This window comes from Eumetopias jubatus, unplaced genomic scaffold (assembly GCF_037043125.1).
Source record: "Eumetopias jubatus isolate StellerSeaLion01/CBP00866 unplaced genomic scaffold, mEumJub1_p1.0 scaffold_1, whole genome shotgun sequence".
Classification (NCBI taxonomy): Eukaryota; Metazoa; Chordata; class Mammalia; order Carnivora; family Otariidae; genus Eumetopias; species Eumetopias jubatus.
In genome coordinates, this window is record NW_028274807.1 from 77019340 (window position 1) to 77263132 (window position 243793).

Genomic DNA, 243793 nt, shown 5'->3' on the forward strand with positions numbered 1-243793 from the left:
TAAGGCCAACAAAAATTTTCATTGTTTTACTTAGACAAGGGTGACAGCTGTAAGATTTTGGGAAAGACATTTCTTCTCTCTGAGCCCCAGTTTCTTATCACTAAAACGAGGTTAATAATACCCTTTATAATGCTTTATGGGTGACTATGGGGAACAATTGTATCAATGGATAGGATTGCAATTGATAAACGGTAGAAAGTGATCCAGAAGGGAAAGAGTGTATTGTTGTGAACTCTTGGGTGTTAATGGTGTTTGCAGGTAGACCCAAGCCGGGGACCAGGGTGGGCATTCATAGTCCGTGAATCATCACTCAAGCCCTCAGTCACGGCGTGCAAGGCAAGACTGGGCTATTCTTTCATTTGTTGTGGTTTTATGCCCTTTCAAGCCACGCCTACCTATATAAGAACCAAGAACTTATGAGAAATTCATTTAAAATGCTTGTTTAATTGGGGATAGTGACCTTAGGTCCAACCCTTTCATGATAAGCCCGGGTTGATTTTGTTAACGGCTTGCAACTGGTTTCCGAACCTGACCTTACATAAACCCAGTGAGTCCTAAATCAGCCTCAAACTTTAATAAAGACAGAAATCTTGCACATCAGGGCAAAGAGCCCCTGTTCTCACCAACCTTCAATGAGCATAGCCTGGGCGTCCAAAGCGACACAAAAGGGACCAGTGTTTCACCATTTGACAACCAAACAGACCTCATTACCATAACCCAGTTTAAGAGCACAGAGACCACAGAACTATTGCTGTGTGTGCCACAGCCAGTACTGCAGTGATCCCCGGCTTCTGGATCATCCCAGGGCCAGGGAAATGTTGAAAAGCACAAGGCCTCGGGTAGCCTCCAGGGGAACTACTGGAATGTTGTTTATCTTCAGACCGCAACAACTGGCCCAGTGTTTCACAAGAGGAAGGTCTGTCCTGGAGCTCAGACATTGAAGGCTTAGAGAAGCAAGGCCTGAAATAACCCTCACTTCTTTTCTACCTCTGTCTCCCTACCCTCCTGGACCCCCCTCTTTGGCTCAAGAGTTCAGATTTAAAAAAAAAACAAAAAACAAAAACGTGCAGCCAGGGCTGTGACCTTGAAATAGAATAGATACAGCTTTCCCAGCGGCTTGCAGTGAACCTGATACTCTAGCTGGGATGGGAGACAACCCGCTCCAACAGGGCTTGAGGTGATAGGGAAACCAGAAACTGTGCTTTCTTTTATTGTCTTAACCCCTTGGTTCATGAAAATTACCCCCCCCTTTTTTTTTCAGCGTCTGTGTTTTTAGAAGTCGAGATATAGTCTCTTAGATCTCTTGAATGTGAGAAAGAAGAAACTGATTATGATTCAAATTATAAAATAATTGTCAACACCTGGTAACATCATTTTAGCTCCATGTGATTTGGGGCAGTTAGTTTTAAATAGTCCTAATAAGTAGCTCTGTGATCTTGGACAAATCAACTAACCTCTCTAAGCCTGTGTGAATGTCGGGAGGAGAGATGACAAGGCCTGTGGAGTGGGAAGGTTGCGTGAGTCTTGCACATTCCAGCTCCCAGGATCTCTGCATCTCTCCAGCAGAGAGCACAGAACTAGGAAGAATCTCAGGGGCTTTGTTCTTTAATGCGATAGAAGCAGACTGATTGAGAAAGGAACCTTTACACACCAGGCCCTGAGCAGGCTCCTGAGCTTTCAGACTTAAGGGAGGGACAAGTGGATCTGTGGTATTTATGACCAGGTCTCACCTGGCTTGACACAATCCACTTCAACCCAGCTCCTCTTTCCCGAGGAGAGAGAAGAAAGCAAGCTAGGCCCAAGGAAAATGTTCTTCTTCCAGACATGCCAGGATGGAGAAGTACTTGACCTAAAGACAAGTGACTAGATCCTAATTGTTTCAGAAAAACATAACCACCCCAAGCCCAGCTCCTGCTTTGGGACACTGAAGCCCTCTAGTAGGCCATAGTATGCCTACTTCTGGACAAACTGAATCCATTCATTTATTCAGCAGGCAACTACCATTGCCCTGTCTTAGGCATAAGATGAGTTATACTCACATCTTGCACTCAGGAAAGGCACAGAGAAAATAAATAGATAAAAAAAAAAAAAGATCAACTCTCATATCAGGCAAAGTAAAATACAGGTACAAGTACTAGGTGATGGGGATGGAAAGCAGAAAAAACACAATTCCAATTGTAGATTTCAGAAGGGCCTTCATGCAATCAGTGTCTGAATGTAAAGGACAGACAGGTTTTGATAGGGATAATAGGGACGTGAGCTCATGTCAAGTGGAGGTCAAAGAAGCAACAAAAGTGTGAACAAGTGTGAAAATAAGTGTGAAACATGTGGAAAACAGTGACACAGTAGTCTTGAGGTCATATGTATTGTTGACCACACCTTTCCAATGCCTCCAGAAGGACTCCCACTTTCAAACTGCCCTTTATAGCACCTTCTTTATGAGAGCGGCATTGGGAGGTGGTTAAAAACACAGGCCCGTGGTCCAGTTGCCTGGGTTTAAGAGCTAGCCCTGCCACATACTGGTTGTACGACTTTGAGCAAGCTGGCTAACATCTCTAAACCTCAGGTTCCTCTTCCATAAAATGGGGATAATACTACTACTTATTGTGAGATGAAATAATAAAAATAAAGTAAAATACTTGTCATAGTGCCTGGCACAGAGTAAGGATCCAATGGTACTGTTTTTGTTATTTGTCTACTTTATTTCCCTTATTTGAGAAATACCCTAAAAACCAAAGAATGATCTACTCTTATTCTACTTAATTGGCCCAGAATTTAGAATCATGCTTTTGCACAAAAACAGGATTTCTATAAACACTTAAATGAATGAATGAGTTCATTAATCATAAGTGAAAGAGCAAATTTCAGATGCAGGTTTTCCTATTACTGGGATTCAACATGGACTCACATCATTGGGCTATAACAACTCTCTTAAAGCTTTTATATTTTATGAATGCTAGCAGATATTCTGGTTGTGGTGAGGTGTGCTCAGGAAGACAGCCGGAGAGTGCAGATGCCAACACGTGGGTAGAACATCCTTAGACCCAGTGCTCTGCCACTTCCTGGCCTTTCTCTCTGGAGGATGTATACTTCATCTGTGATTAAATTCTAACTATAAAATCAGAATAATTACAGTGACCACTTAATAGGGTGAACTTACCAAATGACTCCAAAAAAAAAAAGAAAAAAAAAAACCAAAAACCTTTGAAAAGGCATTTGGCTAAAACCCAGCTGGATAATGAAGTGTCCACCACAGAGAATTTCAAGACAAAGTAACATTTTAAATAAGCTACTTTAACAAAATCCTATGAGATTTCTTGCATTCTGTACAGATTCAGAATCAGAGACAAAAAAGAAAGGCCACTGTCAGCAGCTACGTGGTAATCAAACCTTCCAGATGTTTACAGTATACATTTGAAGACATAGAATATATAGATAACTAATTCCTTTGGATAAGGAATGGGTTGCATGAAAACATTCACTCCTTTCTAAATTTCCATGCAGGCTAGCTTAAAAAGTTCAACACCAGGAGAGAGTAAAAGGTAAGGATGCAAAAGATAAACCCTGTACAGAATGGATGGAAATTTTTAGAGGAACAAATGTAGAGAATTACAAAAAAAGAAAAAAAATGTTGTGACAAATATCTTTGTCCTAATGGCTTTGAAAATATGTGTGACTATTTCTCTTCCATGCTCCTAGAACTTCAAACATGTTCTGCTTTCTGCCAGACACAATCTTCCATCATGTCTTCTTGCCTAAAACCTAATTACCTCTAAAAGTTACCTCTGAAGTCTACTACCACTACTGCATCTTCTGCCATTTCTATTGTAGCACTTGGCATAACATGCTTCTCTGCTTTCTTGGACTTTCCCTTCCATTAAGAGCTCCTTGAGGTCAAGACATTGCCCACGTTCACTCCTCACCCCACAGTGACTAAAACAGCCGATACACAGGAAGTACTAACCTACCATTTGCAGAATTTCTGAATAAATAATAATAATAATAAAACTGCCCAACTTCTAAGCTCTGGGTTGCAAACTCAAAGGAGGATGGCATGTAACTAAGATCGTGATTCTAAGTTCAACAGCCTAGTGGCCTCGCTGTAATCTTTTTGTCTGTCAAAAAGAATGTCTGAGGCCAACTGAAGCACACAGAGACTGTAATTTTGCTGTGTCGACCTTAGCTGAAACCAAGGTGCATTTGCATGAGACAGTAATCACTTAACTGCCTTCCTACTAAGAACACTAATATTTTGGCCTTTCCAGACAGGCTCGAGAATGTGATTAGGAGCCATTTGAAAAATGACACCCCACAGTAAAATGGAGCTTTGTGGCCTCTTCTTCAATCCCAGCTTCTGATCCTTTAAAACCTCCTTTAGAAACATTTTTTTTTCCTTTTCTTATGCATGTTTATAAAAAGGAGCGAATACGAATTCTCTTCTGCAACTACCTGTACCTGCCAAATTATCCACTATTTATTTAGGCAATATTCAAGTCTCTGTATTTAAAATAAACCTAAAATCTTTCTATATCAAATCAGCTGATGAATTCTATGCTAGATTATATAGCCAGTCATTATTCTTCTTTGCCAAATACATATAAACAGAAAATTATGTCATGAGTTTTGTCCTTATTTCTGGTCTTCTGCCTATCCTGCTGAGCCTTTGCGGATAGCGTTTGTCTCAGGCAATGTTTTCACAGGGCCACTGTTGGCTAATAGAATCTCAGGTTTGGGCAGGAACCTGATGCTGGATCCTTTCTATATCCTTTCTCTGCCAAATGGCTGTGGAATTTCTGTTTGAAAACACCCCTGACAAAGAACTAACTAGCCAACTCACTCAGTCACTCCTGGGAGCAGCTACCCATCTCTGAACGACGCTGGCTATTTCACCTTGTGAAATCATTTTTTCTGGAGCTTCTATAACGTTAGTCCTAACTTTTCCCTCGGGGATGCAGAGCACAAGTATAATCTGTCCTCCACGCCAGCCCTTCAGATACCTGAAGATGATAAAGATAATTCTATTGAGTCTTCTGCAAGTGACTCCCTCACGGGAAGTGGTTTGAGTCATGCTCTTCTGAGGATTTCTCTGATTGTCAAGGTCACTCTAAAGTCTGGTCCAAGAGCTGCCATCCACATCTCTTCTGACAAAGCGAAAGAGCAGGACCATTTTATACCTCCCTTATCAATTAACATGAATCCCACATCTCTTTCCTTCATCTTCTATTTTCCATTCTGCTTTCAATTTGACCTTTCAGCTTGTTCCTCAAGTTCATACACTCATTCTATTGCCTTTGTTCACCCATGCTATTAAAATGTGTAGTGCATAAGGTGTTTCCAATACAGAAAACAAACACGCAAAGAAATCTGCAAGACAGTCATATATAATCTTTACTGGAGCCTCTGTTCTGCCTGGTGGCAAATAAACAACTTAATATTTGCCATTCTGGTTAACCTTCATCACTTTACGTTTGCCTTCTGGCTTCTTTGCAAGAGTGCATTGAAGCTCTGAGAAGATTGATATTACACCCTACAGAAACACTCTGGCCCTATACTGCATCAGTGTGATGTGCAATATGCCCATGTGTTCCTCTGCCTTTCCTCCTGTCCAGCCCTCCACTTAGCCATAAGATCCCACCTCCTCCAGAAAGTAAAATAGACATCCCACCCTTAACATAGCTCACTTCAACTCCTGACATCCCACAATCTCAAACCTCCTTCTTCAGTCTTTCCAAACTCCAGCCATGGCAACCCTATCCTTCTAGTTGTTCAGACCAAAAATGGTGGACTTATCTTTGACTCTTTCCTTTTCCTCATACCCAACATTTATTCTATCATAAAATGATGTTGTTTTTTAATCCCAAATGCATCCAGAGTCCAACCACTTATATTGGTCTATACTGCAGCACCCTGATCTAAGCCACCATGCTGTCTCACCAGGATTATTGCAATAGTCTCCTTACTGCTGTCTCTGCCTCCCCCTTGACCACTATGAACTATTTTACTCAGAGCACCTAATGCGATCCTGTTAAAAATTAAGAAAGACCATGTCATCCTTTGTGCAAAACAGTAAAAGGCTACTCACTTCACTGAGAGTAAGAGACAAAGCTTACAATGATCCACATGGCCCTACCTGATCTGGACACATGTGGTTCACTTGACCTCGACTTTCCCTACTCACTCCTCACTCAGCTATACTGGCCTCCTTGGTTCCACAGAGACTTTAACACTCAGGGCCTTTGCACTGAGTGTTGTCAAGTGTCCCCCTGGTTCTGTTTCTCACCCTCTTCAGGTCATTGCCCTAATGAGACCTTCCCTGATTACCATATTTAAAATTAACTATCTCCCTCCAGGACCCTTCATCCCACTTTACTTTTTTTTTTCCATTGCCCTTTTAAATTTCTCAAATATTCCTTTATTGTGCATATTTTCCCTCCCTCTCCCTCTGGTCCCATCATCAAAATGCTTCATGAAGGGATTTTAATGTTTTCTTTTCTTTTCTTTTTTCCATTAATATACCCCACGTGGCTAGAACAGTACCTGGCACTTAGTCAGCACTCAATAAATATTCACTAGTTGAAATCCCACAAGTCTCTTGCCATGCGTTTCACGTCACATTCTGCTTTGACATTGCCTTTTGCTGACTGGGAGACTTTTCCAGGGTCGCAGGGCCCTCCAGAGAGATGCATGGATGATTTCTAGATACTTCCCCCACCACTCTGGAGCTGCAAACACTTCCAGGGCATGTCTTTGGTCTTTTTCGTCCAGACATACACAGCACCATCCTTATCAGCGGGAGCAGCACTCTGAAGCCTGCCAGAATCCATTCAGGAAATAGGCTCCTGATCAGCTCTAATCTCAGATCACCTCATCTGAGGGAATTGGAATATTTACCCACTTACCTCTCAAATTTTTCAGGTTAACTGCTGAGTGGGGGAGTCACTTCCTCAGAAACCTTCCTGAGCCTCTCACTAGTTTGGCTACCTCTCTACCTCATTCCCAAATTTTTAACTCCTTATTGTCAATATGGAGATCATTCTATGCTTAACACTCTATGCCAAAATCAATCCATGCCAGAACCTTCATTATTGATTTCTAAAAGACCCCGGCTCTTCCAAGTCCCACAGGATTTTCTCTGACATTCTTTCTTCTTCTTTTTTTTTTTTTTAAATCTCTGCCATCACCTTCAAAAAGCCTATTTTGAAATGAAAAAGATGAGGCTTTTCTCCTTCCTGGTGTCTGAGCTTCTACAGTAACAATTCATCCTGAGGGCACGAGACTAAAAAGAATAGCCCCAGGATCCAAGAAATCGGAAGGAGATGAACTCATCAATTAATAGGTAAGATCTTATTCAGCATTCCAGAAAATAGGAGCATTTGAATTCCTTGCCAGGAAAGAGGGGTTAGCAAGCATTTATAATCTAGAATTCCCATAACCCCAGCCTTTAAAGCATCCAGGTGCTCCTGCTACAGAATCCCAAGAGACATGCTCAGAAGACCCGGCAGGATACTGTATTCCTATAGCATCAATCTCCCATCCAGGTGAAATCACAGGACTCATTACTCCTGTCTGACTTACCTCCTGTCCGAGTGAGTTGAGATACTCATGTGTTAATTATAAGAACTCATTTTGGCCCCTAAGATCTCAGATAGTAATTACTGGCCTTGCACAGAATTATATCACCATATGGACCGGGTTATCTCCTAGGGATGCACACTCAGAGGGTATCCCGGCAGGTTCAGGGTGGTGAGGAAGAGGGAGGCTAGGTCTATGTAAAATGCACTCATATGTTGTAGCAGTCTGAGTAACTGGTAAGTGTTGGCATTCTCCTGGATAAAAAATGAGGATGCTATGAAAAAATGCACGCCAGAGCAGAAGGCTAGCCCACCTCTACTAGTGTGTAAGCCAAGGCAGATTTCCACTGTAAGAAGACCTTAAAAATATGAAAATATTGAAATTGACACATCATTACTATTGATTGATATTCAATAATAATTATGGGGTGTTATCTAGGTCCTGGCCTCAAAATCAGATGAGTGAGCGGGTGCGTGGCCACTCCAGAAACATCAGGAAGTCCCAGGACTGGGGGCAACCCAAGGATGCCCGGTCAGAATGGGAAAGACAGCATCAGGGCTCCAATAAGTGGGTGCCACAAAGGAGCTGGTGAAAAAGAAAAATCTCAGCAGCTGGGAGAGACAAAAGGCATCAAGGAGGAAGCCTTAGCCAGGGGTGTCACCTTTACTGCATTTCTAGCACATCTCTCCTCTGCACCCTGGTTCCACCATAACCCACTCTGAGCTCAGGTAATGCAAACTCATTTTCACATCAGCAAAAGGGATTAGGAAAGTAAATCTTCAGAGGAAAAACATATCCATGATGTATTTTAAAGTCGCAAGCAGTATAAATGATGTTTTTATCCACTCTTCTGTATTATTCATGCCTCAGCTCCCTGTCATGGCCATGCATAAATGAAATTTAACAAATGTTGTTTGGTCCACAGTGGCCCAAAATCATCCTAGAAGCTGAAGATCAGCCGTGACCCATTCCAAGGGCTCACAGAGTGTGAATGTGAAGGCCTTGGAGATAATCAAACTTAAAAATCAAAATCAAAAGACTTCCACAGTCTTTACAAACTCCCCTTGAGAAACAAAAACTCCCACATCCATACCTAACTGCATTTGAAAGTCAAAGTAAATTAAATATCGTGACAAAAAGTCAATTCAGATCAACGGAACAATGTGTGCTGCTGTGTATTTATACCAGACGTTCCCCTCGACCTTTTATAGACCCTCCTTTGAGAACTAAAGTGTAGATCAGGCATCGGCAAAATGTAGCCTGCCTCCTGCTTTTAAATGGCCCGTGAGCTGAGAATCGTTACATTTTTAAATGGTTGAAAAAAATCCAAAGAAGAATAATATTTCATGACATACCTCTGCCCCTAAAAATTATATGAAATTCAAGTTTCAGCGTCTATAAGCAAAGTTTCATTTGGAGCCCAGCCATGCCCACCTGAATTGTCTGTAGCTTGCTTTTGCACACTGCAGCAGGGTATCCTAAGTACAACATAGATCATATGGCCTGCAAGGCCCGAAATACGCACTAGTGACCCTTGACAGAGAAAATGATCTGTCCCTGGTATAAGCCAATGCCCTCTTTTAAGGATGAGAAAACACAAACTCAGGGGCAAGTAACACATCCAGCTCACACAGCTGTCATGCGGCAGAGACAATGCTGGAATCACCTACATCTCATCAGGTAGGGGCTTTTCTCATCATACTCCGTGGCCCGGAGTCCCAAGGATCGTAGGGTGCAAGCCAGCGACTGAGCGGGCCCTGGTAACAAGAGCCAGTTATAGGAAAATAAATGTTTCCTATGGAGAGGAGGAAAAAAATAGACAAAACAAAACAAAAACAGTGAAACTAATTATGAAGGTGCTGTGGCAAGTTCATTTTGTCCTAGCATGTGCCCTACTGTGTGACGTGGCCCTATACGGAAGCTTCCGGTCTGAAGCGGATGCCGCCCGCCCTACAGTCATAGTACCCATCTGCTGCTTGTACCCATCCCCACCTTGCAGCTGCGATCTAAGAGTCGCCAAAGCCAGAGTGTGGAACGCTTCATGTGAGGGAGGGCGCTGGGAAAAGACCAAAAAAAAAAAAAAAAAAGGAGAATCTGGGAGCTGGGGGGAGTCAAACTTGGTTTTCTGCTGGAGGCTACATTTTTATTTTTATTATTTATTTTGTCGACTGGCACGCGTCTTCTTTGTTTTGAGTAATGGACATAATTATACATTCAAGGGATCACACTCTAAACCCCTTGAACAATTAAGAAATCTTATTGCAGGCAATCATGAGAAAATGTAAGGGAGGATTACCGGGAGAGACAATGGAAATCATACTTCTTCAAGTCGCTTGCTTAGCAGAGGGACCTAATCACTATTCTCCTCTTTTTCCCACGGCCTAATTGCTGATATTCCAGGTCTGTCTCAGGGAATGGCAATGCTGTCTCCTAAACCCTGTTCAAGTGAAGTCAGAGGTTTGGATGGGTCCCTCTTGGGAAAGTGCTGCCTCAGTGATTTTGATACTGACCTGTAAGCTTCCACTTACCAGCAACAAGGGGTACCAGAAAACCTCTCATTATGTTCAGGCTGTAAGATTCTTTGTGTAGGGAAAGGAATCCTGTGGGTCCTTTGCTTAATTTGACAAATATTTATTGAGCAACTACCCCATGGCAGACATTATTCTAGAAGCTGGGGATAAAACTGAAAAAAAATACAGTCCCTTAGACCTTAAGGGCCTATGTCTACTCCAGCCAGATAGAAGGAAGTCGAAAACTCAAATGTGTGTCATGAAGAATATGAGAAAAGTAAGTACAGATGATTCAGGGGCTGCCTAGGTGAAGCTAAGCTAATCTGAAGAGTAAGAGTAACTAGGAAAAGAAGTCAGAGAATGCATGTGTCACAAAGCCCTGGAGATGAGGGAGATCATGGGTTGTTTGTATAACTAGGGTGGGGCTGATCCAACCTTGGGGAGGAAAACAAGGGCCAGTAAATTGGGAGGGAGAAGGACAAAGGATGGGGCTGGGAACATCAGCCAATGCCCACCACTGAGCATTATCCTGAGGATAAGCAATGATTCCTTAGAATCTGGGGGTAATGCAGAGACTCAAGAGTTTCCTTTTTTTTTTTTTTAAGGTTTTATTTATTTATTTGAGAGAGAGACAGAGAGAGAACGGGAGAGAGAGTGACAGCAAGGGGAGGAGCAGAAGGGAAGGGAGAGGGGCAAGCAGACTGGGCACTGAGCAGAGCCCAGCTCTGGTCTAGTTCCCAGGACTCCAGATCATGACCCCAGCTGAAATCAAGAGTCAGACCCTCAGCCAACTGAGCCATCCAGGCGCTCTGCCTGGGGAGTTTCCTCATGACAGTGGGTGATTGAATGACGTTTGCCTCTTTTTCATGACCATAAAACACCCCTCCCTCCCCTTGTTAGGGGCTATATATTTTGACCCACTATGCCTTCAGTTTCATGGTACAAAAATAATAACAATAGCTAGTACATATTGTATTAACATTGCCTGGCACTGTGTTAAGCACTTTATGTGAATTCATATCATTTATTTAATCCTTACAATAATCCTGTATTATTATTTTTGACAGATGAAGAAACTGAGGCACAGGGGTTAAATAACATGCACCAAAATGCACAGTTCTTTTTAAGATTTTATTTATTCATTTGAGAGAGAGAGAGAGAGAGAGAATGAGCACAAGCAGGGGGGAGGGGCAGAGGGAGAGGGAGAAGCAGGCTCCCCACTGAGCAGGGACCCCCTATATGGGGCTTGAACCAAAGGCAGACGCTTAACTGACTGAGCCACCCAGGCGCCCTCCAAAATGCACAATTCTTAAGGCAAGAAGCTGGAATTTAAATCAATGCAGTCTGCCTCCAGAGCTGAAGCTGAGCACGGGCCCGGTAATAAAAAAAATCAAACATAACTTCCAACTCTGCTTCTCAGAGACTCTGCGATCAGGGGCTTTTGCTGGCTGAAGCTTTCCTTGCATTTAAATGAGAAGGATGAGTTAATAATCCCCTTCCTCAAGTCTAATATCAAGAGATTTCATTTCTCAGAGTGCCTGGGTGGCTCAGGGGGTTGAGCATCTGCCTTGGCTCAGCTCATGACCTCAGAGTCCTGGGATTGAGCCCTAAAACAGGCTCCCCACTGAGCTGCTTCTCCCTCTCCCTCTGTCTCTCCTCCCTGCTCATGTTCTCTCTCTCAAATAAGTGAATAAAATCTTTTTTTAAAAAAGACATTTTCTTTCTCATAGATGTCTGCAGAAAAAACAGGAATTCAGCATAGCAATTCAACTCTTGCTGTTCCTAAGGCAAGAACAAAGAGTTAAAAGAAATCAACCCTATAGAATACATATGATCTCTCTCAGGGTTAATTCCAAATCTCTCTTCCCCTCCCTCACCTTCTCAGTCTTCTTTCCCAAGGGTTGGATTGGAAATCCAGTGACAGACTGATTTCCATAAACACATGTTGACTGTCAGTGGATCAGAAAATACAGTATCTCTGGAACTTCTCCCCTCACATCACTGTCATCAGGTTTTGTCTTCTTTATGGTCCATCAGCAATGGCAATAATCCAGGCTCTGTTTTCTCTCTGTCAATTACACTTTAAGCTGATCAGGGTGAGATTTTCATTAACAAAAAATCAACGGCTCTGAAAAAGCAGGTGTTAAAACTATCAAAAGGATTCCATGTTAAAAATGGTTGATATGTTTGCTGAATTCGGAGTGGCCAACAGGTGCCTTCTTCTGAGTTTATACCACTATCCATAATATAGCATGGAAGTCATGGTTGGAAAGAAGAAGGAGAAGAAGGAGAAGGAAGGAAGGAAGGAAGGAAGGAAGGAAGGAAGGAAGGAAGGAAGGAAGGAAGGAAGGAAGGGAAAGAAGAAAGAAAGAAAGAAAGGAAAGAAAGAAAGGAGAGAAAGAAAGAAAGAAAGAAAGAAAGAAAGAAAGAGAAAGAAAGAAAAGAAAGAAAGAAAGAAAGAAAGAAAGAAAGAAAGAAAGAAAGAAAGAAAGAAAGAAAAAGAAAGAAAAAGAAAGAAAAGAAAGATCTAGAAAAAGGTAGAGAACCATCCTGTTGGTTTCCTAGGGTTGCCAGGGCAGTATCACTGTTCAGTTGGCTTTTGATACTGGAAACATAACTCAATGGTCTCAGCTTCAAAATTCTTAGACTTCCTGGAACCATAGGTTTAAAGTCTTGGCAAGCTTGAGTCATGGCTTCAGTCTCTGTTTCCTTAGAAAAAAAATCTCAAGAGCAAGTGATTTATGGTATGTCCTTCCTCTAGAAGAGCTCTCCAATCCCTGGCCACTGAATGGACTTTGAAATATGCCCACAGGGAGCCTTTAGCCAAGGACAATCTCTGAGTGCTTATTATTCACTTTACTAGTGTAGAAACTCTTTAATCATTGTCTCTGCATTTCCTTTAATCTACAAACTGTCAATTTATTAGCTTGTAATGGGCCTGAAGCTTCTCACCATCCTACTGGAGAAAGACTAGTATAAATTCAAAAGTTGATTCTAACAGTCAGATTGATATGAGGGGATAAAAAAGACAAAATAATGTAACAATTATAGTAGAAAACTAAATTTTATTTAGGAAAAGAAGTATTCCATATTTTGTTTGAAGTGGAATAAAACCTCTTTTTAGCTCTGGCCAATACCTAAAGGATTTTCAGCACCAAAACTTTGAAAGATGCACATTTGAGAGATGCTCCTGAAAACAAAAATGCTTAGGAGGTACCAAATGAACAAATATATGTTATATATATTTTATATATATATTATATTATATATATATGTGAATAATAAGAGCAGCGAGAAAAATAATATTTAAGATACAGGAGTCAAAATAGTACAAGACCAAAGCAGTAATGGGACAAATGCTAAAGAGAAGATGACATAAACAAATCCAGAGAGAAAGGACTAAAGAACAGCAGTGTCCTTGGCTCCTGGATAACCTAAAGACTGGCCACAGATGGTCTAATCACTAGAATCATTGAGCTCTACCTATGGGATTCCTAATCTGGTGCTATTTGTCTCAGATCTCTTCCCAGAGCTGTTTTATTCGCAAGTAAAATGTTCACTCTTTTTTCCTTTACAGAAGAGACCTTAAAGATTATCTGATTCAAGTCATTCACTTTACAAATGAGGAAACCAGGTCCCCAAGAGGTTAAAGTGAATCTTTCAAAGTGGTCAAGGTAGACAGTACCACAGATAGGACCAAAATCCTGGATCTTCTAATGCCCAAACAACACTTCTATCCAAGGGCTCATTCCTCCTCTCAAATAATCACCGCTGCTTTCCTCTTAATCAAAGTGGTGATTTCTGCAAAGGCAGAGAAATACTGCAGGGAATTGCCAAATGTTAGATTTTAAAATGAGCAATTGGAAACTAGGTATCTATATAGAATCACTGGAAAGTGAGAGGAAGACAAAATTATCACCCTTCTTTTCAAGAGGGTCTCAATACAATCTTCCAGCATATTGGCTAAAAATAAAAGGTCCTTCCTGCCCTGTCAATTAGCCATCCTGTTATTATTTTCTTACCAGAAACAGAATTTAGGGATTCAAAGGATCTTAGAGATAGCCTGGACCTTCCTTTATATCTTATGATTGAGAAAGTTGAGGTTCAAAGAGAGAATCTTACAAAATAACAAAATATTAGAATTTGAAGGGATCATAAATATTGAGTCAACTTTATGTTTAATTTAGAGAAATAGATGCACAAAAAGTATTTAACGATTATAACACCTGTGCTTCCTACTACACCTATTTGACAACTGTTCATATTTTGTCATATTTATTTCAAACATTTTTATTATAAGAAATAAAATTATGCAGATATCGTTGAGATTCCTTTTCCCCAACCCTAAACCTCACTGCCCTCTTTGTCAACCCAGGGACAGCCAGTATTAGAAAAAGGTTTGTAAATTCTTGTAATTTACTGTGTATAAAATTCCATCTGCACATGTGGATATCGATGGATAATACATATTCTCTACTAGTTCTAGGGGTTTAAGGATCCTTCAGTCAAAACTATTCTCATTTTGTCCACTTGTGTATTATTTTTCCTAGAAATAGTAGAAAACTGCTGTAACATAACAAAATTGTAAACAATTTCAATCTAACACACCCATTTAATAGACAAGTCAAGGAGTTTACCTGACTTGCCCCAAGTGATACAGTGTCCTCTTTCAGTGAAAACCCAGATACCCTCCCCCTACACCCATCTCTATGTTCCCTTTTCACTAGAAAATCCCACTTGGTTGTCTTTTTCCCCCTATTTTAAGTGCTGTGGATGTTTTTCTTCATCATTTTTAGAAAGCCACATTTCTCTCTCACACCTCCATTCAAAAAGAAACAATTCTGGGGTTGAGAAATCTCATACCAGAAACAATATACTCTTTAACTTCACACTTTGTTCTCAACAGCAAGGCAGCCAGGCAGACACCAGGCTCACAAACCATTATGAATCTGTCAGCAATTAGAATTCTAAACCCTATTCGGGTTTTACTTGCTTCAATCAACTTGTCACTGCAGTGAGGATTATCTACTTTCTCAACATAAACATCAACAGAAGTGAGAGCAATGGCTTGCGTCCTGGGTGAAGGCACTGCCAGGGAGAATGTTAAAGAGCACATTCTGCAGACAGGAGGGATCTGGGTCTTAATGGGCCATAATTAGAGGGGGCAGAGCCTACTAGCCTTTGTGTAAGGCTTCAGAATTCTGCTCTTTAGGATGGGGGAACATTTTGGGAAATGCAAGGAGACTGTTGTCTGCTTTTCTCTTCTCCATTTCCTGAGCCAAAGAAAGGAACACAAGAGAATGCATCCAGGCGTGTTTGCACTCAGATTCAAAGGACCCCCAGGAGGATCATGCTGCCCAGCCCCCTCATTGAAAGGATTAGGAAACTGAGATCCAGAGAGGGGAATACCAGGCCAAGTTTAAACCTGTGACAGAACCTAGTGACTCCCAACCCTATACTCCATCCACCTCACCGCACTGCCCTCTGTGGGGTGGGGCTGAGGAGTGGAAAGAACCTGAGAAATGAGATTCATTCTCCTCCCGCCCCAAAGGCTCTCACAGATTTCCATTTGTACCTAATGGTGCAAAAGACCAAGCAACACAGTGCAACAAGCGTGAAAACAGACCAAGCCTAGGGTTCCAGGAACATCTAGAGGAGGGTCTCATTCCACATCAAATCCCTTGTGAAGATAGTGTATAAAGACACAAGTAGAAATTGGTTTAATTCCTTTCAACAAGCTATTTTGTAAATCATTATCTAGGAAGTTAGAGCTGGGTACATAGAGACAAAGAGTCTTTGGCATCTTCTACTACAAATAATAGCTAACATTATGTATATTTACTTATTAAATCTTCATAACAACTTTATGAAGGCAGCATTATTATCTTAATCTTTATTTTACAGATAAAGAAACTGAGGCACAGAACATTGGGTCACCTGATCAAGATTGTTCATATGGCAATTGCAAAAAAAAGATTTTAGCCTAGATGGTCTGGCCCTGAAGCCTCCACTCTTAAATAGAAGAGTGGGGTGACCAACTATCCTGATTTGCTTGGGACTATCCCAGGAAACCCCTTGGCCCTGGAGAAACCAGGACAGTTGATCACATAACATATAACTACACTGACTCTTTTGTGTGTCAACAATTAAACCCAAGCCTCAAGAAGTGATCCAGTCAGTAAGGTTGCCATACTTATCTTCATGCCCTTGGTAGGCTGAGATCAGAGGGGAAAAGTTAAATATTAATACATGCCCAGTATTATACTGAGAAGTTTTAATCATTTGTGTCATCTGAATTCTCACATGCAACTTGTATAAGGATTCCCTCCAGCTCCGCATGCCTACAATCCATTAATTCTAATAATTAGAACAATTCTTCCCTACTGTAATAGGAAGGAAGGGAGGGAGGGAGGGAGGGAAGAAGGAAGTGACCCTGGTCAGAGAGGATTGGGTCAGTTGCACAAAGTCTCAAAGTTTGCAAGTGGTAGTGCCAGGATTTAAACCTAGGCAAGTCCCACAACATTGAGACTTCTTTATAAGGATATGGCTACAATGAGGAAGTTTCAAAATATGAAAATCCTACCTGTTTGGGTTTTTTCTGGATATGGGAATTCACACCTAGAAACTTAGATATCTTTGAGAATCCCCTTTCTGAGTATAGCTCTGTGCTTCCTCCTCCTTCCCACTCAGCTATGAGATACAGCATCAGCTGGCCACAAACTGGTGCCCAAACCCTCAATGCTGCCCCCCCATGCTATGTCCACACTGTTTCCCCATCTTAGAACTTTCTCTTCTACTGCTGTGCACAGGTACAACTCCTACACATCTTCTAAGACCAGTTCAAATTCTACCTTCCCTAAAAGCCTTCTGTGCATATCCTGGTTTAAACATTCTGTCTTCTTTCCCTAAGAATCTTTTACCTTTTTAAAATAGGTATCCTGACCCACTTTATTCGAGAGCCCCAGAGTACAGAAATAAAAGGAAGTTATGCTCTCTGTTTGTTGGGAATCCCACCTAGGCTTTCCCATATTTCCTTTCCCAGTAGCCCCACAGTACCAGAAAGAGCACCTGCACAGTCAGTAGTCAGTAATTCACAGTCAGATGGCTTGTTGAATGAATATGTGATTGCATCAACGCATCTAGCTATGAACTATGATGGATGTACATGGAGATTTGGATAACGAAAACAGATGTCCCGGATTTTTGTGTGTAGCAGGGGATAATTTCTTGGGCACTTCTAGACTAGGCTCTACTCTAAAACTAAAGCAAAAGATTAAGACAATCGGTGAGTTGATTGTATTAGGTCCCTACTTCTATAAACTTTAAATACCTTTACTTGGTGTTAAGAATAATGATTTTGAACTGGTTTCATAGAAGTAAATACAGGGCAAGGAATCAGTTTCCACTTTCTTGGTAGTAGCCCAAACTCACTGTGTAAACTTTGGTTCTCCTTTTGCCCAAGCGATAGGAGGATGGTGGTAGAATTACATGATTTCTAGGCTCCCCTCCAGCCCTACATGCCTATAATCCATTAATTCTAATAATTAGAGCAATTCTTCCCTCCAGAGGGACATTCTGTTCCCTACTGTTATAACCTTTGCATTCAGAAAATTCAGGATGAGTAGTAGTATCAATAAAAAATTGGGAAAGGACCGGTGGAAGCTACCTGAGTGAGGAAGAAAAGGGTGCTCTGTTTAAAGGGAGGAAGCCAGAGATTCTGGAGGGACATGATGTGTGAAATGCAGGCTGGGGGTTTAATGAGTTTGAGGCATGAAAAACCCAAGCTTCAGGGCCACATTCTCTGGCAGTGTTGAGCACAGCATGTCTTCATGCCCTGTGTGGCCGAGTTCTATTTTAGAATGCACTGATTCGCCTGAATCCTCTAACACAGCTGTGACTGTCTGTTAACTTTTAGGCATGGTTCTCCATTCAAGCAGATGGCTTTTGGGTTTATTTTGACAGACCTGGGGAAAGGCAACTAGAGGAGGTCAAATCCACAAACCATCAGCGAGTCAATTGATGGCAGAGGCTGACTTTACTGAGATCGAGATGCAGCAAATTTAGCCCAACAGACCAGGAAAGATAGAAGATTACTCTATGAAGGTCAGAAGCAAATTGATATAGGAAGACTCACTGGACAGCCCCACCCACCAAGAAATGTTTCATTCAGCAATCAAGGGCCTCTCAAGACTTCTCTGCCATTAACGTTCCTTTCTAGCTAGGACATACCCCTTGAGACCTTAACCCATGGGAAAAAATGAGAGCACAGATGAGTGGGTTTCACCATGCTCCTATCCTTCTCCCTTCTGGAATCCCTTCCAGGACCCACAGTGCAGAGCTGTCAAGTCCTGCCCTGAATGTTTTGCCTAAGTGGGTGCCCAGCCCAACTGAGGAAGCTGTGTCAGGGCTGGGTTAAGCTCTCCAGCTGCTGGGAAGGGCTAAAGCAGTCACCATGGAAACAAGCTGCTCATCAATCATTTAGTGACTCAGGGGATCATTGGGATGCAAAGGGAACTAGAGTCCCTGAAAGACAACACCTAAAAAGGTCTGTCAGACTGCATTCTGGAAAAACAAGGCAGCCCCTTCCAGAACAAAGTGGAAATGGCTAGGGTTGCTTCTGTTTCTTGAATTTAGCCCTAGATGCTATGTGCCCTGAGCCTGTGAAGGCAGGAAAGCCCCATCTGTTTGGATTTTGCTATTGCAGCCAGTTCTATTTGATATAACATCACGGCAGAGGGAGAAGAAAACGTCAGGGGTTATCTAGCCAAAACTCTCATTTTTTTTTTTTTTAAGGAATAACTGAAGGATCAGGGATTGAATAACTTGTCCAAGGACCATACAGTAAATCAGTAGGAGAGCCAGGACTGCAATCAAGGTCCTGCCCTGCAAATCTGTTACGACTTCCACCATCTTGGGGTTAGATTTTACTGTGAAGCTAATAAAGATTAAATTCAAAATACTTCCTTTAAGGTGTCCCTTCCAAGGCTGTGAGAGGGATCTTAGCAATGTATTCTTTTGGTCTTTCTTTTCTTTTTCTCCCTTCCTTCCTCCCTCCCTCCCTCCCTCCCTCCCTTCCTTCCTCTTTCTTTCTTTCTTTTCTTTCTTTCCTTCTTTCTTTCTTTCTTTCTTTCTTTCTTTCTTTCTTTCTTTCTTTCTTTCTTTCTTTCTTTCTTTCTTTCTTCTTTCTTCTTTTCAAAAGTAAGATATTTTAACTACAATCGGTTAAGAATGCTGTTCCTTTCTATTCTGCCCTCCATTGTCACTTTCCCCTCTAGATGGAAGCTGGAATGGCCATGGGCATTTGTGAGATCTGGCTAAGGGGAAGTTGAGGTAGGTTAACATTTAGTTGGGGGGTTAGTAAGATATAATTATGTGGTTCCCAATCACTTTCATGAAGAGTGAAGTTATTGTTATCTTGATAGAGGTTGGGCCTCTAAGAACACTTCTACAACTAGTACCAATATTCGAAAGGAGGGCGTGGCCAAAGTTCAGTTCCCTGGCGATACTAATGGGCCCTAAGGCATCTGGCACAGGAAACAAGAGGATAATGAAGAACAAGGTTTAAAACATATGGATTCAGGGGCACCTGGGTGGCTCAGTTTGTTAACTGGCTGCCTTTGGCTCAGGTCATGATCCCAGGGTCCTGGGATTGAGTGCAGCATTGGGCTCCCTGCTCAACGGAGAGCCTGCTTCTCCCTCTCCCTCTGCTGCTCCCCCTGCTTGTGCTTTCCTGTGTCTGCCTCTCTCTGTGCCAAATAAATATATAAATAAATCTAATCTAAAAAAAAATAATAAATAAATAAAACACACGGATTCAGGGGGCTCCTGGGTAGCTCAGTCGGTTTGACTCAGGTTCATGATCCCAGGGTCCTGGGATCAAATTCTGCATTGAACTCCCTCTTCCCCCTGCTTGTGTTCTCTTGCTCTCTCTCTGTCAAATAAATAAATAAAATCTTTAAAAAATTTTTTTCCAAAATCTCATGTCTTACATGTGGAAGAAATTTGATGGACATTTTTCATTATCAGTGATAAACCATGAAACTAAATGAAACTTGCCTGATTAGAAGTAACAATTTTGTAAAAATACATTTCAATCAACTGAGGAAAAATAGAATTATCTACTCTCTTTACAGAAAGTAATTTTAAAAATAAATTGCCATAGGAAGAGGTAATCAACCAATATGCAGTCAATAACGGGTTTGAATAATGGGTTTGAATAATGGGTTGAATAAATATTAATGGTGTATTTTTTATTGAAGTATAATTGACACAAAATGTTATATTAGTTTCAAGTGTACAATATATGGATAGGTGAGTTAATTAATAAAGGTAGTATGTTATATTCTGGATTTTTTATTTTTTGTAGTGCTTGTCAGGTTTGTAATAGCTACAGTTTTTTGTAATTGATTGCGAAGTATTTTGTCATTCAAAAATATTTATTTTGTGCCTAATTTTGTATATATAATATTATATTATTTTTTCTTAAAGAGAGCCCCTGTGTCATATAAGCAGAATGAAATTTGGATCTATTCCCTGCCTGTGATACCTCTTTAATAAGGTTGCATTCACCACAGGATCACTAAAAATGACAGGACCTGTCCTGGGTGGGGTTTATGCATCAGAGACTCATTCTTACTGTACAATCACTCTAGCACTATCCTCATGGGAATTGGACAATTTAGAAGAGTGTTCAGAGTATTTAACTTTGTGCACAGGAATAGTCTCCCAATGCCAATTTGGGTCAATTCCTTTGCCGGTGACAGGAACAAAGCCTAAAAACACTTCACTATTACTCCTCAGCATTATATTTGTATGCTGCCTATCTCCCAAGCAACCAAACCACTTAATCTCATTTGATTTTACCAAATCTAATTCATCTTCCAAATATGCACATTTGTGAAATACATCCAGGAGAGAGGTTATTCTAGCCCATTTTATAGAAAGAGAGGACTGAATCAGAGTGATGACTTATTAAAATTCCAACTATTCTATCTCTGAAATATTCCCTACTGAGAGAGTTGCTGTGAGGGTTAAATAAGATAACATACACAAAATATCCAAACCCCAACACTAGCACATGAGTGCTTGGTAAATGTTAGTTTAATGTTAGATGATTCTTTACCCATAGGTAAGCATTTGCCAAGTTGAGTTCATGAACCACCCAGATGCCTGGAGGCATTTCTACAGTTCCTTGAAAGAAAATGTGGTCACTGTACACAAGCTTCAAATTTCTCTGCTCCAACATGAACCATGGATTGTAAACCCAAATTAAGAAACCCAACCCATAAACTTTTTTGCAAACTTGACTGGTTAGAAAACCTTACTGAGAACAGATTTGTGAGGTGCTAGCTCATCAGAAAACCTAATCGACTCTCAACATACCTACTTCCCAGTTATGTGACTTTGGTCAAGTCATTCTATTTATTTCTATTTGATTTCTTTCCCTGCAAAACAAGGATATTAATAATTTATGGGCCTGTGAGAGAATCACTAAAATAAAATAAGTTTGAAGACGTATAGATAATGAGTTGTTATTTTTGCACCAACAAAGATGGAGGACTGAAGCTAAGGAGCAGATAATTTTTTCACATCCCTCCTTCCACAAGGAAATGATTCCCATCACCGCTTTCCTCAGAATTACTAAGTACACAGATGAGGGTGACACATTTAATATGACTCCAGAAAAGAATGTTAATGAATAATGTAAAAGCGAATACATATTTGACAAAGGGAAAAAATAAGATTTGCCGAGAAAAGCTAAAGTTATCTCACTAACATCTTTATTGACACAAAGGGGAGATGAGATAGAAACTAAAGTTGATAGAGAAATCAAAGTGAAAGCATATCATCTAAGTAAGAAATATAATCAAAAGAAAAGAAAATAACAAACATCTGAGGAGGCAAGGGAAATGTGAAGTATAGTGTATGTAAGTTGGAAGTTGGAGATGAGTTGGGAAGCTGTTGGTTTCCAACAGAAGCTCTTCTGTATCATTTGATTTTCTTTAACATTTGATAAAATATAAAAGAAAAAATAAACAACTCGGAAAGGCACGTTTTCTGGTTTGTCTTTGGTGGCATCAAGATAACCTCAGATATTCAACATTTTGTTACTAAGGATTTCGTTTTCAGCCGTCTCTTTTCTTCGTTCTATATGTGTTGTTCAATAGAATAGCCACTAGACACATGTGGTTATATGGAATTTAATTAAAATAAAATAAAAATTTTGGTTTCTAAGTCTCATCTGCCACATTTCATGGCTTGTGGCTACTGTGTTTGACAGCACAGAATTATGGTTTCCATTATTACAGAAAGTTCTACAATCTCATCTACACGTACGGTTTTAACTGCCACTCAATCTTGGATGACTCCTTGACCTGTATCTCTAGCCAAATATCCTCTCTCCTGAACAACAGGCCTTATTATGCACCTGCTGTTAGGAATATTTTCACTTGATGTCCCATAGCCCTCATACTCAACTTATCCAAATCTGGACATGTTATATTTTCCGTGAAAATCACTTTTATTCTCTACACTCCCTACCTGTTGTGTTGAAGTCACTCACTTTTAGTGAGAAGTCACTAGAATCAGATGGCTGGTCTCCACTGCTTGCAGGTCAGGTCACTTTAGTTGAAACCAATAGCAATCTGGGAGAGCCTCAGCTTATCACTTTTTTTTTTTTTTTTTTTTTGATACACCTCTTCTGGCTGTAGTATCTACCAGGTCATCATGTTCTGTTTATTCTAGTTGTATCCTATACTTCTACTAACTGAGCTCTGTTCTGAAGTCAACAAGCCTGACTGGCCCTCTGGGCATCACTCAGCTAGTCTTATGATTTTTTTTTAACCCCAGTGAAATGCCCTTCCTCACTTTCCATAATTATGATACATTCTGAGTATGTGTTTTTGATGTAACCACAATGAAATCTGGAGCATAAAAAGGGTTTTGCTAAAATCAAAATACTATTTCTTTCTAAAGTCAGGGAGAAAGCCTAAGCTGGGTCACTGCTCTGTAGAACCAGATCACAAAAAGGCAGTGCTTTCCCAGAAGCTTAAACATGGACTACTGAAATGGATTAAACCCCAAATGCCTATGGCATTGGTGTCATAAAAACACATTTAGTGATTGCCTATCATGTAAGGGTCTGTGTTAAAGGAGAAATTGGGGTACCTTCAAGGACTTTACAATCAATCAGGGGAGAAAACAGTTTAGCAGTTATCTTTAATATAAGTGAGGATCCAGTAGGATGGCCAGTTCAACAATTAACCTTGTTCTAGTGGGCCTTTTGTACTGCAGAAGTTAGAAAGCTCAGTATTATAGTCTCAGATTCCTTTGTAGCTAGATTTTGGGTGTCATTAAGTTCTAATTTAATCCAGGTCTTCTATCTACAAATACACAATCTTGGACAAGTTTCTTTGCCTCTTTGTACTTTGCTTCCTTTCAAGATGGAGGTTTTAACATTAATAAATTCTTGACAGAGTCATAAGATTCATTGATACAATGAACGCAAAGACCTTAGCATACTGCCTGGTACCTATAAACACTCAATAAATTCTTGCAATTATTATTAAGAGGAAGAAGTGGAATGTCCTTCCCATGTCCTGCTTCAGGATAAGTTAGGAGGAAGGGGACAGAAAGCATCACCTTTACTTGGTTGGTGCAGACCTAGCAGATGCAACATAGCTCTGGAGCCAGCAGGTCTAATGGAAGCTCCTGATCATTAGATTGTAGCTCAGGGGTGTGATCCTTGTGCCTGCTCTTGGGATAGCAACTTCCTAATTGCTTAGCTTCCTATATGGTGGAGATAACTAATCCTTAGGTGGACCAATTTTGCAGTGTTGTTCTGGGAATCACTTCCAGAGCTCCAGCCTAGAGTTTGGGCCTCCAGACTTTCTAAGGATGCTGTGAGTACTTAATTCCATATATTAAAACACTTTGCATTTAAAATAGTGAAATGGTTTATATCATGTAAAACTGAATCCAAACCTGATAGAGGCAGGATAGAGGAAGTGTCATCATCTCTCTGCCATTAGCAAGCTGTGGTGGCTGTGTGAGGTTCTGTGTGGCAGTAACTGGGTCATATCACTATTCTAGGTCTCAGTTTCTTCATTTATAAAATGGAAAGTAGTAGTGAGGCAGTACATGTAAATGGCATTCTATTTCTTCTGCTCACTATGAGGAACTTTCCTCACTATTCTCTCTCAGGACCACCGAGGGAGCAGGTGCCACAACTGCATACTTCTAACTGGTGCAGCATATCATATAAAACCATTTGTAAATAGTTCAAAAAATTTCCCCTAACCCATTGGTTGTAGGGAACTCTCCACAAAGCCGTAAGTATGGGCAGAGAGAGAGAAATAAATGTAGTAGGAATACATATCATGGTTTTCTGGGACATTTACTCATGCAATTTACATGTGACTTCAGGACCTGCTTAAGACTTAGCATGTATCTATCACCTCCAATTGATAGAGTTCTGCTGTGTATGCCCAAATTTTTTACTTGATGGTAAGTTCACAACATCAAGTTCATTATGGGCAGTGTGGGCTGTACCACAGCTTGGTGGCCTATGGTCAAGTGCTCAGTCTCTACAAGGGCCCAGAAGTGATCCAAAAGGAAAATTGTTATCTAAGAGAATGGAATATCTTTGTTCAGAAACCTAATGTCTATCCAGTGATTCACCTAGAGGGGCTGGCAAGAGGTTCCATGCAGGATCTCAATCTGCTACAGATACTTCAAGCAACATTGGATCTGCTGAGTATATAACCCATGTGATAAAACAGCCTGCACTGCAGCCTGGACCTATTCCAGATCTTTCTCCTATTCTGTGCACCATTCAAAACTAGCAACCTTTTGGACTAAATGTACAATGGATTCAAGTAGCAGACCCAAGCGAGGTATACATTGCCTCTGAAATCTAAAGAAACTCATTAGGCACTGTGGCTCTTCCTTCGTAATAGGAGGGCAGAAATTTTCCCTTAGCCTTTGGACATGTATCTTGACATGTCCCAGACCACTGATCCCCTAGAAAAGTCCCCAGTGTGACTTTTGGTGACAAAAGTCTCAGAATTTGGGGGTTATATATTTCCATGCATGTGTCACACAAGTGTTAGAATAGTTGTTACTTCCTGTTCACCTGGTTAAATCAATATGACCTCATCAGGGAAACAGACCAATGTGATGTCTTACAGAACAGAGAGGTAATCAATTTCTTTGACTAGAATTTGACAGGTTTGGAAGGTTGATATAACCTTGAGTGTACGAGTGGTCCCAACAGCTGAAATCAAACTGCCCCTGATGATCTTTAATAACAGGTAAGAAGAAAAAAAAATAACAACAAAAACAACAACAACAAAAAAAACCCAGCATACAGTTGGCAGGGAATGTACATCTTGCTCAAGCAAAAAAGAAAAAAAAACTTCCACACATCTGGATCCATACTGTAGTTGGAGTCAGCACTTGATTAAATGTACAATAATCCATTCTCACTGCAAATTCAGTTTCTAACATGTAAGTAAAAATGTGCAACTCATGAGAAGGTATAATATACCCCAAAATAATTGTGAGGTTTTGCCAATTTATACCAACAAAAAACTGGAGAACATGAATGGGAACCGATCCTAAGGATATTAGAGCAGAGCAGAAGAAATATAATATTGGAGAAGACAAAATTTATTGACGACAATGCACCAGGCTGCAACTGTAGATTCAATGTGTATGAGCCACTAAAAATGGCTCAAATAGTTTGTTTGGTTAATTGCCTAAAACATGGGGCCAAAGGAAGTATATACTGAATGAAGTTGCAATGCCCAAGGAAGGCATCTAAAGGCTAAAGTGGATTATTATGTAGGACCCCACCTCCTGTCTATGTCCCCTGTGAAGGTCCAGAGACACTTCCTTCACCAAAGCTATGAGAAATACATTTATGAGGGGAATCTCGACATGCTTAGGATGTAGCTCCATTGTGGCTCTTCTCTGTGGCAGAAATGACAGTGGGAACTGTTGCCATTGAATTGGGCAATCTAAATTCAGTGAAGATAATGGTATCCTGGGGTGGTGGGTGCTGATTCAAGTCATATTTCCATTCATTTCTGCTTATACAGATCAAATAAGACTTGCATGGGCTGCCCATCTATTTTTGCTCTAGAGACAAAACAGTCAATTAACCAATGCCAAAGATCTCTATGGATCAAACCATTCTGACTACTGCTTTGGCTCAGCTCCCATCATGGTAGCCAGCCCACCGTGTCCTCCAGATTGGAGACAGAAAAAAAAAAATCCCACTTAAAAATAATGTTGGTTGCCAGAAACTATAGAAGAAGAAATGTCTTACGGACTTGGGATTAAATATGAAACAGATACTTTAGCAACAAAATTAAAAAATAAATTTAAAAGTCAGAAAAGAAAATCAGTAATTACCAGGAACTGGTATAGGTTTACTATGAATAATCCATACTAAATGGTCTCATTTGTTTTTTTAAGAGAGAGAGAGTGCACATGCATGCATGTGCAGGAGCTAGGGGTGGGGAGGGGCAGAGGGAGAGAGAGAGAATCTTAAGCAGGCTCTTTGCCCAGCGTGGAGCCCCACTTGGGGCTCCATCTCACGACCCTGAGATCATGACCTGAGCCAAAACTGAGTCACCCAGGCACCCTTCATTTGTTTCTTAAATGAGATTACTAAATCAGAAAAAATGTTATGTATGGTATGATGAAACTGACTCTACGTTTCCTGTAAACAAGTAGTATGATAAAGAAAACCTGGATTTCATTAATAGTAGTGTGGTGGCAAATGAAGAAAAACTTCACTCTAATCTGTACTGGTCAGCCTATATATGAACTGCCAGGCCTGTGTTGAATACGATATTTTCAAAGAAAGGTTAACCAAACAGAACACCACAAACAAGAGACAAGTTCAATAAGGGCTTTATATAACCCATCACATGAAGAACAGTTGTAGGAACCGGAGTTTTTGTGTCAAAAAAAAGAAACCCACAAACTATTTTGTTGGGAGAATACCAGTTAGCTGCCTTTATTTGAAGTGTGACCACATGGACTATAAAACTGATTTATTTTGGGTAACTTCAGAGGAAGATCTAGGATTAAACAGATAAATTTCTAGAGAGGAAGATTTGGGTACAATGTTCAGAAAAACTTTCTCTTTGCTGCAGCTGCTTAGCAGTAGAATTAGCTGCTGTAGAAATCCAGGGATTCTCTGCCTTGCAAATGTTTTTGCAGAAGCTGGGTCTGCAGCTGCTGTGCATGTTTTGGTTGAGGGCATTACTGCAATATGGTAGGATGCTAAAGTAAGTGACGTTTAAGGTCCCTTCCAGTCTCAGCTTCAATGAGCCCGTAAAGAGTAAACAGAATGTAAAAGGAAAGAAGGAGAACTTCTGAGATGCATGGCATAGGCATTGTTGACAGGATGTGAGACACAAGGGGGTTGTTTCAGAGAACTTGATCCTGACATATTTCCTATCCATAATGTAGCAATCTGATCCTTCCTATCTGCCTAGAAACACAAGAGTCAATGACATCGGACCTATCATTTTTCTCACCTCAATTTAACCCATCAACGATGATACACTGATTTAGATGTCATGCCTTTTCCTGGAAATGGAGATATGTGGAAGAAACCGTAGGCCAGGAACAGGAAATTGGAAGCTGTAGGATCTAATCCTGGTATTGCCAAAAATTCACCATCTGTTTTTTTGAGCAATTCCTTGCAAATTCCATGTGGCTTCACCCAGGAGGAGAATTGTGAGATGTTTGCTAAGATCTCAATGTTCAACTGAGTGCAAATAGCCCATCAGATACAAGATCTAGACTCAGGTGCAACCTCATGACTTTGCCTCTCGTATTTCACGTTGGTTGCAGCCTGAAATGAAATCCAGCTCACGTATTTTCAGTCTTGGGTTTTAAGGCTAAAGTGAGAATTTAGCAGAAGATACCATGATTCCTCCTTGTGGCTACAGAATTCTTCTAAGGGGTTGATACAACTGAGTGGAATAAGAAAAGTATGGATCAGGTCTCAGTCACTTCCAAGGCCTCAGAAGGAGTTCTTCCCTAGCCTCTGAGGAATTGGTATCAGTGAGGAAGTCTGGAGGCCTGGCCCCCTAACTGCCTTAGGAGCACGTTGTGGGAGGTGCAGACCAAAGGTGAGTTTACACATCAGTGACTAAAGTTTCCTGCCACTAAGTATAAGAAGTCACTCATGAGCAGCGTCCCTAAACCACAGCTACAGGATGTGGGCACAAGCCCTTGTATAATTGTTGGCCAAAAGCCAATGAGCATTCATCTCTGTGCAAATACTTGGGCTTTTTTTGTTGTTAACCTTTGAAAACCACAGGCATTAGTCTCTCTTTCTTCCCCTTGGCACGAGGTATCTTCTTTTCTCCAACTTGGTCTCTTGTGTGTAAAGAATTTCTGAGGAGCTTTTAAGCCTAAATTTAATACTTTTGCCCTCCTCTCTCCTGCCCCACAAAATGCCAGGCAGAGGTAAAGCCGCCTTACAAAATATCTGCTGGCTCTGTGGGCTTCCGCAGCTTTGTTTGGGCTTTTCGATCAGATAGGAAATGAGAGTTCTATGAGTGACCTTAGCCTTTAAGAAAATACAGGTAATTTCTGGAAATTCCCCTTAAACAACGATGACCTATTGTTTCCTCCCCTCGGAATTAACCCAGCGACTATGATGCCCTGATTTAGATGTTATGCCTTTAGATATATGCAGAGAGCAGTGGGCCAGGAATAGGAAGTTGGAAGCTTTAGAGTTTAATCCCCAGTACCAAAAACTCACCATCTGCTTTTTGAGCATTTTTTTTTTTTCCAGTTTCAACGCCTTTGCTTCCTGTTCTGTGAAATGAAAGCCTTGGGTTGTGAGGTTTCTATGCCTCCTTAGCCCCAGGGCTCTGTGCATTGGCTTTCTTAGTGTTGCTTCAGCAAGGGAACAAGGAGAACAGGCCTCAAGGCAAAAGATCCAGAGCACACCAACTGGCTTCTCTTTTCCGCCTTAGAGAATTGCCAAAGGTCAGGCCTCCAAAGAGGCCCAGTTGCCCACTTGAAGGTCAGGCTTAACATTTCTTGACAGCTCTCCTTCTTGTAAACATTAGAGAATCTACCAACCTTGCCTCTGTACCCAAATATCCCACATCCCAGTGAGAAAACCCAAGCTAACCCCACTCCAGCAATTTTTTTTTTTTTTTTTTTTTTTTTTACTGAAAAAGATGGCAGATGGATGTTACAGAGTCTAAATCAAAAGAAGGTGAATATTCTAACCATCAGAATGACCCACAATGTATCAGGAGACCTTGAACAATCTGTCCATGAAGATGTTCAAGCAGTTTTTGAAGAGATATATCGGGGATTTTCTAATGGGAAAATATCCCTGAATGTGATAAAGATCAGATAAAGAAGATGGCCAGCCATGACATTTTTATGGTGATATGCCCAATACTTAATGCCTCTTGTAAATAATCCTATTCCCAATCAAATTTATGATGTCCCTTCCAGAAACTTTATTGGTATAGTTCAGATGACAGTCTGAATGAAAAGCCCAGGCATATAGTAGGTCCCCTGGTTTGTGGTTTGTATTTCCTGTTGCGCTTATGGACAAGGAACCCAAGTGAGAACACCATGTGTCAAATGGGAGAATGATGGTCAGTAGGTCTATAGTGACCAAGGAAAATTTCCCAGAGGGAACTAAATATAATTCCTTTGGATGTTGTCCTACTTTCTGCTTCCAAGTCTTAACCACTCTACAGGCAGGTACTCAATGTTTTGTTTCTGCTTTTGTTTTTGTTTTACTTGACACAATCATTTAACCTCATTTCATTCAGTCCTCACAAGATCTTTATGCAGTGGGCAGTAAAGGTATCACTGTATCCATTTTACAGATGAGGAAATTAAATCTTAGGAAAGTTAAGGTAATTTTCTAGGGTCTCATTTGAATGATTCAATTCTTTCCAAAGGAAAAAAAAACATTTAATTATCTAATCATTAGCAACAATTCTTTGGAGGATCATAATAAGGCCTCTAGCCTTAAAGTATGATATCAATCACCCATCTATCAATTCTGTTCACAATATCCACGTAATCTAGTCCCTACTTGAACACATCAAGTGATGGCAGGCTCCCTTTTCTAAGGAGTAGCCCATTCCATCTTTGACATTCCTACCTAAAAGAAGTTCTTTCTTATCTTAAACTGCCTTCCAGATTCCTGAATCCTTTCATGGAATGGTAATAACTGGTAATAACCTGGTAATAACCTGCTTCCTAGGTCCCACGTATCAGTTTATGGGATATTCCACTAGACAGTCTTTGTGAAATGTGAAAAGCATTCTCCTGTCATCTCTAAGTTCATTCTTCTCCATGTTAAACAGTTTTGGTGTTATTAAATGCTTATCCTATTTGTTAGAGGCTAGACCTCAGGGCTAAGAGACATCTCCCTCCCCTCACCTTTTGCAGAGTTGGTGCTGTACTGTGTCCTTTAGAAAGTCACTTCGGAACAGTCTGTCCCAGGTTACGAGGAGGACAAATGTGCAGAAAGAAGTCTATTGTCAGGCTGATCCTTAAATGGTAACTCAAAAGAATGTGCTGGACATTTCAGATGCTTCTGCCAACAAATGCCACTATCTTGAGGCAAATAGGGATTTTCGGGCAGCAGTGTTATAATAATTTGCCAATTATGCCTGCTTCAGAACCACTGCCAAAACAATCCAACGACTTTTCATTCCACTACTGTTGACAGGACAGCTAAGGATTTCAACATTTCCTTTTACAGTCTGAATAGAAGTTCTCTGCCTTGGGGACTATAACAATATTTGCCATCATGGGGCGGGGGCTTGGGGGTAAGTAGGTGCTGGGAAGGATTTTAGAAAGAGGGAGAGAAAGAGAAATGCTAATGGAAGTAAACAAAGACAAAGACTAAATAAAATGAGGGTTATTCAAAGTGTGGGTTTTGAATGCCTGCAACCAATTGATGTTTGTTAATGAATCGGAGAACAAATCTTTGAAATTGAGGAAATAAATTTTTAGAAAAAAAGACTAAAAATACACTCTGCACAACCCACCCCCCAACAACAACAACAACAAAATAGCTGTAGGTTTTAACTTGAATACCAGCCAAGGCATCTTAACTTTGGGTCTTGAGACAGACATGAAAATCTGATTATAATAATATTTATGGTGTTCATCATTCAAAGCTTCTTCCCAAAACAGATTAAAAAAATAAAATTGTAAAATTGAAAAGGCAAAACTTGAAGAGATGTGATAATCTCCTGAGGTGTTCATCAGGGAAAGAAAAAGAGAAAATATCAGAGAAAAGAGCAAAGGAAACAGAATAAGGTAGGACAGTATTTTTGAAAACATGCTCCTCAAAACTTTCTGGGACCCATTGCCATTCCACAGGGGGCACCTCTGAGACCCCCCAAAAAGAGGAATCCAGAGGCACTCCCATGTCCACTTCAATCTTAGTGGCCTCACTTCTATCTGTTTTACATTTTGGGAGTCCAAAACAGATTTCAATAGAAGGAAAGGGTCTGCTATTGGAAAATAAAATGAAATAAATACTTGAACAAAAAACTGCAGAAGAAAATGAGCCATTAAAAGTTCTTGAGCAGGGAGTGATAGGGTCAAATTGTGCTTTAGAAATCTGGCAACCAAATGCAGGATGGATTAGAATAGAGTCAAGCTCAGATCAAAGATTCCAAATAAAAGGCTATGGCAAAATTACCCAGAGGAACAGAATTAGAGACTTGATCTAATAATATATACCTGTGAAAATGGAAAGGCAAAGGAGTTCATGAACAATTTTTAAAGAAGAATGAACTTTAAGTTTGACATCTGGGCATTGGGGTACAATACTAAGCCACACATAAATTTGGTACTGCTATGCTCTGACAGTTTGTGTCCCCCCAAAATTCACATGCTGAAAGCCTTAAGTCCAATGTGATGGTATTAAGAAGTGGGGACTCTGGGAGGTGATTCGATAATGAAAGCAGAGCCCTCATGAATAAGATTAATGCCTTTATAAAAGAAGCACAAGAGAACCCTCTTGCCCCTTTACCATGTGAGGATATGACAAGAAGTCTGTAACCCGGGAAGAGGGCCCTCACCTGACTATGCTGGCACTCTGAACTCTGAATTCCAGCCTCCAGAACTGTGAGAAATACATTTCTGTTGTTTATAAGCCACCCAGTCTGTGGTATTTTGTAATAACAGCCTAAACAAACTAAGAAAGATACCATATAAAATTATTTGGCAAGGAATTTAGATATATCAGAACTGATGGATTTCAGGGATGATGACTGGAACCATAAAAATGCCACAGAGAACTCCAGGATTTTGAAGATGCTGAATGTGAGTGGCCATTGGAACACGGATATATATGAACAGCAGAAAGAAATACAAAACTGAATCTTGAAGAAATATCAGGGATAGCAATAAGGATTTGGAAGTCATCTTCATAAAAAGAGTAGCTAAAATAATACAGTCAGATCCCAATAAAAGAAAAGATCAGAATCAAAGCGCTCAAGATCAAGATCCAGAAAATGCCTACATTTAGAGGACAGAATAAGAACCCAGAGAGTCTGCCCTCAGTTTATGATCAGGTATTCATTGACAACATTATTTGAGGAGCTTAAGAGAATGTCTTTTCTGGTTTTAGGAAATTTGATTATTCATATATGAGGTCTGAGGTGTGCATCTATCAGTTTAATCAAGCTTTTAGATTTCCTAAGACACTAAGTATTCAACATCATGTAGTAGTATTTAAAAGTAATTAATTGTTTTAGTCCAAAAATATGGTGGTCTGAAACAGAATCTTCAATAAAGATATATTGATGGATGACATACCCATACACCAAATAGAGTCTCAAAAACCAATACTCCCACGGGCAAGGGAATAGCCAAGTTTGTTGCGGTTTCCAATGAATGACATCAGCCCCATGTAGGTTTCAATCAAAATGGGTTCAGTTAACACCATCAGTCCCCTTCCTCTTCCAGATCCAGTGGAATTCTTGTGGGCATTCTGGATAGCTGGAACAAGCTTAGACGTGAACCCAGACAACTGAAGAGGAAAAGAAGGCACAGAGTTAGTAAATGTAGAGTAGGTCCAGGGACACTTCCTCCCCAGCCAGTCCTCACCAAAGCTGACCACTCTCCTGGGGCTGCAACTATCCTTACTTATATAGAAATCATTTCTCAGAATTGTCAACATGGCTTGTTAGTCTTTTAATAAATTAATCAGTCAATAAATTATGTACATAATGAACTTATCTGCCACATCCTGTTTATTTTTCATCCTTCATAATTTGTACAACATTAAGAAGTCACTTTAATAAATATTTGCTGATAGTCTATTATGAATCAGACACCTGTTGGATGCTGCTGAAGATTTAATGACAAGTAAGTTGTAGTCTCTGTTTCCAAAGATATGATACTATAATAATCTAAGAAATGAACTTTTTTTTTTAAGATTGAGAGATTCTTTTTTTTTTTAAGATTGAGAGAGACAGAAAGATATGGTAGGAGCAGAGGGAGAGGGATAAGCAGGCCTTGGTGCTAAGCATGGAGCCCAAGGAGGGCTCAATGCCATGACTCCAAGATCATGATCTGAGCCAAAATCAAGAGTCAGATGCTCAACTGACTGAGACACCCAGGTGCACCTAAGAAATGAACTTGTATTGATTATACAAAGATTGTGAAAATAAACAGCAAAAGAGGCTCAAGATGCTAAGAGAACACAAAAGAGGGAGAAATCATATGTAGTGAGAGGATCAGAAATGACCTCAAAAGGAAACTCTTGAGATAATCTTTAAAGGGCTCATAGGGTTTCATTAGGTGAAATGGGGTTAGGAAGGGCCTAGTCAACAGCTGTTGTTTTTTTCCAACCCAGCATCCTTTCCACCAGTTGAGATTCTTCTTCCAACAAGAGTACCTTCTTTGTTCTTTGAAGAACCACCCTGTCCCATTTAGCCCACATAGTTTAAGTGGCGCTGACTTTACCATATGGCTCAGGCCTAACCAATTAGAGGAGTCCATTTCTCTGGTCACAGAGATTGGTTCAGGATGGGTACATGACCAATGTTGTTATAAAACTGATAGAATACAAGCCTCCCTGGAGGTATTCATGGTCATTTTGCCACACACAGTGAGAACCTGACTGAGAAATAAGCCCACAAAAGTGAAAGAACTAAGATGTAGAGAAAGATGAATTCTTGACAAAGTCATGCAGATTACTAGATCAGCCGACCCTAAACTTTTAAGTTAAGTGACTAAAAGAAAAATTCCTTCTTTTGGTCAAGCCAAGTTGAATTGGATTAAGAGGAGGGTAGTTCAGGGAGCATTCTAAACAGAGAAACAAGCAAGGAAATGAAGTAGGAAAGCTCATATCCTTGTATTTCCAAAAAGCTCTTTTATTTCCATGATTTCTTTCTAATATAGATGTATTAGGTAGGTCAAAGAAAGTACCACCATTTCCATGTTAGAAAACCAAGGCTCATAGAAGGTAAATGACTTATCCACAGTAACTCCGCTTTCTGCATCACAGTAAAAAAGAACATTGGGAATAAAATCTTATTCACAGTGAGATCCAAATCTGTTTCCTAGGCAACTGACCACTAATCTAAATTAAGACTCTTATTAGAGCATATTCCAATATCAATTCAAATTATTAAGCATACTTATATAAAGTGATCATTGTTCTTCCCATTTGTCCATGAGGACACCAATCTTTGCTTTAAGAGACTAACACAAGAGTTACGATTCACTGATGACAGAGAAGCCTGTAGTCCTTTCCCCATGATACAATTTTCCATATAGATTTTATGCTGGATTCTTAATTTTATATTGCTCTTGAGCAAACCACTTCTTTATTCTAGTCTTAGTTTCCTTATTAGTAAGAGAAAAACTTTTAAAATTTAGAATGTATCTACTATTGCTAGTTAACCTAACCCATAAGCCAAAAAAAAAAAAAAAAAAAAGCCATGAAAATAAAACCTCTATAATTTTCTAACTGTGTGACATTGTAAATTCATTTCCCCTTTTTGGAGCCTCTGTGTGTTCTTTTGAAAAGAAGCACTGAAATCTATGGATTTTGGATAATATCAGAAATTTAAAAAATAGTGACTGATGATAAAACAACATAGTTTTCTGGAGTACCTCAATATTTCTAGGTTTTCAAAATAAAAAGATATTTTTGTCTCTACTTTTCTTTTTTTTTAAGATTTATTATTTGAGAGAGTGCAAATGTGAGCAGGGGGAGGTGCAGAAGGAGAGGGAGCAGGAGTGAGAGAGAGAATCTCAAGTAGACTCCCTGTTGAGTGTGGAGACCGAAGAGGGACTCAATCCCACAACCCAGAGACCATGACCTGAGCCAAAATTAAGAGTTGGACACTTAACCAACTGAGCCACTCAGGTGCCCCTGTCTCTCTACTTTTCTTGAAAGTTATATTTAAAGTAATTAAGTAATACCAAAACATTAATTTTAAAAAATAGACTCACTTTCACTGAGGCTAAAGAATGTAATAACACAGAAGTAGGGTTTTGCTTGTTCTCCATGAGCTTCAGTCTACAGCAGCAAAGACAGACAGAAGGTACTTTTTATTACTATTTGCAGTTCCAGCATCCTCTTTGAGATCTTAAAGAGAATCTAAATATTGCCGTTACTGAAGGATACAAACTATAATTATACAGCCTGAGGATTCTAAAAGGAAGAACAGCCTTCCTTTCAGCAAACTCCACCAGTGCTTTAGTTGATTGAATAAGAAAAGCAGAAAGAAGTGATCTTTCTTCAACTTCCAAAAGAGGAAAGCAGAAAGGAAAGAGTAAGTTAATAACATGGGCATTTAATCACTATTTTTTAAAATATTTTATTTATTTATTTGACAGAGAGAGCAAGAGCACAAGTAGGCAGAGCAGCAGACAGAGGGAGAGGGAGAAGCAGGCTTCCTGCTGATCAGGGAGCCTGACGCGGGGCTCGATCCCAGGACTCTGGGATCATGACCTGAGCCAAAGGCAGACACTTAACCAACTGAGCCACCCAGGCGCCCCTAATCACTATGTTTTAAAATCATAGAATCTCAAGGTCAGAAGTGATCCTGAGCTTATCAATTCACCACTCATCTATTGTTATGCCTTGCTACATCTTTACCAAGAAGCCACATACCTCTCCATGGACATATCCGATGATATGGAACTCACTGCTATCTAACCATGTCTACTTCATCACTGTATAGTGGGAAAATGCTTGGCATTAGATGCACAGGGCCAGGTATGTTTCTTTGCCCTATCAGTTCCTGTTGGAAAGCACTGAACTAAAGGAAGTATGCATGATGTAACATGAGTATTGAGATTAAACAGATCCAGTCTTAGGTTGCAAATATGGCACCTATTAGCTGTGTGACTGTGGGCAAGTTATTCAACCTCTCTGAATTTTATAGTTCCTTTTCCATAAAAAAAATATCAATAACATCAAATGCAGACGGTGGCTATAAAGATTAAACCAACTTTAATAATTGAAGTATTTGTGTATAAGCTCTCCATGTACAGATACACATATTCATGTATTTCAGGAAAAGCTGGGGAAGTGGAATGAGATGAGGCTGGAATTTGGAGTCATACTGCAAAGGCCATTAAGGAAGCCTATTACCAATAACCAACAAATACTGTCAGTAAATCACTGACAATATCATCATCAAATTATAACTTCTTGAAGACCAAAATGCAATCCACCTCAACATTCCCATTGCCAACACTCTCTGGACTGTCAGGATACCTTTTCCTAGATCAATAAATGTCTTTAGATTAGATGACTGGATGCGTCTCCAGTCCTCATCATAAGCTTCATTCAGAGAATCCTCTCTGTCCTCTGCATATAAGTGCTGGAAAGAAAAAGTTGACACTATTTCATACTCAATGAACTTGGCATTGCATTAGAGTCAGATGCATTTATTTCTAGTCATTTTGATGAACCCTCTAAAAGGAGGAGGGACCACGAAGACAACGTGACAAGCAGTACATTGAAGGAAAGGCAGACAAAAGGCTAAGTCCCCAACCTGGCTCTTGAGCATTTCAAGCACCTGAATGAACTCAATCTGTGTGACAGGAACGCGGTGTCATCTGATATGAATGCCACCCGCCACATACTTTTCTCTAAAAGCTTTTATACACCCACCCTTGGCTCCTTCTTTTATTTCAGTCTCAAAAACAGAGGGTCAAGTTTTAACAACTCGGATTACATAGGAGCCGTATGCTGGTTGGGGTAAAGTATAGCAGTGTGTGTAGGTGGGTGGGTGTGTTGGAGGTTGGCGCGGAGTGCTCAACGTTCTTCTTGACTTTACAGCAATTATTTACCAGCTGAGTGACTGGGCTCCTGGGTTGCTTCAGGTGCTGTCTGCCAGCAGTTCACTGCCTAGAGTCTCAGTTTTCCTTATTACAACCATAACTTGCTTCCTGTTTACACTGGGGAAAGAGACCAGGTTTCATGCCTGCAGGCCCACATTCCTCAGCAGAGCAGGTTTTCCAAACCTTCAGGCTGTAAGTTTCCCTCTGTAGGAAGTGAAGCATGCTGGGATAAAGAGTAAGTCCATCCAAAACCCAATCCTGGAAACCACTTGAAAAGTCACACAGCTGGATAGAATGTTTCTACCACTCTGGCACATTTTACCTGGAATTATCTTTATGGAGACACCTTGATTGTGGGTATGTTCAGATGTGTAGAGAGAAAAAGGAGGCTGAGACAGAAGCTTCTTTCCTCCAAGAGAGGTTCCTATACATCCTAATTTGCAACCTCTTCCTATTCCATTCCCCCAACACTCCCCTGTCAACACACACATGCTTAAAATTCTAGCTAAAATTAGCTACTCTTTATTTAAGAACATTTCATATACCTTGGTAATTTGCAGGTTCCCACCAACTTTCTTTTATTTAAAATGTCTTTCCCCCATCCTTTGATGCTTAAATCACTCATACTTTGAGTTTCACTTCAAATGTTATCATACCTGTTAACTTTTGGGCTTACTTGTTCTCTCTTCTGGACTCCCACAGAACCTTGTGAATCCCTCTATATGCTACAGTCTTAGCATATTAAATTATAATTTGTTAATTACTTTTTTTTTTTTGCTTTCTCCCTCTACTCTCCAAGTATCTGGAGGGCAAAATCTGTTTTATTCTTCTTGGTATCCCAGCTTACTAGCACACTGCTCAGCATGAAGTATTCAATGCCAGGTGGGTATTCAATGAGTATTTGTCAAATTGATGTGAAGGGAAACTAAGGAGCTAAGGATGTAAAGTTACATTTGATTGCTAAAACATCAGTTCACTTTCATAATTCCCTTGAAAAGAAGGGTAAATATGCCAGAAAAGAATAAAAAGGATTGGTCTGTAGATCCCTTTGATTTGGTCATAGAGCATTCATGACCCGTTCACTATTATTCACCAGCTCTGGCTGGGTCATTAGTTCCTCCCAGCAAGACTGTCCACACATCCTAAGAACCCGGCAAGGCAACGGTTAAAACAGGGGAAATGAGACTACAAATTACTAATATAAAGTGGATGAAACAATCGAGGATAATTGAGTCACGTCATAAGTATAATATATCACATTCCATCACATCACACACACACACGCACACACATGCACGCACAGAGTTTGCTCAGGTTTATACCCATTTCCCTGCTTATTAGCAAATTGTTTAGGTGTGGAAATAGAGCATTTTATTGTAATACCTTAGTCAATTCACTTAATCACTCTAAGTATCTTCATTTTAAAAAAGAGATAGCTATCTTGACCTCACAGGGTTTTTGTTAGTTGAATTACATGAAAACATACAAACTGTAATCAATAAATATAGTCTGATTACATAATATTACATGAGATTATTTTTATGTCTTGTAACAAGAAAGTCAATGCCAAAAAATGATTATTTTGTATTTTCACAACTGTTTTATATGAGTAATGCAAAGTATATGCATACACAGATTGGAACAGGTTGGTGAGGCTCAGAGATAAGCAAGCATGTCTGGAAAGAGGCCATTTGACCATCATATTTGCCAGATGTAGAATGCCATAGAGTTAGTGAGATGAATACAAGAAAACATGATGTATTTTGATGCTGCGTTATATCAATTTTATAGTACTGTTTTTATTTTTATTTATTTTAAAAGACTTTATTTATTTATTTATTTAACAGAGAGAGACACAGCAAAGAGGGAACACAAGCAGGGGGGAGTGGGAGAGGGAGAAGCAGGCTTCCTGTAGAGCAGGGATCCCAATGCGGGGGCTCAATCCATGGACCCTGGGATCATGAGCTGAGCCAAAGGCAGACGCTTAATGACTGAGGCACCCAGGCACCCCAACAGTAAATTTTTTTAGATCAGTGTTAAGAGACTTAGAAATAATATGAATTTGTATTTAAGTGCAATGAATGTTTCCATTAAGGCTCTTTCCTACAGTACTGGCCTGACCAACCAAGCCCATGACTCAGCTTTGACCCAAAGTTGTATGATCTAAAACCTTTATCACCAGTTAATCTTTCTCTCTTGAGCTTCAGACCTAAATTTCTAACTGCCTGACAACTAACTGATCCACATGTTCCATGGAGGTGTCAAACTCAACATGTCCTACACTGAACCTCCAAACCTACTCTCCTTTCAGTTTTCCCCACTGAAATTAATGGAATCACCATCTACCCAAGCCAGAAACCACATCATCTTCAACCTCTTTCTCTCCTCCACCTACTACTATATCCTGTAAGTTACCTACTTCCATTAATTCAGTGTCTTGAATATCTCAAAATTTATTTTCTCTCCATTCCTACTGCCCTTAACCTAAGCCCTTATACCTATTATTTGAACCATTATAATCACGATGGGAATATATAAGATTAAACTCCACAAACTCCAGCTAAAATAAATTACCCCGTGTCTAAGAATATTCCTTGTACCTTCATGTGCCTCCACTCCTTGTCCTTTGATCTAAACTTCTGATTTAATCAATTTAGTACTCATTTAAAAATCTTTGCATTTTTATCTACCTCCTCTGTTAAGCAATGCCTTCCACAAAGACATGAATCTTGTCTCATTTATGTTTGTATCCTGAACAATAATACCTGTACTTTGTAGGTGTCAGAAAATATTTGTTGAATAAAGAGATCCCAGGTGCTATACAAGGAAAGGCTCTGAGTAAGAATAAATTTGGATTTTTTAATGTATTTTTTTAAATAAGTTATTCCATTAGATCATACATAATTTGAAAATTTTGACTATGTGTAACCCAGCTCTACAGGATTCTTTTTCCTTTGCCATAATAGATTTGCTAAACTGAATTAAATTGCTTCAGGTATTTAGTTTAGTTATGCATTTTCCCCATATTTTTCTACTTTTTCCCATTTCATTTATAAGGGGAATGGAAAAACTAGTTTATATCATCCTTTTAAAATCTTATGTTATGCCAAAATACTCACATAAAAGGAATTATATGTCCACAGAATTATCTTTCTTCTTATTTACTCATTTACATTAATATAACTGAGTATTAATCAAAGCCAATCTTGGAAAATATCCTAAACACAAATAATATTGTGACATAAAAAACAACAACAAAAGAGAAATTAAGACTCAAAGAACTGGATCAGAGTACTCATCATCTGACATCACAGATGGAGATCACTTGTTTTCATAGAGAATCAGGACTTGGGGTGGCCTTTGAATAAGAAATAGTTTGGCAAAAGAAAAACGCCAGACTGTTGCCAGGAAATTAAAAAAAAAAAAGCTTTGGAAGAGTAGTTTAAGGAGAAAAACCATAAAGGAAATACACTTGACAGATCCACAAAATAGTTTGATTGACTGAAAACCAACCAACTGAACAACCATTCATTATACTCACATCCACACATGTGTGCTCGAGTGCATACACACACACCTGCTATTCTTACTCCCATCCAACAAGAGCTATATAAACATTGAGTTTTCCCTTTAGCCTTGACTAATAGGAAGACTTGTGTAAAACTAATACTCCATTCTACTAACCACATTCATGGTATTTGGGAAATAATTATCCTATCCCCCTTTTGACATTTTATTTCTTATCTTCCTTTTAAAATTATTTGATTGTATTCATATGTATCAGAATAAATCAAAGTACCATCAAGAATTAGAGTAATGCAGTGCCATTTCTCGGCAGTGAATAGAACTTATTCTCTAATCCCTTACCCTGAACGTTTTCCAGCAAAGGACACTCAAGGAGTAAGTACTTAATGCATCAGGTATGAGGAATAAGAGACTTGGCTCAGGAAGTAATGGATGTAATAACCAAGGCAGTTGGTATTTATTTTAACTTACAATAAAATACAAGGACTATTAATGCAAAAATACATAGTATTTTAATGGCCAGAATTAGACTGCCTTTAAAGGTGGGAAATGGTTTTGGAAAAATACATTATTAAGCATTTTGGGTTGGATTAGCAGGTGTTTAAAAAAAAGAAAAGAAACAGATAAAATACTCTGAGCTGTTAATAAGAAGAAAAGAAGGAGGAGAAGAAGGGAAAAAAAGAAGAGGAAAGAGAAGAAGGGAAGAGGAAGGGCAAGTGTTTGGGGAGGAGCAAAGCAGGATCCAGAGGGGAGGAGAGAGGATTATGAAGCAATGTATCAGAGTATTATTATTAATAAGGATTTTAAAAACAGGGAGAGCTGATATTCCCCGTGAAGTTTGGACTCATTATTATGATGTAAATTCCCACTCCATTTCCCTGAAGCCCTCAGCAAGTCTACTCTCACATCAATGCCTTTGTGTAAGTGTTTTTGTTGTTCTCATTGGTTTTCATTTTGTGCTGTTTTCTTGCTTTGGATGGTAGAGTCAGGCTAGGGGCTGATGTTGAAGCTTGGGCTGCAGCATCGTGAAATTGGACTATCACATGATCCATACAATGAATTAACTTAGTGCCTGCAATAAGCCAGAGGTACACCTTGAGACCATAAGTCCCTGAGGATGTTTGCATAAATCTTTTTTTAATGTTTTCTTTTTTTTAAGATTTTATTTATTTATCCGAGAGAGAGAGAGAATGAGAGAGAGAGAACACGAGAGGGAAGAGGGTCAGAGGGAGAAGCAGACTCCCCGCTGAGCAAGGAGCCCGATGTGGGACTCCATCCCGGGACTCCAGGATCATGACCTGAGCCGAAGGCAGTCGCTTAACCAACTGAGCCACCCAGGCACCCCACATAAATCTTGAAAAGACCATTGACCTTTCTGAGAGCAGAAGGGATTTAAGCCAACTCCACCTATATATTTGGGGGAATGAAGACTCTGTCTATCCTTTAATCACATGTTTCTCCCAAATCCTTTTCAAAATAGGAGACTTATCAACTAAAAATGTTTTTTATACATATACATACTTGCATGAATACGTGTGTTGAAAACAATGCAGGCAATGCAATGCACGCCATCCATCCACAGACTTTAGATGTATGTTGCAATCTTTTGAATTTATAGCAAATAGAGAGTTGTGATATTTGGAAGTGAATGACAGCATATAAAAGTAAACACAGAAAGGCTAGAGAAGGCAAGAATTTCTAGGCCTATAAGCACACTCCTATGTGTATACAGATTTTGCTGAAAATATAAAAGTTTGATCTTTTTCTGCATTTACAGCTCCAACTGTTTTACTTCCTGCCTACTTAGTGTGCTAGCGCTGCCTAAATTTCCCTAGAGGGGATGAAAGAAGAGTAGAAGGACTCACGCTGTCACTGATAAACTTAAGATCTATTTGGGGAAATGAGATTGAAAGACATAAAAATACTCTTACTTAATACTCTTAATTGCTTTACCATTTATGGAGCATTTATATACACATTATCCCATTTAACCTTACAGTGTTCCAATGAAGTTAGGAGGAAGGGCAGTGATCATCATTATGTCCATTTCAGAGATGAGACTACCAAGGTCCAGAAAGAAAAGTGACAAACATGACCAAAGAGCCATATCTGACTTTATACTTCACACTATCCCACACACCTTCTCTGAATAAAATAATTAGAATTTAATTACATACAGAAAATTTTATGTATCCTTTTGGCAATAAACACAATCAGACAGACACAAGTATTGCAATTTTTAAATACATTACACTATAATTTTTATAAGAAATTAGCAAGGAGGAAACATCATAATATGGTTAATATAAACATTATATATTTTTTAATAAAGAAAACAGCCCCACTGTTTACTAAAAAATAGTTCAAACCTTTTAAAGTTTGTATCTGTATAAATTCAGGTTGTATCTTATTATTATTTTTATTTTTTTTTTTTTTGGAATAGTACATGTCTTAGAAGAACACAGCTTCACTGTCAAAGGTAATCTAAGAGTGATGCCCAAACTGCCTACCTTACAAATTTCAAGGAATTTCTCACTGGTGTATTTCATGGGATGCTCAGTGAAGGTCGCATAAGGCACCTCAGTGGACCATGGGTTCCAGCGGGAAAAGAGGGAGTGTTCTTCCAGACTCCCCCAGTAGATCCTAAGGCCTTCTCCTTGTCTCCTACAAGAAAGAAGTTTCCTTTAGATTAGCCATTGTCATTCAATTAAAACAAAAAGAAAAGGATGGGAAAGTAAAGTAGTGTCTCAGTTAGCCTTTATAATGATGCTAAGTGGCTTGCCTACTAACTGATTGTTCCAGAAATTTAAGAGGTAAGAATAAAAGGATAAATTTGGTTCCAAACATGATGAGTTCTAGGTGTTGTTGAGAATCCTATGTGGAAATGCCTGTTGGAAATGTGACTCTGTTGCTGAGGACAGAAGGCCAGGGCTGGAAATAGGGACATTAACCTCATGCCAATATTCCAATGGTAACAGTTAAAAGAAAAAGGGAGAGGGAGAGTCAGGGTGGGGTGGGACAGGAACTGGAAGTGTTGAGGTGGTGGGCAGTTTCAAGGAGGAGCGAAATGACAGCAGCTCCAGTTTCCACAAAACAGTAAACACAGCAGGAAATGACTGAGAAGAGACATGGGACATCAATAACAGTAGTGTATGTATGATCCTTAAGAGGGATGACGACCAATTCAAAATGCCTGTCACTTCAGCTTTTATATCTCATGGTTCTCTATTCTCTGCACACATTCCATCCAGCAAAGTTGCAGAAACAAACATATCAAAGCTAGTAAAGGAATTGTGCCTGCCTTTTCAAACACCCTCTGGAATAGCCCAGGCCTGGCCATCTGGTAAACCCAAGTGCAAAACAAGAGGAAGCTTGGGAGTGATGGGAGGGAAGTTGTGGCAGGAGAGTGTGGCCACATTGAATAACAAAACTGTAATTCCTGTGGTCTTTTCTTTCACATGGGCCCATCAGAATTTATGGTTTGTGGTTTTAGACATCTCTGAATGCAAAGAGATCCCTGGAGGTTAAGCCAAGCTCAGGTGCTTTGCATTCAACAAGCTTTAAAACTAAGTTGCCTGTACTTCTAAACAGTCCCACGGAACATCACAGAGCTCTCATTTCTTCTAGAAATTAAATCCTGGGATCTAGAATAAAAACCCAGAGCTTAATTGTGGTGCCTTCACAAAGCTGTCACTTCCTGTATTAAGGAGGAATTCCTTTGGGAATGCTATTGTGGCTTCTGAGTGTTTGTCCAAGTAGATATGTGTATAAACACAATCTCACACATAAGCATATGCCACCCCTCTCCCCCACTGGCTGATCTCTGAGATTCTTCTTAAAGTTAGAAAAGACCCTGGCACATTCTACTGCCCAGTTCTCAGATTTTTGATCATTATGTTTGAAAACTGACACTGAACCTTTTTTTTTACTTAATCCTTCACCCACAAAGAAAAAAAAAAAAAAAAGAGAGGAAAAGAAACATATTGTACATACTTCTAAGGTTCCCTTTCTAACCTCTCACCTTCCCAGCTGCTATGCTGGCATTTATCATCTCCCCCATATATTCCTTCATTCTGTTTCTTCTCTTTCTTTCTTCTTTTTTTTTTTTTTTCTCCTGGCCTGGTAATAAACTCTAAGCTCAGTGAATATTGTATGCATGCTGGTTAATGGAGCATTCTGGCTTTAGTCCATTAAAACAACTTGCACAATGGAATTATTTACTGCTTCATATGTCAATTTATGTGCTGGGTGCAATTTTGCTTTTATCCAAAGGCAACGAAAATCTGCCAAGATAGCTTCTCTAATAAGTACACTTTATATTCTTTTACCTTAGGGAAACCTCAAATGAAGTTTAAGCATGAAATTCAAGAGGGACCCTATTTCTAAATAACCAATCAATTTGAGCATGGCAATGACATTTCTCAGAGATGAAGCATACTTCTAAATATACAAGTTCATACTCAGCCATCAGAAAGGATGGATACTTACCATTTGCATCGACCTGGATGGAACTGGAGGGTATTATGCTGAGCGAAATAAGTCAATCAGAGAAAGACAATTATCATATGGTTTCACTCATACGTGGAATATAAGAAACAGCACAGAGGATCATAGGGCAGGGAAGGAAAACTGGAAAATCATCAGAGAGGGAGAAAAACCATGAGACACTTAACTATAGAAAACAAACTGAGGGTTGCTGGAGGGGAGGTGGGTGAGGGGTGGGGTAATGTGGTAATGGGCATTAAGGAGAGCACGTGATATGATGAACACTGGGTGTTATAGGCAACTGATGAATTATTGAACACTACATCTAAACTAATGATGTACTATATGTTGGCTAATTGAATTTAAATTAAAAAAGAAAATAAATAAATAAATAAACAAACAAGTTCAGCCAACCTTCTCTCCCGAGCTCCACTGGAGATATCTGAGAAGATAAATCTACAACTAAGAATTCTCTCCAAAGGTAAAACTAAGGCAGTGCTTCTCAGCAAAGACTTCAGTACCAGGGGTCTATGAAAATCTATCATCTTCTGTCAAATGTCATAAGGACAATTATGGAGAATATAGATGCCTTTATAACCAAGAGTGCTTTATTAGTTACTTGTGCTCACCATGAAAGATATTATATGAGGTAACAGAGTAAAGTGAAAAATGCAAAGAACAGGATGTCAGGTATTCTTGTGTTAGAGTCTTGGTTCTGACACTTAATGCTGTGTGACTATGAATAAGCTAGTTTCATTTTCTGAATCTCAGTTTTACCATATGCTCTTTGGCTATTTCCATGTGACACCTCATGACCTCGGTAACTATGTAAAGGGTGTAGATAGCTACGGTCATGATTCTACTATCATTCATCCAGTCAAGGACATACTAGATCTAAAATAAGCCTCTGGGTTGTGGCTTCAGTTCAGAGGCATCAAATTAGCCCCCTGAACACATCCTCTCCTGCAAAGACTATACCAAGCATTGTCCCATCACTCCCAGAGAACTTTAGCACCTGCCATGATACTTCACAAACATGTAAAAGCACAAATCAGCCACCATATGATGGAATAGCATTTTAATGTTTATAAACTAGAGAATGTCAGATAGAAGGGCTTTTGGAAGGTAAAGCCCGGTCCTTCTTTCTGGATAGGAGAAAACTGATACAGAAGAACTAGAGCTTTTCCGAAGCATCATTACACACAGGGTTGAGCTGGTGGGAGCCCTGGTCTCCCAAGACTTCATTTAGGGGTCTTTTCACCATTCTGGGCTATCATTACAAAATACATTCCAAGTTAAGGTCCTGCTATTACACAACACAGCCTTACTTCCAATCAACACAGAATTAAAAGACTTGCCCTTAGGAGACCGTTACCAGCTGTAGGCAAAAAGCGTGCCCAGAGATCCTAGCTAAAGGTCAGAAAGGAAATCTCAGTCTCAAAAGGAACTATAGATTTGTATATGTATTTAATATTATCAATTATAAGATTGAAAGAAAATAAGGTAGCCCTGGGAGTGAAGAGGGAAATTAAAATAAAAGTTATTTGTCAGGGTAAGAAGACTGGATCTTTCTCATTGAGCTGCTATGGTCAAGTTAATCAAAATGGGGGTACAGTCCTAGGTAAAGAATGCCAACACCAAATTATTAAGTAAAGAAAGATTTGCTAGCTCTCTGCTCCAAATCATACTCTGAGTATATACCCTGGCTTTGAGCATTATATACCACCTTTCCAATATTTAGGTAACAACAACTTCATGAGGAACAAGAAGATAATGGATGAGAAAGTGTTTTGTATGCTATAAGGCCCAACTAGCAGATCTTGAGTTCCTAGTGTGTACTATAATGCTTACTGTGTACTGTTAGAAACTTTGTTTAAATTTTATTTAACTGCATTTACACTTCTTGTGGTAGAAATAAATGAAGTTAACAGGAAATATGATAAAGAATATGACCAGGCTTAATCAGATCAGCAAGTCAAGAACCACTAGAGGAACAGAATAAGAAGGGGGAAGAGAAATTCCATGATCCCTACACACACAAAACCAGAAAAGCAAATCTCTAGAACAGAGAAGGTTCTGGAATCGTCTACATTTTTCTTCATCTATTGATCCCTCTTTCTCCACCTCATTCTGAGTCTCAGAATACTTATTTGTTTAGTTTCTGCATTATCAGTGTTTTGATGTATATGATTTCCTCCTTGAACTTAAATCCATCAGAGAGACTTCCATTCAACTTAAAACACCCCTATAGCTCTTTTTTCTTCAGACTGAAATCAGCATAGTTCTATAAAACTTTTCTAATAGGTTAAAAATAATCTTTTAAATCACCTCAGAGGTGAATCCCTGAAACAGTCCTAAGTCGTCTATCTTCAATTCCACAATTTAATTAGCATATTCTCTGTACAGTACAGTGTATTATTGCAGGTAGAGAAATGAATAAGACTCAGTCTCTGAACTCCAGAAGCCCATGGTCTGATGATCTCTGGGCCTGTTTTACTATCATCTCTTTCCCGTACCTCAAACAGGTACAAATAGAAACCCACAGATCTCATTATAGAAGTAGAAGTTCACCTATTACAATTTATTTTTTCAATAAATTACAATGGATCTGGCCTCCATTCCCACAGTAGTATAAGCAAGAAGGTCAATGTACCCTTTGCTTCTGATAAATTTCAAAACCTCCCAGAAAGATATAGAAGATATAGAAGTAAAGGAAAGTCTCCATAAAGATTCATAAGAACTTGGTGGAAGAAGAGGTTTATAACAGTTGGAGATTTTTAGGATCTTAGACAGTCTGAGTTGGAGGTCCTTTAAGAGATGTGTTTCCAATTCTTTCGTTTTATAGATGTATAAACTGAGGACCAGTATTTTCAAAGATCAGAGCTCTTCCTTTAGTCTTGTTAATTACATGTTCTACTCAGTGACTCACACTCAGAATTCTACTCAAATACAGTTGTTGCCAGGGTGGAAACCTAAGCAATTACTACTTTAAACCATCATAGCAGCCAAATAGATTTGCCTTCTACACCACAAAAAGCAAAGGCATGTTGAAGAGATGAGGTTTATACAGAAGAAACTATCATCCAAATGCCAAAGGACCAAACATGAAAAATAAATGAACAACACAAAAAAAGAAGCTCCAAGTCGAATGGAAGGAAAACTTTTCTTTGATAACAAGTTCCATAAGACATTGTTTTTGACAGGAAAGACTCCTCCTCCTTGAAGTAATTTTTAGCCGAACCAAAAAACTATGCCAGCCAGTCACCAGTCTGGGTTAATTTGCTCATTCCACACACTCTGCTACCTTCAGAGAGAAGCCATGCATCCTTCGGCATAGTACAACATAGCCATAGTACAACATAGCTCTTCTTTCTCTTGACTTCCCACTCTCCTTCCATCCTGGCCTTCACAGAGGCTGAGCTAAGGCTTTAAACCACCTGAGAGAAGACATGAATGAGGAGGCAAGTCCCCAGAAGGAGAAATGGCAGCTTCCAATTTTACCTCCATCAGCTGCCCCTCCTTTCTACTCATCTCAAATCTCAAAGCTCCACCACAGAATTAAAAACATAGCTCCAGGCACCAAGCTGAGATTTATGAGGAAGCACAGACATTAACTCTTGCTCTAAATGCAGGGCGTGTGCTTGTAAGTATGGGTGAGCAAACAGAGGGAGGCCGCGGGGGAGGAGGGCGGGCTGCCCAGGGGAGAGAGCTGTTCGGAACAACACAATATATTTTCTCAATGTCTCCTTTTTCCCTACCTTACAGCCTGTATTGTTGAAAGGCAGGCCTTCTAGAACCATGAAATGTTAGTCCCTTGCTTATTTAATCTGGACAAAGGTGGGGGGGGGGACAGAGTTGGCACCCTGGAGGGTATTCAATGCTCCTTTTTGCTCAATGAATGACCTCAGACGAAATATTTTCCATGACAAGAACCCAAAAGACGCTGGCACGGTGTCAGACAATAAGATTTGCAGAATGTGTTTACATTCTCTCTGTGTCCCCAGGCTGTTCTAACCCATGGGCAGGTGGTGCCTTTATCTGCTCTCTTTGCTCACCTGGCTCCCTCCCAGAAGTTTCCAGGGCCTTGGGCTCAGTGAGATTAACCATTTACTGGCATGGGTAACCAAGAAATTCCGTGGGTTATTTTACTTGATGGAGAAGTAAGTGATAAAGTAAAACAGACCAGTAGTGACCCTAAAGAGAGAATTCTGGGGCAGTGTGGTGCCATGGCAAAAACCTTGGATGACAGGTAGGACCTGGGTTCAAAGACTAAATCTGCCATTAACTTGCTGGGTAATTTGAAACATTTCTTCTCTCTGGGTTCTAGGGGACCATCAATGAAACTAGTAGTCGAACCAGATCACCTCTACTCTCCTTTTCTGCCCCAATAAATTAATACCTATTATGAAAAAAAGTAATTTGTATTATACCAGTTAGACAAAAAGCCAAAGGATAAATTAGTGACTGAGAAATTCTCAGAGGGCTGCTGAGACTTTATCTTTCTTCTCCAAAAGAAGAAAGGATCTTAAACTACAGAATAAAAGACCTAGGATTAAACCAAAAGCAGAACCCAGAGAGAGTGGGATGAATAATTAGAAAAAGGGCTACAGAAAAAGACCATGGAATCTCCCAGGATGAAAGTCCTTAAATGTTTATTTGCTTGGGAAACCTAAATGTGCTTGTCCTAGAGGTGGCCATGTTCAGGGCTGAGGTGAAGAAGACTAAGGTCCAAACCAAAGGTCCAACCTAAGATTCTGTGACTCACAGTCTTGTGTGTGTGTGTGTGTGTGTGTGTGTGCACGCGCGCAGGCGCATATAGCTAATACTTAGGCTAAACTTAAAGTGTGCAAGGTACATAGTAATCTCTTAATAAATCCATATTTAAAAAAGATGAATGAATGAATAAATTCACAGACCAGTTAAGATGCCTGTGAGTACAAATGCCGTATCATTCCATTCTTAGAATGTTAAATATTATAGTAGTAAGAGCCCTGAACTGGCTGTCAATAAAACCTGGGTCTAAACCTATTACTGATGCTAACTTTCTTTGTGGCTTAGAGCTGGGCACAGCATCTCTGAGCCTCCATTTCCGTTTGCTATGGTCTGAATGTTTGTGTCCCACCAAAATGTATATGTTGAGATCCTAATGACCAAGATGATGAAATCAGGAGGTAAAGGCTTTGGGAGATGGTTAGGTCATGAAGGCAGAGTCCTCATGAATGGAATTAATGCCTTTATAAAGGAGTCCCCAGAGAGGTCCTTACCCCTTCCATTATATGAGGACACAGGGAGAAGTGCCGCATATGAACCAGAGAGCAGACCCTCACTAGAGACTAAATCTGCTAGCACCTTGATCATGAACTTCCCAGACTCCAGAAGTATGATGAATGGATTTCTGCTGTTTATAAGCCACTCAGTCTCTGGTATTTTTTATAGCAGCCCCAAAAGACCAAGACATCCTTCTTATAAAATAATTGTAGAGAGCAAAACGGAGTCTCTCGTGTCAAGCAGGAGCCTGTGTCAAGCAGTGACGCAAGCAGTTAAGGTATTTCCTGCACTAGGAGATTTCGCCCGGACCCACGTCAGCTGACACCCCAGAACTGATAACGAGCAGAACCAGACGAGGTCTGCAGAGACCCAAAATGGATTGAATCCCTTTAAAAAGGGAAGGATTTTGGCAGCAAACTGCCAGACTCTTCAGACCTGACGGCTCTATGTCTGACCACTTAAAAAGGCAGCTGCCACTGAAGGCTCTGCCGGACGGATCTCCGAACAGAACCAAGATCCTTCACTGCTGGAACATCAGAAGCAGTAGGTGCCCAGAGCTGACATGGACCAGCCCAAGGCCTTATCTCAACTGCGTACCCCCAGACTGACTTCCGTGTTTGCGTGTTTGCTTTGTTTACTTCCTACACCCTTCTGTTATCTTATTTGTTTTGTGGTTTGTCTTCTCTCCTGCTTTGTGTGCTCTGTAAGAAGCCAAGTCTAATCACATTGTCATTGAGTTTGGAATCCTGAACCTGCTTTATAATTGTGATTTAATTTTGCTTTCTGATTGAATAAAGCTGACATTGTGGAAAGACACAACTTGTGTGTGTACCTTCATTGCGTGCTCACGATGATAATGGAGGCATTAGATCAGATATTCTCTAGAGGATGCTCCAAGTATGCGCTAGTGGAACACTTCTGACTCATCAGAGTCAAGCATTACCTACCTTTGGATGTCACTTAAATAACATACAGAGATATTTTATTTTCCAGAACTGATATGAATGGATTATTTAGATAGAAATCATTCTAAAACATATATACTTATTTTCTCAAATTATATTAAAAATAATTATTTTATGGCTTAATAAAAGTCATCACAAACCAAATTTTAAGACTTTAAAGGGATTTATTATTAACCATTTACATCCTATGTCCTTGATCCCTTATTTTACTAAAACAGAGACTGAAATCTAAAAGATTACCTAGATTAATACTTGAACCCCTCCTAATATTTTCCTATACTTCAATACTTCCCTTTATGAAGACCAACTGTTGTACATGAAGAGCAAGGCTATTTACCCAAGCTCTAAAAGATTCTTGACTGCCAAATTTTTTATTTCTTATATCAGCCATCTCTTCCCTCATCTCTGTCATTTCTTGCTGCTATCAACATTTCTGACTCCTTCTAATTTGCTTTTTCTGAACTTCTACTGACAGGGAATCTAGGAATGCATTACTTTTGGAGTCATGGGCAAATAATTAAACAAAACCACACTCCTTCCTATGCCCTTTTCTGTGAGGGAAATTTATAGCAAAAGCTTTGGTTTCACAGATGACATGTAAATGGAGAGCTAATCCAATAATGTTGATGGTGAATAACTTTTAGATGGGCATCTAAATGGCTCATGTTTTAGAAAGTCCATTTGGAGTTCTATGCCTGTTAGAATGAAACAAATCTGATCCCAGAATTAATCATGACAACCACCTTTCCACCAATGGGGATGACATGAAATTTTGTCATCCTTAAGGTCACACTCTGGTAGACTGGCACTCTCATATTCTGTACAACACGTCTTAAATTCTGACCCCTCCTTCAAACCATTTAGAGTATAACTCCCATAATACTTAACGATCACTTTGAGTAGCAACAGTATCAGCAAATCTCTGCTAGTATTCCTCAATACAGTCCAGAGCAAATGCTCTAAATAAAATGTAATGAGGACTCAAAGGCAAGAACAGTCCCTTATAGTTGAAGGTATCAAAGAAGGCTTCATTCATTCCGTACATGTTCAGGAGATCTGAGGGTGGATTGACAAAGAGGACATTTCATGGCGTTTCTGGCAGAGTCTGCCTACTCCTAGCCATGCTTGAAGTAAAGGTCTGGATCAGGACTGTGTCTACAGTGATGGAAGAGGAAGGCAGTGAGGGCCTATCTGGTCCAGGTCCGGTTCTTCTTCTTGTAAACAGCAAAGCAAATCAGGAAGTAGTCAAGTCTCAAGAAGGACAATGGTAAGCTTGTTTCCTCTCTGGTTAAAGGATTGAAAGAAACACCCTAGAATATTAACATTATTGATACAATAGGATTATTTTCCTTCTTTTAAAATTCCTTACCTTCTGTAATGAGCATGTATTATTTTTACATGGAAATGAACAACTGCATATTTAAGATTTTGTCATCCATCATGACCAGAGCCACCAGCAGTGGGCTAAGATCTCTACATCTGTTATCTCTAGTCCTTACCACAAACTCACACGTTTGGTTTATAATCTCTATTTCACAGAGAGGTCCAAAGCCATCAAGTAGTAAATGGTAGAACTGGGATTCGAATTTAGATCTCCCTGGTTTCACAGACCCCCACAACTCCATGGAACCCTGTGGATGTACAGAACAGAGACGAAAACCAAACTTTATGCCAACCAGCTGTGTGTTCCCTTGTGAACCTAAGTAAAGATGGTCACTGCTGAGCTCACATTTTTATTTGTAGTTTCTCTTCACCTCAACTAATCCACCTTCTTCTACCTTTTTCCACAATGCTGATTCAGACACTTAAATGGCCTTCCAGTTGCCTCTAAAATTCAGAAACAATTTCCCAGCCTCAAAGTCGAGACGTTTCACACTACAGTTTCAGCATGAATTCATTTCCAAAACTCAAAGCCACAACTCCTCAACAATCCGGCCAAACAATGCAACTTGCTGAGCCTGGCCTACAGCATTTGTGATCATTGCACCAACATGAAATTATTCTGTGTATTTGTCTCATATCCTCAAATGAACTGTGAGCTGTCCAAGACGAGGGTCCACGCCTAAATCATATACATTCCCCCCACAAGATTCGTCTTACAGATTTGTTTTTTTAAATAACTAGACCCATGGTCTTTACTGTAAAAAATACACATCAAAACAGAACAAAAATACTCACTCCCTCCAACCAGATGGATCAGGCTTCTGCTTTGGTCTTTCATTAATGTACATTTCTGAATTGCGCTCTTTAAAACTGCGTTCTTCAACTGTTTTCTGTTTGTTGCGGGGGGGAGGGGGTGTACCTAAAAGGACTTGCTTAGAGAAATGCCCAGGATGGAAGGGGCTGTACCTTTGCCCACAGGTCATCTAGGACCCTGCTCTGAGAGCACAGTGCTGCAGGGGCTGGCACACCAGGCCTACGCCAAGGCCCTTCCGTGCCTACAGGTTTCTGTGTGTACAGAGGAGAGGGCAACTCTTGCAACCCAGGAAAACACCACACAATAAAGGAAACGATCGATTCTGAGGCATCCCCCCTTATTATGAATGGGGATATTTGGTAAATCACATTAGCCTTGGGTTTGTGTAAGTTTTGGTCTCCTCTCAACAGGAAGTTGCTTTTGAGCACTGCAAACAGCCAAGTTTCAACACGCACAGAGTAGCTAAGTTAAAGGAAAGAAAAGCATCAGAGAAAAACATTTTTTTTGTGTGTGAGTCTCCTCTGTTTCCATTTCCTCTCAAGGGAGATGGAGAGCAGATTGTCTGGAATATATACACAGACAATGAGAGAGACCGGTTACCACAAACCTGTGGCCCTGCTCTCTAGTGCCCTTTGGAAAGTAGATGGGGCCACCCAGGAAGGCAATGGGCACAAGAGCTCTGAATGACAGAAGAAATTCAGCTCTGTCTCACAGCCCTTCCCCTTGATCCTGCTCCTGAGGCTGCAAACATTTTGCTTTCTCCACTTTGGAGGAATTTGAAATGAAACAAATTTCAAGAGATTCTACATGATGTGCTAATTTATTTTCCCCTTTATGCCTAAGAAAACATTTTGTGGGGAAGTTTATGATATTCCATACAGTATGTTATGTGGGCCAATAAAAAAACGTCCATCTCTAACTTCCACACATGACATGGTCCACCATCAATATTACATTCTCTCTTGGTCATGGTCAACATGAGCCATTCAAACTGTTCAGCAAGAATAGTGTGCTCAGTGCCCCCCCCCCATCCCTGCCCAAAGTGATTACACTCTATCACAGGTAAAATTCAGACAACATAAACACCCATATTATTTATGAGGTACTTTGATATAATAAAAAAGTCATAGATTTTAGAGAGAGGATGCAGACCTGGGTTTGAAACTAGTGCCTTCATTTACTCTGTGGCCTTGGGAAAAGCACTTTAACCCTCATAGTCTGTTTCCCCTTTTGCAAAATAAAGAGACAGATGCCTAGTTAGCAGAACTGTTCTCAGGCCGGATGTAGCGTGCCTGGCACCTCTCATCAGAGGTTTCAAGCACTCCTTTAGCAGACCTCTGAAAAGTCAATCAGAAGGCAAGAATTTCTGAATTCTCTTGCGCTCTGGCTAGTTTCTTTTGCATCCACCAAAAACTGCCAAATCATAAATTTGGGGGATATGGAGACAAAGAAGGAACATGCAGTGAAATAATAAGCTATGTACAAAGTTAAGAAATCCAGACATTTCATGAAACAGAACTGATTTACCTACATTCCACAGTGCATATTTGCTTTGTGGTATGCGAGCTAATGTTTGTGCGGTTTTGTGTGTGTGTGTGTGTGTTTAATCTTCATGTTGCCATTGTATTGCTTTGCATACATATGAGCTTGGGGTTTTATGATTTTGTTTTCACTTAAGATTTACTTCTACCACAGAGCTTTATTTTTCCATCCAGACCCAGAGCAACAATCCAGATAGAAACCTGGCATCTGGGGCGCCTGGGTGGCTCAGTTGGTTAAGCGACTGCCTTTGGCTCAGGTCATGATCCGAGGGTCCTGGGATCGAGCCCTGCATCCGGCTCCCTGCTCGGTGGGAAGCCTGCTTCTTCCTCTCCCACTCCCCCTGCTTGTGTTCCCTCTCTTGCTGTCTCTCTCTCTCTCTGTCAATTAAATAAATAAATAAAATCTTAAAAAAAAAAAAAAAAGAAACCTGGGACCTTTCCTCTTATTTTTCAGGCCTGGTATCCAGTCCCTCAGTGTGGCAGCATCACTTACATAAGTGAGAACAATAAGCCCATATCTCCAAGTTCCACCCCCAGATGGTCACCCCTTGGTCACCCCTTAGTCTTAAGTCTATGTCCATTGGCAGCACAGTATGCTCTGGGAAGGACAGGCCCTGAAGGCAAATGTAGGACCATTTGGGCAGGGAGTTCTAGGGTCTGAGGTACCCAGATCATGGTCTAGAATAATTCCTGACAAACTTTAATGTGTGTTTGAATCACATGGGGACCCTGTTAAAATACAGATTCTGATTCACTTGGTGGAATGGGTCGTGAGGTTCTAAACTCTGTACTTCTAACAAGCTCCCAGGTGATCCTGATGTCACTGGCCCCAATAACAAGTAGCTCAGTGAGGGAAGGGCACAGGCAGTGGGTTAGGCATATCCCATGGCCCTGAGGGTTCCTTAGCCTGTGGGAATGGTCACAGCTAGATAAGGATCAAAGGAGGGCTATCTATTGTGTGGGACTAGGGCAGGAGTCATGGTTGACCAGGGGAAGGACCAGTGGTTTGTACCTGATTGCAAGGCAAGAATCTAAGAGAAGAGGGTTCTATCAATGATCTGTGGTTAAAGGCAAAATTCAAAGCCTGCAATCAAGATCATTTTCCTATCATTTAATGGAATTATCAAACAGAAGTCCTCAAAAAATTTATTTTTCATCCAGAGACTAGTGTTCAGTTTGCTTAAAGATTACTCAGATGTTCAGTGATACAAGTTTTTTTATCATAGAATCTCTTCCTCTCTATATAGATAGATGATAGATAGATGATAGATAGACAGATAGATGATAGATAGATAGTATAGGCATAGTATGTACGTATAGATATAATGTGCCAGTTTTCCAATGTCCTAATTAAAGTATATGGCCAAGAAAGGAAAACAATACTCTAATAGTGATCCAGTCAGTGTGGGATATACCATGACAACTCCCCCCTCCTTCTAGAGGTTGTACATCAGTGAATTCAGCCAACAACATTGACTGTGCAGGTGACTTACCACACTGCTGACTCACCTAGAGCTCACCATCAAATACAGTTCCTAATTTCTAAGTCTTTTTCATGCCTGCTGCTGCTAAAATACATTGTGAAGAGTTGATTTTTCAAATTGACTTTGGAGAAAGTAGACATGGAAAATACAGCTCATAGTTAAATTCCACCTTTGGCACCTGATCTTTCATAAGAAAGCTTTTGATCAGAAACTATAAGGCAGAACAAACAAACCTTCCCGATGACTTATTTAGGCTAAATGCTCAAGGCAAAACAAAAGGAATTTAATGTGTTATATCCTGGTAAGGCAGGCATTAAATTACCAGCTCATCATAAAATGTATCACCATTTTAGATTAGTTCCTGAATTAAGGGAGGTAGAGCTCAAACAGATAATGGATGGATGGATGGGTAGATGGGATGGATGGATAGATGGAAGGATGATGACAGATGATAGATAGATAGATAGATAGATAGGTGATAGATCGCTCAACCTCCTCTCTTGGCCAAAGTTTGAGAAATAGCTTAAGTGTTAAAGAAAAAAAGAAGGAAAAAATCATTTAAAAATGAAACCAAATAAATAATCTTTCCACAATATAATTAAGAGGTGGTAGGACATTTCAGTAACCGCAAAATTAATTCTTTTTGCATTACAAGCATTATCCAAAAGGCTGTAAGAGCCACAAAGACAAAATCTGACACAGTCTTTAATTAATCCTGCATCATGCCTACTACAGCAGTGTGCACTCTTGGGAACTTCTGATCATTGAAATTAAAATTTGCACATACAGACAATCCCCCAAAGATACTTGGAGTACAATTACAGCCTTCTTCTACAATATCCCCACATATTTATGCAGAGAGCTGAGAAGAAATGAGTCTCAGAATATCAAAGTAGCTTCTTCATAATAATTTAAAGGTCAAAGAGATTAAGACCTTTCTTTGCAATTTGAGTGATGCCCAATAGAGTTTGTTACCTACCTCTTGAAGACAAACAAAAATGAATTCTCATTTAAAGCCACAGAGACAATATCATTTTAAAGATGTAAAGTATTGAAATTTATCTTAGCAACAATATTCATTCAATAAATGTGTGCTCAGTGGAACTCTGCTCAAAACACTGCCCATGGCAGTATTCATCTGAGATAAATGAGGAAATTCTGTCTTCATGAAGGTTGCTCACAGTCTACTAGGATAGATAGGAGACAACTGTGAAGAGAAGTTATCATTGTATAAAGGAAGATTCCACAATTGACTTGAGGATCAGTGAATCCTGAAAGATGTGGCAATCAGAACATGGAAGTATAAAAAGAAGTGGACATTCAACGATGAGAAGGAGGATATTCCAAATAGAAGAACATAACATAAAGACATGAATGTGGGGAAGTATTGGAGTTTTTCTACTTCTCACCCTGGGCCAGGTAAATTCTGAGTATTGTCCTTGAGCTTAATATCTTCAACCAGTTCCTTCCTGTTCTAAAATGAGGGAGAAATTCCCTCCCCTCACTGCCACCCACTCTGTGTATGTGTGTGTGTGTGTGTGCATGCATTGAGCGATTGGGGATGTCACAGAAAAGGTGAGCATTCATGTTCCACATGGAAGAACATAGTTTGTATGTAGCAGCCCCTCTCTGGTAAGTCACAGCCTGGTATAATAAGAAACCCAGCTGCTATTTATTAATCAGATGCTTTAGGGGCGCCTGGGTGGCTCAGTCAGTTAAGCCTAACTTTGGCTTCAGTCATGATCCCAGGGTCCTGGGGTGGAGCCCTGAGTCTGGCTCCCTGCTCATCGGAAAGTCTGCTTATCAGGGAGTCTGCTTCTCCCCCTCCCTCTGCGCATCCACCCCCAGCCCCCCACCCCACCATGTGCTCATGCTGTCCCTCTCTCTCTCTCTCTCTCAAATACATAAATAAAATCTTTAAAAATCAGACACTTCACATTCCTCAACCACACATCTCATAGCAATCTTATGGCAGATATTATTTTCTGTATTTATGAAGAAATTGAAACTCGGACTATTCAAAAACCCTGCTTCAAAGTTGCGAAGTATTCTCTTTGGTTTCATTTGACCTCAGGGCCTATGTGTTCCCTCCTATGATACACAAGGCCACTCTCCATCTCTCCAGAGAGGATGCAGGTGGGCTGGTAGTATGTTTTTCTCAGCCAAACTCCTCACAAAAATCTTTTAGGATACAGAGTGTTTTAATAATGTTAGTTTATCATTTCACTTCTGCCTTTGCTCATTCTCTTACACCTAAAAAGCAAAGTGTACTGGAACACAAATTTTACTATATTACAGGGCGGTATTATGCTATCAACCTGGTTACTACATAATTTAGAATAGGTTCCAAGAAATAGCTTGTTTTTGTTATTGTTTTGTTTTTGTTTGTTTATTTTTTCTCTCTCTTCCCAGCTATAGGATCTTACATGTCATTGTAGAGGTAACATAGTATCTGAATAGTGGATGGACCCCAAATCTTCACTTTTATCATTCTCCTTAAACTTAAACTTCAGTCTTCAAAATCACCAGTCAGTCCCCCATGGACAAAACCATCCGGTGGGAAAGGTAAACTGGTAAGGAGACATTCGCATTGTTTTATTTCCCAGTTAATTCTTATTCTAAAAGCTTCATATAGTATTCCCCAAAGAAATTGTAAAGCACGTACAGAAGCTGTTGAATGTGCCAGTGTGACTTAAACCTAGTATACATAAGAGAAGAAATCAATCAAGGGGCTGGACAAATAGATTGGAGTCAGGTAACAGAAGATAATGAAAACTCAACGAAGGAGTCTATGCTATAAGACATTATCCTATAAACAACTGGGGGCTGAGGAAAGCTTTTCATAGGGGGAGAGATATGAACTTGACCATAACTTTGACTTATAATAATTAAATGGTCAGAACTTGAGGGGTAGGATGAATTTGGAGGGTATAGAGTTAGGGAGACCAGTTAGGATCCTCAGTGTGGAGAAATCACAAGACCTAGAGCAGGGTAGTGCCAAGGAGAATAAAAGGGAAACTGAGGGAGACTTCAGGGTTAAAGATAACAGAATCTTGATCTCCAGTTGGAAATATCTTTGAAAAATTATTCAGTGTACACTTCTTGAAATGATCCTATGGTCCTGAGGTTTTCATCCCTAGTGGGTAAGAAGACAGAGGTGCCTTTGACTAGAGCAGTCCCTGTGGAGTGGAGAGAGGTCTATTCCTGGGCCTGCTGGGTTTGAGGAGTCTGTGGTGTAGCAAAGTCATTCTTGACGTTTCCTTGCTCCCTTTCCTGACACATCTTTCCCCACCTGCCCTCTGCCAAACCCTCTCCAGAAGCGAAAGAGCCCTTTAATTATCCACAGCCCAGATCAGGAGGGCTTCAGTGTGAAGTGCAGCAGGAAAGAAGAGAGTGGCCGGCCCCTGCAGGAAGGTTGCCGCCAGTGCCCCGCCCGATTTGTGAAGGTGGAGGTGCAAGGTGAAGTCCTCCCATCCAAACAGACCAGGCCTCCAACTCTAGAAACTGAGAGCGAAGGACACTGCCAGAGGAGCCCCCACATCACCTCATTTATAACCTGGCGAATAACAAGACAGATATGGGTGGTATGGAATCTCTCCTAACAATCTGGCTTCACGTCGCCAACTTTAAAGAAAAGAAATTCCTAATGAATGACATAAACCAATTAGAGAGCTGCCTAAACCAAGCCCAAGCTCTGCAATGGAAGCTGCAGGTTCTTATTAGGTGCAGTGATCTGAACAAGGGCCAACACAAGCAGATGTGGGACCCTGGGATGCCTGAATTCTGGCCTGTCCCCGAAGACAGCCCGATTACTCCACACTATAGAGGCAGCTCTCACCCATCTCCTCACATTAAGGATGTCTTTACAAACAGCGCTTCCCAATCTCCCTTCCATGATCATCTGGCCAGATTTCCTTGCTCATTGACATGTGGCATTTAATTACAATATTTTACAAGAGCCCATCACCAAAGGACATGTGGGAAAGAGTTAAGACTTGGGATAACTTGTCACCCTAAAGTTTTCGCTTGGTTGTTTTTGCAAATGAGTATGTTTAATTCATATAGAATTAGAGTTACCACTTAAATTTTTTTCTAGCCTGAAACTATTATAAGTTTGAAGAGGGGGGAAGAAGAGGTACAGATGGTGGTAGATATATATTAGTTGATCAGTCACATGCCAGGATCCTTACATTATATTATTTTTTAATCCTTCCACAACCCTGTAAGTTGTGTATGATTATGATTATTCTTATTTCATACAAAGGAAATTGAGAAACAGGGAGGTGAAGGAGATTTTCCGGGTGGTGAAGGTAGCAAGCTGGGGAGACATATACCACCTCCAAAGTGTGGCACTATTGCCAAGCTAATATAATTGCTATTTTTGCATAAAATTTAATGGGGAGGAAAAATAGGTAGTAAGTAAGGATAAGCAAAAAAAGAAAAAAAGAAGAAAAAAAGGAAAATTACATCTGATCCCACCACCCACAGATAATCACTCTTAATATTCTGTTGTAAATCCTGCAATTGCAAAAGTTCTAACTCCCTTTTTGGAGCTCCCACACTGCTGCTGCAGAAAGCTTTGGAACAAATTACATCTTCTTGTCATATTCAGGATCATCAAGAGAAAATAGGAAAGATATTGTCTGCCATGTTTTTAAAAAAGTGGATGTGAGAAGTAGTCATCAAGTCTTACCACATACTGAATGCTGCTTGGTGTCTGGAGAATTAGAAGGTATCTCTATTCTGTTAGTACCTGTCCTCCAGCGGCTCACCTACAACGGCAGCCATGGAGAAGCAGAGGCATGGCCAGAGCTCTGGGAGGTCTCTGAAGTCGCAGCCAGAGGGGTCCACGGTATTTACCATAAGTTCATTTCATGACCATGGACAAAAACCAATGCCCCTAGCTTCAGTCTGTCCAACTCCCAAGTGGTGTTTATCATTCTTACTCTGCTTAGCGATCAGGATTGTTTTGGGGAGTTAATGAGATAAATATTTATAAAAGTACTTGGAAATAAAGCACTATGCAAATGAGAGATAATTGCTCAAATGTCTAATAATTAGGGAACCCAACTTCAGAAATAAAGATTTTGCTATGGGGTAAAGGGAATCATGATGCAATCCCTTTATAACCCTAAACCATAAATTAGCAGCCAAACCATAATCAAAATGCTACCATAGGGTTGGGAGGGATGGGGTGGCTAGGTGATAGACATTGGGGAGGATATGTGCTATGGTGAGTGCTGTGAATTTTGCAAGACTGATGAATCACAGAACTATATCCCTGAAACAAATAATACATTATATGTTAATTAAAAAATGCTACCATAATAAAAATCATCCATTTTCATAGATGTAGTATATGAACAGTAACGATGATGATGATGATGGCTAATATTTATTCCCTTTGGCATCTTATTTTCAACACTTTGGAAGGGATTTGCATGGCTTTCTCATCTTAATCCTCACACTAACCCAATGTAGAAACATATTATCTCTATTTCACAGATAAGGAAGCTCCATTGAAATTTACAAAGTGTTTTTATATATAAACCAATCGCCTCATTTGATTCATAGATCTCCAATAGTTTTTCTATTTTGTTGGATGACAGAATTATGAATCAGAAAGTCAGTTTGCCAAGGTCACAAAATTTTCAGAGGTTAGATTTGGTCTAGAACTTGGTCTACCTTGGGTTTTTTTTTTTTTTTTTTTCAACTAAACTGCTGTTGGCTCTGTATTCAGCCAAACAATTACAGAAAGCTTCTCCGCCCAGTTAACTCCTCAAATAACCCCAGGTCCGTACCTATGATCCCTATTTTGAAAGGCAGTTTACCTGGCTTAGTTCTAGCCTATGTAACTCAAAAGATATCTGCAGAAGTTCTCCGGTATGGCCTCATCCCAAACCTCTTCTTGATCTTCGATAGTCTACAATCAAACACAGCCAAGCCTCTCTGCCCTGGAACCATTCAGAGATTTTTCCTTCACAAAATCTTATTCCTTCCAAAGAGATCCCACAGCTCTCTAATAAATGCTCCTCCCGAATTTCTGATTTCATTGATGACAAACATATCTGTTCTATTTATCCCTAACAGGGCGTAAGAGACAGCTTTCTGTGTTAGGGTACTCCATGGAAGAGACTTTCAAGTCATCTTTAACACTTCTCTTTACTTCATCAGCCCTATCACTTCATCACCAAGATTTGGGCTTTAGGATATGGATGAATTTAGAGCAAAGGAAAGTAAATACAGTATGCATGAGAGGTGCAGTAATTGGATAGTTTAGAGCAGTTCAAGAGAAAGAAACTATGTGAGAACATTCATTGGCAGTGGAATGATGGTACATGTAGGCAAACACTGATATGTTTGATTTGATGAGGTTTTGAATTATATAAAGAGAATTTAAGAATGGACAGGCTAGAAAAGTAGGTTGGGACCATATTGCAAAAGGCCTTGTAAGCCAAGCTATGAAGCTGTATGTTACTGCTTCTCATACTTTGCCAGGGGAATATTCCTAAGGCTATAGGGGCAAGGCCACTTGCTTTAAACACTAAATTTATTTGCAATCTTTTGTTTTATCCTTAAAATCATATAATTATGTTTCCTACTATATTTCATTTACATGGATCGGTTTTAATAAAAAGATAATATTTTAAAATCCAAACTATTTAACATTGGTCAAAATTTAGACTTCAGGTAGATAAGGCATGTTTATCCTGTGGCTTCTCAGAGAGCATAGCACAACTTGGTTACTTGAGATTTTCTATAATCCAGTTTGTGAAGCATAAGGAGATGACGGACCATCACTAGTGGAATTTTGAGGAGAGAGATGAATTGATCAAAGTGATTTTAAGAAGATAATCCTGTAGTGTTAAATTGGATGAATTTGAGGACTGGTGGACACTGGAGGCAGGAAGATGTAGTAACCTCATATACTCAATATTTATTTAGCACTATATCAAACACTTAAGATAAATAGTCTCAACTAATCCCCATAATCCTATGAAGTGCAAACTATCAACGTCTCCATTTCACAGATAAAGAAACCAAAGGAAGGAGACTATAAGAGACATTCTGAAGAGTTGGTAAGTTGGTAGGTGGCTGAACCTGAACTCAAACCAGCATAAGTCTGGAGAGTCCAGGCTCTTAAACACTACATTGAAGTGCATTGGGAACCACCATAATCATTGAAGTGAGAGGTAATAAAGACCCAAAGTAACATCATGACAGTAGCAATTGAAAGGGTTAGGTTTAAGAAATGTGGCAAAGATAGACTTGACAGAATTTGACAACCTGGCTAGATTTGGGGGAAAATAAGGAGTCAGAGATGACTGATTTGTGAAACCTGGATAATTGGGATGATAATGAGGCCATCCTCATAAATAAAGGCCTACAGAGGAGAAGCAGGTTTGTTGGGGAAGCATGCGATGGGGGAAGATGATGTGTGGAGTTTGAGATGCCTGTGGGGCATACAGGTGGAGACAGCCAAGGGGAAGAAATGCAGGTGTGGAGTGCTTCCCATCACGGGCCCCCAGACTTGCTAAAGTTTCAATCAGCTATTTTCAGTCTTAGACTCACCCTGAACATTGGTGAGTGACACAGGATAGAATTTTCCATAAATGCTTGGAGTTGGAAAAGAAAAAAAACCTATTCACACACAGACACAAGCACCCATAAATTCAGCCACCTCATAACAAGCTGGACACTTTTTCAAAATCACCTTACACTGCTTATTTTCTAAACTCAAAATATTAGGCACACAAATCAGTGGCTTGAGGATAGATGCAGTAACAGCAGAGTAATTCCTTCCTTCCCTGCAGCAAGCTGCCCTTATGAAGGTGAATTTGCTCCTGCGTGATAATAAAGTCTATTTGGGAGTTTCAAAAGTGCAGTTTGGCTCAAAAGGATTTCCTCTGCCTAGAGTGAGGTCTAAGAGGGCCCCCAATCAGGCTGAGGGGAGAAGAGAAAAGAAAGATAGAAGGGGACATTGGGAAGAGTTCAAGGTTGGCAGAGGAAAGAAGAGATGGAACACAGAAGCCACAGGGTCCTTTAAATAGTTGATTTTGGGGGCACCTAACTGGCTCAGCCGGAAGAACATGAAACTCTTGATCTCAGAATTGTGAGCTCGAGCCCACGTTGTGCGTAGAGATTACTAAAATATAAATAAACCTAAAAAGAAAAACAGATTCTGTGTTTCACTTAGTAGGGACTTAAGGATCATGGGACTGATTAGGTTTGGTCTTTCTAAAAATAAGCATATTACCCCAAAAGTTAACAGTGAGTAGGAGAGAGATTTTCATAGTAGTTCTGTTTGCCATACCAGCCATTCATTTCATCCTGCAATATATGTTAACCTCTGGAGCTTGTTCTTACTTTGCACTGTAATCTCAATACAGATTCTAGAAAGAACTAAACAGAATATATAAACTTTGCTCTGTTTTTCACAGATAGCAGCATCTGCTGGTTATAGACAATATATTATTCATTTTAAAAGAAGTGAAGGAGCTACGTTACTGATCTGAATTTAAAAATTTTGAAAATGAATTCTATTACTTTTGGCTGAACTTTGGTTGTACACACACACACACACACACTTCTCTCGCTCTCTTCTTGTGCTGTTTTTGATATAAACTTTGTGTTAAAAATCAAAATGCTAATTTCCATGATTATAGTATTGGGTGATAAAGTCCTATCACTGTGGACTCAGTTCTCTAAATCTGTTCCCACACTGCCACCTAAGAAGTTTTTCCCTTTAAGAATTTATCATACCTTCAAATGGGGGGACAACATATAAAGATAAATGCATCTGAGTCATGCTTTAAGAGTTGACTTTTCATTGAAATATTTTTTTAAGATTTTATTTATTCATCTGACAGAGAGCGACATAGCGAGAGAGGGAACACAAGCAGGGGGAGTGGTAGAGGGAGAAGCAGGCTTCCTGCCGTGCAGGGAGCCCAACGCGGGGCTCGATCCCAGGACCCTGAGATCACAACCTGAGCCAAAGGCAGACTCTCAATGACTGAGCCACCTATGTGCCCCTCGTTGAAATTTTTTAATAGTCATTAAATATTTTCATATATAATAGTTGTTAAATATTTTAAATAGTCATCACCCGTGATTTTTCTGGGCAACATTAACTTAGCATCCTCAACCCAAATAACATTTGTACTGACAGATATTGCAATGCCCATAGCACGTAGAACATAAAGCAACACCAGCAGATCTGAGTACTTCCTCTCTGAAATTATCAGCACCCAGAGCAAATTGCTCAGATATTAGAGGCACTTCATCACAATGCCCTTTGAACTGCCTGGGGTTCTCAGGTATTTCTTGTGTCTTTCCTCATCTTATCTATTGGCTTCTACTTCCCCTCTCCTTTGTGCTCATATCCAAAGTCTACCATCACAACATTTGCAGATTACATCTTAAAACAAGCATTTTAATAGCTCTCTTCAGTTTATAATCTTGTTCTTTTTTAGACAATTGTATCCAGTAGTATTTATACATTACTTCTATTTGAATTCTAGAAAATATGCAAATGAAATATTACCAATAAATTAGTAAATAACACCTTCTGACACAGAATTCTGAGGTGTAGCATTCAATGCCATGTGGATTCACTTATTATGGGTTCACTGAGTCCTGACTATGAAGACAGCCTGTGTTAAGAGTTTATCAGGAAAGTTAAGTCCCAGTCCAACCAGCAAGTGCTTATAATGGAGTTGTGGAATCATTAAGACGTGCAGTTGTGCAAAGAATGCTACTGGAGTCAGAAAAGATGGCAATTAATATGAGTTGGGGCAGAGACTTCTTTTGCGGAAAATAAGATGTTCAGGGGTTCCTGGGTGGCTCAGTAAGTTAAGCATCTGCCTTCAGTTCAGGTCATGATCCTGGGGTCCAGGGATCGAGCCCCACATTGGGGCTGCTTCTCCCTCTCCCTTTACCCCTCCCCCCCACTTTTGCACGTGCTCGCTCTCTCTCCCTCACTCTCTTTCTTTTTTTTTTTTTTTTAAAGATTTTATTTATTTATTTGAGAGAGAGAGACAGCGAGAGTGGGAACACAAGCAGGGGGAGTGGGAGAGGGAGAAGCAGGCTTCCCGCAGAGCAGGGAGCCCAATGCGGGGCTCGATCCCAGGACCCAGGGATCATGACCTGAGCCGAAGGCAGACGCTTAACGACTGAGCCACCCAGGCGCCCCCCTCACTCTCTTTCTAAGTGAATGAAATCTTAAAAAAAAAGAAAGAAAAGAAGATTCTCAGACCAAATTAAAGTCCATAATCACATCTGCATATAGATGGAGGCTATATGTTCAGCATGTTCTGAAGGCCACAGAAGAAGCATTAGACATGGTCCCTCTCTCAAATGGGCTACATTCAAATTGGAAAGAGAAGACAATTGAGAATTAGTAGAGCTAAACTCTGGGATATGTAGCAGGTTCTTCTGGCTGCTGTTTACAATAAATTCTGTTGAACTAGCTAACCAAGAGCCATTTACAACCTTCTTTTCCTTTGCCATCCCCATATAGAAATCTCAGAAAAGCTAAAATACTTGATTTGTCTACTTAGGGTCAGGACACTGTTCTAGACAGTGAGATATAGGAAGACTATCTCTCTGAAATGAAAAGGCAAAGCCTCACTAGGAAAAACCTCCTAGCCCCCTTCTCCTTCCTCTTTCTTCCTGTTTGATGTGTAGAAGTGATGCCAGGAGGTGTGGCACCATCTTGTAACCACGAGATGACAGCATGAATACCGTGGTCTTCAAAGGAAGGCCAGCAGAATGGGAAGATGAAAGGAGGCTGAATTCCTGATGGCCTCGGTGAGCCATCGCTGGATGCTAGCCCTGAACTTTTTCATAAACAAGTGTTAAACCACTGTTTGTCTTAACAGCTGTCTACAATCCTTACAACTAAACCACTCAAGCTCCTGCTCTGGTCTGGTACTGTTCTAGAAACCAGGGATACAGCAATAAACCAAATCAGCTCTTATGGATTTCAGCTTTTGGTTCATGGACACAGGCAAGAAACCAGCAAACATATAATATGTGGTAGAAATATGTGGTATAGAGAAAAATAAAGCAGGGTAAAGCAAAAGGCTGATATGACAAGGAAAATTACTATTTTCAATAGGGTGGTCAGGGTGCTAGGAAGGTGACATTTAATAGAGATCTGTAGAAAATGAGGGAGTAGTTTACGTGATACCTGGGAAATGACATTATAGGCAGAGAGGAGAGCAAATGCCAAGACCCTGAAACTAGAACACTTATTCGCTTCACAATTTTTTAAGAAACACCATGGAAGCCAACATATCTTTAGCAGCCTGAACTGAGGGGCAAGTTGTAGCAGATAAGTCAAGTGAGGGGTCAGACCACATCTTCTGGGTGTCCACCTTTGAGATTAGGCCCCTATTCAAGCAAGACTAAGATGGAAACATTTCTCAAAACATTTCTCAAAATGCCTACTACAAACTGATATAAGTGGGCTAGAGTACATAGTTGGAAAAGAGAAATCATCGTGTGTGGAATGTCAGAGAAGTCTCTATGGAGAAAGTGCAAGACAGGATTGCATAAGGGAAGATCATGGACTTTGGAGTCAAAAAGACCTGAGTTCGAATCCTACCAGGACCATTAGGACTGCCAGTTCTTGGACAAGAGATCACCCTCTTTGATTCCCAAGTTAAAGAGAATTCATGCATGCCTTCAAAGATTGTTGTGAGAAAGAACTAAGTTAAATTATGCACAGTGCCTGGGTTATATATACACGCAGAAAGGCACTGTGAGTAAAGAGTTCTTATGATCAAAGAAGTTAAGGAAAAACACTCTTTTAGACATTCACAGTGCACATTAGTCTACCAACATTCTACAAGGGCATTCGTAGGAGACCTATTTGACCTCCTATGGTCCGATACTTCTTCATTTACTTGGAGCACTGAACACCTTTTTGATCTGTGTGATTCCACGGAGCACTTTGGACCTGATGTCCTCAAAGGGCCCTGCTCTCTTTGATACAGAAAGGCCGCAGTACCGTCTCGCCATGAGCCCTACAGCACTGTGGGCCCACCTTCCAGAGGTCTGGCAGGCCCTGGCAAGAAAGACTCACAAGTCAAGTCCGCTGACACTTTGCAAACTGCTTGTAATACCTTTCCTCTCCCAACAAGGCGGCATCCTGTATTGTAGAAAAATAACCAAGTGCATTCCTAAGAAAAAGTGAGGAATTTGAAAGCTAAAGGAAAAATGGGGGAGGGGACTGGCAGGAAGTTTTCTTCCTGAAGTTAGTGGAGAAACATTGATGAAGAGTCAGGGAACATGAGCAGGATTACATTGGATGTACGCCTCTTTTATATCTGTGCATCCATTTTTATATCCTTATATCTTATATCCATTATATCCTTGATCTGCCCCCACTTTTAATATAATTCAGATCATAGGAGAAGAGGGAGAAGTCTCCAGTCATCTTGTCTGTTGCCAAACATGAAAACAGCAAAGTAAATTTGAAGTGTTCGCCCACATCTTTGGTTTATTTAACTTGAGATTTGGGTTTGGGTCCTGGCTCACTAGTTACTAGCTCTGTGATCTAGACAAGTAACTTAACCTCCCCATGCCTTACTTTTTCTGTTTTTAAAGAGAAGAAAATAATATTTACCTCTCAAGGTTATCCTAAATATTACATGAAACAATGAGTAGGACAATCCCTTGCCACGCTCACTTTTACCAAATGTTTGTAGAATGATGACTGGTTGTGCTGACCATTCCTCCATCATAAAAATACCCTCTCTCTTGGCTTCCATGACTCGACCCAATTTTATTTTTAAGGACACTGTTAAAAACATCAATCTCATAGTAAGCAGATCTAACAGCATTCAGATACACTCTATTAAGACATATTCATAAAAAACAAAGCACTGAGAATTTCTAACAAATCATATTACAAGAAAATCATATTTGTTTATTAACTTCTATTACTGATCTAAAAGAAATGATTGTTTGGCTTGTTGAAAGAAAAATCAGAATAAAACCTGGGAGTCACAAAGGAGACATTCCCAGTCCTGAACTCTGAAAGAAGCTGAATGCCAGTTTAATGAATCTGAAAATCGTTACCAGTCCTTCCGATCTCAGGTGTCTCAGCACTTTAAAAAATAGGTACAAACATGATGCACAAATAATTGAGGTTTGATATAAAAATGAAAACGAGTGACCAAGGAACTCCAAAGCCCTTAATAATTAACCCATAAACCTCCTGGTAATTTAAATTATGGGCGAGGTAACTCAGACCCAATACATTAATTCACCTTGAGAGAAGTTGACTTAAAGTTTCCTTTTTAGATATGCATGGTTTACTCAGTAATCATAATAAAAGAGAACCACAAAATTCCACATCTACAGCATCACTCCCTCTCGACCAGCCCCAGCACGCCAGGCTGCAGAGCACTTAAACCCACACACCAAGAGTTTAACTTGAGCTTGGCTGGGGGGCTTGGATGAGACTTTCACTATTCAGACACAGAAAATATTAATTATCATCAAATCTGTCATTATCTTCCCATCCCCCCCTCCACATCTTCACCTTGCCTATCTGATCCTTTCTCCCTCCAGCCAGCAAAATGAAAAGCCGTGATTTGCCGAGTGGATTGTGGTTTCACTCGAACAGAAAAGGGGCCAGCTGTGTATGCGTGCTGGGAGTAATCAAAACAAGGAGTTGGGAAAGGTATTCCTTGAAGCGCCCCAAGGCATTTTTATAGAAAACCCCAGAAAATATGATTCCATTAAATCAGCTACAAAAGAAAGGCAGGAAGAGGCAGAGGGGAGGGGGAGAGAAGGAGACAGAGACTGAGCTTGGAGCTGGCGGGGACTAACAGGGAGGACTGCAGGGAAAGAACGAGAGGAGGGAGATGGAAGGAGAAACGAGACCAAGCAGAATGAGACACAAGACCACGTGTTTCGTGCCCTCTCCCCAAGTCTCTCTGTCTTCCAAACTGCATGTCTGGGCAGATAAAGGTGTTAGAAGAGTGTGCAGAAGCAGCGCCCAGAGCCGCCTGGCATGCTGAAGGGAACAGATGAACGCCTACAAGATATGACTTCAGGTGCACCTAGATGACCCACGGCCCAAAATAACACCACTTTAAGCACTGGCTGATGCCGAAGATTCCACACTTCCTGCTTCATTTATTTTGGAAAGGGCTATGATGCCCACTGACATTGCCCAGGGCTAGGAAACTCTTTCAGCCTTTTGCAACCATTTATAAACTTCTTGTGGATGCCTTTCAATATCTTTCCTAGGTGCTGGTTTGGACCCAGGGTAAGAGGAGAAAATATGAAACTCAGAGGTCCCGAAGCCAGAAAGAGTCAAACCAGAAAGCTAAAGTCATTGAGGACAAAACTTACCTACTTGGCTAGAACTCAAACCTTGTGAATCCCAGGAATGACAGTGATCATCTAGTTTGTATTCAAAAATTAAGGAAGATGAAAAAAATACCAATTATATTTTGATTTTATATTTATAAAATTATATGTGTCATGTAAGTAAGATCACAAAAAATAATTCCAATACCACACAAACACGCAGGCATACACATGCAAATCTGCATTAATACAGCTCCAAGGTTGTCTGGCTCAGGAGCTAAGTGCCATTTTTTAAAAACCAGGCTCTTAGAATCTTTTTCCTTTGCAGTCCTGTACATTTCACGTTAGTTCCTTCCATGGTCAGAAGGTGGCTAGAGCTACACCAGGTCTCACATGAAGACCTAACATAGCAGAGATCATTTTTTAAATCAATGAAGAAAACTTTTCAATGAAGAAAACTTTTCCCTGAAGTTCTTTAGCAGACTTTCACTTATGTGAGAAGCAGTTTTGCTTAATGGTGAGGAGCACAGACTTTGGGGACAGGCTCCTGGGTTTGAACACAGCTCTATCACTTATTAGCTGTGTTTCTGTGGACCAGTTACTCAACCTCTCTGATCTTCAGTTCCTCATTTGAGAAATGAAGTTAATAATATCTACCTCATAGGAGGTTAACTGAATTAATGTATTTAAAGACCTTATGACAGCATCTGGTTCATAGTAAATCCTATTACATGTTAGTTAATAAGCTTGAACTGGGTTACAATCATGCCTGAAGCATTAACTGACAAGGGAGGGAGCTTAACCAATCACTCATCTCCTGGGACTGGAAATCCACCTTCCCTGAATCACATGACTTCTCAGAGGACAGTTGATACATAAATAAAACTGGATCTGGTTAGAATGGAGGGAGGGGGTAAGTGGTTTTTGGGTAGGCAATCAACATTGGCTACTACATGTATTATAGACATGAATCCTGATTATAGCCCTGAGATGCAGATAGCATCACCCTCATATTACAGAGAAAAATCTCAGACTCAGAAGGGTGAACTAGCCTGAGGTAATGGAAATAGGAATGGTAAGGTTGGTCCTTGAAACCAGAAACCAGAATGTTTGCTAGTCCTGTGTTCTCTCCATAATGGCAATCAGCTTCACTTTAATGGAGGATGCAAGGCTTCTCCGAGTCTCTCTTAGCAGAGCTTTCCTTTAGCCCTATGGAGGCATATGCAGAAAGGATTTAGGGAAGGGAAAGATGATAGAGGAAGTGGTTAAGAGGATCTACCGGTTCTTTAGTTCTCATTACTAATACGTGCATTTACATGAATTGTGTCTCTTCTTACTCATGACACTCATACTTTAAAAAAAAAGAAAATCTTCTACACTCTGCTATGCTGGAGGAACAAAGTTAAGTAAGACCCAGTTCATCATCTGAAATACCTTCTAGAGCAGCATGGTGATAGTCTGTGAAGGGCTGACGCTGATATGGGATTCATGTTAACACGAATCCCTGAGTAGCAGAAGAGAAGCTGTAATAGCATCACTACCACTCCTGTCCTCCGCAATAAGAATTTTGCTTAACCCCAGAGATAACAGAAAGTGGTTACAGAGCCAGCTCAGAGATCTTCCAGATAAAGACCCATGGTCTACCAGAATATTCTCACTCTTGTTTAGAGACCCCTTCCTTTAATTTCTCTGCCTATCTGAAGGACTGGGTCCAGTTTACCTTTCGTTCATCCATCCCCCTCGCTAGAAAGGGAATCATCTCTCTGTACCGTTCCATCCAAAGTCACAATCAACAAGTTGATAATGATACTCTAGACGCAACATGGAGCACTCATCAGGGGATTCTGCCTCTGTGTGATGAATCAGCTTATGTCGGTTCTCTTCCAAATCAGGTGACCTTCTTCGTTTTGGTTTTGAGTCAGAGAGGTTTTTCATGCTACCTTTCATTGAGGGCTTACTATGTGTCAGACATTGTATTAAATACTTCATATGTGTCGTCTAGTTTAATCTTCATAATAACTTCTGAGACAAGGAAAATTATGCCCATTTACAGATGAGGAAAATAAAACTCAGAGAGGCTGAAGACAAGTTGTACAAGTTACTAAGAATTGCTCCAAACAGAAAATGGTAGAATTGCAATTTGAATGTAGATCTATTTAACCCTAAAGGCAATGCTCTTAGCCACTAGGATATATCTGCCTCTTTCTGCATCCTAATCATGTTGCAAAATATATTAGAGAACATTCTAGATTTCTGAAATGATTTACCAGGTGTGCCCTCTGCCTTCAACTGAATCATACACAGGAATGTTGAACAGGACAGAACAGGGCCCTTGCTATACGCCACCAAGCTCTGTCCTCCAGTATGTTAGCTGTCCACCCTCTGGGGCAGGGATTGGCAAATGAGGGTGTGTGGCCAAATCTGGCCTACTGCCTGCTATTTAAAAAAAAAAACAAAAACAAAAACAAAAAAACACAAAAAAACTGTATTGTAACAGAGCTGCATTCATTCATTTACATATTTTCTGTGGTTGCTTTTACTCTAGAACAGCAGAATTAAGAAGTTGTGATAGATATGGTATGGTTCATAAGGTCTAATGTATTTACCATCTATTCCTTTACAGAAGAGGTTTGTTGACCTCTAGTCTAGAATATACCTGACCTTAAATACAGCCTAAAAAGTCTTGACTTGTGGCATTTTATTATTTTATGCTCTGTACAAATTTCTTTTTTTAAAAAAGATTTTATTTATTTGAGAGAGAGAGAGTGAGAAATAGAGAGCACGAGAGGGAAGAGGGTCAGAGGGAGAGGCAGACTCCCTGCTGAGCAGGGAGCCTGATGTGGGACTCGATCCCGGGACTCCAGGATCATGGCCTGAGCCGAAGGCAGTCACTTAACCAACTGAGCCACCCAGGCGCCCCTCTGTACAAATTTCCTACAAACACTGGATATAGGTGCTAAGCACTTTGCTCCTTCCATGACGAGATCTATATCCAACCTTATTTAATGAGCACATGGACTAGTGAGAAGGGGAGAAACAGGCGTTGCTCATAGGATCATTTACCACAGTACTGAGACGAGACATTTTGGATCTAGATGTGCAATCTTCTCCATCTGTGAGCCAGTCTGCTTCCCAGCACCAGCATCCAGCCACCCACACTGGCCTACAAGACCCAGCGCTATGATAGTCCAGACTTCTTCTGACCTCTGGACGCTTACTGTTCTTCCCTCACCCAGGGAAATTGTCACCATTATCCAGACGCTCATCTTAGGAACACCCAAAGAGATGAACCAGGCCGTAGACTGCTCCAGAGCCTTGGGGTCACAGCACCCTTTTTTTAAAGATTTTATTTATTTATTTTTATTTGAGAGAGAGAGTGTGTGTGTGTGTAAGCAGGGCAAGGGGCAGAGGGAGAGGGAGAGAATCCCAAGCAGACTCCCACTGAGTGCAGAGCCTGACTCGAAGCTCAACTTGGGGCTTGATCCCATGACCCCGAGATCACAACCAGAGCCAAAACCAAGAGTCAGATGCTCAGCTGACTGAGCCACCCAGGCACCCCTCACAGCACCATTTTAATGTCATTAAGACAGAATGTCATAGAGGGACGCCTGAGTGGCTCCATCAGGTATGCGACTGCCTTCGGTTCAGGTCATGATCCCAGGGTCCTGGGATCCAGCCCCGGGTCAGCCTCCCTGTTTGGTGGGGAGCCCGCTTCTCCTCCTTCCTCTGCCACTCCCCCTGCTCCTGCGCTCTCTCTCTGTCAAATAAACAAATAAAATCTTAAAAAAAAAAAAAAAAAGACAGAATGCCCTAGAAAGAAAAGGCACCAAACCTAAATCAAGCAACCAAGGGTATGAGCAAGCATATATGATAAAGGTCTTAAATATAAGTGATATCCTCTGTGAAGAAGGTCCATTAGCCAGGAGACACACAGCCTGAGAAAGTACATGTTCACTGATCTGAAGCATGTGAATAGACAGGAAGAATTACACTTTTATGTGGCTGCAGATGCAAAGAAAGCACAGATGGGGCAGATTTGGCAAAATAGAAGAAGCTTCTAAGAGTTATAGCTCAACAAAAAATGGAACTGGCTGCCTGAGGAGGTAGTGAGTTCCCATCTCTGAGCATGTTGGAGCAGACACCACTTTCCCCTTCACCAGACAATACAATAGTGATTCCAACATCGAATGTGGAATTGGACAAGCAGAGCTGAAAGATAGGTTCTAGTTCACGGACTGATGCTACCTATGCTGCTCACTAGGGCTGTTTTGAAGCTGCCTATACTGTACATAATTTTCCACAACTGACCTCCCTACTTGATTAATTGGCATTCAGTACTTCAAGGCCATAAACCTTCATTTAGTCTTCTCTATTCTGTGCACTGGCCAAATACGTGCTGACTGCAAAGTCCTACTGAGTGGCACATTTTGATTTGGGGAGGCTTTAGTCACAAATGAAAAAACCCATTTAAAATGAACTGCTTCAAATAGAATAGATCTGTGTTATATCTACATTCATTTTTTTTTAAGATTTTATTTATTTATTTGAGTGAGAGAGAGAGAGAGCGAACACGAACAGGGAGGAGGGGCAGAGGGAAGGGGAGAAGGAGCTCAGTGGGGAGCCTGACTCAGGGCTCAATCCTAGGATCCTGAGATCATGACCTGAGCCAAAGGCAGACGCTTAACAAATGGAGCCACCCAGGCACCCCTACATTCCTGTTCTTAACTTCATCCTACTCTCTACATTTTTTTCTCCACTAAACTATCAGATTGCCCAAATCAGTACTTCTCCTTACTTTGAATGTACAGTTTTCTGATATCTGTATGTGGTCTTGAAATTCCTCTGCGATTTTGGGGTATGAGGTGTTGTGTGTGCATATGTGTGTGTTTGCAGCAACCCCTTTGTAGAAGGAGAATTATATCTGGGGCAAATGCAGCATAGAGACTTACCCCCATTTCATACACCATGCCTTAAAAGTGCTAGGAGGGCTGGAGATTATAGAGGAAGCTGCCTTGGTTGGGCAGAATGCCACAAGGCTACATGTTTCACACAGACCTCCTGTTCCATGTTATTTCCTCTCTACCCTTCTGTTGCCAAACCACCACAGTTCAGCTAATTCCTCCCTGAACAATGTCTCACCCAGTGCTGCAATTACAGTGGAGACAGAAATGGAGCTGGAAGTGAAGTAATGAGGAGGCAAAGAGAAGAGACCACCATGATTCACCCTGATAGCATGTGGGGTCATTAAATATAAATATATATGCATATACATATATATATGGTCCAGCAATCACCAGGTAGATATGGTCCAATAATCACCAATTTTATCCACTAATTAAAAGAAATGAGGAAGAAATGAAAACTAGGTGTTTTGACAAAGCCATGCCTCTGTTGGTCTCTTCCCGAGGAAGCAGCTTGCTTAAGGGGCATGTGTATGTTCCAAGGGGAATGCCAAAGCAGTTATCCTAAGTAATTTCAAGGTATTATTTAGAATGTCCATAGCCAAGCCAAGGGAGTCAAAGAATTCTTAACAATGTCCAGGGTTACACTTTATAGTTCATACACATGACCTTTTTGCCTTAGACATCAATACTTTAAAGTGTGCTTGAGGCAATATTTGGGCACCAGTCCTGTGGTCTTGATTTTTTGGGGGAGGAGAGGAAAGAGAGAAATTATGGCATCATCGCCTAAGGAAGTTTGCTCATTGCCCAGTTTTATGGGGAGATTTGCTTATTCTGCTCTCTGGCAGTGACCCAACATTGAATTCCACACATTTCCCTGGAAACCAGCTTCTCCTGACCGCTGCATCCCTACCAATGGTAGCATCCCTCTCCGTGCCTCCCAGACTTCCATTCAGCTCCTATTCTCCTGTTCTTCCACTTCTGCAGTTCCCAGTCCCAACTCCCTTTCCAGCGTCGAATCAAGACCTGCATCTGTCTCTTCCATAGGGTCACCCTCTCTTCATCTTAACAGACATTTCAATAGCTCTCCCTCCCTTCCTCTTTCCCATGCTGCTTAGTCAGCCACCCAACTGGTCTCCCTCCCTCCCACATCCTCCCTCAGAATCTCCTCTTTGGTAAGCCTTGTGTTAGCAATCACACAGACTGTAACAGGGTCTTCTTGGGCCAGTACTTTTCATTCTCGCCCCCTCAACAGCCCTTACCCCATGCTTGAGGTCCACTTCCTTGAAGCAACTTTCTATGATCCCCTAGTTATCTGAGCAAGATGACCCTGCAATATGTGTTAACTATATGAGAATAATTGTATTTGCCTCTCCTCCCACCCAAAAATGAAGACTTTGTAGTATGAGATTATCTATTTTTTCTTTGAATTCTCAACAGTTTACAAGTCCAACCTGGAGAGAGCATGTCAAAAAAAAAATCAGTTAATGGATGCACTTTCTCATTTAAAATTCAACAGTAGCTTGGGCGCCTGGGTGGCTCAGTTGGTTAAGCGACTGCCTTCGGCTCAGGTCATGATCCTGGAGTCCCAGGATCGAGTCCCACGTCGGGCTCCCTGCTCAGCGGGGTCTGCTTCTCCCTCTGGCCTTCTTCCTTCTCATGCTATCTCTCATTCTCTCTCTCTCAAATAAATAAATAAAATCTTAAAAAAAAAAATTCAACAGTAGCTTAATTGCGACCAAGACAGTACAAGCATTTTACAATGGCATTCAAAGCCTGCCTTCTTCATCTGGTCCCATTCTAACTTTATCATCCACTCTCCCTTCATGATACTCAAGCAAAACTGCACTTACTCACTATTCTCTCTGTTTCCCTGCTCTTTTTCTGGCCATATGGCTTTATTTTTACTATACCTTCTATGTGAACCACTTTTTACCCCTAACTCGCTCTTGACATCCTAACTCCCACCAATATCCTAGTTCCATCCTTCAAAGACCATGTTATATACCACATTTTTTATGTTCCTCAGATGTTCCTCTCTCATGTCAACTCCACTCCAATGGTATAACCTTACTGCACCTTAAAGCACAGCTGCCCAGATACTTGACTTATCTCTGCTAGTAAAATATGCATCATTTACAGCAGAGACTGTGTCACTTAGCTCTGTATCACTACAACACCTAACACAGTGATGTGTGCATTTTTGCACCCAATGCTTGCTTCCTGCATTTGAACAGATTATTTAAACCTGGATTGAAATATTGCCTTTATGCATGTCGTTTGGTACCTGAGCCAAACTGTCAGGTAGAAGCTTGATCTAGAAGAGTTCAGTCAAAGAGGAAAATGTCTCAGACCTCCCTACAGCTGATGTATTTTCTATTCTCTTCTTCCTAGAGCAATCAAAAGGCACAAATATGTGTAGTGCCTAAATTTAATAAATATTTCATAAATGAGTGGTTTTGTGAATTATAATTATTACAGCCAATTATGACTTCACTTTTACCCATACCTCAAAATTCATGAAATTCCTAAGATATGCTCTTGGGAAAACTCAGTGACTATTATTTGTTTTAGGAAAAGCACAGATCAAAATTAAAGTAAGAATTCAGACCTCTTTGTATGCTTTCAAATATGATCAAAATTGCCAACTCTACAAAATTTTTTAAATTGGTGAGGAATTTCTATTGCCAAATTGAGAGACAAGACTCATTGCTTTCAGTCTAGGGAAGAGAGGAGGTGGCAAATCCTGGGGATTTCTTTGCAAACATTTGAATCAATGATGAAAGCTTACTGAAATTAACTTAGAAAATCTTTACTCTGACATCATGGTCTTAGAGAATTCTCAGTGCTACTATCTGGGCCCCATGCCTCAATTACTATTCTCCCTACCACTCACATGAGAGTCATTCAAAGTCCAAAAATCAGTGAGTCCACATACAGATTTAAGTTCTGTATAATATAAAAACACCCAAGAGAGATTGGCATTGACAATGAAATTTATCCAGACAGGCTGAACAAACAGCAATTACATTTTTTCTTATTCCAAGGAAAATAATATTTTATGTAACAGCACTTGGAGACTAGATTCTGTATCCCATCATTAAGGGATTTCCCTCCAGTGACTGTGAGATGCCCCTTTCACCCAATATTTTCCCTTGACTTTAGCCCCAAGCAAATCATCAGAGCTTGGCTGAAGCAGGCGGGAGTAATAGCCTATCTCCATTCTAAAAGACTCCTCAGACCTCTGAGTCTGAGCCATTAGCTCTTTCTCTAAAAAATCTCTCCAAGGATCAGTGAAAAAAAAAAAATTGAAGTGCACAAATTTAAAAAATAAAGGATTTAAGGTATCAAGGCACTTGGGGTACAAAATAACCTGTCATCAGGCCATTTTCAACATACACTTTTTTTCACTGGCTTCCAGACAAACACAACATTATTTCCACATAGGAGTGGGCAGACACTGCCTTAGTCATCTTTTTTGTGCTGGTCAATGGAAAGATCCCAGGGGCAACTTCCAATTTGCCTGGGCACGTCCAAAATTTCTGTGGGTTTCTCTAAGTGTGCTTTCAATTTAATGATTGCTGAAAACATCTTAAGTACAAGCTAAGGGTCACCCCAATACAGTCCATAGCGTGGTAGAGAGAGCTCAGAGGGATTTGATAAGACCCCACTGCAGGGAGGGTACTGATTGTCTACTCTAAGCTGACCAGTGATGAACAGAAATAAAGAGATGGAAAATAACCTGTCATCCAAACCTTGAAAAGAAAGATGTCTTATTTTACCTCTCCAGAGCTCAGCACTGTGTTTGACATATAGTAGGAACTAGTTATTGAATTAATGAATTGACTCTTGATTCTATGCAGCTACAATGAAAAATACTAGGACCAATAGATGACAGCTTCAAGAAGAGATTATTTCAACCCAATATAGGAAAGATCATTCTTACCAGAGCCTACCACTCTTACCAGAACCTCTTACCAGATCATTCTTACCAGTGGGACAGGTAAGGCAGGAAATAGTGAATTCTCTTTTTACCAGAATCCTGCAAACAGACGCTGGATAACCAACCACCTGTCAGGGTTACTGGAGAGAAGAAACCTGCTTTGGGTGGTCTCCAATTTAGTGATTCTAGAGCTATTCCATTCCAGCCCCTAGGTCCCATGACTTATCTGAGCGAAGAGTCTCTAGCACCACCTTCCTGTAACCTGGGGTACTTTATAAAGGTCTGTCCTCCCTAGAACTGACTAGTGGACTTGCTGATCCCATTTTGTTTGGAGCCTCTGCAGCTAAAAAGCAAAGTCAAAGCCAAACAAAAATGTTGCATTTAGTAGGAGAGGTCTCTGGCTGAGAAGTCAGGTTAATCTTCCACTACTGAGTTGATTTGAGTTAGAAGAATGACACAGGCTCCTACCCCACTAGAAAGCATTATGAAAGTCGTAAGAAATAGGGGTCTCAGTATATGCTAGTAGAGGAAAACATAGACAAATCAAATCTGAAAACTGAGCAGAATGTCATAGATCACATGAACTAAAATGTTCACATTTAGGCCTCAAAGGGAGACATCTATAACCACATTTTTAGGGCCTGGTAGGGTTGGCACAAAATCCTGCTGATTACAAGGCCAGAATTCTTTTCATTACCCAATGCTGTGAAGCCCACTATAATATAACACTTAATTATACAGGTTCAGGAATACAAGTCAAAGCAGATCCCAAATGTAATAATAGATGCTAAAACTACATATGGGAAAAGCATGCTATAACATGGTTAACCTATGACGTAAATAAATTATAAAGGGATTGATTGCACTGTATTTTTCCCATCAAAGGCTGAGTTGTGCTCCTCTATCATGCGGGTCATCTGCACTGTAAACTATAAGACACATGATTTCATTAGAATCCAAAGCAAATGAGGGCCATTGGGGCATCAGGGTGGATAGGAAAGGCAAAGTATATAAGCACTACATGAGGTTTTTGAATATACTACCTCATTTAGACTGGCCAGCTACAGTGCAAAGTAGTTATAATTATCTCTATTTTTAAAGATGAGACTGGAACTCAGAGACATCAAGTGTTTAACCTGTGGTTATACTACCAGTAAATGACAGAGTCAGGATTCAAATCCACAATTTGTTCGGTTCCTAAGCCCAATCTCCTCCCCAAGGGATCAGGACACCTGAGCCGTCCGTGGCCCCATACATGAATTGGACTTTACATAATAAGTAACTTTCCCTCTTTGGGTCTTACATCTCAAAGGTCCATTCTAGTCATAGAAGTTCTCTGACGCAACTTCAAATATCCAAGATTTGAAATGAAGTTCTGGCATGCGTTCTATCCAAAAATAAATAAGGTAAAACATAAGCACAAACAATATCCACAAGGTCTAGACTGCTTTCTTTTCTGTTTGCTACTATGGCACATTTAGCTCGATTTGTCTGAGTGATGGCACGAAATGAAGACCTTCAGTAAAGATGCAACGTATTCACGGTTTCTTTATGTGCATGATGTGCAAGTTTAAGTGAGGCATCTACTGTGTGCAGAGATCTGAAAGTAGCTGCAGTTTAAACAGGCATCATTATAAACGTAGGCAGGAATTAGCTCAGTCTGACAGACAAGGGCCCTCGAGTTGGGAACAGTCAACTCTGTGCACTAAGGCCTAAGACTGTCCCTCTGCCTTTAAGCCTACAGATCTTAGAGGACTAATCATGTAGAGAAAACAGCCCATCTCTTCAAGGCACTGTGCTGTTGTGAAAATGTCCTAACCTAGGGATCAAGAGACTTAGCTCTGCATGATATACTGAGGACTTTGGTAAGGTGGTTTCACCTTCAAGGGAGCCTCAGTTTCTTCATTGACAAAATATAAAACTAACCACCCTCCTGCATTTATTATGGGAGGGTGGGTGTGTGTGTGCATGTGTGTCCAAATAATGAGTGCAGGGCCTTGTAGTTTCTAGGACTCTGAAGTACTAAGAGCTTACACTCTTTCTCCAGCCAAAATTTTGCATAACACTTCCACTCCCCTTGATTCCCTCACCTCAAAAACAGAGATGAGATTTTTGTGGTAGGCTTTCTCTTTATTCTTTTTAGCCGTCCCATTGTGGGAAAAGCATGGGTTTTAGTGTCTTTGGTTTCAAACCAGGTAAACCACTGACTGGCTTCTTACTCCCTTGAGTATGTTTGTTAATCTTTCTCTTCTTCGGTTTCCTAATCTGTAAAATGGGGATAATAATACCTTGCTAGGGGTGATATTTGAATTCACAATGACATATTGAAAGAGCCTAACACAGTGTCTGGTCCACAGTGGCTGTTCAATAAATTGTAGTGGCTACCGTAATGATTTACCACCCTTTTCAAATGGCCAGTGACAAACCATGGGAAAAGAAAGATTGTCCCTCTCCCGTCCCCATCCGTCCCCACTCTCACCTGCCAGTCCCAACCCTCACAGCCATTCTAGCTTTGTCACTGACTTGCTGTGGGGGCCAGGGCACCCACTCGGTGCTAAAGGAACATTAACAATATGCCCGCTCTGCCAGTCTGCTTCTTCCATGGGCTACCACTTCAGCACATCTGCTGCCACCCAGCAACTGCCCAGGGGAACTGCACGCATTTCATACAAGTAGAATTGAAAGGGATGGTTATTTGAAAAGTCTAAGAAGCAATGAGAGGAAACCTATTTTGAAAACAGTGACAATTTATAAATGCAGGAGAGGTTCAATGCTAAGATCCGGTCAAATTTAAAACTCCTGACAGGTATAATTTCTATAGAACCACTTGGAGCTTCTTCTCTCCTCAGCTTATTATCATTATCATTATCATTATTATTAAGAGTGCCTAGATAAGAATTTTGAGTTATAGAATTTTAGTTCTGAAGGACACGGAAGATCGGAACCTATGCTTCCATTGCTCACAGGTGTTTAAAAAAAAAAAGTCCAGAGAAGAGAAGAGAGAAGATTATCAAAAGCCAGTGTCAGGGAGCTCATTTATAGAAAGCCAAAACTCTAATTCCACATCACTATCTGAAGCTGATGCTCTATTTCCTGGATGCTTCTAAAGAGTAGACTCCCTGTTTTCTGATGACATAAAGAGAACAACACTGAAGATGTGGGAACTCACAGATTTCGTCAACATACAACCTCCTTAGTCAATTATCCATCTGTAAGTTCTCCTCTCAGCCTTGTCGTTGGGGTCCTGAGCATAGTCCCCTTAGACCACAGTTTACATCTCTCCAACAAGGGAGACGGAACCAGCCACCCTAAAATCCCTTCAAGCTCCAAAAGCCTATGTTTCTCATCACTCACTCTCATTTACTGAATTATCATAATGGCACCTTGGAAGAATTTAAACACATCAAAATAAATAGGGCTTTTTTCGGCAATAAATTAGAAGAAACAAATGCTGAACTCTGACTCTCTGCCAAATGTCCCCCAGTTTCCATGTCATTCCTTCAAATGGGTTCTCACTGAGACATACCCTACGTAGCCCTAGGGCTCAAGCCAATCTGCTGAGTGCGCCTGCCTCTTCTCATTTGTATGTAAGCTAGTACACATGGGTAAGGTCTCTCCTTTCTGAGGTGATCTATTAATCAGTGAACATTAGTGCCACCCCTAATGAAAATGGGTCCAAGGGATTAAAAACAAAAAACAAAGTAATATATGACCATAATATATGACTGGTGATTAAGACGTGATTCAGAAAATCATAGAGAGAGTCACAGCAGGTGACCATGCCACATGTTCTTATGGCAAATGTATGTTTAGGATGGATCTTGACAGAAGGATCAGAAACACTGAACTTTGAGTCAGAAAGCTAGGTTAACAGGCTTTCTTTTATTTGTGTTTTTGCCTTATGCCTTGCTTTTTGTCATGTGTTTTTATTCATGTTTTGTTCTGTGTTCTTTTATTTGGTGGGGTGGGGGGGGAACAACTGAGGATGTTAACAGGGGTATTTCTAAAGATAGATGATCCAAATACCCATTCTAAGGTTTAATTGCTGACTCTTCAGAGTCTCATTTGGTGAAAATGGAAGAAAAATACATAATGTAAGAGCATTTTCCCCATAGAAAGAATAGAAAAGCTAAATTGATGGGGCCTGAAAAGCTAACATCTAAATACTGATTACAAGCAATAAGAACAAAGTCAAGAGTGCCCTATGTGTGAAAGATCCAAATTCTCTAGCTTCCCAAACTCTGTGCTTTGGATTCCAGCAAGGATCAGGCTCTTTTTCAGAAAACCGATTTGTCTCTTTAAAGCTGAATCCTTGACTTGGATTCCAAATGCTCTTCAGAATTCTGCCATTACACCACTAAAGACCACAAGCACTTCCCTGAAGAAACAAAGTGCCTCTAACACTGATGGGTTTTCTTGTTATTCAGAGCAACAGACTTTTATAGAACCTCAAACTGGATGCCCTCACACTAAGTACACAGTGAGTGAGTACATGTAGAGTAAGTTTTGGGGCGGTTTTCAAGCATTTCCCAGCAGGGATAGGATCCTGCCCTCTGCAGGAATTCCTAGGCAACTACTTCCCCAGGAGGTATTTCTCATTTAAATATAACCTCCTGGCAACCAAATATTTATCTAGAAGAAATTGGGAGTGGCCCTGTCCAATCAGGCACCTGGGTTCAGCCAATTACTCAAAAATAACAGGATTGTGGCATTTGAGGAACGCCTCCTCCCAGGGCTTTGCCAAGAAATAGCTCAGCCACCCCCCACCATCCACCCATCCTTGTCAACACACCTCCCTGGGCATTATGAGTGAGTGGACAGCACCGCACCCAAGATCAAATCCAGGGCATTCTTGGCACAGGCCCCCAAAGGCAAAGTTGCAAGCATGCGAGACAAAATCCTTGCCTGCTGCCCAGTTCATCATAGTATGCCATGTAACGTGATCCTTACTGAGGATGGTAGCTCCATAAACCCCAAGGCAATGCTTTCAGATTTTATCTCCATCCACGCGAATCTCAAGAGACTTGGCTCCTATGGAATCTGGGGCCATTAATCAGTGTTGCCCACAAGAGGATGATACTCAGAATCTCACATATAACCTCTTCTTTCCACACCTAGGTTAAGCATCCAACACCTCTCATCAAGACGGACTCAAAGATCTGATCAAACTTTTCTTAGTGCTCCAACCCATGCCACACACCACCACCTGTCCTAATCATTTATTCACCACCCATTGAATACATAGCACTGTGCCTGCCACATACAAATGTTGTGTTACCAGCTGTGGAGACACCAAGATGCATAAAGCCTCTCTGCTCTGTAGCCTTTATGACTCCTTTTGGCCGATCAAATTATATAAAACCTCCTTATCCTGTCATCTAACACTGACTATGAATAGGTTTTCCTCCCTCCCCTCTCTCCCTCCCTCCACCCTTCTTGTCCTCCAGTGGCCTAGGAGACCAGTCATGGTTTCTGAAATAACTTTCCACACTTTGTATCATGTCTTTCGATAATACTCTTCCCCCAGCCCATGAGGCACTTACTGTTTTCTACCAAAATTCATTAGTCTGTTGGATCTTTAGCAATAATTTCTACCCTTAGAAAAAAACAATTGCCTAATCTGTGCTCCCATAATGCACTGCTTCTATCATTCATTTAGGGTTTGTCATGTATGTGTGTTATATGAGGATTAGTTTTCTACATATGTACTCCCCCAGTCCCAAATTAGATCTCAGGTTTTTGAGAGCAAGGCCAGTGTCTAATTCCTCCTCTTTCCCCTATGGAAACTACTACACGATTGTTCTCCATTTGTTGAATCACCACATCAAAACTATCACAACGAAACCTTTTTTCCAGGATCTGGGTGCAGCAATATCTGATTTTCCGTGAAAGAAAACAAACAAACAAACAAAAAACACAAGGAAAATGCACAATGATGGTAACTATATGAAACAGCTGAAACAATTTTTTAACTAAAAAAAATCAAGGAATATTAATACCAAGGTAATATTAATATTAATCAAGGTAATGTTAATTACCTACCATTCTTAATTATAAGTTGGGTTTTGCACCAGAACCAGCTTCCTCTGCCTGCTGCCCCATCATCAAATGGGACGAAATATAACACTAGGTGTTTTAGGTGGGCATGCTCTGGATTTCAGGTCACTTCTCTGTGCATAGCTATAGAGTCATCCCTTCTTATACACGCCTCCTTCTTCGTCTGAATTGGGGGCTACCACCTCGTCCCTAGGAGCATTTTAACATGTGCTTTCCCTGCTCACAGAAACAAGAATCTTTATCTCCCGTTAATACGACTTAGACTCTCCCAAATCAACTCATCAAGTTGCTATTCCCCCCAGAAAATAGGCCCCAGCTCTCCGTTAGATTGCCACAAAGGGACAGGCTTAGAGCTGAGTGAATGATTAACCCTCCTTTCCTTCACAGACCTGTAGCCCCAGCTGCCCACTTGGTGACTCAGTAGGTTCTTGGGGAGTAGCTGTCTATGAGCATCTTGCAATACCATGAAGGATACATGTAGTGTGCCATCTCCCTAGGAAAAGCAGAGCTAAGTGGAAAGCTAAGAGGGAACTAAAATGTTTGGAGCACCTATAGCAGTCACCAGCCTGGCACTTCTCAAGTGTTCTCACCTCATCTTCAGAACTCCATGAGGTGGGTATTATTAACCTCATTTCAGAGATAAGAACGCTAGCCTAAGAAAAGTTATGTATCCAAGCCAGTAAGTGACAGATCTGGGATGGGAACCATGGGCTGTGGAATCCTGAACCACACGAACATTCTACCACATGAAACTGCCATCCCCGTCATCACCACTGCTGTCAGGAGCACAGGACTCCTGTCCTGTGCTCTATTAGGAGGAGGTTTGGTTGTATATAACAGAAAAAAAATCCCGGCTAATGATGAAACACACATTCTCTCTTGGTAAAAGAAGATCAGAGGTGGGCAGTGTGGGAGTGGAAGGGAAGTTCCACAGAGTCCTTTGGAAGCCAGGCTCCTTTCAGCTTCCCCCTCTGCCACCCTTAGGTTTGATCCTTGGATCCACCGTCCAGGATTGGGGCTGGAGCATTACATCCATGTTAAGGCAGAGAGTGGGGGAAGTGGAAAAGGACAGAGAAGAGTGTTTCCTTGCCTTTTGAGGAGGCTTCCCAGAAGGCTCTCCCATTTCTTCTCCTTACATTTCATTGACCAGAACGTGGTCAAATGGACATCCTTAGTTTCAGGAGAGTCTGAGAAATGTAATGCTTCAGTTAGAGATATGGCTGCACCCAGTAACTTAGGGATTCTGTCAGAAGGGGAGAGAGGAGAACGTTACTGAGAACTGACAACATGACGTTTGTATTTTGCAGACATTTCTCCTACTCTGCAGGCTAATTTAAGGTTTTAAAGACAAAATGTTAAGGATTATAATGCAGAAGGGAAAAGGTAGAAAAAGAAAATTGGGTCATTTTTATTTGTATTTAGAGACACTCTACAGAAAAGGTAAAAATTGTTGCTGTTTGCCATAGTGGGAGGATCAGATGAACCAACCCCGTCAGGCCTCTCAGTGTGATGCCCTCTTCAGAAGAGAGGACTGCTTTGGCTTCCAGTGCCTCTACTCACACTGAAAGCCATCCTAAAGATCTTGTCACCCTAAGCACTGTAAAGATTATGGCCTTCTCTACTCCTGTGTAAGTCACAATACAAGCAACACAGAATCAAAAAGTAGACTATGTTCATGAATACTGACATTGAAGTAGTTTCTTTCAAGCTTCGCAGATTTACAATTGTGAGTAAGTACACCAGGATTAAGTTTCTGTCACCATTTTCTGGCTGTTCTTTGTTGCTGCCATACACCCAGGGCTGTCTGCCTGTTGCATAATCTGAGGCTGTTTATAATTTTTCTTGGATTTCAGTTGTTCCCAGGTCTTTTTATCCTGAGTCCTATGGAGTGCAGAACTACCTCGGTGAATAAGGATTAATTTCGGGAGAAAAGTACTGTTTCACATTAACTTATTTACTGAGAGAGTATTTGGGCAAGAAGAAGATGAGAAGCCAGGCAGTTACTTCACAGGAAAGACAACAGACTAGACTCTGGTTCAATCGCCTCTTACCTCACTTGCACCTAGTGGGGAAACATTGCTTTGTGGGGTTTTTTTTAAATACCCTCCTTGTGAGGTAAAGGCTTTGTTGGATAGGTAACCTCGTATTCACACATATTTAAATGAAGAATAACTTAACCTGTTTCATGCTTGACTGGGTGTTCTTAAAGAAGAGAGAAATGGGGGGTGACAAAATGAAAATATGAACCATATGAGTGGATCCAGGGACTAAGAAAAGCAGGTGCTGAGAGAGAGGAGGGAAGAGAAGAATGCACCTGCAGAAGCTGGAAAAAAATGGATCAAACACCAACTTGGAACTTTCTTCTCTTCACCTGTTCCATCCTTCCCATGAGTCAGCAAAATAAATGCACAGATGTTCCACTTCTGCCACCAAGGTTCACTTTTCCCAAAGCAAAGAACTGTCATTGGCCAGAGCATTTTTGGACTGCTGACAATAAAGAAGGTCTTATTTTCTAATCTCATGGAAGCAAAACTGGAAAGAATGTTACAAAATCTTGGTTAATCACTGCCCCAAGAGAGGGTGGAGACCCTAAAGATCACCTAATTTAACCCCTTTCCTGTTACATGTGGGTAAATTAAGGCTCTGAGAAATGAGTATCTTCCAAGGACACAGAGCAAACTGAAGACAGAATAGAGATGGAGAATTCAGACTTTTCTTTTTCCCAGAAGCAGAGGCTTCATATTGCATTTTTAAGTAGTCATACTCCTTTAACTAGGATTAATAAGAGCCATGCTCTGCCTGATTAGGATGAATGAGCTAAAGAGAGCACACCCCCAACCCCAAGCTGCCTCTCCATGCTATACCCATGGCAATCACCTCCCAGTACCCTGCTGCTTCCATTTCTGAACCTAAAACACTTCCTAAGAACTCAAGCAAACTTCACAGTTCTCTCGGTTTGGAATAAAATGCATAGTATCAAGATGCACATCTGATTCTAATCCCCCAAATCTGTTTCCATCATCACTGATAAAGCCTTGTGTTTATATAATACCTTCCCCCAAGAAGCCCAGGGTGATTTATGAACATTATCTCATTACATCAGAAGTAATTATCCTAAGAGATAAGTGGGCAATTTTATTCATTTTGTACACTGAATCAGACCCATTTCTCAGCAGTCCTGCAGTTCAGAGTGAGGGCTTTCAAACTAGTTTTAACTGTGAACCCCCTCATTCTCTAGTGAATGCCAGCACAAATGACAGATAAAAGCAGAATTACTCTAACTCCTCCAAAATAACATAGCTCATCCACATCTAAACACAAAACTTATCTCCTTCTTGGTGCCCCTCAGGCCCTTTATAGCTAGAAGGCCATGCTGGACTGTTTACAGTTCTTCAGAGGTACCAGGTTCTGTCTTCCTTCACACATATTCTTCTCTCTGCCTGGAGCACCCTCTCCATAATCCTCCTCACTTTGTCAGCTTCTCTCAATCCTTCCAATCCCAGCTCCAGAATCCCTTCCTCAGAGAAGCCTTCCCTGCTCTTCCCTCTCCAATGTTAAGTCTAAATCCTGTGATAAATGCTCTGGTACCCTTTAGGTGATAGGCTATCTCTCAGATGGCCTCCAAAAATGTCTACTTACTGGTATGCATGTCCTTATTTGACAGCCTCCCCTGGAGGGTAAGCTGGATTTGCCAACTTGCCTCCAATGAGCAGAATGTGGCAGAGATAATCACATAATGGTAATAGATGTTCCCTCTGAGATTAAGTTACTTAAAGATGGTGGCTTCCATCTTGCTCAACCTCTCTTGCTCTCTCTCACTCTCTCCCTTGCTCCCTCTAAGGGAAGCGAGCAGCCATGCTGTCAGTGGCCTTAAGCAAAGGCTCACATGGCAGGAACTGATATCTCTGGCCAACGACCAGTGAGGACCTGCACCTGCTGACATGAGTAAGCTTGAGAATCATCCTCCTTCATTGAGCCTTGAGATGCCATGGCCCAAGCAGTCTTGATTGAAGCATCGGAGAGATCCCGAATCAGAGGACCCAGCTAAGCCACACCCATATCCCTGACCCAGGAATAATGTTTGTTATTTTACACTACTAAGTTCCAAGTTAAATCGTTACATGGCAATAGATAATTCACACAACCCATACATCTGTCCTTCGGTGCATATCTCCGTTGTAATTTTAATCTTATTGCTATGATTATTTGATTACTGTCTGATAGGGCAGAAACTCTATCAATGGCATCACAGTACCCAGCACAGCAACTGGCAATGGCAAGTGCTCAATAAATGTCAGTTACGTGAATACTTTATCTAAACATCGTCCCATAGCAAGTCAGGTTCCCCAGGAAGAAAAAAAATGAAGAGCATCTTCCACTTGGAGGCCCACGGTTACCTTCTCCTACATCAGGAAAAACCAATCTAGTCACCATGTGTCAGAGTCTACTTCAACTGAGTCCTCTCACACCCATTCCCTCCTTTTGCCACTCACTGGCCTAGTTCAGGTCTCTCCATCAGAGACTCTCTCCCCTAGCCAGCCCCTTTCTCCCATTTCTGTCTCTTCCAAACCATCTCTTACACGGCTGCCACCTTTATCTTCCTGAGCAGAAGGTCAGTGGTTTCAGGTTCCTCGCCTCCCCCCCACCGCCAAAATTCATCCCTTTACATGCTAATATGACTAAAACCCAAACTCCTCATGTTATTATTCAAAACCATTCAGAAGCTTCCACCATACTTTCCCAACAGCCAGGACCCAGCCCAATGGGAAACTTGGCATGATCTCACCAGTTGAGCATTCATCTACTTATGCCTAGACTGTACCGCTCCTCCCTATCTCTCTGCTCAAATTCGGCTCATCCTACAAAGACCTGTTCAGATTCTACCTCCTCCAGTAGACCTCCCTATACCTCACAGTAGAAATTATTTCTCCCTCTCCTATGTCCACGACACTGTTGCCTCTCCACTGAAGCATTAAACAAAGCCTGCTTAAAGCACAAGTGCCTATGTGTCTGCCTTGTTGTGAGCCTGTGAACATCTTGGGGACAGAGTCCATGTCTCGTCACTTTGTCATGCTCAATGCCTGCCACATGGCCAGGGCTCAGGAAACACTCACTGAATGTAATTGAATTACTACTTGGAAAGAACATACCTTTAGGGGGCTGCCTTCTATTTGCAACATGTTGCTGGGAGGACAGATTATTAAATCAGTGTTTTTATGTTTTGTTTTGTTTTGTTTTGTTTTTTAAAAGCGAAGACCACAAACCACCTCTGAAGCCAAGAAAAAGATGCGATTGGAGGGAAATAAATCGGTACCATTAATCCTCCACTGAGTTTGGAAAAACAACAAAATGCCAGCTTCCACCAGATCATTTCTTTTTAATTAAAAGTTAGCCAGATTCTTCTGGAGCACTCAATTTTCTGGTCAGGTCAACAAAAAGCAACCAATACCTTTCACCCCCCCCCCACCATCCTCTGCCCCCACTCCTGGAGTTAGGCAACCCTTGGGGGCGGAATAGACTTCAGCTGTTTGCTCTGTGCTCCTAATTAGATTGTCTAGACAGGAGATGTTGCTGGAGCAATAGGAAAATATTTTACAAGGTGTTCCGCAGAACCACACTTATAACAGTGATTAGAATGCACTGACAGACGCAGAGACAGCAGAATTGGCCTGGGCCATGAGCCGGTTTCACCCAGAGCAGAGCAGAGGCACTTTGAAGCTCTTGTCTGGGAAAAAGAGGCCCAATTAGAACTCTGGGGGCACAGAGCAGCTCACTGGCCTTTGGATCCAAGGGAGCACTGCTGAGCTGATGGAGTCATGTCTAGGATGCCCTCCTGCCACCCTGTGTGTGCTGACATTAAATCAACAGGGGGTAGCTTCTAGTCCCCGCCTCCACCAGCATCTGTACAGACAAGATGAGTGGTGGTGACCTCCGCAGGAAGTTTTCCAAGCCTCACTTCTGCAGCACTGCCTATCCCTTCTATTATGCCGAACGCAAATTTGAAACAGCATGGAGAGATCAGTGTGTGATGCCTACTCTTGCAGGAAGACATTTCTTGGCATGACCTTCCTGCTCAGCTTTTGTTGGCACATCAACATGACAGCAACAATATTTTCCAGCACAAAACCTCTTTAGAGAAATTTCTCACAGGAGTAATTGATTAGGTGAAGTCATCTGGCCCTCTAAGATGAATGACTTTTGAAAACTCATTATACCAATAGAGTACCACAAAGGCACAGAATTTCAATATCAAAAACACACACAAAGGGAAAACAAAACAAAACAAAAACCAAAAACCAAAAAACTCTTATAGATTTTAGCAATGAGGAAACTGAGACTCAGCAAATGGAGGAGACATATCAGGAAAGCTATCAGGACCCAGGTCTCTGAATCCTAAACAAGTATCTTTCCACGAAACCTACTAGAGAAGCAATAGGTTTGCTTCTACCATACCACATACCAGAGTGCTCATTCATACCAGATATTTTTCTGAGCCTTTTAAATGTATTATCTCATTTAATTCTCAACACATACCAGTGAGATAGATACTATTACTCTCTTCAGTTTACAAATGAGGAGACTGAGGTACAAGCTGTACCTGACCTAGGTACAGGTACCTAGGTTGTTGTCCTATGTCCCTTGTAAGCAGATCTAGGATCAGTTCCCTGGGCAGCCTGACTTCAGAACCTGCTCTCTAAGTTCTAGAGTACTCTACCTCCCCATTACAGAGTTCAGACAGGGACGGAGGCAAAGAAATGGGGCCCATTTATCCTCAAAAATGACAATGCATTTGAGGAGTAGTAGGCATCGGGCCCTTGACGAAGGGGGGATTTGAAATCAGAGGACCTCAAGTTTCCAGCCCCACCACTGTCTATTTACATGATTACATACAAGTCACTTGACCACTCAATGTCACACATTCCTCATCATCAGCTCTTATGGGCATATTTTTTTAAATGAGAGAGTTAACAAGTAAGTATGGATTTCTGGAATTCTGTAAGTGACAACTTACTTTATTTTAGCAGCTTTCAATTTAAAAAACACTCTCACATTCATCATTTAAATTGACAATGACCTATGAGTTAGGCCTGGTAAGGATTTTTATTACTGACATTTTGTAGATTAGAAATTGAAAGCCCAAGAGTTAAAGCACATTGTCCAAATTTGAACAGTAAGAAAATCGGTGTGGTTAAGATTCGTCATAGCTTTAACCTATGGTTAATCTCACAGAAGCCTAGTCTTCTCTCTCTTATGCTTTTTTTTTTTAGATTTATTTATTTATTTGAGAGAGAGAGGTAGGGGGTAGGAGCAGAGGGAGAGAGAGAGAGAGAGAGAATCTTCAAGCAGACTTCAGCACCGTGTGCGCAGAGCCCAACACAGGGCTCCATCTCATGACCATGAGATCATGACCTGAGCTGAAATCAAGAGTCAGACAGACACTTAACCTACTGAGCCACCCAGGTGCCCCTCTCCTCTACTTCTCTGAAAGGTTACAGACAGGACAGGGTCATGAAAATGGGTTTGAACTTAAAATCTGAAAATAAATCCGATTATGATAGAAATAAGGTGTAGGGTTCCCATCCCGGATAAGAAACAATAACAAATGCTATGTAGTAGCAACTAGTTGCCCTAAAGGATGAAACCAGGCCTTTTACCCTTTCCTGCTTTTGTCTCTGGTTCATGCTCTGATCCAAAGAGAACTGGCCTTTATCTCACAAATACCTGATCCACAGCCTGTAGTCGTCTCTCGCCATTGGTCTCTCCTTCACATGAAGCCAAAAGGCAAGTAGCAAATAAAACAAAACAACTTTGTTTTGTGAGCACCAGCATGTGGGATTCGCTGGCACAGGTTCTGCTAAGTTCCAATAGTCCTCTTTGTGGCTTCTTAGGAGAAGCGGAGCTACATTAACAGGGGAGATTATCTTCACCCAGAGGGATAGAGAAAAGGAAAGGAGAAGAGACAGGATGAAAAACACAGAGGCAAGATCAGAGAAAGAGGAGAGGGAAGGAAGGGAAGGAGGAGGGAAGAGAGAGAGAGAGAAAGAAGCAAATAAAATATTATTTATCCAAAAATAACACTCGACAGGGAGTTGGAAGAACTGATTTCGAAACGCAGCTCTGATACTAAACAGCTGATGGTGCCCCAATCCCAGAACCTCTTTTGTCTTGTCTCGTCTCTAAACTGTATTCACTCAGCCGTATTTATCCTTGGGGGTTGAAGGGCAAACGGCCCAGGAGAGGTAAAAGTGTTTGGAAAACAAGGTCAGCATTACCACCTACAGCCGGAGGAGGCTGTTAAATCCCTGCATCTTACGACCAGAGAATTTTCTCTGACTCTGTCCAAGCTTTCCTCTGGAAGCGGCTTATGATTATTCAGCAGCTGATTTTCCCTTGCCTCTTCCTCCTCTGCCTGCCGCTGCCTGACCTCTGACCCTATAATGGTGACTTAATGCCCAACAAAGGAGGGCCAACCGACTTGGAAACAAAGACAACAATCAAATCAACCTACTTCGTTCCATGTTAACAAAAGCCTTTATCTGGGAGAAAAATCAGAACTTGTTAACAGCTGATATCTATGAGGCGTATTACAAAATGCTTTCAAGCTATCTCATTAGAACCTTACAATAAGACTATTAATGAAGCAGAATGATGATTAATGTCACCTTTTGAGAGATGAGGAAACAAAGTTAATAGCTGTAAAATCAGGGCTGAAACCCGGGACTCCACTCCTAGTCCGGAAATCTACTATGGAGGTTTGCTAGAAAACTGAGCACTACTTAGAACACCACCCCTTTGTCACACTGTGTTCCTACTTCCTAGGGCCCAGGAAAGCCCTTCAGATTTACCAACAGGCCAGCTGTTGGCACAGGCTTTCTCTCCCTAACCCCAGAATGCAAATCTGGAGAAAGCCACACAAGTTAATTAGGAGGGCTGGAATTACATCAACTCCCTGTGGTAATAATTGGGTGCCTCGTGGGAAATAAAATAAAATATGCCATAAAAAATGAAATTTGTCTGGTAAAACTAATGAAAGAAGGGAGATGAAAGATGAGAGAATGTGGGAATAGTATGAATATGCAGATTTCTTATTTTTCAAAATGGAGGTTCAACGTAAGCTATTTAAGATGACCCATCAAGTGGAAACATATTATTTAAATAACCACTGAAGTAACTAAAAATGATCAGTATAGGCATGTTTTTAAAAAAATGAACGACGGAGAAGTACAAAAAAGACGATGAAAGAAATGACTTCTTATTTGTTAATGTAAATGGGTTCATATTAGGAAGTCACTAGATATTGGTCGAAAAGGCTAGGATAAAAATACTATGCTAAGTTACACTTACAGTCATCCATAGAAAAAGATAGACTATAAACCTTCTTGTTAAAAGAAAAATACACTCGGGGTGCCTAGGTGGCTCATACAGTTAAGCATCCTGTTCTTGGTTTCAGCTCAGGTTATGATCTCAGGATTGGAAGATCGAGCCCTGGGACAGGTTCTGTGCTCAGCACAGTCTGCTTGGGATTCTTTCCTCTGTTTTCCTCTCTCTCTCCCCCTCCCCCTGCTCATGCACGGGTGCTCTCTCTCTCTCTCTCTCTCTCTCTAAAATAAATAAATAAAATCTTAAAAAAAAAGAAAAATATATACTCAATGGAAGGCAAAGGAAATCTAGAAAATATGGTAATATATTTTTAAAAATACAATAATACAAAAATCAAGAGGGGAGAATGAAGATTATCACTGTCATATCATTATATGTAAGTAGGTTCATCTTACCAATTTAAAGAAAAGACCCCCAGGTTGGATCACAAAGTAAAATTCAATTATATGCTGTATAGAAGAACATTTGAAAAACAAAGAGACTCAGGTTTATAGTAAGAACTAGGCAAATATATATGAAGAAAATGCAAAGAAAAACAACTTAAGGTTTACAATATTCACCAGACAAGAACAAAAACAGTCAAGGCACTAAAGAAGATAAACTTTATAAGGAAAAGATTGTAATCTAAAATAAATAATCAAATTCTGTAAGTGTTCCTACATCAAACAAGACAGTATCAACATTCATAATGTAAAGTCACAAAAGTAAGAAAAAAAAACCATAGTAATTAAGGAAAATTTAATTCTCCTCTCTCAGTCTATGACAGATCAAGTAGCCAAAAAATAATAATAATTAATTAATTAATTGGCAAAGACAGAGAAGACATATAAAATAGCATAATGATAGTGGATCTGAGTACCAGTTATCAAATTCTCTACATAGAAGCAGAGACTGCACATTCAAGTATTTATGAAATGTGGATAAAAATTAACTATTTAAATTTAAATGTAAAAATATTCAGTAAATCCAAAAACACAGAAATAGAGAAGACATTCTCTAAAAACAATGTATAAAACTAGAAATTAATAATATATTTCAAAGGAGTCAAAACCTTCCAACTTAAAAAAAAAAGTTGCCTTAATCATACCCTTGAATCAAAGATAAAACAAACAAAAATAAAAGGGCATATGAAACATAATAAAACATTATATCTGGTAAAGCATAATTAAAGAAAATTTAATATTCATAAAACGTATGTATCTAATATAAAACAACTCTAAACTTTAAGTGAAAAATGCACAACAGAATATACACAAATAGAGCACTAGGAAATACAGATAAATATAAAAAACAATAAATGGGAAAATGAATTCTTCTATAGTGAACAAGTACACTCAAGAGGTGGTACTGGGCGCCTGGGTGGCTCAGTCGTTAAGCGTCTGCCTTCGGCTCAGGTCATGATCCCGGAGTCCTGGGATCGAGTCCCACATCGGGCTCCCTGCTCAGCAGGAAGCCTGCTTCTCCCTCTCCCACTCCCCCTGCTTGTGTTCCTGCTCTCACTGTCTCTCTCTCTGTCAAATAAATAAATAAAATCTTTAAAAAAAAAAAAAAAAAGAGGTGGTACTTTGAAATAAACTATTAGCTACTCAAATCCCCACATAAGGAAAAAAGTATTACATCTAAAATAATTTTTTATTATTCTTTTAATCATCTATTTTCTTACTTCTCTCAGTTCAATGAAAATTTAGAAACCTGAATAAAATGGAATGATTTTCTAGTAAAAAAATAAATTAAAGAAACTGTAAAGAGAGAGAATGTCTAAACATGCCAATACGATAGTGAAAATCGAGAAAGTTGTAGTGCTACTCGTCCTTAAAAAGCACCAGGTCCTTCCATGTTCATAGGTGAAATATACCAATCATCTAGGTAAAAGATAAATCCATTTCTTTACTTGGTAAAATCAAGAGAGGGGGAAAGGAAAAAAAAAACATTGTCTTTTAAAAATTATCTAATATTAATACCAAAATCTGCAAAGACAGACCAATAGAAGAAAACTAAATATCAATCAAATTTATGAATATTGATACAAAAACACTTTCAAAATTTGTAGTGAATATTCAATGGAATATTAAATTATAACATAATAATTCCAAGTGGATTTGTACCTTGAATGTACAAAAATGTTTCAGTGTTAAGAAATGTGTGACATAATTCATGATATTAATTAGATCTAAGGAGAAAAATAAATAATATCTCCAAAGATGCCTTTTATAAAAGCATTCAGAGAAATTCAATATCTAGGCATAGATGCCCAGCAGACTAGCTCTTCTGAAGATAACAACTAGAAATTCTGCACAAAATGGAAAAAACAAACCGAAAGACCCATCCTCCTCCCCATAAAAATTATACCTATGGCTTTAGAGAGTGAATAAAGGAAATCTCCACAATGCCAGGAGGAACAAATTTGAAAGTAATCAGTATACCAAGAACCAACAAAATATGACCTATCGTTAAAAAGGACCATCAGTGGAGGCAATCCATTGATGACCCATAAGCTTGAGATGACCCATAAGTTGGAACTATCAGGAAGAACTTTAAAGTAATTATTGTAATTACGTTAAGATAAAGGAAAATATACCCATAAAGAAAAGAAAATACATGAAGTCTTTTAAGAGAAATAGAAAATATAAAAGAGGACTAAATGGATGCTTTAAAACAAAAAGAACAATTGAAATAAAAAAATACTTGATAGACTTAATAGCAGAATGAAATGACAAAGGAAAATGTCAGTAAATGTGAAGTTGCATCAATAGAAATTGCCAATCTGAAGATGAGATAGAGAAGAGACTAGGAAAAAATAGAGACTCAGATACCTGTGGGATAATGCCAAATTTCTGTTATACATATAATTGAAGTATCAGAAAGAAAAAAAAACACAGAGAATGGGACAAAAAAAGTTTTAAAAAGTAATAACCTTAAATTTTCCAAATTTGTTGAAAGACACAAATTTTAAATGCAAGAAGCTCAAGGGAATCCCAAACAAGATTAAATACACACACACACACACACACACAGACACACACACACACACACACACACACTTAGGCACATCACAGTCAAACTTCTGAAAACTAAAAATAAAAGTAACATGTGAAAGCAGCAAGAGACTACACAGAATAGCAGTTCAAGTAACTGTGAACTTCTAAAATTACGGAGGCCAGAAAACAGTGGAACAACATCTTGAGAGTGCTGAAAGAAAAGAAAATGTCAAGTCAGAATTCCCTAACTAAAGAAAAGGTTCTTCAAGAATGAAGGCTAAATAAAAATGTTTAAAAAATATATATCACCAGTAGATTGCAGTACAAGGAATAGTAAAAATTAATTTTTCATATCGATGGACTATGGCATCAAAAGGAAATCTAAATCTTCTGGAACAAATGAAGTATATCAGAAATGAAAATATCTATTTAAATACAAAATACAATTATATATCCTAATTTCTTTGAAATACATAAAACTTCTTTTTTAAAAAACGATTTCATTTATTTATTTGAGAGGAGAGAGCGTGAGCACAAGTGGGGGGGGGCAGAGGGAGAGGTAGAAGCAGACCTGCCCATGTTGAGCAGGAAGCCTGATGTGGGGGCTCTATCCCAGGACCCTGAGATCATGACCTGAGCCAAAGGCAGACCCTTAACCAACTGAGCCACCCACATGCCCCATATATAATTTCTTAAAGCAAAGTTTATAACATTATTGTGTGGGTTTTAAAATGCACATAGAAGTAATATGCATGACAACTGCACCATGAAGGTCAGTGCGGAGGGGGTGTAAATACTGCTACATGCATATTGTACATGTGTATGTATGTAGGTAGGTATATATTTAATGTATATTATGATGTTTTGACATATTAAGGAAGCCTTTCTGTCTGGGGAGAGACTGCCCCTCTTGGAGCTAGCCAATTCTTAAGAGATAGCAAAGGGCCCAACCCAGAGCACACCATTGATATGCATATAAAACAACCCAGAACCATACCTCTTCTATCTGGTCCATAAACACCATGAGGCAACATTCTTCTGCCTTAGTCAATCCAGGGTCAGGTACTAAGAAACAATGGATTACCCCTATGGCTTAAAGTCCACCAAAATTATTAAAACTAGCCAATCCCCAAATTGATTACCCGGTCATGCCTTGCCCTTCCTGTGGAAACTCCAGTGAAGGCTATGGTCTAAGTTTTCCCATAGCTCCTGCCCTTTCAGCCTCCTGACCAACACTGGTGAACTTCCCCTGTGGCCCTATGTGGCATATGGTGACCCCCTATCTTGGACCTGTGATTATAATAAACTTCTTTCTTCTCAGCTGCCCTCTCATTTTCTCCTGTGGCCACACCAACTTTATTATACCATATCCAACATTTACATTCCTAGAACAATATGTTTACAAGGTTTCTGTTTGAAGTGTAGCCTTACAATATTACCTCTAAGTAGACTGTGAAAAATTAAATACTTATAATTCCTTCAGCAATGGTTCTCAATATGGAGTGATTTTGCCCTTAGGGTACATTGGCAATGTCTGGGGACATTTTACGATTATCATAACAGAAGCAGGGTACTACTGGCATCTAGTGGGTATAAGCCAGAGTTACTGTTAAACATCCTACAATGCACAGAACAGCTTCCCACACCAAAGAATTGTCCTGCCCAAAATGTAAACAGTGCTGATGTTGAGAAACTCTGCCTAAAGCAACCACAAAATTATATAAAATGTTATAGCTAAAAAGCCAACAGAAATATTAAAATTCAATTAGGAAGACTTAAATAATTAAAAAGGTGGTTGAAAAGATGATATAGGAATAAAAACTAGAAAGGGGAAACGGAAAACAAATAATAAGTAGACTCAACTTCAATCAGATTAAGTTATATAAAATGTAAAGGAACTAAACATTCCAATTAAAAGGCAGAGATTATCAGAGTGGATTAAAAGCATGACTCAATTATGTGATCTCTATAACAAATGTCTTTTGAATACAAAGACGTGGACAGCAGATGGATGAAAAAAAGATTTACTATGCAAAATAATAAGTATTAAAATGATGGAGTGGATATAATAATATTAAATATAAAAATAAATTTCAACACATAGAATGCTGCTAGAGATAGAGGAACAAACATTTCATCATGAAAAAAAGCTCAATTTTTCAGGAAGACATATTAATCATAAATGTATATGTACATAATAACAGACTCCCAAAATACATGAAGCAAAAAATAATAAAATTAAAGAGGCAAGAAGAAAACCCCATGATGATAGTAGATTTCAACATTCCTTTCTCAATAACCAATAAAAAGCTAGACAAAAATCAGTAAAAATACAGATAACCTAAACAATGCTGTCAAACATAAAAAACTAATTGATATTTATAGAAAACTACATACAAAATTATTTTCCAATGAACATGATCATTCACAAAGATGTACTATCGCTCAATCAGTAAAAGAAGTCTCAATATATTTATAAAGATTAAAATCAAGGCTGTATGTTCTCTAAATTAAAATTAAATAATACTAAAATCTTAAGAAAACTCAAAATATTTGGAAATTAGCCAATACAACTTCTAAAGTATTCATGGTTCAAAGAAGAAAGCACAAGAAAAATTAGAGACTACTTCTTGCTGAATGATAATAGAAGCACAACATATCAAAATCTGCGAGATCCAGTAAAGGATATATAATTTATGATAAATGTACACATGCAGATATTTACTTAGAAATACGTATAAATACACATAAATACACACAAAAACATTCGTGTTCTTGTATATTTGCACACTATTTCTTTAAAACAACAACAACAACATGTAATTACCAGCTATTACCTAGGGAGATAATGCTTGAGAAGTGAGAGTCTAGGGTGAGAGAGAGATTTCCTGAAAATAAACATTTTAAGATGTTTAAAAATATATTTACAATTGCTTATAAAATTGAAAAATCCACCAGTTCAAAAATTCAGCAAACTAAATCAATTTGTTGCATCTTACATCCATGAAAAGTAAATTAAAAAACAGATCTTTGATACGGTGTGTTTTTTGTAAGGAAACCAACCACTTGATTGAACTGTGCTTTTTTCAACATTGTAGAAATGTTTTCCTGCTCTTACTATGTGCCAGGCCAAGGCCACGTGTTTAACGATACAAAACTAAACAAACAAAAAAATGTACTTGCCCTCAAAGAGTTCACCATTCAATGGGAGAAGCTCACATTCAAAGGCTGTCCTTCGGGCTTAGATATAAAATATTTAGGAAAGGCAGTTCCTTCCAAGACCATAAGAAGAGCTTAGTTCAGCAACCCTTTTCTACAGATCTCATCAGGTATATTGGTGAATGTCAACATCTCTGAGATGGTTGATGTCATCTCCACTAAGCTCCCAGGGAAGATCTCAAACAGACTTCTTTTAAGAGCTATTAACCATCATAGATTCTGTCCACTCAGCTTTACAGAATAATTTCAATTTCCAAACGCATTACACTTTTTTCCACCTCTACTCCTTTGGCTGTGCTGTTCCTTCAGCTTGGAATGTTAAACTTTGTTCTCCTTCTTTGGCCAACTCCCACCCAATGTCAAATATAGGCTCAAATCCTTCTCCAGGAAAGCCTCTCTGATTCTCTGCCACACAAATTAGGTTGAGAATATTTCCTCCATGCTCCCACAGCTCTTTCCACCTTACATTCAACTATTTATTTCTCATGGTCTCATATTAAAGTACAAATTTACTTAAAGTTGTATCCCTGGTGTCCAACATACAGTAGAAACTCAATAATTGATTAATTCAGCTGTAGAGCTTTACTTTTCTCCCTTCACCCAGCTTATCATTCTAAACTGAACTTTGTGATTGACTCCCTACGTGACATAGCCCCACCGAACCACTTTTCCAAATCTAAGGCATCACACTCACTTGTCCAGTGACATCCCAGGGAAGACAAACTCGCCCAGGCAGATTCGGTAGACAGAGCTCAGGGGAATCCGTTGCAACTGCACACAGCTGAGCATGATAAAGTCATATTTACAGATCAAGAGAGTCTTGTCTGTGACCAGCAAAATCCTCTCCTTCTCATTGTTCCAGTGGTCTATCCTGTAGGAATTATCACAGAAAATAAGAGTTGATGTTGTGGTCTTTCCAAGTTAGAGATAATGGCACTCACTGAAACATCCCTACTAACACAGAAAATAGGGAGCTTTGATCACCTCAGAAGAGGGGTTGAGGAATACCTAATGCCATCCTCTCTCAGTCCAGTTCCATGACCAAGGGAGGAGGGAAGATGGAAGATTGCAGAAAATATATGATTCCAGAGATGAGTACCCATGAAGGGATCCATGAGGGGAATGACAAGTTTGTACCATGTTGGCAGCTACCTGATTCATGTTCCTTCACATCTTCCCTGTTCACTAGAAAACCTTCATCTTCCTCCAAGGACACCAAAACATCTATGTTTCTAACTCAATTCTTACCACAAACCTTACTCACCACACACTTGTTTTTTCTAATCCCCAAAAGTTAGGTTGCTGAGTGGAGATGAAATGGGGACTAACACAGGTGCACTCATCCCCAAGCCATCATTGCATCTGTTCATCCTATCATAACCTTGAACAAGTGTAGTGGTGTTCTTAGGAGCCAAGGACAAAGTAGACACTAGATCAGTGTTTACTACATTGATTTGCTTTGGCCTTGAGACCCTTTCAGGGCATGCATGGAAAATTCTGACTCAACAGAATCTCCACCAGAGAAAACAGGAAGAAATCCAAACAGTGGTGTCTGGTTAGAAGGAAGTGCACATGGTCTGTAAATCCTCTCACCCACAGCACTTTTGCTGTCTATCTACTATAGTCTTTAGGATATAGCACTCATGACTTTTATTAGAATTATTTCTGTACATGTTTTGTTTTCCCTAAGAGACTTGTAGAGGATGATCTGTGACTGATTCATACCTGAACCCTCACGACACAGAATCAATCTAATGTAAAGACAGAATGGGCATCTTATTCCCACCCATTCTCACAGAGTAACCACAGTGCTATTTTTAAAATGCAAACAGAATGACATCGCTCCCCTGTTTATTTTATTAAATAGCATCTCTTTGATCTTAGGAGCAAATCCAAGTTACCTGTGGACTACAGCATTATCTCATAGCAAGCTAAGAACCTCAACTGTCCAAATCATAGTCAAATGTCCCATGCAAAGAGTATTTCTTCAGTTTCTGTATAAACTTGGCTCTCTATCATGCTCTCTCAAAGCATCCAAACCCATTGTTTTTTGTTAGAAGGAATGATATGTAAAACATTTAGAAGTACCATGTGGACACTGACTGATCAGAATGGACACCATAGTACAGAGGGAGGACAATGCCAGTCAGTGTGAGCTCAGTGTCGTGTGTGTGTGTGTGTGTGTGTGTGTGTGTCTGTGTGTTTGTGTGTGTGTGGGGGGGGGTATGTGTGTGTTCCATGGTGTGTGTGTGTTCCATGAAGGCAGAGACTGTGTCCCTTGGGCTACTCACTCTATCCGGTTCCTGTCAAATAGCCTACACTAAATAAGTATCTCTTGAGTGAACAGATGAGTGCTAATCAAAAATTTTGAAGGTTGTTGGGCTAGATGAGGGTGGGAGTGAAAACTTCCAGCTCTATAATTTACTAACTCTGCAAGATAGGATATTTGACCTGTCTTTGGCTCATGTTCCTTATCTGTGAAATGGAGACAATACTAGCACTCATCTAAGTTTGGGGAGAGGATTAGGGGAAATGATTCTCAATCAGTGCTCTATAAATCAGCTATTATTATCAGTGGCAGGGACCTCAGTCACAAAGGAATTTTGGGCAACCCAGATATATGCCATTCCCCAGTAGAGCATAACCTAAACAAAGACAAGTAAGACAAGTCAGAAGTTAAATCAGTGCAAGGAACAGTAGACGTGTGAAAGAGAGAAAAAAGGAGAAAAGAGAAGAAAAGAGAGAAAAGCAGAAAAAGGGAAAACAAGAAGGCTGGGATCACTGATAGAGGCCCTACTGTACGGTGGCCATGAGGTGGTATCAGTACTAGTTCTACATCCCCCACAACCCTTTGAAGAAAATCACATCTGAAGTCAGTCAACTATAATATGATAGTAGATAGTAGAATATGGTGTACAGTCTGAGAGATCTGGTTTAAATCCTGGTTCGACTGTGTCCATCCACTCCAATAACACTGCCATACTCAACTCCTGACGCAGAGAGAAAAGGAAGGAATTCTAGATAATCTGTTTAACACTCTCAGTCTTAGTCAGAAAGACACCGGGGACTCTGAAATGTCTTATCAGATATCTACATAAATTTCTCTAAATAGCTTGCATCTACTTAGCAGCAAGTTAAAAAGCTGCTGCCTAATAAACCAGACTTGGTTTTAGTCTAAAAAAACCACAGCTTTTGGTTGAATGGTTTTACTGAAAATGTCAGCACTCCATAATGAGATTTATTTTAAAAGGTAAAGGATTTGGGAAAAAAGAGAATTCTTTTTAGGAACACAGAGTGCTCTGCTGTGACACAGATTCTGCATAATTTACATGTCGGGAAAGTCTGAATTCAAGTAAACACACAGATTTATAAATAGTTTGGGGCCACATCTCTAGCTCCTGGGTGGTATATGTATTTATTTAGACTTCAATCACACCTTTTTCCCCAAATAACTCATGCAAAAAACATTGAATTTCATATTCCCAATATTAACATAATTGAAGTTGGGTTGGCAACAATATCCACAACAAATATAGGGATAGGAATAACAGTAACATATTATGGAGATTTACAAAGTCCTTGGATATTGATGGTCCTTTTAATCCTCACAACAACCCTTTGGACTGGATGTTATTACCCTCATTTTAAAGACAAGGTAGAGAGACACAAAACCCAGCCATGGTATGAGCTTTCTTCCCAGTACCATCCACCTCCAAATAGAGGGTCCTTCAGTTGGTATGAGAATGTGATAAAACCCACTTCTGGAAGGAGCTGATGTGATGATATATACCACTCCTGGGACTGTGCTCTCTGGGAAACCTCTCCCCTGAGAAAACACCTATCATTGTCCCTTTCAAACCTTGTTCCCCCTCCAGTGTTCCCAATGTTGGAAAGGAACCCTCCTTCCAGTTATACAAGCCAGAGACTTAGGAGGGAGTCATTCTGAACTCTCCCTTTTCCTCACCTCACCTGCCAGGTCCTAAACATTTGACTCCAAAAATATTTCTCAACACCGCCCACTTAGCTCCATCTTGACCTTCACAACCCCAATCCAGTCTTCCCTCACCTCCTGCTTAGACTATTTCAATCACCCTCTTACAAGGTTTGGACTACTAGTCACCTAGACCCATTTTACCTACCTCTGCTCTTGTTCCTTCCTAACCTCTCCACCATACTGCAATGAGGGGGACCTTTTGAAAAAAACAAATCTGGCCCCCACCTCTCCACTTTAGCTTCAAACATTTCAACAGTTCCCCAGAGCTCTTCTAAGAAATGACAAAAGTTCTTCACCTGGTCTAAGATGCTGTCCACGGTCAAGCCCTACCTACTTCTTCAACCTCATCCCAGGCCAAGACTCTGCCCTCATTCTTCTTGATCTTTCAGTTTCTTGCATTTAACATGCCCACTCCTACTAAAGGGACTTTGCATATGCTGCTTCCTCCTGAGGTTCTTTACCTAACTGCTATAGTGCTGAGCTCAATTACTCCTTGTTCAGGCAAGCTTTCCCAGACCTCTGTGACTACTTCTGTTCTTTCTAATGTACACTTACATAACACCACACATTTCTCCTTCATAGTATTTATCCCAGATACAATTTTACAGTTATTTCTATGATGACCTAATTAGTGTCTGCCTCCTCTCCTATACTATAAATGCCACAAAGACAGTCAGTTCTTCACATCCTGTCTCCAAGGTTGCATGTGTCCAAAAAGTATTTCTGAAATGAATTAGTAAAGAATGAACAATCCTTGTGCTGTGCAGCCATATGCCTTGGCTCATGCTGTTCGGGAATCCTATCCTCACGTTTACACATTGAAATACTCCCCCATAAAATAGCACAGTTTCAAAAACTAATCAGTAACATTGGGAAAATGTTCATGCCTTAAAAGTCAGAAAGAGAGGATACAAAATGTTACTTTCAGGATACTTCCAACTTTGTAACAACAAATCCATAGATCAAAATGGTAACAGTGATTATTTCTGAGTGCTGGGATTTCACATGACTTCCATTTCTTTTCATGATTTTATTAGCCAGTGTTTAATTTCTTTTGGCAATGAACATATTCTACTTTTATGATAAAGAGATACTTTTTTTAAAAAAATAATCTCACCTATCCTTCAAATCCCCAGTTTAAATGCTATCTATTTCATGGAGACTCACCTTCACCAGTCTCCAGCCCACCCCCCACAAAGTAGATGTCGTCTTTCTTTGCATTAAATACACAGAAGCTTTTTATCAGAGCCTCAGCTGTAGCTCAAAATCACAATCTGCTCTATATTACAGTGATGTCTGTCTCCAGAATATCCTCTTGTTGCCGCACATTTGATGAGAGACACCCTAGTGTAGAGAGGTGTTTTGGTCCTGTTCGCGTCCCCTCACTATGCCCAACACAGAGCCCAGAGAGATCATGGTCTTAGCAAGTGAGCAGAGCATGAAAAACTAAAACCATAAGATTCATCCTCTTAGTTGTGAGACCCAGTGTCCCCTGACAGAGGATTTGTCGCATCCCCTGTTGCCACTGCTGTTCCTCAGCACTAGCGTCATTTCCCTATTTGATGAAGGGCCCGGACACCCCAGTATAAAAGGGAATCTAGGAACTCTGTGAGATTTGTGGTTTCCTGGGATGACAACAGTTTTGCCAGCAGAGGGCAACAGCGAACCAGCAATGACCGGCAACCGGTCAGAGCAAGTTTCCAGGGCTCCCATCCAGTCACTCAAACCATCCAGATGCTTTCCCAGTGGCCACAGCCCTACCCCAACAATACTTTCAGTTGCTCTTTTAAGGCTGTGTCACATCAATTTGTGGTTTTGAAATTATTTTCCTCCAAAAATGTTTTTTTCTAACATTATTCCACCATACTTACACACATGCACGCGTGCGTGCGCGCGCGCGCGCGCGCACACACACACACACACACACACACACACCATCCAATAGAAAGAGCTTCCCTAATATTGAATAGAGTGACTATACCTGGTTAACAAATCCATCTTCCTTCGTGTGCCCCTCCAGTCTCTTAGCATAGCCCAGACCTTAAAAGAGGAAGACAGTTTCTTGGCTAGCCAGAAATCGGCAACCCAGGAGGAAAACACTGAATCATTCATTCCACACATATTCCCTGAGCACCCACTGGGTTCCAGGCCCTGAAGAGAATCCAATTTGGGTTTGCTCTTGAAACATAAACAGATGAAAAATGCATAGCATTGAAGCAAAGCAATTTCCCTCCCCCTGAGTTAAGTGAAGTCTTAAAAAACCTTTAGCTAAATAATCCACATTAAATTCTTTCAATCATTTGGTTTTTCTTTCCTGGGGCCTCTCCAATTTGTTTAAAATAGGGGACCCTCCAAGTAAACACAGTATTCTAATAAAAACCCAATACCCACAAACCTTCTTTGTTCTCAGATCCCCTGACCTGACTTCCTGTGGTTCGGTTTTCTCCCCACTACCCCACAGAGCCAGGCATATTCCAAGTTCTGTGGTGGCTACTGGGAATAGTGAGAAGAGTATTCTGCTCTTAAGGAATACACAATTCTCTAAGATGTGAGATGAAACCATGTAGAGAAGAGCTAATATGGCACCCAAAGGTGTGACGAGATTTTATAATTTTAACACAAGTCCACAGACTCAGGTCTCTAGATTTCCAGTCCACTGTTCACAGGGCTGAGGAAAAGGAACCCCAGGCATCTATCTATTTGATGCCCTTGAAGAATGTTCTTTGATCAACACTTCATTTCCTGCTGTTAGGTGGAAGATCTCTGTGTTGAAAAAGCACAAGTTGCAAAACAGGAATGATTCTTTGGAATAAACACATGCAAAAAGTTTTCAGGAGGATTAAGTTTTTTTTTTTTTTTTTAACACTTCCTTAATGTATACCCCTGTAGGATAGACAAAGTGTCCCCATAAAACATAGATAGGATGGACCTAGAAACATCCATTCACGTATCCACAAAGACTATCTTTTTCCTGAATAAGTGAAAACAATGGCCATTTTTTTCCTCAGAAAACGGAGTTTTTGAGTTCTAAAAAATATAATAAAACTATAAATAATGAGCTTTACTTAGGAAACTATACATATATATACAATTTATATGTGTGTATGTGTATATGTATGTATATCCATATATATACATACATATATGACAATTCTGAAGCTTCTGAGATCTGCATGCATATGAATAATTCTGCCATGCATTTATCTTAGGTTATAATCAAAAGCCTTTACTTATTGGGGGTCTTCTCTGGATCAGGTACTTTGCCAGATATTATACAAATATTACCTGTTTTAATCTCCATCAAACAGTCTGGATGAGTACAGGTGAGGAAGCGGAGACTCAGGGAGGTACAACAGACTGGATATTTATTTCCCCTCAAAATTCCAATGTGGAAGCCCTAACTTCCAAAATGATGGTAGTAAGCAGTGGGGCCACTGGGAGGTGATTAGGTGCAAATGAGGTCATGGAGATGGAGCTCCCACGATGAGATCACTGTCCTTATAAGAAGAGGAAGAGGGGCACCTGGGTGCCTCAGTCGTTAAGCTTCTGCCTTCGGCTCAGATCATGATCCCAGGGTTCTGGGATCGAGCCCCATATCCGGCTCCCTGCTCGGCGGGAGGACTGCTTCTCCCTCTCCCACTCCCCCTGCTTGTGTTCCCTCTCTCGCTGTGTTTCTCCCTGTCATAAAAATAAATAAAATCTTAAAAAAAAGAGGAAGAGACAGAACTTCCTCCCTCCAGGATCTTAGACTTCCCAGTCTCCAGAACTGTGAGAAATAAATGTCCGTTGTTTAAGCCACCAAGTCTATGGACATTTTGTTACAGCAGCCTAAGCTGACTAACACAAGAAGCTAACATGCTCCAAATAACACAGCCAGGATTCATCCAAGGTATGTTTCACTTTAAACCCTTATGCTCTCCTCTTTACCAAACCACCATTCATTTGGAAGGAAATGAAATCTCTTCATGTAATCAATTAATATTGCTGAGTGTCTATACACTTGATGCTTGAACAACATAGGTTTGAACTGTGTGTGTCCACTTATATGCAATTTTTTTTTTTTGGTAAATATAGTACAGTACAGTAAATGTATTTTGATATTTTTTTAAATATTTTTATTTATTTGACAGAGAGAGACACAGCAAGAGAGGGGACATAAGCAGGGGGACTGAGAGAGGGAGAAGAAGGCTTCCCGTGGAGCAGGGAGCCCGACATGGGACTCGATCCCTGGACCCTGGGATCATGACCTGAGCTGAAGGCAGATGCTTAGTGGCTGAGCTACCCAGGTGCCCCAGTATTTTGATTTTCTTAATAACATTTTCTTTTCTCTAGCTTACTTTATTGTAAGAATACAGTATATAATACATATAACATTCAAAATAGGTGTTCATTGACTGTGTTATTGGTAAGCTTTCTAGTCAACAGTGGGCTCTTAGTAAAGTTTGGGGAGTCAAAAGTTATAGATGGATTTTTGATTACAGGGGTGGGGACTCAGCACCCATAACCCCTTCTTTGTTCAAGGATCAGTTGTGCTTTATTAAAGACATTATGTAGGTCCTCAGACTATAAAGTCCTCTATAATTATCCCTGTCCTTAAAAGCTTATAATCTAATGTGGGAGAACATAAATCAGGTACTATGGTATAGAGTGATTAATAATAACATGGAAATCTGTATACAGTGCTATGGAAATCCCAGTTAATGTCTAACATTGATTTAATGCTTACTTTGAATAAGGTTTTGGTCTAAGTTCTTCGTATAAATTACTTCATTTATGCTCACAGTAATCCTGTGAGGATGTCATTCTCCCCACTTTATAAATGAGGAACTAAAACATAAAAAGGTGAAATAACTTGCCCAATTCTGGAACTACAGTTCTAGAGGGTATTTGCCTTTAGAAACCATGCTTTTGATTAACCACTCTGCTCTACTGAAAGGCATTTAATACCACCGAGGAAATGAGGTACGGCTCTGGATAAAGTGTGCTTGAAGAATCTTTTTAAATAGCTTGATGCAAAAAGTAGATTAATTAATTTTAGTTGGAGGGAACAGCATGTGCAAACACGCAGAGCGACATGCACAGAATGACTTGTTGGAAGACACGTGTTTGCACAGTATGTAAATGAAAATCATGAAAACAGAATTACCATAAAAAGGGAGGGTAGAACCCACAAAGATTCTGACTCAGGATCGCTGAGATGGAATCCCGGGCATCTCTCCTTTTAAAAGCTATCCAGATACAGAAGGTTTTAAAAGACCAAAACATTTTCAGGAGCTGATCTCTCAGGCACTGAGGTGGAACCATTTTGAGCCTAAACCCAAAGAATTTGTAGGTGGCACTGGAAGATTTGTGGACTTACCCAACTTTTCAGAGTGGAAAGCTACCGAGTATTTCTAAGGAGTACTTTCCTAATGCAAATAATTAATCATGACCACCCTCACTTTATCAAAAGTTCTTTAAACTCCAGGAGTGAACCTCTTCTGCTTCTTAGTCTCCCAGCCAAAACAACTAACCAGAAGGAATCATTATATTATGTCATAGTCCCAACCTAGTCCTGGCACAGAGAAATTGCTTTGTGAATGTTAATTTCTTTTTTTATGTCCCTGTCCTAAAGACAAACTGCACCTGGCCAGTAGTTTTGTCAATACTCCTGTGAGCTTAAGACTCATTTTAACCATAAATGGGCCTTCATTTCATGGTACATTTCAAGTGCTAGTTTCCTGAGCAGTGGTGGGCTTTCTATCACACAGCCCAGAGTTAGAGATGCAGTTCTGCCCCTTACTAGCTGTGAGATCTTGCAAAACTTACTTATCTTTTCTAAAATCCTTTTTTCCAAATCTCTAAAATGAAAATAATAATAATATATACATACCTCATAGGGTTGTTGTGAATTTTTAAAATAGTGCTATAGAGCATTTAGTAAAATACAAAGCACACATAAAGTACTCAATTTTCATTGGCTATTAATATGATGATGATGGTGATGATGAAGAAGGAAGAGGAGGAGAAGAAGAAAACAATGAAGAAGAATTCTTTTAAATTCCCTTCAAACAATTTTGCAACAGGGGCGCCTGGGTAGCTTAGCTGGTTAGCATCAGACTCTTGATTTCAGCTCGGGTCATGATCTCAGGGTCATGAGATGGTGCCACAAGTAGGGCTCTGCACTGGGTGTGGAGCCTGCTTAAGATTCTCTCTCTTTGTTTATTTGAGAGAGAGAGAGAGAGAGAGAGTGCACAAGCAGGGATGAGGGGCGGAGGGAGAGGAGAGAATCTCAAGCAGATCATATTGAGTGTGGAGCCCAATGCAGGACTCAATCTCATGACTCTGAGGTCATGACCTGAGCCCAAATCAAGAGTCGGATGTCCTTGAACCGACTGCGCCACCAAAGTGCCCCAAGGAAGTATCTCTTTAGAGAAACAATACTAGGTATCCAGTCCAAAAATAATCCCCCTTAATGATCCAACAAATATTTATTGGTCCATTATTATGCTCCACACTCTACTGGTATAGTGGTGAGCCAAACAAGTCCCTGTTCCTCTCATGCTTACATTCTAGGCAGGCACACAGACAAAAGGAAATGGACACATAAACATAGAGACCAGGTAAAAGGGAGATGAGAGTATCTGTGGAAATAGTCTCTAGGTAAAATGAAGAGTTAGTGCAAAGGCCCAGAGACAGGATCCATCACATTTCATAAAACAGCAAGGAAGCCAGCATGACCAAGGCAAAAGGAACAAGTAAGGGAGTAGAGGGAGATGCAAGCAGAAGCCACATGCCATGCTGGGACAACCACAGTTTCTTTGTGATTGATGAATGCTTTTCATATTAAATGGTTGTTACCCTCTGCTTTACAGATGGAGAAACCAAGCCCCAATAAAGCGACATGCATCCAGCACTAAGTGACAGAGGCAAGACCAGAATCCAGCTTTTGGGACCCCCCAGCCCAGGCAATATACATCCCAACCAGCTGCTTCTCCCATTTATTTTTCCCACACAACCAGGCAACTTTGCTCTCCCTGTCACAGTACCATCCGTAAGAGGATATTTTAAAAGCTACCCAGAAGAAAAGACTCTGGGCACACCCCATCCTTCTCTCTTCTCCACAAAAGGACTGAATAGCTGTTGAATAGCTCAAGTCCCCCACAGCACACCAGGGGCTAATAGGAGGCCCACTCCCTGAGGAGCTCTCTCCTCCCCTGAACTGACTTTGGGGTATTCACTTGATCAGAAGCCCAAAAAGCTGGCAGAAGAACAAGGCCTAATTTTGAGAAGGCGGCAGAGAAGAAAGAACAGTGAGACAAGATACAACAAATGCTCACTTCTTGCCACCTCCATTGTATTATTCTTTTTAAATGGGAGAGATGTCTATTGACTGTACTATGTTAGTTCAGCTCTTTGGGTACAGGAGACACAGCCCAGATCAGGCAAGCCCAGAAGGAGGAGATACATAAATACTCTGAGGAATCCCACAGAAATCCAAGAGCAGGAACCATTGCACAGTTGGGCTTTATGAAAGCTGGAAATCCGCAAGGAACAAAAGCTATCCCCTCAGGGGCTGTCTCTATAATGATTTCTGGGTCTCTCCACACATCGCATGTTCCCTCTTGACTACCGTGCTCCCTCTGCTTACTACCAGTGTTTGTTCCTCTTTAATTTCACCTTGCCTATGACCTTTGTCTCCTTCATTTTGACTGTACCTGAACTTCCAGATCCACTTTCATAGCCATTCTAGCTGTTTCTCCCAGTTCAAATGCTCAAGATCAGGAATTCTTTTAGACCGAAGCATTTCTTTGAGCTGTCTTTTTGGGTCATGGGCCAGCTAATGGATTAGCTCCTCTTTGTCCAATCAGCCATGGCCAGAGGCTGAAGTCACAGAGCAAAAAATAGGAGCTGTCAATGAGATGCACTTTATTCTTCATTTTCAGAACTGTGCCAGCTATTCTGATTCCTTTGTCTCCATAAAAATTTTAGAATAATATTGTTTTCAGCTGCAAAAAATCTTGCTGAGATTTTGAAAAGGAATCATGTTAAACCTACAGGGTCAGATGTTGGAGAATTGATACCTTGACTATACTGCATCTTCCAATCTATGAATATGGTATTTCTCTCACTTATTTAGATTTTCTTTGATTTCTTTCATCAGCATGCCAAGTCCTATACATATTTTATTAGATTTACATTTCTTTCTTTGAGTGATTATAAGTGTTATTGTACTTTTGTTTTCACTTCTTTAATGCTAGCCTATAGAAATATAGCTGATTTCGTATGATCCTGTACCCTGCAACTCCATTAAAGTAATTTATTAGTTCTGGGAATTTTGTGGTAGATTTCTTCGGTTTTTCTACAAAGATTGTCATGCCATCTACAATTACGGACAGTTTTTATTTCTTCCTTTTTTTTTTTTATCTGTGTGGCTTTTATTTCCTCTTCTTGCCTTATTGTGCTGGCTAGAGCTTCCAGTACTCTGTTGAATAGTGGTAGTGAGAGTTGTCTCCTTTGCCTTCTTCCCAATCTTAAGGAGAAAACACTAGTCTTTTCCCACTAGCATGTTGTTAATTAAAGGTATTATGTAAATGTTCTTTATCAAATTGAAAAAGGTCCCCTCTATTATTTTTCTGAGAGCTTTTACCATAAATGTGTGTTAAACTCTGTTAAATTTTGCCAAATGTTTTCTCAGCATCAATTGATCTGACCATTAAGTTTTCTTCTTTAGCCAGTTAATATCGTGGATTACACTGATTAATTTTCCGATACTGAACCAGTCTTATATTCCTCGAATAAACCCCACTTGGTCATGATATATAATTATTTTTATAAGTTGCTTAATTTCTATTTGCTAACATTTCAATAAGAATTTTTGCATTTATATTCATGACAGATATTGGTTCGTAGTTTTATTTTTTCCTATCTTTGTCTGGATTTAGTATCAGGTTAATACTGGCTTCATAGAATGAGGTGGGAATTGTTTCTTCCTCTTCTATTTTCCGAAAAAGATTATGTAAATTGGTGCTCATTCATCTCAAAACATTTCATAGAATTCTCCAGTGAAACCATCTGGGCCTGGAGATTTCCTTTTTGGGGAGGCTTTAATTACAAATTCAATTTTCTAATTGTTATAGGGCTGTTGAAATTATCTACTTTATACTGAGTGAGTTGTGGTCATTTGAGTGTTTTGAGGAATTGATCCATTTCATCTAAATTGGCAAATTTATGTGTGCAGTTTTTAGTTAAAATCACTTACTATTTTTTGCACTTATTATTTTGTTGTTTGCAGGGTCTGTAGGGACATCCCATTCCATTTCTGATATTGGTAATCCATATCTTCTCTTTTTCTTTGTCAGCCTTGTTAAAAGTTTCTCAACTTTATTGAACTTTTCAGAGAACCAACTTTGGCTTCGTTAATTTTCTCCATTTTTTTTTATTGACTTCTACTTTTTTTTTTTAAAGATTTTATTTATCTTTTTGACAGAGAGAGAGAGAGACAGGTAGAGAGGGAACACAAGCAAGGGGAGCGGGAGAGGGAGAAGCAAGCTCCTGGCTGAGCAGGGAGCCTGATGCAGGGCTTGATCCCAGGACCTGGGGATCATGACCTGAGCCAAAGGCAGACGCTTAACGACTGAGCCATCCAGGCTCCCCTTGATTTCTACTCTTATCCTTATTATTTTCTTCCTTCTGTTGCCATTAAATTTGTTTTCTTATTGTTATTGTGTTCTAGTTTCTTGAAGCAGGAGTTTGGGTTATTGGTTTGAGACTTTCCCTTAATTGTCTTTAGCATTCTTCCATTAGTGCTATAAATTTCTCTCTCAGAACTGTTTTAGCTGAAACTCACACATTTTGACATGTTGTCTTTTTATTTGAATTCAGCTCAATGTACTTTTGATTTCCTCTGAAATTTCCTGTTTGACTCCTGGATTATCTAGAAATATGTTGTGTTGTTTCTAAGTGTTTGGAGATTTTCCTGTTCTCTTCTGGTTATTAATTTCTTGTTTGAGTCCATTGTAGTGAAAGAACACATTCTGAATGATTTCAATTATTTTAAATTTGGTGAGGTTTGTTTTGTGGCTCAGGATGTGTTGGATCTTGGTATATGTTCTCTGGGTGCTTAAAAAGAACACTTATCCTGCTTTTTCTGGGCGGAGTGTTCTATAAATGTTGATTGGATTCTCTCAGTATGTTGAGTTCTTCTAAATCCTTGCTGACTTTCTGCCTACTTGTCATATTGATTATTAAGAGAATGGTGTTGAAGTCTCTAACTAAAATCATGTGTTTGTCTATTTCTCCTTCTCATTCTATCAGTTTTTTTTTCACATATTTTGCAGCTCTCTTGTTTGGTGCATACACATTTAGGATTGTTCTGTCTTCTTGGTGGATTGACCCTTTTATCATTATACAATTCTTTCTTTGTCCTGGGTAATTTTCTTTGCTCAGATGTCTACATTTTTATTAATTCACATAGCACAGCATTTCATTTTTTAAACTCTGTAGTTTCTACTAAAGAGACCAGTGGAAGAAGCTCCCTCTTCTTCACAGGGATTACTCTTCTTAGACCCACCCTATCTTCCCTAAAATAGGGCATTTGAGGACAACCTAGGTACCTCATAGAGTAAACACAAATTACTGTTTGTGAATCAGGCAGCATGTTTATTCATAAGACTCTTTAACAGTTGTTTGTGTAACAGCTGTAAAGGCCCAAATGCGTTGATAGCCTCAATATTAAGATTGAGGTCTTACTTGTTTTCTTTACTGAAACACACATTGGCAGGCATCAAAATAATCAAGATTAAGTTTAGATTATTGGTAAAATATTTCTAGAACCTATTACCTTTCCAAAGATGTCAACCTCCTGTTTGATATCTTTCAGTAACTCAAGAAAGAAATGCCTACAGTGCTCACAAAGGAAACATAATGACAGTGTTGTGCTGCAAATGGTAAACTCTTTCTAAAATAATAATAAAGATAATGACAATGTTCTCATTTCATTTCTTTGGTATAAATTATCCTACCACAACTGATTTCAAGATGCCAAGGTAAGGTCACTGATCATGTAGTCAGAAGAGATGCACACAGATGGCTCTCATGACTGGGAGAGACCACCACACATCACTGTATCAAGGGAATAAAGAGGGGCCAGTATAAGGTAATGGGGAGTGACATGATGTTGGCAACTGGAAATATATAACCGATTTAAAAGTATTTGAATGACCTATGCATCTCTGATTTGTGACTGCAAGAAAAAATATGATCCAAATTCTTTAACCTGGAATTCAAAATTCCTGACTTTCTGTTTCCTTTCTGCCTTTCTAGCTTGTTTCTAGCTCTCTTCCTCTTGATCACTATAATCCAGACACACTGAACTGTTTGTGGTTCCTTGAGCCTGTCTATTACTCTACATATATTCTTCCCTTCCCTCTTCCTGGGATGTTCTTCCTCATCATATATTTTTGGAAATTTCTCTTTCTTCTTTAATCCTGGATGTCCCCTTTACCTAAGTCAACGATACAAACACAAAGTTCTATGCTCCTGAAAGATCATCTGCAGGACTCTATATCAGCATATATCATACTCTGTTTTGACTTCATTTACATATCCTCCTTCCCTCCAGACAGAGACCTCCCTGAACACAAAAATCTTGTCTTGTTGCTTCGGTATTTTCGTCACTTGGGGTGGAGTCTGGTTTATGGGAGGAGCTTGGTGAATATACAAATGAATGTATGAATGAGTGAATATAAATCTTAACAATAACAATAATAATAAAAATAAAACCCAACTCTCATGTGATACATACCATGTGCAAAAATTGTGAGGGTTCTACATATATTAAGTAATTTAATCCTTAAATTAATAACCTGTTTTCCATCCCCATCTTATAAATAATAAAACTGAGGCCTGGAGGATATAAGAGATTTGTATAATCAAAGTCACATGGCTAGTAAGTGATGGAACTGGGCGTTTAGCCGCACCAGACTTTTTTCACCTCGGCTCTTTCTGACTCCTCCCTAATTGGTAGCAGTCTTGGGAAAACAAACATTTCCAAGTACATCTGTGACTGCAGTAACTAAATGCCCTCGCTGTCCTATAATTCAGGTCACTCAGGGACCATTAGCTATCTGGATGCGTCTGCTGCCATGAGGAATTTATAGAGAAAAGCAACGTGTTTAATTAAGTGGTTGTCGAAAACACCCACCCAGTATAAATGGTTTCTGGCCACAGAGGTGCTGTTGTTGCTGCCAGAGTCCTGCCACAGGTCATTAACATCTTAATGGATTCGAGGCACTTTCCAGCTTTAGTGCTTTCACCCAAGGATGCAAGGGGTCTCTTGGAGGCCCAGGGAAATGGAGGCAGGACTCGATGGATGGACCCTACTAGTGTCAGTGAAGGGCTTCAAACAGTGGATGACTCCATCAGAATTAAATTCAAGTCAAGTTCCTGATGGGCTCTAGCCCCTACATGGCAGACACCACTGGGAAGTGGGCAGAGATGGGCTTGGACAAATGTCAGTCAGAATCAGGCTCTGCCCAGGGGTGCCTGGGTGGCTCAGTCGGTTGAGCATCTGCCTTCAGCTCAGGTCATGATCCTGGAGTCCCGGGATCGAGCCCCGCATCGAGCTCCCTGCTCAGCAGGGAGTCTGCTTCTCCCTCTCCCTCTGCCTGCCACTCTGCCTACTTGTGCTATCTCTCTGTCAAATAAATAAATAAAATCTTAAAAAAAAGTAAAAAAGAATCAGGCTCTGCCTCAAGGAATGCTTTCCTCACAGTGAGCACAGTAAGCTATGCTATGGAGTATAACGTGACCAGAAAGAAGGGGGTATTCTGAGTGAATTAATATGGACAGGCTTTATAGACATAACACTTCTGAAAGACTGGAAAGTTCTGAACAAACAGAAAAGAGAGAATGACATACAAAATAAGTAAAGCGAGTGAGTACAATCATGATGATGATGTCAAAGCATTGCATCAGGAACTTTGGGAAACCAGTAGGCAGTTCACTTTGAGAATTTTTAAAGGGTAAATAAGGCTAGTAATAAGTAAATCATAGTAAATAAGGCTAGAGAGCAAAATTCATTCCATGACACGCAGGGTTTTAAAGACACAGCAGAAGGGTCCATGGGCAGTGGGGAGCCACTAAAGTCCTCGGATGATAAGCATGAGAGTGACCTGAACAAGGGCTTCTTAAATTTTAATGTATATAGGAATCAACTGGGGATCCTGTGAAAACAGATTCAAGTTTGGTATGTCTGCAGTGGGTCCTGAGGATGAGCCCTGTTAATAAATCCCTAGGTGATGCTGATGCTACTCATTCTAAGATCACTCTTTGAGTAGGAAGGTCTAGAATAGAAAAAAATTAAAAAAAAAAAAAAAAAAAGGAAGGTCTAGAATAGAATGCATGCAAAAATGGATGGGTTTGGGGAGGAGACACATTTCAGAATGTTACCTCAATTTGTATAGGACATTTATTACTTATGACTAAAAAGATTAGAAACCCTGGTTTTCAGGGTTCTTTGGGATCTTTCTACTTTTTAAAAATTATCAGTAGCAGTATTTTTCATTAAAAACATAGTTCAACACTCCTTACAGTTAGACTGGGACAAGAGAAAGTATGATTGGCCTTAGCCCATCCGCGGCACCGACCCACCCCTACAGGTATCTGACTTTTTAGTTGATTCTGGGAAAACACTAAATAGGGTCAAATGAACAGCACGGGCAGAGTAAGATCGGGAGAGGAAAAGAGGAAAAGGTCCCTGAACCTGCTCAATGAGTCTCTGCCCTCCTCCCTGCAAACAACAGACAATCAACAAAGAAACCTGACCCAGGCGCAAAGAGCATTCAGGTAATTAAACTGTGGGGATTACTGTCTCGGGAGATGAAAATTCACAAAAAGCGGCACGAGCCACATGACGGGAAGACAACAATGGGGCTGAGTGAGGGGTACTGTGAAGTCAAGCCCTCCCGTGACCTTAATAAGTGGTTGCCCTTAGACAGGTCATTTAATCTCTGGATTTCTTCATCCATAAAATAAACCCAATAGTTCCTCTTGGCCTCCTCCCATCAGTCTGTTTGAGGATCAAATGTGAGTGCAGGTATGAAAGTGATCACCCAAAGCGTTGCTTTGGGGATCCATTAGCGCCTGGGGCACCCTGTGCCTGGAAAATACTTCCTAGTTGTCTGTTCCTCAACATCCCTTTCTCTCTCAGGATGCCTCTCTTTTTATTTAAGCTTCTAGGATAGCTCTTTCTTCTGGGAAATCTTTCTAAGTTAAGCAGAGACGTCCTGCACCCTTCCATTTACCCCACCCAGCCCCAGAAACAGAACTCTGAGTTTATCCAGCCTGTTTCTGCTGGAAGAATGACAGACCACAACCCAGAAAGGGGCACACATGGAATCTGAGCACAACAGCAAAAGGATCATTTTAGCAAAAGTCAGGGCCACAGAATGCGTCGGAACCCCAGCTCTGTTTACAGCTGTGTTACTCTCTGAGCCTTGGTTTCCTCACCTCCAAACTGGAGGTAATGTTTTCTACCTCAGATAACTGCTATGAAGATTGGATTAAATGAAGAAGAGCACTTTTTAACTACAAAGTGTTATAGACTATTCCTTTTTTTAAAAATCAAAACATAAATGGAGAATGCCTTATATATTTTCATTTCTCTTTCCAATTGTGGAGCCTCACTCTGCCTTCCTGGTAAATATCCTTTACTGGGGGCTTCAGTTTTAAAAGAATAGTATCAATCATCAAATTTATGTAGGCACTGACAGTTTGGAAAGTAATCATCCAATAATAGATGAATGGTCAAGTAACTTTATAAAAACTACATGGTAACAAGGAAAAATATGAGGAAAAACCCAAGGAAAGTGCCATTTAGAGATCATCAAAGTCATGTGTATTATACCAGTGTAATGGCAAGTGAGGGGAAATCACTTATCAGAATACTTGGTACAATTTAAATGTTCAATAAATGTTATTTATTAATATCATAACCGATCTTTGGCAAAGATGCATGAAGAAAAGCTGGAATGAAAAATACACCAAAAATTAACAGTAGCTGTGCTTCTGTCAAGAACAGTGAATTTCTAATGGACTAAGGACTGTATTAAAACAAATACCCTAATTAAAAAACAAATGGCAAAACCTACGTAAGTTTACTGAGCTACATTGATAGTGAGTAGCAGAACCAGGATTCAAACCCAAGTCTTCTGACTCCAAACTCAGGACTCTTTCTATGGCACTAAGCTCACTTCCGTTCTATTGTCTATATGTTATATATGCCATATATTGATGATATGTAGATACAGAATTGGATTTCACATATTTATTATACCAAAGTGCTAGGATGGAAACCTCGGCAGGTTTAGGGGAAGGTAGGCAATGAAACAGACAGTATTTTCCACAAAGATGAAGAGCGAGGGTTACTTGAACCCCAGCCACCGGAGGCAAGTCTTCTCATTTAGGAAGAAGAGGAATGAGAACATCCGCCCCACCACTTGGGACTAATGTATTGGATAGAAAGATCCCATCTCTTCCTGCCTCCTTAAGGACCATATATAAAGACATCTTGAGTACATTCTACTGAAGAGCCACTTCATTGCCATTATAACACAATTTTTGAGACTTCACAGAGTGTCAAGATGTTCTCCTTGGTTCTGCCTTAATGTATCACTTCTGAAACCATACACACAATTTCTTCAAAAAGTTCTTTCCCAAAAGGGGCAAGAAGGACAGTGAAAGGAGGAGATGAAGTTAAGATAAACACTATCCTGACTTTATAGCTGTAGAGGCATATAAATCTCCAGGATGGGCTGGGCTGGTGGCCTGGGTCCTAACTAGAATCTTCTTAGGATTCTATTCTTAACGGTTTCAGCTAACTGGGATCTAGCTGGAGTTGATGGTTGCATATTTCCAGTTCTCCAGTTGGCCTGTCTGTCCATCCTCCTCATGTCCTCCACGCAAGTGCCTTCAAACTAATTTTTCTAATTTTACTAAATAATATTCTTGTATACATTTAGAACATCACAAAGCAGCTCCCCTGGATTGGGGTGATATCCCTTGGAAAATGCTTTTACTGACTTAATGTTATTTAATGCCTTTAGATTCTATAGGAGACAAGACTATAAGAAACAATATGTCAGGATCACTGTCCCTTTTGAAAAATCTACTTAAGAAGATAGTATCTGGATCCATATGTAAAGCCATCCATTCAACATCTCCATGTGACTACTCTAGGGACACCTCACACACATTTTTCCCCAAAACTGTGCTCAGCGAGTTCTATAAAAAGCAAATGACAAGACTGTTGGGATAACTAAATGAGATTGCATGCACCAAGTTCTTTCTGCAAGGTTTGGCATACAGCATATCCTCAATAAAGTAGAGTTATCATTTCCTTCTAAACCTGGAATGGTGGCAGTGAACCCGTCAGTTTCCCAGGCCAAAGCCTATGAGTTGCCCTGAACTCCTTCCTCACAGACGATTAAGCACAGAGATCCACAAAGTCCAGCTCTGTGGGTTATTAGTTCGCCTCTCAGTCCCAAACGCATGCTTCAGTAGGTGTTCTATGCTGAACAACAGAATTCCATGAAGCATTTCTTCTTGAAAGTGTGCCCCATGGTACACTTTTGCAGTAGAGAGCACAAGAGGGATGGAACAGGAAGAGTCTTTTTATAACCTCCAGCTCAGACTGGGGCTCAGCAGTGCGGGTGTGAGAGCAACAATGGCCTCCGCCCCAGCCTCAGGCCCAGAACACAGACGCTCAGCAGCCTTGCAGCCTCTGCTTGGCCATAAGCTTTCCCCGGCTGCCTGTTCAGGGTTCACCTACTCTTCCGTGAAAAAGGTGACTTGTGTGGAACTGGATAATAGTTTTTCTAAATGCTGGAAAAATATTTTAATTTTTTTGTGTGCAATTACAGTATCACAGCCACAGACATGACACACTTTTAAGCTTAGTCAGCATTGTTAAAAAATATCCTCTGTTGCTTTCTAGAGTTTAGACAATCCACAAAGCAATACATCGAGCTCTGACCTCTCGTGTTTGCTGACTTCCATTTTTACTTTTACATTTTACTCACTGCCACCAGGGTCGATTCCAAGTGACCAGTGTGACAGAAGGTACCGTTGAGAAGAGGTGTGTGGCAGCACATCGTGTAGCACTTCCACGACACAAATACCGTAGGCACGAGGAGCAAATGGAACAGCAAAATGAAGTCAAAAGCGTCAGAAAGTAAGGAGGTTTGAGTTCATTAGCTTTGCTTTAAATTGAATTTACTTAGTGTGGAATTTTATGTTTTAATAATTGACAATCAACTCTCAACATTGCTGAAATGGTAACATTCACCAGTCGTAAGCCAGCATGACCCAGCGCCGGCTGCCACTGGACCAGACCCGCTGATACTGCGCAGCACCTAATCCCTCAGCCAGCCTTCCCCCCATGCATTGATCCTTCACGTTTCAAACATGTACATGCTGTGCACCCTCAGCCATGATTCCAAATTCAATAAAACCCTGAAAATGGCGACTGTGGTACAAGCCAGATCTGAACCAACACGCAGCCATTTATTCTACTTTAAATATCACATATTTTCCTGCAAAAATGTTCATGTGTTTGGTTATGGGGGGCTGTCCCAGACCTCTACTGGGGTTATAAAATAAAACACATATGCATTGTTATAGTGCCCACATCACCCTCCTGCATCAAACCACTTCTGGGACTCTGACCACCCATGACTAAAAGTTGAGCTGAGCTCCTAAGTCACCCCACATCTACACCTTACACCCTTTGGTAAAGAATCAGAACCCAACTAGTGCAGGGACCCAGTCTGCCTTCCTCGCTTTATCTGTTACGTGATCTTCATCTGCCCACTTCCTTGTTCCTCATCTCCAGTTCTCATCTGTCAAATGGCAATCACAAAACCAGCAAGGCTGTCGTGCACATAAAGCAAGTTCATGGACATGAAGTTAGCTTGTCATGTGCTGTATACATTAGAGGGGTTTTTCACTCTTATCATTCTGAAACTGAAATACTTGTTTGAAAGCAAACATTCCTTAAATTGCTGGATAGCAGCTGGGGGTTTCTCATTTCCATAAAAGGAGCTAACCATTGATGTGCATAAAGCCCAGTCATCTCTCTTAAACACAAAAGCATTACACTTGAAAAGCATCTTGTGTGGTTGGTGCAGTTGGGGAAGCTGGTCTATAGTACAGTCTCTGTAACTCATAAGAACTGAATAGCTGGGTCTCATCCCATTAGAAAAAAAGAGAATAGGAGACAAGAGTAGCCCCAGGCTCTTACCTTTCTGGGCCTGTCTGTATATTTATAGGTTTGTTCAGTTTTTTTTGTTTTGTTTTGCTTTGCTGTTGTTATTTTGGGGGTTTTGGTTTTTGATTGTTTTTATTGTTGTGTTTGCCTTCCCTACATTGGTGCACAACAAACAAAGCAAGACTTAAGTGTGAAAGGTCATTCAGAACCTCTATGCATGCTCTTCCTTTGACAAATGCCGCCCATCTTCTGCTTGAACAGTCACAGTGACTGGGGGCCTATTCATTTAGCCCAGATGCCTGAATCATCTTAATTACAACTGGCAGCTCTTTCCATTACAAGAAGACAGCTTTAGGACTCCACAGGCAAAGAAAAGCAAAGGGCAAATTCTTACTATGGTAGAAATGACTGGAATCAAATCTTTCTTCAAAGTAGCTTTTTCTTTTTTTTTAAGATTTTATTTATTTATTTGACAGAGAGATCACAAGTAAGCAGAGAGGCCCAGGCAGAGAGGGAGGGGAAGCAGGCTCCCCATTGAGTGAGAAGCCCGATGCAGGGCTTGATCCCAGGACCCTGGGATCAAGACCAAAGCCGAAAGCAGACGCTTAACCGACTAAGCCACCCAGGTACCCCTGAAAGTAGCTTTTGATGGGTGGGAAGATGTGTAAAAGGATTTTGGCAGAGAGGAAGACCAAAGAGAACACAAAGGAACTATAATTTACAGAGGAGAAATGAGGGGCACCTGGGTGGCTCCGCTGGTTAAGCGTCTGACTCTTGGTTTCTTTTCAGCTCAGGTCATGATCTTGCAGTCGTGGGATTGAGCCCCAGATTGGGCTCCATGCTCAGCATGGAGTCTGCTTTGGATTTTCTCTCCCTCTCCCTCTCCTTCCCCCTCTGTCCCTCACCTCTGCTCCATCACACTCTCTCTCTAAAAATAAATAAATAAAATCTTTAAAAAACATACAGTAAAGAAGAGAAATGGTTTCAAACTGCAAAAGGAAGAAAGTCTGACAGCAAATGACAATGATTGCTTAAAATTCCACGTGAACAGGATACATCCTTCATTATTATCCAATAATATATATGAATACCACAAAGCAAAAGAGAAATAGAAAACTAGTTGCCAGATAGTCCTTATCAACTCTTTGGAGCTTCCCATTAGGTTCAGAGCTAGGTGCAAAACTTGGGTCTTTGTGGCACAACCATTCATATTTATCTGAAAACTGCTAGTTTTATTAATCATCCTAGTTGACGTTAAATCAAACAGACAGAATTATGGTGCTAAGTCTCAATGCAGATCACAAAGTCTCATTTATCTTTGGACAAATGATATCTATAGGCCTTTATAATCACTGAACAAAAACATTCAAACAAACAAAAATAAGCCAAATTTCTATAGAAATAAGACAATTAAAACATGTACTATTAAAGAAATTGCTGATTCTATTATTTGAGAATTCAAAATGCCACCCCTGGATTTTGAAAGACTGCATTTGTACATTTTTTCTTATAAATGAAAAGCACTGTAGAAACAAAATAGGTAAGTGTCTACTTCTGATTAGACCCTCAGAATTCAAGTAGATGCCTGTCTTAATCAAGGTAGACATTTTATTTGTACAAGTCAAATTTTACTTTGCAGATGGGAGGTAGGGTGTGAAATGTGCATTGGTAAAAGTGAATAAGTAAAAAGACTGAATTATAGAATTTTCTTTTCATTAGAGATAACCCAGAGATTAAAGAGATAGAGATGGATAGGACAGAAATAAAGGCAGAGGCAACCAAACAAACAAAAGCAAAAGGCCTTAACAATAGTTAGAACCTGTGAACAGAGGAGAGACACTGACATCTGTTGAAAATCCACTATGGGCTGGGGACTTCGCTAAGAATTTTACCAGGCCATCTCATTTAGCCCTTGTAACAATTCCTCAGGTGCATATCATTATCTCCAGTCTATACATGAAGAAACAAATGCTTAAAAATGATCAGGTTGGCTTTCCAAGCTCATTTTCATTCAATTCTTAGAACTCATTTGAAAAAATAATGTCATGCGGTGGTCAGTCAGGTGGACCCACAGGTGATCAGGTTCTATATTCCACTGATTGAGGGAGTTATTTTGCTGGACTGGAAGGTTGAACATTCAAGTGTTGCCCATCTTCACCACAAACCCCCCCCAAAAAAAACTTAAAGGAGATGTTCTGCCCAGGGGTGAAAGATTAAATGATTCTTTACTCAAGGTATAGGAATTACTGAGTTTTTCTGCTGGACTCTTTGGAGCCAGAAAACTTACTGAATCAACTGAGTATCCAAAATGGAGTTCTAACTACAACCTCCATTTAATATTATAGATTCTGTAGGAGAAAAGAGATACCTCTTCCTCTTATTATGTGAATATATTATTATGTGGACATATTACGTGAATATATTACTTTATCACTGTAAAGACCATGGCATTCCTAATAGTTTACTGGTAAGTGAAGAAAAAGTCACAGACACCAGTGCAAGACACAAAGGTAACCATCTTCATGGTGTCATTTGTAATTAAAGCCCTTGGAGCTAAGATAAGCCTCAGGGATGAATAGAGCACTTATTAAAGGAATAAGAACTCAAGTGTTGCACTTGGTTTTTATCTTAACTCTGGGCTGGTGGCCTGTCTTCTCTATCTTGCATGAATTTCCCGGTTTCATGGCCCATGTTATTACACATAAGATAAAATTCAAACTGTATACATTGACCTCATTCATTTTTTTAACCTTCTTTTCCACCGTCCCCTGAGTGGTATGGTTAGTAGCCTGATGTGGCTGGAAGGAGAGTACTTATAAGAGACAGATTGGAACCAAAGAGATGGGTGAGGAGGCCAGTGCAATAGTCCTTGAGAGCCATGATGAGGGCCTGACCTAAGGGAGTCAGAGTGATAGCTGAGTGAAGCGACTAGCTAGGAGTGAAACCTAGTCATACATCAGCCATAAGGGCACCACAGAACTTTACTCTCTAACTGGGGGATATGCCAATCAATGATCTTACACGGCATCCAGAAGAAATCCGTCCACATGTCTACCTTCTATTCTGCTACAGTGGTGTCAAGGAAAATGCTAGATTTCCACTGGCCTTCACTTAGCCATAACTACTCACTCTGTCAAGAGCCAGAAGCCTTGAATTGTCTCTCCAGAAGTCTTGGCTATGTGGCCTTTCAAGTCTTCTATGGCAGTCTCAATGGCCCCCGGCTGAGTGGAACAAAGAAAATACCTAGTTTAGAGAAAACTGAGCCCTCTTTGTGCTTATGATTAGTGAGTATAACCCACAGCCTCCTCCAGAAAGCTGATGGGAAAGATAGCTCTTGCATCTGTCTATTTGTTCTAGGCACAGCCTGCCCGGGAGCTGTCTTGAACTCTGGTATTTACAAAGCTGTTCTCCTTGGGTGGGACCAAAGTGATCCAAGTCCTGTCTCCCATGATCTTACTCATACTTTCTCGAAGAAATGAAGACAGCCATTTTCAGAGGGCCAGTTTTCCTGAATAAACAAGTTTATAAGAAAATTCAAAGCATTTAGCAATATATACATTTTAAAATCAAACCTTTCTCTCTTTAAAGAACACATGGCAATAAAACACCTAAATCTTTTTCTAATATTTTGACATAATTTTAGCTGACTCTGGGGAATTAACTTTTTGTCTCCTTATCTTGCATTCTTTACCCTTCTCCAAACAGGTGCTCCTACTTATGGGCCTACCTCTAGTTTAAAATTTGATTAACCCTTTTCCTGATAAGAAATTCATAGACCTCTAACTCAGTGATCCCTAAACTTTCAGTGCACATCAGAATCAAAAACACAGATGTCTGGGCACTGTTTCCAGAGTTTCTGATTTAGCAGGTCTGGAGTGGGCCTGAGAATTTGCATTTCCAACAAGTTCCCAGGTGATGCTGTTGGTGTGGGACTGTACTATGAGAACTATTGCTCTCTAGACAGTTACCCTTGGCTACACATCAAAATCACCAGGGGAGCTTTTAAAAATCCTAATGCCCAGGCTGCACACCAGGGCAATCATATCCAGATACTCAGTGGATGGGACTCACATATCAATACACCAGCATTTTTTAATGCATCCCAGATGACTCCAATATATAGCCAAGGTTGAGAACCACTACAGCCCAGGGATTATCTAGTCTAAGCCATTTCATTTTATAGGTGTGGAAACAGGGGCCAGTGTGGGGAAGTAACTTGTCAAATTCACTCAGCTAAGAAGTGGTAGAGACAAGACAAGAAAACAGACTTTCCATTGCCCCACCTACAATGCAGTGCTGGCCTCATTCCCAGCCCTGAGCTACTGACAAGTAGGTTGCCAGTTCTTGAATATTCTCTATATAACAGGGCTTTAATACTAACCACCTAATCGTCTCTAAATATTAACATTCTTAATCCTCCCAGCCTGAGACCCTTCTCTCACAAAAGGAAACCAGGACACTAGCCTGGCCTAGGATCCATCCAAATGCCTTTTCCTCTCGGAGGTTGGTTGGGGGCGGGGGTGGTAGATTAGGATTTGCTTGCTTTCTCAGTCTACGATGAAAGACTTTGAAACATTTTGGCCACAGAGTCCATAGGTCAAGGAAAAAAAAACCTTAGAATAGGAGAAACCATATACGAAAAACAGGAAAAGAATGGCACTGCTTCAGATGAAGTGGTAGGAAATGGTGCAGAGCTTTCCCTACTTAGCTCTGCCCCTCCCCCTCCAATTCACTGGGCAAAGCCCAAGTCATCCAGGAAATGTCCATTGAACAGAGTCGAGTGACCTGGGTTCCTGTTCCAGATCTGTGGTAAATCAATTCTGTGACCTCTAGCCAATGATCTGAGTTTTCTTGGCCTCCATATCCTTATGTATAAAGACAAATGAGGAGACTGAACCAGAGCTTTCTGAGCCAAACTGATGATGAAAGCCTCCTGGAAGTCTTTAAGAAAATATGATCACAGCCCTGATACTGAGACATTCTGAGTACCTCATTTTAACACATTTCCTGCTGAACTGAATAGTCAGCCAGTGGACTGAATGATTTCTGACTCCTTTGTCATCCTCAGCTGCTGGTTCACAGGTTGTCAGAGAGTTAAGATGGCAGCCTGTGCCTGCCGGAAGTTGTAAGTCATTAAATCAGTAAGTTGTGGAGCATAAATCAAGTATGCCTTGAGCCCCCACTGACAGAGAAGGCTGTGCCAACATCACTGTTCTAGGGACCCCACTGGCAGGATCAAACTAGGCTGGAGAGAAATCCCCTATAATCCCATGACAGTGCTCCCATCTCCCAACCCAAGCTTCCTGGGATACAGCCAGAATGCACCAGGCCCACTGCTCAAAATCAGCCTTTCTTTGATGACTCATCAGGCTATTTTTCCTGTCTCTCTTCGTATATCCACACAATTTCTTCCTCTAGCTAATATAGCTCAGTAGTGAAACTAATACTTTTCAGAAGAACAAAAAAAAAAAAAAAAAAACTGTAAGTGAAACTGGAGAATAATGAAATAATCCCAAAATAAGCATTTTGTTGAATGCTTTTACACCAGGCACTTTGCCAGAACATGTGAAGATGAATATAAAATTTTAGAATTTTTCAAAACCTTACTTGTCTTCCCTATGGAAAGCAACTGGCAAAATCTATCAAAATGATCTATCCTTTGATCTACACATTCCACTTCTGTGAAATCATACTACGGATGTTCTTGCATATGTGCAAAATGACAGATGTGTATGAAGAGTTCTTCGCAGCCTTATTTGTGAATAGCGAAATTTTGGAAATAAGGCACATATCAATCAATAGGGGACTTGTTAGATATAATAGGGGACACGTCCATACAATGGAACATGATGAATATGAAAAATTAGGAAATCCGTGCTAATATGGAATGATTTCAAAATGTATTATTAAGTGAAAGAAAAAATGTTCAACAGAAAAGATAAATATGTCACATTTTTGTATAAAAAAGAGAAGGGATGAGAATAAATATTTGCACGTGCTTGTATATGCTAAAGCAACTCTAGAAGGATACCTAGAAAATGCTAACAGTGGTCCCCTATGAGGGGGGAGGCACTTGATGGGACAGTGGATGGAGGTGACGTTTTACTGTACACCTTTTCAAAACCTAAACATTGAACATCAGTATGGTTTTTATAAAATGGTTGGGAGGTTTCTAGAGTACTGTCAGTGTCCTCACTGAGTGTGCTATTCTCACCTTCAGCAGAAACAGTGGTTGTGCCTTTATGGAACAGTTAATCACTGTATCCTGATAGATTATTTTACTCTCTTCCGTTTGCCATTGTGGGTTGACTGGAATAAATAAACTTCAGCCACTCAGTGTAGAAAACGAGATAGTGTGTGAACACTCTGACTTGTGTCTAGGGCAAGGTCTCTGCCTGCCGTGAGACCCATATTATGTCCTTATTATTCCAGACATCAGTTTACTCATTTGCCGAGGGGATAAGATAATAGTAACTGTAACAGAGCTGTTGGGAAATGCCAGAAGCATATGGGAACACTGAATAATAAAACACTGTATTTTCATTCTTTTTGTAATATTAAATGGAGGGAAAATAGTTGTACCAGGATTTGGGGGTCTAATGGTCACTGCAAGGGAACAATTATCTCGAAGACTCCATGCCGCCTAAGACTAATAGGAAAGTATGATGGAATAATAAGTACCCATCATCCAATACATATATATTTCTAATGCTAAATTTGAAGAAAAATCATGAGGAGGGCTTCTTATTTACAAGTCATTACACAGCATAGTAGGCAATATCTTTTCTAATAGTTCAGCACTGAATGTCTTCAGTCAAAACAAACCTACTGAGGGAATTTCAAAGACGTGTGTGTGTGTGTGTGTGTTTCCCTATATTTCTGTAAGCTGGACTAGCCAGGGGCCAGTTGTCACATAATTAATACTCCCATCTGCTGCTAATAGTTTCCCATGTACTGGACTCCTTAGCCAGACAGTAAGAGGAGGGGGCAGCATAGAGAGGAATGCTCCCAGGGACTCAGACACAATAGGATCTCTCTTGTGGGTGTCACCATGCCCAGATAGAAATCACTCTGTGGTAAACACATACGGGCAGAAAAACAGCTCTAAATTGGATGTGATTTGTAAAGTCCAGGGCAAAGTTGTCTCTCTTTGAAAATAAAGGAAATGCTTCTTATTTTATTATTGTTAAGTGCCTACCCTCAGAACGAAACATCAACTTTATTACAATCTTCAAGGGATTTCAGTGTAAGGAGGGGAATCAAGAAATCTTTTGCCCAGTGAGATATGTAATTTCTAGACCAGGAAGAAGCTCACACAGACAATAACAATACAACTAATATATTTAGTTGTTCCCAATGAAAGAGCAAGACACAGGGAACCCTATAGTAAGAGAAGAGGAGAAGGGAGAGAGTATGAAAGCCAAATTAGTGTCATGAAAGCAATGACATCTTGCTACACAATGGGAAGTCCCAAACCTGCTTATTAAGGTCTCGTTCCTCACAATAGAACACAGGCTATAAAAAGGCCATGGGGAACCATTAATTAAATATTAAAAGATCAAATAGTTTTAGTCCCATTAGTTTGTATGTAATTTACATCCTCAAGTACAAATTTAGAGATAATTCCCCATCCCTAATCGCTTTCAACTTTCTGATAAGGTATCTGCAAATATAGAGTCCTACAGGGAGTTTAAAAATATCTTTCCCCATGCGTATCAAGTATTGTTCCTTTCATAAGAAGTTGCTTTTGAATATCAGTCTCCACAACTAAAGGGATTATCATAATATACCTCGAGTTATTAGCCTTGAGTGGTACTTTTGTTCAGAAAAGGCACTAGGCCTTTTTTAGATATGTCTAAGCAATAAAATAGCAAATGAACAAAACAGGAGGAAAAAAATATCCAAGCAGAGTGATAGCAAGTGCTTCAGACATTCATTCCTATGACCTCTCATTCATTGTCCAAGGTCAGAGGCTCTGGAGGGGTGGTAAAAAGTATCAGGAGTCCTGGCTCTCAGTCTTGGCATGGCTCCTAAATTGCTGGTTGACTTTGGACAAGTCACATCTCCTTTGTGTGTTTCAGGGGTTGGATTAAATTTTCCTCTAAGGCCCCTTCTGGCTCCGAGCAAGAACATCGCTATGTTGGAAGGGCACAGTTCAGGAAATAAATAATAGTCTGGAAGCCTGTGGTAGGAAGCAACATCCCAGATGCCCCATGAAATAACATAAGAGGTTTAAGGAACCAGATTGACTTCTTTTATGATCTGGTATGATCTAATACATGAGGTTATAATGCTAAAAAAATGACTCTTGGGGGCACCTGGGTGGCTTAGTAGGCTAAGCAATCGACTCTTGATTTCAGCTCAGGTCATGATCTCAGGGTTGTGAGACTGAGCCTCTTGTTTGTCCTGAATTAATTTAAACTTCCAGAGCAGTCACATCTTTGTGTATCCAGCTTGAAACTCATATAATTGATCTTCTTATTATAGCATTGGGCATCTACTCCTGGAGCCTAAGAAACTCAGTGCCATACTACCACAGCAAGCCAAAGAGTAACTTTCCTTTCTGGGTTAAAAGATACAAGTAGGAAACAACTTACATGTCCATCAAAAGTTGAATAAATTGTAGCATATCTCTATAGTGGAATGTTATTGAATTGTGAAAAATGAGTTTATGGAGGTATAGTTATTGACACAGAAATATTTTTATGCAACGAATTGTACATGTGAGGAAATAAATAAGACAGGATATACACCAAAATGTATAAGCACACATTCAATATACTTTGGTTAATGTTGGGCAGGGAGATTATGGTGGCTTTTATTTTGCTTATAGACATTTTTCTTTTTAATTTTTCCAATAAGCTACCTTTTGTGAAATGATTTTAAAACATTTAATAAAATGCTTGATCAAGGAATTCCTCAACTCATTTACTTACTGTTCTTCTGAATTTACAACCTATATGCTTTAAACTCTTGCACTGTAATAAACTTACTTCTTTTTAATTGCTTCTTGGGATCATAGAAATATGAATTGGGAATTGGGAAACTTGGGTTCTAACCCTAGCTTTAGCACTTACTACTAGCGTCTTGGGCAAGTTGGTGCTTATTAATGGTTATGACACTGGACAAGCAACAACCCCTCTCTGGGCCTTAGTTACTTCTGAAAACGAGAGTGTTGACTAGCTCGTTGGTGCTCAAGGTGTGGTCTATGGACAGATTGCATCTTATTGCCAGAGGATCTATATAAATGCAGAATCTAAGACCTTCCTCTAGGCCTACTGAATCAGACCAGCATTTTCACAAGATTTGCAGGTCATTTGTTTGCATGATAAAATGGAGAACCAGTGGACCAGATCATCTGTCGATCTCGTTTCAGCTCTAAGAAATGATACTTTATGATGAATCTTTCATAGATCCGAATCATTCAGAGCCGGGGTCTTATTGAATTATTCCCTGAGAAATGAATGAGTTTCCTTAACTCAAACCTCTTTATTGCTATAGACGCTATACATCTACATTTATATCTCCTTCTGGAAGTCATGGTGAGGTCACGGGCATCTTAATGTCACTCCCTATGACCAACTACAGAAATGGGAATGCCAAATCAACAAGAAAAGGAGAAAGCATTCATAATAGCAACGAGATGCTGCTTAGGAAATGTTAATAGACGTGTCATACACTGTACTAAAAATATTTACAAAATCAGCCTACTTAAACCTCTGTATAAAACTAGTATTTTATCCACACATTGCAAATGAGGAAATTTATAGGTATAGATAAAAATATAAAAATACATATAAAGCACATTCATTATATTCACATGCTCACAGAATATATATTATGTGGTCTGAAGGAGAGCAAATGCTGAGTGCCTTGGGAATGTAGCCCTCACAGCTCCTAAAGAATCCTCAAGTCTACTTTAAACTCATTAACATTAGAAGCTTTCCCTCCCAACATCTTGAGAACTTAGGGCTTGTTTCTATATACCCGAGGGAGAAGATACTCTTCACATGGACTGGAGTCAGTCATTGACTGACTTAGAAAGGGGCCATACGTGCAGTTGTACATGAGGTGGGAAGAGCTCTGGACTTAGAGACAGGAGATACAGATTCTAGCTAAAGCTATTCCACTAATATTGTGTGACTTGGTCAGGTCACTTCACTCCCCTGAAGCTGCACTGTTTACAATGAAGCAAGAGTGCTAAGTCCTCCCCTGCCTACCTTACAGTGTGGCTCCAGGGAACTTCACTTGATAAGTTACATAGAGCCACACAAATAAAAGCATCATTCAAACAAACAAAGAAAAGCTCCATGGTGGCTTCAAACTGTGTCGATTTAGCTAAGCTAAAACTACATTTTTCTAGAATTTCTTTTCCTGTTTCCCAATTAGAGTTGGCCACAAGAGACATTAGTGTCAGACTGGCAAGGCAGAAGTGACACATCGGTCATTTCCCTGCGGAAGATCAGTGCAGGCCCGCAGTGACTGCGGCAGCTCATATTCACGGCTGCTTCACTTGATGGCGTGGCGCAGCTTCAGGCCCATCACCAGATGCAAAGACAACAGCTTTGCAGAGACTCCCCAGCCAGCCCTCATGACTGCACCAGCTTCTGAGCACAATGAATCTCTTATTCCATACCACTCATGGTTGTTATCTCATCAAACTGTGACTGATACATCATCATTACCAAAGATGAGACAACTTTAGGGGATGCTTTGATTTCCTTCACAGATGTATCTTACAACTTAATTTTGCTTATTCAATAACGTTCACATACTTTAGAAAACAAACTATATGCTCTGCCTAGACAAAGACGCTCACACAAACACGCACATAGCATAGCACCTACCAAAGCACCTTAACACATACGAGTGGCTAAATACAGATGATACGGGTATATCTTAGCTTCAAACATGCACGCGCACACGTGCGTGCACACACACGTACATGCACACACACACACACTGAGTCACATTAGCTGAATTTTTATCTTAACCAAAGATGTTTTAAAAGCTACCAAATCAGGATTCATTAAAACTTTGTAAATTGTCACAATGTCTTAGCCACCATTTAATTATAAGATTGAGTTGAGAAAAACCTTTTTTCAAGATGTGTCCCACGTATGCTTCAAAGATGAGATACTCTCCTTTGTCACACTGTACAATCCCCAGTTTTGCCACCGACTGATTATAGCCTGTGAGCCAGCAATTACTGTGTAAACAAGAACATTGAAGGATTGGGAAAGAACATTGATAAGTAGGAAGGAGAGTTCGAGAGAAAGAGAAAAGTACTCAAACCCAGGAAGCACTCTCCACTTGATCCAAATGCTAGAAGTTCAAAATATCTTTTTTTTTTCTTTTTAAGAGAGAGTGAGTGAGCAGGGGAAGGGGGAGAGGGAGAGGGAGAGAGAGAATCTCAAGTAGGCTCCACACCCAGTACAGTGCAGAGCCTGACATGGGGTTCAATCCCACAACCCCCAAGATCATGACCTGAGCCAAAATTAAGAGTCAGATACTCAACCGACTGAGCCACCCAGGCGCCCCATCAATCTTTGTATCTAGATATACAAACCCCATCCTCATTACCCATCCATCCATTTACTCTCTCAGCTCTAATGCTCAGGTAAAAGAGGTCAGCTGCAGACAGCAGCCAAAGGTTTGGGATTTCGAAGTGCCTGCTCCCACACGTAACACCAGCAGCCCAGTGTAGACCCTGAGGTTCAATCCATTCTCAGCAAGCCTTTCCACTCCATCACCCATGTCTTTTTCAAACATGCAACAAATAACCACTCTGGGCACACAACTTTATATTCTAGCTGCTTGGGTTTTCTCTCCATAGATCATTAATCTGTGGAGATCAGGTTTAACATGAACACAGGACTGAGGAGCCAAAGATCCACAGACACTGGATAACCGACTTCTCCTCAATACTACCTGGTTATCAAAAATAGACCCTTAACTTCTCTGAAATTCAGCCCCTTCACCTGTAAAATGGGGAGAAGGATAACTAATTCACAGTTATTATGACTATTACATGAGATAACAAATGTGAAAATACTTGGTAATATTAGAATATTGTAAGAATTGTCTTGTACAGTACTTCAGGGCACCAAAAACTTTACCCGTGTAGCAAAGTACTTCCGTGAGACAAAAGGTCGGTGATAAGGATTGGGGTACAGTGTTGATTCGGTCACACTTGGCTGCCTTGAAATCTGCCTTGGCTCTGGGTCCATGCCTGGGTCCCCCTCCTCCGTGGACAGCTGGTCAGTCTCAGAGGGTTGGTAATCTCCCTCCTGCTTCAGAGATACAGGCTGGAATCCTTCAAAACTCCTAATCATTGACATTTCTTCTACCTAAAACAAGAGAAGAAATAATCTTTTCATTAGGGAAAAAATAAAGGGAAAAGAAGTCACCTCTGTCCTGGCCAGGGCAAAAAGTCGACAGGGTGCAAATGATGCTCCTGAAACTGACAAAGGCACTCACTTGTTAACTAAACAAAGGCCTTAATGAATGCAGTTCAATAACACAGACTGCATTACCCTGTTGGGCCATTTACCAGGGGAGCGAAGCAGAGACCCTTTAGACAGACAAAAGGGTCTGCAAGTAGGTCCATTTTCCCACCTTGAATCCCAGAGGACAAGAAGCGGAGTACAGAGATGGCAGTATGAAATAATTACCAAGCAGTTGATCTTCATGATTTCATAGAATTTTTGCTTAAAAACCCACCAGCCTGCCAACATATTTAACAGGTAAATGGAATGATAATGCACCTTCTTGAATGCTGCTTGGGTAGTAATAGGGCACAAAAGCACTTAGAACTGAGCATATTTTGACTCAAAAACAACAATTCTAAAATTCTATCGTAAGGAAATAATTTAGACAAATGCCTAAAAATATCAATATTGAAGTAGTTCATCACATGTCTCTAATAACAGAAAAATACACAACTTTATGTCTAATAGCAAAACATTTATAAAACAGCCACATTAGACACTCAAACAACATTGTATCTAATACCAAAAGAATATAGTAAAACTAAGAACTGGTCAGTAGGGAACTGGCTAAATATGTTATATCATAAAGTGAAATATAATGTAGTCATTAAAAATATAAATGCATATTTTTATCATGGAAATCTGTCCAAAATATATTGTTAGTGGAAAAACATTATGAATAATTATGACTTACTATATTCAAATGGGTTAAAATAATTCAGATTCAAAAAGAAAAAAAGAAAGAAGAAAGGAAACTGGGAGTTGAATATGTATATACATGTATTGTGTGACAGGGCTAGAAAACGTCTAAAAAGAAATCAGAGAGGGAGATGAACCATGAGAGACTATGGACCATGGGAAACAATCTGAGGGCTTCAGAGGGGCAGAGAGTGGGAGAAGGGGTAACAGGGTGATGGGTACTGAGGAGGGCACATGCTGTAATGAGCACTGGGTGTTATACTTAACTAATGAATCATTGAACACTACATCAAAAACTAAAAAAAAAAAAAAGGAAATAAAATAGAATATTAACGGTTATTTCTGGATGAGGTTATTTTAATTTTTTGTTTTCGTAAGTCTCTGGATGCTTACAATGATTATATATAAGTAAAAACATGATAAACTTATTTCTATTCTGTAAATATACAGCAGAATTAAACAAAATAAATAGAAAGCACACACTAGCCTAGTAAAAAGCACCCCTACATCAGGTCACCATTTCCAAGCTGAGGCCAGATAGGCAGACCTGCAGTAAGTACACCGTCCATGCTACATAGAAGGTAGGTTTTGTGCCTGGCTTCACTGTGACTGGGAACACCATCTTATCCTCAGAGCTGCCTCAGTGCTCCTACTCAGATAAATCTCATTCCCTCGATTCTTGTGAAACACTAGACAGTGAGAAACAGCCCCAACCCCAGCAAGTGTACATTCTTAACATTGGAATTAGAGTATTCAAGAGAGGTAAAAATAGTATGAGCATATAACCTATTGCCTAAAGCTGGACACTTTGGAGCATGAAAAACATACTATTAACAATTATGTCAGAATGAGAGAGTAAATCAGGATTATCTCAGGCAAAGGTGGACATACACAGTCACCCTGAGGGGCTTGAATGCAGGAGAAAACACAGCTGGTTAGGGGGGCTCACCAGTGAAAAGCCCTCCACAGTCCCCATCTGATCCTCCCAGCAACCATAGAAGATGATTTTACCTGCATCTCTCTGGGGATCACAGCGTTTAGGGGACCCACCCAGGGCACACTCAGATCATCGTGGCAGCACCTGGATGCCCACCCCGGGCTCCCAACCATGCTTCCTGTCAATCCAGCACGCCCATCATGAGGCACGCTGTGTTGCAGCAGGAAGGCTTTGCTGAGTCTTCAGTAATTTTTTTAAGTTAGATGCATAAAAGGCAGAGATTGGCCTGTAAGAAATACAAGGCGCACCCACAGAAGCAGGAAAAATTGTGTGTGCATGTGCAAGTGTATGTGTGTATGTGTGTGGTGTGTGTGTGTGTGTGAGAGAGAGAGAGACAGAAACAGAGACAGAGAGAACAATCGGTGAAGCACTTTGGCCTCCCTGGCAGGTCTGTCACCTCAATCAAACAGTGGCTGTTGGAAGGAAGTGTGTTTCTAGAGTTCCCTGTAACCTGTTAAGGAAAGTTTGTGCCTTTGGGGAAGGAAAGCCTGCTTCTGTATTTGCCACACTCTGGGAACACACGCCTCACAACAGACATCTGCAGAAGGCTCCCGTGCCTGAAAAACAGAGGGAGGACTTAATTAGCACCACTTCCTCTCCCTCAGGCTGTCTTCTCTGGAAACACTCAGGGAAAAGAATCAGAGCACTTTGAGACCAAGCTGTTTGAGATCCAGGAAAGAAGGAAACTCAGCTCCAGTTAAATTCTTACAGCCACGAATCGTGGAAAATGGAACCCGGCTGCCTTACTCCGGGATGATTCCAGCTCTGCTCTAGTCACGGGGACATCTTTGTAAGGACAATGAATGTGACTTCTTCAACAACCTCCCCAATGTGAGAGGAGTGCCAAGCACCGAAGCGGCCAGCTTTATTCCTCATCAACCTCTGCCCAGCCAATGTTTCTCCCGAATTCAATAGATATGTTCTCCTACCTCTGCCTGAGTAGTATACATTGAAACACTAAAAGCGTATTAATACTGAAAACAAATCTAGACAAATTCAAATGTTTCCACTGCCTTACATGGATAAAGCATGCCTTGCAACAGACCCATCTGGAGCCATTTATAATTTAAAAAGATCATTATTCTCTAACACTTCTTGGAATCTTAAATGTTAGCATTTAGTACTCAAGTAGCACAATTTCTAAGGAAAGTAAGGTCAAGGCTTAGAAAAGAATAAGTCCGTACTTTTTGACCTAATCTCATTCCAGGACACTCTGAAGAAGAAAAAGAGTGCAGTATTAATTGCTTATTCTGGGAGGTAATGAAAAATCAGAAATCAACTAAACACCTAACAGCCAAGGAATTGCTAAGTCTGTCCAATTGATACCGTGCAGACATTTAAAATAACTTGCATAAGCACTGCTGCAGCAGGGAAGTAAAGGATGTATCTTCCTAGGTGGAAAAAAAAAAAAAAGCAAAAGCAAAAAACAAAGACTTTCTCTAGATAGGAGGATTTGAATAATTTTTACATTGGTAAAGAGCACAAGGAAAATACTTAGATTTATTGAGGTAGTTGGATTGAAACTGAATTTTTGCCTTTTAAAAAAAGTTTTTGTAATTGTGTTAGTGCTGCTTTTGCAATAAGAAATAAAACATTTAATAAATATTTTGATTTGCAAATTCTGGTATAATCTGAAACTGCCCCTCACCCCCCGACACGGAGGGCAAGGAGAGACCAAAGAACAGACCAATCCAAATTGGTAGGTGGCAGGTTTAACAAGCAAGGCAACTCACATATGAATTTGTCTTGGGCGCCTCAAGACAAGCACATCTCTGCATGTGCCCGCCAGAATCTTAAAAGTTTATACACAGGACATACCTGGATTCAGTCACATATAAGGTCAAAATGGTCTCAGCAATACCTTACTCTCTCTCTCTTTCTCTCTCTCTAGGCTGTGTCCTTCAAGTGGCTCCCACCGTGGGAATAGTGGGTGGCGTGTATGTTTCAAGGGCAGAGGAGAGAGGAGAAGTTTCCGATTGCTCTGGGGCTCGCTCAGGGGTCAACTAGTGGTCCTATCTTCTCCATGACCTCCTCAAATGTAACGCCAAATAAATATCTAAAGAAGCACTATTCTTCCTTCCGTTAGATGGTAAGAATTCTATATTTTTCAGCTGCCAGCAAATTCAGAGCTAAACTTAATACAGTATTGCAGTAAATAACTTATTTCTGGGTCCTCATCTAAGTATACCTGCCTCACTGTATACGTGCTTTCATCTGTGTTTCTGTGACTTTTTCTGATAATATTTCAGAAGCATATAGGGCATAAATTGTAGCTCGAGAATCAATGTCTAGTCCAACTCCTTCATTTTGCAAACTGCGGAATGCTCAGGAGGGGGACTCGCCCAAGGACACGCAGCTAAATAGAAACAAGACAGGACTCCTGACTCTTGTTCACTGCTTCAAGTTGTATCACTTAGAAGAAAAGCAGAGAAGCAGTTGTCAAACTTAGGTGTTGGTCAACTGGAAACAATTTTGTCTAATGTCTCCATCAGTCAGCTCTGCTTTGCTCTGGGATGGAAGATACACCTCCCATGGAACAAGGCTCACCCCAGTTTCTCTTGGATCCGCAGCAGGTACCCAGCACCCAGCCCTGTGAACTAAAGCTTTCTCCTCTACCTTGCAGTCAGGCTGACTTATCTCTTAGGTTCAACAGGCGTAGTGCCTATGGTCCACAAACCTTTTAGGGGCTCAGGAAACGTGTTAATTTATTTTAAAATTGGAAGAGACAAATTAAAAATTGCATGGTCAAAAGAAACGTTTTGATTTTTTTCTCATGTCAGGAAAAAAAGTGAAATTTGTAGGACACCCAAAACTTTTGGTTTTGCCTAAAACCGAAAAAATGGGGGAACCATTTAAAGTCATAAAGAAATGTAAGTTTTAATATTGATAATGTTATGGAGAGGTGGAGAGGTCCATAAAGGCTAAAGAGTTTTAGGCTCATGAAAATGATAATGTGGCCCTGAATTAAACCTACATCCTACTACAGACATTGCCTGCTTAATATTCCATTCTGGGACTCCATCCTAAATCATCAGAACTAGAAACATTCCCTACCCTTTCCAGTGCCTTCCAAACCTTTATTCTGGAAGATTCTGTTCCAGCTGAAAGATTTCTGTCCTGTGGACAAACTGTGCAAACTCAAGACAATTATTTTTTGCTTTATTAAAATCAAAGAGAGATCCAGAAGAGCTGACCCCAATAAATATTTGTTTTCTAGAAAAGCATACAATGAACTATGCTGAAAACTTCTGATCAGCTTTAAAGAAGTAGCTGGCCACACTGAGTGGCCACCACTCCAACCAGAGGCAAAGAAAGGGAGAGTTTGGGGACTTTCTCGTTTTCACAAGAGTTTAATAAAGAATAGGTTAGACATAACAAAAAGAATCACAGAGATAACAGTAAAATAAACAGAGATAGCAGTAAACCTCAGGGCTGTTTCACGGTGAGCCTCTTTTCAAGGGCCATGCATGCCACTCTCCAGCACTATGTTCCCCCTTTTTCCATCCAGTTGTAAGAAGTCCTTGGCTCCTCACCCTCTCTGCCTCCCTGGCAAGCCTGCACAGCTGTTTCTCCCTTACTTTCCCTGTCTTCTCCATGTATTTCCATAAGTCTCCATGGGATTGTTTTTAACCCTATTGCAGGTGTCTTGTGATTTCCATAAAGCTTTTGAAATATTAATACCTACTTAAGGATCCCCATTACTGCCTCTCCGGATCCTTGGGCAGACAGAATGCCTAGTTAGGAAACACCCATCCACATTTTGTAAATGAGGAAACTGAGGCCCAGTTGGGTTCTGTTTCTCCCCTGAACTGTCCAGTTAGTCAATTAAAAAGAAGTAATAAAGAATGAAGTTATGGCCAGCCCGGGATTAAAAATACTCTTTCCGGAGGATTATCTGCGGGCCAGCTAGGAGCTTAGAAAAGTCCCTGGTTTGCTGACAAGAACTGCTGCCTCTTGCAGGTGAGGTAGTGCTGGGCTGGGGAGGGAGCGTGGGAGTAAGTTCCTGTGGCTTATGTTGCTTTCAAAGAAGTCGACTGCTTTTCTGATGGTGACACCTCTACCCACTAGAAGGGGTTAACATGCTCGAGGCACATCCCCAAAATAAAAATCCACTTTTAATTTTGACATTTTATAAAGGTAATTTATGTGAATTTATATGTGCAGCCTTTCCTGAGTCTCTTCGAGAACAGCCAAGGGATGTGTGGTGGATAAACAATACTCGAACACTTCCAAACTCCAACGAGCCCTCCTCGGTACCAGCTGAGATAAGAGAATTGGCAAACAAGCCTTCACAATTTCACATTTTGTGCATTAGGGATAACATGCCAGCAGGGCTCCTCTGTATCCTGGGGAAAAGTTGAATGGATGCAGGGTCTCTTCCCTCCCAGCTGCCCCCTGGTGGGCAGGGTCCTGTGCTCATTCAGCAAGGGGGCGGGCGGAACATAAGGCCAGCATGAAGAACGCACCCCCACTCATTCACTGAGTAACCCTAGGGAAGTCACTCCTCTTTCTGCACCGCAGATTCCTCATCTGCAAAATGAGAGGCCAGACTTTATGGTTTGCATAAATGAGTAACTCATTTCAATCAAAGCAGATCCACTTCTCTGCTTTGGGATCTTTTCTGAAGCTTTCACGTGGGGAGAACACTATGTGAAAGTTTGAAAACTCTTGGAGTAATTATTCCCAAGTTTCCTTCCAGTTCAATAGCTCCACAAGATTTGATGGACTTTTCTCCAGTACCCAGAATATTCTAGATCTAAGTCTGGAGAGGTGGCTCATGTATGGTTTCCCCCATCTCATCTTCATTATGTGACTCCCATGAATATGGTAGTTCCCTGTGATGCACAGGCTGTGGGGTCAGAGGAAGACAACTGCCATGTCATGAATTTGGGTGCCCATTGTGAAGACTCTGGGGTGTTTGGCCGCCTCTGAATACCCTCCAGTGCAAATGGCTATCTATCTACATTGACCAGAGCTGATAGGGCATCCACTGGGCACCTCACTCAGGCCAGGGCTAGAGATACACTAAGGCCCCAATAAGTCTTCTCGCATTTAAAAAGGAAAACATGCAGAGATTTGCTGAGCCCCTCATACAAGACACATAATTTTTAAAGGGGGTTCTTTGAAAATATATACGGAAAAGAATTGATAAAGACAAAGATATTGACTAGAGAACTTTGTGAGATTACAGATCCCTTGTGACTCCCTGAGATTAATTTTCTTACACACTCCCACAAACACTTGTTTGGGTTTGAGTAAGGCTTGGGTCCCTGACTTGTAGCATTTACCTCAACGTTGTGTAATCCCCATGACATCCCTGTCTTCACTCCTGGGCCATGAGCAACTCTGAGCACTCATCTTTATAGCCCGGAATTGGCATGAGCATGGCATAAAGCAGCCACAAAGTACAAGTTCTCAAATGGATGCCCTGCTTGTTTCTCTGTCAGGTCTAAGTTTGAAAGGCAAGGCTTCTGTCAGATCCATTGTTGTTGGCACATGACCCCCTACCTCATACATGAGTACTCAGTAAATGTTGGTGGGCTGAGTAATGAAGCCCTGTGCTCAACAGGAATGGAAACATCTTCTGGACACACGCAGACACAGACACACATAGAAGCACGTGCCACACAGTCTTTCCTCCAAGAAGCTCATTGTCTAGCAGACAATCGCAGACTTTGGTGACAGAGCCCCACTAGGAATACGTGCACAAATACCCTGGAGAAAGAAGGCAGGATTAACAGGGCTGAGTGGAGGGAGGGTTGAGAGTGTGGAAAGTGAAAAGTGTGGAGAAAGGCTCCGTAGAGCCAACCGCATGTTGGAGACAGGCGAGGCCATTGTTTGCACAGCTGTGAGGTGTGAAGAGGGGGGTGTTCAAAAGACGGCAGGTAATATGGTATATGTAGCTGAGACATCAGCTGCCCACCTCCAGCCCACACCCCTTGAGAAGCTGGTAACCCTTGCTTAAAATTGCCGCTCTCTGACGGGATGATAGTCGGAAGTCCTCCTCACACCTCCTCTCTGCATCACCACACCTCCATACCTGCTGGAACAGCTCCCGCACAGGCAACCCAAATGCAGCATCAGGGCTGGCACTTGTAAGGGTTCCACTCTCCCCAGATGCTTCGTGAGATTAACATCACTAAGGATTGAGAGAAGTCATGGAGAGGTGAGTCGCATTGCATATGGTCCAACTTTGCACCATTCATCTGTTTCTTCTTTATTTCCAGGGTAACAATTTCTTCCTAGTATGTGTGTTTATTATTTGAAGGACATATCTGTTTCATCCACATCTCCAAGTCACTCGGGTTCTCCCCTTCAGCACCCCGAATAAATGGAGTTCCCCCACGAAGATAAATTCTGGAGGTAGCTATTAATATACACTTGTACAAGGATTTGTGAGTTGGGGAGGAGCTGGCTGGGGATGTGCTTGAAAAGGCAGAAGGAAGCCAATCTGTAAGCCAGGAGTCACACGTAGTGACTTATCTCACACAGTAGAGGTGTCCTAATTAGCAACTGGCCTGACTGTGAAAAGCCTAGGACAGGGAGGGGGACAGAAAAGTGGTGGAATTCTCCTCCTGGGAAGAAAAAGAATTAAGGCTAAATCACCAACCCTCCAACCCCCTCCAAAAGAAAGAAAAAAATCAGCCTGCAAAGAACTGACCAGAACAAAGATGTTGGGTCCAGATGATGTACTTCAAGGGGAATATAAGCTCTCAAATATGGTTTCCACAAACAAGTGGAAAAGAAAGGAGCAGAGAAATCAAAAGAATCAACAAAGGACAACAATTAAGCCTACATCAGCCTCTTTTCTTCCTTCTCCAAAGTAAATAGGTTCCCTGATTTTGAAGCTTCTGGTGCAGAAACTAGATGGTTGACAATGCTTAGAAATGAGAACAAGTCTCTTTCCCAGTAATTGGGACATCCCAGGGGAGTGTGTGGATTATGTCACCAGGATTACTACCTACCCAGCAGCATTCGTCCCAGTGCCAGGGAGCAGTACTAGCACACATTCCACAACCAGATGTTCCTGGCTGGGAGCTCTGTTGAAGGAAGTCGCCCCCAAGCCTGGGTTTCCTGCTAGGCCAACTGTGACTTCTCACGTAAGATTTTGTGAAATTCAGGGAAAGACATTCATCCAAATGCTGACAATAGTTCTCCCGCCCCACCAAAATAAAAACTGCATCCATTATTATTTTAATGGCATTTTTATTAGAAACATTTTTATTGAAGTATGACATGCATTCAAAACATCGTAAATGTACAGATCAATGAAGGATCATAAAATAAACACACCCAGGTAACTACCACATAGGTCAAGAAATACCATAGTAATGGCACATTGACAGGATTATTTTTCTCAAAGTAAATACTCAGTTGGTTTCAAATGATGGAATCCAAGAGCACTGCCAGACATTTTAGATATCTGACAACACCCTCATTTTACAAATAAGAAACCAGATGCTCAAAGAAGTGACTTAGCTCAGGTCAAAAAGCAAGTTAGAAGAAGAGCCAGGGTTTCAGGCTCCTCTTTCCTGTTCTTATTGCCTCCAAATCCTAGGAAGGCTTAGCTGGCCTACGAAGAAGGGAAACCTACTCTTTATGATGACTCTTTTCTCCAAGAGTCTGAGGTTTGCCCTCTCTTGGCTTCATAAAGCCCATCTCTGAGGAGCTGTCCTGGAGACGCCTCTCTAAAGCCCACACAAATGATTGTTTCTTCTGTGAGGGCCTGCTGGTGTATATCTGACACACGGTAAAATATTTGTTAAATGAATTAATAAAGAGACACTTCACGATGTCAACGGATGCTTCTCAAATTCTCCCTCTTCTATTTCCATGTTCAGACTGGTCATTTTGACACATGGCCTGTGAGATAACCTTCCCCTTTATTCTGAAGAGGGTGAGGGACCACCAGCTGTGTCACTTGAGGAACAGTAGAAGGACCTGGAGAATTTTAGTTGAGAAGAAAGAAAATGTGGAGGACACTGACCGTTCTCTTCAGATACCTAAAGGATTGCCAGAAGAAAATGAGCACATTTATTCCATTTGACCTTAGACGCATAAGAAAGGTGAAGAATCTTTTGTTTTTCATGACCAACCTTCTTTTAAAAAATGGCCTACCCATGCTGTCTCTATTTAATTTTATCTCATTCACACCTGAATCCATAGAAATCTGCTTTTCAGTCCCTTTGAAATATTCCCAACAAAGCTCTTGTGACTGAATCCAATAGGTACTTTCCATTCTTTATCTTCCTTGATCTTCTTTAGGGCTCTTGATTGTTGACATCATCCTTCTTGAAATTCTTGTGTCCTTCTGTCCCTTGGAAATGCACATTCCCAGTGGTCTTTCTACTTGCTTGTTCACTGCATTTATTTCTTTCAGGGAGACCCCACCACAAACACACAACACACACCCATATCTTGCATGCTGATGTTTGTCAGAGCACACTCTGGATGTTCTCTATAAGCAAGCTCCTTCGTTCATACTGCTTAGTCATAACCTATAGATCTATGATTCCCAGATCTGTATCTCCAGTCAGATCTCTCTCCCAGGCTCAAATCCATCTAAACAACTGCCTACTAGACACATCACCTTTGTTGACCCACAGGTACTTCAAACTCATTGTATCCAAAGAGGAACCTCATCGTCTTCGTACCTCCCCCATAAACTTGTTCCTCCTTTTTATTCTAATCTCAGGGAGTGATACCACAGCTATACAGCTGCTCAGGCCAGAAGTCTGCCTGATTCTCTCTTCTTGTCCAATACTTAGCCACCAGACACCTACCTAGTCCTATAGCTCTTAATTCCTCAGTATCTAGTGAATCCTCTACTTTGCTCCACTGCTTTTGCCATGGCTTAAGTTTACCTTTTGTGGGTCATTATAAAGGTCCTCTAACTGGTTTCTCTCCAACATTTCTCTCTCAAATTCATGCAGCACACAGCAGGAAGACTAATCTTTCTAAAATACAAATCAGATTATGTAACTGGCCACTTAACCTTCAATGAATCCTCATTGCACTCCAAATAAAGTAGGAGCTCCTGAGCACGGCAGGCATGATCTGAACTCCTACTCACCTATAGAGGCTCATGTCTCACCAAGTCTCTTCCCTCCCTTTTCTTTTCCGTCTTCTTCTTCCATCTTCCCTGTCACACCCCAGCACTCACAACCTGTGCTTCAGCCATACTCCTCTACCTTTAGACTCATAAATCCACCAAGCTCTTTCTCAGTTCCTTTACCTGATAACTCCTGTTGCCCTTTTTGTCTCAACTTAGAAAGCAGCTAGAGGCTTCCCTGACCAATCTTGTCTCATAACTTACATGCTTCTCTACTGTTTCTCCTTGCAGACTGTGATTATCTTTATGACAGTACTTATCACACTATATCACATCTATCTCTTAACTCAACGTTCACATTCTCCTCACTAGTTCATAAAATAGTTGATGATAGGGACAGGGTTTTCTTACTACTATATGCTTAGCACCAAGTAGAGCACATAGATAACATTCATTATGTGTTAGCCAAACAAACGAATCAGTAATAAATATCTTTATCCCATGGAGCACCCATGACAGAAAAGCAAAGGAGGTTCAGCTTAGAGAGTCTGTATTCAGATGTGATGGAATCAGACCTGGAAAGAGAAGATTTGAAACCCTTTATTCTGAACCAGGCTCCAAACTTACCAGTTCCCATAAGCTTCACAGGAATGGCAATTTAGAAATGCAATTTTTCCTATGCTTTCCAGCTACCGTGATCTTTTATCAAACCAGTTCTTTAGTCGTTGCCTACAATTGGTCTCTGTGAGTAGTTTCTGAGCTCTGTGAGGGAATGAACCATGGCCTCTTTTGTCCTCTTGGATGCCCACAGGATACTTAACCCTCTGTGCAGGACAGCTAGCTCAGTCACAGTGGAAGTCACGGAAGACGTCTGCACCACCAGAGACAGAGGAAGGAAAAAGTCACTTCTGCCTCAAACTACCCTGATGGGTAGGTGACAATTAATGAGAACCTTTCCCATGAACAGGTCTAGGAACAGAAGTAGAGGTCTTATCCTGAAACCAAAGGGCAATATTTGGGAATAGGCACTTGAAAGGGGTAGAACAAGACCAGATAGGGGAGCCTGAGGTCTTAAAAACAGATATTGCTAACTTTTCATCTTGTTGGGGACCATAACTGAAAGATAACCCATGTTTTTTTAGTGAAATATACATTGAAGTCCAATGCAGAATGCTAAACAAGACACCAAATGGGACAAAATAATTTAGCTCTAAGAAAGTGTTAGAGTTATATCATCCTAAGGCAACTTTGACCCAATTCCATTCATCCTAGGTGAGAATGTTAACACCTGTGATTCAGCTTGTTCTACAAGATGCCAAGAGGATCCAAGTAGGTCCAGAGAACACCACCCAGAGAGGGAAAAGGCAAGAGAACTGAAGCAGAGCATTATTCTCCCATGCAAATAATGAAGGCCAGCATACAGGTATAGAGAAATAAGAGTTGTGTTTCAAGAAGGACCTTCAGATTCATTATAAGATGATTTAAGAAAAGTAGACAGTTCAGAATGCTAAAGAATAAAAAGTAAAAAAAAATTATATTAGCTTGCTGTAGTTAGATAAGAGACAGAGATGAAGAATAATAACATCAGTCACAAAAGGCCTTTTCTTTTTCTGTATTTCAGTAAGAAAACAAAACAAAATATGTAGGTACCTAAGAAAATATAATTACATATGCACTTAAGTAAATTATATGCACATAAATAAGTTCAGAATATTAGAAAGGATAAATGTGAATTTATGTGTGGCCTGCTACATCTACTGTTGAAGCAATAAATAGCATGACACAGAACAGATAGTAATTGCATTGAGAAAATTAAAATGCTGCTGGTGATATTCACATTTCCTTGGTTCTGGGAAGGTGTATCTCAAGGCTGGCTTACTGGGGAGGAATACTGTTTGGTTTTGCTCAGCCTTCTGCAAATATACGACTTCACTCACAAAGCAATCGAGGGGGTGTAGGAACATGGACCAGGGGAAAGATCAATCCAGTCATTAGTAAGTGTCATCAGCAATGCCATCTTCATATGTTAAGTGCACATATATGTTGTAGTAATACCTCTCAATTTCTTTATCTATGAAAATCTGCATATTGATGCCTGCCCCACTTACTCTATGAGATTGCTTGTGAAGATCAAATGAAAACATTGTGAAAGTACTTTGCAAATGATGGAGAGTGCCTTGATCTTGCATCTTTTGAAGAGCCATTAATATATTATCTTAGAAGAAGGAGAGGGCAATAAAATTATATCTGAGCAGGAGTTTGTGACCATCCCTGAACAATGCCAAAGGGAAAGTGGCACTGTCCAAAGTCTTTAGAGAAAGCTGATTCCTATCTTGACGAAGGCAAAGCTACTGGCAAGATGCGGGGGATGATAGTGAGGAGACGCAGTGTGTCCAGACAAAGGATATGCCAGATCTTCCCAGGAGGCAACTGTTCCAACTAGGCCAGGGGACCAGATAGAAAATGAAGCCCACAGGGCCAGAATTTGATATGGATGCTGCCAGAGTCACCCATACACACACTTCCTGTGTCAATTCCTCCCTCTAGAGTATCCCTTCAGAATATCAAATCAGTGAAAGAACATCTGTGGCTTATATAATATGTCCTATTTGTGAATGGAGAAATTCAAGTGAATGGATAAGTTTGACCATCTTTAGAGCTTCTCTTTTGAGATAAGTATCACCCAATGTGGGTTGGAGCACAGTGTTACTGTTTGGCAGTGTCTCTGCATCTAAGAACCTCAACTATGACCCTGCATGGTGTTTAAAGAAATCACTGAACTGTTTGGCACTTTCCAAAATATATTTCCTGTTAACTATGAGGGAAGTTCTATCTTCCCTTCTTCTTTTAATTTAAATTTTACTTAGTTAACATACAGTGCAATATTGGTTTCTGGCGTAGCTGTCTTCCCTTCTTAATGAGCTGGGGCCAAGCTCCAATACCCAGTACTATCCCTGGTTAATATTATTCATCACTTCTTCTCTTGTATCCCACCAAAAATAGGCAATGTCAGCCTCTAAATGCCATTAATGTTGGACTGTGAAATTCTGTTGAGAAACAGTAATTTTCCCACCAAAGCCTAGCCAGTGGATAAAATTATTAAACACTACAGAGTAGTTGAAATCAGCTCTCCCTTTGAGAGTGACTGAGTGTAGACTCTTCAATGTAGGAGGGAGCTTGCTTATGCTAGTTCAACATCACACCCAGTATAGATGTCTCTAAGACTGTTACTTTGTTTCACTAATAATGATATGTATCTATAGATTTAGATTTCATGGTAAAGAAAGTGGAATTAACCAGTACCTTGTTAGAAGCTGTGTGGTATATCCGAACAAAGAAATAAAGAGAGATATCATTTAAAATAACTACTATCGCTAGCTATTTTTAAACTCATCATCTTCCAGTGGCAACGCCAACCCCTTTTTAAAATAGCAATATCGTGGGCGCCTGGGTGGCTCAGTTGGTTAAGCGACTGCCTTCGGCTCAGGTCATGATCCTGGAGTCCCTGCATCGAGTCCCGCATTGGGCTCCCTGCTCAGTAGGGGGTCTGCTTCTCCCTCTGGCCCTCCCCCCTCTCATGTGCTCTCTCTCTCACTCTCTCTCTCAAATAAATAAAATCTAAAAAAAAAAAATAAAATAGCAATATCGTTTAATTTATAATTTATTTATAATATCTAATGTAGTTTAAATAGAATATTATGTAACTGATATAATAAACATAGTACAAATACAACAGAAAAAAATTCAGGTATATACTGTTTTTAAAAAGACTATAAAATAGGACAGAGCATGATCTTAGTTTTTATAAAAATAAAATAAGGATATATATAAAATAAGGTTTACAAGGATTGCCACAAAAATGTTAACATTGGTTTTCTTTAATGGGAATATAGATATTTTCCCTTAATTATATTTTCTAATTTTCTACAATAAAAATATTTTAAAGAGGATAAAATGAAGAAGAAAGTATTAGTTCTAGCAAAAGCATTTGAAAACTTATTTTTTAAGCACACATTTTCATCACAGATCTCTTATTCTCCAGTACCCACCATCAGAGATAAAATAAATTCTGTTTCATACAGAAAATGCATCAAAATTTGGCCCTCAGAAATTCCCCAAAAATTAAAGTCAGAAGAAGGCTAAAAATCATACACTGATAAAGACTATTTTCTGTACACAGAGAGTTGGGCTGTTGGGCAATAACTTTTGTCTGCCCACTGATATGCAAAGGCTGTATTCAGGAAATAAAATCAAAAGAAACTGAGAGATGGAGAAAGATAGTGTCTCTTAGGCAAGTTTTTATCACAAGGAGTTATGAAATCACTATGTGGGCCACAAGTTACAAACCTGTTATTTAAATTCTATAAGGGAAAAAGGTGGGGGAAACATTTGTCTTAGAGAGATAAGTCCAATGCACTTCCAATGAACAGATCCTCTGAGAACAAAACCCTTATTTACAAATGGACTGGACAGAATAATTTGGCAGAAGTTATAGGTTTCCAGCCAAAGGTCATAGCATGGGATGTGGAGTTGGAGAAGAGGCGGCAGTCACCTTGTTTTGAAGAGTGGCCTGGGGAAGGGGCAGGCAAGGGGGCTTTTGAGAGGAGCCATTCCGCACCAAGCTGACCTTGACATAGGTCAGATTCAAAAACATCAGTCTGAAACAAACCAGAGTAAAATACTTTCCTTCATACCCCCTGCATTATGCCAAACAGACTTAGAAGTCATATTATAACCCATCTTCCTTGAGAAGAGGTCAAGGGAAGATGCCTGGCCAAGAAAATCCACATCCCAAAGCACAGCCCTAAATTTCCTTCACACCTGCTAACTCTTCAATGATTCTTTGTGCTTCTCTCTGAAATGCATCCTCTCTCTTAGCAGAGATGACTTCACTTATGTGGTATTGAACAGGTTCTTATTTTCTTTTCCTTTTATGCTTTTTATCCACCCCCCCCCCAACTTTTGTAAAACTGTTCTTGTTTTTTTCAGTTGTTAAGTTTCAATCCTGTTTGGGAGCTGGGCCAATCAGTAGGAGTGGCTAAGTTACACAACTTAGCTTCCTCTCCTAGAGCCTGAAAGATGTCTTTGCTTTTGATTTAAGTGCACCTTTGTGGGGGATGTGTCAAAATCACTGACCCACAATTCAAAGGCATAAACATTTGGAGAATTAATTAAACCAACTCTTCCACAAGACAGTACACAAGGAACAGTAAAGACCTAAATTGATGCATTTCATGCAATCAATTCCGGTATCAGGAAATAGACTGGCACAGTAGAGAAATCTTTGGAGTCAAACAGGCTTGGGCTTCAATCCAGACGCCACAATTTACCAGCTGCCTGAGGTTGGGTAGCAATTAAAAAATCCTTAGCCTCTGTTTTCTCAAATGTGAAGTGGATCCAAGATTTACCTTGCAGGAGGGTATAGGAATGAGAGGAACTAATGGTCTAAAGGCCTAGCAAAGTACCTACACCACAACAGAGTCTTAAAACTGAGTTTAAAGGTTTCCAGGAAAAGGAAGCTAGAAGTCTAATGATCAATGGAATCTATGTTAGACACACTTGAACAGTTGGGATCAGAGCATATAGTAACTAGTGATGGTGGGGAAAGTCTTGTAGGCTTTCATACAAGCCTCAGATTTGTAAGTCATTGAATCCATTGACTCAGATGTGAGTCATCTCTTCTCTCTGGGCACTGTCTTTTTCACATGTAGAGGAGGGGACTTGAACTACTTGGCCCCCACATTTCCTTCCAGCTCTGCTAGTCTAGGACTCCAGAGAGGCCTGATTTGGAGCCCCCATTCTAAATCAAATTGGAGAGCTCGGAAGCCATTTTCAAAGCAGGTCAAACACCAAAAATAACAAGGTAGAATATATTTATCTTTATCACCTTCATCCCAGTACAAATCAAAACTTTCTAGTCCTTGGTTATATATTTATAAAGGATCACATCTTTAAGAGCACCAGGGATAAGAAACCAACAAGAAGAACAAGTTACTAGTTTGTTTTGGTTTTGGTTTTTAATTCAACAGGAAACACCAAATGGTGGGAACTTCTTGCCTGGTTTCATTAGCTGACCTCTAACCAGTGAGGATGACCCTTTGGGGATGGCACCCTTTCTAGGCATTCATCCTGCCCTCCATCTTGCCCACCTGGCCCATTCAAGGTCAAGTTCTTCTCCCACCCCAACCAACCACAGTGTTGTGGGTCATGTCCTCCTCTCCACTCTCTGCAATGACCTAGACATAACTTCCTGGATCCCTTCACATCATGGAAGCTTCTCTTGAGAGAATTTCATCTTAGAACAAAGGATTTTATCTTTTTCAGTTGGCTATACAACTACAGTTCAAAGGTGAATCAAAACTAGATCTTCTTGTATGAAGTTGAGAGCTTTGTGGAAGGGGTGATGATTTAAGCATCAATCCTAAATTAGATAGGTTTAAAATTAAAGGTATTTATTGTATCAACTATGTGTACACACCCCTAGTAGAATATAATGGGACCATTAGAAATCATATATTTAAGATAGTTACATGATGGATAAAAATTCACACAACATTGTTAAGTAAAAAAGTAGAGTCCGAAGCTACACATAAACTATGGTTTTATTTTTAAAGCCTGAAGTATATATAAATAAGCAAAGAAAAGTCCTAGAAATTAACATACAGAAGTGTTAAATAAGTTGAAGTCTTAAATGATACACATCAAAATTATTTACTTTCATTTTCCCTGCATGGTAGATTTAGGGGAAGATTCCTTCTCCTTTTGCATTCCTTCTCTCTAGGAGGGGGAGGTTGTAAAGGATGTCACAGCATAAGCCTATAGTCAAATATTAATTGACATGAAAAGATATATTATTATGAAACAGAAATGTGGATCATAAATATTATATTAAAATATCACCCACACATGTATTAGAAACACATGCACCAAAATGTTATGACTGCATGACTGGCTTATGGATGATTTTTACTTTTTTTACATTTTTCTAAATTTTCTAATTTTTTTGCATGAACATACATTATACTTATGATTGAGGCCAAAAAAAATGTGAAAAATAATGTTTCAAGGATGTGTACCAAGTGGATATAAATCAAGAGTCATGGGAGTATAGACACAAAAGAAATTGATTGAAATATGAGAATAAACATCAAAGACCTCAGAAAACCAGAGGAAAGAGGCAATCATACAAAAAAAATTTTATCAAAGGTAATGGTGACACAAGGACCTTGGAACGGCTCCATCCCAGTCAGAGATCATTCTAACTGTGGGCTATGGAAATACACTTGTTTTTAATGTCCCTCTAATAGCTCCACCCTACCTCCTTAAGGCAGCTTTCCCTAGCTATCCAAACTCACTTGAGACAGATGGATCTTCTCAACAAGGTGAAGCATTACCTGCACCATAAGATAAGTGCCCTTCCCTTCGGAGGCACTATAGGCTCCTCTAGGTCAGAAACCATCCCTCATGCTGCTTTGTATTCCACCCCAGTATCAAAACCCAGTGTTCTTAACAGAAGGATGCTTACTAAATGTTTAATATATACACCACATAGGGTATGGCAGAGGACAAGGGTAGAGTAGCAAGGGAAACCTATAGGTAATCACTAGCACTACCAACCACAGCATGTATGGCCTCCATGACAATGATTTAAAGAGATTTTGGTGACTTGACAATGAGAGAAGCAGTGATAACACAGGCAAAGAACTCCTGTGTTGATAGATGTTCATTTATAGGGATTGATAATGATGATCATATGGACCCATTTAACTTTTCTTATTACATTGTAGGTCATACATAAAATGCAAAAGGAGAAGGAATCTTCCCCTAAATCTACCATGCAGGGAAAATGAAAGTAAATAATTTTGATGTGTATCTTTTAAGACTTCAACTTATATCTGTAGATAATATCAGTTTTTTACTTCAAAAATGAAGTTATGCTGTAAATATTGTTTCAAAATCTTCCTTTTACACTTCAGATATTGAATAATATATTGTACATATACTTACTATATTGAATATACTGTGTGCCAAACACTTGGCTTTAATTGCATTGGCTGACTTCAAATTCACCATAGCCCTGTGGTCCAGTATTAGAGTTACTCTCATTTTACAGATTAGGACACTGAAACTCAGAAGAGTTGAGGAATTTGCTCAGGGTCACACAGTTAGTGATAAGAGCTCTAAGTTGATCAAAGTTTTCTCAAACCTCAAGGCCCTGTTTTCCATCAGTGCACTAAACTACTCAGCTAATAAATAATTTCCTACAGCAGCATATCAGTGGCTGCAAAAGTTCTGTTATGCAATCATCTGTATTTATTTGACTCATCCCCTATTGTTTCTTATTCATGTTGCTGCTTTTTTACTTTGGTTTTTTAATGACTATGCACTGAAGATCCTTGTAGGTAAAACTTTTCAAGATCCTTACTTTTTTCCTCAGTATAAATTGTAGAAATGGAAATGTTGGGTCAAAGAGTTTGTAGATTTCAGGTGTTTGATAGATCTGGCCAAGTTTCCCCTCCCAGAAATGTTGTAGAATTTAAGTCTCTGTAGAATATGATTTCCCATTTATATGCGAAATCAAAAAAAAAAAAAAAAAGAGAGAGAGAGAGAGAAAGCAATCAATCAAGCTAAAACTAAAACAAAAAAAAAACAAGCTCATAGATAGAGATTGGTAGCTGCCAGAGGTAGAGGTTGCGGGGTGGGCAAAATGGTGGAAGGGATCAAAAGGTACAGATTTCCAGTTATAAAATAAATAAGTCATGGGGATATAATACACAGCATGGTGACTACAGTTCATAATACCATGTTGCATATTGGAAAGGTGTTAAAAGAGTAGATTTTCAAAAAATATTTTGTTTATTTGACAGAGAGAGAGAGAGACAGAGCACAAGCAGGGGGTGGCAGGCAGAGGCAGAGGGAGAAGCAGGCTCCCCACAGTGCAGGGAGCCCAATGTGGGACTCAATCCCAGGACACTGGGATCATGACCTGAGCCAAAGGCAGATGCTTAACCCACTGAGCCACCCAGGCACCCCTAAGAGTAGATCTTTGAAGTTCTCATCACAAGAAAAAAAAAAAACCTCTTGTAATGATGTGTGGTGATAGACATTAACTAGATGCATTATGGTGATCATTTCACAGCATTTGCAAGTATTGAATCATTACACTGTGCACCTGAAACCAATATAATGTTATATGTCAATTATACTTCAATAAAAAATAACAAAAAATATATAACCAATTTTCCTGCACATCAGGAGAGAATTTTGTAATTTTAAAAAATATATGTTTTGCAATTAATGGTTTAAATGAGTCCAGTATTTGCTTTAACTTGCCATGCTTTTTTAAGTTGTGAGATTGAAAGTTTGGGTGTGTGTGTGTTTGGACAGTTTTATTAGCTCCTTTTTTTTTTTTTTTTGGTCTTACTGATCCACAAGAATTCTTCATTTTGTTAAATGCATGAACAATTAAACAAATGTTCATAATGTCAGTAGCTCTTAATGATTATACTAACACTACTGAAAGTTATAGGTGTGTGTAATGATGGTATAAAATTTTCAAAATAGGGTTATCAGTTACACAGGTTGAGGTATCTCTGACTAAAGAGCACAATGAACCACACCAGTTGGCTTCCAAAGTTGTAAGTTTGATTTGCCTAACTTATTAACTCTGCATATCAGAATAGCTTGAACTTAGGTACACTATTTTTTTCTGTGTGACATAGATTAATCTCCATAGTACAACCCTACATGGTACAAAATGCTTCATTTAATTTATTAATTCCACATCAAAATGTTCCCAACATTTTGGAAAACCATCTCTATAGCAAGCATGGTGCTGGGGAAGACAGAGAAATGGAGAGTAGAAGAAAACCTGCAAATACAATTTCTGCCCTTATGGAGTAAGTTGTCTATAAGAGAATCAGATCTGCCAAAAGATAGTTACAAGATGGCCGGATAAAGACCTAGATAGTAATCGGCACAAAGTGCAAAGAAGCATTCTAGGGGCAGTGCAGAGTCATGCTGAGCTGTCTGGATATTTATGGATCTAAGAGCGCTTATACAAAGCAAAACACTGAACAGACGTCAAGGACCCAGTGTGACCCCCCGCTAAAAGACAAGGGCTACATGTTACTCTAGGAGTTGCCTTTTGGTCCCGTGAATGATGGCAGAGAAGAGCTCTACTGGGGAAGACAAATGGTGTGCAGAGCTCTTTATTCTAAACATGTGGGGTGTTTTTTGGTTTCTTGTTTGTTTGTTTTAGGGCTGGATCAAATAATATAGGTTTCAATGTAGCCCTGCTTACAGAGTAGTAATGTCACATTTGGGACCCATGTAGGATTGAAGACCCAGAAATGTATGGTTGGAGCTCCACGTAAACAGGAAGAACTTTAACCGTGTATGACCTTCAGGTGGAAAGAAATCGGCAGACAGCATTAAGGATGTATCGTAAATTGCATTCTCAAAAAAAAAAAAAAAGGAAAAAGAAAAGAAATTGTATCCTTATGCTCCAGCATGGAGACGGTTCAATATGAAGTCCCGTATTGACCATATTTGGAAGACTTTTTCCAAATATTACAAGTTTTCATCGATGCAGATGCTGAGTTCCTTCCCAGGGCCCCAGACATCCCACATCTGGTGTAACAGCACTTACAGTTCAGGATGCCCTGCTGTGAAGTCCAGATTCCCTGGACTGTATGAAAGGTGCTTAAACAATGACAAAGTGAAAGCTTTGTAAAGCTTTAGAGAGAGTTCTGAGGCTCTACCTGACCTCCAAAATTATCTGTGTAGTATGAGGCAGTGGCAGAGAAGAGAACAATGAATTTGATTTTCAGAGCCCAGATTTGAGTCCCATCTCTTATTAGATTGCTGTGAGATTTGGGGCAGATGACTTCAACCCCCTGAGCCTTATTTTCCTTCCCTGAAAAAATGTAAGAAGATTGCCCTTACCAAGACTACTTCACAGAGGTAAAAAAAATATACTGTATGTGTATCAATCAAGTTACAAGCTCTATAAAAGCACCTTTCTATCATTTCCTCCCATTTTAAGGGGGGGGCGGGAAGCCTCCCTCTTTCCCATCCACTTTGTATCCATTTTCTCTGAGTCCCTCTACAAATGAGCTCCTTGAAAAGAACATCTGTATTCATCAGCTCCAATTCCTTTAATCCCATTCTCTTACTGCTTGCTGTGTGTTCAGATCTCTGACCTCACCTCCCTCCACCTCTCAGTAGCATCTGTGCCATCTGACCTCCCTCATCTCAGAAAGCTTCTGCACTTGGATCCCAGAGTGCATGGCACTCACCTAGTGTGGGCCACCACTCCAGCTGCTCCCTCTCCATCTTTTTTCTTGGTTCCCATGGAACCAGAGAGGATTATTGGGTGGTGGGAGTAGAAGGAGTGGTCTGCTCCAGGGTGCAGATGGTTAAGGGGCACATTGTCTATAGAAAATGTAAATGAAATTGCTTTTCATTATTACCATGTGCTGAGGATTCTAAACAATTTCAGTGAAGGAACTCTCTCTGCTGGTGTAGAACTGCCCCTACCATGCACTTTCCCCTTTAGTACACTGTTGACCGGATTCTCCTCACCTCCCTAACTCAAAACCTTGCAGTATCCAAGTCAGCCCTTCAATCTCTCTCTTTCTTTCTCTCTCTTGGTCTATACTAACTCCTTTGATAATCTTATTTAATTTCATTGCCATAAATTTTGATGACTCCCACTTTTTATCTTCAGCTCAGATATCCTCATTGAATCTCAGATTTGTATATGAACTCACTACTCAACATCTCCAACTTAACCTGTCCAAAAGTAATCTAGTGTTCCCTCAAAACTTGTTCTTGCCATGTTCTTCTCCATCTCAGATAGAAGGCCACTACTTTCTACCAGGTGCTCAGCAAAAGGCTTGGAGTCATCCTTGGCTCCTTCCTGTCTCATTATTCCCCATTCAATCCATCTCAACCACAAGATTCAAACACATGTCCTCATCACCTCCACTACCAACCTGTCCAAGCTTCTACATCACTCATCTGGATTATAACAATAACTCCTTTATGAATCTCCTTGTTTCTGCCTGCCTTCTCCCCACCCCACCCTCATCTATTCTCAACACACAGACCAAGGATTCCCTTTGAAATGAAGTTAGACCATATCATTCCTCTGTCTAAAATCTGCAAATGGCTCCCCTATTCCTCAGAGTGAAAGTCAAAGTCCTTATTGTGTCTTACTGGGCCTGCATTATCCTTGTCCCTTCCCCACCCCACCATCATCTTTCTAACTTTATTTCTAAGGATTTGTCTACTCTATGTGATATTTTTAAAGGGGCCAGGAAGATATGCTCCTGTTTCGGGACCTTTGCACTTGCTGCTCTTAATGTCTGGAACACTATTTTCCCAGTTATTTACATGATTCACTCTCTTATATCATTAGGATCTTTACTCAAATAGCAACTTATTTCTCCCTAAGCATCCTCTCCAAAATCTCAGCTCTCCAAGACTTCCTATCATATCTCACATATTGTACATTTTACTGATTGATTGATTTTTCCATCTGTCTCATTAGACATTTAAGCTACTTGGGGGCAGAGATTACTTCTTCTTGTTCATTGCAGAGGTTTTCCCAAACCCTAGAACCTATATTCAATAGTCTTGAATGAATGAAACTTGAAGTGATATTTGTATTGAACAGATATTCAATAAATAGCTTTAAATGAACAAATCTTGTTCACATACCTCATTTTACTCTGTGCCACATCACCTGCATACTTCCCTTGAAGCACAGTCCTTTGAGACGTGGGTACAATGCTGAACCAATCTCACACACAAGCATGCTCATGAAAGTTAGAACAGTTTGGTTAATTACACAAATACTTTGTGGTGTGTGTGGAAACATTGTTCTGGTGACTGGTGGAGTCCTTTACAAGACCAGAACCTTCCTTTCAACTCATCAGGAATGCTGTAAACTACAGTGAAGCCTTCAAATATTTGTGGAATTTTCCAGCAGTGTTTTAATGGAAGCACTGAGGGCTAGGACATCCAAGGACCTTCTATAACTATTCCTTGGGGGGTGACTGCTTTCCAGACCAAAGGAAAAAGCTTATCAACTAAAAATAACGCTCCACATCCCACAAGAACTTATGCACATCACTTTTCTAACTTTCAGATAACCCAAAGGAATAGACTTGCTCTAAAAAAAGAAGGGGAAAAATCTTAACCATGTTTTTCCCCCAGGTATTCCTTACAAGTTGCTCAACATATTTTAAAAAATATGTTCATCCATCTTTGTAATTCTTCTGTACATTACCACTTTGCCTCCCTCCTTAAGCATCTGATACTGTCTACCATGTTTAGAAGTGCTCAGTTCTGGTTTTTTCCTCTTAATTTTTTTGAAACACTTAAAGCTAAGCTCAATGGTACCTACACTGATATTCTGTCACTGCCAAGTTATGGATTTGGATAGCCATGAACTTGGATTAAATGTCTGGTCAATAGTTGCAATGTTCCTCGAATCCACCATGTTGTGCCTCCGCTGAAGCCCTTAGCCTGTCTGACCTCAGCACCCAAGATCTGGTACAGACCCACATTTCTAGCCTCGATCCCCCTCCATCCCATTGGCCCTATATTTAGCCACAATGAATGCTCACTCTCACTCTCTCTCTCTCAAGTACACTTCAGATAGTACTGAATGAGTTTAAGTTCTTCTTTTGCCAGAAACTCTTCCCACCTCTATCTGTCCAAAGCCCAGGTGAAATGCCATTTCCTCCTTACAACCATCCTGGTGGCAACCTACATACTTTCCATGAATATCTCTTTACTCAGCAAAACCAACAACATTGGCTTTCTTCTTCTTGTAGCATTTATCATACTTTCTCCTGTGTTGTGGTTATTTGTGTGGCACATTTTCAATACTAGTAAGCCCCTTTGGGGAAGCGTCATTGCCCCTCATCCCTAAATCCTCTAGCTTAGGGTGATGTACACTGTAAGTGATCAAGAAGTGATTATTTTATTAGTGAATGGATTACAGAAAACATATTATTGGGCTAGTTTCCAGAATTTCAGCAATTTGTTCTGTTCTTTGGGAATGTGGAGCATTGTGTTGCATTCTATGTGCTATCACACATCATAATTTCTTTTCTTATTTTGTGACATTGATCTATTGAGTAAAGAGTATTACCCTGCACTTGTCAATTTTTCTCTTGTAGGCACCCAGAGATTATGCTGGAACTGTGTCAGGTAGCTGAATACTTAAGCTTTCAAGTCACTGAGCTTTGACATTTGGCTTAATATCCTGGGTTGGTATTAAGGCCAATGGCATGTTCTGCTGTAGTCATCATTTCTCTTCCTACCTCACAAATAATAAGAGGTTAGGACCAAAGAATTAATTTCACCTCCTCCCTGGTGACATTGATGTGTGGCCTGGCCTATCATTATGTGGAACTAGGTTTCTCCTGAAACATAGAATGATTTGAGCCCATGACAGATTGGAAGAGAACAGCATTGACAAATGCAAATACCTGGTAGTTGAAATCAGGTCCCACAGAGATGTGAATGATTGGGGAATATATGCTCCATCTACAAGAAGCACATGCTGCCCAGACCCAGCCGATATGTTTTCCATGTGGGTTATCTGGACCCACTATAACCAGATCTTCTGATCTTCCTGAAAAATGATATATCTGAACTTTTACAAGAAATTTCCTGGATGTTAAATATTTGCAACTGGTTCAATTTTGTTTACCACTGCACCACAAACAAAACACATCTGAATGCTGGACTCACCTGTGGCTGCTGGTCTGCAGCCCCTGGATTAAAGGAACTCTAGAGTTCAACCCTGCTGTTGGATTCCATAATTCTGAATTCAAGATCAAGCAGAATTATAACCAGTTAAACTGGGTTAGACCATTTTAGAAGGGGCCTAAAAGATACAAAGATCTAGACTGGCTGAACAAAATGAAGATGCTGCCAGAGCTTGCACATCTCCAAACGCTACATGTAAGAAGAAGTTCCAGAATTTGGCTGAAACAAATATTGCACAAGAACCAAGCTAAGAAGGAAAGAGTCTTCTCTAGAAAAGTCCCCTACTCTCTGCAGGGTATGATATTTCCATTGAATGCTAAGAAAAGGCCAAAGTGCTCTAAAATGTTCCATTGAAAGGAATCTTAAAGGACATCTGGATCCAGTCCCCCAAATGACACAGCTCCTGCTTCTGCTGAGGGATGCCCAGCACCATTCACTATGCATCCTGGGCAGTGAAAGACTAGGAATGTGCGTTTGACTGACAGCTTTAATGATCGCTGGCCTTGTGACCTTGTGCACATCATGTCATCTTTCCGGGCTTCAGTTTCTCCATTTTGAATAAGGTAATTGATTAAGTGACTTCATCAAGATGCTTACAGCCAGACACTAAGAATATACAGAAGTGTGCCAAAGATGGTGTAATATGGCAACCCACTGCATTGTGGTGGGCTTATGGGGATGAATATTAGCACTGTCATAACAAACTCAAACATACACACACGCGCGCACACACACACACGTGCACAGAATACTTGCTTCCACAACTAAGAACGATACAATCTTTTGAGCATGAAGGGAAAATGATAGCTAAACTTAGCATCTTAAAAAATAAACTACATAATCACTGAAGATGAGATTTTCTTAAAACTATAGAACAATGAGATATAATGATAGCTGTCATATGAGAGGAAATTGCAGGAGTCAATTTGAAAAGGATTTGGGGGTGTTCCCTCCCCTCCTCGTTGAGATTTGCTTTTCCACATACCACAAGAAGATGGAACAGCTAAATATTTCCCCAGGGCTTTTGTGAGCTGTGCCTCATAATGCTCCTGATGACATTAGGAGAGTGTCATCCAGCCCCAGATGCAAGCCTTCTTATACAGAGAGCAAGAGCATGTTGCGGGCTCTATGGAGCCATTTTCCCACATTTGCATATCACTTTTCGGTTTGCAAGTCCTCTTTATATACATATTCTCATTTGTTCTCTAGAAATAGCCCTATTTGATGGAGCCTATATATCATTATAAAATCTGTCTCAGAGGAGTTCAGAAATATCCCTCCCAACCTGCCTGTAAGGAAATAACACCTTTTGTTTCTCATTTGACAGTTCAGGAAGCCCTTTCACTTTTCGTGGCTGTTTGAGATAACGTATGACCTGCTGGGTGGTACAGAAGAGGAAGAGAGAAGGAGGAATAAAATCTAATCTTGGTCTTAGCCTGCTGATCATACTGGAACAAATCACTTCAATTCACCAAGCCTCTGTTCACTAAGCCACTGAATAGAGAAAATTATACCTATCCCACCACTTTTAAAGGCAGTTGAGATCAAAATCAATATATAGATAAGTATGTCAAGTGATTTTATAGGCTGAAAAATCCTGGTCTACAAACCTCATCAACCCTGGCAGTGAGGACAAAGGGAGGACTTTCCTGTGGTCGAGGTGAACTACAAGCCTAGACGTAACTGCCAGTCAGTGGTGGAAATGACCAGAAAGCCAGGCTAGGGGCCAGGAGCAATCAACACATAGGGAGAAACCCCATCTCTTTGCAGAACCGAGGACAATCCACCTGCTCTTACCTGATGAGGCTGTAGCGGATCTTCAAGGCTCTTCTTTCTCTTCTTGAATGAGGGGGGCCAGAGCATAGAGAGTGGCCAGTGAAAATGTGGTTGGCTCAGGTGAAGCCCAACACGAGGGTACCCTTGAGTTGTCACCCCCTCAGTCTGAACCCTGCCTTACCCAGTGGGCTGAGAGTTACGTGCTCTGTCTCAAACAAAGGGTCATATGAGAAGACTGAGGATGTTTACAGGGTGGAGTTCAACCTGTCAGGGACAGGTTTGTGGGTGGGGCCTTTCTCGTTCTAGTGACACACCTCTTTCTCATCCTCTTCTTCAAGAAGGCCTGGATTTTCCTGCCAACTTCCTCTCTGATTGAAATCTTCTGATGGGGTGAGCAGGAGCAGTCTCCTGTCCATCCCCTCACGTCATTGGCATGCTCCCAATTAGCTATAAGGAAGCTTAAGCCTGAAGCCTTTGTTCCTATTATTAGTGTTCTTTTGTGATGACTTGATTTGTTGGCTCTTTGGGATTTTGAGCATCATCACCACATTCGCATCAGAGATATAGAGGACATGCAGAGCAGTATATCTCCATGAGAACAAACACAGACACAGTATTTCTTCTAGAGTGTTTGCCACATGGCATGGTTTTCCATTCAAGTGTATGTCCCTCTCATTAGATTGTGAGCCCCTGGAGGGTAATGACCACATCTTATTCTCCCATACATTGCCCACAATGTCCACATGTAGCAAGGACTAACTAAATACATACTGAATGAATGCTGATCAAGGAATATCTGCTTGGTGAATCCTAATCGGCCATCAAATGTCTTTGCAACCTATGGGAGAGAACCACCACTACGTTGAGCTGATATTTTTGTCATCTGTAAATTGAGGATACCATTCCACCTTCAGAGATGTTGCATTTGAAAGGAGAAGCATAGGAAATAAACCTAGGGTAAGGGTTGATGCAATAACAACTGCTAGAAAATATAATTGAATCATAATGAATTGATCTTGAGACCCAAATAAGACTTTTCTACAGAGTCAGTATAAAGTATGAGCAGTGAAAAGACATCACATGACCAACTGTCTTTTTACATGCCTCCATAATGTCTAGGACATAATCAATTCATGCGTTCATTCAATGAGTAGTTAACTGAGCAACCACCTTGGCCATTCTCAGTTCTCGGTGTAGACAAGAATAGAAAAATGAACGAGGCAGTCTCTGGCATGAAGATTCAGGAAAATGAAATATGTAGAAAGGGATGAGCACCCGAGCACCATGGATAGGATCAGAACCAGGGTTTTGGGAACCCTGAGGAGGGAGCAATCCCGGGAGGCTTCACAGGGGAGGAGGCAGCCTGAGCTCCAGGCTGGTAGGGAGAGCTGGTATTCAACAAGTGCAGATGGTGAAGTTAACTGTGAGACAGACTGAACCACTGTCCCCTCATCCAACTGATTTATGCCCTCCTTACTCTAGACCCCAGGATGAAAAGAGGGTTTCATATAAGGAGTATCTGGGTCACTCCACTTCTACACCACAAAGCTACAGGCCCAGGAGAAGTGACTGCAAGACAAATACTGCTTCCACGCAGCCACGGGTGTCTCTCTGGTACTCGGCCAGGGGCAGAGGGGAAGGTGGCTGAGAGGTACAGGATCCCAGCCTGGGACCAAGCCATGCATTGCTATTTGAAGCATGTTATTTTAAAGGGCAGGAGATTCTGAAAAGACATCTATGTCCACGGGGCAGCTAAGCATCACCAGGCTTCCGGTGGCCATGGGAGGCTTCTCCCGGCCCACGCTGTGGTCCTGCCACCCTGCAGCTGAGAGAGGCACGACCGTTGAAGAATGTCCCACAGAAAACCTGGGCTCTGGGCCCCCGTCGCCACTCACTGGAATCAACTGGCAAGTAGCTTTGTCCTTCCCATGCCTCAGTTGCCTATTCTGCACAATGGGAGTTCCAACACAGACCCCCCCCCCCCACCAGCCTGCCCAGGCTGTAGAGGGAGATTGTGAGATTCTGGAGGTAAGGTGAGCTCTGTTGATGCTAAATCCTTGTGTGAATGTGCAGCACTGTCACGGCGGGACATATGATGACATGTGGGATTCACCTCACGTCTACTGGCTTCAGTGATAGCGAAGGCCGTGTGCAGGTGTCCTGGTGGATGATGCCTTCCTCCACCAAGGAACATTTTACTAGATAAGTACTTAGACGTCATTTCTCTTGGCGTCTGGTCCTTTCTCTCTCCTCTGTGATGGCCTTTACAGTTCCCCCTCTGCTTTAATCCTGCTGTCACTGATGGAAAATATAAGCTGCTGCTTATCTGAGTTAGGAAACATGGGTTTATTAGACCTCCCCTCCTGCCATTTTGCAGAGGGGGAAGGGTGAGCCTGATGACCTCCTAGCTGCCCTCTCCCTGACCTCAGCGGGGCTGCTCCCTTACAGTCATGCCCAGGGCAGCAGGTGGGTGGGAGAAAGCACAGGTTGGCACGGATCCTTGCCAGGTCTGAACCAGAACCACCACCAGCCCAGGGCTTCCCCCTCATGCAGAGAAGGATTGATACACATACACCCCGGAGGGTAAATGGATTGCATCTCTAAAAATCCCACATCCCTGCTCCCCAACCCTGCCTCCTCCCCAGGAGTCTTTTGGTGAAGAGAAGCAGGGGGACGATGAACAGATACTAGAAGACACTGTTGTTAGAGCCAACAGGAACCTGCAGGCAGGGTATCGGCTGAGAAATGTAGGCAGCATGAATTTCCCCTTCTCTTGAGTCCCACCGCATGCAGCAGGTCTCACTAGCATTACACTCCACCGTGGTTAGTCTTCTCCCCTGATCCTTATCTGTCTGCTCTCTTTAAAGGGAGGGGCCATGTCTTAAACATTCTTTTTAGGATCTAGCACAGGACAATGGTAATAGAGGTGCTCAAGAGATGTCTGATGGAGGGATGGATGGATGGATGATGGATGGATAGATGGATGGACAGATGGACGGAAAGACGGACAAATGCACAGGTGTATGAACTACTCTGCTCCCCTGTGTGGGCCCTACGAGCCCTGGCCACCGGAGAAACGATAAACAGGAGGAGAAGCATGACGCTCCCCTGTGATTTTGACAGGGGACTAAATACAGCCCAAAGCATCTTTCTTCCTCTCTCTATTTACTCTGGACAATCTGTCCCTTATCAGATGAGCTCAAGGCTGGTTGGAAATGTGCGTATTTTATTTGACAATATCTTCCTCTTCCAGTTTTGTTTTGCTACACAGACATTTGTCTGTTTTGCTGTATGTTGTGTATCAGCTAGGACTCAGACAAACTGCTCTGGCTTCCTAAACTGTTTTGTTTTCTCCATCCAGTTATCATTGATCTCATTTCCCTTCCTGCATCTCACTCATGTTCCCAAATTCCAATTGTACCCGCAGTGAGAGAAAACAATTTCACAGATACCCAGCTCTATCAAGGGCTAGAAAGGGCACCGAAGTTACAGGGCCCGAGACCCAGTCCCCAGGCACCACCAACAAGCAGCATGACCTTCCATGGATCACCTTTCCTAGCTTCACCAGCTTCTCCTTTGCAAAATAAAGTCTGTTCTTGACTGCCATGGCATCTACGTGGAATAGCTTGAAACTCTCCGGCCACCAAGCTGCACTAACACCTGTGTCATTTTTCACATTTGGTGCAGCTGGGGAAAATTTCTCATCATTTTTAGCTTTGGTTCAAGGCAATGGTCTGGTGTCTATTGGCCTAATGAAGCTCCCGCTCACTCTCCCCCCCAGGTCCCCATCCCACTCCCTGATCCACCCTCACCCAGGGTGGCTTCCTGGGCAAACAGCCTATGCAGGAGCCCAGAGCCCTATAGACAAAAGGCCCCATGCTTGGTTATGTTCAGCTGTCACCATGTTGCAATTCTTAATTTTTGAACAAGGGGTCTGCCTCTTCACTTTGCACTGAGGCTCGCAAACAGTGTGGCCAGTCATACAAACCCAATCCCCCAAAGCAATATAGAAGGAAAAGCATCAGAAGAAGAGAACAATGGAGCAGCTTTGCCAGCCACTGATGGAGGAGCGAAGGGCTCCCCACATGGCAGAGCCTGGCCATGGAATGCCCTTCACTGTAAATATTTAACCAAAGACAAGACAAGGTGGGAGAACACAAAACTTGCCACAGGTTCCACCCCTATCAACCTTCCCCATCGTGGGTGGATTGGGGGCCTGACTCATGTGCAAGGTGTGGCTCACCATTCCTGTAAGCACACGGGGCTCCTCCCTGCTCATGGAGCTCAGGAGGAAGTGTGGGTTGCCCTGGAGTGAATGTGGAAACCATCCAGTCACCACCTGACATCACAGAGCTAGACAGGGTTTCAGAACAGACCTCAGGCAGCCATCACAGGCCAGCCTTTATCAGGGAAACAATCTGCTCCAGGTTCGAGAACAGACTGACCCACATTCACACTGGGAGTCAGTTTCCCATGCTGCTCTCAGCATTAATTCCCTTCTGACTTCTCTTTTCTATCTGTTTGGAATCCATAGGGGCAGGACATACTCCTCTGGCATATGGGGAACATAGTCCCACACCCGGGGCAGGGGCCAGCAGATTCTGACGCTCAACGTCAGAATTTATTTGACCTCTATAAGGTCAAATGAAATCGAGGATGAGGCTGATATTTGAAAACTGCAGTATAATGAAATTATTACCACTGGCTCTTCTCTCCTACCCGAAGTTCTTCTAATAGCCCGAGACAGTTAACATGTCTCAGTAGAGACGAAATCAAAGGAGGCGGGCAAAACTTGACAAAACTGCAACGTGTAAATAAAGAGCCCATCATAAACAACATGCAAGTAAGACAAGCGTTTGAAACACGAAGACTCCAGCACCCAAGGGCGCCTGGGTGGCTCAGTTGTTAAGTGTCTGCCTTCGCCTCAGGTCACGATCTCAGGGTCCTGGGGTCAAGTCCCACCTCAGGCTCCCTGCTCAGTGGGGAGTCTGCTTCTCCCTCCGCCCTTCACCCGGTGTATGCTCTCTCTTGCTCACTCGCTCTCTCAAATAAATAAATAAAGCATAAAAAAAGAAGAAGAAACGCAGAGACGCCAAGGGAAGCCTGGAGGGGGGAGGCACTGGTTAGGATGAAAGGAATGACACGCCTGTGTATGTATGGAGAGTCACTTCTGAGTGCTAGTTCACTAACGTTCTGGATGGACTTGAGCAAGCATACACTTGGGAAAGTTTCCCTCTCTGGTCTTGGGCTTCCTGGTCAACAACATGAAGAGGGTTGGACACGCTCAGAGTGAAGGCCCTTCCAGGGCTGGCCTTCTGTGCTTCTAAGAGCCAAACTGCTATCATCTTCATTTCAGCGTCATGACTTAGGAACTGATTTTCAGAGTAAGATTATACTTTAGAACCTAAGTTGGCATGACAAAATAATGAAAGCAACAAAATAACGCAGTTCCAAAAGTTGAGTGCTGACCGCAGGAGGGGACCCAGAGAGGAAGCTGCTAGAGAATTCTGATGCCAAGGTTACAACTCAGGTGATGGAGACACATCAGGGTGGGGATATCCCTGGGATCCACAGAGGTGCCCTGGAGCCATGGGACCTTCACTCCCCAGTGACGTGATTTAGACTGAGCCCTGCCCCCCAAGCACAGTTACTGGAACAGTCACCCTGCTCTGATGGGATGTGCGGAGAATGAGGGGGATGGTGGCCTGGAGACCAAGGCTATATTATTGAAGGTCTTAAATTCTAGGCCGGGAAGTTTATACTTTATTTTCATCATTCTTATGTGTTGGGGACTCTGTTGAGTGATTCTGTCTTGACATTTGATGAGTTCCTGTGGGCTGTGGCCAGAATGCAAACAGACAGCCTCAGATGTTGCCCAGATCACATGGGGAAGGGGAGGGAGTGTTCCTCCTGCCTGTCTTAGTCCCTGCCCCAGCCACACTCCTGCAACATAAGGAATTTTGCACACAGCGAATGCTCTGTGACCATCTGAACCAAAGCTGGACCCACAGTTTGGGCTTCATGACTCCAGTCTCAGCCTGGACCTTTAGGCCACGGTGTCCTTTAGTGCAAGGCCCAGGAAGGACAACCCCAAAGACAGCCTTTGATGTGCAGGCAGTTCCGGGACCACCTGCCTGAGAATCTCCTGTAAAAAGTGCATATTCTCAGGCCTTATGCTTGATTTGCTGGATTAGAACCCCTAGGGGTGGGCCCAGGAATCTCCACGTTAAGAAGTCCTGCTGGGTAGCTGGTGTGCGCCTCCTAAGAGTTTGAGAACTAGAGCCCTGCACTTTCTCAGTCTCCTGACGAGAGCTCCAACATGGAGCAGGCTGCACAAAAACGCAGGGCAGGAGCTCATGAGATGAATCAGTCTCCGCCTCCCAAAAGCAGTGGCGGAACCTGTGTGGTCGCAACACTGGGTGGTAGGGCAGGTGGAGCGTGTGATCAAGTCAGAAGACGGGTTATTGTGCCAAAGTGACCCACAAGTCTTTCATCGCTACCTTGCTCCTGATTTTCAGACACGAGAGTTCCTGGGTGAACACTGAGTTTCAATAGTCTCTGTCCCAAATTCTGGGATGGATCCCTGGACCCTCACTGACTTATTAGACAAAAGACATAACAACAATATGCCAAGGGAGAAGGGGGGGAAAAAGATGCCAAGGGACGGGGGTCACAACAAGTTGCGTTATGCCAGGCCCACAGAAAAGAGAGCAGGAAGAGTTTTGTGAAGAGAAGGAGTTCCCCGAAGGGCATCCACGCTTCCAGGAAGACTCTCTGCCACGTGAAGGGTGTGGGGCCAGTGAGGACAAGCTCCCGCTCCCTAGAGTTTTCTTCAAGCACGTTTGGGACCCCAGGTGACGTGGGAACTGCAGAGGGAACAACATGCCATATCTGTTTTCAGAGGGTGTCAACACCCTCCTTCCCACACCTGCTGTTCCCAAATATCACAACCTGATTTTTTTCTCCAACCTCCTGTCTTGATAATGATTAAATATTCATGGATTGCTGGGATGCCAGCATACTTTGTGAAATTTCAGATACGTTTTTTTAAATGGAAGCTTTTTTTTTTTTTCAGATTATCCCACTTTTGAAGAGAGGTAAAAGGAATGACAAATGCCAGTGACTCAAAATGTAGAAACTGAACAGAAAGCTAGTAATATCCTAAGTTTTCACAGTGTCATTTCCGGCCAAAATGATCCCACTCTAAGAAGGACAGAGCACAGAATTTCAAAAACAGAGATATTGAAGAGCAATTGTTCATATTACAAAAGAATTTTTCATTTTAGCATGGGGTCCGTTTAAACAGCAAAGTCCTGGGTTCTGTGGAAAATATAAGCACATGTACATATGTATTATTTATTATGCAAAAAGAAATTGACCTTATTTGAAAAAATATGTGTATTTTTAGAATCACAGACTATTGGCTAAAAGTTAACAGTCTCATCTTACCCAGTAGGTTCCAGAATGAGATTCAGGGGACCCTAGAAGTCCCACTAAGGTGCCTTGGAGGCTACCAGGAGGGACAGGCTGATCCCCGGGGGAGAGCAAGCAGGTGCCATCCCAATTCAACCAGAGCAACTCCCCTGCTCCCTGGGTATCCATTAGAGGTCCCTGTGACTTGCAGTTTTTAAGAAGTTGTGGGGGAGGCCCCAGTGATACCCATAAAAACCTAATTCCTTAAGTTGACATTTTGGGAAACCAGGACCCAGTGAGGAATGACTGTCCTGAAGTCTTACATTAGGATTTAGTGCCAGAGCCTTATTTTCCCTTTCACTCTACTTTGTTACCCCACAGAAATCTTCAGAATTTATTAAAGTCACTTGTTTAGCTCCTAGAGACACTATGGCTTAAGCCTCATCCTAGTAATTCGTTAAAACAACCAGAACAATGGGTTATGAAGTTATCATAAACTGAAGGTAAGATACAAACTTTTTGCTTCCTGAGCAAGTCTGACATTCTTAAAGGTCTCCAGATTAGCTGAATAATGTCGGTGTGGATCACAGCTCTGTCTTGAATCATAACACAGATAACTTGGGCTAGCACATTCCCAAATTTTACTTAAAATACCAACTAAAGCAAGGTGTCATCAAGTTGAATCAATGCCTCAGTGAAATTAGTCATTCAGAGGAAAAAAACTAAGAACGCTATGTTGGATCAGCTTGTGCCCTATACTTATTTATTTCTAGTGATTTAACAAATACCTATGGAGTATTTAACTATGTGCCAGAAAGGGCTGTAAGGGCCTTGTGAATATCAATCATGTGTCCCCCACAACAGCCATGTGGGGAAGGTCCTATACATCACTGCCATCTCCCAGGTAAGGAGACTGAGCAAGAATCACTAACTTGGCCACTATCACATCGCTGCTCACTGTGACAAGTACAAAAGATGCTCTCCTAGGTAACAGTCAACATAAAGTGTACTGTATCACCATCAGGATTATTTCACCAACCCCCTTGAAGTTACTCCAAGACCTCCTAAGAGCAGAACCAGGTAGAATCTGCACAATTAGTTTCTTTAAAAAAAAAAAAAAAGATTTATTTATTTTAGAGAGAAAGAGAAAATAAGGGAGTGAAGGGAGGGGCAGAAGCAGAGAACTTCAAGCAGACTCCCTGCTGAGCACAAAGCCGGATATAGGGCTCAATCTCAGGACCCATGAGATCATGACCTGAGCTGAAACCAAGAGCCCAACGCTCAACCAGCTGAGCCACCCACATGCCCCTGCACCATTAGTTTCATTATTAACAATCAGCTGATAATATTATCTCATATTAGTGCCTTGTATTCTGCCAACACTGTACTAAGGCTTTATGTACATGACAATTCTATTAGGGAAAGATGGTCATTAGACCTATTTTGCATATAAGGAAAGAGACTCAGAGAAGTTAAGGAATATGCAGAAAGTCATACCCTTAGAGGATGAAGCTGGAGTTCAGCATCAGATTCATCTAACTACATTATATGTGTTCTAGCAGAGGTCTTCAACAGACTCCTGCAGATTTGTTTGTTTTATCCACAGTGTTTTTATAATTTTTGCAACAAGATGCTAAACTCTAATAACTGAGAGACTTCAATGAAACAATCTAGAACTAATCATGTCATGAACCCCCGAAACTTATCAGAAACTTTCAAGAGTTTGCAGAGCCCAGTCAAGAATCACTAAATTACAGTGTAATTGCTGTAACCTACAAAAATATTTTCTGCTGCAAATTATCACTGCATAGCCTAAAAACTGAGATTACAACTTGTAATTTTATTAACATTGAATTAAAAACAAAATGTAAACTTATATAGCTTAATGCTTTCAAGGTTCATCCACATTGTAGCTTGTATCATACTTCATTTCTTTTTGCGGCTAAATAATATTCCATTGTCTGGCTACCCCACATTTTGTTTATCCATTCAGGCATTTGTGTTTGCCAGGAGCCAGGAGGAGCAGGGAATGGAGAGTGACAGCTTAATAGTTAGGGTTTCCTTTTGGGGTGATGAAAAGTTCTGGAACTAAATAGTGGTGATGACTGCACAACATATGGGTGTACTTAATAGTTAGAACAGTAATTTTATGTTATGGGTATTTTACCACAATAAAGAAAAAATGCTTTAATAGTTCACAGACCTTCCAAGAAGCCTTGACTTCAAAGAAACAGTAAACTCATTTGGAGTCTTTGATAGCCTTCTGTGTACTCTGATCTCCTCTAAAAGAGAAACCAGCATCACTGATAGGCGCTTTGAGATCCTACCATGAAATCTGAAGTCATCTCTCCAAATTTCCCAACTTGTATGTTATGTTTATCACAGCCTAGACTCATCTATTTTCAAATGATTTCTGAGGCTTTCCCACCTAGAGCCATTTGCAAGCCCCACTTCTGATACAACTTACTCTATCTGCCTTGTCATATTACTTACCCTCTTACTCAAAAAAGCTCTCAGTGTTTTCTCATTGCAAATCAAACTGAGTACAAAATTATTGTCCTGTCATTAAAAACTCTTAACAATAATGCCTCACCCTTATTCCCCATTATTTCCCTTCACAGATCATATACTCCAGCCAAACTAAACTGTCACCATTTCCCCAAATATGTCTCAGATGTTCCCTCTGCCCGGAGGCCCTCCCCATCCCCTCTGGCCACAAGGAGTCTTCACAGCAACCACGACCATTTCAAACTCACCTCTTCCGTGGAGCTTGCACAAGATCATGCTATTCCTTCCACCGTTCAGATGCCATCCGCCTTGACTTTGACCCTCTTCCACAGCATGTACCCTATCTGTTTCATGGCATGATTTCTAGACTGTGCCCTTCCCCGACTGATCTGTGAACTCCTTAAGAGCAAGAACCATCCCATTAACTGCTCTAAATCCATCATCCCTGTGTTATAACAGGGTCTCAGTTAAAATTTATCTCATGGAATGGAATGGTATAAAATGGAATGAATAAAGCAAAATACATACATACATACATACATACATGCATGCATACATACATACCCAGGCATAAGCACTGCATTTACACTGACCGCCAGGCTTCTCCTGAGCCTGGACAATGGGATACTTTGCACAGTCTTGGCACCTGACAAAAAAGTAGTTGGTGAGGGGAGGCAGGCAGATGTGGATAAGAAGAACACAAAGCAGAATTTACTATTTTTAAGCTAGGGGGGCCAGGACTCTGTTAGGTACTTAGTATATTTGTGTCATTTGGTTCTCACACTATCCCTTCGTTTGATGGCTGGAGAAACTGAGGACAAATAAGAGTGAGTAATTTGGGGCACCTGGGTGGCTCAGTCGGTTAAGCATCTGACTCTTGATTTTGACTCACATCATGATTTCAGGGTCATGGGATGGAGCCTCACATGGGCCCTGCACTCAGTGGGGAGTCTACCTCTCTCTGTCCCTCCCCCTGCTCTCTCCCTCTCTCAAATAAATAAATAAATCTTAAAAAAAAGAGAGAAAGAGAGAGAGAGACTAACTTGCTGAAGTTGCCATGAGCGGTCTGGTCTACAGCCTGTGCTATACAGCAAACTACTTCTCTTAACAAAAGAAAAGTGAGAGATGCCAGGCCTATCCTCTCTCACCCTAGCCCCAAGGAGGATCTTATACCAGATTACTTCAGTTTATATGTAATAAAAAGCAATAACAATAAAAGCCAATACCTCTTAAGTGTCTATCGTGTACAAATTAGTAGGTACTTTTAACACATTGTCCCAAATTCTCCAACCATCCCATGAAGGGGATGTTATAAATCGGTGATGCGTCCAAAGTCATGCCACAGTGCAAAGCCAAACATCCAACCGAGATCTTTATAAGACAACCTCAGTTATGCTTCATTGCCTCTTCTCCACAGATTCTAGCTATAAGTATTCTATTAAAAGGAGTCTCAACCAAAACCAAAGACAAAACAAAACACCACCATGGAAGGAGTTGCTATCTTGAATATGAAGAACACAATAAGAATTTTCCATTCGGTGGTTGAGATCTTTATCCCTGAGAGAGGAATACCCATGGAAACAGGTCTAACAGGTGAAGAGGGCGGGGCAGCACCAGCATCTCACCACTTCCTCTGAGCTTTTATCTTTCCCAAGAGTTGTTTTATTTTGATTCCTGTTGCCACCACCAAGGGAAGTCCCCATCTCCCAGGGCTGGGGAGGGGGAGAAGATGAGAGAGGTACTTTCCCTTTTTTCTTCGCAGCTTAAGGTAAACATAATCTTTCTTCTTGTTTTCCTTAACACAACTGAGACAGGCTGACATATTCAACATGAAATTTACCAAACACTGAGAAAAACTCGAATGGAAATAAAGAAAATAAGAAGAGCACAAAATAGATGACTGATTCCAAGACTTCTAACTAGAGAGGAGAGTTACTGAGCACCAAATTCTATCACATTCCCCTAGCCAAAGATTACCTTGGGTGGGCTCATCCTTCCACCAAGAAGAAGAAATCACCCAGTGAAATCCCCAGAGTCAACTCGCAGACTGCCTTGGGTTCTTCCACTAATTCTGGTTTCTTTTCATAAAATTCAGCTCATAGATCAATTGCCAAAAGATACTGACATCTGTGAATCTTAATGAGCACGGCAGCCCACCTCAGCTCAGGCTAACAATTCTGCCCATCTCCTCCTCAGCATTCAGTTGACCTCTGCACCCATCCACCCACACATCCACCCTAGAGGCATTCCTTTGGAATTTGAATTTTAGGATTTATTATGACATTAAACAGTGAGAGACAATCTCCAAGAAAGCCACCCCCACACTCTCTTCCAATGCTCACCAAGACTGATGACAGTGGATCTTTGTGGCTCATGAACCCCACGAAAACACTCCATCAAAGCATCACCTACCACAACAGAGTTTACCCCAGGGCCGTGGGTATGAATCTGCAGTACCTGAGAAAAAAAAGTGTCCTATCTCTCATTTCTCATCCCATATTGCACTCCTAGGACCAAGAACAACATACAAGATAATTAAACTACACCAGCCACTGAATCAGATCCTTCTTGTCGGAGACCCACGGATGACTTCAGATTGCTGGTAATAACAATAAGAACACATAAATAGCAACATCGACATGAACAAACACCGCTTGCCTTATATTCCTGCAGTGCTCTCAATTTTATGAGAGTTTCCCATCTCTCATCTCTACTGGGCCTCCCATCAGTTCTAAGAAATCCCCAGGACAGGGGGCATAGCTCCGCCCTTCCCTCTTCCCAGCCTACTCCTCCAGAATCGCCTCTCACTTTTTCCTCTGTGTCACCTTGACACACCATTGCTTGTTTATGCTTCTTTCCTTTTGTCTGTCCTGTTCCCTCGGCCTGAAACACCACCTCCCCCTCTTCCTGCATTCGAAGGAATATGCCATCCTCTTGAGACTCATTCCTTGGGAAACCTTTGGTCATTCTCAGAGTTGGGTCTACCCTTATCTCTTCCTTGAAAAGACTGGAAAGAAACTTTGTTACCTTTTTTTTAAAGTACATTGCTCAGATTAATTACCATTTTGAATGTTTTTTAAAGAGTATACCATGATTTCGCATTGAAATGAAAAGTTGTGAGCACAGACTGGCACAGACCCAGGGTGGCAGGGTGTAAATGTGGTGTGAGAGGAGTGCATTTTTATCATTATAGGGATAACTGCCAGCTCCTCAGAAGAAAATCCTGGAGACAATAAACTTTATTATCTTAACAGCTCTCACAATCATTCTTTTTAAGGAGAAAATTGCCTTTGTCTAGGACAAAAAAAGAAAAAATACCTTGATAAGTTCTTGGGATAGAAAATGTGCTTTGGAAGGCAGCCTCAGAGAAGCGGGCAAACATCTATGGTGACAATAACTTGGTTTCATTCCTCAGAAGAGGGAGTGTAAAAGGAAGACAACAGAGATATAAAGTGGAGGGAAGAGAACCATCAAGATGGAGACAAACCGAACAAAACGGGACGAGGTCCACGAAACCCCATGTCTCCCAGAAAGGGATTGCCTGCTCTTCCCCTTTGAGAGTAGTAAAGGGCCCTAGATCCACTCAGGCCCTCAGAGCCTCAGTTCTCCCAGCTCAACAAGGGGAATAATCATGAAACCTAGTTCATGGGGCTGTTTTAGAAAATGAGTAATAAAAATGAGTGGGAGAACATTCTGCAAACCATGACGACGGTGACTACTTCCTATAGAAGATGGTTTGAAGGACCCTCCAACATGGAGAGCGAGACTATGGTGTTGATATTCAGTATCTTTTTTGATTATAAATTGTTTGGCTAGAATTTTTGTTTTATAAATGTGGCCCCTGAGAACCAAAAGCTCGATGCAACACTCAATAAAGTCGCACAGTAAATAGATAATATCCCTTTGATCCACTTGCTTATATAATCAAGACTTTATTAGCCTATATAACATGCATTGCACAATACATGGCAACTGTCATTCAGTCTTTATTGCTATTAGACAGGCCAGGTTCCCTACAGCCAGAATGGAGAGAAATGGCAGAACTTACGAGGACTCCTATCACAGAAACTGCATGTTCCAATTCAGCAAACTGGCCCAGGGAGGAAGATGGGGAGCGCGTTCACATGGCAGATCTGCCCATCCTCCTGGGATGCAGCAGTATGCTGGTGTTTTGTTTTGTGCTTTATTTTCATGGAAACTTCCTCCCAAAGGGTGAAAGATGCCTGCCACTCTCCTTTAACAGACTACTCACTTCCTTCTTTGCTTTTTCTGTTCCTCGTCTTTTGCCAAAAGCATCATTAGGCAAACCGGAACAGAAGGTGGCCGGAACCTGGCCTGTGTGTCCGCCTTGCAGAGCTCCAAGCCAGAAGGAGGTGCCCCTCACTGAGTTCCTGGCATTTGATGTTCAGTTTGGAAAGGAAGCATGGCCATCTGCCTTGGACTCTATCAAATGGAGTCTGTCCTCGCTGCTAAGTCCCATGGACATGCGAATCGTGGACCAGTTGGAATAGAAGCAAGTTCTCCAGTGCAGCCTGGGCAGTGACAGCTCTAGGGTCAGAATAATCCCCAACAGGACGGCAGGGAAGAGAAGAGAGAAATAGGTCAGTGCCTGTTCTTCAGGACCCAAGACAGAAGGGTGGGTGCTGAGACCCTGGCTGGCTAAACACTTGCTCAAGCATCCCTCCAAGACACACACCTGAGATCGGTGAGAACCAGAGAACCAGGTTCAAGGAGGCTCATGGGGAACACTGGCTCCCGCACCACCTGCAGTTTACAGATGAAGAAACTGAGGCTCACAGCAGCTGCTGAGCAGAGCCAGAGTATCCCATCTCCTTGACGGAGAGCTCCTCTCCTACACGAACATGACACGCGTCACTGGCTGAGATTAGCCAGGTGTGGTGAGGACAGAAGCTGCAGTGGTTGTTAAGTGACGGTCTCAGTGATGCTCAGTATAAGGAATCTGTCCCACAGCCTGAGAACCCCATCAGTAGACCATCAACAGTCCTCCAAATAATACAGTTTACGTCAAAACAACTTTTATTTCTTGAGTGTTTTCTCAGCTGTGCCTTAAAATAAAATGTATGTGTCTAATCTCATCCGGCTCTGTGCTGCCTCTGCCATCAGAGAGGTGGGAGGGAGGGCTGAGGGGGAGGCTGAAGAGAGTGGGGGACTCTGAGGGGTAAACCAAGGGAAGGGCGGTGGTGGCTCAGCTGAGCCAGATGCACCTCCTGTGTGCACCTTCCTGGCTCAGCCTCTTGTCCGCATAGGAGCGGAAAGGCCACGGCCACACGGCCCCTCAGCGTCACCCTAGGCAGGTCATCCCCGTCACACTACAGGACACGCCGTCCTGCCAGTGGTTCCACCATAAATTCTCCCTGCTTCTCTTTCGCATGCACTTGGCATCCAGGCCATCGGTAAACATTGTTGGCTCCAACCCCATAATCCCGCCTGTATTTGTTTCTAATTGCTGCTCTTAGTGAATTGCCACAAATGAAGTAGATTAAATGTCACTTATTTATTTTTTTAATATGATCGTTCTGGAGGTCAGGAGTCTGGCAGGTTGCATTTCTTCTGGAGGCTCTGGGAGAGAACCTATTCCTTGACTTTTCCAGAAACCAGCTACATTCCTTGACTCATGGCCCCTTATCCTATGTGATGTAAAAGCCAGCAGCATCGCCTCTTCTCTTCTCTCTCTGCTTCTCCCATCACTACGTGTCTTCTAACACCACTGCATCCCTTTTAGAAGGACCTCTGGACCCCACTGGGCTCACGTGAATAACCCAGAATAATCTCCCCATCTCAAGATCTTTAATTTAACCATGTCTGCAAAGTCCCGTTGGCTAGAAGGTTCCAGGTATTAGGATGGGGACATGTTTGGGGGCCTTTTTCAGCCTACCACACACCCAAATTCTGATTATTTTCCCAGGACCTTTCCCAGCTATGACCCTCACCCCAGCCTCCACAAGCCCTCACCTGGGTTAACTGAAGCAACCTCCTGACCAGTTCTCCTGCTTCTGCCATCCCTCTACCAACACCACGTCCCCCAACACCTGGTCTTCAAGACAGAGCAGTCAGAGCGGTTTATTAGAAATGTAGGTCAGATCCTGTCCATCCTCTGCTCAGATGTCTTTCGGCCTCCAAAGCTCCCCATGATCCAGCCCCAGCACCGCCAGCCCTTCCCTCCTCTGGATGCTCTTTCTCTTGCTCTGGCCCTAATACACCAGCCTCCAAAAGGGTCCTTGGGCATGCCCGGTATACCGGTGCCTCAAAGCACCTAGCGCATGCTGTCCCCCCTGCCTGGGACACCCTTCTCCAGAGGCTCACGTGGCTCATTCCCTCATCTCCTTCAGGTCTTTGATCAAATATCACTGTCTTAGCAAGACCTACCTTGTCTGCCCACTTCAAAATGACATCTCCATAATACAACAGCCCTCCCACTCACTCTCCTTCCCAGATTTATTTTTCTTTCTAGTATCTACCCCCATCTGATATGCTACATGTTTTACTGATCGGTTACTTTCTGTCTCATCCCCTCCCCGCTGTAGAAACATACATTGTGTGAAGCCACGTGTTTTTACTTATTTTGCTCACAGCCTCAGCACCTGGCACAGGGCACATAGTAGGCTCTCAACAGCTGTTTGATGAATCAATGAATTGGTGAATGAAGTTACCTCTCTGAGACTGTTTTCATAACGATGAAATGGGAGTAACAATATTCACTTTGCAAGCTTTTCAAAAGGTGTTCTGGACATCCCTCAGGTTTTCCTGGGCAGCATCCAGGCTTTTCTCCTACTTCTAAAGAATATCCCATGCTGTGAGTTGTTGATACGATGCAGTACATTCCTCCCATCCAAGGAAAAGTTTTCCTCCCCTTCTCTGCACTTCCTGGCATGCAGAAAATGGACATGTGATCTCGATTTAGTATCCTTTGTTTTATTTCTCTCCTCTAGAGTAATCTAAGATACACCTGTTACCACTTTCATACAATAGCTGTTGACCCTTCATGGGGGCTTGGGCTTGAACTGCACAGGTCCACTTATAAGTGGTTTTTTTTCAATAAATGCAGTATAATTCTGTAAATGTATTTTCTCTTCCTTAGGCTTGTCTTAACATGTTCTTCTCTCTAGCTTACTTTACTGTAAGAATACATATATAACATATATAATACATGTACAAAATACATGTCAGTTGACTGCTTATGTTATCAGTAAGGCTTCTGGCCAACAGTAGGCTATTAGCAGTTTAACACTTGGGTTGTCAAAAGTTATACATGGATTTTCAACTGTGCAGGGGTCAGCATCCTTAACCTCCACCTTGTTCAAGGGTCAACTGTGGTAAAAAGCAGCACTCCTACTCCTTCTTAGGTTTTCCCTTTACCAAACAAACAGTTGGGGGAGCAGACATGATTGTTCTTCTGTCACACATCACTTTGTAGAGGAAACTGCACAGGTATAGACTTCACTGGATGCCGGGCTTTCCTCCAGCTTAGGAGTAGCTATATTCATTGGCTACGGTATGACTTGAAGGAGGGCTGTGGTATTTAACCACAGCAATTGGAATACGTCTCTCCAGATGTTACAATAGGGAGGAAATGGTGCAGCCTGGCAGCAGGAAGAGAGAAGATTCTAAGAGAAGCAGAGACTGGCAGGGTTGCTGAGTTGCACTGAGGGCGAAGCACAGACTGAGGCTCGTGTTGTCTGACTTCCATGGTCCCTCGAACAGATTCAGGGACACCGGTTGGATCCACATCACATTCCCATTCGAGGCTCGGTGAGGTTTGACGGTTAAGTCAGAGAGGCCTGTATTCTTAAAATAAGCCCTCCGTGACTCAATTTAACTTGAGTTTCCCTCTCTCACATCCAAGATTGCTTAACATCCTGCAAACTAAGAACTAGGTAATATCCCATTCCTAAGCCCTCTGCAATGCCATTGTTTTAGCTCTGTTCAGGGTCAAATTTGTCTCTGCGGGATATATCTCCAAAGTACTTAGATTTGAAGTCAGAAGACTGTTGCTGGGACATCAGCTCTACCTCCCAACTCGGATCCACTCTTCCTATACCAGTGAGTTCCTAACAACAGTGTGCCTGAAACCACAAAACCCACTTGCTTTTCTGAACGTCTGTGCTTATGGAACCACGCAAGGACAAGTAGTGCAAAGAGACTCACTTTGGAGGCAGGCTTACCATTTTAATTGTTTGTACAGATCTTTGCACCGACCTCTTTAGAAGAGAATGGGAGCCAACACTGGACTTCTACTAATTGAAAATTACTCAGCAATTTAAATCAAAAGATTGGGGCTTTTTTGGTACCAGAGACAAAACCAAAGAAATCCAAGGCACTGCCAGAGATGGAAGGTCCTGGGGAGTCAGTTCCCTTATTTCACAGGTGGAAAAACTGAGGCCTGGAGAAGAGTGACTTGCTCAGGGTCACATATGTAGGACCTGGGAATGTCAGGGCTACATTACAGATGCCATAACATCCAGCCCTGACTCTCTCTATTAATACCCACTCATCCCTGCCCTCAGGGAGCTAAGGAGCTGGCTAAACAACTCCAGACATACATGGGTAGCACTGCATTCTCTCCACCACTTTGTTGATTTTCATTCAAAATGACTCCAAGAAAAAAATGTGACCACCTGGTATTAGGGACACTTTACTGGGGTCCCAAATATCTTCAGTATCCAGATGGGTCCTTGTAAATACATCGAAAATCAATTGAAAAAAAAAGTTATTGATTCTGTACTCTAAGCCAGATCCCAAGCCAAGCACAGAAGGTTTCTTTTAAGGAGGTCATGCTTTAATGAAGGGAGACAAGCAGAGAAACCAACAGTTACAACTGAATGAGGTAAGTGAATAGGAGATGGCCACACAGTGTCTAAAAAGCAAAGATGCTCCTGCCTTGCTGCTCTTTATTATATTTTATTATAAGGCAGTAGGCTAAGTTACATTCCCATTTTGTCTAATAAAACACAGAATAGCTCCAACCCATTTATTCTAAAGTGTGATATTCTTTCAGTTAATGTTTATTGAACTTGGCACTAGGAACATAAAAGGACACTGGTCAGCATGCCCTCAGGAAAATAACAATTAACCTAAGTAATGCAGGCAAGAATCAATGCTAAAGTAGTTGTTCAACCGTGTGGAAATGTTGTGTACATAATCAAGTACTGGGCAAGTCTCTGAGTGAAAGTTAACATCTTTTTTGTGTGAAGGCCTCGAAGAAAAGGTGGGGGCCCGTGTTGGAAAGATGTGGCAGATGTCAGCTGCCAGATGGCAAGAAGGAGGCAGTTCCGGACACAGGCTTGCAACAGAGAAGTTAGTGTGGGCAAGTGAGAGCAAATTGACCCCATCACGCAGAGAGAGTGGGCAAGGCGTGAGGGAAGACAGAGGCCATGAGAAGGAGTTAGAAGAAATGCTGTTGGGTGGGTGGAATTTCTGCTTTGCATCAGAAAGAGTGGATCTGAAAGGGCAGGAAGATAACCACGGTGGTGGAACAAAACAGCTTTGGCCATCAGGGACCAGACACTCTTGACCTGTTCTTGGACTGAAATCTCTCTCCCTGTGGCAAATCCCATCTAGAGGCTGTGCATCTTGATCATTCGGACACTCCTAAGAAGGCTATCGAATGCTTTTGTAGAGTGCTTTTCTTGGAAAGAAAGCAACGAATTGTACGCCATTAATAAGTGCCAAAGGGTGCCTTCTCCAAACTCCATCAGAGATGATCTGTGGGCTGAAGGGTGCGTGTATGCCGTAGATGCTGAGTGTGAATTAATACTATAGGCAGCAGGCAAGTGATGCTCACTAGACCCTGCAGAGATGGCTGGTCTCTAGCCACCTCCCCATAGATCTAAAGTTGCTAAGGACTGGGTGACATAAGGGCATACACTGTGTGTCTAAGAAAGTTAATTTACCCATAAAAAGGGGTCACCATAAAATGGAGTCTCCAAGACTGTAAGCAGTTCTAACAAAAGGGGCAAAAAGATGTTAATTTAAAAAGATTACATCCTATAAGATTCCAACATATGACATTTTAGAAAAGGCAAAACCATAGAGAGAGTAAAAAGATCAGTTGTCGCCAGGGAGTGGAGGGAAGGGATGAAGAAAGAGGAGTTTTAGGGCAGTGAAAGTAGTCTGTATGGATACCATAATGATGGCTATGTGCCATTACACATGCACCCAAACCCATAGAATGTGCAACACCAAGAGTCAGCCCTAATGTAAGCTATGAACCATGGGTGATAATGATGTATCAATGTAGGTTCCTCAACTGTAACCAATGTACTCCTCTGGTGGGGGATGTGGGTAACCGTCGGAGGCTGTGTGCCTGTGGGAGGGGTGTGCACAGTATCTCTGCACCTTCTTCTGAATTTTACTGTGAACAAAACTGCTCTAAAAAAAAAAACAAAGTCTTGGTCTGCCTGGGTGGCTCAGTCGTTAAACATCTGCCTTCGGCTCAGGTCATGGTCCCAGGATCCTGGGATCCAGCCCCGCATCAGGCTCCCTGCTCGGCAGGAAGGCCGCTTCTCCTCTCCCATTTCCCCTGCTTGTGTTCCCAACCTCTCGCTGTCTCTCTCTGTCAAATAACTAAATAAAATCTTTAAAAAAGAAGAGTCTTTTTAAAAAATAAAAACACAACTAACATAATTTGTAATTAATCAATTACTTGAAAGGGAAAGATCTAGAACCTAATTTATGAACACTCATGGACAGAGGAGGGACCAGGACATGGTTACCCCTAAAACCAGAGCAGGGTGGTCATGTGAGGAAGGACTCCTCCATAGTGGCAGATATCACAGAAGGTCCTTCTGAGGCTCGGACATTGTCTGAAAGTCCCCACATGCACAGGGTTGGGGGACCGGGAGGGAGACTTCTGCTTCAATCAGAATAGCTATGACTTTGCCGACTTCACATAATGAGCTTCCATAGGAGATTTTAAATAATGAGCGTGTTTGGAATGAATGACAGACACTTGTCCATATTACTTTACCATCAAAATCTGGTCCCATCATTTTTTCTGCTCACTAATCTTGAGCGGAATCGTTTGCCTTGGCTAGGCATTCAGCACCCTTCATGTGCTGGCCTCAACCTTCTTCCAGTTTTTGTCTACAACTTCTTCCCCATGTTCCTTACTTACCAACCAGACTAACAATTTACAGCTCGTACTTGCCTGTGCCATTCCTGTGTTTCTACTCCTGCTGGTAGTGTTAACAATAAGGCATGCTTCAAGACCCAGCCCAAAGAAGTCTTCTAAGCCCCCAGAGAGAGGTCCTCTGCTTTGGTAACATTTGGTAACTTTTCCCTATTGAGCTATAATTACTTGGTGACGTGTCAATTTCTTCCATTAGACAGGGAGCTCTCCAAGGGCAGCAACCGTGGTTTGTGCACTGCTGCTTTGTTAACCAGCTAAGGGAGCGCCTGGCCCCTTTGAAGTGTTTGTTGCGTGAACGGTCTCAGGGTCTCGTTCAAGCTGCAGTGACCAGTAGTAGCCACCAGATGGCAGTGTATGGACATTTTTTTCCCTTACCAATCAGAAGGGAGGGGAAGTGTTTATAGCAACTTGACTTTCATCCCTGTCCTTGCAGACAGACAAACAAATTTCTGCAGACATCAGGACTTTTGAGTAGGCAGTAGAATTCACACTGCCTGAATCAGACCCTCAGGCAGCCATTGTATTCCCTACATATCTCTGCTTTCTGAAAATATTCCTCCCTTAGGCTGAGAAAGGATTATACTGTTTTGTGCTCTAGGACAGAGGAACCTGGATTTGAGTTTAATAGTGAGGCACAAAGTGACCATCTTTTCAGCACTTAGAGAAGTGTCCACCATTACCCACTGATTGCTGCCATCCATTGAGGTTCCTTAACCTCCTGCCCACCTCCATCTGCGAGAACCAGACTATAAGCCAAAGTCAGCCAAACACATGGGCTTTCTGGGTTCCTGCCTCCTTCCCTACTCAAGAGCTTGGCGGGTCAGGTTCAGACCTACAGGTGCTCTAAGCATAGAGCCTCTGACCTCGTTACCTGGGAACCCTATGTTCAGCTGTGGAGTTCCTAATAAATAAAGGCTTCCCAAACAGAAGACATCTCTAATCCAAATGAAAAACTGAAACATCCCCAAAGGACTTGCCGTACCAAAAAAGCCCAAAGGCAGAAGGGCCTTATCTTATCTTTCTACTTCTTTCTGTTTCTGTCTCTCTACTGGCTTCACCCACTTCCCCTCTTGCTACTTTGTAATCTCCTGCATTGTCTCTACCACCATCCGTGATGCTCTAATTCCTCCAAACGTGTCCTATTCCCATGGACTTCTTCTTTCTCAACTGCTAGAGAAGTGGAATAAGAGGCAAGAAGATTGCAGAGAGCTCTACTTCTTTTAACCGAACAAGGCTGTAAAAAGCTCTGTTCAATAAATAGTAGAGTGGTTAAGCCATGCCACAGGCTTTGGAGTCAACAGCAGACCTGGGTCAAATTCTGGTTCTGTCACATCCTAACTGTGTGAACTTGGGTGAATTGCTTACCTTCCCCAAATCCTATTAAATGGGGAAAGTGTATACATACCTCACAGGGATGTTGTGCCAATTAAATGGCAAGGCATGTAAAGTGTTTAGCACAGTGCTGGTGCATGGGGCACTAAATACATGTTAGCAATCGCTATTAGCATTAGCAGAAACACCCTGCAGAAGGCATGGCTCCCCAGAAGTAATTCTTGGTACTATACTCAACACAGCTTCAGAAACTTCTAAGAGCACAAAACTCTTCATAAATCGTCAGGACCTATCCCGTCAATGCGATCTGTGTGCCTTCATGGATTTATTTTTTCATTCAGTAGGACTTACTGAGCCTATAAGCTGTGGCAAGCTCAGAGGCAAGCTCTGAGGAGGCTGACCCAAGGATGCCTAGACATGGGCTCCCTTCTCGAGGAGCTCGCCGTGCACTGAGTTGGCCCACTCGCAAGCAATTACAGTGAAACAGGATTGGTGCTCTAACACGGTAGGGACAGGATACAGCAGAGAGAGGGAGCCTGAGCTCCAGCACTCCTTAGAAGGCATGGTAGACCCTTTATGATCTAACCCTTACCTTGCTGGCAATACCTATTGCCAGAAATATTTGTCTTTCTGAGAACGCATTTTGATGTCCCAGACCTCTAACCTTGGCACCGACTATTCCCTCTGAATGGATACCTTCCTGCCTGGAAAACCCCTACCAATCCTCAAGTCTCTGCCTAAAGGTAGTGTCCTGTGAGAAGTCTTCTCATCTCCATCAAGGAGATTTAAGGGCTCCTTCTCCCATTGGCTGTGATCTCATTGAAGGTGGAAGCCACATACTTTTACTTTGCCCCTTAATACTTGGCTCAGTGCGTGACCCAAAAGTGACGGAGTAAAAGTGACACACAAGGGAGACCGGCCTTGATGTCCTCCCCATGCAACAAGTGTTGCCTGTGATTCAGTCGGCGCAAGGAAAACTAGCTGATCTGATAGGTCACCTGTCCCCAAGTCACACAGACCCATTATAGGAAAACTCCACTGCCACAGAAAGTCTTCTAATGTCATCCACGTACACCAATTTGGCCTAGTTCTATTCTTTAGAACAATCCCGACTCAATGTGTCCATATTCTATTCAACATAGCAGCCCTTCATCTATATGAACACATGAGACAGTTATCAGTATAAGGTCCTCCTTTGTGTTCTTTCCCTTCGAACTCACACAGCTAATTAAGCCATCATTAACATACATTTTTAAAGCGCCTAACATATGCTGAGTACTTCTTAGAAGCTTTGTGTGTCATAAATTTAATCCTGACACCCCCACCACCACCCACACACACATACCTTAAGTTTTGACTCTTTTCATCATGTTGGTTTCAGTCCTGTGTTCTAGAAGCTCTAGACCATTTTAGATTTTAATCCTGTAACATCATTATTAATATGGCATTAATTGAAAACATGTGCCAAGCATAATACCAGGCCCCTATTTAAATTCTCATATTGAACGGAAAAGATCAACAACCATATTGCTTCTTTACGGGTTTGAGGCTGAACAGTCAGAGAGAGTAAGCCCTGTCCCCTAGGTGTCAGAGACAAGAGACAAGGTCGTCTCAGCCTTTCTCAAAGCCAGCATCCTTTCCTCTAGCCCATGCCATCTCTTTGTGCCAGTCCCTAGTGTTTGCTCTTCCATCTTAGTCTTGTCAGCTGCAAACCTGGACATCCCTCCTTCTAGTTAACCTTCCAGGTCGTTAATAAAAAGTATTGACCAGGAGAAAGATTTTGGTCCTTGCCAGAGACCTCTTTCTAGCTTACGCAGAGCTGTCCGGCAATCCCTAAGAGCCACACAATCCTGCTCAGAGTTCACCATTTCACGTACAATCAGATCCCAGGAGGTCATGTTAAGTCCATTGCTAAAACTTCCTCATCCTGATGATTTACCGATTTAGTGGCACAATAAGAAAAGGTAATGTGGTGTGTCTAGCATGACCTGTTTGTGGTAAACTTGCATTAACTTCCAGTGATGGTGCCTTTTCTTCAAAAATGCCCACAAATCAACTGTGTAATGATCTGTTCCAAAATTTCAGCAGGAACCTAGATAAAACTCATACAATTTCCTGGCTTCAGTGTTTGTTCCTGTGATAAGATACAAAGGAAACCAAGGAAACCCCTTAATTAAAAGGTAAAAACGTTATGAATTTACCAATATTATCTGGTCCATGGAAAAGCAACCCCACTACACCCCCAGTTAACATTTCAATACTCAGGTTGACAGCAGAACCTCCCACTTCTTTGTTTTGGAGTGTGATGTCACATCAGCATTCCAGATCCCTTTTCTTCTTCAGTGCCTCTATGTCACCTGGCAGAGTGGTCGACTAAATATTCATAAACCCCAAATTAAAGATTAAAAACTTTTCAAAACCATAGAAACAAATGGTTGTCTATGAGGCATGTGGATCTCTGAAGTCAGCTTCCAGGAAAGTGCTTTCTTCCACGAGCACGTTAAATCCAGAGGATGTGGATGGTGTGCGATTATCATCATTGTATTCCCAGTGCCAGGAACATGGTAAGTGCTTAAGAAGAATTTGTTATAGCAAATGAGGAGAAGATGGTAATGAAAATATGTACACCTTTAGGGAACTCAAAGTTTTAAATTCATCCTAAAACAATGACTGACAGGAGGACTTTTATAGAAAGTAGATCTGATCAGAGGACTATGGGAAGAGTTCCTGAAGATTCCTAGAGGAGCATGGGAAAGCCACAGAGAGAGGCAAGAGAAAAGACAAGGGAAGGACCAGGAGCTGTGCAGAAGCAGTGGAATGAGCCATGATGATGGACACAGGTCCAAGGTTGAGACCCTGATGTCCCACTATGAGCTGTTTGCCACAGAATAAATCTCATGCCTTCCAGAACCCCATTTCCTAACTGATGTGATAGACACAAGAAGCCACTCTCACAGGAGTGCCGTGAGCATCAGACGAGGTCAAGAATATAAAAGCCCATTATCAAATCAGTATCACCTATACCTACATCTGCTTTGGAGTCACCTTGAATGGAAGGCCTGGATAGAAGAGCAGTGGATTACCAGAACAGATTCAGGATGGACTAAGAATCCACTTCCTACACGTGGACTCTCGGGCAAACTTGAAATGTTTCTGACCTCAGAAAAACACTGACCTCCCTCAGGTAGAGAAGACAGTGCTTATGCAGTTTCAAAGCAGCTGAGAGATGCAGCCATACACATTTTCATCCAGTGCTCAGTTCCCTCTAGTCAGCGAACCTCAGCACATCCTCACCTGAAAGTATAATCTTTTGCAGAGAACCAATTATCCCCATTTCTGGTACTGATAGAACAGTATCTCTAGCTAGGTGGGCCTGAAATCTGGGTCTTCATTGCCAAACCCTGCACCAGCCTAAGGGGAGGGGGAAAGGCGAACATCTCAGAGCTGTCATCCGGAGAAATCTTTGAACTGCTCTGAGCCCCAGTCTTCGCATCTGTCAAATGCAGATGAGTCCTCCTGCCTCACTTTCTTTCAGCATTGTATGAGAATCAACAGATTGATCTAAAAGCTTTTGAAGACTCTAGGATGCTCTTAAAAATAGACGGTCTTAATTGCAATATTATAGGACTACAGCTGAACAACTGCCTTTGTGTATCCTGTTCATAGAAAATTGAGTCCCAAAATCTCATATTTTGTGATACCAAAAGATATTGGTTCAAAGAAGTGTGACAACTACTTGTATAATTGTTCTACTTGTTCTCTAGCTAAACAGCTTGAATCTATGGAGTTCTGATGCTGAAGAAATTAAGAAAATCATCACCACTTTAAAGGTGTAATTTTTTTTAAAGAAATACATTAATGAGATGGTGGGAAGTGGACTGACAGCAAAGTAGGTTTGGAAGTGTTTGGTTTTCCTAATTAAATGGAGCTAATGAGTTTCTCTGCTGAGCCCGAGTGCTGGGCTAAACAGTCTAACAAGCCTCAGATTCTGTGGTCTCAATAAGGGATGGCCAGCTGGCAGCTGAAAATACCTGTGTCACGGTGTGATTCATCCCTCACATCTTTGAGTGAAACCTTCCCATCAGAATGCCAGAGCAGGTCATAAGCACCACGGGGGGTTGAAGTTAGATCCTACAGGGATCTGCTCAAGGTACCTTAGCACCATGTCACTATGAGGTACAGAGAACCTCGAAGTGGAAGCCACCACAGATCACAAATCAGAGCTAGGAACAAAGTGGCCAAGAGGAGATGAAATTTAATTTGGCCAACGATAATTAAGCATGGAGGTGGGGGTGGGGTACAGAGATACAAAAGGCATGCCCCCATGTAAAGCTTTGAAACAAACCGAGGAGATAGATACACAAAATAAAAATAAAAGACAATTTAAAACATTCTCAGTGTTTCCAAGGTGTCTCCAGATGTAATCAATCCTTTGACATAGTGGATGAAGCCATTTATGACATGGCCAGCCTCTCCATTTCCGGCCCCATCCCAAACTTCCTGCACACACACAAGGAGCATGAAGGGAGCTTCTCTCAACCCTGGTATGTCTTCTTGGGCACCTATTCCTCTGTGTGAGTTGCCCTTTCTGCCTGAGATGCCCTGTCTTTCCCTCTGGATGTAGCCAACTGCCCAGAGCCACGTGGGCTCTGAAGCCCTTCCTATAACTCCATTTCTCCCAATTCTCCAACTCCAAGCTCATTCCTCTTATAGAACTTGGCACTTCGGTCTGTCATTTTATCCCTACTCATTTCTCAGGTCTCCACTTAAATACAACTTGGAGAAGTATTCCTTGATACCTCACCAACATTTAAATCAGGGCTCCCTCTTATTTTCTACAAGAATCATCTTCTCTTCCTTTGTAACACTTATCACAGCTTTTAAGTGAGTAATAAATAATATTTGAGTACACATGCACACAAATGCTCAAGACTATAACTCTGATAAATTTCAAGAGCTATCTGTTTTGTTCATCATCATAGATTCCAGCACACATTGGTGCTCAATATTTGTTGAACAAATTCCTCGAAGTGCTCAGAGCAATTTGTATAATCTTTAAACATAACACTTAGTCCGTAGTAACTTAATTGTTTCTCTGCATTTTTATCCCCATCTCTGGATTTTTGAGCTACTCAAGTCTTGGTGGGGCAGCCCCTAGACCATCCTGTATTTGGCAGTATTCTAGATCTTATCACCCTGTATCTTAATTGGCTTCCATCCGTCTGCCAGCTTCTTATGGCAGGAAAGGAATGTTTATCACTATAAGCCAGGTACATAGCACTGTGTCTAGCACACAAATGGTTTCTAAGAGAATGACTAGAACTTCTTTTCCCATTTTCTCCTGACCCTCCAAAGCACTCTTCAAATGTTGGAAGAATTTTATGTCCTAGCACTCTGGTGTCTCATATACCTTCTGTGCATGAATTTCCTACTTGGAACACATCCAGTAAAACCCATAACACTTCAGATTTGCAGAATAGATGCCAACAAGGGCATTAACTTCCTAGAAAAAAAATCTTTTTTTCCTCCACAAAATGAGGCAGAGACCTGTAGGCACGAAGTTCCTCCCAACACCGAGTTTAAAGGATTATATGTTTAATGAAAACTTCTATTGGTGAATTTTCCAAGGAGAGGTATGTTCTGTAAAGCTCAATGTAATCTGGTAAATCATCACTCATTGCCAGGTAGGACCCAGCTGGTAACATGCCCTCTGCAAACACCGTCCTCGCTGTGGCATGGACCTACCCAGGCAAGCCCGAGAAGGGACCCAGGCTAACAAGGGGAGTCCATGCTGCATCAGACAAGGAAGCTGGAGGAACAAGAGGAGCTGAATGGGAGAATATGATGTGCCTTCAGGGTACATGACGGCCTCTCCAAATACCTGAGGGCTACCACCCAATTAGACTTTATGTGTATGCCTCAGAAGACTCGGGGTGGGGGTGAGATTTATTTTTAATGTAAGGAAAAACTACTTAACAGAGTTGCACAGAAGAGAACTGGTTGCCATGGAAGGGACGGGCTTCCCAGATACCAGCCCAGTGTGAGACCCGAACAAGAGAACAATGGTGGCTTGAGCTGTGGGGGATGTGTAAGCAACTGGTTTGGGATTGGAGAGAGTGAGCAAGAAGTAATGAATACCGATGACCACAACTGATTGAGTCAGGTACTGTGCCTAAGCATTTAATCCCCCATAACATCCTAAATCGTGAGGGTACTCTTATTACCCTCTGTTTCACCAAGGCATAGACTGAGGCACACAAAGCCAAAGAAGGTGCCCAAGGTCACCAAGCTAAGGATGGCATCAGGATTCAAGCCATGCTTCATCCAACTCCAGAGCCTGTGCTTTTAGCTGCAAAGACTGCTAAAAGTCCCATGCAAATCTAATATCTTGGGACTCTCTGAATATTGAGGTATGAAGAAAACAATCAATAAACCATCTCAAATGTAACTAATGGAGCTGAGTCCTTCGCCTTCTCCTTTCCCTTTGTCCTCCAGTGTAACTCCTATGCTTGCAGATACATAGCATCTAACTGGGTTTCAAGTTTACTGTGTGTCTCTGTGTATATGTGTGCATAGATCTGACAGGGCTAGTTCATTTCAAGTAACCAAGTATGTCTTTGGACAGCTCTTGTCAAGATCCAATAGAAGAGCCAATTCCAAAAATATGTTCCTTTAGTGGTTTTTTAGGGTTCTCTGCTCTGCACGGATTGACAATGTGGTAACAAGAGACATTCTGGAGACTGGATTTAATGCAACCATATGCTAGACAGAATGAGAACCCATATTGCAGCAGACCAGCCGGTACATTTCCATGTTAACAGAAGCTTGATTGCAAATTACATTTAGTCTCAACAGCTCAGTTCACTGCACACAGATGCCATGGGGGACTGTAAAGTTAGCGAGATGTGGGGGAGTACAACTAACATTTTTTTTTTTGAAAAAAAAAATCCTTCAGCTGATAGAATGCCAAGGAGCATCAGCGCTGATGCTGAAAAGAAAATGCTGCTATATTTGTTTTGCCAGGAAAGGAAAAATAATCATTGTCGCGAGTTGTTAGTCAAATTATGAATACGAGCTCGGCTGGTAATTGTCTGATAATACAAACAGTGATATTGGGGCTGTCAGAGGCTGCATGCGCTGCTTGACAGCTAACATGTACATGCTCTCTGAACGAGGAGTTGGTTCACTGATTGCAAAAGCCACCCAGACAGAAGGGTGGCTGAGAGGAGAATTTCCCCAGGATCTTGGCCCCATGTCTAGGACTAGATCTGGGTCACCTCCCCAAAGTGTGGTCAGCATCTGCCCCATGGAGAGGAGGATCTGTGGAATTGTGGAAGGAACACCACATGAGTTTGATTTGCCAGTCTGTCTCCTCCTTACTGTGCAACCCTAGGTAAGTCATTTAACCTCTCTGGGCATAGGTTTCTCCACTTCTAAAATGGGAATGAGAATTCTCAACCAGGTCCTTCTCCCACGATTAGCGGGAAGATCAGCTGAAGCCAGTGAACACGTAGTTCTCTATAAATGTTGAGGCTGTAAGTTGCCTTCTTGGCTGGGTTTCTTTTTGTTCCCATTTTAAGAGCTGAGCTGAAATGATTTCTTGTCCATTTTCTCATGGTTGGAGAATTCTTTCATCTAGATACAAGCACCCTTGAGTTAGAATCATTCGTCTTCTTTATGCTGAAGAGTCTGGCCACAGGGCACTTCTTACCAACAGCCCACCCTGACTCCTTTATCACATGCTTTCCCCTAGGGAAGCTGGAGGCTTTCAGCAAGTCCAATCTGGTAGGCACAATGCCCTCATTCTTTCCATTCTCCTGTGCTCCAGTCTCCAAGCTGTGGTAGAGACTATTCTGCTTGACGACGCATGTTCTTCCCTTAGCCTCTAACTCCCAGAACCCCTTGCAGTTAAGTGTGCCCATCTAGCTAGGTTCTGGCCAAAGAAATATGAACAGCAGTGAGGTTGACAACTTCCCAACCTTACCTTTAAGTTATCTGTGCCTACGTGACCCAGCATTCTCTTTCTCCATCCACCAGTTGAGGGTAAAGACAGGGACTATGAGAGGACAGAGCCACATATGGAAGGAATCTGGGCCCCTGAATGACTGTCTGGAGCAGAACCCCTGCCAACCTGCACTGGGATAGGAAGTGAATAAGAAATGAAGTCTACCCTCTTAAACCTCTGTGGTTAATTGGCCGGTTGTTAAAGTAACCAGCCTACCTTAAAACTCAGACAATCATCTATCTTACCTCACTACATAAAGGACATTATTACCAGAAACACAGTCAACATTGCATCAAACACTCCCAGAACACTTTCACCCCTCCAAGCCTTTGTTTACCCCGCAATTTTCTCCCCCTGTCCCTCAATCCCAACTACACTTGGCTACCAAGCAAACTCTCACTCCAGGGTCCAGCTCTGAAGCACCACCCAGATGAAGTTAATCACTCTCTCCTTTGGGCTTTCACAAATACATACATACCCTTTATTTGATTATAGTGGAATTATGGTTTACATAGGTCTTCCTCCTCTTGAGGCAGGGATCCTGTCTTCTTTAAACCCTAACTAACATCTGAGAAAGCACCCTCTCATCTTTTGGCTCTGTTTTCATTCAGTGTCCGTGGGATTAGGTGCCCTTAGACTGTATCTTCCAGCTTAAAGATGGAGGAGCACAGGGGCAAACAGAAATGTCTCTTTACCTTTAGATGTCTTATTACAGCTCAAGAAAAGCAAGGTCACTTCCTCTTTCCTAGGCATCTACCAACCAAGGCCTGCACTTGACCCTTACAGACATGGGAAGAGCGGGAGGGCGCTGGCTGAGGAAAGCAGGCATAACGTGTTGTGGGCATAGGGGAGGGCCCGTTAATGGAGGCCTCCTCCTCCTCCTCCCTGCTCACCCCACTCTTCCTTGCCACCCCACTGGGATTCCTCGTGATCATCCTTCAAAAGTCAAGCAGCCAAATTGTGGCCCATTCCCTTCTGAGTCCAGCTCTGCCAGTCAATCAGGGCTGCATAGAAGATACAAATTGGAGCTCTGCTCACAGCAGGACCTGGATACTCACATCAAACACTTTCCCTGTAACTTAAGGACACCCTACAGGGTTTCGTCTCTGAGGGAACAAACCACTTTAATTTTTGTTTTCCAGTGGCTATTACTGCCATTCTGTTCATTGTTTTGGTTTGGGATCTGTTCCTTCCCTGTACTTTGGGGTTTTCAGAAGTTGGTTGATTTTCTTACTTTCTTATAATTTGATACTTCATGCCTCTCTATCTGCCACTCTTACATCCTCATTAGCATCAGCTATTTTTTTTTGAGTTAACTCCTGGAGAGTGCTCAGGGATATTCAGCAAGGCAGAATGGTGGCAAGATTAGAGTCCCAGATAGGGAATGGAAAGCCCAGGTGGTCCTAGCTCTACTACCTTTCTGGGACAAACCATTTCACCTTAGTATCTTTGTCTCTAAAAATGGAGCGGGGGACAGGATATGAACTCTGTCCCTCTAGACTATCAGCTCCATCAGAGCAGGGATTATGTGCATTTTGTTCAGTTGTAGCCCTATGCCTGTCCCAGCACATGGTATGTGGTAGATATTCAATAAAGATTGTTGAGTAACTGAAGGATTGTCATGAAGACCAAATAAGCTAATGGACATAAAAACACTTGGCAAATCCTGTGGCAGTGTACAAAGAAAAGCATTACTATTGCACAGATGGGAAATGCATGGACTATCCCCAAACTGAAGAGTTAATAGGCTATTTTAAAATATCAGAAGATACTTTGGCAAATATATTTCAAATATGCATAACTTCGTTGATGTGGCCCAGGGTTGCAATTCAAATGGGAGGCAGGGCAGAGAGGCAATTTCTGTCTTAGCGGAGATAAAGAAAGGAGAAGGCAGTGTGTGTTAGAGAGAACCAGAATGTTCCTAGGTAGAAAAGGGTTACAAGTAAGAGAGGAATCTTATGCTCACTTGTTCTAACAAAACAGGTTTTATTGGCTGGCCAAGAATACTGGAATCTAGAGTTGGATAAGAATTTTCCCAGAGTCACTATTTTCTAATATTTTCATGTTTATTTATAATCAGAGCAAATCTGAAAAGTGACTTAAGGCAGAACTTGTCAAAATAGGTCCTCACAGCTGACATTTGAGCCAGTCAAATCTCTCATCTCATAGATGGGAGACTTAGGAAAATTATGTCTAAGGCAACTCATCTGGATGTGATATTCAGCTCTAGCCACATTCCTAACACAGCTTTCTGAATCATAAATTGTTAGAGACACTAAGAATATTGGCATATAGCAAGAAAGAAGAAGAAAACAGACACACAAAAAGAACAAAAGTACAACTACTTCCTGGACTCCCTATGGCTCTTCATCCCCTGGTTCCAGCTCAGTTCCGACCCAGCTATTTCCTTGCCCTTAGATTCTACCCTCACATCCTTAAGTTTCTCTTTGTAGCCCAGCTAGCAGAGTTGGGTTTTGTTCATGGGAACTAGGTGTCTTTAGCAATCCAACTACTAACTATTAGTTCCTGGGGGATCAGGTGTCCTCAAGCTCCTAGCACAATGCCTTGCACAGAGCAGGTGCTCAGTAAAGGTAGGATATTGATGTTGAAGCTTCAGGAATCATTCCTCATATCTGCTCTCCCCTCTCAGATAACTTCGCCCATAACAATCTTATATTGTAACTGCCAACATACTTGCCCCATCTCGCTTTCTAAACCAATGTCCCCATGTCCCGGCATAACCCCCACTGGTTCCCATCTAGACCCAGGTAGTAATGGGGGAGGCAAAGAGGTAGAGACCACTGTACTAGAATTGTAAGCTTGTTTATTGCATCAAGTTCATGAAGCATCAACCATAAGTTGCTCAATCAATAGTGAAGGAAGTAAAAGAGAACAAAATTCATCATTCTAGTCTTATGACAGAAAGATGAATAAAATATACTTCTGAGCCTTAAAGGAGCTTACCATGTGTTGGGAGACAGACACAAACACACACAACTAGAATATGATTTAAATATTATAGTAGAAACAGAATAAATAAATAAATATCTTAATAGACTCAAGTACAGAGTCCTCTGAGAACTCAGGGGTTATCCTGGGACATGGAATCAAAGAAGGCTTCAGAGAGTAGAAGACATTTGAATTGGACCATGAAACTTGCGTAGGATTTCCCCAGATGGCAAGAGTCAGGAAGAAGGGCATTCTAAGCAATGGAAATAACAAGTGCAGTGACAAGTAGGGGTGGACACATGTGACAGTGATGAGGGACTATAATTCATCTGGAATGACTAGATTAGCATTGGCCAGACATACCCTGGAAACAAATGTCCATGGTTAATAAGTTTGGGAAACGCATCCTTTATTCCCATTTAGAAATTTAAAATGTATATTTGCCTATCAAATGCTCCAAGAAATCAGTGCAAAAGCTACATGGATAGTCCAGGGAAATATGGTGGAGGTCCTGACAAGGGGAGAGCGTAAGCGAGTTCAAAGAGGGATGCAGGAAAGCGAGATTGCAAATGGAACACCATCAGGACTTCATCAAATACAGAAGAAGAGTGAACTTAAAAGAACCAGGTTTTAGCTTGTTGGACTGAATGGACAGCAATGCGACTGGAGAAGAAAAGAGAAGTATTTGGGGGAAAATAACATAGGTTTGGCTTCAGTCATGTTGAATGTGAGCTGACCATGAACAATCACATGAAGACGTCCACAGATAGCTGACAATACAGGTCTAGGTTCCAGAAGTAATGTAGTAGTTCAAGAGGATGCTGAACAACCAGTAGAACCATTATAGAAAATATCTAGCACTGGACAGGGCGTTGGGTTGGATGAACTCCAAAGTCCTTTTGGCCCAGAGCTAGCATGATTTTACGGCCAGAGGGACCCACGCTGAGGAGACTAGATGGTCCAGCCTCTGCCTGCTGACCACATCCAAGTAGGTAACCTCCTACAGCTGGCCATGGGAGTAATGACTGAAAAAGAAGTTTGACATCTGAACAGATCCCAGCAAAAGGAAGTGTCTTGTAATCTCTACACCAAACATGAGGCTAGAACTCATAATCCTGAGATCAAGAGTTGCATGCTAGAAATGGTTTTTAAAGAAATGTCTTTCACAGGGACGCCTGGGTGGCTCAGTCGTTTGAGTGTCTGCCTTCTGCTCAGGTCATGATCCCAGGGTCCTGGGTTCGAGTCCTGCATTGGGCTCCTTGCTCAGCAGGGAGCCTGCTTCTCCCTCTGCCTGCCACTCCCCTTGCTTGTGCTCGCTCGCTCTCTCTGACAAATAAATAAATAAAATCTTAAAAAAAAAAAATGTCTTTCACAAGTAAAACTTTGCAATGACCCTGGTAAAATGGTTCCCTTTCTTTTGGCCTGGTCTCACTGAGGAGAAACACTGGAAATAGAGGATATTCAAGAACAATCATGGAAATTGAGAATGTTCCTGGCAATGTACTTCACTGACCCTTCCTAGGGACCAATGCAGCCTGGGAGAGCCAAGAGAGCACTGGGCTGGTAGTCAGGTGGCCAAGGTTCTAGTCCTGACCACATCATTAAGTCACTGTATGTCCTTGTAAAAATTACCTACCTTCTATGTGTCTCTATACCTTTATCTACATATCTATGAAATACACTTAAATAATAATACCTGCGCAGCTTATCTCAAGTTATCAGGAGGGTTCAATGATATGGGTTTGTTTTGTGAAAGATAACTTTAGTAATGAAGACTACTTCATTACTAAATACGCATCCTAAACTGTTGGAGCTGCAAGGGGTCCCGGGCACTGAATAATTCAATACATGATGCCTATTTTGCAGATGGGAAACCAAGGCCCAGAGGGATCAGGGGATTTACCCAAGGTCAGAGAGGCAGCAAAGCTGAGCCAGTAGTAAGGTGAGTTCTCTTTCTTCCAAGCACCACTGCCTTCTAAAGATCAAGAGCTGATACCAAGGCAGGAAAGAAATTATAAGCTGGAAAGGAAATGCGGTTGAATATATAGTATTCAGAACTCCAAACAGCAAACAAAGCCTACAGTGTGCGTAGGCCAGCTAAAGCTATTTGCCCCATATTCCTATAAAGTGGAAAATCTTCCTTTGTTTGTGTCAAACTGAGCTGGCCACAGCTGCCTCCCTGACCCCTCAATGATTTCACACACACTATGATGGTGAACATTTTTATAGTGATATCCTCACTAACCAGATTAGAAGTTCAGACATTTTTTCCACCCTTTCCTGTAGATCCTCTCCTTTCTAATCTAAGGGGATGTTCTAGGTGGGGAGCAAAGAACTGGTTTTACTCACAACACTTCTGACACCAAACGTGTGTAGGAGGGTTTGCCCACACCAACCAATTCCCCAACTCTCTAGTACTAACAACATAGAGTTAGGGCAGGTCCCACAGGCTGAGAACTCATTCCCACAAGACTGCCCCCACTTCAGAGGCCAGTCTTATCACCTGTACTTCTGACCAACTGGCTATAAATTTAAGAGGTTCCCACAATCCTCTCCTCAGATTTAATACTTCGCTAGAAACCTCACAGGACTCAGGAGAATATTTTACCGTAACAGACTTATTAAAAAAGATATAAATCAGGAACAGCCAAATGGAAGAGATGCATAGAGCAATGTATGGGGAAGGAACATGGAGCTTCCATGCCTTCAGAGCATGCTACCTTCCTAGTACCTCTGAGTGCTAATCAACCCAGAAGCTTGCTGAACCCCATGTTTAGGGACTTATGTAGAGGGTTTATGACATTGCCATGGTTGATTAACTCATTGGCCACTGATGGTCGACTCAAGCCCCAGCCACCCCACCCCTGCCCCTCTCCAGGAGCTGGGAGATGGGACTGAAAGTTCCAACCCTCTAATCATACCTTGATCTTTCTGGTGACAAGCCCCCATACTGAAGTTATCTAGGGGCACCCAGCCACCAGCTGTCTCATTAGGAAAAAAGATATCCTATCACTCAGGAAATTCCAAGGGATTTATAGGAGCTCTGTGTTAAAAATTCTTAAAAAAAAAAAAAAATGTTCTTATCACCCCTATCACTCAAGAAATTACAAGGGTTTTAAGAACTTTTTGCCAAGAACCAGGGACAAAGACCAAATATATATTTCTTTTTACGCCAACAGGGGCTGTAGTTTCTTTCTCTCCTAAACTGTGGCAAGAGTCCCTAACTGATCTTCCTTGATCTTGCTTCTCCATCTTTTTCTTCCTACAGCTGGTATTGCTACTTTCCCACAGTGTCTCTCCTTCTTCCCCTCCCCTTCTCCATAGCATAGAGGACAAGGCCCAAAACTGCATCTTGGCATTCAGACTCCTTCTGGATTTGGTCTCAATCTGTCCTTCAAGCCTTATTTCTTCTACTCCCTTACTGTACACTATGCATCAAGCTCAACCTGGACTCACTGTTAAATCCTGAATACATATAGGCCTTCTTTATACCAGTCTCTCAATCTAGTGGACAATTCATCAGGACCCACTGCTGCTGGTTTCTTCACACCCCTGTGGTCTTGGGTTTTTCCTGTTTCAGCACATATCTCCTTTCATAATATCATGATGTGTATACTTGTCCACTTCCTCATTAGCTGGTCCTCATGTCAATTCATCTCTCCATCCCCCACAGCGCTCAGCTCAGTGCCCAGAAACGAAGTCTCAGAAAAATAACTTATATTATTTGAAGTAAAACAAATATGTACACTACACCAGAAGTGAAGACCACCACACTAAAACAAAACAAAACAAAACGAAAACCAGTGTTGGCTCAAGATGAAAGTTTTCACGCATCTTCAAATCAGAGCTGGTAGCTGGTTCTCCAGAGAAACACCTGGAAAAAACCATTTTACCTGTTCCCCTTCTTATATGTTCAGTTGCCTAAGTTGCTTTGAAGTCTGTAAAATGGCCAATATCTCCAATCAGAGCAGTGTTTCCTTTCCAGACAGGAAGACTGCCGCAAAGGAGAAGCCACGCTTGTTTTTGCGGTCTGGGCTGCGACGATGACTCATCCACTAAAGCCAGAGGCTGTCTATTTTGATCTCTCTATGTTCAGAGTCTATTTATGGTTGCAATTTTCTTTCTTTCTCTTTCTCCCTTCCCACCCCTGGTGACTTATCAGAATGGTCACACGCATTTGACAAACGGAACCTGTATCAGGAGGGAGAGAGCATGATCGAGCATGCTTTCAGCTAAAGCCCACGAATGAATGCTTGTGTTTACAGCTCTGATGATAGGGTTCCGGTAATGACTTGGCCTTTTTCTCCTTGATTGAATATTCCCCTGGGCCTGCCAGTCTGGGCTCCTGTTATTTAATGAGGACATTGGAGCGCAACTTCAAGATGTCTGCAAAAATGACCTTTTCTTTGGGCTGATTCCAAATGCAAAGAAAAGTAGAGCCTGAGTTAGACAGGGTGCTTCTGGAATACAGCTTTGGAATTCACTTTTTCCCTCCGAAGCTCAGAAGCCTGGAATCACATACTATCAGAGCCCAGAGAGAACCATAGAGGTGATCTGGTTACAAGTTTTCATTCTGCAGATGGAGAAATCCAGGACCAGAGGGGAAAAAGCAAGTCGCTGTAAATCACACGGCAGACACAGTCACAACAAATTCAGGTTTGGAACCTGTCTCAGAGTTGTAGTCAGTGTTCTTTTGAATGGCTGGAGATTGAAATTAATGGCTGGCTAAATGGTTGCTTAAATAAAGGAAAAGCTTCTCATTTCCCATGTTACACCGTGGCAGCAATATGTCCTGCTCTCCCTGTGCTCAACATGAGAGACTAGCAGCATGAGCAAAGGAACTACCTTCTAACTGTAAGCTCAGGGTCTCACCGTTAGCTTTAAAAAACCAATATAGGAAAAGTATAAGAGTCAGTGGTGGAGGGGCTTACCTGGGACAACCTCAGAGCTCCCACATCTGCCTCATTCAGTGTCTTCTCTGCATTTTTGGCTTCACCTGTGAAATGGGGCATTAGCTTACTGACTACGAGCCTTCTTCGGAAGATTAAGCGAGAAAATGTGATCAGAAAGTTCTTGGGAATATAAAGCTCTGTTCTACTTGTAAGAAGGATTATTACTATGTTATTAGACTCCTATCTATGCAAGCCTACTTTCTCTGAGGTGACAATTTTATATTCTGCTGTCAAAAGAAATCCCTTCATTCTAAATGAGAGATGTTAAAGATAATTTTTAGCTCTAAATTTTTCACATGTTCGTTATGGGCTATTTGGAAAAATACAGAAACATACTTTTAAAAAGAAAATCATCTATAGTCTTGTTACCACATGCACATACAATTTGAATCGTTATAATTTTGCCTTTTTTGAGTTTTCCCAGATCATTAAATATTATGTATATGTGTATGTGTGTATGTTATATGTGCATCCTATTCCAACATCAGAATGCTTCATAATATATTTAAAGGGCATAATTACATAAAAACATTTTTTAATGTTTTATTTAAGTAAGCTCTACACCCAACGTCGGGCTCGAACTCACTGAAATCAAGAGTTGCATGCTCTTCTGTCTGAGCCAGCCAGGTGCCCCTGGCTTAATTAGTTTTTAACACTTAGGGAGTTTATTAGTGATTTCCTTAACATACGTTTAAAGATTGCATGAATTCCCAGCTAGAATTTCTCTGAGCCTTACTATGGATAGGGTGACCATATGTTGTTCTCTTGTCCAAGACAGGACATTTTATTTTAGTTTTTTTAGAGTAGAAAATCATACTATCAATAATTATGCCATGGCATAAAGTATAAATCTGAACCATTCTGAGCAAAGTGGGTCATATGACCACTCTACTTACAGTCATAAGGAATTTTAAGAATATCACTGACCAGAGGCAATATGGTGTAAGGCTAAAAACACACTTTCTAGAATCAGAACATTTGGATCCAAGATCTAGATCCACCATTGTTAGCAAAAATGACATAATGGCACTGAATCTCAGTTTCCTCATCTCAAAAATGTAAGCTGTTACCTGAATCTCAGACTTATCTGCAGTTGAAGAAGCATGTAAATGAAAATGAATGAATGAATGTAATGAATGAATGTAAATTAAAGCTAGAATAAGCTCTCCTGTTGGACAGATTTTTTTTTTTTTTTTTTTTAATGACACTAGTGTAATGGGACTAGGTTCTCTTCACATCAGCATTCTTCACTGGGTGTCCTAAACAATTCACATTCTGCCTGAATATGCAAATGATTACTCTGATAGGAGACAGGAGAATAAACCACTGACCCACACAAGGAGAATCTATATTTGCCCCTAGTTGGATCTCATTACTCTCCACACAAAAGGATAATTAGTGTTCTCTGTAAAGCTGCCCTTTAGCTTTATTAACTGCTGGTTAAAATAATATGCTTAGAGTTTGGAAATCTTTTGACCATGCCAGTCCTTTATCCTCTGATGATATTTGGGGCACTGGGATTATGCCTGTATGGGCAGTTCTAGTTACCAAAAATAGAAGCTTAACTCTTCCAGGTACTATATATAAATTAATTCCCAATTTCCTAATGAGGAGCGAGCTTGAATTCTCTGAAGCCTCATACTGTCTTTCAGGCAGGAGAGGAATCATGGGCCCTAAAGTCAGTCAAATGGTTATCTTCTAATCGGGTTCTTCTCTCTGAATTAGGGGAAAAAGGCTAAAATGCTTTATAACCCTACAAACTAAGGTACCAGGATCTTCACATGCATCACGATCATCTTGTTGGAGATGTTCTACACTACACAGATTTGGCCGTTCAGTGAGGGCTTCATAACTACTGCATTATGATACACTTGCCCTTGCCATAACCATGGGTGTGACTATTTTTCAGTTCAATATTCAACTGAGAAGTTTCATTATCCCTTTTATAAAAAAGTACCTGAAGTATGAATCTTTGATTTATCAGCCTCCTTTGGATTTGTTGTACATTTCTCTTTCCTTCACTGTACCTCATACAACGCCTTGGATAGAAATGTTTGATCAATACTTGTGAGATGAACAAAATTAGTCCCACCTCCTTTCCACTGCACATCTGAAGCAGGCATACCTTTATAGGAACACAAATTTTTTCACTTTCTGCTTCGCCTTTGCTTTCGTGAAAAGAACAATTAACTTGGAATTACAATAACTGAGCTTAAACGAGGTAATGGGGTGAAGCCATAGCTCTTTCCTACAGATGAATTCCAATTAATGTAGAAGGAATGAAGAAACTAGAAAATGACCTCTGGAACACACTAAGCATGGCAGCAAGCAAGCAATACCAGTAGAAGCTAAAACCGGTGGGTGAAAGTTTAGGTGGAAGCAGGATTTGAGTGTGGTCTCAAAGTATCTCCTCTAAAAATATTTGGTAATCACAAAGGGAAAAACAGTAAGTTTACAGTGGAGAAACCCAGCAGATGCCATCTCTAGCAAGTGGCCAAGGGTAATATCACCAACAGAACATGTCAACATAATACACACGTTATGCCCTGAGAAGGACATATCACCTCTGCGGTTTCCTTCCCAATGCCTTCCCCAGAATCCTGAGAAAACATCAGACAAACCAAAACTGCAGGTCATCCCACAAAATAACTCATCAGTACTGGACAGAAGCGCTAAGATCATGAAAGACAATGAAAAACTGAGGAACCTTTCCAGATGGTAGGAGACTAAGAAAACATGACAACTGACAATGATGTGGGAAGTGGAAATGGATCCTGGGAAAGAAAAAGGCCTCTAGTGGAAAAATTGATGAAATCTGAATAAAGTCCGTACTTTAGTGAATAATAGTATTGTACCAATGTTAATTCCTTAGTTTTGATTATTGTTCTATGGCTATTTAAGATGTTAACGTAAAGAGGAGTTGCCTAAAGGGGATAGAAGAGCACTCTACTAGTTTTGCAACATTTTGGTAAGTCTAAAATTATCTCAAAATAACAAGTTTAAAAGGTAACTGAACTTGAATGCTAACGGTGCCACCATCTGTGGCATTAGATAAGTCACCTGAACCTCATTTTTCATCACGTCCAAAACTAGAGGAACAGCACCTACCTATTTGAGGACAAAATAAAAAAAGAAACCTGAGCCCCCCCTTTAAGATTTATTTATTTATTTGAGAGACAAAGAAAGAGAGTGCACGAGTGGGGGGGGCAGAGGGAGAGGGACAGAGAATCTCAAGCAGACTCCACACTGAGTGCGGAGCTCTGTACGGGGCTCCATCTCATGACACTGAGATCACAACCTAAGCCAAAATCAAAAGTCAGGCATTTAACTGATTGTGCCACCTAAGCGCCCACCGACGGTACTTTTAAAACTATAAATCTGGGGAGCCCGGGTGGCTCAGTCGGTTAAGCGGCTGCCTTTGGCTTAGGTCACGATCCCTGATTCCTGGGATCGAATCTCACATTGGCTCCCTGTTCAGTGGGGAGTCTGCTTCTCCCTCTGCCCCTCCTCTCTCCCTCCTCATGCTTTCTCCTTCCCTCTCTCTCTCAAATAAAAAAATAATAATAAAATATTTTTTAAAAACCTATAAACTCTTTCTTTATAAATATATTATTTTTATTACTATTTTGCCCCATTACTATGTCCTTCCCCATCCACTTAGGGTTACCAGATAAAATACAGGATTCCCCATTAAATTTGAATCTCAGATAAATAATCATTCTCGTCTAAATATACCCCATGTAATAACTGAGACATACTTACCTTAATCATATCTTTGACTATCTAACATTCAAACCAACTGGGTATCCTATATTTTTATTTCTAGTTCTGGCAATCCTACTTCTACCCAACTTCCAATTGTCAGTCCCTTTCTTTAAGACACCCCTTCGTTCCTTCAGCCTCTCTTTCTACAGTGCTGATGCGCTCAGCTCGGAGGACCCTTTGGCATAACAATCTCACCTGAATGCCACGGCAGCCCGTGCTCCAGGAGGGAAACACAAAGGTTAGTCAATGACAGGATTTTGACTCTGGCAAAGCGAGTTCACGGGGAATGCATGACTCGGAGGAATTTTCTCTCTGACTTACAATTGTGCAAAACTTATTTTCAAATTTTGGGGGTATTTTTATTACCCACCCCTTACAGAAGCCCAGTGATCGAAGCGTTACATAAATTGTTAAACCACAAGGAAAAATATCAGAACTACCGACAGCGCAGAAGATGGGCCACCTCTTGGGATCTGTGGGGAGGAATAAGAGAAAAAGAGGGAGCATCTGGGCACAACACTTTCACATACATTAGTGGACCACATAGGAGAAGTATACCTGTGCCCGTTTCCTGATGAGAACCCAAGGCTGAAGGAAGAAAAAATAACTTAGACCCTCTCTACCTCATCTGGAAATGATCATCTTTTTGCTTTAGGGCCATTCATTGCATCTACATCTTTCTTAAGAGGTTCTGCTTGAAGGCCACCTCTTCTGTGAGTTTGTACCCCTGATTCTCCAAACCAGGTACAAGGTTTCTTTTTCTGACTCTCCACATTACTTTGAGAAATGCCTAAGACCTTTACCTGGGATCACAGCCACATGTGTCTGCATTTTATCTCCTTTTTGGCTTTGAGGGTAAGGATTGTGCCATGTTCATGTCAAGATTTCCTACAGTGCCTCCAAAGCAAAGGTGACACTTTCTAAATCAGGAGGGAAAAGCCCCAAGTCCTGGATCAGATTCACCACTGACTTGGTATATTGGTAACAGCACGTACTGCTGCAGCTATGATTTTACCATTGGTAAATAGCTTCTGCTTATCCCCATATGTAATCACCCAGATGATTGTTGAGCTCCTTCCGGTTCCAGCATTCTGCCCTCCGGGACTCTGGTTTCTGATGGTGCGGCCATCTGAGTCATGGTCTCCTGTTGCCAGTGCCTTCCTGGACGCTGAGAATTACTTCCCGTGGGTATCCTCATTCTCCCTTTCAGTTGAGACTCCCACATTCCCTTCTCCCCACCTCAGAGGTAGATCAGAAATACTAAAAACAAAGATCTTCTGTAGGACATGTCCCGGGCTCTAGGGACACTTGGGAGTGAGAATAATAGGCTTTCCATGAATCAACAGCATGAAATCTTAGGGCGTCTTTCCCCTTCCTTCAGGAAGGATGCTCCCTGCTTCAAAGGGAAGATGCAATTTTATTCTAACCAACAGTAGTCACAATCTCTAGGTGTATGTGTTGCTTTATAAGATATTCCTGCTGGATTTAAGTAGAGCAACACATTTCATCTTTCCAGGCCACTGGTTACCAACCGTTTCACAATGGAAACCATGTGAATAAGAGCTGTTCTCTCCTCACAGTGTTTGGTAGAAAGCAAGTAAGATAGAACTAGCAACCATGTAGAAAGGACATACCCCATGCCAGGTACGCAGCTAAGCACCTCACATGTATCATTTAACACCTTCCTGATGTCCCTGCAACATTGGTATTGTCATTCTTTTTTTTTTTTTTTTGAAAAAAATCAAAGCCTGCTTTTTTGACATACCCACAGATGGACCCGTGATTTGGAAGGGACAGGGACCCTGACACAACACTTGTGGTTAACACAACTGAAACACAAAGTGGCAGGAGATGGCTTTATAGGGACATAATGTCTCCATAAGTTAGGGAAACAGACCGCTCGCTAGCTGCTCTCTCATTTCATGTTCTTCACAGACTCCTCTCCTTTCTTAATGGAGGCCTTCAACTCAGGGTTGGCTTCTGCTATCATCTTCTCTTCAAAAGGGGAGATCTTGATGATGCCTAGATTCTTCCCGATGCCCTTTGTCTGCAGCAGCAATGGTGTGGAGAAATAGGCACCGTCTGTTTCTTGGGACTTAACAAAGGGACACTGGACAACTCCTTCCTTTCCGTTCATTGCCTCCACAGAGGAGAAGATGAACCAGGCTCCCACATAGCCATGGACAGGGCGGCAGAGCCTACTCTAGCTTTGACCTTCACCATGTCCATGCAGGCCTCCTGGATCTTCCCAGTGACAGCTGTCCACAGGCCGTGGGGAAAGACCACCTTGGGAGTGCCCCAGGAGATCAGGGGGATGATGGTCTTCCCGGCGTGGCCGCCAGTGACAGGAACATTGACTCAAGCACAATCCAAACCCCTCAGTTCTGCAATAAAAGTGTTGGCTCTGACAATGTCCAGGGTTGTCACCCCAAAGATTTTATTGGGGTGGTATGCTCCGTGTTTCTTGAAAATTTCCGTTGCCATTGGGATGATGGAGTTAACCAGGTTTGACATGATCATGGCCTGAGGGCAATGCTGGGCACAGGAAGCTACCAGGTGGCCACAACTGGGGCACTGGTTTTGAACAGGTCATCCCTATCATGCCTGGCGTCCTCGGGACTCCTGCTGGAAAAACCGCCACATTGCAACCTTTCAAGCAGCCTAGCAGCTGCTCAGGTTCAAGGTAGCCTTTCATGGTTTCTCTGGTCTCCATGTGGCTCAGATCTGCGGCCACTCAGGGTGTCCGAGCAATACCATAGAGGGTCAGGCGGCTGGCTCAGGGGCTGCCCAATTCCTCCTCCGGAAGCCCCTAACGCAGCTACTGTAGCCTTGTTCTGGGCTGAGGGGCTGAAACTGTGGAGGAGAGTGGTGCCCGCAGGGCAGGCGAGGGCAGAGAGCAGGGCTGGAGCAGGCAGGGCATGGACCCGCAGGTGGAGAAGCTAGCTCCGGGCAGGTGACACCCACGACCGACCTCCGCGCTGTACTGGACCTCCCTGCCCGTTCTCGGGTATTGTCATCCCTATTTGAAAGATGAGGAAACCTATGCTCAGTAAGTTTAAGCAAATTGTCCAAGGTCACAGAGCTAGCCAATAATTGGAATGGGATTCAGACACATATCAAAACCCCCTAAACATGTGTTTTTCTAACTACATACTGGCCACTTCTCATGTGAAAAGGCTTTAAAAGTCAGAAAGCATCATGCACTGGCCTTGTCACTTAATCCTCAAAACATACCAGAGAGTGATGAGGCAGGTATTTTAATCCCCACTTTATAAGTAAATGCAGATTGGTTCCATTATCATACAGCTGGTAGGGGGTGAAGCTGGAAGTCCAGCCATTGTCTGCTTCCATGACCAGCTTCCCTCACCTAAAGACAGAAGTATAACCTTCAAGTTCTGTCTGAAAGCAGAATGGTTTATTATATGTATATATAATACTAGAAGGAGGTCATGCGTCCTTACAAGAGTATAGTTCTACCTTCCCCGTGTCTTCTGAGTCAAATTGACTTATTTTATCTGGAACAAGGAGTTTTCCTGGTGTCAGCACCTCATAACCCAAAATGGACTTCTCTCCGTCTCATGCATCATCCCCAAACCTAAACTGCTAGCAAAGTCCTGCTTCCAGAATTTTTATTATCTATAATGATGCTGCGACCTAGGAGAAGGAGCTGAGCTCTGTTCCAGGCATCAGCAGCCTATAGTGCTGGCAGGGAGAAATCCACCTTGCACTTGGTCAGGAAAGTGAATTTGATAGGAGACGAGAAAGATGGACTGCTGTCAGTGTGATGTTCTTGCAGAAGCACTTTGCTGATTGTTAAAGACATTTTTTCTAAGTCAAACAAAATCTAACAAAACAAAACTAAAAAGCCAGAAGCTCCATTTTCTGAGCAATGAAATCTCTAACTGGAAAAAAAAAAAAATAGTCTGATATGAGGAATTCTGCAAAGGGCGGGGTCTTCCCTGGATGGTCGTCCCTGAAACGTGAGGCCCTCAAGCCCCCGGAATCCTCAAGTAGGACTGGAAGGTACTGCTTCATTTGAGCCTGGTGATTAAGAAGACACACGGATAGGGAGTCCAAAGAAGGATTAAGTGGGAGAGGAATTGTTTACATGAAAGCTGTAGCTTTTTATTTCTTTGCCAATCCCCCCTCTGCAGACCTCAAAAAGCAGGCAGGTTGCAGGGCCTGTTAATCAACTGTAAACAAACAACACTGGAAAAAGATCATATGGTCTGACAGGCCCAGGGCTCAGTGAATAATAAGTACCTTCACTTATACAGCACTTTATAGTTCAGAGTACACTTTCAATTAGATCATTTCGTTTGATCCCCAACAGGGGGAGGTCAGCTGGGATTGGTACCCCATTTCACACCTGAGAAAGCTGAAACCAGGAGAGACAAAGAAATGTGTCCAGTTACACAGCTAGCTTGTGGCAGAACAAAAATCTGAACCTCTATCCCTGACTCAGGAATATAGGTTTGCCACATTATCATGAAGCAAATGCTAAAAAAAATAACACCTCTTGTTTGAGTATAAGCAAACTTCCTGACATAGTGGCATTGAAATTAATTAAATGAAGAAAATCTACCTTTACCACCCAAGACTGGAAAACAAAAAGTATAAGCAAAATTAAGCATAGGCAGGTACCTGAAAGATCACCACCTACTAAACTGAAGTAAAGTGAATCACAGGATCTCATCCAGAGATCTACTATCACTTTGGTAGAAAGTGTATTTCACTTTCAGGCTAACAAACTAAATGTTACCATTTCTTTAAAATGAGTATTCTATACAAAGATAGGTCTAATCTTTGTCATCATTCAGCCATTCCACAAATATTTGTCTTGCCTCATGCCAGTTACTGACCTTCCCTAATTGAATGTGAAAATACTTCAGTAGGTTGGTTTCATGGAGGAAAAATAAAGACCATTGCTTTTAGCACCGACCGTGAAATAACAAATGTTTATTTAAGATAAATATTTTCCTCCTATGTAAAATGGGGAGGACATTGCCTCCTGCTACCCGGATTATTTAAGGGAGCATTAAGTGAATTAATAGAGACCATTCATATGGCTCATCTGTATTTTTTTTTAAATGAAACACTTTGTTCTAAAACCCTCTTATAAGAAATATGTACACATGAAACAAGTAAAAGAGGAAGTCTCCACTTGAGGGTTGCCGGTGGCAGGGGCTGCACAAAAGTAAATCCAAGCCCTCCTGGCCACCGATGTCTCCAGCCCAGCCCAGAGTCCTCGTGGTACAGAGAGAGCTCCCACCACCCCTCCATAATCCCAGTGCGCCTTGCAGCTGCCCCTCCACTAAGCCACCAGGTTGTACTGTCGTAAGGAATCTCTGCCCACCCTCTACCTAAAACTGAGCGTTCCTTGAGGATGGGCACTATGTCTTAATCTGTGTCCCTACTCCAGAACATTCCCTACTGTCTCAGATACACAGACCCCATTAATTGTGTTCTGAATAAATGCATGAGTTGGTGAGTAAGCAAATGAAAAGTATCTTTAAGAAGGTAATGTTCTTGATAAAGCTGAATCACCAGAACAAATACAATTAAGATAATACTCTGTTGCATTACTCTACTGCATTTCAGAACCTAACAGTCATAAGGTAACGTCTCTATTTTGTAAATGGAGGGGATGCCAGCCTTGATGGACCTCCCAAAGCCAGCAAGTCAGGGTCTGAGAAAGAAGGATCCAGGAATACAGTTCCCAGACACATTCCTAGTCCTAAGGAGAATCATTGCTGTCAAGTTAATCAGCCAAATCCTCCTGATTACCGGAGTTAAAGAGCACAAGCAGCAGACCATTTCTCTACTGGCTTAGGCCAAGGAGAGGCTTGACAGAGTGCCAGGAAGTACAATGAATGTTTTACCTTACAAATGCTGAGGAGACAACATGTTCCTTTTAGCATTAATTGCCTCATTCAAAAGAAGCCATTTAGAATCAGTCTGGTCTTTTTCCTTGATGAGCAATTTCAGGCTGCCTACCAAAGCTTTTGTTTGTTGGGAGGAGAGAGGAAGAGAAAGCATTTTGTTAAGGCATTTTAATTTTCATATTTAATGAAACAGATTGGGTAGCAGGTTCCTTTGATTTTATTTCCCTGTTCCCTGAATACCTTCTTGTGTATTACATATTCTGCTGGAGCTTCCTGCAAGAACTTTGCTACATTCTACAAGTTAAGGCTGTCAAATGTTACCCACTGAATCAAATATATTTCTTGTGCCGATATTCAGTTGTTATTATTGTTGTAACTGACCAGTCATAAATCTCAAAACTGGAGAGAAAGAGAACATGGACCAATATTTCCCCATATTCTCTTGAGAACGTAAAATTATATAACTCTCTGAAGCCCTCATGTTATTGCTGCACCTAAAATGCTTTGCATTGTTCACAGGAGAAATCCTTTAACAGGGTTACTTTTCCTTAGTACGAGAGAGTTAATCAATCAATCAGAAATTTCATTGGTTTTAATTAATTAACAGGGATGTAGAGAAAAACAGCACCGGACTGGAGTCAGGAGGCAAGCTCGCTCGTTTCAGCTATTATTTATTATAGTGTTTTCTTCCTTTTTTCTCCCTGATAAAAGGGCAAAGACTCTGTTTTGTTCATATTTAGAACAGAGCAGGAAAAGAGCCTGGCCAATAACAGGGGCTCAATCAAGTTTGTGGAATAAATGAATAAGATCATTCAACTGTTTGACTTGGTTTTCCTGGGCCTCAATTTCCTTCTTTGTTAAAAAACCAAAAGTGTTGATTATGTCTGTGTTTCCTACATCACAGATGAGATAAATTATGGCTTTGTGAAACTGTTGAGTTATGCACATAATTAAAGAGTAGCATCATTAGTAATAGCAGCAGGTCTGCACTTGATCAGCTGTGTGACCTTGGCCAAAACATTTCAATTCTCTAGGCTCTCAGTTTCTCATCTGTAAATGGACAGGATTGCACTAGATGATCCCGGCATTTCCTTGCAGCTCAAACCAAGATCTTTAAACCGTCAACAAATACTTATTTAGTACCTACTCTACGCAAAATGCTCTTCTAGGAAAAAACACCAAGGTATAACCTAAGAGATTTCAAAGAAAAATAAAAAAAAATAACTTTTGTAAAATACTTCCTCCGGGTTATTTTTCTAATATAAAAGCAGGCCATTAGGGAAAAGCACGGGAAGATGTGAAAACCAGATTTCACAAGAAAAGTCATTTGGGGAAATCAAAAATTGAGTTAGCTGCTGGTATGCATCTTGTGGGGATCATTCTGACCTTCCAAATTGCTTGTGCAACAAACTTGGGTTTGACATCTCATGTTGGCTTTTACAATCTACCTAATGAGAAGTATCTTTACAAAGAACGACAGCATCCTGCTTAAAACTGTTCAAGAAAATGTAGATTTCAGGGAAAGGAAAAGCCAAGAAGTAAAGTAGCATAAATAAGCTATTGTGATTTAAACACGATACTTCCTTTGAGTGTGTGGACAACTCAAGACAATTCCTGTCACAAAAAGAATAAGCATATTCACAGCTCTCAGAGGAATTCATTGATTCAAGGAGTCAGAAAATTTCCTCCAGAATTCAGCTGATCCAGTGAAGAAACCAACCCATCAACAAATATAAACAGTATATAAATACTAGATAACTACAGGGAATTAAACATGTAAGACCACACTACTTGCCCTCGAGGATATTTATGAGATCATCCATAACATAGAGCTAAAAATCCTTCTAATACAACATGTCCAAAATTAATTTCATACTTTTAATCCTCAAACCTACTCTTCTTCATTTGGCCTATCTTGAAAAATTCCACCTCAGTTCACAACTTTACCTACACAAACCAAAAAACAACAGCTTTTCTTCATTCCTGCTCTCTCATTTCCTATGCCAAATGAGTTACCAAGGCTTCGAGTCATAAATGACCCCCGTGAAATATAAATGCAGACATGGGAAGACCTCTAGGAGAAGGGGTACATTCATCAGAACAGGCAAGGTTCTGCTTCAATAACAAATTACTGACATATCAATGGTTTAACACAACAAACATTCACTTCTTGCTCATGTTATAGCCTGATGGAGGTTGGCTGTACTTGGTGGTTCTTCCAAGCCATCATTCAATGATTCAAATTGCTTCTACCTTTTAGCTACAATAAGTATATGGTCTTCCAGATTCACCATAAGAAGAGAAAGGGAAATAGAATATATGAGCTATTTTTAAAGGTCAAACTTAAAAGTGGTTTACATGTCTTCTGCTCACTTCCCATTGGCCAAGGCTCAGTCCAATAAAATTCAGTCCCAATCTAACCTCAAAGAGGCTAAGAAGTGTAGTCTCAGCAAATCCAGGAAGACAAAATTGTGTGGTAAACTCAGAGTGTTATCTTTGCCACGACGGCTGATACCTAAATTAGATTAGCTCTCCTGTTTAAAGGGATTTTTCAGGCACTAAGATCCACATACTCTCAGGGTTCTCTACCTAACTGACAGAATCTACTCATAATTAAAGTCTTCCTACAATTCTGTGGTTTTATCCTCTAGGAAAATAAAAATTCATAGATCTGTGTCTTTACTGTCACTTACCTCACTCTGGGATAAAATACTTTTGCTCATACTGTACTATACAGTCTAATAATTTACCTTTAGCATTTCTACAAGTGTCCTCCTTTTCTGTGACAGAATAAATGTGTCACTCTTCACATGGTTTCCCATTCTCCCCACAATCATCGGAAACTGCAATGATCCCAACAAGACCTGGGCTCTGATGGGGGTATATGATGATGGGGAAAAATTCAGAAAATTTTCAAAACCCTGAAATCACTCAACCCACACCAGCAAGGTTGACCAGGTTTACCTTTACTGCTACAATAATTCAGACAAAATTTCTTGAACCTTCTTAGCACTCTTGCCTCTCTGGGTCCATTTAGCAACTAACACGCATTTATCTTTCAGGTCTAAACCTAGATATCACTTCTCTTTGGAAGACATTCTTGGCTTCCCAAATCTGGCTGGGTGCCCATATTATGTGAATGCAGAGTACACTGCTCTTATCTTTCTCACAGCTCTTGCCACACTCTGGGTTAATAGCATTGATTTTTTTTGGAGGGAGGGGTGTTTTGTATTCCTCAATGAGCTCTTTGACACACATGGACTGGGTTGTTGTGGTAGTGGTGATGCTGGCTGTGTCTCCATCTTCTAAAGCCCTTCAGATCCTCAAAATTATGTTTGTTGAATGAATGAGTGAGCATATGAATGAATAAGGGAAAGTAGTGGCTAAATAAATTTTGGAATAATTTTAAGGAGGCCAAACAATGTTGGCAGTTGGTGATCATAGTTGAAGCTCACGTATTGGGAATAAGAAAGTTTCAGAAGGATTAACTTTCATAAAACTTGCTCTGGTCACCTCAGATTAGAAGTGTTCATTCTCCATAATCAGAATACCTACAATTCCTTAGGCCTTTCTTATGGCAGTGAACAAATGTGACTTCTTATCATAATGTCTTTGTCTTATGGCTTTAACTAGATGGTGTACTCCAAAAGACAAGGACTAGTCTCTGTCTCAGTATATTTCTCAATACTTAGTTCAGTGTCCTATGTGTGGAACTCCTGAATATTCATTGTAGATACTGTATCCTATAAATGCATGTTGAATTAAAAAATAGATACACAATACAGAATTTTATGTCTGAACATTTGCCCTGTGCATCCATGTCAATTCCAATCCCATCTGAAGGTCCCTGTTCCTAGTCCAACTCCCATTTGATAGTCTAGTTTAGGAATATCAGTGACAAATAGTTTATAGAGCATAAAGCAGGTACATGTCTTCTGGAAAATCTTACTCCCTATGTCTTAGTTTTCTTTTTTTGGAAGTAAAGCGTAGCTACCACTGTCCTGCCTAAGTCACATGGTAGTATGTAACTCAAATTGGATATTGTTTATTATCTAACTTGTAATGTGGAAAAGACTTTTAACCATTTTATAATCTTTATTATAAATTTATTTATTGATTCAAGGAGTCAGAAAATTTCCTCCAGAATTCAGCTGGAGGCAGATTGGCTGCTGTCCTTGGGGGAAGAGATCAGCCTCCCACATTCATGTGATAGTTACCCCCAAGTCAACCAACTGGTTTCTTTGTATATGCTACTGGGACAAAGCAATTTAGTTTTTGTCTATAAAATACTCAAATGGGTAAGAAGAGTAATTCACACTATACTCTAGACCAAATGTCCTCTTGTTATTCTAAATTATTCCCATTCCAATATATAGACAATGACATCAAATATCAAAGTAAAGATTACCAAAAAAAAACAAAACAATATTAAAATGTTCCAGATTTGAGCAATAAGAACTTCATCCCAGGGCGCCTGGGTGGCTCAGTCCGTTGGGTGACTGCCTTCGGCTCAGGTCATGATCCTGGAGTCCCGGGATCGGGTCCCGCATTGGGCTCCCTGCTCGGCGGGGAGTCTGCTTCTCCCTCTGACCCTCTTCCCTCTCGTGCTATCTCTCATTCTCTCTCTCTCAAATAAATAAATAAAATCTTTAAAAAAAAAAAATAATTTAAAAAAAAAAAAAAAGAACTTCATCCCATTATCAAATTCTCAAAGAGAAACTGAGGTCCCCAATTAACATCCTTTCCTATTGTAAATTTTGTGCCAAGAAAAAAATCTTTCCTATTTCTTTTTCATTTCAACCAGGGAATCTGTTGGCTCAGAACCTTGAACAGAGCATGGGTTCCCATATCACCCCCAGCCCGAGCTCTCTGCTAATAGAACAGGATAATTCCTTAAAGGCCTTCCCAATTCACTTAATCCAATCAAGCCTTTCTCCTGTCCCACTAGTTAAAAACACCAGGAAGTTAATATATACAAACATTATCACAATGCCTATCCCACACATTCAAAATATAAAAAAAAACACAAGCAAATCCCAGCCCTTAGAACCAAGATCCCAGTCAAAATGACATACCTAGATCTCTCTCAAGGTCTGTAACATAAGACACACATAGCTGTTGCCAAGACCCAAGCAGATGACTAGGATATCTGACTAAAATAGAAGAGAAAAAATAATATCTACATCTTTTTAGCCTTACCAATCTCTTTGTCCAGAGTCTACATCTTGAAACTTAAATTTAGTGAGAATACTTATGATTAGGTTAAGAATAAGGATATTTACCCTAATTGTAGGTGGGGAGAATTCACTTGTGCATATTCTCAACTTTTTTTTTTTTTTCTTCAGAGAGTGACTTCCTTATTCCTCCCCACCCAAAGTTTAGAAATTTTCAGTGGTACCAGCCCCAGTCATCAGGTCACTGTTTGTTTGTTTTCTTCCATCCATCCTCTGAAACCTAACAATACCCAGCTTCACCTTGAACCTGTGTTCCTGGTACTTCAGTGCTGCGTAAGAGCAACATTGCCTCCACGCCCTGTTTTAAGCAGGCATGCTTTGCATCTGGCAAACACCAATATTGCAGGGTTTGTAACAGCGGCTAGTGTTATTTACCATTACTAATCTAGGGACTCCTCCATTGTGAAAATCATAATTGTCATGAGTTCTGAGTTTTCCAACTGCATTTATTTTTGACCAAATCTGGTCTATCCATATCTCCCAGCATTGGATAGTCCCATTTTGAACATGTTGCTCCACCAGAGCAACACTTACACCAAGGCTGGCCACCATCTCTTCTGGACTCACTGTATTTTCTGCTAGTATGTCTCTGTGTTAGGCACAGTTAATATGCCCTCTTAGGTCTAATATGTTCTCAGTGGCTTCCCAGATACTTCTCCACTTACTTTAATGCTACTGCCATCCCCAGCACCTCCTCATCTGCTAACATGGCCTCCATTGTGCTGGCTGTGGCCGCAACCAGAGTATCTCCAGCCAAGTCACAGGACTGGGACCTGACCTGACCCACAAAGGTGTTTGTTCCTTCTACCACTTTGGAATTTGGATACAGTTCTCACACACAGGACATGGAACCTGGCTTCCCTAAGTACTATCTCCTTTAAGGGGGCCAGGTTGTATAACCTAAAAGTACAAGGGTGTCTCTCTATAATAAGAAACTTGACTACTGAGTGAAAGGTGGTGGCAAGGAGCTGGCAAATAAATTCCTCTCCCCACCTCTTTCCAGAGATAACCCAAGTGACTGAACAACCACTGGTTATTTTTTAATGAAAAGGTGGCCCGCTCAGTAACTACCACCTTATATTTGTTTACCTATTTTCCTCCTTACCGTCTTTTCTCTCACCTTTTCCTGCCCAAGATTGTACCTTCCAATGAAGTATTTGTATTAAACTTTGCCTCAGGTAAAGGAAGCAAGATGGTTTGAACTGGAGATAAGAGTGTTCTTTAAGGGAAAGTTTGAGATCTCAGAGGACAAGCAAACTGATAATGACAGGAAAAGGGGATACAGCCAATTCTAACTTCTCTTTGAGCAGAATATTTTTAGTGTTTTTTATTTTTATTTTAAATTGTTTTAAAATATGTATAACATAAAATTTACCATCCTAACCAATTTTAAGTGTACAGTTCAGTAGTGTTAAGTACATTCACACTGTGGTGCATCTGATCTCCAGAACTATTTTCACCTTGCAAAACTGAAATGCTATCCTCATTAAACAAAAGGTCTCCCTTCCCCCTCCCCGCTGCCCCTGGCAACCACCATTCTACTTACTCTCTCTATGAACTTGACTACTCTAGATAGCTCATATAAATGGACTCATATAGTATTTGACTTTTTAATGACAGGCTTATTTCACTTAGCATAAAGTCTTCAATGTTCATGCATGTTGCAGCATATATCAGAATTTCCTCCTTTTTAGGGTTGAATAATATTCCATTATATGTATATTGTTTATTCATTCACCTGTCAATGGACACGTGGGTTGCTTCTATCCTTTGGTTATTGTAAATAGTGCTGCTATGAACATGGGTGTTCTGAGACCCTACTCTCATTTCTTTGGGGTATATACCCAGAAGTAGAATTATTAGATCATATATTAATTCTATTTTTTTACTTTTTTTTTTAGGAGGCTGTCATACCATTTTTGGTATGGCTGCCTCACTGTATATTCCCACCAACAATGCAGGGAACCAATGGTCAGCCATTAATATTTTTTTAAGTACCTTTATTTTTTTTATTTTATTTATTATGTTAATCACCATACATTACATCATTTGTTTTTAATGTAGTGTTCCATGATTCATTGTTTGCGTATAACACCCTGTGCTCCATGCAGAACGTGCCCTCTTTAATACCCATCACCAGGCTAACCCATCCCCCCACCCCCCTCCCCTCTAGAACCCTCAGTTTGTTTCTCAGAGTCCATCATCTCTCATGGTTCGTCTCCCCCTCCGATTTGCCCCCCTTCATTTCTCCCTTCCTACTATCTTCTTTTTATTTTTTTAACATATAATGTATTATTTGTTTCAGAGGTACAGGTCTGTGATTCAACAGTCTTACACAATTCACAGTGCTCTTTATATTTTTTTAAGGGCTTGTATAATGAAGCACAACTGCATTGGACAAATCTATGCCAAGGTGAGCTGTACAGATCCATACCAGTGGAAATCCAGCTCTATAATTAAAATATGAGCCACTGCCGATTACCTAAGTCAACAATCCAAGAGAATTTGGCTTACCAAAGTATTAAAGCCTACACCTATTGCCCTAGCTACTGTGTAAGGGTCAATTTCCCCTGCAGTTCAGCCTCCTAATATTAGCCACTGGGACTATTTCTCAAGATTCCCAGCCCATGTACCAATTAATATGTTGGAGTTTGCAGTGGAAGGAAATAAGTAACACTCCACTCCCCTCTCAAGATCTGATCTACTTGAGAAATGACTCAAGAATTATCAAAGATCACAGGCACCTGGGTGGCTCAGTCATTAAGCGTCAGCCTTTGGCTCAGGTCATGGTCCCAGGGTCCTGGGATCAAGCCCCGCGTCGGGTTCCTGCTCAGAGGGAAGCCTGCTTCTCCCTCTCCCACTCCCCCTGCTTGTGTTCCCTCTCTCTCTGTGTCTCTCTCTCTGTCAAGTAAATAAATAAAATCTTTAAAAAAAAGAATTATCAAAGATCAAAACAGTAGTTTTACTATAGAAATCGCTTTTCTTCCTCCTCAGTCTCAAGCTCTACTCCCAAACTGAATGCACACATCCTGCCTCAAGCAGAGCCACAAGTTCCCACCAAACAGAGTACATGTGTGTCTTACAATCAAGTCTAAGAGTGGGTGACATGAAGCAAAGATGAGTGGTCTCTTTCTTTACTTCTACAAAAACAGAAATTCCTACTTTATGTACAAAGAGAATTTAGGTAGGAATAGAGTTCTCCTTATGTCTCCCCTTAGCCACCGCTGTGGTTTAGCTCAACAGTTACATTGTAGTTGAGATTTTTCTATGAGTCTTGCAGCCCCTCAAGGTTACATCTGAGGAATCCAGTCAACAATTTATTGGGCTCTCATGTACCCTTAATCTATCTAGAATTTCTATCACCCACCCTTCTGGGCCAAATACTAGGAATTAAGGTTTCTACAAAGTGAAAAATGGGATGCTGGGCTCCTTCCCAGTGACAGAGGCCACGCCTAAATCTACAACTGGCATCACTAGTCCTCTTCTTCCTCATCAAACTCTTATTTGGAGGAAGTTGGGTGGTGTGGGAGAGCTCTTATTCTGTGTCATTCATGGAATAAATTCAGTGATCTACATTCTCCAGATTTTAGCTCTAGTTATTTAAAGAAGAGATTTGGAATTAAAACACATACATTTTACTTTCTCAAAGTATTGTCTTTTTCTTTCAAGAAAAGTTATCTTTATTGCCTGGATGTTTGGGAAAGGGCTCTTGAAAGCATGGGGATATAAAAACATTTCTCACTTTATTCTCCAAATACTATTTTGCTGCATATGGAAATAAGACTGGGAGTCTCTATAAAAAATAAAAATAGTCCATAAATTTTATTTAAGTTTTCTATAACAACCATGAATTATTTTTAAAATCAGAAAAGAACACCAGAGCCTTTTTTAAAAACAGAGTGTAGTGCTATCATTTGGACACATTCACATAAAAAGAAAATTACCAGATTTCATAAGGCACTATTTTCTCACCTATAAAGATGGAGAAATACTAGTATCTACTGCTTAATTTTGGGAGACATAATAGACATTCTGAACACACAGCACCTAGGTGTCTGATACAAAGTCTGTGCCCAACAAATGGATTTCCTACTCTAAGAAATCCACAAAACTTGCCCTAGAGCTGGTGCCAGTGGAGGTGCATTCACTAGTTATCTCCCAAAATACCCTACAGTAAAATTATCAAGATAGAAACTCCGTCATGTAATAAAGAGTTTTGGGTATTTTAGCTGCTGGTCATGTAAGGGAAAAAAAATTTTTTAACAAATCCAGACAAACATCTGGATATTTTCCATCATGAAAAACAGTTCTTAGGCAAGAAATAATACCAATTACATACAAATTCTTCCAGAATATAGAGTAGGAGGGAAAATCTTCCAACTAATTTTATGAGACCAACAGTGCTCTGATAATAAAACCAAACAAGAAAGAAAGAAAGAAAAGAAAAAAAGGAGGGAAAGAATAAAATTATACACCAATATCTCTTATGAACATAGATGTAAAAATTTCCATAAAGTACTTTCAAATGGAATCTAATTGTATATGAAAAGGATGTTATAACATGACTAAGTAGAGTTGATCACAAGAATGCAAGGCTGGTTTAACATTCAAATATCAGTCAATGTAATTCATATCATATCAACAGAATAAAAAGGGATAAATAATAGAGTATCTCACAGGCTACAGAGGAATTTTTTTGGCAAAATTTGACATTCATTCCTGATTAAAAAAAAAAAAAATCAAACAGACCTCAGAGTAAACTAGGACTAAAAGGGAACTTCCACAACCTGATAAAAGGTAAACCCACAAAAGAATTAAGCTAACATGATACTTAATGGTAAGAGACTAAATGTTTTCCCCCTAAGACCAGAATCTCTGTTCTTACCACTTCTACTCGGTATTGTACCAAAAGTAATCCGATGCAACAAGTCAAAGGAAAAAAAAAAAAGACATATTGAATGGAAAGGAAGAAATGAGTCTCTAGTCATAGGTAATATGATTGCCTAAAAAAGAATCTCAAAAAAGCTGTTAGAATTCATACATGAGTTTAACAAGAGTGCAGGATATATATGGTCAATCATATTTTTCCTATACCAACAATGAATAATTAAAAATTGAAATGCAAAAAGTATTTACAACAGCAGCAAAAAACATGAAATACTTATGCATAAATCTTTCAAATTATCAGCAAGTTAAAATGTTAATTTTTTTCTAAACCTATCTACAGATTCAATATAATTCCAGTTGAAATCCCAGTAAGAATTTTCTTTTTAGAAATTGACAAGCCGATTCTAAAATTCACAAAGAAAGGCGATGAAATAAGAAAAGATGAAACAATTTTGAAAGGAAAAGCAAAGTTGGAGGGGTTATACTACCTAATTTCCAGACTTACTATAAAGCTGTAATAGTCAAAACAGTTTGGTGTTAGAGAAAGTTTGTTAAAGGTATAGATCAGTGCACCAAAATAGAGTCCAAGAACAGACTCACATGTGGTCAATGGAGTTCAATAAAGGTGCAAAGGCAATTCAACAAAGGGTAATCTTTTCAACAAATAGCTGGAACAATTCTGTGTCCATCTGCAAAAAAACCCAAAGGAACAAAAATCAAAAAAAGAACCTAGATCCACATCTTGCCCCTTAGGCAAAACTTAACTCAAAAATGAATCATAGACCTAAATGTAAAAGACTATAAAACTTCTAGAAGAAAAAAAGGGGGGGGACTTTGTAACCTTCAAAATACACAAAGAGTTCTTAAAGCCTAAGCCATAAAAGACAATTTGATATATTGGACTTTATCAAATATAAGCACTTTTACACTTTGAAACTCCTGATAAAAGCATAGTAATCACAGACTGGGAGAAAGTATTTCCAAATGATATATCTGGCTGGTAGCCAGAATATATAAAGAACTCTCAAAATTCAACAATTAAAGAAAAAATTTTTTTACGTGGTCAAAATATTTGAATGGATAATTTACCCAAAAATATAAAAATGGCAAGCAAACCATGCAAATTAAAACCACAATGTAATACCATTACATGCTTATTAGAATTGAACATTTAAGAAAAAACTGACAATACAAAGTGGAGCAAAGTAAAATTCCTCCTACATTGCTGATGAGAATGAAAAGTGTTACAGCCCCTTTGGAAATCCATTTGGAAGTATCTTATAAAGTTAAACAGAAACCACACAATGAAGCAATCCTACTTCTAGTATTTACCCAAGTAAAAGGAACACCCATGTTCACACAAAACCAGGTAAATGTTCATGGCGACTTTATTTACAATCACCCACGTCTGGAAACAATTATGGTACATACTTATGTCTAATACTGTTCAGTCATAAGAAGGAACTAAACCAATACATGCAACAGCATGGATGAATCTCAAATGCATTATTCTAAGTGTAAGAAGCTAGTCTCAAAACTCTTGTGAAATCAGTGAAAAAGAGTAATTAATTCAATAGTGCATGACTTCACTTATAGGACAATCCTGCAAAGCCAAAACTATAGGGTGAAGAACAGAGCAGTGATTGCCAGGGGAGAGGGACAAAGGAATCCTAGAGAGTCGAGGGGAGAGAGAGAACTGTTCTCTGTTATGATGGTGGTGGTGGTGGTTACAAGATGGAATGTTTGCCAGAATGAACAGAACTGTGTACTAAAAGGATGAGCTTTACTGTATGTTGATTTACCTTAAATACTTTTTAAGTGAGAAAATTCTTGATTTTACAGCAAGTTTTCCTCTCATTTCACACACTAAGGTATACTATAAACCCATAATTCAATGTAATATTTCTATCCTGAGTTTCTACTCCACTGGGTTGGTAGATAAACTTATCATCAATTCTTCCTGAGACTTATCCCCCATCCCGGTTTCTCCCAAGCTTATGCCATACTTAGGATTCCACAGGCAGTAGCAAGGTGGGAGGGCCATGGCAATGGATTTATACATAGTCCTAGTTCCACATGGTGGCTGCATCCATTGTCCCTTGCTGCATAGCCCATTATATCTGGTAACTCCCCAGTGTTTCCCTGTCACTCTTGGAAAAAGAGAATTTTTCTTACAAGACTTCTGTGTATCAATTTTTACATTGTATTCCACGCACGAGGCAGCCATTTCCTCTTTAGGGTTTAGTTACTGTTCCATCAGTGCTGCTGGGAAGTAGAGTGCAAGAGCCTTCTTCTCTGGACCACAGAGCTCTCTGAATCATCACTTCTTTCTGCCTTTCTCCCTCCCTCTCCCTCTCCCTCCCCACCCCCACCCCCTCACTTCTGTACACAGTGCCCAGAGGAATACTCTGCTCTCTCCTCTGCTTGCTTCTGGCCAAAATACTTTGTCTATACCCTGAAATACCAACCTTTTACCTTCTCCACAAAAACTCTCAAAGTTCCCCTGAGGGCTTAGGCTTTTCCATGACAAATGTCAGAAAGACAAGCGGGCTATTTCTGAGTTCAGCCCTTTCACTGCCTCCCCTGAGGCAATCAAGTAGAGTTAAGTACAGGGGTGAAGAGAGAGGGAGGGGAGATGGAAACACCGCTAGAACAAAACAGATTGATATCTTAAAATATTGCTCCACCTCTCTTGGATAAGAAATTTTAAAGGTGCTACCTTAATTGCAGTTTCCTTTACAGGAAGATGGAAATACCTGATTTGACATTATTAAAATTATGTTATTGTGTTATGGGATTATGGTTTCTACAAAAGGTAGGAACTGAGATATTTGAATGCAAGGAACAAGGTGTGAGCCAACAAGTGTAAAAGAATGTGCATAAAATCATACTAAGAAAAGTTGCCAGTCTATCAGCATTCTGGACAGCAGTTCTGAAGCACAAAAAGAAAGAGAGAGAGAGAGAGAGAGAGAGAGAAAGAAAGAAAGATTCTAAAAAATAAGATTTTTGAAAAATGTGCTGCCAAATATTAAGTAAAAAAAAATAATAATCAGTGAAAAAGAGTAATTAATTCACATATTGCATATTGTCCTGTTTTAAACCTCCCAATGTCAATCAGGTACTTTTGAAGGAGCATTTAGAAACGTAAGCTCACTTAAAACATTCTCTTTCTCACAAGCAGCTAGTCAGGGACCTGCTTGTTCTGAGAGCTATTGTCAACACGCCCCTGCCTCCAGCCCCAAACGAAGTCAGCCTGCCTTGCTACCAGTCAACACAATCACATGTTGGACCCAACTGCAGAGCACACTTTCCAGATGTCCAGAATTTCAGGGAAGCTACTGTTCAGACATAAATGAAGCCCTGTGTTTCACAAGCCAGCAACCTGCTGGGGGCTAGAGGGACCACCTTCAGTTGGGCAAGCAATCAACCTGGTTTTTCCCTGGGTGTGTATAGAAGCGAGGTGGTAAGTTACCCGTCACACAAAGTATTCAAGGAGGGAATAGATGGGTTTGGAGGGCTTATTGCAGAGAGAAGTCAAAGGCAGGGGGTCTAAATAGCTTTAAAAAATATCCCACCACCATAAAACCTTAGGATTCTATGAAATGCTATTTTTTTCCAAAGAAGTGAGAAAAGAATACTACATTCTAAGAAACTTCTCTTCCCTAATGACTCAAAGCCTGGCTGATTCCACAGAGAAATAAAAACAAATGATACCACACGCAGGAATTTTATAACCTGAGATATAAATCAGGGATAGTCTACAAATTAGGGTATATTTTAAAAATTATCTATTAATTCAGTGTAACACTTGTAGTGGTTTATGTAATTTTTCACTTAAGGTAAGTTTGTGCTATAGGATTGCCCTGGGGTTGTAGGATTTTTTGAATGCAGAAGAACTGACTTTCCTCATTTGAAATAAGGAAAGAAGAGTAGCATGATTCAGCGGGAAAAATGGTTCCACGTATGGGAATTTCTATAAAGGAATGATGTTGCAATGCTTTCAAGTCTACTTGTTATTGCAAGGTAATGACTAATAGAGTGAAGTAAATCCATAGGAAAAAAAGGGGGGAATTTGTGATAGACATACTGTGAAGCAAAAGGCATGTTAGAGAATTTTTAATTTTTTAAGCCACTGGTTTGACAAAAACTAAAATTTCATTTTGACCAAATGCTCTCATAAGAAAACAAGTATGTTCAGATGGAGAAATTGTTTCCTGCTTTTAATCAATATGTATTCCATACTGTCTGTCTGAAGTTCTATGAACCCCAAAGAAATGGGACCAAGTCCGTGAGATCTTTCCTTTACATTCTTCTCCACAGTAGGTCACATGAAGAAATCAAGCCATCAAAGTCATGTGATTGCGGGGGGCATGGGGAAAAATCTTTGTACCTTTTGCTCAATTTCGCTACAAACCTGACTGCTCTAAAAAAATTAAATCTCCTAAAAAAAAGAAGTCAAAGGATTTCATTTTGCCTCGATGTTTCCAAGAATTAGATGGTATTTTTTTCCCCCAAGATAAAAAAAAATTGGGGTACCTGGGTGGCTCAGTCTTTGAACACCTGACTCTTGATTCCTGCTCAGGTCATTATCTCAGCTCACATCATGATCTCAGGGTCCCAGAACAGAGCCCAGCATCAGGCTCCCTGCTTCCCCTCTCCCTTTTCGTCTGCCTCTCCTCCCACTCAAGTACTCTGTATCTCTCTTTCTCTCTCTCTCTCAAATAAGTAAATAAATCTTTTTAAAAATCATATTATGTGCATTTAAATTATTTCTAAAAGAAACTCTTTAACTTTATTCTTAAAAATTATTAATGGAAAGAGTTCTGGACTGAGTCAACATGTAGTCCCATCTCTGATCACAGCCCCACATGCCACCAGCTAAGTGAGTTTGTGTTAGTTCCAATTTCTGGACCTCAGTGGCATCAGATGGAAATTGGGAGAGTATCACCCTTCCCTACCTAAAATGAGAGGAACATGAAAACCTTTTGAAAAGAATAAGGTCATATACAAATGTAAGCAAGGAAGAAAGAAAACAGTATGCTGTAGGAATCCATCCATCCATCCATCCATCCATCCATCCATCCTTCCTTCCTTCCTTCCTCCCTCCAGCAAATACTATGTGAATTCTCAATATAAACCAGGCTCTCTGCCAGGAACTAAAAATTTCACAGTAAACAAAAGCAGATAGGATTGGAACCTTTCCAGAAGTTACAGTCTAGTGGAGAAGACAGGTGCTAAATAATAATACAAATAAATATATTTAAAATTGTGATGTTTGCCATAAGGAAAAGTTAAAGGCAGGATGGGAAATAATGATGGGTGACCTGAATTAGGTGGGGGATTAGGGTGGAGGGTAAAGGCATCAAGGGAAAGTTTCTCAGCGACTTGAAGCATAAGGAACTGACAGGTAAAAATTTGAGGGAAAGAGGTTGCAGAGAGTATTTCCAGTAAAGGAAAGAGCACTTGCAAAGGTTTTGAGGTGAAAAAAGCTTGACATATCCAAAGCATTGGCAGAAGGCCAGGGTAACCATTGATGGTTTTTATTCATGCTACCATGACGCTAATCTCCTACTGCTTTTGAGATAAGACTAGAACAATTATGAAAACGGACATCCTAATTTTTACTCAGGCTAAACTTTTATCCTCAACAAATGTTTCCAACTTAGAATGTCTCTATATCCAAAGAAAATTCCTAATCCCTATATATTTAGTATTTATTATGCCTGAAGGACATTTCAGACATCCTCTATTCTACAGGCTTCAAAAAGAGTCAGCTAGTTAAAAATAATTTTTTTAAAGATTATTTATGTGAGAGAGAGAGAGAATGAGCTGGAGGGGCAGACAGAAAGGGAGAAAATCTCAAGCAGACTCCACACTGAGCATGGAGCCTGACATGGGGCTTAATCTCATGACCACGAGATCATGACCTGCCTAAACCAAGAGTCAGATGCTTAACCAACTGTACCCCCCAAGGTGCCCCCAAATTAAGAATTTTCATAAGAAAATTAATAGATTAGAATGTATCTTGAGAAAAGGTTAGTGGACTCAAAACCTTAACATATGAGCAAGAGTTAATGCTTTTAAGCCTGACAGTGCTGGGAAAGAGAAAACAAAGGAGACACAGTCTGGATCCCACATACTTCCACGAAGTTGTCTCATGGAGAAGAGGGGACGTCAAAGGCCTCTAATGGATGCCAGAGAATTTCATGGTCGATGTTCACTGGGGAGCAAAACGTTGCTCAGTATGTAAGAAAGAATCAGATAAGAGTGGGAGAGGTCTAACTTGGCAGATGGAGGAAATAGGTGTTCCTTCAGAAGTCACAAATAAATCATAAATGTATGTACAGATTCAAACACCCCTTGGGGACACCTAGAGAAAATTCAGACAAAACCTTAAGGACCAATGTAATAGACAACCTGTAAAGTGTATTCCAGCACCAGGAGATACCATTGGAAAGTGCCTCTTAACAGAAAGATTTAAGAAACTCTTCTCGGTAACAGAGAAGTTTCATCTCCCAAAACTGTTAATCATCTAGGAGACAGGAGCTATAATAAGGAGTGGGATGGCTTTAATAACACCACCAGGGGAGAGCTGTTAGGAAGCTTTGTATCTATCTATGGTTACCATAAAGCATTTCACCAGTGGATGGAAATGTTCATTCATCAGAAATCTTTATCAGTATTGCCCATTATGGGTTGAGAATTTTGGTACAGTTTGGTAAGGGAAATTGGGGTGAGAGGTGAGAGCCCCAGGATACCTGGCTTGAGCATAAATGTTCTGTACCAGATCTGGGGGAAAGTTGTTAAAGGACTTCTGGAGGTGGATGGGCGTGGACCAGGAAAGTTATAGAGCCAGAGCAGACACTGAAGGATGAAGAGCTATGCAAGTGAAGGCAGGAAGAATCATTTTAATAGGAGATAAAGAAAAAGAGCAACCCAAGAACATTCAAGAAGGCGCAAGAATCAATAGTTTGAGTGTGGGCTGTGTGAGCTAGTTTGGTGAACAGGTAAGCTGAAACTTTGCTTGTCAAAGAATAAACAAACATTAATCAAGGAGGTCAGGGGTTCTTAAACTTGAGTTTCTGTTAATCTTCTGAACATATGAATATAGTGTCTTATAGATGCAAATGAGAGCTTGTTCTGTGATGCCCTAGAGTTTCCCTTAAGGAATGTGGCAACTCAGCCTGAGCCAAGGGAGAGTCCTGGACTTTATTTGATTTAGTTGATTTAAAAGAATGATTAGGAGACAAGATGGGACACAGAGACTGATAGAGATTTTATCAGACCATCATGTTGATGAAACTTTAAAAAGTGACTGGCTATGTTACATTCTTCCTAAGTCCTCCTCCCAATCCCAACCCAGATGAGGGATTAGACATTTAGATAGCATTTACTGAGTGTCTATTACCTGCCAGTGCACAAGTACTTTATTCTCAACACAGGTCTATAAAATAAATGGTATTCTCATCTTACAGGAGGAAAAGAGACTCAGAGAGGTTAAATCCTTTATTCATTTCATTCAGCCATTCATTTATTCAGCCAATATATCTTGGTTAAGTGCCTCGTACTTGCTGCTGTGGGAAGCATCTACCAAGTGCTACTACAGGAGAACCTACCAAGAGTTACTATAGGATGCACCCATTGCTTTACGTGTCCAGCACCCTTTCTTCTTAGAACAGTACCACTCTGGAGTGCCTGGGTGCCTCAGTTGGTTAAGTGGCCAACTCTTGATTTCAGCTGAGGTCATGATTTCAGTGTCCTGGGATCTAGCCCTACATCAGACTCTGTGCTCAGCGGGGAGTCTGCTCAAGGATTCTCTCTCCCTCTCCCACTCACTCTTTCTCTCTCTCTCACACTCTCTCAAAAATAAATCTTGAAAAAAAGAACAGTACCACTTTTTTGGGGGGCGCCTTCCTGTTTCTCTAGTTTATCAATATGTATCACAAAAACTTTCATTTTCTCAACTAATCCCTACTTCCTGACCATAAGTGATAGTCCTAACTGACTTAGTATTTTGGGATTTGGGACTAAGAGAAAATCAGGATGAAGTATGGTCAATGGCGGAAAACTATAGGGTGAAATGTTCAGAAGTTGTGAAGGACCATGCTTATTGTCAGCTGGAGAAGTCCACAGTAAAAAGAAAAAACTAAGCTGGCTCAGTGAAAAAATAGCAGAGACACGAGACAGACTGGATGCTGGTGGCAGTCATATATCTGCTCCATTGCTTTGCCTTTCCCAAGGACTGGGCGTTCACCTCTTCCTTGGATTCCATGAATATATCCCAGGGTCCTGCAAAATTCTTTCTGCTTAAGCTTGCCTTCTTTTTTAAACTTCTAATAGCTTATTATCATGCTACACATGGAAGACACAAAGATGAAAAAAATACAGTCCCTGACTTACAACACTCTTAAGAAGTGTTTCATAGGTCATGTGTGTGGACATAGATGATTACAACATTTTCAGCAGGGTTGAGTGGAACATGAGCCCCTACGGTGTGTATCTGACTCATCCAAATACCCCTTCCTTTGCCATTCATCCTCTGCAAGATCTTGATCTACTTTCTCCCTCCAGGCATTGGCATCTCTAAGAATCTGGCTGTAGTAATGCACGGTAATTGATGTAAGATCAGAGGTCTGCAAACATTTTCTGCAAGGGGCCATACAGTAAATACTTTGGCCTCGTAGATCATATAGATTCTGTCACAACTATTCAGTCTGCTCTTATAGCACAAACGCAGCCACGAGAATACTTACATGAATGATCATGCCTGTGTTCCAAGAAAAATTAATTTACAAAATCAGGTTAAGAGGCCAAACTTCATCCACAGGTCATAGTTCACCAACCCTAGCTCTGGGTATCTGGGGGCAAAGTGAAGTTAAGAAACACGATGTGGAATATTAATTGATTGACAGAAGTGTGCATCAGGTGCTGCAGAAACTCAGAGAAAACACCAAAGTACTCCAGGGGCACGAGGATAAAACATTTATGCAAGAGATGATACCTGCATGGAGTCTTTGAAAACAAAGGAATGTTAGAGAAAGAGGAGATGGGTAGGGAAAGCTGCATTTATAAATACGATGAGCTGTAAGAGACCCTGGCATTTGAAGGATTGCCAATAGTTCCCATTACTGGGGCAAGAAGTAAAAAAATTTAGGAGAGTATCAAAAATAAGGCAAAGCAGGAAAGCAAGGAGAATTTAAACAAACAAACAAAAACAAGGCATTAGGGAGCCATCGAAGAATTTTAGAGCAGAATAGACATCATCTGATCTTTTTTTTTTTTTTCTGTAATACTATTTCAGGACCACAAGAAGTAGGGGTAAGGATTTCAGGTAGAAAAACACTGCAATTGTTTGGAATAACAGTGGTTTAAAGGCCTAGATTTAGGCAATGAAGTCAATTTAAGCATTAGAATCAATAGGATTCAACATGGAGACAGGTTATATGTAGGACCAAGAGAAGAAGGAACAGATTACCCATAGGACAATTGGGCAGACAAAAGGGGGGAGGAGTCATCAATATTAAAATATTTAGGGCATCATTCAGCTCAGTATCAAACTGTTGAGTGTGAGATGCCTGTGGGACCTTTAAGTCGAGATGTAGGAGAGTGATCTGCTGGCCATGAAGGTAGATCAGTTTTTTACATACATCTGTCAGCTAGGTGCAATTATTATTCCCATTTCACAGATAAAGAAATGCAAATAAAGGAAAGGTCAGGGAAAATGATTTTTAACAATAACTCCAGCTGGATTTCTTATTTCTTGCCCTGAATTACAGAATTAGGATTTAACAGAGCATAGGAGCAGATGACAAGTTCATTTACAAAGAGTATGTAGGATGAGAAAAGAGAAAGATTGAAGCTGAAACCCCAGAAACAAAGTCTTTAGGAAACAGGGACAGCAGTGTCCATGGTGGTTATGTCCCTGCCCTGGAGCCAGAATGCCTGACTTCAAATCCCAGCTCAGTTGCTTATTAGCAGTAGCATGATTTGAACAAGTCCGTTAGACACTTCTATTCCTGCTTCATCATCTGCAAAGGGTGAATAATAATAGCACCTACCTCCTAGGCTCCTACCAACCAAGTAAAAAGATGTATGTAAATATCTGACCATGCACCACAGCAAATTAGTAAATACTCAAGAAATATTTGCTATTTTTGTTATTATTACCTTGCAAAGGAAACAGAAAATAAGTGGTAAAACAGGAAAAGTGGAAGAAAGTGCCATCCTTGAGGCTAAGGAAGGAGAAACTCCAAAAGACAGGATATACACAGAGCATCAAATATTGTACAGAGGTCAAGAAAAAGGGGCCTCAAATAGATCTGTGGGTTTACCCACTTTAAGGTCATATGCAGAGTAGTGGAGGCGGCTGCCAGACTGTGGCTGGTTCAGGAAAGAGTGGGTGCTGGAGAAGCAGAGTCAGGGATAGCTAAGTATATTCTGAATGGTTTGTAGGTGTAGGGAGCAGAAAACGTCAACTATAGGAGTTGTAAATGGAATGTAATTTCTAATAAGTGTGGGTTGCTAAGGTAGGACAAATGGGTAGTTTTCCATGCTGAAGGGGAAAAGAAAGTAGTGAAGAAGAGGTTGAAGATATAAGGAACAGGAGAGAACTGCTAGATCAACGTTCTGGAGGAGGAAGAGGTATATGATGAGATCCAGAGCTCAGGAGGGAATTGACCTGAAAGGGGAAGAGACACCTATTCCGCAGAAGCAGGTGTAGCCAAGATAAGGAATGGTTCCAGCTATAATTCTCATCTGATAACCTCAACATCATTGTGACGTAGCAAATATGGTACCTTGCTGAGAGAGAGAGCCATGGGATAGAGCAATTGAATTTCCAGAAAAGTCTAAATATCTGTTGCAAAAATAGGAAAAGGACCAAACTCTCAATACATAAAAGACTATTCAGGTGTCACTGAGGGCCAGACAAAGGTTGGAACCGTGAACTTAGAGTCACATCAAGTCATGTGGTGGCATGATTTCCCTCAGCTGACCCAGTGGTCTAAGTGCAGGAGCCAGGAAACAGAGACTGGAGCTGATTCAGCATGTGCAACGTCCGAGGAAAGGGATTTAGGATACCAAGAAGAGAATGGCCATCCAGGCTGGACAGGATGGTTAGAAGAACAGGAAAACAGAGAAGGATTGTTAGTGGGGGAAGGTAGGCATGGATAGCACAAGGAAACTCAAATATACCAGAGAACAGATGAAGCGTTAAGAGATGCAATGAGAGGTTTGTGGTCAGAGGATGAAATTTTATATTTCTGAAAGACAAGGAATCAGATAGTCCTCTGGATATTGATGACTCAGAATAATGGCCGGACTTAGGGAAGGAAGGCGAACAAGTTCTGGGCCTTAGTCTTCAAGGAATCAATGAATGTGAAGAGAGGGTAAGAGGTCCGTGGTTGACAGGGCAGTGGGGCCGTGGGGAGTAGGGGTGGAGAGTGTCGAGGATTTGGCTGGTATAGCCAAATGCCATGTTGTTTCCCTCCCCTCCCCCGAGCCCAAGAGAAATAGGGAACTAGACGGAGGACGATTTGGTAGCAGCAACATGCGGTATAGAGAAAGGTCACATTGCGCTACTTCCGGGTAAGATTTAAGAAAAATGTATTGGCGTTCCAGATAAGAGAACTTCCAGGTAAGTGGTCCCCCTGGGGAGACCAGGTTCCAGTTACCACAGAGGGTAAGGAATGAACCCCGTAAAAAGCCTAACAGTAGGAGAGAGTTTGTTAGCATGGACAGGCAAGCTTCAAAGTTACAACGCAAAGGGTCGGAAAGGGTAGTGTGTGCAGAAGGGAAAAGGGAAAGGAATCAAAGCAGGACAGGGGTGCAGAGATGTGCCTAGAGGAGCAGTAATAACCCAAGGGCACAGCTGCCAAGGAAAGCTATGATGTGAACTCTGGCAGAGTTCACAGCCTTCAAATTTCCAAAAGAAACTTTAGAATAAACTTGTTTTGATGCTAGAAAACCATGGCATTTGCTCAGGGTTCCAAACAATGTTGGTAAAAAAAAAAAATATGACGCCTCCAAAATAATCTTTTTTTTTTTTTCTGCGTGTGCCAGGGCAGGATTTTCTTTTACCAAAAATGTAGCTCTTGGTGGACGCTACAGTGACTCCAGTAACAAAGAAGAGGGTCCAGATCTCTCTTGGTGGCACCACCAGCTGCCTGAGCCAGTCAAGCAAGCTGCCCTACCTCCCGTAGTCAGCCAGTTATTAAAGCTTGTATTTAAGCCCTTACCTGACCGAATCAAGGTCTATGCCTTTTGTACCAGTTTACCTCTCTATAAAGCAGACTATCAATAACCACTCAGCTATTTCTCAAGGTCATTATAGAGAGCAACTGAATTAATAGTCCCCAAAGCACTAAACTTTGCAAACAGAGATACACGGTACAAATATCAGGCATTACCGTTACCAAGTAATTTATTATGTGATAGTTTGAGACACACACCAGAAACAAAATATGAAGTGCAGTAGAGTGGGGTAGAGAGGTAGAGCCAAGACCCATGGGGAGTGACTTGGCAAGGGTTCTTGGAGGAGATAAGATTGGAGCTGGAGATTGGATGTGTTTCATTTTCCCCAAAGATTCCTCGCCTCTAGTTGCTCAGGCATACCCTTCCTCTCCCCATTTCAACTAAGCCTAGAAAATTCAGCGGTCAGCAGAGAACGAGAGGGAAGCCAGCAAGGCCTCACTCCACTAACTGAAGCCGAATGTGGGATGGAACAGCGCAGCCCACCTACCTCACAGGCCATTGTCTTCCCTTGGCAGAAACACGCCTCACTGCTCCAGCTCGGCTCCTGGGGCCTGACCTCTTTTTCAAGCCTGTGGTCAGCCTGCTTATCGGGCCTGACCTCTTTCAGCTGGATGTTGTTTTTGACTTGGCTCCTTTCTTCTCAGCTGTTTCCATTTTAGGCCTCTGCTCCTGACTCTTGAAAGCAGAAGTAGCCAAGCCCCTTCCCTCCGCCCAGGCGAAGGTAAAGGGACTGTATTTGGGCTCATCAAACCTAAGTGGGACCAAAGATTGGTGTCCGCCTTTGGCTTTCTGGTGAGGGCCTTATTTGGAACAGCTGAGCCTCCTCTAGGAGTCTGGGGTTCAGGAGAACCGCATGTCAGCCTGAGGTGAAGAGAGATTTCAGCAGGAAGGAAACGGCAGAGGCCTTATTTTCTCAGAAAGGGGCTGAAAGCCCACTTCCTTTCCGCTTTGAGTGGTTGAACTACTGAGGAGCATTACGTCAAACGCCATTTACTCTCCAGCTTTATCAGGCTCTGAGGCCCAGCGTGTGGAGAGCTCGAAACGCGCCCATCTTGCCAAATAAACAAAAACGCACAGAAACCCTTCCCTAACTGTCTGTGCCCCAGATTTGGGGGTGTGCCCCCACATCCAGGAGCAAGTGGCTTCCTGGAAGGCTAAAGGGGATGAAAAGATCAAGACTGATTCTCTCTATTGCTCGTTCTCACGCCCCTGCCTCGCCTGCCCCCCCCTTTCCCACCCACAACCCCTCCTACTCCCCAAGGGGTGCCATTTTGGAGCCAAAAGCCACTTTGTCAGCACAAGAGCAGTCCCGCCCTCTCTTGCTCCACACACCATGTGACCCTGGAGAACCTCCAGGGCATATTTCATCTGGCATCAGCAGCTAGAGGTCACGGTGACCCAAAACTTCCTGCATTCCCAGGCCTGGTAGCCCTGCCAAAGCCAGCCATGGCGGGGGAAGGAGAGCGCCGCTTGGGGGCGGGGGGGAGCTGACCGAGTGTGGTGTTGGCCGCCCTGCCTGCCAGCAGACAGCGGCACTGGTTTTCCACTGCCGGCCCTTCATTGCACTTGGCCGGCTTTGTTCCTTCCCTGGGACCAAGTCAACAAGCTGAGACCAGAGGAGCTGCGGCTCTGCATGCAGAGCGAAGCCCTTTCCGTTTGCCTGCACACCGCGCGCAGGCGCTCGGCTCCGCGGCCCCCCGGACTCTGATTTCCCACCTGTCCTACCTGCTGGGCACTACATGCAGTGTGACAAGGGTTCAAGACTCCCAGCGACGGCTCCTCCTTCCCACCCCCCCTCTATGTAGGAGAGAACAGATCATTAGAGAGGCCGGAGACTTCATACTGAATTTTGCTCGGGGTCAAAAAAGACAATAAAGGTGAACCTCTAGAGCCAGAAAACAATTTTAGTATCAGTGTCCAGGGTCCCCTTCCGTGCAAGAATTATAAAGTTTTAGGGTTAGAAAAGATCATAAACCATCCATGTAAGTGGGTCTTCACACAATTTGGTAAAGACACCTTTGAGTAACTGATGACAACAAGCCACTCCCTGCGCTAGGCAAAAACCTGCAGACACTGGAGAGTTGGCTAACAATTTGGGGAGTGCAGGGACTCCAGGAGCCCCAGTGCAGCGACCTACTGGACCATTCCTTCCCCTGCCAGCCCTCTCGTTTTGCAGAAGGGGAACTGTGAGACCCAGAGAAGACAGTGACTCTTGCAAAGTCAAGGCTAGATGTGGTCCTGCTGAACCCGGATCCCTTGATTCCGAGGGAATCATCAGGGCCCTCACCTCCCCCCCTGCCCATTGTCTTGGCTTTGCTCTTAGCATCTTTCTCTTCCTTTATTCCCTTCCTGCTTTCTCTCCTCAGGTCTTCTCTGTTTCTTTTGCCTATTCTTTTACTTCGAGTTTTATTTCCTTTTGTGCTTTCCTTCCTTCTAGACTCTTGTCTTCTCCATCTCTGCCCTGTGTCTGGGGACCCAGTCAATTCGCCAGTGTCAGTTGTCTGGTCCTCTGGATAAGTCACCGGCTCCTGTGGGAGGATAGCATGTGTACATCAAGGAAAGAATGAAACTGTTGAAAGTAGTGGTATCAAGGAGAAAAATTTCATCTCTCTCCCCAAATCTTCAGTATAGATCTAGTGGGAATGGGTCTTCTTTTCACCCTTAGTGAAGACAAATAACATTAAAGGAGAGGAATACAGAAGCCAGTAGATTAGCGGTACTCATGGTATGGTTGGGGAGCCTCAGGGGATCCCTGAGACCTTTTCAAGGGGTCTACAAAGTCAAAATTGTATTCACCATAATGTTAAGATGTTATTTGTCATTTTTACTGTGTTAACATTTGAACTGATGGTGCAAACACCACGAGGGGTAAAACTGGGGCGGGGGTGGGGCTAGCATGTATCCAGGCATTGAAACTGAATTGGACTCCCAGTCATTGTAATCTTCACAGCCACGAACAACAGTTGTTTTAAAAAGTAAATTTTACTTAAGAATACTCATAAAGGAGCAGTTAAAAATATTTATTTGATTAAATTTAGATTAAATTTTATTGAACTGAAAATAAGTCTCGAGTACACTTTCTTTTTTTTTTTTTTTTCTATTCCCCGGCAAGGTGAGAAACGTGCATAAAGTACTTCTGCCACATACTAAAGTAGACTAGTTGTCTCAAGGAAAAGTAGTTACGCAATTGAGATGTAAGCTTTACCTATCATTTTTTTCCAGTTTTACCTGGAAGAACGACTGACAAACTGTGGTTGTCTAAACCTGTGTATTTGGCAGACATTTTCCTAATAATAAACAAAGTGAGCCTGTCATTTCCAGTGCGAAATAGACAGCACCTTTTGCCAAAGATAAATCTGAGCTTTCAGTCAAAAATTAAAAATGCTCGAAATGTGTATCTAACACCATGAACTGAACTGTTTCCCCATACTTAAAACTTTCCTGGTTAGATCAGTGGTGATACTGACAAATGTGATTATTTGAATTTTAGAATGAAATACGTCAACATGTGAAAGACTGGTGTAAGTCAGTGAACAGGTATTTTCCAAATGACCAATGCATGGTGTTATAAAACCATGCCTGACTGGGAAAACAGCCACTGAAAATGCAAGATAGACTAATGGATTTTAACAAAACTGAATACAAAATGTTCACTAACAGTTGCCAAGTTCCACAAGGCAACTAAACTCTAAGAAACAACCATATCTTGAGTTTTGATGTAGTAGCAAAGAAAAATGTCTGCAATTATCTGAAAACACTAGTAAAATATCCCACTCTTTTCCAACTCTATATCTGTACAAAGCAGGATTTCTTTCATCTATTTCAATTAAACAACGTATTGTTGCAAATTTAATAGAAGATAAGAAAATCTACCAGTCTCCAATTAAATCATACTTTAAAGAGATTTTAAAAAATGTACGACACCAGTTTTTTTTTTTTCTTTTGGAAAATATGGGGATTTGTGAATTCTTAACAATTTCTGAGTTTTAATTTCTAACACATATCTACGAATAAATAGAACCTACACAAGCACAAACTCTTTGGAGTGGAATGGAGTCCTGAGGCCAAAATATTTGAGCACCACTCCTGTAGACTATTCTAGAAGGAAGCAGAGATAAATCTGTGCAACACTTGTTAACTGGGCATCTAGTATGGCTAAGGTTCATGCTAAGTACTACAGGGGATCCAGCTCCTACAGCCCTCAAGGTGTAGCAGGAAGATAAGGCATGGAGATCAATAGCGGCAATCTGAGTCCAGGAGTGCCACCAGGAAGAAGGAACGAAATGCCTCCAAAGCTCCACTCAGGGTGGAGGTAAGCCAACCTAGAAAAGTCTTTACAGAGGCGATAACAGTTGAGAAGGCTGAACAAAAACTGAGCATTCAGAAAACAAAACAATAAAAGCAGAGGGGCTGGGGAGTGTTGCTGTGGGCCAAGCAGAAGGAAGAGCACGGGGGTAGGAGAGCAGAGAGTACATTGAGTAGAGCAAGCATTCCATTAGACACAACTGAGAGGCAGGACTCAAAGACTCCTATAGAGTTGAGGTTTAATAAATGCGTGCCAGATGAACCTATGTATGAAAACAGTGATTGACTAGGCCATGGATGCGTTTAGCTGTGTCTTATCACCCCTACTTCCCACAGTATATGTGAGAAAATTGTGTGGAGAAAGTTGATAGAGGCCAAAGAAGTGAGAAGATTCATATAAAGTGCAAATTAGAGACAGAGCGGGCCCTGACCTGGCTTCAAGGTTTCCTTTGCCAGACAATTCCTTCTTAAGTCAGGCCCTAGCTGATGTTCCTCTGTCCCAACTCTGGCGTGACACTGAGTGAATAAGGGTGAGACTGACACAAGCCTTGAGATTTATCACTGGAAGAACGTCTGCTGAACACCACTCCCTGATCAGAACAAGAGGGATTCGGAGAGGAAAAAGATGCTGGTCTTGTCTTCACAGTCTCTTGAACAAAGCCTTCAGGGGAGAGAGACCCATCTGACCATGACTGAGAGGGTATAGTGCTACTCTAAGTACAGAGCACAGACAAGACCTCCATCCGAAGGATGGTGAAGCTTTCAAGAGGGGATGGAAGGGAAGGGAGTGATTCAGGGGACTTTTAAAGGCTAAAGACTGATTAGATACCTAGCACTCCTTGCTGCATTCAAAGGCTCCTGAAGGTCTGTGAGTCTGCTGTCTTTGCCTTTGGATCCCCAACACCAAACACAGTACCTGTCCCAGCAAAGACATCCCATAGGTGTCCGATGCACTACTCCGAATGCAAGGGTAAAGAAGAGACATGATGCCAAGACTCAACTTTTTTCCACCATTTTCCATCTTTCCATTAAGACATTATTGATATATTACATAGAGAAATTTAAGGTGTATGACATGATGATCTGATACACATATACGTTGCAAAATAATCATCCCAAAAAGGTTAGTTAACACTTCCATCCCCTCACATAATTACCATTCTGTGTGTGTGATGATAACTTTAAGATTTACTCTAACAACTTTCAAATATATAATACAGTATTGTTAAGTACAGTCACCATGCCATACACTAGATCCCCAGAACTTATTCCTCTTATAGCTGAAAGTTTATACCCTTTGACCAACATCTCTACATTTCCCCCCACCCTTTTGCCCCTGGCAATCACAATTCTATTCTCTATTTCTTTGTGTTCTACTTTTTTAGATTCTGCATACAAGGAGAACATAGAGTATTTGTCTTTTTTCTGTCTGTTTTGCTTAGCATAAGGCCCTCAGCATCCATCCATGTTGTCACAAATGGCAAGATTTCCTTCTTTTTTATGGATGAATAATTTTCCATTATAAATACATATCATATTTTCTTTATCCATTTACACATTTATAGACACTTAGCTTGTCTCCAAGTCTTGGCTATTTGTGAATAATGCTGCAGTGAACATGGGGCTGCAGATATCTCTTCCAGAGTGATTGATTTCCTTTGGATATATACAGGAGAGGAAATGCTGGATAATATGGTAGCTCCATTTTTAGTATTTTGATGAACCTGCATTTTTTTTAAATTTAAATTCAATTAACCAAGTTATAGTACATCATTTGTTTTTGATATAATGTTCAATGATTCACTAGTTGAGTATAACACCCAGTGCCTCCATTTTGCTTTCCATAGTGATTGTGCCAATTTACTTCCCACCAACAGTGCACAAGTGTTCCCTTTTCTCTACAGGCTGACCAAAACTTGTTGTCTGTTATTTTTTTAACAGCCTCCTAACAAATGTGAGGTGATAGCTCGTTGTGCTTTTGATTTGAATTTCCCTGATGATTAGTGATGTTGAGCATCTTTTAATGAGTCTGTTGGCCATTTCCAAGACCCAATTTTGAATACACCACACATTTTCTACACTCTGGTGTATGACTCCCCAATCTCCCCTTCCCTACCATTCGAAATCTTGTCAGTCATTGGTACCTAAATATGCCGCTGGCAGGCAGCCTCTCCTGGACCAGCAATCAAAAGGTGAAAGTGTCCTGTTTCACTGCAGACAAAGTCTTACAAGTATTCAGGACAAACAAGACAGTAACGACTATAGACCAAGTCTCTGCCTCACTTTACTCATGCTCTCTCACACCCTCTCAGCAGACAGGGGACAAAAACATTGCATTGGTACCCTAGTCATGAGTCAAAATCGCTGTAAGAAAGGCTACAATCAATACGCATAACACAAGACTGATATGACGCCCTGGAACTGAGGAACCATCTGCAAAACTGATGCCAGTCACTTCCTAAGGTCGCATGTTACGCTCCTCTGGGATGGATGGGCCTGCTTCTCACCTTGACCAGAGCAAGGAGGAAGGCTTCAGTGATGGATGACAGCAAGGGATTATCAGCCCTAAAGAAGGGGTATTCTGTACTTCTCTTGCCACCCCTGTCAGCACTGACATGCACAGAGATGCAGCCCTACCCATCATGTCTAAAAATGCCCACATTGAAAACACTTCCCCTTTTTGGGATTGGCTGTCAACACAAGTGACACCGTGAGAAAATCAATTATGCCTGGGTGAACTTTCGTGCCATAACTCACAGAGCTGTGTTCACCAGAACAAATGGCACAAACTTAAGATGCAAGCAGGAGCCAGTGAGGAGGTGGAGGGACTTCAGCAGCATAAAGAGCAAGTTGAACTCCAAACCCAAGGACCTGAAGCAGTTGGTCAACCCAAGACTTCCTAAGCACCACATAAGGGGAACCTCAGAGCACTTGGAATAGGTATGTCTTTGTTCATAAAGAAATTTTAAAGGTGAGGGATTCAGCAGGGTGGTGGGCAGAGGGGAAGGAAGGGGCAGCTATGGAGTGGTTGAGGAAGGGTAAGAAAGGACTAACTGTACTGGAGAAAATCTTTCTTCTTGTGAGATCCAGGTGGAAGGTTGCCTGGCAGTGAGGCCCCCACTCCACCTGTCTCATAGGATACCTTTTCTCATAACCCTGTTACAGCACACAGCACACATAATGCATTGGGAGACACTACCTCCAAATCTGTCTCACTATAGGACTCTGGTGGCCCTTTAACTCAGAGACTTCGAAGAATGATTTCTATGTCCCCAGACTTAAGTGTAGGGCTGGGCCATAGTGGGAGCCCTCATTGTGTTCAGAGGCTGTATTCTGAAGGAGACTCAGTGACAACCTGAAAAATGAACAACTGATTAAAAGGAGGTAGACCTAAACAAAGCCAATAACCCAAGGGCTGCTCTGACCATGCCCTTTAGATTAGGCTGCTCTCTTTACCAAGAAGAACACTGTCTGATCATAACTAAAGACAATTAGAATGCCTCCTAGAGGCCCAGCAAATATCTCACTTTAAAGAAACAGATTTTGATAAATATGGAAAATTGGGAATGTGTTTCCTTTACAAAACAAATACCTTTAAAAACAGGGGAAACATTTTTTTAAGAGTGTGAGCTTAAAATTTCCCAGAATGCACATACTGTAAGTTAGTGGACTGAACCCAAAATACAGGTGACTTCACCTGTCTTTCCATTGTCCATCCACATCCTGAAAATTATAGGAAAAATCCTTGAGAAGAAAGATCACATTAAGCTGCAAATTCAAATCAGTCAGGTTCCAAGACTTAAATGGCTTCCTCTTTGGCGTCTACGTAAATAGCCCATAAAATCCCTGTGAGCCCGCAAAATAAAAGACCATTTTATTCAGCTCAGAAACAATCCATACAACACAGAACAAGATGTCTCTCCAATATACTTACAAAAATCTGCCTTTTGGTAAGCCAAAATTAATATTCCTCCTGTTCTCCTGGGTTATGTCTGTAAGGTCACTACAGTGAGAACTCCTTCTGAATGTCGAAGGCTACTCAATTAATCTTCTTGTTTGCAGAGATTTGAAAGCATTTAAGGAAGGTCAAAAGCTTACACCAAGCAAAATGCAGCTACATTCCCCCTGTTGTGCAAGGTTTACCCTAAGTCATGTTCTCCTTCCCATTTTCCCTGTCTCTTTTCTATTCACCATTTCTCCCCGACTTCTGTTTTTTTATTTTTCTCTTTTTTGCCTGTATCTCTCTCTTATTCCTTTTACTTTGTGCACTTGCCATTATATGGGCTTTGACTTTGAAGTATTAGCCAAATATCCTGGACTATTTGGGCAATTTCATATAGACAAATCTCTGTGTCTTCAGCATCCTTTCATTTACTCACAGAATTGAAGAAGGAAAAGATATGATTAAAGAGAAATTGTATTCCTCAGTCTAAGTAAGTTAGAGAGCACTAACAACACAGAAAGGAAGAGTTGAGGTGGTTTAGATTTTCAAAGCTTGTCAAATTCCATCCATTAAATGAGTTCATACATGTAGCACATAAACAGTGCCTTTTATGCTGTGGGCACTCAACAATGCGGATTCCTTATTTCTGCCTTCATTCCAGTCATTAGCTATGCTGGTCAGCCCTGCCCCCAGGTTGTCCTAAACAGTTGGTAGTTGGTTTTGCCCAGAGGCTAAAGCAATGAACTTCAATTCTGAAGTCAAAGGGGTGGTGGAACCCCCACATTTGCTCTCCAAGCTACAAAGCACTCCTCTGAGGAGCCTGCCTGCTCCTTGCCCACAGACACAGGAACAGGTAAATAATAGGTAACTCTGACAACCAGGAATTTAAAAAGAAGGAGGGGAAGGGGCGCCTGGCCGGCTCAACTGGTTAAGCTTTTGACTCTTGATTTTGGCTCTTGTCATGATCTCAGGGTTTTGAAATGGAAGTCCTGTGTTTGACTCCGTGCTGGTCATGGAGCCTGTTTCAGATTATCTCTCTCCCTCTTCCTCCCCCTCCCCAGCTCTCTCTCTTAAAAAAAAAGGGGGGGGGGGAAGAAAGGAAAGGAACAAAGAAAAGAAAAATATCTGAGAAAAACCAACACCAGAAAAGAAACCACAAATGTAACAAATACAACTATTAACACTCAATAAATAGAGTTAATGTAGAGAGCAAAGAGGAAGACATTTAAGATCACCGATTACTATCTTCAGGAAGATTAAAGAAAATATCACATCCTTGAGGACTTGGCAGCTAGAGGCTTGCTTCTCAGAGTGTGGTCCACATGCCCATGGCCTCAAAGCTTGTTAGAAAAGCAGAATGTCAGGCCTCACCCCGGAATGACTAAAATCCTACCTGTAGTTTTCCAAGACCCACAAGGTATGTGTATGCTCATTGCCATTGGTGGAGCACTGCATTAAAGGGCTTAGAATTTGAAGTT

General features: G+C 41.1%; 1 protein-coding gene and 1 pseudogene across 2 annotated transcripts; both read right to left on the bottom strand.

The window, feature by feature from the left end:
- Positions 1-32766: 32766 nt before the first annotated feature.
- TPRG1 (tumor protein p63 regulated 1) lies at positions 32767-234963 on the bottom strand. Of its 2 annotated transcripts, XM_028100915.2 has the most exons (7): positions 234555-234963; positions 222416-222504; positions 136051-136281; positions 127061-127152; positions 102385-102561; positions 43454-43607; positions 32767-33141 (listed from the first exon to the last, which is right to left on the bottom strand). In XM_028100915.2, the coding sequence occupies exons 3-7, from the start codon at positions 136270-136272 to the stop codon at positions 32947-32949; spliced, it is 840 nt and encodes a 279-aa protein (XP_027956716.1). In that variant the 5' UTR covers positions 136273-136281; positions 222416-222504; positions 234555-234963; the 3' UTR covers positions 32767-32946. The 2 variants fall into 2 exon arrangements, with proteins under 2 accessions (XP_027956716.1, XP_087881183.1); XM_088025057.1 differs by lacking the exon at positions 222416-222504 and having other exon boundaries at positions 136051-136277; positions 234551-234963.
- LOC114207068 (malate dehydrogenase, mitochondrial pseudogene) lies at positions 207557-208826 on the bottom strand (annotated as a pseudogene).
- Positions 234964-243793: the final 8830 nt, after the last annotated feature.

Coding starts and splice junctions, on each gene's coding strand:
- TPRG1 (XM_088025057.1), bottom strand. Junction 127,153..136,050: donor GGAAGTACTTTGCTACACGG/GTAAAGTTTTTG, acceptor TGTTCCACTCAG/CCGGGGGCCATTGAGACTGC. Junction 102,562..127,060: donor GGCTTCTGGCTCTTGACAGA/GTGAGTAGTTAT, acceptor TAATTCCTACAG/GATAGACCACTGGAACAATG.